The following is a 247,779-nucleotide window of genomic DNA, read 5'->3' on the forward strand; positions in this document are numbered from 1 at the left end:
AGAGAGAGAGAGAGAGAGGTTTCTTCTCTTTCCGTGCTTTCTTGCCTCAGATGCAGACTCCAGACTTGCTCGTTTCTATATGTGCTCATTTCTATACCCCAGCACCTGGCATGGGGCCTAGCATGAAGAGGGGCTTCTGGTGGGCAAATCTATCCCACCTACAGCCATATTTCTGCTGGGTGATGCTGCACCCCTGGAGAGGTAGAGCCTTGACCCAAGCTAGCCAAACTGATCCTCTTTTTAAAAAATTTTTTTTTCTTCTTCAACGTTTTTATTTATTTTTGAGACAGAGAGAGACAGAGCATGAACAGGGGAGGGGCAGAGAGAGAGGGAGACACAGAATCCGAAACAGGCTGCGGGCTCTGAGCGGTCAGCACAGAGCCCGATGCGGGGCTCAAACCCACGGACCGTGAGATCATGACCTGAGCCAAAGTCGGACGCTCAACCGACCAAGCCACCCAGGCACCCCTGATCCTCTTTACCTAAGCTAGCCAAACTCATCATTATCTCCCAGAACTGGAAAGGTGCCTGAGAGAAAGCAGGACCAGCCTGTGTGTGGTGTGTGGCACTTGGCCATTAAGGGGTCAACTTGCAGGCCTATCATGTGGATGACAACAAAGGAAGCCAGGCCGCCATGAGAAGGCCCAGGCTGATGTGTTCTTAGAGTACAGTCAGTGGAGCATGGCCTGGGCCTTCCAGATCCTAGTTCCAGGCCCTTCCCTTCCCAGCTACCTTCTTATCCTTGGTTCTGTGAGGCACCACTGAGTTTCTGTTTCTTGCAACTCCAGAATTCTAAGTGTCCCAGGGGAAGAGGTTCCCAGGGCTCAATAGTGCTGACCCCAAGTTTGGGCCCTTTCCATCCCACGGCCAGCTGGACTGACCCTTCCCCCTCCTTGTCCAACACTGAGTCAAATGGTTCTTGGTCCTGGTCACACAATGTAATGACCTCAGACTGATGGAATCAGACTCTCTGGCTGGGACCTGGGTGGCAGCAAGTCTCCTGTTTGCACAGGGTTTCCTCAGGGCAGCTGGATGGGAACTTCTATCCTAGGGGAAAGGAGAGCACAGGAGATGGTGGGGTCACAAGAGTCCTGAGCACTCATACCCACCTCCTCCTCTCAGCTGCCCTACCCAGCCTGCCTTTCTTCATCCTCCTCTCATCCCTACTCAGCCAAGGACAGCTCTCTGGAGCTTTCCTGGCCCTACTCCCAACCCCCACATGAGACATTTTGAGCCATGGCTCTAGAACCCTAAAGAATCCCACTCATCCTGACCCCTGCCCTACAAAGACTCTCCTACTCACCCTTCTTACTTCACAGTGCTCTTCCTGCCCCTTCTCTCTGCCTGTCCAGTCAGTTCCTACCAGTCTTTCAAGACCCAGGCAGCATCCCTCCTCCACAAAAGCCTTGCTGAGAGTTCTAGGCCACTCTAACCCTTTCTTCTCTGACCTCCTGTTTAAACTGAGTCCACAGTCCTCATCAGTCTCATCTGCTGCCTCCCTGTGACTTCTGAGCTTCTGAGTGAACTTTCTAGGAGGTGACGCCTTGCCTGCCCAGCCAGTCTGTGAGACCCACGTCTGTCCACCTGCAGCCTGGTTCAAGCCCTGGCAGGCACGTGGAGGGGCTCAGAAGGGATGCACTGGTTGCCACTAGGAGCCCCTTTCCCTCACTTCTGCATGTCAGATTTTCAGGGAGGGGTTCCCATCCTTGGGAGAGTCCTAAAGGGGCCGGGTTAGAAGGGAGCAGGCTCACCCTCACACGGAGCCACAACTGTAGCTGATAAAACCGGTTAAATTGGGGAAGAGGACCAGATTACCTCTTAATTTCCTCCCAAATCTGAAATCTGAGCCCAACATACTGGATGAACTGCTGTCCCAGCCAGCCTGCCTGCCTTTCCTCATCCCCAGCCTCCATACTCCTTCAGCGTGGGCAGCAACAGTGATGAGAGCCTGAAGCCATAGCCAGAGGCCAGTAAGAGGCCAGAATCAGCATGCCACTGGTCTGGCTAGCTGTGGCAGCGGGAGTGGGGGTGGGGTGGGTGGCAACATGTAGGCAAAGCTAAGTGCAAATCTCTGGCAGCCAACAGCAGCAGAATCACATCTCCAAGAACTACGAGTCTCCTTGCCACCCTGTCTACAGCCTTGACAAGAGTGGAGCAGGCAGCTTCTCCCCAGAGCCTTAGGGCCAGGCTAAGGAACAGGGTGGTACAGACCTCAGAGGCTGACAGGTGACGAACCTCAAGACAACTCGCCCACTCATGCCCAGAAAGGCATGTACACATAGAGGCCCCCACACAGCCTGCATGTTCAGGGGCCGCAGAGGGGCTCACAGGCAGACATATAGGCACATGGGACTCACTCACAGACACGTGAACAATCAGAAAGGTACCAGACTGACCTAGATATCAAAAGCACACATGCACAAGTAGACCCACAGACACAGCTCCCAGTGAGACACATGGACACAGGCTCCATGCCTGACATCATCCTGGGACACCCAAGTCAATCTTCCACGGTGGCAGGAAGGCTTTGGCTGGTTTGGCAAGGCAATAACAGTGTTTCCCAGCCAACCACCTCCCTTTCCTTTCTTTCACCTGCCCTTTCCTGGAGGTCTCCTGAGCAGGGCACAGCTCAGCTTCCCCTCCTGAGCTAATGAGGCTCTCTGTTCCAGGGCTGTGGGGTTTAGACAATAGAAGGCAAGGTCTGAAGCTGGCTCTTGGCCTCTTTGCTGGGAGCTGGATCCTGCCTTGTTTGTGAAGAGGGATTGGGCAAGACAGCAAGGGCTGGAGAGGCCACCAGCTTCCCTCTTTTCCACCCTGGTTGCTACACAATGCCAGACCTCTGAAGGGGAGCCTGGGCTGGATCCCCAGTGTTCCCCTCCAGCCTCTCAGCCATCACATCACGCTGACCTGCCAGCAGGTCCTACACATCACGCCAGTTGCCTCTGGCCCTGAAACTAGGATGAGACCAGTTTCAGGCTCTGGTTTTAGGGCTGGGAGGGTCCTGTTCTCTCTTCCTGGGCAATGGCTTCCTGTGGCTGGCACTATATGGGCACAATTGGATTGGCAGAGCTGAGGGGACTGTGCCTGGGGACAGTCGGGACCCGCACAAGTAGAGAGGTCTCTGTGTGCTCGACCCTGGGACTGGATTTGGGGGAGGGTCAGAATTACCCCTTAGAGCTGAGCTGGGCAAATAGATTTTTACCCAGAGGGCTGTCCCACTGTCTGGACCATCAGATGTCTCCACAGCTGTGGAATCTCCCTTTTCCTCCTGTCCACGCCATGCACACCGGCAGCGTGGTAGAATTCTAACTCCTCTTGCTCTGTCCCCGATGCCCGCCATCTGTCTACAGCCATCCTCCTCCTGATATTCAACAGGCTGCCATCATTTAGGTGAAGGTCACCTCTTCAGAGGGGTCCTCCCTGATCACACTCTCAAATAACTCCCCCACCCCATTTCCTGTTTTACCTTTCCCCGTGGCACTTACTACTGTGCTTCCACATAGATGTTTATTTGTTTCTTTTTTTGTCTCTCCCACTAGAATGGAAGCCCCATGAGGGCAGAGACTTTGGCCCGTTTAGTCTCAGAATGCCCAAGTGCACACAAAGTCGGCATGAAGTAGACACACAAAGTACGTTAAATGAACGAAACGTGCTGAACGAACATGAGCAGGCAGGCACACAGACACACAAGTCCTCAATTGTGAATGTGTGCATGAGCACTCACAACCACGCACATGGGTGCAGGCACAGGCAGAGGCATGCGTGCTCACGTGCCCGGCTCCCCAAGGCCCAGGGGGAAGTGTTATCACCCGCGTTCCCCCATCCAGGCAGCCTCCAGCAGGACTCCACTCAGCCCTCCCGGTGCTAACTCAGTCTGACACGCTGGTTGCACGTGGGGCTTCCCGTGGAAGCTGCGGCAAGCCCACCGCCATCGTGGTGGCCGCTAATTGGCTCTGTGTTGGGCCTTGGGTCACCGCTCGGTCAGCCATGGCTGATACCTTCTTCCCACTTGTCTCAGGAAAGGCACTGCTGTCCCCTCTGCTTAGGCCTCAGCCGGCCACTGAACCGCACATGCCCGGCCACGTGGGACCGGCTGGGCCAGCGAGGCCCTCTGACGGTGGCCCCCGCTCCTCTCACTCCCGAAAGGGAGCAGAGATATCTCAGCAAACAGGATTGGCCGTGGGGTGGGCATGTGCCTAAGGGCTGTGGTGTGATAACAGGGGTATGGGGAAGATTCCAAGCCCAAAGATCTCTGTCACAGCACCTGAAATGCCACCATCGGACATTGGGCCCGCTAGGTCAATCCTTGCTCTCCCACAGGGTTTCTGTTAAAGTACACATCCCCTGATATGGCAGGGGGTGGGGGTGGGGGAGGTCTTGAAAGGTGGGAAGAAAAAACACCGCTAACTCGAACATTAAAATTGATCCTTGCTTGTATCCATCTGTCAGGGCCGTAAGCTTGATACGCTTATGCTCTCAACACCCCATTGCCAGGGATTTTCAGTGAACCGTTTTTAGAGTAGAAGCAGCTGCCCTAGCTTAATGCCACCACACCCCATTTCTGAGATATTAGGGTTTGGGTGAAGATAAAGTGGATTCTCCTCAGCCGTGTCTGGGATCCTCGGGTGGGTGCTGGGTTATCTGACTTTCTTCCCAGACAGCGGGGTTGTGCCTGGGCCTTGAGAAAGCTCAAGACCTGGTTTCTTGTACAGAGGTGCTCTCCTTGCTCCCACTTTTCATTCTTCCAGATCCTAACTTATATCCTTTCACAGTTTTGCCAGGCCCCAAGCTTCCTTCCAGTTTGGGACTGTAATATCTGTCACTCTCCACGCCATCCTCCAATGCTGCCTCCTCCAGGGAGGCCCCTCTACTGGTGCTCTGGCCTGGTTTTGCAACCAACCTGTGGCCACACCCTTGCCTGATCTGCCCCATGTAGGGGACTGCAGAGCTCAGGGAGGATTGGGGCAGCACCATCCCTCCCCTGTCTTTCTTCCCCCAGTGCCCCAGCTGGGGATTTATGACTGCACAAACCCCATCTGGTCAACAACTCCAGTGACCTCCTTTGATATATTCCACCACCCAGAGAGAGGCAGTGTGCTAGAGAAGGTCCACAACAGGCTCTGGGCCTCCCAGGCCAGCCCTGACCCCTGCTCTGGGTCTGGAGAGCTGACAGCCACCTTGCCCCTCTCCTTAGGAGGAAAAGGCGGGGCAGGCCAAGGTCTTACTGACCCGGAATCTGGGCTGCCCCAGGGAAGGAGGAGTGGAGGACAGCCAGCCCCTCCTCCTACCCTGCAAGGCAAGAGGATGATCCAAGGCTTCTGGTGGTTCCAGCCCAGAGAGAATCAAAGCCCAAGCCTGAGGCCTTAGGGTGAAGAGCGGAAAAGTCCAGCATTTAAAAGACAATGGATTATTAAAGAAAAAGAGAGAGAGAGAGAGAAATTCAACACGAATGGAAATTACACTTCTAACTGGATTATCTTTAAAGTCTGCCCATGGGATTACTGAGTTGGTACAGGCCCTCCAGGAGCATGAAGTGGGTGATCCTATAGATCTATGTTCTTTTCCAGAGTTTTCCAGTCTGGAATTATGAGAAAATTTGTATGTGTTGGGTGAAAGCATTTGCAGCGGGGGTAAAGACAAGGCTCCTTCTGTGCAAATAACCTTGTTTATTGAGCCATTAAACAGGACGAAACAGGTTTCTCTCCCTTGGGGCTTTTCTGAGCCTTAATGTACTGACAGGCAGCAGAACTCTCCACGGTAAGGGTATGGCAGGCGGACGGATGGTAGAGGACTGTGTTCCCAAGAATCACAGGAAGCCTTTGTTCTGGAATTACCAGTTAACATCTCCTGAGGAAACAGCATTTGGGAAACATTCCTGAATTGCTCTGTGGGTAATACTTCATTCTGTTATTTGCTGTCACATGTAAATCCTGCTCTCCTAAAGTACTGGAAGACAATTCTATAGAGCTGAAATCTGAACATTTCTCCTAAAAAATACTTGAGTCATATAATGTGTCATGGATCGTTGGGACAGCCCCTTCAGACTTGCTCTAGGATGGCCCTCTCCAGAAAGGATTGTTTTTAAAGGGTGACCAACTCATCCCATTTTTACAACTGCAAGTCCCATATCCCAGGACCTCCCTCAGTCCTGCACAAACCAGACCACTGGTTTCATTGCTTCTTTGCAGGTATTTCAACATATTTCAATAGCAGGGGTCAGCTCCAAGGAGCTCAGGAGCTCTCTGAGCCCTGCATGGCACCCTGCAAGAGGCCTGTTTCAACTGATTAGGCTACTGCTCAGCCTTCTTCTTCCTTCTGTTTAGTCTTCTGCCCCACAGGTCACACTGGCCAGGTCACACTGGCCAGGGAAGGAAAGTTACCCGCCCTCACAAGACACTCTGCATCCTGGCTCTGGAATCCTAAAGAATCCCACTCATCCTGGCCCCTGTCCTACACAGACTCTCCTACTCACCCCGCTTACTTCATTCACAGTGCTCTTCTTGCCCCTTCTGCCTGTCCAGTCAGTTCCTACCAGTCTTTCAAGACCCAGGCAGCATCCCTCCTCCACAAAAGCCTTGCTGAGAGTTCTAGGCCACTCTAACCCCTTTCTTCTCTGACCTCTGTTTGTACTGAGTCCACAGTCCTCAACAGACTCATCTGCTGCCTCCCTGTGACTTCTGAGCTTCTGAGTGAACTTTCTAGGAGGTGACGCCTTGCCTGCCCAGCCAGTCTGTGAGACCCACGTCTGTCCACCTGCAGCCTGGTTCAAGCCCTGGCAGGCACGTAGAGGTGCTCAGAAGCGATGCGCTGGTTGCCACTAGGAGCCCCTTTCCCTCACTTCTGCATGTCAGATTTTCAGGGAGGGGTGCCCACCCTTGGGAGAGTCCTAAAGGGGCCGGGTTAGAAGGGAGCAGGCTCACCCTCACACAGAGATGCAACTCTGGCCGATAGAAAGGGTAAGTTGAGGAGGAGGTTGCAAACCCTCAGGATTCTGGGAGGAGGGAGCTTGGGCTGGAAGGGAAGTCTTTTGGGCACCTGTAGGGAGTGGCAGAGCCAGTCAGGACACCTGGCTGCCCTGGAGCAAATCTCCCAGCCTGTGCTTTCCTCACTTCTCTCCCTCCACCTGACTCAGGGGACCACCCCTTCTCTCATGGGCTCTCCCTGGAGGTCCTGTGCCAGTCCAAGGCTGGAGCTGCTTACTGTGTGTCCAAACACAGACACTTAGTGCCTGATAAGAGGATCCTAGCCAGGCTCAGCTCCGGGAGACAAAGCCCCAGAGGTCTGGGTCCTGAATTCCCACCTCCTTCCAGGAGCCCTGCTGGCAGAGGCCTGTCTGATCCTAGGACTGCCCTTGCACTTGTCCCATCCCCAGGCAGCAGCTGGTGCTGGTGGTGACTTGCTCTGAGAGGGGTCCCTGCCCAGCCTCTACTGGCTCCGGACAGCCTCCTCTGTCCAAAAGAAGTCAGAGTAGAAAGAGAGGCCCTTGTCTAGACAGGTGCTAGTCTGGCAGAGGTTTATTTACCTCTTCTCCCTTCTGAGGTCCCAACACCTGCAGGCTTGGGACACTGGGCTCTGCTCAGCCCCTTCCCAGAAAACAGTCCCACCCAGCCTGGGGACAAATACTCAGCCACTAGTGCTCAAGGGTGGGTGCCAAAACATGGAGTTTCTCCTTATTTTCCAGATTCTTCTGTGAGGCTCAAGGATTTGCAGATAAGGAGCCACAACTTTATAACCTTTATGTCCATTATATAGGATTTTGTATGTGGGAAATATTTCACTAGAAAGAAATGCACTCCATCCAAATGGTGGAATGCTACTCAGCAATGGGAAGGAGCTATTGAGACATAGGACAACTTGAATGAGCCTCCAGGGAACTGTGCTTTGTGAAAAAAGCTTCCGTTTATATCACATTCTTGAAATTACAAGGTTATGGAAAATGGAGAACAAACTAGTGGTTGCCAGCATCAGGAAAGGGGATGGAGGGAGGGAGGGAGTGTGGATAAAAAAGGGGCACTTTGCAGGATCCTTGTGGAGACGGGACTGTGGCAGCCGACATATGGACCTACAATTGTGATGAAACTACACAGAACTAACACACATACACACACATGTGCACAGACGAAAGCAGGTACAGGGAACTGGGAAAATCTGGGAGACTGATAGATCTGTGTCAATATCTGGGTGTGATATTGTGCTACAGGCCCTGGGATCTCTCTGTAGTATTGCTTACAATTGCTACAGTTGTCTCAATAAAAACTACAATTCTTTATTTTTGGAAAACGAAGTAATTTTATTAAAGGGGGTGTCTGGTTTCCCTACATTTGCATATAGGCAAGGCAGGGGCCTGGAAGAGATGAGGCTTCCCCTCTATCCGCCTCTCCCTTGCAATGGAGGGACCTCTTCCCTCCTGGGAGCATCTGACCTCAGGGTTTGTCTGCCTAACCCACCCCACCCTCAGTGGTTTGCCCTTCCCTCCTGGGACACAGACTGTCGGCAGCTCAGAAAGTTCTGGGTCCAGGGATCCAGCTAGGTGCCAAAGAACAAATCCTGAGAAAGGAATGGGACAGGCTGGGGAGTGGAAGTTGGTGAGACTCATCCCCCCCGCCCACCCCTTTACGTGTCTCAGACTCCCTACAGGGTCAGCCTCCTGGCCCTCGCTCCGGGTACACTTATTTCTGGATTTCCTGCTGTACCACAGCGTCAGGGCAGGTAACAACAGTTGGTACAAAGTCAGATGACGGAATTTGGAATTCTATGATTTATTGAGCATCAGTGGCCTAAGGCATCCTGACCAAAAGTATGTACCAAGTGCCCCTAATCTGCTGAGAATTGGGGTCATCTGGTAGAGTGGAAAGGCTTTAGAGTCAGAAAGAACTGGGTTCAAACCCCAGCTTGGCCCCCTGTGAGGCCCTTGACCTATGGGCATTTTGGTCTCTATGAGATGGGCTTGCAGTTTATCTTATGGGTGTTGTGTAGTTAGGTGACATGATGCTCCTCTTCCCCCCCATTAATCCTGGAGGCGGCATCCTGGAGGGAGAGTCCAGGAGCCCAGGAGGAAGGAAACTAACCCCTCTGAACCAGACAAGAGGACATGTTCCAAAAATGGCAGTCTAGACTGAACAACTAGAGGCTTCCTGGGGCCTGGAAAAATCTCAGGAGAGGGAGACTGGTTAGAGGCCCTCACAGGAGAACTGGGCATCTTGGCAGCTGGTATGGCCGCGCCTCTTCACGCTGCTGCATGTTATTTAACCCTGGCCCTCAGATGCAAACCTGGGGAACTATTGGGGGAGGGGGGCGCAAGTGTTTGGTCTACACTGAAACCTGAAATGACTGAGTTCACCTGTACATGATTAGATTAATAGCGGAGGACTGAGACAGGAATTAGAATCTTAGTTGTAGGAAACGAGTTGCAGTTTAGCACCCCTGAGTTTGTGGTCTATCAAAAAGTGAACCCACTACACAGGTACATACTTTCATACATGTACTTCTTTTTTTGTTTATCTATTTATTTTTGAGAGAGACAGAGCATGAGTGGGGGAGGGGCAGAGAGAGCGGGAGCCACCGAATCTGAAGCAGGGCCCAGGCTCTGAGCTGTCAGCGCAGGCCTTGACACAGGGCTCGAAACCACAAACTGTGAGATCATAACCTGAGGTGAAGTTGGACGCTTAATGGACTGAGCCACCCAGGTGCCCCATCATATATGTACTTTCATGTACATATATGTACTGATACACACAGAGCACAGATGTCTCATACACACATAAAACATATATACCCAGTGTGAGCTGGTAAGTGTTTAGCAGTCAGCTTTCTGGAAAACAACAACCTGATTTATAGCAGTTATTGATTTCTGTGTTGTAAATATTCCCACCATGGCAATTTCGAGCTATAATGTGATTATCACCTAATGCAAGTTAGAAAGATGTGCACAATTAGTTCTTTGTGAGCTAGTGTAAGACAGTTCCAGCATAGCACTGCAAAGTTACATTTAGACATCTATGTGTCTGCTCAGAGGTGCCTACGTATCCAGGATTGCTTAGGTTCCTTTAAGAATTGAAATTCTAGGGGTGCCTAGGTGGCTCAGTCAGCTAAGCAGCTCAGGTCATGATCTCATGGTTAGTGAGTTCGAGCCCCACATCAGGCTCTGTGCTGCCAGCTCCGAGCCTGGAGCCTGCTTCAGATTCTGTCTTCCTCTCTCTCTGCCCCCCTCCCACTCGCACGCACATACTCTCTCTCTCTCTCTCTCTCTCTCAAAAAATAAACATTAAAAAAAAGAATTGAAATTCTAATTGTAATTTGATATGTACACTAAGTACAGAAAAATGCATAAAGATATTGTCTCAAATACATGTGCTTGTAAACACAGAAGTCACTTAGAAGCCTATACAGGTCCAAATATATAAATAAATATATATACACCTACATATAGGTAGGTACACGTAGGCCAAAACATGCATATAAACCACACACACAGACACCCACACACTCAGGAAGAAGGAATAAACCAACCTGATTTTCTGGGATGGCTGCACTGGCCTAAGACCCCACATCTTCAGGTCGAGGGCAGACTAGAAGATTAGATAGGTTATTTATAGTCAACCATCTACACCTGCTTCTGCACTCTGTCTCTCATACCCCTCCTCACATCTTCTGACTTATTCTCGGCTGTCCTGCAGGTCTGGAAGAGCCTGTCTCTTGCCTCACCAGCCCTGGAGTCCCACCTCCATCCTTAGTAAGGGAGCTCCTTACCTGTCTTCTTTCACTGTGGGAAAGTGAATTCCAGCTTCTGTCTCTGCCCTCATCCCAGATCAACAGAGGGAGAGGTCAGCAGGACCTCTTGGATCCCTCCTCCTGACTTCTGCTCTACCTTATCCCTTATCAATTCCTTGTTCATCTCATTCTTGCCTGGGCCATTGCCCCAGCTTTCTAAATGTCTCCCTGCTCCAGGTTCTTCCCTTCCATTTGTCCTGGTATAAGGAACCTGCCAGATTAATAATCCTAAGCAGTGCTGAGGTCACACTTGTGCTGGCAGCTTCCCAATTCAGGACAAATTAGGGCTGGATCCCTTTGAGGCCCCTTGACCACTTCTCCAACTCTTGCTCCCCCAGGCCAGTTTCCCTTCTGTTTTCTCCAAACACCTTTCTCTCCTCAATCAGTTCTGCAAATTGTCTGTGAAACAGACTTGGGGGCGCCTAGGTGGCTCAGTTGGTTAGGTGTCTGACTTCAGCTCAGGTCATGATCTCAAGGTTTATGGGTTTGAGCCCCACACCGGGCTTTTTGCTGACAGCGCAGAGCCTGCTTTGGATTCTCTGTCTTCCTTTCTCTCTCTCAAAAACATTGAAAACAAAACAAAATTGTTCGTTTTCTTCTTTCGTTCACAGTGGGGCATTTACTACCTCTCGTGACTGCAGTACAGTGCTTTATAGTTTATAAGCACGCTCAAAACTACCCTGCCCTGCACTGAGGTTAGCCCTGTACTCCTCTCACCTGCCCTGTACTGAGGTTAGCCCTGGAAATACAGTGGTTAGTGATGTGGAAATGTGGGGGTTAGGAGCCGATGGCCAAGAAAGAATTCTTGACACATCTTTAGTGCAAAAAGGTGGTTTTATTAAAGCACGGGGACAAGACCCGTGGACACAAAGAGCTGCCCTGGGATTATGAGGAGTGACTGATTATATATGATTTTCTACCCTATGGAGGGGAGGGTGATGACAGGGTCCCAGGACTTTGAATCTATAGGTTTCTGGAAGTTTGGCTATTGATAAGATTGCTTTTTTTTTCTTGTAAATCATTAAGACAGTTGCAAACTGATACAGACTCAAGTCCTGCCTGACTGTGATCTCTGTCAGTTAACCACTAGTTTACTGTGATCTTGATCAGTAAACCACTTGTTTCTCCCTCCAGCAAAGCATTAAGACAATTGGGTGTTCCTGGAGGAATGTTATACTCTGCCTGTCTCAAGTATTTGTCAAGTATTTGCTGCAGGTTATAAGGAAATTTATCTACATTTCTTTTACCTTTGTTATCCACATCAGTGACTAAAAACAGTTGTTGTGCCTTGAAGTCAACATAACCTGTTGAGGACCTTGGGCCCCAAAGTCCTCTGCCCCAAGATCATAAATGGATTTGGGAGAGAAGATATTTTCCTACTGTCCCCTTTGCCTGCCCCAATCCCCACTCCCAATGGAAATATGGCCTCCCTGGACTCACAGGGACAAAAAAGGGAAGACAGAGAACAAGACTGTGGCTTGCAGAAGAGGACTTTACCAACCACATGAGCATCACACGAGGGGCTGTTGGGATGTTGCAAGCCCAGTATAATGGGCCATTAAACTTTTACAAAGCTAAATAGAGGTTAACACTTGTCTCTATTGCAACATCTTTATTTCCTTCCCATAACTACCACACCCATAGTAAGGAACATTTATTTGTGTAAGCCTAAACTAATACTTTGGTTTCAGAGCCTCAGTTTCCTCAGTTGTAATATGTGGTTAGAAGTCTCTGGTATTTTCATGGGGTTGGTAAAATGATCAAACGAGATAAAGGTACATGTAAGAGTTTTATGGAACTATAACGTACAATGCTGTCAAAAGTTCAGAAATAACAGAAGTAAAACCAATGAGTCATTGAAGTAGTAAAAGCTTACTGTGCACACTCCAAAATAAAGAGTTTGCAAACTAGGAGCACTCAAACCAAAACATGGAATGAGGTTCACTGTTGTCACATATTGTTATAAAACAGCTTGTTTAGTGACAAAACAGTGACTGTTTATTCTTTACTGTGATTGGTTATTTATGGTGTCTAAATGGGGTATCTGTCTTGACAGATGGAGCCTCCAAAATGTGGGGCAAAGATCAGGTGGAAGCTGCTGGCTCGGGAGGTGAAAGAATTCACCTTCAGCAAACAAAGGAAACAGGTTATTGAATACACCACAAGGGAGAAGCAGGCAAAACAGCAAAGGAGAAGCTGTGGACAAGGCAGTGGGTGGGGGCTGTTTTTAAAGGGGGAAGATGAGGTACGGCCACGTATGGAATTCTCCCTTTTTTGGTAACTATGCCTGGTTGTAAGTAGCCCATTGGTCAGTTAGGGCCTATGGATATTTTGAGGTGGGTGGCCCGATGCGCCTGTCTGTACTCAGCCAGGGAGCCCTTGTGGGCCTTTTCTACATTCCATTGCTCAAGCCTGTTTGCCTACAAGTGGCCTCTGCTGTTATAACATTAAAATTTTCTTAAATGATAGGGAATTGGTCAGTGGTTACTTCTTATGAACCTCGGGAAACAGTTTAAGTTTTGCTTATGATTTCTAGAGGAAAAAGCAAGAAATGACCCAGGTCAAGTTAGTCTTGCAAAATAAGCTAAATTAAGCCTTGTTTGACTAGACTGGTTTTGTCCTCTCAGGGAGTTTTCAAAGCTGGTCTCTGTTTGTTAGCTTATTTTGCAATCCTGTATTTTACAATTACAGCACATCTCATTTTGGACTAGCCACATTTCAAGTGTTCAGAAGTCCCATATGGCTAGCGTGCTGGACAGCACATGGTAATTAACTATGTAAATAAAAATTAGTTAAAATCTGTGTAGTACTTTAAGGTTTCCAAAATTTTTCTGATATTTATTTAAATTCTGTGTTATTCTGGGAGGTGGATGCTTAGCATTTCCATTTTGTAGATGAGAAGCGGCAGCAATTGTGTGTAATTCACCCAAGGTCATCAGCTAATTTGTGGTGAACTTAATCCTTGCATTGGAATCTTGGAATCTGGGCACTTTCTCTTCTGCTTCCTTTTCTAAACAAGCAGTACAAAGGGAAACTTTGTCACACATACAGGTCCCAAAGCTGACTGCACTAGTATGCAAAAAGGCACAGTCCTTTCAAATCCACCTGTAATCTCCTCTCCTCTAAAAATCCTGCCCAGTTTAATCCCACCAGAATCTATGAGTTCCATTACTCTAAAAACGTGTGTTAGATTAAGCACCTTCCAGCTCAGATGTTCTAGGAACGTAAATGATACAAATGGGCATACAAAAATCCTCTCTCTGATATTCTCTATGACGCAGTGATTTACATTTTAACTACTCTTGAAGGGTCCACTGTGGTGTTTCAGCGTCCCAAATAGGTAAGACATGAGATAAAGACTCCTCTCTTCCAGTCTAAAAAAACACATATATGCCAAAGGTTCACACCAAAACATAACCAGACCCAACTGGCTGTCAGGGAAAGAAGCTACTAATGCAGGGTTTCTCTAGAAGGAGATGCAAGTTACGTCGCGGGGAGGGGGGTCGGGCAGAGCAGGGACCAGGCCAGGACTCCTCCCTAAGGCTGAAGAGATGCCAAAGGCAGCTGACTTCCTTCCTGACCTAACAAGCTGTCCCATCGTGGGCCCCGAGCAGCCTGGAGGAGTCGGCTGAGTGCTGCAGGAGCCCCAGCCCGGCTCCTAACCATGGCTAGTATTCCCCGCCCCCCTCCCCTTCTCGCTCTTTCCCTTTTCCAATTCCGTGTAAAGAGAAGAGTGGGGTGGTAGTTGGAGGGCAACAAAAGTTTTGTAGTCTATGTCCCCGCAAATACCCTCCCTGCACAAAGACTTGAACTGAGCGGGTACTAAGAGCTGACCGCCCCCTTGTCCGGGTTGCAAGGACAGCCTCGAGGGCTCTACTTTCCCAGCCCAATTCTAGTTACTTCCGGTTACGCACATTCGGCACGAGCGCAGCAAAAAGTCTGCGTGGTGCTTGTACGCGCAAGCGTGACTTTTGCCATCTCCAGGCAGGTGCCGGGTTGGCCATCCTAATTTTTAACGCAGTGCCCCTAACTTGTGCGCTCAGCGCCTCGGGGGCCCACATCCACGCAGGGAACTGGTCGCACCTCAGTCTCAGAGTCCGTCACCGACAGCCAACGTGGCTCACAGGCTGTGCGCACGCGCGAGGCGGGGCTGCCAGCAACTTCCGGGCGCTGGGGCGTGGGCAGGGCACTGACGTATCCAGCAGGTGGGAACCGGACACACCTTTCTGGCTACTTCATTTGGGATCTGGTAGCCATCTCCGGAGGCAGGGTCCAGGAGGTGGGGAGGGATCCGGCCGGGGTCCGGTGTTGCCGCAGAGGCCCTCACTGGTTCCGCCCCAGGCTAGCGGCGGCTCGCTGCGCCACGCCCCGCGCAGTCAGCTGGACGGCGCGGACGTTCACGTGACGCGGGGCGGTGCGGGGCGGGCAGGTGGGCGGGAGGAAACCGAACAGCGGGATCGGCGGCTGCGGCGGCGCACTACCGGCATGACCGCTCTCTACGGGGGTGTAGAGGGGTGAGTGCGGCCGGGCGGAGGGAACCCGGGAGGGGCGGCTTGGAAATGGTCGGAGGGCGGAAGGAAGCCCGTGCCCAGGCGGGCAGGCTGGGGACCTCCCACCTTAGGGTCTGGCCACTTTAGGTTTCTGAAGTGCGGGGGCCTTGCGGAGGAGGGGTGTGTGCAAGCGCAGCGATGCCTTTCCGCGCGGGATCGTGTGCCGTGGCCACAGCCGGGGCGCGGGGTCTTTTATGTTTCACGGCGGAACCACACCTCTTTTTCCCACGAATGCCCACTCCACCGGCCCCGGCTAGAGAAGTTCCTTTTCCTCATTCCCGACCCTGGAGAGAGTTTGGCTGAATTGGTGTTAGGTGTGAAGTTGCTGGACTGGGGTGGGGAGTGGGAGTGTGGTGGAAGCCGGGACAAAGACCTTTGCCAGAGGGTAGCCCAAGTGCTAGCCTGTACTAGTGTCTGGAACCCCTCTGTTCTTGTCGGCACTTAGGCTCCTCACGCTAGATCGAGCCCTCTGTCATTCTTGGATTTTTCCTGCTTAAAAGCTCGTTTACTGGATTTTTTGTAATAATGCTTCCTGTATGACTGTGGGCAAGACTTTGGCCCTATCTGGGCTTTTATCACATGTGTGAAGTGAGAAGAGGGATGAATGAGAGGATTGCCAAGTCCCCTGCCAGTGAAAGCATTCTGTGGATGTGGGTGTGTCAAACCCGAGCTTAATAGAGGGTGGCTCTTGTCTCAGCCCAGATACTTACTTTTGAATCTGAAATTGGGATTACCTCTGTGACCTCTGTGGCAGCCACATCCCACTGCTGGCTCGCAACCCAATGTCTTTTTTTTTTTTTTTTAACATGAATTTTTAAGGTTGATCTCCCCCATCCTATCTGTTAAAAAAAAGTACAGGAGCTTGTGTTTATCCATGTTCTATTCATGTGTAAGATAATGACCTATTTTTCTAGTTTGTCAAATTCTTTTGGATACTGAATCTGACACCTCGTGCATTGACTACACCCTTGAAACTTCTTGTCGTCTTTGAGTTTGAACAGTGGGACGTTTGGTGTCCTCTTCTGATATTCCCAAGAGTACTGATCGATAAAGAAACGTACATCACACCACCACAGACCTCTCACCAAACTACCAATGACCATTTCCCCCATTAATAAGCATTTTGCCATTTGGTTGCCTAAGTAGGCATAAACTCTCCCTGCCATCTGGCCAGTGTTTCTCCCAAGGGTTTCTTGAAGAACTGGGAACTGGACCTTGAAAGGCAGCCTTTAGCTATTGTGAAAGAAGCAGAGATGTGTGCCACTTACTGAGTGTTGCTGTGCCAGGCATGAGGGTGGACACGTGATCCAGAGCTTGGCCCCATGGAGCTGGTAGTCTAGTAAGAGGCAGATAGGAAAACATCTAAACATTCTTAACAGAATCTTTGAGAGTTATGGGGGCACTGATACGGCTTAACTGAGGCAGCCGTGGGGGTTGGGGTGGGCCACATGTCAGAGGTCTCAAGGACCAGGTGATCGAGAAGTAGGGTCTTGCAGGATAAGTAGGACATTCCCAAGGGAGGCTGAGCAAGAACGTTTCACTTCGGTAGCACATCAAACACCAAACCACAGAAGTGGGCTTGGGCACGGGACTTGGGTTTGCCGAAGCTGCCTCCATCTCACTGGACTCTGCCTGTGACAAGGACTGCATAAGCTTAGCCGTACCTGCAGGTTTGTCTGAGTAAGACTGAGTGCCGCCTTGTGTTCTGTAGGGGAGGCTCACAGTCCAAGGTCCTTTTACTCTCAGAGGATGGGCAGATCCTGGCAGAAGCGGATGGACTCAGCACAAACCACTGGGTAAAGACCACAGTGAGGGATCAGTGGGTTTGGTTGTGCTTTTATTCTCTGTAGCTCCCATTAAGGTGGTGGTTGGGGCCACTTACAGCAGCCTCTAGGGGCAGCACAGGTCATGTAAGCCTTTGTAACTTCTCTTCCCTTGCTTGGGGCCAGCTGATCGGGAAAGACAAGTGTTTGGAGAGGATCAACGAGATGGTGAACAGGGCCAAGGTGAAAGCAGGGGTGGATCCTCTGGTCCCTCTACGAAGCTTGGTGAGTCTGGGATAGAGCCTGGGAATTAAGTCACAGAAACACAGCGATTTTCACTAGATGAGTCTGATAGTGACAAAGTGAAAGGCTTTGAGGGCTTAGTCTCTGGTGTAGAAACACAGATTCTCACCTGTTCTTGTGGCTCAGCACAGAGCTTGACCTATAAGCATTCATTAAATGTTAGCCGTTATTCTTAGCTCAGATGTTTCTCTCAAGTTGCTGTAGAGCTGACCACTCCCTGGCCATAGCCTCAGTGAGATGTTCTGCAGGCCCAGCTAAACCCCATGTGTTCCAAACCAAGTCTGTCTCCTCTGCTTGCTCTTCCACCTGACTTTTCTGTTCAGGGCACTACTGACCCTCTCATGCTACAAACCTGGCATTGTTGAATCCCCTCTCCGGGTTCATTCCCAGATCAGGTTCCTCTTGCAGCCACAGCCCTCTGATGGGTCATGTTTAGGGTAGAAGGAGGACTTATGCCCTGACGTAGAGAGAAGGGACAGACACCATGAAGGGAGGGGGTTGCGAAAGGAGCTGAGTCTAGGGTGCTGCTCACTAGCTCACCTCCCCTGCGGCCTAGGGCCTGTCCCTGAGCGGAGGGGAGCAGGAGGATGCGGTGAAGATGCTGACGGAGGAGCTGAGGGACCGATTTCCCTACCTGAGTGAAAGCTATTTAATCACCACCGATGCTGCCGGCTCCATCGCCACGGCTACGCAGGATGGTGAGGAGAAGGGAGGGGTGAGATTGAGAACTGGTTTTCTTGGGAAAGCCCCTTCAGGATAGCCAGCAGAACTTGTCTTACAATATCTGGAAGGCAGGCGTCAGCATACCCCGTTCCCTTCTCCCTGTTCTTTTTATTGGCTTAAGTTCCTGTCAGAGCAAGTCCCGGACAGAAGGTGGGAGGGCAGAACAGTATCTTGATGGGAGGCAAGAAGAGTGAAACCTAAGAGTGTACTGCAGAGGAGGGAGCCCCTGGGGCAGTGTGGGGATGGGGATGGCTGGGAAAGCAGTTAAGTGCTAAAAAGAAAATGGGAGGAGCTCTGTGGTAGCAGTGTAAAAGGGCCTTGGTATTATTGCAAGATCAGCATTTTAATCTCTGTTCCTATTTTGCCAGCGTACCATCTTGGAGAAGTTCTAGAACTCTCTGAGTTTCAATTTCCTCCACTCTAAAATGGGGCAGTTGTATTCACAAATGTAGTTTAGGATGTTGAATCAGTATCACTGTGTGAACAGGATCTGGCATAATCCCTGGCTCATAATAGGCACTCAGTAAGGCAGGTAGTCTCTTGGCTGGGAGAGGAGACAGGCTCGTGTTCCTCTTGTCTTCCAGAGAAGGGCTCTGTGTAGACTGGAGCTTCTTTGAGACTCAGGCCCTCCACTTTCAGGCAGGAAACTAGCTGGGCTCGGTTATGTCTACAAGATTGGGTGGTGAACCCAGGACTGGTTTCTGTCCTGTCTTTCCTCAGAAGCTGTGTGCTCCGTGGGGGGCCTTGACTACACTGAGCCTCCCATGCCCTTTCCCCAGGTGGGATCGTGCTCATCTCTGGGACAGGTTCCAACTGCAGGCTTATCAACCCGGATGGCTCAGAGAGTGGCTGTGGCGGCTGGGGCCACATGATGGGGGACGAGGGCTCAGGTGAGCTCATGCTAACTGGGCCTGGCTCTGGCTCAGGGTCCTGGACCCTTCTCTTCCTTCACCTCCCCATCTTCCTCTCCCCCTGCCCTTGGCCCCCGACCCCTTGGGGCTTTCCTCAGACAGCTCCTGAAAAGTTGTTCTGAGTACAGGATAATGACTGAGAGGTGCCACACTAGTGGTTGACCTTAGTCCTCAGCAGTGATCTGTATCCAGATTCAGATTCATACCTCAGCGTAATAGTTGTTGCCTACCTGTGTTCACTTTTGGAGTCCTTTGGGAGAAACTGACACTATGAAAGTTAAGGCCATAGGTGCCAGGACATCCTGTATCAGTCTGCTAGTAGGAGAGAGGTATAGAAGCTCCTCCTGCATGACCTCTTCATAGGTAGCAGGTGTACATTTTCATAGGGGCCTTTGGGGTCAGCTCATGGCAGTGACTACAGTGGTTTGTGTGACAGCTGACCGACTTTATTTTGGGGTAGGAGCTAGTGTGACACAGCTTCCGCTGTCCTGTCTTCCCCCTAGCTTTCCCTTAGTGGATTGGTCAGATACAGTTTAAACTGAGGCCCCAAGGCTGGGAGTTGGGGCACCTAATTTGCTGTAATACCCATGCTAATCATTGATCTGTCTAGGTCTGAGTTTCCCTATCTGTGAACCCAGGGAGATTGCCCCATCTCCTTAGTCCTCTCTGCTTTCCACAGCCTACTGGATTGCACACCAAGCAGTGAAAATAGTGTTTGACTCTATTGACAACCTAGAGGCGGCTCCTCATGACATTGGCTACATCAAACAGGCAATGTTCAACTATTTCCAGGTACTTCCCCCTGCCTCTGGTAAACATGCAGACCTGGGATGGGCAATGGCTGCTGAGCAGGAGGGAATGTAGATGGATGAGCCAAAGGGAAATTGGGGTGAGGTGTGGGTCAGAGCTGGAGGATGGAAAAGTTCCAAGTGAGGACAGGATTCATAATGATGTAGGTGATACATTCCATGAGGTTGTCAGGCATGAGGAATAGGTAGGCTGGGGACCAGTGGTTAGCTAGAATTCATTCTTGGGCAGCTAGACCCTGCTGGGAGATGAAGGCAGATGCCATTTTAGGCTTGAATGAGAAGTGCAGGGTGAGATCAGGAGACTGTGTACTCAGAGACAGCAGGTGAAGGTTGCACAGGTGTGTTGGACAGTGAGCTGTCTCTGGCCTGTACAGGTCAGGGAGGACAGCTTATTAAAGAGTTGGGCAGGGAAAGTTCTTAGGGAGGTATAATCTCCTACCCAGGGCATTAGGGACTGACTTTTCCTCTGTCTGGGCCATGCTTACTTGTAGTGGGTTAGGAAACAGCTGCCTTTAGCTGAACCTGAGGTAAAGGGGGAGACAAGGAAGAGAAATCTATTTGATAGACACCTCTGAGTGGGAGCTGCTTTACAGGGGCTAGGGATCGGCTCAGTGAAGGAAATTAGAGTTGCTGGAAGATAGGACCTGTGTTTTCAAAGTTCATGGATTGATGATTAAAGAGAAACTCTGGCCAGGGCCAAGGTGAGGAATGGGGAAGGACCACGAAGAGAAATTACTTTGGATAGCAGTTGCCGTGGAAAGTGGAGTTAAGCTACCCTGACCCAACAGATTGGTTCTACACCCACCGATATATCTGCCACTCCCTCTTTTGTCCTTTAGTCATTCTTCTAAAGTCATTTCAAAGATTAAGGGAGACCATGTTCATAACATGCTTAATATATTGCTGTAGGTGCCCAAATTGTAGCCCCCTTGTTCCATTTTCATAGTGTATTCTGGGGAAGCACTGGTTCCTCAGGACCTGCGGAGGCAGTTTGTTGAGGTGAAAGAAGGGAGAGGTTTGTGGTCAGAGAAGTTTGGGAGAAACAAATAGATTTCTTGGTTCTGGACTTCACAGGGCCTTTAATTTGCTAATGTGCCCTGTGACTCAGGGTTGCAATATGCGATAGTCCTTAGATTCCTTTCCCCAAAGAAATTTTTTCATGAGCAACTCAAGGAACTACTGAATACACCTTGGAGAGCCCAGATCTATGATATGTGCTGTATGTATCCAAGCTAAGGACAAGGAGCAATGGAATCCATGTGGAGAAAACAACTTTTTTCAAATGAGAAATCTCAAATCTTTATATTCTCTAGAACTTAAGAAACAAACATTATTCCAGCTTTCCAAACAGAGACATCAGGAAGGTCAACTTGGGTGGGCCAACTGGTTATTTTCCTTTGCTTCTGATAACTATCTGTGCCCTTTCTCTGTCTCTCAGGTGCCAGATCGGCTAGGAATCCTCACCCACCTGTATAGGAACTTTGATAAATGCAGGTTTGCTGGGTTTTGCCGGAAAGTTGCAGAAGGTACTAGATAGAAGTGGGGCAGGGTTTTATTTAGTTTCTCAAAGACCTCCCTAATTGGGGGATAGAATGGGGTTCGTATGGAAACTGGAAGCTAATTTCCCTTTGACCAAGTGATTTCAGTTCTCTGCCCCATGCGCCTTGGTACTGGTGGGCCTTGGAATGGAGCCTGAAGGACACGTGGGTTGTATGAAAATTATTTTATATTATCTATGTTTCTCTTCTTGACAGCTGTTATGGCTTGTGCAGGCTATGTGTCTGAGAAATTTACGAAGCAATTCTTTGGTCACATCTATAATTAAAACAAAACAAAACAAAACAACTAATGATACCCAAAAACCTAGGAGGTCATAGAGAGGTTTGGCCTATTGGGTTGGGTGTCAGGAGAAGCTAAACCGTAGGGCTTGCTTGCCTGCACATTGCTTCTCCACTATAAGGTTCATACTCCTTTCATTTGATTCCTAAGGCCTCATGTCATTATAGGGCCCTCTTAGGTCTTGCTGGACTGAGACCCTTTCAGAGCAGAGCTAGGGAGGGGCTGACCAACAGCAGGCTGTTGGATGGGGGCTTAGGGGGGCGGGGAGGCAGGAGCACCAGCCAGCTGCCCAAGTAAGGTCTTGGGTCCCTAGAGGTGAGAGACCTTCAGGGATAGACTCAGTAACTCTGTAACCTGGAGTACAGACCAGGTGGCACTGTGCTCTTCCGGGGCGGTGGGGGGGCTGCCCCTTCTCATGCACGTGGGATGAACCTCCTCCATACAGGACACCCCTCCTAAGGTGGGAGTATGTGGTGTGGGCAGGGGAGTAAGGATGGAGAGACCGCTTTGGAGGCTTGCTTACCTACGTGCCAATGAGGTGGGCATCCATTCCTACTTTGCTAGCTATGGGTACTCCTGTTGCTGCCCTGCAACAGAGGGAATAGCAGAGGACAGGCAGCTTGCTAGGTATTCACCAGCTCCCTTCCCTCCCCTCTCCCCCAGGTGCTCAGCAAGGAGATCCCCTTTCCCGTTTTATCTTCAGGAAGGCTGGGGAGATGCTGGGCAGACACATTGTGGCTGTGTTGCCTGAGGTTGACCTGGTGAGTTGAGGTGGGAAATGAATCCTCATTTATCCCCGCAGGTGGGATGCTGCGGGGCCAGATTTGACTCTTTCTCATTAGGGTTGAGACTGTCCTATCAAACTCTGTAAATGGGGCGCAATTTTAAATGAGCTTAGGGTATGAGAAAAATTCCGTATAAAGTCTGTAACACATGGAAATTCTTTGGTCCAGAGCCTCCCCTCTGTGGCCGGCCTGCAACCTGTATTTGTATATAGTAAATTGGTTTAATGTGGTGCATGTTTTTGTCGATTTCCGTCTCTTCCCTTCCCTCCTCTGTATTGTTGCTTAACCCTTTTTCCTTTCCTTTCCCTCCCTTGGTTTTATGAATCCCCCTGTTTTTCTCCCTTATTTTCCATACACCTTGGCTAGAGGGAGAATAACTGGGATAGGGTAGGCTGGACTTAAGAAACTACCCCACTTCAGCACTGGATAGGTTTGGTCACCCCCAGTAGCCATTTCTGCTCTCCGCCAGGTCTTGTTCCAGAGGGAGATGGGCCTCCCCATCCTGTGTGTGGGCTCTGTGTGGAACAGCTGGGAGCTGCTAAGGGAAGGTGAGTATAGGGTGGGTGGCAGAAGGGGGTGCTTGGGAAAGCTGCCTGCCCAGGGAGGACTTGGGACCTGGGCCCAGAGGCTTGGATAAGCCATAGCCCTTAGCCTTCACTCTGCCATGGAGCCCTTATACAGTGTCCCATCCAGCTTCCTTGAACTCTTAAACGATGTTCTTTTTAAAGGATTTATTAAATATGCACCACTTTTTTTAAACATTTTATTTTATTTTTTGAGAGACAGAGACAGAGTATGGGCAGAGGAGGGGCAGAGAGAGAGGGAGACAGAGAATCCAAAGCAGACTCCAGGCTCTTAAGCTGTCAGCACAGAGCCCATTGCGGGGCTAGAACCCATGAACTCGAGATCATGACCTGAGCCGAAGTTGGACACTCAACCAGCTGAGCCACCCAGGCGCCCCTAATATGCACCACTTTTTAAAAATTAAAGATAAACCTCACTTAAAATGAGAGCTGCTGACCAGCATGTGGTGACATTTGTAGTCAACACAGTCCCAGCCAGAAGGAAACCAACCCAGCATTGGTTGGTTCGGGTAACTGTGGTTTCCATTAGACATTCTGAAGTAGTTCAAGGACCCCATTGCTTCCTTGGAGTTCCTGGCATTGGGTGCTTGGTGGCTGCAGGCTCTAGGACCCCACAGCCATTACTGGGCTTCTGTACCCTGCTGCCCTGTCTGTTAGGAATTTGGCATGTGGGCCCCTCGAAGACCTGTGTGGGAATGCCTCAGGGCCTGGGCCTCTTCTTTCCCTGTCTTTGTCCCACCTTCTCCTGGTCTCAACCACAGGGTGCTGGTCTGCTGTCACCTCCGTCATCTGCCCTCTTTCCCTCCAGGTTTCATTCTGGCACTGACCCGGGGCAGAGAGAAACAGGCCCAGAACTCCTTCTCCAGCTTCACCCTGATGAAGCTGCAACGCTCCTCTGCCCTGGGCGGGGCCAGCCTAGGGGCCAGGCATATTGGGCACCTCCTCCCCATGGACTACACTGCCAATGCCATTGCCTTCTACTCCTACACCTTCTCCTAGGGGGCTGGCCCTGGCTCTACCACTACAAGCCCAGTGGACACTGAGTATTGGAAAGGAGGAGGCTTTTTTCCTTTTCCTTTTTTTTTTCTTTTTTTAAAGAAAAACATATATGAAAGAAAATAAACACACTTTACCCACTCCCCAATTGGATTGTGTTATCAAGCACACTTGCTGTGTACATCCTCAGGGCACCTGCCAGTAGGTATCCTATAAAGCTCAGGAATGGTTTTAGTCTAGGATTTAAAGCCCTGTGCCCAGGTACTTGGCCTGTGGTTTGCGATCTGCTTGCCACGCAGTTGCATAGAACATTCACATGTGCCATCCCTCCCCAGCACCCCCAACATTAGCATATGTACATGCTGTGCGGCTGCCAGTTAAACGGTGACCTCAGTTGTCTCCTGTCAAAATGGGTAATGATGCCTATACAGCCATTTTTAAGGAGCTAAAGGTTTTCTGTGGAGAACATCACAGGGACTAACCTTAGACACACCCTCACCTCCTGAGAGCCCCGGTAGGGTTTAGGGGACAGTACCATTCTGGTCTCAGAGAATTACCTCACTGGATTTGGTGCCTCTAGGTAAACAGCACATTTTGCAGTTTTTCCCCACGAATGAGTTCTTGAGAGGTTATGAGGATGACTTAGATCCAAGAAGGCCAATTAGACACAACTAGGTGGCCTCCATATTCCTGGTAACTCCTAGCCTGGCTCTGGTTATAGAAGACATTTTGCATTTGTTGTGTGACACATAATAATGAACATCAGTGAAGAGCAGATAGGATTCCTGTCCCCTGGATACTGTTAGTTTGGTCAGTAAAGACCAGGCCAAAGCTTCCTGTTTTGCTGCCCATGCTGCTCGGTGAAGACCAAAGATGGAGTCTCTGTCCACAATGGCTGCTTCTGTAGATGTTCAGAGTGTAAGCTGTTAGAAGGCATGGACCATGTATCAGACATTGGTTCTCAAGCTTGTGTGCATCAGTTATTCTAGATTGTGTTATCAACACAAAAGACTTTTGTCTTTCTCTTCTATAAGGTGTCTGATTCAGTAGGTCAAAGAAGAGGTGGAAATGTTCATTTTTGCTGAATACCTTGGGTGATTTGTGCTGCAGAGGTCCAGCACGTGTAAAAAACTTTGAGAAGTTTTTTTACATGATCTCAGGACCAGGATCAATCAGTATTTTGGATTTAGAATCTAAAACTTCATTGGTGGAGAGTGTACAAATAGAACATAAATATAAGAGTTCATATTCTTCAAGAATATGGCCATCCCTCTTCCTTACCATTCATTGTCTAGGCTCTGCTATTCCAGTGGGACACTACAGGTTTTAGAGCCAAGCAAGGAGCACATCTTAATTGATTTTTTAGTCCCCGTGCATAAGGGTTGAATAAATGTTAGTTGAGAAAAATAAAGGCAATATTAAAGTGCACAAGGTCAAATGTATTCCTATCTCCTCATCCAGTGTAATTTTCCAGCAGGAGGGCCCTGTTACCAGAGGTTGTGGTGCAGAAAGTCATAGTGATTTTTGATGAGTTTCTCTACCTTTTATTTAAACTTATAATCTCCTTCCCTAATAAGATACCAGGAGTAACTAATGGGATTCCATGCTATGAAGGCGTTAGAGATGGATATATTCATCTCTCCTGAGCCTCAAACAGCCTTGTGACCAAGCAAAAGCATGGAACAAGAACGGGACTCAAATGAAGCCAGCACTGCTTTACTCTACCTGTGGGATTTCATCAACAGCACAGCCTCATCTATATCATTCATTCAGCAAGCACTGAATGTCTCGCGGCTGTGATGGGTGCTCTGAGGATTAAAAATGAGTACACCCCTATACCTCATACCAACTGAGAAGTTGACAAAAATTTATGGAACTACATGTTTACAGTATCTGCTTTTCTGTAATCTACTTCAGTTAAGTTTAATAAAATGTTTTAGTGAATGAATACAACATTCCCATCTTCAAGGATGTGAATAAATGAATAGACATAACTATAGTATTTCAAAAGGTCTAAACAGGCAAATCAGCTCAGATTCCACTCCGCCGCGCCCCCCCCCCCCCCCCCCCCGCCCCAATCCTGGTTTTAAGAAGGCAGCAAAGAAAACCAGCACTCGAAGCAAAACCCATGGCCCATGAGCCATGGGCGGGTCTGACGATTTTGTCATATGACAAAGCCCCTCAAGAGAATCACTGGGAGATTCAAGCTAGGTGTAACCTGAATAAATATGAGTTCTCAAACATCCCCACAACAGAACGGACAATGTCCAGTTGTTAATCCAGTAGCTCTGGTACCTAGGTCAGTCCTTGGTACCTAGCAGGGTCTCTGACTTTTTCAGGATTTGAAAGGCAGATAGAACTTTTATGTTTTCTAGATCGGAGTCTGTTTTCCCCAGAGGCAGGAAGAGAACAGCTATCCAATTTCCTTAACTTCCTTTCAACTCCAAGGATTTCCTGTTAATCATCTTTGTTCAAAGCTGTACAGAGGGACGCTTGGGTGGCTCCGTCAGTTAAGTGTCCGACTTCAGCTCAGGTCGTGATTTCTTGGTTCATGAGTTCGAGCCTCCCATTGGGCTCTCTGCTGTCAGAAGCCTGCTTTGATCCTGTCTCCCTCTTTCTCTGCCCCTTTCCTGCTTCCGTGCGCACATACTCTAAAATAAACATTAAAAACAAACAAACAAACTGTGCATGTTACTGCCGCGACTGCCACTAAGAATGAAGCACCTTCCCTATGCCAAGCAGTATTTTGAAATTAAATGCAGTCTGATTTTCACAACAGCCCCAGGAGGGAGGTGTCACATCTTTATAACTGAGGTGCAGGCTGAAGGCACTAAGAAAGTGGTGGAGGTGGGATTCACTTGGCATGGTGATTCCAAGTCAGTGCTTTTACTGCTTCCTAACACTAGAATGAAAAATGCAACTAAAACCACGTTCCATCTTGGGACAAAAATCTCTCATACATACACCACACATACACTCCCTGTGTGAGGACATATAATTCAACCTTAGGAAAAACAGTATGCTGCCAGCAGTAAATGCAATTTATTCTCATTTTATTGAGACTTTCCACAGCTGCCATTTGGTTTGTATAGCAAAATTTTTAAAAAGTAACTTTTTTCCCATTTTTTATATTTTTATGAAAATCATTTTCTTCAATTTTAAAGCCCTCCCCCTCCCCCAAAGAAGTATTAGTAACTACCCTGTAATGTTTATTTGGGGAGGGGGAGGGAACAAAAACAGCTTTTAAACACTTGTGAACGGGGATCACAGTCCAAAGTCAAGACATTGCACTAAGCTGCCACGGGGCACCATCAGCACTATGCCATCCACACCACCAGATGGGTGAGCCATGCGTCGACCCTCAGGGATTCTTGTTCCACAGGCTCCCCTCCCTTTCTCGAGACCTCCTCTGCTGGCTGTCTTCTCCAAATCCATCCAACAGAGGCAGCACAATCTTTAATACATGCTCAACTTTGTAATGGAGACAATACTGTATTCAGAAAGTTCAGAGATCCCCTCCATCCAGTTCAAGAAGATCAAATACCAACAGAGTACAGATGGTTTCACTTTTGTGTCCACTCAAAACATACTCATTAAATTATCAGATGTTTCAAAAGTCCTGATGTGTAGACAGCACGAAAATTCCTTATAAAAAAGAAGTTGCAAAATTATAAAAATTTCTGCAGTCGAGGCTCCTCATGTGGAGCTTCTGGTGACGAAGCTGGTTCTGGTAAGCAGTTCCTTTGACATGCACAGCAGCTTCCCTAGGAGTTCTGTGTTCTGAGGGTTCTGTTCAGAACACAGGAGGCTGAAATCCAAGTTTAAAAGATTACCTGCTGACAAACTGTGGTATATCCGTCAATGGAATACTACCGAGCACTATAAAGGAAGAAACTACCAACGCAAGTTATACTTCATGGATGAAACTCAAAAATATGCTAAGTGAGAAAAGCCAGATATAAGAGACCACAGCTTGTAGGATTCCATTGATACGATGCCCAGAAAAGGCAAATTTATAGAGACAGAAATATAAGGGATTATCATGTAAAAGAGCACGAAGGATCTGGGGGTGGGAGGAGGATGAAAATGTTGTAAAGGTGAGTATGGTTATGGTGGTTTCCTACCACTCAGGAAACTTACTAAAATAACTTGAAATGGGTGAATTTTATATGTAAAATATGCCTCAATAAAGTTGTTGTCAAAAAAATCCCTGCTTCCCAAACCACACATCAAGCATTAAACATTTCTGAAGGCTCACAATCAACAGGGCAGGATTATCCCTTAGTGTTGAGTTACAGGGTGAAAATGTTGTACCATTTTCTAGTAAATAGCATAGCGTACAGCAGATCTGGGTCAATCCTCCTGTTCTCTCCACTTATTTCCCAAACGCACGCATTACCCCCAGGGAGTGGCTGGGGATAGATATACAGTCTTCCCCAATAGGTGGACACCCCCAAATCTTGGTCAGATTTGTCAGAAGTCTGCTACACGTCACCTAAACCAACACACATTATTAACCTGTGATGCTGGGACCCTTATCGAAGAACACTTGTCCCCTCCGATCACAGCAGCGTCCGTTCCTGGGTGCCTGATGTGTCTACGTGGGGTCCGTAGCGGCACTAATACAGTCAAACTGTTTCCTTCAGCTCCTCCTTCACACAGCTCTCCTCTCTGACATCTATAATTGCCAGACTATTTTAGTGACCTCCTTACTTCTTGGCCTCTCCAAAATCAAGACAAAACTCACACTAGGACAGTACACAATTTAAAAAATGCTGCTTAGTATTTCACTGAAAACATTTTTTAGGCCATAGTTAGCCTCTTAAAGAGACCCCAGCTGTTTTGACTTTGAAAACCAAAGGTGCTGCAAAGGTCCAGCCTTTTCCTTACAATCCGTTTTGGTTTGACCATACGTGACCCCCAGCGTCAGCTGTTGCGTCAGGAATGCCCAAGGACCCGCAGCTGCAGGTGCTTAGGCCTAGGCTGTGTCCGTCAGGTTTTCCGCTGCAGTTCAAAGACGTGGAGAAACTGAAAAGGCACTTCCTCGATTTGTTTTTTTTCTCTTGAAGAGCAAGAGATAAAATCATTTTCATCTTGGAGTTTTAGAGTCCAATAATCACAAGACTCAGAAATCAGTCACTAATAAACTAACACTGGGACCTGCCAGAATTGGCACATGTTGAAAATACATATTGTATTTCTATGCAAATCCTCAAACTTCAGTTGCCAATAGGAAAAGTTTAAACACAGTAGTGGCTTAAATTCAACCTGAAAATAATCACTTAGAAATAGCAGCCTTGCCCTTAAAGGGTAAAGATGCCCTGGCTGGTACGCAGTCAGAATGTTTGCTACAAAGGGCAAAAGTTGGAGACAGAGGCCCCCAGCCTTTTCCCAGTGAAGGTCCAAAGAGACCCACATGAATTTTTCTGCTAAGGAGCTGGCAAACTCTCTAGCTGAGCCTATGATCTGGGTGACAACTGTGCTCCTGCCTCACAAGATCTGAACAATGGAGAAAAGAGCCAGGCTATGGAAAGAAACTGCAGTGCGAGCCTCCTCGTTAAGAAAGGGGCCAGTCACATTGCTGGCTGCTTCCTGATCCTGGAGTCAGCACACTCTTGTGTCTGGATAGGACTGGAAAGTCCAGCCCTCAGGTTTCACTGCTCATGTGGCAGGGAGCTCTCTTAGTCCTGACCAAATCTGCCTCGTGAAACCCGTGCTAAAGACTGGCATCCAAAATGGAACTCCACAGCAGACAGGACTTGGACCGCACATAGTATCTTAGCCTATCCTGGTCAGGAGAACAAGCCTTCTTCAGAATGAAGAAATGGCTCCACCTGGATCTTTATAGGACTTTCCAGATTGGGAGCCACACGAGAATCCGTTACATCTTTGTGATGGAGACACCCACACTCTAGAAAACGGCTCTTTCTGCAGTCTCAACATACTTCCAACAGCCTTCAGGACTCTGAGCTTGGATAAGGTAATGGAGACTGAAGGAGGAAAAGGGGTCCCAGCACAGACACACCTCTATTCCTGCACTTCCAAGGCCCTTTCCCTATTACAGGCAACAACCCCAGCTGAAAGCTGAAGCTGGAATAAAGAAGTTTCTTTATTCAGAGGCCTCCCTGAAAATGGGTTAAGTGTTCCATTCTCTCAGGGTAGAGGCTTCAGGAATTAACATGCATGTCTGGCAGTACAAGCTCCTTAAGCTACTCTCCTATGTCGTTGACCTAACAAAAAGGGCCATTCTTCAAACAATGCCATCCTATAGACTCAAATGAGGGAAAGATGTGGGTTCATATTTTAAAACTGACATTAGCCTGCAGCTGTTCAAAAAGTCAACAAGGAAGCGCATAAGAAAAGGGAGAGATTCCTAAGCTTTCTAGACGCTGGTCCTTTCCTTCCAACCTCTGTCCCGTATCCACATACTGAATTTAACAGACTTTATTTCGTTACATGGCCTTTTCCTAAAAGGCCTGTCGCACAACACAGTAGCAGTCACACAGAAGCCACTGTCCCCCTCGGGCCTCTGCAAATCCTTGTCCTGGGAGAACGGCCAGGACTAAGACATGTTCTCTTTTAGACCTAACTCTGCCATCTACATCTTTATCACACAAAGGCAGCTTCTGGTGCCCATTTTAATTCCTTATGAGTATCAGCCAAAACCCCTGTGACTTATAGTCGGGAAAGACAAAAGGAACATACCCGAAGAGCCCAACCTAGAAAACTTGCAAAGCTGGGGGTCGGGGAACAGCAAAACTTTATAATTGCTGAAACTGTACCAGTGGGTCACATGGTCACATGGGTCAACCAAGACTCATTCTCCCAGGCTTTTTTTGAGTTCTTTTGTATAATTCTGCAAGGTGGGGAGAAGCATCCAAATTGTGAATGGAGCTTCTTGCTGATGTCCAGAAAAATATGTCTACTTGGGCAAAATTATTGGGAATAATTTACTAATAAGGGAAGATATCAGGAGGACCAAGTCTTCACAGGGCTGGCAAAAAATTGTCAAAATACTCTTAAGACACAACTAACAGGATTCAAGGTTGACTTCTCCAGGCGGAAGCTGATGGCCCGCACAGCATGCCTCTGCTTCACCTTTGGTAACAGTATCTTTCCTTAAAAACAGAGTAGGGTTTGGGCGGAAAGGAGATAGGGGACTAGATGCCATGAGAGTCGTAGTGACAAACCCATCCTAGAGCTCTTTTACCTTGTAAATAGTGAATAATGAGTTCGGTGATGGCTCTAAGCAGAGGCTTAAGAACAGGTCAGCAGTGATTGAGTGACCCAAGCGACCCAAGGGACAGTCACTGTCGCAGCCCTCCCCTGCTGGTTTACAACCTCCATTAGCCATCACAAGAGTTACCATAACCCAGTACTTTAAATCTGTGTTTTCTTGAATGGGGTTCCAGGCAAGGAGACATGGGCTTGGCAGGCCACGGTAATCCGGTTCATTGCAGGAAAGCCCTGGGAGTCAAGGGAGCTGGGCCGAGAACTCTGATTTGCAACACCTGCTTCTTCTACTCGTCCCTCTTCTCATCCAGCTTAACGGACTCGATAAGTAGTTCTCCAGGTGTTCACTGCCCTTGGTAAGTGTACAGCAGGGTGAGAAGGGCATTCTTAAACACCCAGATTTTCTTGGTCAGCTTATTTTGTTTAAACACACACAGCAGAACATTCCTGATAAAGGGGAAAAAAGATTGCAATTTCCTTAACTCAGAAAGCTAGTCATAATAATAATAATAGGAAACTGCCCCAAACCAAAGTCTGTAGAACAAAAGAGAAAGACTCGGAGGCTTGTAGAGTAAGACTGAGCACATTAGTTACTCCACTCACAGTGTCAAGTTAAACCACCATCCCCCTTCCCCACTGTGCACCCCTCGCCCACCCCACCCCCCTCTTCAGCTCTGCCTCTTTGTGCAGCACTGTCCCCAGATGTGGGGACATACAAGTTCTCCTCAAAGCTTTCTGTCAGTTCAGTACTTCACTCCCGGAATAAATTCCTTGGCATCCGGGTTCAGGTTACTTTTGCTCTGAAAGAAGAACCAAGAGATAATAAATCCCACTTTCAAGGTTATTTTCTGCATGCTTCCATTATTACCAGGCTGTTATTGTTGGGCTGCTCTCAATGGCTCCTGACATATAAAGCCTTGACCAACCTCATTTTCTCCTTCCTGCTTTACACTCCTGTTCCCTTCATGACGCTTTCATTAGAGGCTTGGAAGTCTGACTCCAAAAATAATTTCTCAATTCACTGAGTACCTTAACTCAATGAAAATCAGAGTATTCCGCCCAACCAGTTTGGTTACCACAATCGCTTTATTTTCCCCTCACTGTTTTCTCTTTGGTGATCCACTCTCTTGTGAAAGTCCAAAACCTGGGACCTGGGCAAACCTTGGGGCACAGTCATTTGGAACATGAGTTCTGGGAGAACTAAGCCACTCACAGAATTCTGACTTTAAGTAAACATGAAAGGCAGGAAATTGGTTTATCCAGTCTTCTAATTTTAAGTGGGAAATGGCCTCTTAGGAGTCATGTTCCTTCCGAAACAAACAGGCAATTTTTATAACCGCATCGTTCGAAACTATAAATACAGATTTGAGGAACAGTAAAAGGAAAGAACAACAAGAGCAAATGCTAATTTGAAACCAAACCTCCTCTGTGTTCCAATTCTTACCCTTAATCCCAATTTTACTTTGAAAAGCCCACTGGGGAATATAAAAGCTGGCGCTGCTGCGACAATCGTGTTTTCACGGCACTTTATGCGGCACAACGCATCTTCGTCGCACCCTCTTATGCGTGTCCGTGGGATGAGTGAAGAAACGGGGGCTCAGAGGCTCCACAGATGGGCCCAAGGGTATAGGGCCCCAAGGGAAGTCTGTGACTCCAAATCCCATATTCTTTTCACTATGTCTCGTGTGCATCTGCATATGGCTCTTACCAAAATGTCTTCGGAATCATGGCCATCGCTGACTGACAGTCCATTTAACTGCTGCTGCAACTGTCCCATAGCCGGAGGCAGGTCTCGTGAGGGGATAAACCAGTCTTGGTCTTCTTCATCCAGCATCTCCTGGAAACAGCGGTCTAAGAAGTCTTGCTCCTGCAGCTCCTCCTCCACCTAGCAAGCAAAGGTGATGAGCTCAGACTTACCGTCCTAGTGGGACTTGCCCCTTCCAGTTTTCTGCCTCTTTCTTTCAGAGGTCCTTATTCTGCTATTAAGAATGATCTTGTATGAGGTCTACTAAGAATTAAGATGCTTCGAATGACTGGCCAGAGAAAATATAATTTTTGGTTTTTTTCAACCACATTCCATCAACAATAAGACTAAGGAAACAGTTATTCAGAATAGCAGAAAGTCAAGGTCTTCGTACCTCTTCTAACATCTCAAATATGTGACAAAAATACTTTTCATTCAGAGGGTGCTTACAGAAAATCATTTTAAAGTGTGAGACTCTTTTCTCAACCTTGTTAAGAAGCAATTCTTCTTAAATTCCCCATTTTATAAGTATGAAAAAGGTACAGGAATTACAGAACTAGACCACTACCTGGATAGTGGAGATTAAATCAAAACCAACTCCCAGCTTCTGGCCCACTTTTCTGGTAATGAGGCCCCTAAAGGAGAAAAATACTTTCAGAACCTTAGAAAGATATAAAGAACACTTTTTGGCAAACCAATAGAAAATGATGTCATCGATGTAGGTAGCCTTCCAAAGCAAGGAAAAATATGAATATTTAAACAACTCTGTATTTCTTAAAGATTGCCTTAATCTAAAGCAATATACATCTAGGATATTTTACACCTTCTTTGCAGGCATTGTTAACTCATAGTAAAGAGTATGGTTCACTCTGCAGATTAAGTGTGATTTTAACAGGTCCTGGGCTTCACATTTGGCTATCCCTTTCCCGTGGGCTACCCTACGTGGTGACAGATTCACAGTTCACTAGCACCACCACCAGAGGGAAAGTCAAGCAAAAACAATCACCCAGACTAGCTCATACAGTTATTCATGAATTCAAAAGTCACCAGTAGCACAAGATGTAAAAATAGTGGCATTACAATTAGCCACACTTTGATCTCAAGTAAATTAGATAGTCTGAAGTACTTAAAGTAACAACAAGCACAACATATTTCCAAGCCATAAGATTTAACACGACTGCTCAAGATCTGCCCTGCCTCTACACAGGAGCATCACAGTGTGCTCCTCCCTATTAAATCTACCCTTACTCACTGGCGCAGCCACAAAAACAGTTACCTGGGCACAGGGATGTGACGGGCAGCATGGTCTATGTGCTGTTCACACAAATCATGACACAGTGAGCTGACTGGGGTGAAAACTGTTGGTTGCCCAGATAAACTTGTTTCCTTCTTTCCAGAGCACCAGGCTTTTCAGTTAAAATCACGTCCCGTCTCCCATGCTGGCGGTGGCCACATTACTATTCATCATGTAACAGCCCCCAGAAGGGGTGTGAACACTTAGGCATCACTTGGTTAAAAGGAGATCTCTTCCTCGGCCTTTAGCTCTCCCCATTTCCCAGTGGCTAGACTTTCAGTTATCCTTCAGTTACTCAGCTGATAAATGCCCTGCTATGGCAGAGAAACACCACGGAAGAACCATGTGGTCACAGAATCACTGTCTACCTGGAATGCCTACCTTGGGCTATCAACATCACAGAGATACAAGACAACAGGTTACTGCTGAACCTTTGTTCAAACAGTCTAGCCTTTTCCTACCTAGCACACTTCTCCATCTCAGACACACATTCTGCCAGTCCCTGAATTCCCATGGGGGCAGGGGGGCATGCCAGGCTGGCCTGTCTGCACACAGCTGTTGTTTCCCAGAAGTCTATACCAGATCGCCATGGCATGAGAGCCTCTTGTAATCAAAGTGAGAGAAAAGAATCAGGATCTTCCTCCAAAGTACTGTTACTCTGGTGTCTTACCAGCTAAAGAGGCTCCTTGGTCAGCCCACACCAGGCGTCCATGCATTTTTAAATTATTCTAAAGCCGACAAATCCATTTCTTTCGTTACAGATGGATGGCAAGATATTAAAGCCGTTCCACTTCTTTCTTTACCTGTCTGTTGAAATCTTCTTCATTCTCCATCCACATGTACTCTGCAAATGGGTTTTCCTTCTCATCGTGCCCATTTAATCCTTGGTCCTCTTTGGATTTTACATTAGGTGATGTATTGGCTACACTGGATCCATTCATTATGATAGAATCTAAACAGGAGCAAAAAGAAGGACAAAATGATACAAGGATCAAGGAAATGAAAATCTACCACATCCAGATTCTTCCAGAAGCTTCTGAAGTTCTAAGTCAAAGTTACTAACTATAGATGAACAGAAACCATTAGCCTGTAACTGTTATAAAATTAACCATATTCTGCAATTATCAACTATGCAGATGTAGAATTCTTAAAGAGTTAAAAGAGGTGCAACTGGGTGGCTCAGTCAGTTAAGCGTCCAACTCTTGATTTTGGCTCAGGTCATGATCTCACAGTCATGAGATTGAGCCCCACGTCAGGTTCTGCGCTGAGTGTGGAGCCTGCTTGGGATTCTCTTTCTCCCCCTCTGCCCCCTCTTCTCTCTCTCTCTCCCTCTCTCTCTCTCTTTCTCTCTCAAAATAAATAAATGAACATTTTAAAAAAAGAGTTCAAAGAAAAAATGTCTAGGCTTAGTTAGCCTTTCTAGGCAAGTGAGGGAGGGGGAATCTTTCCAAGCCAACTTTTTTGCAGGTTCTAGAACCTAATTAAGGTCACACAGTTTCGTTAATGTTTAAGTAGGTAGAGAAAATGCATTTTTTTGATTATTTTATTTTAAGCAGACCACATGCCCAACATGGGGCTTGAACTCATGATCAAGAGTTGCATGCTCTATCAACTGAACCACCCAGTGCCTCAAAAAAATGCATTCTTTTTTTTTTTTTAATTTTTTTTTTCAACGTTTATTTATTTTTGGGACAGAGAGAGACAGAGCATGAACGGGGGAGGGGCAGAGGGAGAGGGAGACACAGAATCGGAAACAGGCTCCAGGCTCCGAGCCATCAGCCCAGAGCCTGACGCGGGGCTCGAACTCCCGGACCGCGAGATCGGGACCGCGAGATCGTGACCTGGCTGAAGTCTGACGCTTAACCGACTGCGCCACCCAGGCGCCCCAAAAAAATGCATTCTTTTTTTTTTTTTTTAATTTTTTTTTTTTAATGTTTATTTATTTTTGAGACAGAGAGAGACAGAGCATGAATGGGGGAGGGTCAGAGAGAGAGGGAGACACAGAATCGGAAACAGGCTCCAGGCTCTGAGCTGTCAGCCCAGAGCCCGACGCAGGGCTTGAACTCATGGACCGCAAGATCATGACCTGAGCCGAAGTCAGACGTTTAACCGACTGAGCCACCCAGGCGCCCCAAAAAAATGCATTCTTAATGAACATTGTAAGCAACTGCCCCTTATTCTGATTCTCAAGCTGTTTTTCTATAAATCATATTTCTTTAAAAAAAAATTTTTTTTAACGTTTATTCATTTTTGAGACAGAGAGAGACAGAGCATGAATGGGGGAAGGTCAGAGAGGGAGACACAGAATTTGAAACAGGCTCCAGGCTCTGAGCTGTCAGCACAGAGCCCGACGCAGGGCTCGAACTCACGGACCGCAAGATCATGACCTGAGCCAAAGTCGGACGCCCAACCGACTGAGCCACCCAGGCGCCCCTATACGTCATATTTCAAAAGGTAACACATATTCGCTGTCTTGATAAACAAAAAAGAGATAATTAAGGTTACCAGTTGTCCAACTATCCAGAGTTAAAGAATATTAACGATGTAGTGCATATAACCTCTCTGATGTCCCCTAAGTGTATGCAGGCACATATACCCACACACTTTCCCCAAGCATCCATTCTTAGAGTAACAGCATGATGCTCTATCATTTGCATTTTCTCATTTTTATGTTAATATCACCATACTGTCTTTTGGGATATTTACAATGTTTCCAAGTTATAAAGGTTAGATGAACATCTTGTGTTCATCTTTTTCAATGACTTCCTTAAGATAACTCCTAGAAACTGCTATATTGGAAACTATGTGGTTTTTAAAAAATGTTTATTTTTGAGAGAGAGAGACAGAGCGTGAGCAGGGGAGGGACAGAGAGACAGGGAGACACAGAATCTGAAGCAGGCTCCAGGCTCTGAGCTGTCAGCACAGAGCCCAATGTGGGGCTCAAACCCCTGAACTGCGAGATCATGACCTAAACTGAAGTTGGATGCTTAACAGACTGAGCCCCCCAGGCACCAATGGAAGCTACGTTTTTTCTAAGGCCCTCAATTCATTGCCACACTGCCATAAGAATTTAAATTCCCACCAGTAGTAAGTACCTATTCCTCTGCATTCGTGTGTATCGTTATTATTTTTTAAATGTTTATTTACTTATTTTGTGAGACAGAGCATGGGTGGGGGGCAGGAGAGAGGTGACAGAGAATCCTAAGCAGGCTTTGAGCTGTTAGCGTGGAGCCTGATGTGAGACTCAATCTCATGAAACATGAGATCATAACCCTAGCTGAAATCAAGAGTTGGAAGCTTAGCCTACTGAGCCACCCCAATGCCCCAGGTATTATTATTTTTCAAACCGCTGTCAGTCTCATAAGAGAAAACTTGCCATTTATTGTTTATGTTTACATTTCTTTGATTTTTGCTGAGGTTGAATATTTTGAGATATACTTACTGGCCATTTTTATTTCTTGTTTTGTCATTTTTCTACTAAAGTATTTTGACCATTTTTCTATCAGGATATATACCTTTTATTTGTTGTAAGAACTTGTATTACATTTGTCAAGATTTTTATTTTTCATAAAAGAATTTATAAATTAAAAATACTATATTAGTTTTACTTGCTTAATTTTTTTGGTGGCAGTTTTTGCTGGCCTTAATTTTTGTCTACATCTTGTATGTCTGCCTGTCTATGGCTTTTTAAAGTACATACGTATCTTTTTTAGGTGCTTATACTTGGCTTCCAAATCCACACTGATGTGTTTGCTCTCATCTGGAATGTGTCTTTTTCCTGTTCTTTATTTAAATCTTAACCATTCTTCCAAAAGCACTGCAGTCTTTACTCCCTGCTTCCTTCCTCTAAGCTCCTGCACCTAACGAGTGTTAATACTACTTAACCGTATTGTTTCATATGCATAATTTTCCTCTAATTAGAGTTTCAATTTGCAATAAGCAAGAGGGAGGCTCACAATCTCAATCTCCACTCCATCCCCACCTCCATCCTCCTTGGGGCATCTTTGAGTTTTATTTAACAACTTCTTTCTTCATTCATTTCCATCTTGGCAAGATTCAGGAAAAAAGTCTTTCTCTATGTCTGGGTGCACTAGAAAATTATTGCTTACTCCCCTTTAAAGTTCTTGCAACTTTCTAACCTGTTATGAACATTAGAAAATCTAATCTTTTTAAAAGACAAGGTAGAATTGTGAAAAGTAAAGAAGAGATGAAAAACCAACTCACTGATATCTCAAAAAGAATTTCATTTATGACAGAACCCATTTAATTCACTGTTGGTTTAAAAAAATTTTTTTGTTTGTTTGTTTATTTGAGAGACAGAGAGAGAGAGAGAGAGAGCACAAGTGGTGGAGGGGCCCAGAGCGAGGGAGACACCGAATTGGAAGCAGGCTCCAGGCTCTGAGCTGTCTGCACAGAGCCTGATGCCTCGCTTAAACCCACGAACCATGAGATCTTGACCTGAGCTGAAGTCAGACGCTTAACCGACTAAGCCACCCAAGCGCCCCACTGTTGGTTTAAATAGGGTGCCTCGGGGCGCCTGGGTGGCTCAGTCGGTTAAGTGTCCGACTTCGGCTCAGGTCATGATCTCACGGTCCGTGAGTTCGAACCCCGCGTCAGGCTCTGTGCTGGCAGCTTGGAGCCTGGAGCCTGCTTCAGATTCTGTGTCTCCCTCTCTCTCTGGCCCTCCCCCGTTCATGCTCTGTCTCTCTCTGTCTCAAAAATAAATAAACATTAAAAAAAAATTTTAAATAAATAGGGTGCCTCATATGAAATACATTGGTTTAACATATTTTAAATAAAGACAAAAGAAATCAATGATTATTCCAAACACTGCTCTATAATAATAATTCTATAATGAAGGAAGGAAACCAATTCTTTATTTTGACCACCACCATTTGCAGCATAACAATGATAGAGGCAAGTCTGCTCTAAATGCCTGGGCAACTGCATAAGTAAGTAGGGTATTCCTAAGCACAGAGACCCTTAAAGAACCTGACCCTTGCTCGGTAGCAGATTAAACAGTATTATATTTCCAAAGGCTCATTTTGCAGTGGGTTATAAGCAGCACAGTGATTTCTCCCCATCAGTACGGAAATCACTCAGACAGAACCAGTATTCAGTTTTCTAAAATATCTGCCTTTCCCTAAAAAAATAAATCCTAAGTGCACATGACCATAAGGAAAAAGAGAAGGCAGAGAAACAAAGAATAGAATAACCTGTCTGACTCAAGAGCACGGTGGAATACAGAGAGCAAACTGCAGGATGCCCTCGCTCATGAGAAAGGGAATGGAAACATACCATAATCCCAACATGGGGAATGTCACCCAATTTAATGCAAATACTTTAGAGAAGTTGAAAACATGGAGATATGAGACTGTTAATATTAGGAAAATGGTTCTCAGTAGGCTATATAGAGTGTTTATTTGCATTTTATACCATTCTATCTGTGTTTTCCACACAATTGGAGAGTTTAGGTTTCTCTAAGTAGAAGGAATGCAACAACTTAATTTGTATAATGTTTAACAATTAAGTACTTTCATATCTATACTCTGACTTCAGGTGCATAATCTGTCCAACTTCACTCTAAAAAAAAAAAAATCTAGATAGTACCATATTTAAGACCAAAGAAAGTACCAGATTCAAAGGTTAAGCAAGCTGATTTGCCAGCTTAGCTCAAGAACACTGGTTTGCGGGCCCTAGTGCCTTAGTGCCTAATGTGCCCCTAGACTTTAGTAGTGAGGGGGGAATGGGGAGCTTTTGCTGGACACTGGTAACTCCTAGGTAAGGCACTTGGGGATACCTTCCAACTTGGGGAAGACACCAGGTAAGACAGGACCATTGCCCATAACTTCCCTGATTTTCCTGCTTCCAGAGTTTCATGTAACATTCTCTTTCTGTTCCCAGCTCCTCTCTAGCTCACCATCCACTATGCTTGCCCTCTAAGTACACAGTGTTTTTCTAACCATCCTATTTTGACCTTTTATATCCATTATTTCACTTGATCCTCACCCACATCAAGGCACATCATGTGACATCCTAGTGTAGTGGGGACAAAGAAAATACCTCCAAAACTTCCAGAATCAGGGGAAATGCCTGGCTATAAAAGTAGGATCACAAATCAGAATGGCTGCCATATTGTCAGCTATGTTATGGAGAGGCCTATGTGACAAAGGAATTGAATCCTGTCAACACCGTGTGAGTAAGCTTAGTTCATATTCCCCCAGTTAAGCCTTCAGATGAGACAGCCATCCTAGCTGACTACTTGACTGTAACTTCATGAGACACTCTGAGTTAGAGGCCCACCTAACTAAGTTGCCCCCAGATTCTTGGCCCACAGAAACTGTGAGATAATAAATGTTTGTTGTTTTAACCTGCTAAGCTTTGTGGTAAGTTATCATGTGGCGATAGATAATGTAGGTATTTGATAAACAATGACGACTAGCTCCACCACACAAATCATCAGTTGCCACATTATTCCTCTTATTTAATCAGCAGACAAATGTGCAGTTTGAAGTAGGTCACTGCTTGAGAAATTCTTCAAGATTTAGACCTCAATAGCAACGTTTATTTATTTTTGGGACAGAGAGAGACAGAGCATGAACGGGGGAGGGGCAGAGAGAGAGGGAGACACAGAATCGGAAACAGGCTCCAGGCTCTGAGCCATCAGCCCAGAGCCCGACGCGGGGCTCGAACTCACAGACCGCGAGATCGTGACCTGGCTGAAGTGGGACGCTTAACCGACTGCGCCACCCAGGTGCCCCTAGACCTCAATAGCAGAAAAAAGAGTTTATGTCTGGCCTGGATCTATACTGCACTATGAAATCTGAGAACTATTTGACATTTATTCCCCCTCCACCTCAGTTTCCCTCTTAAACACATGACAAACATGCTGAAAATAGAAAATACGAGTTGTCATTTGGGCTGAAGATGGGAAAGCACATAGCACCACACAGTCAAACTAGGGGTGCTAAGGTCTGCTAAGCATTCACTTTAGCACTTTGCCATGGTCAAGGGTTCATGTCTAAAATATATGGCTTGAAATAGGGACCTTAGTTCCCAGCCATAAAGAACTTCAGGACTTTTAATGTACGTAGGACATTTCTACAACACGTGTTCATCAGTTCAACACTTTGAACACTCACAACTTTCAGATCCAATGTGCTCATACCAAATACTAGCTATTTTTTGAACCTGAGATTTTTCAGAAGCTATAAACCTGCATTGTGCCCATGATAACAGCTTGACAGTGAAAAATACTTGGGACTTTCAACTGAATTATCTAGAAAAAGTCTATTGAGCAGTTGCTATAAAAACTAGTCTCTACTATTCTGTTTCCTAGAGTTTTGTGAACTTCCTTCAGTCTGGTTAATACCATTTTTTAAATTAAATATTGTGGATATTAGTTTAAATTCTTATTTTATTTCAAATATGTGACACTAGATTCAGCTTTGGTCCATTCTCAGTTATGTCTTAGCAACTCAGGTCATTAGATACACTCACTCATTAGTTTTTGAGTGCCTATTTACCTTAGACACTGTACTTTACTGGTGCTTTGAGAGGGTATATGGTTTTCACCCTGGTGATATTCACATTATGACAGGAGAGAGGCAAGCAAATAATTAAGAATAATTATGATCCATGTTACAAAAGGTGAGGTAAAGGGGAATATCAGAAAACAACAGGGGGACCTAATCAAATCCAGGAGTGGGTGGTGGTTATGAAAAGTTTCCCTGAGCAAGAAACACTTTCTTTGATACCTGAAAAATATAAGTTAGCTAGCAATAGCGAGTAGAGGGTATGGGCCAAAGGTAAGAGCCCAAGATAGGCCACTTTGGCATAAATATTATTTTGAGATTAAAGCACCTAAAACCCACCAGATTCAGGAAAAGCTCTTTAACTCCCCCTCAAGTGCCTAAATTTACATTGGAAAGGAGAGCCTGTACCAGGAAAAGAGTTCCTAACAAAGATTCCTCTTTACCTAAGAAATTTAAGGTAACAAGGTAACCTTTGTTTTCCAAATAATCCCTCCTTCCTGCTAAAGGTCTTCCTCCCCTTCACATCCTCAGACTCCATCCTACTTCCTTAACTCAGAATGTCATGTAAGCTTCAAGTCACCTGTCTTTGGAATTTCATGTTTGTGTGGATTCCCATACACATGAAACTACATTTGATTTCTCCTATTAATCTGTCTCACATGAATTTATTTCTTAATCCAGCTATAAGAACCTTGGACCAAGGAAAATTTCTTCCTTTCCAAAGAGGAAAACACACGTGCAAAGATTCAGAGGCAGGAAGGAACTCTCAGGAACTACAGTAGGGATGCATACAGTTGGCGGGTCAAAGGAGAACCAGTGGGAAAATGGCAAGGAAGACAGATGAAGTAGCAGAGACAGATGGGGTCAGATCGTGCAGGACATTAAAAGCTACACAGAAGATTTAAAATTTTATCCTAAAAGCAATGAAAGCCTTCAAAAAGGGTTCCTGGCAGCATCACAATAGGATTCAATTTATATTTTGAAATCAGTCAGGCTGCCATATGGAAAATGGATTGGAGAGACTGAGAGTGGATAATAGGAGACCAGTGAGGAAGCCAATGCACTAATCCAGATGGAAAAATGGTGGCTGCTTAAGACTAAGATAATGGCAGTAAGAAGAAAGTAGGCAGATTCTGAAACTATTTTAGGTTGTTTTGGTGATGGACGTGGGGAAATAGAGTGAAGTTAATATCAAGGATAACTTTGGCTCAAGCAACTGGGTGGATGGTAATGTTATTCACTGAACTAAGTAATTCTGTGGGAAGCGCAAACTTTTCTTGGGTGGTGATGAGGAGTGGGGGTAATTGGGGTGAGGAGATCTATTTTGAACACATTAAGTTTGTAATGCCTCTGAAACAGTCAAATGACTATGTTAAGTAGGTTGTCTATATGCATCAAGAATAGGAAAGTTCTGACTAAATAAAGATATATGGAGTGGTCGTTTATATAAATTATAATAGAAGTCACGGGACTAGGTATAGAAAGAGACTAGGTATAGAAAGAGACTAGGTATAGAAAGAGAGGGCAAAGTGAGATTAGAAGAGGATCCAAGACCCAACCTGATGCATGTGAACATTTTTAAAAGTCGGGTAGAGGAGGAGGAAAATACAGAAAAAGAGACTGAGAAGAAGCCATAGAGTTTAGAAGGAAAGCAGAAAAGTACGGCATCACACATATCAAGGGAAGACAGAACTCTGTATAGTGAGTTGAATGGTAGCCCCCTCCCCCCAAAATATGTCCACATCCTAATCCCTAGAACCCAGGAAGTTACTTTATTTGGAATAAGGGTCTTTGCAGATGTGACTAAATTAAGACCACTGAGATAAGTAGATCATCTTGGATGATCCCAGTAGGCCCTAAATCCAATGATGAGTGTCCTTATAAGAAAAGAAGAGAAGAGAAGGAGGCAATATGACCACAGAGGCAGAGACTAGAGTGATGTGCCACAAGTCAAGGAATGTCAGTAGCCACTAGAAGCTGAAGAGGCAAAGAACAGACTCCATCTCTCCTAAAGCCTCCAGAGGGAGTACAGTTTGGATGACATCTTGAGTTTTTACTTCTGGCCTTCAGGACTGCAAGAGAATAAATTTATGTTGGTTTAAGCTACCTGTTTGTGGTAATCTGTTACAGCCGTCATAGAAAACTAATGAATTGGGGCGCCTGGGTGGCGCAGTCGGTTAAGCGTCCCACTTCAGCCAGGTCACGATCTCGCGGTCCGTGAGTTCAAGCCCCGCGTCGGGCTCTGGGCTGATGGCTCAGAGCCTGGAGCCTGTTTCCGATTCTGTGTCTCCCTCTCTCTCTGCCCCTCCCCCGTTCATGCTCTCTCTCTGTCCCAAAAATAAATAAACATTGAAAAAAAAAAAAAAAAGAAAACTAATGAATCCAGTAAGGTGAGTGTGTTGAAGTCTGCTAAAAGGTCAAGAGAAAGGCTGAGGAGTATCCACAGAACTCAGGACCATGGAGGTCTCTGATGACCTTACTGAGAGCAGTTTCCATGAACAGAAATGAGGAGGAAAGTCAAATGGAGGGGATGTGAGTTGCACATGACAAGAAGTATAAGATAACTCCTTCAAGGAGTCTAGCTGCCAAGGAAAGGGACAGGAATGGACAGAAACTAGAGACGTGAGAGGTCCCTGGAAACTTTTTAATGACCGGAGAGTCTAGAGCTTGTTTAAATGTTCATAGAAACGGTCTAATGAAGAAGAGGCTACAAAAGAGGAGAAAGAAGAAATGACTGATAGTGTAGGCCATGGGAAGGCAGGAAGGGATACTTTGAATAGCTAATACATTCCCTAATTCAAAATCTAAATGCCAGGGATTCTTAATTAGTAACAGATAGCTGCATGATGGACATATAGTCAGAACTGAGGAAAAAAGAGCAACAGGAGAGAGATTTTATCCATCACAAAGCCACATGAAACATCCTTACTACGTCGCAGGATATTTTACTTCTCTTGGTGGCAGGGATGCTTATGTACTTGTTGCGGAGGAAAAAAGTTTTCTCTACTTTTCAAGATTCTTATAGCTGGTCTAAGAATCAAATTGACACGAGACAGATTTGTAGGAGAAAATTGAAAGTTTAACACGTATACCTCTTGTAGACATGGGAAAGACCCAGGAAAATTCAGTAACTCACTGAAATGGCTAAAGCCATCACCTTAAATACCACCTCCAGCTAAAGACAAAAGAAATATTGAGAGTGGAAAGTCAGTTATGGAAGGTTACAAGAAAAGCTCAGTAAACACAGGTAAGGTTGTTACACAGATTGAAGTCTGCCTTAAGATTTAAGCCCATGCCTTCAGTCGTTCCCTTTCTCCTGGTACTGAAGGAGACATTGTTACAAATGGAGATCTCCCTTATACAAGTAAATGTCTCCACTCAGTTTTTAGAGCTTCTTCTGGGTCTGCAGTTTCTTAAAAAATAAAACAGTTTGAAACAATCAATATTCCATAGAGGCATATCTTGGGGTGGCAAAATTTGTTCCCCTAAATCCCCCTAAATACAAGTCTCCCTACCTGGACAGCTGCTGGATAAACTACCAAACGCCTTCTAAATTTTTTGCAAGTGCTGTGTGTGTGTTGTGCGTGTGTTTTATCTTAAATCTACATAAGCAATAAAAGAAATATTTCATAAAGCATTTTAAATTCATGTAGAACATATTTTTGTATACCATGTTATACTTTACGCTAAAATAATTGGTTGCCTTGTTCTACAGTCTTCTTTTTAAATGTTTGTTTATTTTAGAGAGAGAGAGAGAGAGTGTGTGTGCATGAGTGGGTGAAGGGCAGAGAAAAAGGGGGACAGAGGATCCAAGTCAGTCTCTGTGCTGACAGCAGACAGCCAGATGTGGAGCTCCAACTCACAAACTGTGAGATCATGACCTGAGCCGACTGAAGTCGAACACTTAACCAACTGAATCACCGAAGAGCCCCTTCTTTTAATAAGTAAATAAACCCATCAGGTTTTCTCCATCATTTGGTTAAAGATAAAGGTGGAAAGAAGGCAAGATGAATAGTTCAGCTTTTTTGGGGAATGAGGTGGGGAAAACATGTAGAATATGTACATGGAGATTAAAAAACAGGTTCCAAGTCAACCTCTAATTAGAATGATCTTGTCCCCTCTATTTCCATTTCATTTGTTCTTGGAGAAGCTACCTGGACTTTAACAAAAAATAAATAAGTAATCACCTTGCTAAGCTTTCCTATATTGACCTCAATACACAAATGCTCCATTAGTTATTTTTCCTTTGATGCAAGAAAAGGGCTTGCAAATAGAATGTCAATGTGCTTGTTAAGCACACAGAGAAGTAAACTTACCTGCAATTAGAAGCTGATGAGCTGCTTTCAAAAGCTTATTAGCATACTCAAACAGGATTAAGAATGCAGTTAGCAAGTGTCCAGAAGGCATATTCTTAATCAGTAGTTCACAATCTCTAGAGTACATTAGAATCACTGGGAAGCTTTTCCACATCATACCTTTTAGATATTATAATTTGTTAGCCTCAAACCAACGCCCGACATTTGTATTTTTGTTTGTCAACTCCCATAGGTGATTCAGAGTATAGAAAGACTAAAGACTAAGAACAATTCCTCCAATAAAGTGGCAAATTCTATGTGGAATAATCCAAATCCTAATTACCCTAATTCCTACATCAGCAGTTCCCAAACTGGTGAATGCTGTTTTCAAAAAACAAACAAACAAACAAACAAACAAACAAACCAAAAATACAGCCAAGTAAATTCATTGCTCTGAGAAATCCTATTTAACTTTACTACCAAACATTTCCTTAACTAAATAATTGCCTTTATTATTAATTTATTACAATTTTAATCTAACACCTATTAACAACCCACAAATTTTTTGAAATAATACCTCGGGGCGCCTGGGTGGCTCAGTTGGTTAAGCGTCCGACTTCGGCTCAGGTCATGATCTCGCAGTCTGTGAGTTCGAGCCCCGCGTCGGGCTCTGTGCTGACAGCTCGGAGCCTGGAGCCTGTTTCCAATTCTGTGTCTCCCTCTCTCTCTGACCCTCCCCCATTCATGCTCTGTCTCTCTCTGTCTCAAAAATAAATAAATGTTAAAAAATTAAAAAAAAAAAAAAAAAGAAATAATACCTCAAGGATGCCTGTGATATTATCCAATTGGAAATGTCTAGAACAGACATAAAATGCACTCCATAAAGCATTTAAAGTCACTTCTAAGGTAGAATCAACAGACTTGCCTACAGTCAGTGGTAAGTTCTCTGAACCCCAGAGGTCTGCCTTCAAGTTCCACTTCCCCAGGTAAAGGCCATCAATTGTCCTCCCAGGATAACATCAAATGGTGGTCATTATAGGGACGCTGAATTCTCCATATCCAGCCAGCTCCGGATAGATATACGCTATTATAAAGGCCTCTAAATGTCTTAGACTAATCTGATGATGCTTTAACTTGTCTTTTAAATGCACAGTAATATCAAAATACCAGTATGGAAACCTGAATACAATCTGTGCATAGTATCAGAAATGCCACTGTAGAAACCTGAATATAATCTCTGCCTAAAGTCTCCCCTATTTCCACCCCCATTTTACATTTGATTATACATATACTCACGTAAGCATTATTCATTTGTTTGGGGAACAGTCTATTTATACCCTTAGACATTTTTGAGGGCAAGAATCAAGTCTTTACAGCTTCTAGCATGCCTCTGTGTGCCCATCAGGTCCTCAATAAATAATTTATTGACTGTCATTTTCAAAATGCTGTATTCTAAATCTCATTTCCTAGGAAGGAGACCCATGTGCTTAGGGGCTATGATCTGTGGTTAGCATTCTTCATTGAGTATTAACAGATATTCCCCACAGCCAGTGACAACATTACTCAGGAATCTGTTTTTGACAGGTTAAATTACTCTTGAGGGGGAAAAAAATCCCTACTTCTATTCTAGGAAATATTTTTATATGCTCTTGTTTACTATTTTAGCATTTAATAACAGCAGGTGGTTATAATAGTCTTCTCAAGAGCTGTAGGCTAGGCATAAAAGCTTGCCATCATGCAATTATCTAAATTGGAAGAAATTCATACCATGGATTCTCAACAAATATCACCAAAAGGGACCACATGCTCATTTTATCTGATATATTTTTGGGAAAAAAAAATTGTCTGCTACAACAGAGTGGGAAGAAAGGAGACAACCACTCTAAATACATACATAATGAGGTTGAGAAAACTGTATTCACTAGAAGTCTTTTCAGGAAAGGTACCATTTTGGGTAGAGAAACTCCTTGAAAATTAATTTGCGGTAGAAGGACAGTTCTTGAAGCCTGCTTCAGATTCATGTTTCCCTCTCTCTCTCTGCCCCTCCCTGGCTCTCTCTCTCCCCCTCTCTCAAAAATAAATAAACATTTAAAAAAAGCTTAGGAGCTGATGGATTTTTTGGTGTGGAAACCACTGAAGAGACAGAATTTGACATCTATATTGTAAAGGCAGAGTAGAAATTAGTCGTGAATTAGGAAAGTACTTGAACAAGTTTTCCCAGACGTCTAAGGGAATAAAAGGGCACCACAGGACAATCAAGTTACAAGGAGGAAACAAGTAATCCATCCAAATACAAGGGGAAAAGACAAGAATAAAATAACAGCTGTTCTAAGTACTTCACTAATGTTCTCTCTTTAATGTTCACAACAATCCTATGAGATAGGTGCTGATATTATCCCTGCTTTTCAGATAAATTCCCCACCATTCAGAAATTAAACACCTTGCCTAAGGGATAATATAGTCAGGGCCAGAATCGGGGCTTAAGTTCAGGTCTTCCTATTCCCAAGGTTCACGCTCTTAGCTACTTCCTTAATACTCTTGGACTTCCCACTTTAGCTCCAGAATGCTTATGATATTAAACTCTGATTTTCCTCAAATATTGCTAATGGGAGTAGGGAAACCAGACTGAAGGAAACCAGTAGGAAACCAGTCCTATTTAACAAAAGGACTAGGTCTTTGGAAGGAAAATATGAACAAAGTAATGCTGGCATAATAAATTATGTTCTCTACCATAAACATACAAAGCTCCACTTAATCTGAAGCTTGCCAGCCCTTTTAGGATGAGAAAGCAGACTCCCAAACATGTATATAATTCCTTATGCACAATTCCAAAATCCAAAAAGTTCTAGAAGCTAAAAATTTTCCCTATGCTTTATGTCAAAACTCAGATGACATTAAGACTTGAACTGATGTGAAGCTATACATAGCCTACATTTATCCCACTTAGTGTGAATACTCCTGTTTTGCTCAGAAATACTAATGTGTGTGACTAAGGGTGCTGCAATAGATCACGGGGGCATTACGTAACACACAGAGAAAGCATCTCTCTAAAACTTGAAAAATTCTGAATTCTCAAACTCATCTAGCCAAAAGTTTTCGATCCTCTATGGATTTGTATTCCAAAGTATCTTAAAAACAATTTCCAAGAATGATTAGATCAGAGGTGCTTAGTCTTCAGGATCTCATAGGCCAGTAAATTTTAAAAAATATTTTGAAGATGACATAGAATTGCAATTTTTTTAAACTAAGGATGGTAAAAATATCCTTAGCATCATTTTATAAAAGGATATTTTCAACACCAAAGAACACAGGAAGGCCTTAATTCAATGCAAAAGACAATTCTTTAAATTGAATAAATTTAACTTTATGACAAACACTATGTGGTCCTAATTTTTCTTATTTCACCACAGTCAGATGGAAATTTACTGGAGACCAACACTGTTCTGGTCAGAGGCATAGAGTTCAGCTGGCGACAAAAAAAATCACTTCAAGAAATTATTAAAAATGCAGTCCCTCAGGCTCCATCGCAGGAGAAGGTCTAGGGGTGAGCCACATTTATACTGAATTTTAGAAAGCTTGTGGGTGGTCTCTGATGTCTCTGGTGTCTCTGACCAGCTTCAGAACCACTGGTCTAGTCTATAGGATCTAGGTCTACCTTTCTTTTCCTCACCCCACTTCTTTTCTGAGGGAGTAAGGGGAACAAAACAGAAATGTTTCCAAAAAGGGAGTCTGCCGAACCCACTGTTTGTAATACCAGTTATTCCTCCATAGTCAATGCTGGACCAGCTGGTCAACTTGCAAACTGAGGCTGTTAGCAGTGGAACAACAGAAATTAGGTAGTAGACAAGCGAGAAAAGCCTGCTGAAGCAAAACTCTGTGAAAAGGTGTGGCTTCCAGAGTTTCTTTCTCTTCAACTCAAAGATTCAGTGATGCCTAAGTTCAGCACAGGTACATTTGTCTTTGCTGAAAAAAAATAATTTAAAAAATATATGTGTGTATGAATATGTATTTATACGTGTGTGTGTGTGTGTGTGTGTGTGTGTGTGTGTGTGTGTATCTACCTATTCCTTCATAGCTGTCTTCTCTGTCCAGCTGTCGCTCCAGGTCTATGATTTTGACTTTCATTTTTCCTTAGGGGGATTACAAAAATTAGTAATATTACATCGAACAACATAATGACAACGAAAACAACTGAAAATCCACGGCATGCTTGATGTTTTATGCAGCAGGCTATATTCTCCAACATTCCAATAAGATAACAACTCATTCCAATAATTTCTTTTTTGGGGAAAAAAATTCTCTTATTCTCTTTTACTATCTTTAAAAAATAGTAATATAGTAATAGTATAGTAATAGTAAGAATAAACATAGCTAACATCTTTAAAAACACACAAAACTTTCAATAAGCAATCAAAGTTCTGTCCCAGTTAAAAAAAAATTAACAAGTAAGTAAGGCTAAATAGTAAATGATGAGGGACACAAAAATGACACATAAATAATTCTTATTCTCATGGGGTTAATCACTAAATCCTATTTGACCAGAATCCCTTATTCTCTAAGCTTTGCAAATGAAACATCTCTCATTTGATATTTGTCTAGGGCTTCAATCATGAAACAAGAATTATTTTATGTCCCTGTGTATGGCCGATTACCTGAATTCAACACTATGCTGGCAGCAAGAGGGGTGAATCTTTCAGGATTTGCTCCATAACCTATGTACTTCTCATACTCCCAAACCAAATTCAGCTTTCTTCTAGAGCTAGAATTCTAGTATTTAGTTAGCATACAGCAGTGGTTCCCAAAATTTAGTCCCAGGCCCAACAGCGTCAGTAATACTTGGGAACTTGCTAGAAATGCAAATTCTCAGGCCCCACCTCAGACCTGCTGAATCAGAAACCCTGGATGGGACCCAGTGATCTGTGTTGAAATAAGCCCTCCAGGTAATTCTGAAGCAGGCTCAAGTTGTGAGAACCACTGCCGGTACAGCAAGTAAAAAAAAAAAAAAAAAAAAAAAAAAAAAATGTGATTCCTCTGTTGGTCCAAAGCCAGGGGTACTAAATATTCTATCTTGATATGAAATGAAGACATCCAATTAAAAGACATAATCTCCTCACAACTCCTACCCTCAACCCAATGTATTTTATTTTTGGGAGCTAAATAAAAAAGCACACTGCAATCTGAGATTTAGTTGAAAATGTATACTTAATAAGCATCAGTTCCCATCCAGCTTGATTTCACACAATGCCACTTTTACATCTTCTTAGATCTGAAGTTCCAAAAAAGAATTTTCATAATGTAAGCCTCAGACACTTCAAGAATTATGTAATAAAACATCATCTAGGTCTGAATATATCAAGCTTACTAGAGAAGAGAAGTGGAATTATTTGCTACATCTTAGAACTGTATTCAACAGGGAATTAAAGTTTAGGATTTTTCATCTTTATACTTCCAGGTTAACACAATTAAACCAGAACTCCCCATTCATTAAAAGATTCTAGCGAGGCAGAGTTTCACTGCATTACTTATTGCTTTCAGTGAGCATAAAGCAGAGCCCTGGGAGGCACATTTTGTATATCTGCAAGGCTGCAGAACTAAACAGTCACATCTGCTCGATACTAAAACAAAGGTCCCTGTAAACCCTCAGATGGTGAGTGTAATATTTCAGTATTAGCTGTGGTAATAAAAAGACACCAAGAACACCACTATCAAACAAAAGCAATTACATACTGTTCTGTTCCTGTTTGTACTAAAATCACTATGTTAAAACTTCACTTCCCCTAATATTGCATTTTAAAGAAGGGGGCAAGACCAGTCTGTAGTTCACAAAGCATCTACTTTCAAAAAGCAGATAATTTCCATGGAACTGTTTCAGAGCACAAATGAAGAAAGCCTTCTAATGATTAGTTTACAGGTAGCTCAACATATTAAACAGAACAAAAATAGCACAAAAGAAAAACCACAGATCGATTTTTCCATGCTATAACCATACACTTTTAAATAAAACATGAGTAAATAAAATCAAGCAAGTAATTAAAAAACAAAACAAAGCAAAACCAAACCCTGATCAAATAGGGTTCAGTCCAGAAATGCAAGGATAGTCTAAAATTAAGAAATATAAAAATGTATTTTTTCATATTAACAAGCAAAGGAAAAAAACTACATGAGCATCCCTATAGTTGTCAGAAATACACACACACACACACACACACACACACACACACACGATTCTACTGTAAACAATGTTTCTATGCAATGCATAAAAACATTTGGGTAGCAAAATTACAGACCATTTTTCTTCATATTTTGTTTCCTAATTATTATAAAAAAGAGTGTGGCTTCTTTTATATTAGGGAGGAATGTTTTTGTTTATAAATATTTAAAATCTCTTTCTTATTTTTCCCCATGTATGTGTGTCACACGTAGACTACGGGGCTTGAATTCCTGCCCCGTGAGGTTTAGCAGCCCACTTCTGGGATGTGCACTGGACAAAGCTGCCCCTACCTTCATTATTTTTGAAGGTTCTCTAGTAGCAACACAGAAAAAACATAATTAGGTAAGCTAAAAAATAAGAAAAGTATGATTACAATTGAAAATCATATGTATGCATTAAAAAACACTACAAGTGAACATGAAAAAGTAAGCAGCTACTTAAGCCATGGGGTGACCACCTGGAAACGCTGATTTCAGTTGTTTTATTGTGCTCCACGTATTTTTTAAATATACAAAATTGAGTAAAAGGAGAAAAAACAACCCTGCCAAACCGTTCTTGGGGCCACTCTTCCAATCTTTGCTACTGTTGCTATGTATTCACCTGATATCCTCAGACTCTTCTTTCTCATAACTCCATTTCATTCACTCATTCTACTCAATTTTTTTAATGTTTATTTTTGAGAGACAGAGCGTGAGTGGGGAATGGCAGAGAGAAGGAGACACAGAATCCGAAGCAAGCTCCAGGGTCTGAGCTGTCAGCACAGGGCCTGATGCGGGACTTGAACCCATGAACCATGAGATCATGACCTGAGCTGAAGTTGGATGCTTAACTGACTGAGCCACCCAAGTGTCCCTCTACTCATTTTTTTGAAAAGGTAACACAAACACGATTCAAAAAATGTTTTAAATATACATAAAGGCATATGCCAAAATCCCATTTCCATTTGTATTTCTTCCATTGGTATCTTATATATCGTTTCAGATTTCTTTTTGCAATTATAAGCAAATATGAATGCATATTCTTACTCTACCCTTCTTTCTCTCTCAGCACAAAAAACAGCATTCTAAATACATGGTTGCATGCTGTGCCCCTTTTTTAAAAATCACAATATTATCTTAGAGCTCTTTTCCATCAGTACATAGTCTTCCCCATACTTTTCTATGACTGTATAATATTCCAGGGTTTGCATGTACCAGAGTTACTTAACTAGTTCCCTACTGACAAACACTGGAGTCATTTCTATTATGCTATTACAAACAATAATGCCAAGCATAACCACACACACACACACACACACACCCCAAATTCATTTCTGAATGTACCTTTGAGGAAGTTTATGAAATGGTTCAATATATTAGATGATTACAAAGTCACACATTTACCAGACTGAGAAGTTAGCCCCTTTTCTAGTCCTCATTATAAAGGTTTATTTTTTTTTTTCAACTTTTTTTAATTTTTTAATTTTTTTATTTTTGGGACAGAGAGAGACAGAGCATGAACGGGGGAGGGGCAGAGAGAGAGGGAGACACAGAATCGGAAACAGGCTCCAGGCTCTGAGCCATCAGCCCAGAGCCTGACGCGGGGCTCAAACTCACGGACCACGAGATCGTGACCTGGCTGAAGTCGGACACTTAACCGACGGCGCCACCCAGGCGCCCCTCTAGTCCTCATTATATATAGCATTATGTAGCAAAAGATGTAATAATTCTGTGAATCAAGCAATTGTACTCTTAGGGATTCATCTCATAAAAATAAAATGACTAAAACACACATTTCTATAAAAAAATGATGAATGTGCACAAAAGGTATAAAATATACCCATCAAAATGTGAACCATTGCCTTAGTATGGTGGATGGTCTTAAAATTTCTTTTAACGTTTATTTATTTTTGAGACAGAGACAGAGCATGAACAGGCGAGGGTCAGAGAGAGAGGGAGACACAGAATCCCAAACAGGCTCCAAGCTCTGAGCTGTCAGCACAGAGCCCAACACGGGGCTCGAACTCACAGACCTCAAGATCATGTCCTAAGCCAAAGTCAGACACTTAACTGACTGAGCCACCCAGGTGCCCCAGTATGGTGGATCTTAGTATGAGTGCTCTATAGCTTCCCCCTTCTCCATTTTTGCCCATCAATGCTTTCTAATTTTTCAGAATCAATGTACTATTTCTGTAATATAAAATTAAAAACTAAAAAAATGTTAATTCAAATTAAGCTGGATACTTTGTTAGTCTGTCTTATATTTGTACAGTGCTTCAGAGTTTCTAAAGTACGCTTATGTGCATCATTTAATTCTTACACTAACCCTATGTATTTTCATTCTATCAAAACAGAAAAGGAGGCAACAGATGGTTAGGCAGTTGTGCTCAAGGTCATTCAAATAGAAACCTGGCAGAGACAAATTTCAAACCCAGATCTTCTGACTGCAAATTCAGTACACTATCAGAAACATTATTGCCACTTCCTTAATTTTAACAATAACTTGGAGTTAATTACATAATCAGAATTTGACAGATGAATTAAAATTACACAGTATAAGGCCTCAGCCCCTAAAGCTCATATAATCAGATCTTATTGAAGGGAGAACATTAGCATACAACTCCCAAAACTCCAGAGTTAGTATGCATATAAATAAATTACCTAACTGGCAAAATATACATCTAATATGGCCCAAAATGAATGCCTGATAAAAGTAACATCCTCTCACATTGGAAGATTCCTACTTTCAAGACACTTTTTGTCTTTGCCCTGCTCTAGTCTGGTCTCCACATACCTCATGGAAACATGAGGTATAAAACATGTGAATATAAAACATTTTTTTTTAAGTTTGGGACTTACTGACCAAGATGACAATAAGTTGACTAGGATGTATTCTTTCTCCTCAATATCTCTCCTTCTTTCCTATAAAATTATACAGGTTGTTTTGCAATGCACATGGAGACGACTGATAAATCTTGGTTTGTTAAAGTACATTTTAATTCATCATTCCTCAAAATATGTCTCATATAATTCTGTTCCAAAAGATGATTAGATATGCTGCAGAGGGGGTGGAAAGGAAAGGCCATGGTTAAATACAATATACCCCTTTTGGAGATCCATAATTTACAGAGGACATTAATGTAATAAAGGCCCTAGAGAAGTCCTGCATCACAGAAACCTTTGTTTAATCCAGTTTAACAAAAAATTCTTCTACTATGGCATAACTATTCACATCTTGTGTTTAGAGAAACCGCTTGAATATAGTTATTAACTGTACACCCACAACAGATACGACAAACATGGATAGCTCTTAAATCTTTTCTACCACAAAAATATTAATTCTTTAAAAAGTTTCTATGTTCAGTCTAATGAACTCCTTCCTCTTCATCCACCAAAGCCTTGCTCAAATATTATCTCACTTGAGAAATCTTCCCCAGTGCTCTCTATATTACTAACTACTCCTTTCTGCTGGTTTAGACAGCTTTTATTTATATCTCTATTATCTCACTTAACATGTGATAAATCAGTTCACCCATCTGTCTCCTTGATAGATGGTGAGCTTCTTGAGAATCAGTTTGTTTATATTTTCATCACTTTGAACAGTATGGGGCACATATGAACTTCATGATGGAAGTAAATAAAGTCACTATGGTATAACAGTTTCCCAGAATTCAATTCTTATATTTCTAAGCTGTTAGTGATACCCTGCCAACAGCCCGAGAATATTATGCTCTCTCCCTAAAACTTGCATCCATTACTGAGCAACAGTGGTCATAGTAAACTCAGTTGTGACATGTCTTCTAGCCAAGCCCATTCAGTTTTTTCCTTAGGTGATCTTTGTTTGTTTATATCTCTAGGCCTTTGCACCTGCTGGTCCCTGCTGGTCATACAGTTTTATTCATCTGGAAAACATTCCTACTCACCCTTCAAGAATCAGTTTGAACAATACCTTCTTTGGGAAGCCTTCATATCCTCCCATCCTTTCAGGAAAAGTGGGGAATTCCTCAAGTCAAATATTTGTGCACCTATTACTATGTAAGATAAAGATGTGGACCCCACGTTCAAGAAGCTGACAGCCTAGTAAGGAAGACAGCCATATGAACAAATAACCACACTATAATAATATTAAATGCAATACCAAAAGGAAGATTTATGAAATATTCGACATGTGTTTACTTTGTTAGGTTCTTTATTAAGACATTATCAGTTCACGTTAGATAGGTATTTGAATTAGACAGACGTCTACAAAGCTCTAAGGACTGCTATATTCTCAACTGTCTTCTGAAGAAACTGTCTCCAAGGGGTTCTTTTTATATATGCTGAGGTCTGTGCAACAGATAATACATGAAACCACCCTACTTCTTGGGCCACAGCAACTGGACTAGCACTCAGAGCCCTAACTAAGGACAATCTACAGGTTGAACCTGAGAGAGAGATCACCTAGGACATGGCTTGGCTCAAAATTCTGCCCAGGGGTGCCTGGGTGGCTCAGTCGGTTAAGCGTCCGACTTTGGCTCAGGTCATGATCTCACGGTTTGTGAGTTCGAGCCCTGAGTCAGGCTCTGTGCTGACAGATCAGAGCCTGGAGCCTGCTTCAGATTCTGTGTCTCCCTCTTTCTCTGCCCCTCCTATGCTCATGCTGTATCTCTCTCTGTCTCAAAAATAAATAAACATTAAAAAAATTAAAAAAAAATTCTACCCAATAGGGGTCCTCTATTTTAGGTGACAAACCAATACAATCAGTTTCTCTCTTGGAAAATACAAATGTTGGGTGAGCAAAGTAAAAGAAGGAAGGTCTCCAGAACTCAAATCCTATTCTAAATACTGCTCAGTTATTATTTTTTAAAGCTTTGAAAGCAGTAGGGCCAAGGGAAAATATGGCTGCTGAGATGACTTCGCATTTAAATTTATAGTAAACCCTCATCATCAAAGGTAACATGTGGGGGCACCTGGGTGGCTCAGCTGGTTAAGCGTTCAACTCTTGACCAGCTCAGGTAAAGATCTCACGGTTCATGAGTTCAAGCCCCACATCAGGCCTTCCACTGACAACGCGGAGCCTGCTTAGGATTCTATGTATATGCTTCTTCCTTTTAACTGACAAGGGCCTAACACATCATATTACCACTTCTGAAATTAGGAAACAGGCTTAAGAGTTCTACAACTTGACCAAAGCCACTCAGTTGGTAGTTGGCAGAGCCAGAAATCAAAGACGAAATCAGCCTGAACCTTCTAGAAAATCCTGCCAGTTACATGGGTAAATGGCCCCAAAATCAACTAATGACAAGTACAAGTTGACACAGGTTAATGGAGGGAGACTTAAGGCTTTTTTTTTTTTTAATGTTTATTTATTTTTGAGAGAGAGACAGAGACAGAAACAGACTGCGAGTGGCAGAGAGGCGGAAAGAGAGGGAGACACAGAATCTGAAGCAGGCTCCAGGCTCTGAGCTGTCAGCACAGAGCCCAATGCAGGGCTCAAACTCACGAACTGTGAGATTGTGACCTGAGCTGAAATCGGATGCTTAACTGACTGAGCCACCCAGGTGCCCCTACAGAGAGAGACTTAAAAGGAAGAGTTTATGCACAGAGTAGAACAGAAATGTTCTGTAAGTCAATATGCTGGGGGATGTGAGGTGGTCAAGTTAATTTGTCATTCCAACCTGGACCTCTTCCCTGAGCTGTTAGGTGTCTATCTCTTTTACTAAAATATAATATCAGTAAGGGCAAGAGCTTAATCTCTTTGTTCACCAAAGTATAAAAAAAGCCTAGCTTATAGTAAGTGCTTAATAAATATTTGTTGAATAAATGAATAAGTGAACAAATTATCAGAGAAAAGGAACATTCTACAGTGGACTGCAAGAAGGGTTATCAAGAAACAGACTCCATGGGAATGCAAGCTGGTACAGCTACTCTGGAAAACAGTATGGAGGTTCCTCAAAAAACTAAAAATAGAACTACCCTATGACCCAGCAATTGCACTACTAGGCATTTAGCTACGAAATACAGGTGTGCTGTTTCGAAGGGACACATGCACCCCCATGTTTATAGCAGCACTATCAACAATAGCCAAAGTATGGAAAGAGCCCAAATGTCCATTGATGGATGAATGGATAAAGAAGATGTGGTATATATATATACAATGGAGTATTACTCGGCAATCAAAAAGAATGAAATCTTGCCATTTGCAACTATGTGGATGGAACTGGAGGGTATTATGCTAAGTGAAATTAGAGAAAGACAAAAATCATATGGCTTCACTCTTATGAGGACTTTAAGAGAGAAAACAGAGGAACATAAAGGAAGGGAAACAAAAATAACAGAAAAACAGGGAGGGGGGCAAAACAGAAGAGACTCATAAATATGGAGAACAAATTGAGGGTTACTGGAGGGGGTGTGGGGGGGGATGGGCTAAATGGGTAAGGGGCATTAAGGAATCTACTCCTGAAATCATTGTTGCACTATATGCTAACTAATTTGGATGTAAATTTTAAAAAATAAAAAATTAAATTAAAAATAAAAAAAGAAACAGACTCCAGAGGTCATTTACAAGTGGAGTTGATCCTCATTTTTTATGGACCCTGTATTTTTGAATTATCCCACTTGCCAAAATTTCTTTGTAACCACGAAATCAATATTCACAGTGCTTTCCTGGCCATCCACAGACATGCACAAAGTGCAAAAGTTTTGAGTCAGCCCTCAAACACACTCCCAGCTAAGGTGGAACTAGGGAGTGCTCTGCATTTGTATTTCCATGTGTCGCAGAGATGACTAAAGGACACAGATGGTAGGGGGCAGTGCAGTGTACTGCAAGAGGTTCTGGCTCTGAGTCCAACCAGACAGGGTTTGAATTCTAACTCTGGCACCTGTTAGAGGGTGGCCTCAGGCAAGTCACTTAATACTTCTGAACCTCATTTCCTCTCTTGTAAAATACAGAAAATATAATTTAACTGTATTTAGGATCTAAGATTATAATCCATGTAAGATGTATATATGTACATATTTTCCCTAGGAGCAGTGGTTCAGTATTTGCCAATTTAGCGTTCTAGGTGGCTTTATACACCAAAATTACTGCAAATAGTGAAAATCAAAGGTATTTATTTATAATAAAATAACCGAAAGATACAGCAAACAATTATTTGGATGGAGTGCAGGCCAGTGTCAGGCTTCAAGAGATTTTGCAATAGAACCTCACGAGGCATATGAGGTGTGGAAGAGGCTTTCAAGGAGCGAGAACAGCGCCTACAGACAGAGACCCAAGTGTGTAAGATAAACAGGTTGGTTTAGGAAAGGCACATAAGAAAGTCTAGAGCAGGCGATGAGGCCAGAACACCGGATCACAGTGCTCCTCTGTGTCCTACATATACCCTGCACTGCAGAACCTCTCCCTCTGCATTTAATTCTTGGTTTACAGGTGTCTCTTCCATTAAACTGTGAGCTCTTTAAAGACAAAATCTCTAGGAAGAAAGCATAGTTATAAGCCTTTAAAGTTGCAAACGAGTATTTACTAAGCACAAATACACCTGAAAAGACTGCAAAATATAACTTCAGTTTTCAGTCGCAGCCTATACCAATGCATAATAGTAACCAACCCATCGATCTGCAGTTTTTCCAGGACTTTTCTTTGATGAATGCTGCTAATAATTCTGTAATTAATACTTTTTATTGTTCTCAATACCTGGGCATTTGTTAGAAAAGCTTTAAAATCTTCCCCTTTTCATGTGATTTATTAACAGGGCTCAAACATATGGTCTATTAGACAACACAATGCTGCCTCCTCAGAGTGAAGATTCCCTTTAAATCACTCTATGACTTATTTCTCTAAATACAAGGTACAGTCTTACCACAGTAAAATACAAGGATATATATATATATTTTTTTCCTTATTTGTAATATATATATATATGTTACAAATAAGGAAAACAATAAGAATTTTTCAAAAACTTGCAAAAAACAATGTACATATTAAACTAACTGCTTACATTTCACCTCTGTGAACTAAGAAAAACAATTCCAATTTATGTGAAGACTCTCATACACACATAGCCTAAGGGGCCCATCACGCTTATTCCAATACTTCAATCTCCTCAAAACAAAACTCTTACTGTCCAATATGTAAATTGTGACAAGTTACTTTTTCCCCATAAATTTCTTGGCATAATTTTATTTAGGCACAACGCAGTTTGCACTATTATCTTGAAACATATGGCTAGAACCAATATCATTAAAACACAACTGATATACTATGAATGTAAATACAAATCCTCTGTGACTGGGGAATAGAGAATATTGTTTTTAAACAGATTCAATGCCATATTATCCATAGTCTGGTTGTGATCAATCCCATTGAGCCACACAGCTAAAACATGTTGTATATTTTATGATAAATGAGGATGGACAGGCCCTTACACTGCAAACTCTCTGCCACTCCAGTTAAGCCAAAGTATAATGCAAACTGCCTACTTAAAATAATAATAAGACATTTTCAATTTCTTGTGGCCAGTAAACCCTTCTCGCCTGCATTTCCAGAAACTATCATCAGGACTGTCCTGGGACAAAGATTCCAGAGAGGATATTATGATCGAATGCCATTTTAAGGAAGGCAAGAACAGTTTACCGTTAACAAAACTGATTAAAATTCCCAATCTTGCAAAGCTCCCTGTACTATGTATCCTGCGTCTCTTGCATTCACCTTCCAGCTGCTTGGAAGGAGCAAGTGGAAAATGTTAGTTTCCACGAGAGATGTAGATGAAATTCAGGTGGTGGAAGGGGTAAAGGCTCACTCGCAGAACGGAAGGCAAGAGACAAGTGGCCAAGGTTCCTAACTCAAATAAGGTATTAAAGAACGAAAGCTGAGGTAAAGCGGGAGGTGGAGGGAGTGGAAGAAACACAGATAACGCACCCAGGCCCGCGAATGGGGGAGGGGTGAAAATGTGCAACTCCTCCCCGTACCCGCCTGGGGAGGGGACCAGGGGATGCAGCACTGGTCACTTTCCCTCGCGGTGTTGCGCTGGGGTAGTGAGGGGACTCGCTTCAGTCCGAAGGAGGCTGAGGAGGCTCAGGGAAGTTGAGGGGCGGGGGAGGAATAGCGTGCCTGTGCGGAGAGAAAGGGACTAAGGACCCTCTAACGACCGCAAGGGGCAGAGGGTAACCCCCGCGGACGCCCCTTCCTTGCGTCTGGCCGCGACGTGGGACCGGCCGTCTTACCCTCCCCACAGGAGCTCGGACGGGCGCGTGTCGCCCCTCGCAGCCCGGACGGCTGCGGAAAGGGAGGCGCAGGGCGCCCCCAGAGCCAGGAGAACGGCGCTTACCGCGGGTCCCCTCCCCGGCAGCCCGGGTGCCCGAGCCCACCTGGGCTGACCAGAAGCCCTTCCTCCAGACCGTACTCCGTCACTCCTCCGAGAGCCTCAGCCGTCGCCGCAGAGGTCGCCGTCGCCAAAACAGTCTTGGCCTCCAGTACCAAAGCGTGAGCGAGCCACAGCACGGGAAAAGCGCCGCTGCCACTAGCCAGGTTATCTCTTACAGCACACTGGCTATTTACTCCGCCCCCGAACCCAAGCCATTGGTTGCTGGGCACCGCCCCATTCGCCTATTGGACTGAAGATGATGCCGCTCATTCACCTAGAAGGGCATGTGTGGTGCCTATTGGTCTAAATGTGAAGCAGTTCCCGCCCACCCTCTCAGAAGTTCCAGCTTCCGATTGGTATGAACATCTGTCTTTTTGCTCCCTTCGTTCTTTCTCTCAGGGTGGAGCGCCTCCTTTCGGGAGACACCGGCTCTGATTGGCTGAAAGGATGCTACGTTAGTCCTGGATAGGCATTGGGCCAAGGGTGCGTCCGGCCCCCACGTGGGGGAGGAGCCCAAGGCTCAGCACAGCTGGGTTTGTTTACACAGGCACTTGTTCGCGCTTCCTTCTATTGGCTGAACCAGCGGCCCCTCCCACCGGGTTGAGCCATTCAATGTAGCAAGGAGGGGCAAGGGGCGGGCCTCAGTGGGATTTCCCCAACTGTTCATTACCAAGGGAGGAGCTTTGAGCTAGGTTGGGTTAGAAGCTGGCGCCGCGCTTTGCCGTCGGGAAGTTGGGGAGTTGGACTCTTTGAAAGGGCTGGAAGGGAGCAAAGAGACTCTCTCACATTTCTAGAAACAAACCTAACTTCTGGAGTGCTTTTAAAAAAATAAAACCGTTTTTCCCACTTAAATTAGGACGTCCCATTTTTGCTTGCTAAGGACTTTGAATTTTATCCTTCAGGAAGCGGGGATTTCTTTATACATCTTTGTCTCTTCCCACCTCTCATGCTAACTATATACATAACACAAAGTAGAGGCTTAGTAAGTGATTACACAATGAGTAATAAATGATAAAAAGGAAAAGGAAACTTAAGTAAGATTAAATAGCATAATAGTTAAATGTGTTAAACATACATTTAATATAAATAATGTAATAAAGTTAATACATAAATAAATTCATTCAACAAATATTATTGAGCATATGCTATAATGTTCCAGGCTCTGATCTGGGCTGTGGTATATGATATGAATAGGACAATGAAAATGCACCATGGTGCTTATTCTCTAGTGGAGGAGATTGACAATAAACAAGTAACCAATAAATAATAGAATGCCATGTTGTGATTAAGTGCTACAAAGAAAAATAAAGCAAAGGTTAAAGAATGGTTGAAGAAATGGCTATTTTAGGTAGAATGGTCAGTTTAAGAGCTGTTTGAGGAAATAGCATTGCACAGGGATGTGAATAATGTGAGGAGTGGGATGGAGGCTGGTAAGCAGGGCCACTACATTGCACAACACTATCATACTGTTTCATGTATTTCCACCTTGTGTTTGTAGGTATAGATAATTTTAGGATCATCTGCTCTGGTTTAAATTTGATTTAGTTAAATAATGTAAGTGGATCCTACAAGAAATACTTACCTTCTTTAGGAAAAAAATCTGACTCCAAAATAACTTCCCCACCCTCCACTGCTTCTTTTCCTAAGGTGACCCTCAGGTGTTTCATGACAGTGGTACCTACATGATCTCAAAGCTTTGAAAAACAGGGTCCTCAAGTCCATGTGGTGTTCTTGCATAATCAGAAATACTCTTCAAGGATGAAGATATACTACAGGATAGCAATGGGATCTGAGGAAGTGTTGGTAGACTCCTGTTGTTTCCCTCCCTACCACTGACACTGCTCATAACTTTATGACTGGGTATCACCAACAATAAAGAGAAAATCTTAAAAGTAGACAGAGAAAAAAGGTACTTTGCATACAGAGGTGGGGAGGATAAGAATTACAGCAGACTTCCTATCAGAAATTATGGAGGTCAAAAGACAATGAAGGAGGGAGGTAGCCAGGTGGATATCTGATAATGGCATGCAGAATAAATAGGCATCCAAAGTGAGAGAGAGTAGACAATAATCAATCATAAAGTTATAGGGGATGGTGTCAGTTGGAGAGAGGAAAACAGAAGGAGTTCACCAGTCCTTCCTGCACATTCCATTTCTGTCATGGTGATAAATCTTCATCCTTGAAGAGTATCTCTTTTACTTTTATCGTGGTAAAAAACACATAACATGAAATTTACCATTTTCACCATTTTTAAGTATACAGTTCATTACAATTCATAAGCACATTCATTGTTGTGCAGACATCACCACTATCCATCTCCAGAATGTTTTTGTCATCCCAAACTGAAATTCTGTACCCAGTAAATAATAACTCCCTATGTCCCCCTCTTCTGTTCTCTGGAAATCACCATTCTACTTTGTGTGTCTGTGAATTTGACTATCATAAGTAACTCACATAAGCAGAATCATATTATTTGTGCTTTTAGGTCTGGCTTATTTCATTAGCCATGATGTCTTTAGGTTCATCCATGTTGTAGCATATATCAGAATTTCACTCGCTTTTAAAGCTGACTAGTATTTTGTTGCATATACATTAAATCTTTTGTTTATCTGTTAATCCATCAATGAAATTTGACTTTTGTGAATAATGCTGCTATGAGCATTGGTGTACAAGTATCAGTTCTAGTCCCTGCTTTCGATTCTTTTGGGTATATAGTTAGAAGCAAAACTGTTGGATCATATTGTAGTTCTACATTTAATTTTTTGAGGAACTTCCATGTTTTCCACAGCAGCTGTACTATTTTACCAACAGTACACAAGGATTCCAATTTCTCCACATCCTCACCAACACTTGTTATTTTCTTAAGTCATATATATATATATATATATACATATATATACACTCATTAGAATAGATATTACATATATATCTCCATATTACATATGGAGATATATAAGTAATATGGATATATATGTAATATCTATTCTATAATAGATTCTATAATATAATATCTATAGTATAGATATAATATAGATATATATGTAATATCTATTCTAATGAGTGTGAAGTGGTATCTTGTTGTGGTTTTGGTTTGCATTGTCTTAATTACTGGTGATGTTGAGCATCTTTTCAGACTCTTTGAAGAAATGTCTACACAAGTCCTTTGTACATTTTTTAATACTGTAGGCAGTAGCATAATCAAACTAATTCCCCATATTTCAAAGCAGAAAAGTGATAGACAAAATAGTCTAAAACTTAAAAAATTCTAAGAATAAACTTATAACCAAATTTTTAACATATGAGAATAATATAAAAGAAATAAGTACATACACACATACATACAAAAATCAGTAAAAATGTTGGAAAATGTTGCTGCAAGGGCCAAGGAGGAGACTGGTGATTTTTATTAAGAGCTTGTTTTTTGTTTTTTTTTGTAAGCCAGATAGGGGCACCTGGGTGGCTTAGTCAGTTAAGCATCCAACTTCAGCTCAGGTCATGATCTCGCCATTCCTGAGTTTGAGCCCTGCATCAGGCTCTGTGCTGACAGTTCAGAGCCTGGAGCCTGCTTCAGACTCTGTGTCTCCCTCTCTCTCTGCTCTTCCCCTGCTCACACTCTATCTCTCCCTCTCTCAAAAGTAAATAAACATTAAGAAAATTTAGTAAAAAAATAAAAAGCCAGATAAAACCAAATGATTCTGTAAAACATGTGCAGGCATATCTTTAAAGACATGTAATTAGAAAACCCTAAGGTGTGAATGTGGGACCCTGTTGATGGAGTTTCTATTTGTAGCATTCTCCCTGCTGGTCTTTACTCTCATGTTCCCCAGCTCCCTGACCTTGTCTCAGGATCTTATTACTTGTCTCTGGCTCCTTGCATGATGACTGGATTGGCTGAGTTCCTCAGTGTTGGCACCCGTCCTTGGACATGGCTTTGGTATTTGTCCTCCAGCTGCAAGTCTGGGACTCTGGGTGTCTAAACCTCTCCTGTCAGAAGGGGGGCCAGATAAGGACTAAAGCCAGATTAGTCAGATTAGGCTTCGGTGGGTTCCAGGCATAGTATGTGGGCAGAGCACCTCTTTCCCATGTTTATGTGGCCTGGAGCCAGAAAGCAGAGACCAGAATCAGAGGCAAAAGCAGAGATCATACACCAGGAAGTTCATCCTAGGGGCAATGGCCCCTGGATAGTAGGGGCCAGGTTGTAGAGCCAATGTGGAATGAGTGAACATGGGTGAAGGAATGGAAGTCTTCCAATAACAAGGAGTGACAGAGAGACTAGAGTGAGCCTTGAGTAAGGGTGACAAGCAAATGGGCCCTAACAAGTGGGTCCTGACTGATGAACACATTGGCTATGAAGGTACAGACAGGGGCTAATATGGAAAACGACAGGTAAGAGCTTGGGTCAGAAACACACGAGTAAGCACTGGGAGGATGCATCAAATCCTCAGGATTCCCAGGCATCTCCTGACTTCAGGGTGGAAGTCACATGTAGTGGCAATGAGCAGGATGTCAATTTTGATTCTGTACTTTGTAGACCATATTCAGGGCTAGTTAAACCTAGTCAAAAAGCATGGTGACAAGGCAAAAGCCTGAGCACATGCTCCTTGAACTTCAGGAAAGAGTGTTTACCTGGCAGTTTGGGCTGTCTGGAGTGTATGAGATTGGAAACTCAAAACACTAAAAGAGGCAGCCTGCCTACTATGAACAAAACTTTCCTGCATGTGGCAGCTGCTACAGGCTGTGATGGGATAGGTGCCCCACCCTCAGATGTGGAGTCCCTAAGCAACAGTGCCCAAAAGCTGATTTTAGGCTGGAATTCCCATTCCTTGGGATGGTATTTGACCTTCACTGGGGTCACCTTCCATGAGAAAGGGGCACAGGGTTAAGGTACCAGACCTGATGTCCCTCTGGAATAGAGTTGCCTGTATAACTTTGTTATAAGAGACTATAAGATTCCAGACTGGCTCAGATAAAGTTAGAGTGGAGATAAACAAAGACTACAGCCTCTGTATTATAAAGCAACTTCCATGGACCTAACAAATCACCTTGCCTTCTCAATGAATCAATTGTGGTGCTTTCAGAACATGAAAGGAGTAAATGAGCATTTGTACTATCCAATGCCTCCAGATATGGTGATGAGCTATGTTGAGGCTGTGGTAATCATGGTAGGAGTTCTTTACAAAGGTCAGTGGGGTCTCACTGGGGAACTGATGTTGTGGTTAATGAGAAGAGCTTCAGGCTAGAAGGGGAATGCAGCTGCTTGGCAAGAACTCAGGCTGGGCATATGTTCATCTGAACACTTGTACTAGGGAGAGGGGGGTGATAATAGGGCAGCTCCTCAGCCTCTCTGTAGGTGGTATACATCTGAAATATCTGGCATTGAAGTGGCAGAGGAGCTGAAGCTCCAGGGGGCCCAAGCCATGCTGGTGGGTGGCAGGCACGAGTCCTTCAAGGGATGCTTTGGTTGTCGGCCCTCAGTCTGGAGAAGCCAAGGAACTCAGTGTGGGCAGCTGGGACTAAAAGAAGCTGGCTCTGGGCATTTTGCTCCCAAGAACAGCTAGAATGAAGTGGTCCTCGGGGTCAGTGCCCTTCCCTCCATTTCAACCTCAGGAACATTGCTTCCTTTCTTCTTTCCAACACTTAAAGAAGAGTTGGGTCTAGTTAACTGCAAGTCTTTGTTTTCCTGAGTCAAGTATGCAAGTGGTATGTGATCACCTACTGTCTTTCTCCATGCCTCTCCACATAGTGTGTAACTTTTCCTTTAAAGAAACATTGAACAAATATTCTTTTTTTTCAATTTTTTTTTAATGTTTATTTATTTTTGAGACAGAGAGAGACAGAGCATGAACGGGGGAGGATCAGAGAGAGGGAGACACAGAATCCGAAACAGGCTACAGGCTCCGAGCTGTCAGCACAGAGCCTGATGCGGGGCTCGAACTCACAGACTGCGAGATCGTGACCTGAGCCGAAGTCGGCCGCTCAACCAACTGAGCCACCCAGGCGCCCCTGAACAAATATTCTTTAAGTTTATTTATTTTGAGAGAGAGAGAGAGAGAGAGAGAGAGAGAGAGAGAGAAAGAGAGTGCACCATCATGGGAGGGGCAGAGAGAGAGAGAGAGAGAGAGAGAGAGGGAGAGAGAGAGAGAATCCCAAGCAGGCTGCATGCTGTCAGCACAGAGCCAGGGTGGGGCTCGAACCCATGAACTGTGAGATCACAACCTGAGCTGAAGTCAAGAGTCAGATGCTTAACCGATTGAGCCACCCAGGCACCCCTAAACAAATACTCTTTAAGCATTGATTTAATGGAGCATCAAATCATTAGCTTCCTTGGGCACCTGGGCGTCCTGAACTGGCCCTTCTCCACCTACCCTAAAAAGGAAGACTCTATGAATGTACAGCTGAAATGCAGAAAAACTCTTCTTTTAGTTGAGGTCTGGAGAACGACACCAAACCTGTAGTTCAATGAAGCATCAATCTGAAGATGCCAGATGGAGAAACAGGAGCAGAAATGAAGCCATCGAAGTGTGTTCGGCCACAGCAAAGAGAGGGCAAGATAAATTTCCAGGTCTTTAGAATCCCTAAATGCTAAATGCAAAAATGTCCCATTTCCCTACATGAGGACCCCAGTAGATGTCCAAGGCATAGCTTGCCCAATGTTGGCACCGGTTTGGTCAAATAGGGTATAACAACTGAAGGAAAGAGATCCAGAGGAGGGTCCAAAAACTGTCCAGGAAACAACTGAGGCCAAGACTGCAGAGGCCAGTGGTGTCAGGTTGGAAGGGTAACAAAAAGCAGGTAAAGCTAAAAAGTTGGGAGCCAGATGAAAGAAAGTGAAAAACAAAGGCAAAAAAGGGGAAAAGGGTCTAGCCAGGGCTTGTAAAAAGGGCTGAGATACCCAAAATTTCTTTGTGTTAGGTTATAACCTAACACATGATAGGAAGGGATATTAGGCAATTAAAAATATAAGTGATACCAACAGTAGTTATTTAATGGTAATGGTGATTTCAGTGATCTTTTAAGTAACAAGCTAAAACAGCTATAAAATATATTTGGAACAGATAGGAAATTATAAATGTGTACTGGATATTATCACAAGGGAATTATTGTTCATTTTGTTGGTCTAATGGTAGTATTATGGTTAATAAGGAGAATATTCTTAATTTTTTACAGCTACAACATAAAATATGTAAGGATGAACTATCATAACCGACATAAACTTTGAAATGGTTTAGTAATACACATGTATTTACACAAAGATAAAGTCAATATGACAAAATGTTACCCAGTTTTGGATCCAAGTAATGAGTATATGGCTGTTTGGTGTACCATTCTTTCTAATTATTTCTTATTTTGTTTGTTTAAATATCTTTCTTTAAAAAATTTTTTTTGAAGTTTATTTATTTTGACGGAGAGAGAGAATGAGGGGGGTAAAGGCAGAGAGAGAGGGGAGAGAAAGAATCCCAAGCAGTCTCCATGCTGTCAACACAGAGTCCAGTGGGAGCCTCCAACCCATGAACCATGAGATCATAACCTGCCGAGATCATAACCTGAGTCGAAATCAAGAGTTGGATGCCTAACCAACTGAGCCACCCAGGCACCCTTTAGCTTTTTTTATTTTTATTATTATTAAGAAAAATGTTTAGGGGCTCTGCACTGACAACATGGAACCTTCTTGGGATTCTCTCTCTCTCTCTCTCTCTCTCTCTCTCTGTGCCCCTCCCCTGCTCATGCTCCTTTCAAAATAAACTGAAAAAAAAATTAAAAAACGAAATCATTAGCTTTTATAAATAGACCAATTAGAAACTAAAATACAGCTATGTAATAAATTATTGATTATACTAATGAGAAATCAAGACTTATGTGGGTGAAAATGTTATCAACTCTCAGTGTTAACCAGAAACCTTTGGCCAAAAGCCTTTAACATAGACTCTGCACATTAAATCTGATTAGAGCTGATTGATAAAATAGTTTCTGAAGTTCTCCAGCAGTTTCCCAGGTGTTTCCTGATTTCAATAACCTAAATATTCATTTGCAAATTCATCTATCTTAAGACCACTGGGAGCAATGATTTCTTTCTTCTTCCTGAGTGCTGTTATGTGATCCTTATCATTTTTTGCCTAGCACTTTTAATTATGTCATTGTGACTGCCTGGTTTATTCCTCAGTGAAACTGCCACTTCTTTAAGGGTCAAATTTCAGAATTCTTGATTTCTCTACCCGATATGCATCTATCCCCAAAATATATATTTATGGAAGGACTTTAAAGATTCATGCTGTGATGTTTGTAGAACCCAGAAACTCTACCACCACTACACAATTTGTTTTGCAAACCATTATTTTTATAGTAGCATTCTGAAAGCAAAGCTCATCCACGTTTCCAATGCACTTTGGGAACCAAAATTCCAAGAATGCCTTCAGGTTCCAAATTTACCCCTCCTGTAATGGAAAATCCAGTGCTGACCTCTCCTGCTGAGGTGGTAGTTTTTGATTGCACAATATTGTTTTCCCTTCTCAGGGCTTCAAGAGCCAACACTCTTTGAGAACCTCTCTCACTAGAAACACAGACTGTTCATTTAGCAATTAGAGCTGTCAGCACAGCAAGCTGGCAAGAAAGCAGCTTATGTCCCTGGGCAGGGAGCCCTTGGCAGAGCCAGGTCCTCAAGGCCTAGGGAAATAGGTAGGACAGTGACTCTAATTTGTTACTTCCCCAGCACTTACTAATTTGCATCTTGTATCCTGGCAAATGACATATGTTTTAACTGCACCTATATGGCAGAGAGGAAAGTTAGACAGGAAAGGTAGGGAGGAAGAAGAGGAATGGTCTGTGAGTCTCCAATGGCTTGGATCTTGATGCTGCTGCCCCATCCATTCATCCCTCCATTCAACATGCATCTGACCATCTGCTCTATACTAGTTCCTGAGATTTGTGCCAGGGATTCACTGGTAAACATGACATGGTTCCTGTCTTTGAGGGACACACAGGGAGTGACAAAAAAACAACCACCAAAATATAAATAAGAGCAACAGGTTTCAGATTTTATGGAAGAGAGAGACGACATACAAAAAGGAATGGAATAAAATGTCGGTCTCCAGAGTTTCCACTTGCCCCTTTGCCCTAAGGAGCCAAATTTCCTAACCATTTTGGCATACTAATACTTTCCAGGTTCTTTTTTGAGGTTTTCTATCATCTGACCAGGAAACCCTGAAATTTCTCAAATTTTTATGGTACATGCTATTTGTGCATTTTATTTTGTCCTATAAAATGTGTCAAGCCTGTGATAGCTATCTAGGTATTACATGTATATAAATCTTGTCTCCCTGAGACCCCTCACTTGATGATGGTGATTATCTTGTATTTTATTATATAGCTACTCAATATGCATTTTTAATTGGACAGCTACTGAGCTGTTAGAAGGACCTTCATCTTTCTATCAGATGCTACATGTGAAAAATGAAGAGAATTGCCCTGCCTCCTTACCAGCCCCCCCCCAGAATTGATGATCAAGGGCTCTGAAGAATGAATATATTCTTAAAAAAATTTTTTTTATGTTTATTTATTTTTGAGAGAGAAATAAAGAAACAGAGTGTGAATGGGGGAGAGGGAGAGAGAGAGGGAGACACAGAATTCAAAGCAGGCTCCAGGCTCTGAGCTGTCAGCACAGAGCCCGATGCGGGGCTCGAACTCACAAACTGCGAGATCATGACCTGAGCCGAAGTCTGCTGCCCAACCGACTGAGCCACCCAAGCGCCCCACAAATTAATACATTCTTGATAGATAAGGGTGAATAATTAGTGTCCTCCCTTTCATAATTCAAGATACAAATGTCAGGGAAGGATCAAGGATAGTGCCCCTTGCTACCCAAGACTCTTTAGGTATAACTAACAGAAACCCAACTCCAATTCCCTTAAGCATAAGAAAGGGAATTTGTTGGTTCAATTAACCGAAAAGCCCTAGGATTGGTATTGACTTCAAGCATAGCTTGATATAGGTGTTTAAACAATGTCATTAGGCCTTATTATTCCCTCTCTCAGCTCTGCTCTCCTCTGTGGTAGGAAACAAGGACATGTGTATCTTTTGACTTTATGATTCTCAACAACGTTCAATTCTAGAAAAAGAGCCTTACTCTCCAACCATATTCTAGCATATCTCATGTAGTGACTCTGATTGTCTGTAACTGTGTCATATGCCCATTCATTTGACTACTGTGGACAGTAGGAGGAAGCATTACAACTATCTAGGCCTAGAGCACTTTTCCACCTCTACCCAACGATGTTGGTACGGCACTACTTGATAATACTACCGGAACTACTACGGACAGGGAAGGGATGTTCTCCAGTGGAAAAAGGGATATTGGGAAGACAACAGATATCCACAGGCTCCTTGATCATTCTTACTTAGTCCAGAAGCAGGGAGAATTCAAGTCCATGTATGGGCAGTGGAACCTACTGAGGGACCACTATTTATCCTTTGGTGGATGACTACATCTTGACTTCCCTTTCCAAGTGCTGGCAGCATCTAATTGGTAGAAAGTAAACCAACTGTTTTAATTTGTTCCTTACGAGTTCTCTCCTATTCATAGAGATGAAAGTGGCCTCCAAGTAGGTTGTACTCCTTGTCACAACTTGTGGGAAGATGTGGCTTATTTTATAGGTAGGTCAAGGCATGATATATGGCCAGGTCACTTCAGAGTAAAGAACAAAGGGCCAAGTATGAAACAGATTACAGGCTCCACGTCTAGATAGGACCCTGTAGTGCACAGTGACTGCCTTAAAGCCCAGTTATAGACTGGGCTCATCAGGGATGCAATTTTATGGGTGGGGCTTATCAGAGATGCACCATATGAGCAAAATAAATTCCCCACCCCAGCTACTGGTGCACTGGGAGTTACAAATATTTCCCCAGCCCTTCCAACTCCTCCATCCCTTCCCTAGCAAAGAGAAATTTCTGAACTGATTGATTAGATTAAAATGCTAACTAGGCCTTGTTCATTAGGTCTTGTTCAATGATCAAAATCTTTTGGGGTTGGAAGATTCATTTATATCAATAGTAGTTGATGCAGGCTCAGTTGCAGCTGTCAACTGGAGTGTCTTGGCTCTAATTCACATGATTTCTCCATGTGGCTTGGGCTTCTCCCACCACAGTAACTGGGTTCTAAGAAGCAGTATTCCAAGAAAAAGGGAGAGGAGGTAACCAGTTCTCTCAGGCCTGGATTCAGAAGTCCCAGAGCAACATATCCACTTCCATCTATTGGTAAAAGCAGTCACAGGGGCAGCCTGTATTCAATAAGAGGGACAATAAACTTTACCTCTTGATGCGGAGAACAGCATACACATAGAGGGAAGGGAAGAATTTTGTTGTTGTCAGAGGCCCTCTTTGGAGACTAGCTACCAGAGTTTGGGCCTTACTCTTATACGATAACATCACAATGTTTTTAAACTTTTAAAATACTTCAAAACATTATCTTATTTAACTTTGCATATCCTTAATTACTAGTGAGGTTATGAAAATACACACACACACACACACACACACACACACACATATATACAGTTGACCCTTGAATAATGCTGGGGGTTAGGGGGATCCACCCCCCATGCAGTCAAAATCCTTATTTAACTTGTAACTCCCCCCAAAACTTAACTACTGATAGCCTATTGTTGACTGGAAACCTTACCAGTAATAGTTGTTTAACACATATTTTGTACATTATATGTATTATATACTATATTCTTACAATAAGAATGTTATTAAAAAATCATAAGAGGGGCACTTGGATGGCTCAGTCGGTTGAGCATCTGACTTTGACTCGGGTCATGATCTCACAGTTGAGGTCAAGTCCCACATCAGGCTTGCTGCTGTCAGCCTGTCAGTGTGGAGCCTGCTTCGGATCCTCTGTCCCCCTCTTTCTGCCCCTCCCCCCTCAAAAAATAAATAAAACATTAAAAAAAGAAAACATAAGAGAAAATATATTTACAGTACTTTACTGTATTTATCAAAAAAATCCACATATAAATGGATCCATGAATTTCAAACCCATATATATATATATATATATATATATATATATATATATATACATATACCTATTTGATTTTTTTCCGGGAATTGTCTTCACATCTTTGTTCATTTTCTCCTTATGATAGCTTATTGATTTATAGGAGCTGTTTATATCTCATGAATATTAATCCTTTGATGTTTGTTGCAAATACTTTCTTCACATTTTTCTTTTAACTTTATTCATTCTGCTATTTGAAATTTCAAAAAACTTTATGTTTTTTGAAACAATCTATCAGTGTTTCCCTTTAGGTATTCTGGGTTTCATGTACTCCTTGGGAAGGACTTTCTTATCTTAACATCATAAAATACTGTCATCCATCTTTTTCACTGTGTATAGTTTTCAAATACGTATCTATAGAGGTATTAGGTTTTCATATCAATTATAGGAGTTGTGTATATATTAACTCCTTATTAGTCATATTTGATACATATGTATTTCAAGTATAGCAAATTAGTGATATAATTTTGGATTGACTACAAAATTTTAATTTTCATAGAGTTGATTTGCTGACTAGATTCATCCAATGCATTCATGCTTAGAAGAATTTTCCTTCTGCGATCTGATACTAAATTCTGTTTTATCTCATTACTTTTAAATATATTTTACTCCTTTTTAATATTTCCCTCTTTAATTCATCTGTAGGTTACTTTGGGCTATAAACCACTTATTACAGTAACATTTAATAAGTCATCCTCATTTGGGGCACCTGGGTGGCTCAGTCAGCTAAGCGTCTGACTTCAGCTCAGGTCATGATCAGGTCACCTTGTGAGTCTGAGCCCCACATCAGGCTCTCTGCTGTTAGCATGGAGCCTGCTTCTGTTCCTGTCTCCCTCTTGTTCTGCCTGCCCTTCCCTAGTTTGTCTCAAAAATAAATAAAAACATTATTTGAGACATTTCTCTCTGTCTCAAAAATAAATAAAAACATTAAAAAAATTTTAAAAAGTCATCTTCATTCACTTATTTCAGTGGTGTCTCTTTTTGTCATATACTAAATCCTGACATACTTCTGTGCCATTTGTCATAGTCCAATTTATACAAGTATACAAGTATACCAATTTATACAAGTCATTTTGATTACAGTTGCTCTGTTGTACTTCTTAATATCGAAGAGGGTTAGACTCCCTTCTTTGCTATTCTTTATGTTTTAGAATAGTCTGTTTCTTTCACTTAATTATTCTTACTGATGTAAAAGTTGAGTGGTATGCCAAGAGTCCAGTCAACCAGGGTTTCTAGAACGGCTCTAGAAATGGGACAGGAGATTATGTAGTTCTACCAAAAGGAATAAGATACAACTCAGGGGCCCAAACTTAGGTGTGGGGGGGGTGGTCAACATGGCCTTGAGGTACAGAGGGAGAAAAGGGAAGGGAATGTCACAATTTTAGTGCTATATGAAAATCCGTCAACAGGGATGGGATATGTTTATTTTTAATTAATGAAAACACTGTTTTAATATTTTTTCACCTTTTAAAAACTAAAAACTATTTTATGGTCAAAATTATAGGTTGTATTAATAAACATCCAATGGTTCATAAAAACATGAAGAGGAAGGCAGTGTGTCCACAAATAACATTATCCAGAAATAACCACTATTAATACTTCCTTCCAGATATACCCCTCTCTTTAGCCACACACACACATATGCAAAAGCAGGACCTTGTACACATGATGTTCTCTAACCTCTTTTTTCATTTGAAAAAATATTGTGGATATCTTTTCATGTTAATATATCTAGGCTAACATCATTTTTTTAAATGTTTACTTATTTTTGAGAGACAGAGCAACAGAGTATGAGCAAGGAGGGGCAGAGAGACAGACACACAGAATCCGAAGCAGGCTGCAGGCTCTGAGCTATCAGCACAGAGGCCCACGTGGGGCTTGAACTCATGAACCATGAGATCATAACCTGAGCCGAAGTTAGATGCTTAACTGACTGAGCCACCTAGTTGCCCCATAGGCTAACATCATTTTCAATGTATGTGTAGAATTCCATTGTTTGTATGTATGTCATAATTTATTTACCAGATCCCTATTAATGAACTTCTGTTTTATTTACAATATACAAATACTGGTATTAACACTCTTGCAAATGTATCTTTAGAAATTTGTATTATTCATTCCATAGGATAACTTATAGAAGTAAGGGGCACCTGGGTGGCTCAGTCAGTTGAGTGTCCAACTCTTGATTTTGGCTCAAGTTATGATCCCAGAGATGTGGGACTGAGCCCCATGCCAGTCTGCACTGAGCGTGGAGCCTGCTTAAGATTCTTTTTCCTCTCCCTCTCTCTCTCAAGTTAAAAAAAATTTTTTTAATAAATAAATAATTTATAGAAGTAAAATCCTGGTTAATTTTCTCCCTAAAGGTTACCATTATATAGAATTTTGTGCTAATCACTTCTCATTTTTCTTTATAATTTACCCCACCTGTAGTTACTTCTAAATGACAATGTAGAAGCTTTTTAAATTCTTGTGTAGGTCAAACTTATCTATTCTCCTTTATGATTTATGACTTTTGTTTTATGTTTAGAAATGTCTCTTTCATTTATATATTCACTGTATTTTCTTTTAGTACCAGTTTCAATTTTTTTACATTCAAGTGCAAAAACAATCTGGAATTTATCTATTTGATTTAGGAACTGAGATAGGAAATTCAACCAATTTTTTTTTTCCCCAGATGGTTAACTAGTTGCCCCAATACCATGGGTTAGAATAATCTGTATTTTAAGAAGGATAATACAACTCCGTTTCTTGCTCCCTTGTAGAAACCAAGGAAGATGTGGTTCTGGGCTAAGAATGTAATCCAGTCACTAAGAGCATTATAGTAATCTTCAGAGCCTTGGCCAAGTCTTTGTGCAACTGAGGAAAGACCATAAAGAGCCACTGGGCTTCTTTTTCTCAGCAAGCCAAAATGAGCACAATCTGTGAGCCAAGAAAGGGCAGAGGAACTAACAGCGCTCTGCATAATAATGCGAGACTCTGACACCAGTGTGAGAGTGCTCCAGATGCATAAGTTAAGAAATGCCGTTCCTATTTAAGAATTTATACTGAATCAGGAGTCACGCGTGCCTCGTTTAAATGTTCCTTCTTTTGTCCATTCATTCATTTATCCACAAATAACTTATTGAGTGCACACCATGTGTCATGTACCGAGGCTGGATTTCAAAGCGCTATTTGTCCCTCCGGCCAGAGGCCCTGGGCAGGGAGGACATCCCTTGGAAGGTGACACTTGAGCAAATGTCTGAGGTGAAGGATAATATAGGAAGCATTCTAAGTAGAGAGAATAGCAAGTGCAAAGGTCCTGAAATGGAAATGTGCTTGGCATATTTAAGGAAAAGCAAGAAAGGCCCACATGGCTGGAATGAAGAAATCAAGAGGGAGAGAAGCACCAATGAGTTAAGTGGGAATGTACACCATGTAGCATCTTGAAGGCCATTGTAAGAACTTTGGTTTCTAGTCTGAGTGAAATAACCCGACTTCATTTTAAAAGGATTTCTTCCGTTGCTGGGCAGAAATAAACTGTAGGGGAAGCGGGGGCACGAGAGGAAGACCAGTAAGATGGGGATGATGGGGGCCTGGACCGAGATGGCAGCAGTGAAGGTGGTGAGAATTAACTGGATTCTGGATATATTTTCATGGCAGAACTGACAGGATTTGCTGCTGGATTAGATGTGAGAGGTGATCAAGAGGAGTCAAAGGTGACCTCAATCTCAGTGTGGAAGATTGGAGGGATGAAGTTGCCCATTTACAGAGACGGGAGGAGAAAGTCTGGGGAGAAGACTAGGATTTTGGCTCTGCACATGTTAAGTTTGAGATGTCTGTTACTCATCCAAATGGAGACAGGTAGATAGATTTATGAGTGTGGATTCCAGGAAAGAGGTCCAGCTAGAGATATTATTATGGGGGTTGAAAATATATAGATGATGTTCAAACTCACAAGACTGGATGTGGAGAAGTGAAGCAGAGAAGGCAGACAATAAAGGATGTATTATCGCCAAGTCATCACTGTGTGTAACTGGAGCTTAACCCTGCAGAGGAGCCCTGAATCTCGAATACACCCTGAGGGGTGTGGTTGCTGAGATATTAATATACCAACTCCTGTTAGTCACTAAATAAGGGCTGTTTGAGGGTATGTTAATTCGTAGGTACTCCTGGCCTGATGGACCCACTCACCCATGGTCATACCATGTTCTGGCTTCTAAAGAAAGTCAATAGGCAAAAAGATGCAGGTCCTGACAATTAGAAGTAGGATGGTGTGCACTATAAGGCCCAAGGTATAAGGGTGGAGCCATAACACCATCTTCTACACCATTCTATCTCCAGAACTTAGAACTGTCACTGATACAGAGAGGATATTCAATAAATACATTGTCAAATAGACATTGTTCACATGTGACATAAACATCATAGGGCTTTTCTGGGAAAAAAACGTATTTTGCATACAACTCTTAAGTTCCCCTTCCTACATCATGATTTCCTGTCATTTTCTCCAATCCTTCAGTAGAGTGAAATACACTTGGGCAGCCTTGTGCGATTGTGATGTGGACCCTGAAGGCGCAGAATCTGTGGGGGATATGTCCAGGAGCCCCAGGCAGAGAAGGGAAGAGCTGGGAGGAACATACACAGAGTAGATAATTCAAGGGGAAATAAGAGGGATGTCTGACAAATGCCTACTTTTCCAATGCCTACTAGACAAAGCTGACTCTTAGGTGAGTGTTTGGGCATCTCTCTTTTCCCTCCCACTCATATGTCAAATATTACATTCCATTGTATTCTTGTATCTATTCCTGGATTCTATTTTGTTTGAGGGATCCTTATCTCTATTCTTTTGCCATTTCCAAAATGGGATTTAACTCTTTAAAGCCACCTGTTTTGTTTTAGTTTGTTTTTTCTTGCTTGAAAGCTTATAGGACCATTCCTTTTTTATTTACGCCTCCCTAAGTCTGCCTTCAGTAACTGACCCTTGAGGTAACTCTTAAAGGAGGTATAGGAGTGTGCAGGTAGAGAAAGCAGTAGGTGCAGAAGACAGCAGCCAGAAGTTTGTGTCACTGGAGCAAGGAGGTCAAGGAGAGATGACAGGTGGGGAGGGTGGGCTTGTGGGCAGGGTTTAGTATAGTTTGTGTGGCAGATTGTATTTTCCATAGATGTCCAAAGTATCTCCAAACTCATATACTCATCTATAGTGTGAACTGATACTCTTTCAATTGAGAGGTAAAGTCTATGTCCCCTCCCCTTGAATCTGGACAAATTTGCCTGTGACCAACAGAATGTAAAGTGACACTGTGTGAACCCAGAGGTTGACATAAATGGCCACGTAGCTTTCCACTTTGTTTGCTGGAGCACTTGGACTTGGAACTCTGAAATGTCATGTAAGACATCAGACCACCAAGCTATGAGGAAACCAAGCTGGAAGGAGAGGCCACACATACGTGCTCTAGTCAGCAATCTGAATCTTCTCCACACAGCCTGTGAGGCAAAGAGCCTTCAGATGGTCCCAGTCATCAGCTATGGAGACACCCCTAGGTAAGGCCCTGGACAAAGGAGAGAGACAAACCGTTCCTCCTACGCCCTATGCAAATCTCTGACCCACAGAATCCACAAGTCTAACAAAATGGTTAGTGTTTTACCCTGCTATATTTAGAGTAGTTTGTTACAAAGCCATAATAACTAGAGCAGTGTGTTGGGGTTTGGGCTTTATCCTGAAGGCAACAGGGAATCAGGAAAGTGGTTTCAGGCTGTGGAGTAACCTAGTCACACATAGGATGAAGAAGGCATATTTCAATAGTAGTGTGTACAAAGCCTCAGTGCTGCACAAGTCCAGGCTGCACCAATAATACAGGATATGATGTAATGACAGTGCCTACATCAGGCAGAGTAGCAGCTCCTGCTGCTGTGGAGGAACTGTCAGCAGCCAGAATGAGAAGAAAGTGAGCTACAAATGAGGCTTATTTAATAATCCAGGTAGGAGAAAAGGACGGTCTGAGTTAGGGTCAGGGACACTTCAGAAATGTTTCAGACGTAGATCCAGTAAGCCTTGGGGCATATCCTAGGCGTGAGGTAGCAGAAGTCTGGAATGACTCCCAAGCGTCTGGCTCACAGAAGATGGTGGTGGTAATTCCCTGGGTTGGAGACCACAGGAGATTTCATAATTAAAGCCATGGAGGTAAATGATGTGGCAGTTGGAGAAGTTATAGAATGAGAAGAAAGAAGGGCCTAGGACCAAACGCTGAGGAATGAAGATAGTTAAGGGACAGGCCAAGGAAGAGTAATTACTGGAGAGGTGGTACGAGAAATAGAAGTGTCTGGTGTCAGAAAAACCAATAGAGGAGAGAATTTTGATATGAAAAGAAAATGGCCAATAATATCCCATATCTGAAAGAGCAAGGAGGATGAGGACTGAAAAGCGGCCACTGAATCTGGTAATTATAATGTCGTTGGTGCCTTTAGAGAGAGTAGCTTCTGTGGAGTGGTGGGAATAATGGACAACGGGCAATGTACAAGGACTTACTGCAGAGTGAAAAGAAATATGAGTTCCCTAAACATGCAGGGAAAGAGAAAAGAGCATTGAAATCTAAAATGGCAGGGAGGGGAGGGAGAAGGGGTGGATGAGTGGGATGACTCAACCTTTTGTCATTTATACTGCAGGCCTTTGTCCCTCAGAGAGGCAGGACAGTACAGTGGTGAGTACAGGCTCTGGAGCCAGCGTGCCTGTCTTTGTAGCCCAGCCTCACCACCACTTACCACCATTTACCAAAGGAAATTTGGGCAAGTTAACTTAACTTCTTTGTCCTTAGTTTCCTCATCTGGAAAATATAATTATGACCGCTTCGTTGTTCTTGTGAGTGCTTAGAATAACGCATAGTAAATACCCCACAAATGTTAGCTATTAATATTATGAATACTATTCTCATCAACAATTACTACATTTGTAAATTCTGGCTTTCTCTCTCAGGAATATCCACTGCTCCTGCTGTAGGGCAGTGATTTTCAAACTGTGGCCCAGGGACTTCTGTGGGTCCCTGGAACCCTTTTTTTTTTTTTAATGTCTTTTTTTGAAAGAGAGAGACAGAAAGAGAGAGAGAGAGAGACCATGAGCAGGGAAGGGGCAGAGAGAGGGAGACACAGAATCCAGAGCAGGCCCCTGGTTCCGAGCTGTCAGCACAGAGCCTGACACAGGGATTGAACTCATGAACTGCGAGATCATTATGTGAGGTGAAGTCTGATGCTTAACTGACTGAGCCACCCAGGTGCCCCTCCCTGGAATTCTTTCAGGGGTCCTGGGAGATCAAAACTATTTTTATGAATGAAAACCTGATTTGTCATCTTTGCTGTCATCCACTCACAAGCATAGAATGCTGTTTTATAGAGGTGACTTGATATGTGATATTGCAAGGGATTAATGCAGAAACAGATACAAAAATCCAGCTGCCTTCTATCAAACCAGACGTTAAAAAAGGTTTTCAAAAATGTGAAAGAGTGCCATGCTTCTCCCTTATTTCCGTTGTGTTGTGAGAAATATAATTAATTTTCATAAAAATATGCTATTTTTGTTAATTTGTTTATTATTATTTTAGATGATTTAAGACTAAATCTTTTAAAAAGTTACCTGTTTGAATTTCTAAACCATAAACATTCAAATGATATTATCAACATAAACAAAAGCTCTTTCAGGTCACCACTAATTTTTAAGACGGTAAAGGGAAACTGATACCCAAAGTCTGAGAATTACTAGTGTAGAAACTAAATAAGAATCAGAATAGGAGAGCAATCCCTATCAAAATAACACCAGCATTCTTCATAGAGCTAGAACAAACAATTCTAAAATTTGTATGGAACTAGAAAAGACCTTGAATAGCCAAAGCAATCTTGAAAAGGAAAACCGAAGCTGGAGGCATCACGCTCCCGGACTTCAAGACGTATTACACAGCTGTAATCATCAAGACAGTATGGTACTGGCATAAAAACAGGCACTCAGATCAAAGGAACAGAATAGAGAACCTAGAAATGGACCCACAAACGTATGGCCAACTAATCTTTGACAAAGCAGGAAAGAATATACACCATGGAATGAAGACAGTCTCTTCAACAAGTGGTGCTGGGAAAACTGGACAGCAACATGCGGAAAAATGAACCTGGACCACTTTCTTACACCATACACAAAAATAAACTCAAAATGGATGAACGACCTAAATGCAAGATAGGAAGCCTTCAAAATCCTCAAGGAGAAAGCAGGCAAAAACCTCTTTGGCCTCAGCTGCAGTAAGTTCTTACTCAACACATCTCTGGAGGCAAGGGAAACAAAAGCAAAAATGAACTATTGGGACCTCATCAAAATAAAAAGCTTCTGCACAGTGAAGGAAACAATCAGCAAAACTAAAAGGCAAACGACAGAATGGGCGAAGACATTTGCAAACGACATATCAGATAAAGGGTTAGTATCCAAAATCTATAAAGAACTTAGCAAACTCAACACCCAAAAACCAAATAATCCAGTGAAAAAATGGGCAAAAGACATGAATACACACTTCTCCAAAGAAGACATCCAGATGGTGAACAGATATATGAAAAAATGCTCAACATCACTCATCATCAGGGAAATACAAATCAAAGCCACAATGAGATACCACCTCACACCTGTCAGAATGGCTAACATTAACAACTCAAGCAACAACAGATGTTGGCGAGGATGCAGAGGAAGAGGATCTCTTTTGCACTGTTGGTGGGAATGCAAACTGGAGCAGCCACTCTGGAAAACAGTATGGAGGTTCCTCAAAAAATTAAAAATGCAACTACCCTACAACCCAGAAATTGCACCACTAGGTATTTATCCAAGGGGTACAGGTATGTTGTTTTGAAGGGGCACATGCACCCCAATGTTTATAGCAGTGCTATCAACAATAGCCAAAGTATGGAAAGAGCCCAAATATCCATCGATGGATGAATGGATAAAAAAGATGTGGTATATGCACACAATGGAGTATTACTCAGCAATCAAAAGGAATGAAATCTTCCCATTTGCAACTACGTGCATGGAACCGGAGGATATCATGCTAAGCAAAATTAGTCAGAGAAAGACAAATATCATATGACTTCACTCATATGAGGAACTTAAGACACTAAACATATGGACATAAGGGAAGGGAAGCAAAAATAATATAAGAACAGGGAGGGGGGCAAAACATAAGAAACTTTTAAATATAGGGAACAAACAGAGGGTTACTGGAAGGGTTGTGGGAGGGGCGGTGGGCTAAATGGGTAAGGGGCATTAAGGAATCTACCCTTGAAATCATTGTCGCACTATATGCTAACTAACTTGGATGTAAATTAAACAATAAATAAATTTTTAAAAAAAGAATCAGAATAGGAGATGTTAACTAGTTTTTACTCCTTTCTCTGATCACACAGGACAACTTACTTTTCCCTAAGGAAATGATTTATGTTCACGGCTCTGAATCTTTACTTGTGCTGTTCCCTCAGTTCGGAATGTCTATTTTCCTTTCTTTGCCTGTCAGAACTCTGTATGTCCTTAAAGGCACCTATACCCCAACTGTACTGGTTTACAGAGACATAGGTACTCAACTTCCCTTCTCATAGTCTTTTTTACTGTTTATCAACCACAAACATAGAAATAGCTATGTGCCAATCTCAGGAGAAGCAGGAGGGCCTTGTCTCCTTCATGGTGGCCAATATCCCCCATGAGAACCCTTCCTCCCCATCGAGGGTCCTACGCTCCATACTCCCAAGGCAGGAACTCTTGAGTTGAACAACTGCACTATCTCTTGGCTTCACTTTATAGTTGTAGCCATGCTCCAATCTAAGCAGAAGTGGGAGAGTAACCCTCTTCCCAGTTCTTGGTGAAACTTTGTCACCTGGGCCCCCACACACCTTTTCTTGTTCACTAACTCTCACAAACCTGCTACTTTAGCTTTGCTCAACAAGTCCCCTTCTATCAGAGTCAGACATAGTCTGGGCCTGATTGAGAAATGTGATACCTTGTTTTTTGTACTTTCATGTTTCTTGTACTCCTCAGGGGGTTCAAGCACTAAATATAACTTCTTCACAATAGTAGCATTTCTGCCAGGTTCTGAATCTTAATTTAAGCTTAGCTGGGATCCCCTGTTGTCGTTGTCATTACCATTACTGTCATTATTCTAATCCTCATATATGTTCTGATTCTCACTGTAATTCTGGAAGGAATTGTTATCCCATTGTACTAGTTATCGGTTGCTATGTGACAAATTAGCCCCCAAATTTAGTGTTTTTCAACAATACTTATTATCTCTTAGTTTCTGTAAGTTCAGGAGTCCAGGCTGGCTTAGCCGGGTCCGCTGCTACACAGGCTGCAGTCAAGGATCAGATAGGGCTGTGGTCATCGCCAGTCTCTACTGGGAAAGGATTTGATTCCAGGCTGACTTACATGCTTGCTGGCAGGATTCAGTTCCTCTCTGGCTGTTGGCTGGAGGCCTCTCTCAGTTCTTTGCCACATGGGACTCTCTAACATGGCAGCTTGCTCCATTTAAGCACATAAGCTAAGACAGTCATAGAGAAAATTCAGGAGAGAGGTCAGTCTTTTGAATCCTCATCATGGAAGTGACATCCCATTACTTTTACAGTGTTCTCTTTGTTAGAAGTAAGTCACTAGGTCCAGCCCACATTCAAGGCAGGGGAATTATACAAGCGCATGAATACAGGGTCCTTGAGGGTCGTCTAGAAAGAGAACTGTCACATTCATTCTCCTGGAGGGTGATACTGAAACTCAATGAGGTTCAATAACTCAACCAAGGTCACTTGGTTCATAAATAGCAGAGCTGAAAGCCTTGAACTTAAGCCTTTCTGACCCCAAAGCTTACCTCTAGTACTTATTTCATATATTCTTACATTGCGTTTGTCATGGTAGTTATCTCCTTCATTCAACTACAGCCTTATTAAAGGTAGGGGATGCTTATGTTCCCTGGAGTGACAAAAATCTTGGTGAATAAATGGATGAATACATGAATCAATGAAAATAGTCCAAATGTTGGAACCGTGCATACAGAAATTGCTTAATGAAGGTTTATAATAAACAGAACTGTACCATAGAACTTGGGTCAAACTGAGAAGGGAGGAGTAGAAATGAGCAAAGGGGCAACCCAGATGCACTGTTGACTCCATGGAGCTTTTCAGATTTCTCTTCCTTCTGTGTGAAACACAGACTATCCCTTCAGTGAGCAGAGACATATCCTGTGGGTAGCCAGAATTTAGACAGAATGGCCAAAAATGCTCAAAAGGTATTCTGGATAATGCTAGATCCACTTCCCACACCAAATGTATTTAAACTTTGTGTTTATGCGTATTTAACCCAGAAAATCCTAACCTATGTCACTGAGCTGCTTTAAAGGGAAAACAAAACAAAACAAAACAAAACTGGTAGCAGCCAAAATACTTATGCTAAAAGAGATGGAGAGAGCAAAAAAATTTCATGTAAATTTGGATGTTGGATTATTCCTTCACTTCACAATAATTGGCTTATTAGTATATTAATAAAATACTGGGGAGCCTGGGTAGCTCAGTCAGTTAAGTATCCAACTTTGGCTCAGGTCAGGATCTCATGGTTCATGGGTTCGAGCCCCACATCAGGCTCTGTGCTGTTAGCATGGAGCCTGCTTTGGATTCTGTCTCCCTCTCTTTCTGCTCCTCTCCCACTTGTGCACTTGCTTGCTCTCTCTTTCTCTCTAAAATAAATAAACATTAAAAAAATATATATACATATTAATAAAATATTGCCTGCAAAAGGTAACATTTCTAATAACCCTGATTTTATCAGTGGATACTTTTTTTTTTCTTTTTTTCAACGTTTATCTATTTTTGGGACAGAGAGAGACAGAGCATGAACGGGGGAGGGGCAGAGAGAGAGGGAGACACAGAATCGGAAACAGGCTCCAGGCTCTGAGCCATCAGCCCAGAGCCTGACGCAGGGCTCGAACTCACGGACCGCGAGATCATAACCTGGCTGAAGTCAGACGCTTAACCGACTGCGCCACCCAGGCGCCCCTATCAGTGGATACTTTGATGTACGTTTTGTCCAGGCAGCTCTATCACTCCTGCCTTTTATGGGGCTTCTGTAAGATGGTTTCAGATATGATGTTACGCTATGGAAAGGGGCTTGCCTTCCACCACTCTTACCAGTTAAGTGACAGCTCTCTGAGAAATAGTTGCTGGATGTATCACTTTCTTTCTTCCACTGTACATTTAGATTTTATCTTTTTTGGTCAGGGTCTCATGGAAGGCATGACTGAAGCACTGAGCTAAAGCAGTAACAGTGCAGCCTCCTTTATGCAGGGAAGAGAATTTGGAGTCAAGAAGTCCAGACACTGTGATTGTGTGTGATATTCTTAGAGCTGGCCCGACAGTATTAATCCACTTCACACAGCAAATCATCAAGAGCCCTTTCTGGAAAACAGGAATGGGATTAACAACACTCCTGAAAACATAAATCTTTAAAGCTTTTTGTTGACTAGATTAGTGAAATATAAAAGTCTACTCTGAAGAACAGTTACCTAATAGTGGTACTCGCTTTTTTGGTTTTCCTAAAAATATGAGCATAGAGGCTCAGGCACAGAATAGTACCTAGCTGAGCAATCCCTCCAGAGCCCGGGCACCCAAGAGACATAAATTTAGTGGCTAAGCCCTGGGGCTCTAACTATCTGACTATCCCATTGTACTTTCTAGTTCTGTTAATTCAGTAAGGCAACTTACAGAACATTATCACTGAGGCCAAAAATCCTACACTTCTAGAAATCCAGAAAATCCTACACTTCTGAAAATGTTTAGATAGTTCTGCTAGGTCCTGTACAGCTTGCTGATATTACACTGCTGAGAGTTGTCAGCTGGAATTTAAGTCTTAGAGGAAGACAGTGAGGATCTCTAGAGCGTATGCATTACACAAGTAGTGGCTTCATGATTGTGGAGCTGTGTATTTTTTAAATTTCTCAATTGTCAAACAGTAATTTTTTTCCTGAAACTTTTGCTTAAGTGTCTAGGTTGTTGCTGTTTATAGGATTATGTGGGTCATTTGCTGTTGTCAAGTAGCATTTGCAATTGTTGAGCAAGGCTCCCTTAGCCATAAAACTATGCTAACCTCTCCAGGACATTCATTCCTCAACTCTGCTGACAGTACACAAGTTATCATATAGCCTGCATGGGAGTATGAGGTACAGTTCTATTTTCGGCTCACCCTCTGGCTTGCTCTATAACCTTGGGAAAATCACTTCTAGGCCTTGTGCCACAGACCTGCCATCTGTAAATTAGGGCTGGTTAGTAACCCTCCTCTGGCGAAGTCAGTGGAAGTCATGAATTCTGGAGTTGGGCAATGAAGAACTTCAACATGCTCACTGACAGTCACTTATGCGTTAGTTCTTTTGAACTTTTCGCACAGCCCAGCCATCTTGTCCATGTGATCATATTTTTTGCTCCAGTAACACTTTAATGTAGAACACATAGAACAATTTTTCTATAACTGGACAGCCTGACTACCTCAGGCCCTGCTGCTAAGAGAATAGGTGTAAATTTTTCCATCTTATACATTCATTTCTATTCCCCCCAGCCATTATTCAGGGTGTACCTGAACATCAATTCCACTGGATTTTGCCATGGCAGGGGCTTAGCCAGGATCCATTCATTCTGTTTTAGTCTGTGGATGGGAATCAATATTTTTAGAATAAGAAGCAAAAAAAAAAAAAATCATACATTTAAGCCTGTCACAAACTTAAAACACCTACATTTACTTCGTGTTACTTTCCCATCCTTTATGTAAGGCAAATGTCAGCCAGAGCTTCCCTTCCCTTTGTAATCTCAAGGAGATTAGCCTAAACATCCATCCTTCCCAAAATTACCGATAATTTCTAAGGGGCTCATTTTCTTGTCTTCTCTGGCCGTGAGTCCATGTATCAATGGCTGCTGTCTTTTCACTATTCCAACTGCCTCATATTCAGCCTCTTCTTCAGTTTCTACAAAATCACACACAACTTAAGTGAGATTTTAAGATTTGAGAAAACAAGTTAAAACTGACATATTAGACATGCCTGTTCTTTACATGTTTGTTTGTTTATTTTTGAGAAAAAGAGAGTGCATGCCCAAGTGGGGGGAGGGCAGAGAGAGACACACACACACAGAATCTAAAGCAAGCTCCAGACTGTCAGCACAGAGCCTCACGCAGGGCTCGAACTCACAAACCGTGAGATTGTGACATGAGCTGAAGCCGGATGCTTAACTGACTGAGCCACCCAGGTGCCCCTGGTACTCCTGCTCTTTAAAGTCCATTTTCCCACACTATCACCAGAGATTTCCCACTAGCCCTTCACTCTGTGCAGCGACCAGACTTGTCCTCCTAACTCCTCTCTCCCACCCACCTTTCCTTGAATGGTCCATCTCCTGTCACCACTCTCTTCCCCTCTCCCAAGAGCAAATATAAATTCCTCCAGTGTTTACATGCAGAGCAACTTTCTTGTGTTGCTAAGGCTTTTAATTACATCCATGCTTTTTTTTTTTTTTTGAGTCTCACTTTATACCCGAAACAGCTTATCAAGTTATTTTTCCAAATGAAATTTCTTTCTAAAAGGAATCCTGGTGCCATTTAATACATTTCCTCATCATACTCAACAACGTACATTTATTTATGTACACTCATCAGCGTTTACAAACTCATTTGAATTCTACTTTTCTCATTATTTTGTTTGTACTTTCCCATTTACTAATGCAGCCCATGTTTCCTACTTTAATAAACACCCTTCAAATTATCAGGCATTTGAGGTATTTCCAGTTTAGTTTTGCTTTATAGACAGTGGTGCCATAAATATTTCATTTTTCTCACTTGGATTGTTCTGAGGGAATATTCTCCCAAATAAATAGATTATGGGGCAAACATGAATAATCTCATAGATTCTGTGCTTGCCTTAGTATGTTCATTAATAGTTGTCCTAATAAATAATTTTATCAACTTATGAGTTTGGCCATTTTGCTTAGCTCTGCCAACATTCTCCTTGTTTACTTTTCAATTAATCTCACAGCAAGGCTAATAAATTCCCCAAAATATACTTTTTTGAGGTTTTTCATGTATGAAATATTTGGTCATATAACTTTGACATCTTGTCCAGTGAAGTTTGCATACTGATTTTGTTTTAACATGCTTATTGTGATACAATTCACATACCATACATCCATTCACATACCATCCATTGAACGTGTAGAATTCAGTGAATTTTAGTATATTCACAGGGCTATGCAATCATCTCCACAATAAATTTTAGAACATTTCATTACCCCCCAAAGAAACCCTGTATCCCTAGCCTTCACCCTATAATCCCTCTATCCCACCCCAGAGCTAGGCAGCCAGTAATCTGTGTTTTTTTTCCTTAAGATTTTATTTTTGTTAAGTAGTCTGTACACCCAACACAGAGCTTGAACTCACAACCCCGAGACCAAGAGTCACATGCTCTACTGACTGAGCCAGCCAGGCACCGCTAATTTTTCTTTCCATTCCTCCCAGCCATTATGTAGGATGTACCTAAACATCACTTCCACGGGATTTTGCCATGTCAGAGGCTTAGCCAGGATCCATTCATTCTGTCTTAGCCCGTGGATGGGGATCAATATTTTTAGACCAAATGAGGGGGAAAAAAAAAGCATACATTTAAGCCTGTCACAAACTTAAAACACTTACATTTGCTACATAGATTTGCCTATTCTGGACATTTCACATAAATGGAATCGTATAGGGGTGCCTGGGTGGCTCAGTCGGTTAAGCATCCAACTTCAGCTCAGGAAATGATCTCGTGGTCCATGAGTTCAAGCCCCATGTAGGGCTCTGTGCTGACAGCTCAGAGCCTGGAGCCTGCTTCAGATTCTGTGGCTCCTTCTCTCTCTGGCCCTCTCCACTCGCACTCTCTCTCTCTCAAAAATAAATAAACATAAAAAAAAAAACTTATAGGGGCGCCTGGGTGGCTCATTCGGTTAAGCGGCTGACTTCGGCTCAGGTCATGATCTCGCGGTCTGTGAGTTCGAGCCTTGCGTCGGGCTCTTTGCTGACAGCTCAGAGCCTGGAGCCTGTTTCGGATTCTGTGTCTCCCTCTCTCTGACCCTCCCCTGTTCATGCTCCGTCTCTCTCTGTCTCAAAAATAAATAAACGTTAAAAAAAAAACCGATAAATGGAATCATATAATATATAATCCTTAGTGACTGGCTTTTTTTACTTAGCATAATGTTTTCAAGGTTCATCTATCTTGTACATGTATCAGTCCTTTATTCCTTTGTATTGCCAAATAAAGTTCCATTATATAGATATATCACAATTCTTTATCCATTCACCAGTAGATGGGCACGTGGGTTGTCTCCACTTTTTGTCTATTACGAATAATTTTGCTAAAAACATTCATATACAAGTTTTTATGTGGACATATGTTTTGGACATACATGTATATGTAGGAGTGCAATTGCTGGGTCATATGGTAATTCTACGTTTAACTGAGGAACTACCAGACTGTTTTCCAAAGTGGCTGCATCATTTTACATTTTACTGGTCCCACCAGTATTGCATGAGGGTTCCAATTTCTTCACATTCTTGCTGCATTAGTTTTCAAGGGCTGCCAAAACAAAATACCACAGACTGGGCGGTTTAAACAACAGAAATGTATTTTCTCATAGTTCTGGAGGCTGGGAGTTCCAGATCAAGATGTCAACAGGTTTGGTTTCTCCTGACATTTCTCTTCTTGGCTTACAGATAGTCACATTATTGTTATGTGCTCATATGGTCTTTTCTATGTGTATCTATCTATATATATCTCTGATGTCTCTTCTTTTTTTTTTTTAAGGATACTAGTCATATTAGATTAGGGCCCCAACCTTATGACCTCATTTCACATTAATTACCTCTCTAAAGACCTTACCACCAAATACAGTCACAGTGGGGTAGGTTAGGGGCTTCCACATATGAATTTGGGGGGACAAAATTCAGTTCATAACACTTGCCAACTGCTGCAGAGTAAAATGTTTACATTTCCCAAAAATTCATATGTTGAAACCTAATCCCCAAAGTGATGCTATTTAGAGATGGGACCTTTGGGAGATGATTAGGTCACACAGGTGGAGCCTTCACACATGGTATTAATGCCTTTTAAAAGAGACCCTAGAGAGTTACCTCACCCTTTCTGCCATGTGGTGAGAAGACAGACATTTTTGAACCAGGAAACAGGTCTTCATCAGACATAAAATCTGCACGGTGCCTGGAGTCTGGACTTTCCAGCCTTAAGAACTGTGAGAAATAAATGTTGTTTAAGCCATCCAGGCTAAGATATTTTTGTTATAGCAACTCAAATGGACTAAGATACCAACATTTGTTATTATCTGTCTTTTTGATTACAGCCATTCTGGTGGGTGTGAAGTTGTACCTCATCGCAGTGTTGATTTTCATTTTGTTGATGGCTACTGACACTAGAAACATCTTTTCACGTGCTTATTCACCTTTTGGTTATCTTCTTTGGACAATTATCTGATAATATCTTTTGTTCTGAATTATTTCTTTATTGTAACATATTATTTTTATTGTAGCTTATCTGCATTATGGATTAATCATATAGATATCAAACATACTAGAAGGAAACATGGGAGAATTTTTCTTAATTTGGGGGGTAGTGACAGCCTTTCTAAGATTAAAAAGAACTAGAAACAAATAAAAATCAATTAATGTGACTACATGAAAATAAAAAAATAATTCATTGCAAAAAACAAAGCGAAAAGACAAGATGAGGGAAAGATAAACAATTTATTCACAATGGACTAATTTTATTTATATAGAGAAAGGGATAGATAAATATTTCTTTTTCTATCTATCTATCTATCTATCTATCTATCTATCTATCTATCATCTCCAACAATAAAGAAAAAAAAGACCAACAATTGAATAGGAAAATGGGCAAAGGGGTGCCTGGCTGGCTCAGCTGGTAGAACATGAGACTCTTGCTCTCAGGGTTGTGAGTTCAAGCCCCACATTGGGGAATAGAGCCTACTTAAAAAAAAAAAAACAATAAAGAAAAAAAAAAGAAAATGGGCAAAGGATATGAAGAGACAGTTCACAGAATGGCAATTTTAAAAACTTATGTTTGATAACATAATGTATAGAGATATGTGATGAAATGGGCACCCTGATAAATTGCTGTGGGAGCATAAACTGACACAAACTACATGGAGAGCAATTTGGCAACATTTATCAGAATTTTTAAAGTCCCTACCTTGGGATTCAGCATTCAACACCTACGTATTTAGTCTAGACAGACATTTATTTGTTCACATGCCAAGTGGCTACAAATAAGAATATAACTACTGACTGCAGCATTCAATCATTTGATGAAATACTATGCAATCATCAAAAATGATGTCCAAAGTATAGTGTTACATGAAGAAAAGCAAGGTGGCAAAACTGTGTAGAGTACTGTGTGTGTGTATGTGTGTTTATGTGTGTGTGTGTGTGTGAGAGAGAGAGACAGACAGACAGACAGAGGGAGAGAGAGAAGAGAGGGAAAAGACTGGGGGAAGAGGAGCACCTGGGTGGCTCATTCAGTTGAGCATCCGACTTCAGCTCAGGTCATGATTTCATGGTTCGTGGGTTTGAGCCTAGTGTTAGTCTCTGTGCTGACAGCTCAAAGCCTGGAGCCTACTTCAGATTCTGTGGCTCCCCCTCCTTCTGCCCCTCCCCCAATCACACTCTGTCTCTGTGTCTCAAAAATGAATAAACATTAAAAATTTTTTAAATAAAAAAAATACTTGGAGAAGAGTTTTTATACATATATGTAATATTGTAATAGGTAATATTACATATATGTTATATATATGTATATATATATATTTATTGCACTGAGTGTCTCTGAAAGGACATACGACAAATCCGTTAACTGTGATACTCTAAAAGGAGAGAAAATTGGGGGAAGGAGGAGGGAGCAGTGGATAATGGAAACTTTCTTTTCAATGCATATCATGTATTTTTGGTGTTATTGAAACATTTAGCTGTTGTGCGTATTACATGGCTGTCATTAAGAAAACAAGAAGACGAAAAAGATGTATATGACCACAAGTATTACAGGGTAACAAGCCTTTTGGTTCTCTCCTGGCAGAAATCCCCACCACCACCCTACATCCCCCCCGCTGCAAAACATGACTTTTGATTTTGGAACGCGTCTCGTGAGGACTCTCCTAGTCACTTGTTTACCCATCTGCTCCTCCGCCTGACTGATTGGGATATCCTTGAAAGCAGAGGCTGTTACTCATTCCGCGCTTCCCCAAACAGTGTGGCTAGTGTTCTGCAAACAGCAGACGAAGTCTAAAACGGGAAGAAAGAGACCCCGCAAAATCACAAGCGTGTCCTCAACATCTCAGACTCTCACAGATCTTTTATTTGGGGAATGTGCGTCCCCTGGTCCCTCCACACTCACCTGACACACACGTTTCCAAGGCAGGTGACTCTTAAGCCCGTACATCTCTCCACGGTGGGCGAGGACCTCTGAGCCCGCTGCGTCGCGGGGCCGCCTGGCCGCTCCGGCTCCGCCCCCAGCTTCCCGCGCTCCGCGCCCATTGGCCGTCCTCCGGAGCGGGTGGGGCTTTCCGCGTGGTGCCCCGTGCCCTGAGGCCAAAGGGGAGGCGTGCGCCCAGCGCTGGGAGCCGCGCGGGTGCTGTGGGAGCAACCGGCGATGCCCCGGGACCCGGTTCCCGCCGGGGCCGCAACCCGAGCTGCAGCCGGGGCCGTGGCGCCGAGTTTAGTCTCCGCGACTCCCGCAGCTCGGCGGGCTTCGGACCATCTGAAGCGGTGAGCGCTTCCTTTGCCCCCAGGGCTCCCTGCCCTAGTCCGTCCTCCGGGGCTACTGGCACTGGGTGGGCTGGCAAGGGCGGGCGGGCCAGCGGGGTCCTCGCCGAGGCATCCTCGTGTCGCGGGGTGCGAGTCCAGATTCCGCTTCCCTTCCTATCCCCCCGCCCCGGGCCTCCTGCTCCCCAGTAACTGTCACTCCTCAGTAGGCCGGTCTTCAGGCACTGTTCAAGTTGTGTGTGCGGAGGCGCCAGCGGGTCTGCGAATAACCGTGGGACGCCTCACCGGCACTTGTCGCTCGGCTTCGCGGTCCCAGCAGCAATCCCCCCGTGTCTGGACAGGCTCTGTGGACGCGGCGCTGTGTGGGCGAGGCTTGGGAGACCACTCTTTAGTAAATGGTCCTTTACGCTGCAGGGCACCGGGCGGTGGTGAGGAGTCTTCCAATAGCATGTGGTGTTCGCTTCTCAATCAGAGAAACCGCGCGGACGAGCTCCGGCTCTTTTAAAAGGTTGCTCTTAAAAAAAAAAAAAAAAAATTACGTTGTAGAATTGCATAATACGCTGTATCTCCGTCCAAAAATAGTTTTTGATATCAGGGTAGTAGTCATTTGAATGCAACATTGACACTTTTGTTTCCTAAATAGTAAGTTTGAGCTTTTTTATTTTAGAGTAGTAGATTACTTAATGAAAGGAATTTCTCAAAGTACAGAAAAATAAAAGAAACCATACATAGTGTTTTGAGTCAATTTTTTTTTTTTTGAGTCATCTGTTTTGAGGGATTTTGGTTTTTCAGTTTGCTTAGGTTTGCTTTCACCCACAACTGCATACCCAGGTTCCAGACTTTGGAATGGTGTAAATAGCGAGTGCGGTCCCGCCCCCAGCCCACTTTGATAGCAGAGGGGAATCGGCCACGCCCCGGAGCCTCGCTTGGCCTGCGGACTCCGGGCTGTCCCCGAGCCGAGAGGCTGTCGCGCCGCCCCAGGAGGGCGAGAGGACGCCCGCCCCGCCGGCTGTTTATTGCAGCGATTTGTACGTTCCAAGAGTCTCCAGAGAGGCGCGCTGCATACCTGTTAGGACACTGTTCACGTTCCAGCCTTGGTGGGGGGTGCGGGTGGGGCTGCTCTTCGTACCAGTATCAGCTCTTTTCTCCCTGTGGCCTGGGTCGGCCTCCGGTCCTCTCGCTGGAGCAGGTTGAACGGACGCTTAGTTTTTAGGTGAATTGTTTTGACAACCCAGTACCAGTACTATACTGCCCTCTCCCAATCTTTGCGGCGTTTGTGCGAGTTGATGGGAGTCGGGAGTGGAAAATGATTGACATTTTGCAGAACGGAACGTCCAGTGTTGTCATGCTTCTTGGCACTTTTTTCTAAGTCCAAGTTCTGGTGACATTGTTTCAGCTTGCTTTGCTCTTTCCCAAGACCCGGTTGGTTAGTTTGAGTTGAAAAGGCGTGTCTATTTCTTAGTCCGTAAGGATTAGGAAAAAGGAATTCCTGGCTTGATATAAAAGTGCTGGAATTTAGTCTGCTGTCTTCCAAGGATTATGGGGTTTTTAAAAATGAGGGCATATTGGAGATTTGAGAATACTGTAATTATCGTTCTTTTTAGGGAGTTGGAAAATAAAAATACCTCTATTTTATTTAGTAATTAGGAAAAGTGTAAGTACTTTAAAGAATCCTTTAAAATTGTGAATGATACTGTGAATTGTCTTGTAAAATCAAAAGGCATCCTTAATTCATCTTTTCTGTATATCTGTTTTTGCATATGCTTTAAAGACTTGGGTAGTGTTTTGCTATCCCTAGTCATCAGGATTCTTAGGGACTTCTTATTTTAACTTTAAGTGTAATTTTATTTTATTTTATTTTATTTTATTTATTTTATTTTATTATTTGAGAGGGGAAGTGAGCGAGCTATCACATGCAGTAATTCTTTACCTTTGCATCTGGGGATGTTTTGTTGTGGTGAACAAAACTTATTCAGTTCTGATCTATGAGAATTGTATGGTTTATATAATTTGTTGGGGTTGCTCTTTTTTAAGAAAGTTACATTTTGTTCTTATGATTTCTAGAATTGTATAATATGATCTATCTCATCCAAAAATACTTCTTGATGTCAGGGTGATAGTTTGAATGCAACACTGACACTTTTGTTTCCTAAATAATAAGTTTGGGCTTCCTTAATTTATGTTTATATACTTTCTTTTATTAAGGAAATTTTGCAAAATATAGAAAAGTGAAAGGAAAACCCACATATAGTGTTTTGAGTCATCGATTTGGAAAGATTATTTTTTCTCAATTTACTTAGACCTACTTTGACCCACAACTACATATTCAGGTTCCAAATTTTGAATGGTGTTAAATTATGGTGTTGAATATACAACTTCAGGGAGTGGGGGCTTATAGGTTGTATTAAAATGTTAACTTTTCTCCATTGAAATGTCAACACCAACAAACTATTATGGCATTTTCTCCTTCAAGATATGGATGTACTGATAAAGTGCTTTAATAATTTTGACTATTATAACTACTAACAGTTAATATGATGGCCTTTTAAAATGACATTAAATTGGAAAGCTTTGAGAACTTGCGTCTGCCATTTTTCAGTGATGTGTCATTGCTAAGAGTTCTTTTTCCTCTTTCTCTGAAGCCTTTACATTTCTTGCAGCATACATGTGAAAGCTGTGGTTTTAATATCAAGGTTCATCACCCTCTTTTTTTGTTTTACTTTTTCACATGTTACCTGTGCAACATTTTACAGTTTGAGATTTGGGGCTTCATTGGGGGGTACCTGAAGACTCACAGATTGAATCAGTTAAGTATCCTCTGTCTTTTCCCTTAAGTACCTTATAAATATAATTTCCCATTAACAGTCACGTAGGTTTTTGGAGGGCATTTTGCCCATAGTTGTTACAATTCTTGAATTTTTAGCTACATTTTGACCCAGGAATCCTACCTCTCAGAATTTATTCTAAGGAAATAATAATGGATATGTACATAAGGTTAGTTACTGGGATGTTTGTTGTGATTTAGCTTATGATGGTGAAACTTTGGAAACACTCAATGTCCCAAAATAGGGAAATGGTAAAATAATTTAAGTCAGAGAACATCGATACAATGGAATAATTAGTATATAATGTATTAATTAATATATTAATATGTTAACTTATGCAGCCATTACTAATCATGTTGTAGAAGAAATCTGACAAAATCAAAAGATGGTCATAATATGATAGGGTAAAAAAGAATATTAAAAAGTATGAATATTTTCCCCTTTTGGTTAAAAGAATTATAAGATTCTGGGGTGGCTGGGTGGCTCAGTCCATTAAGCATATGACTTCTGCCCAGGTCATGATCTTGCAGTCAGTGACTTTGGGCCCCCGTCGGGCTCTGTGCTGATAGCTCAGAGCCAGAGCCTGCTTCCAATTCTATCTCCCTTTCTCTCTGCCCCTTCCCTGCTTGTGCTCTCTTTCTCTCTCAAAAATAAACATTAAAAAAATAAAGAAGTATAAGGAGATTCTGATGTGTAGTAAAAATTATGTGTGATTGAATATTCAGCCTTGTCAGTTTGGGAGAAAATCTCCTGCACTGTAAAATTTAAAAACCCTTGAGCTAGGTTTAAAGAAGGAAGAAAGCAAAGACTATATTTACATACCTAGGCATTGAAACCATTCTGTCTTTGAAATAATCATCAATTCCCTAGAGTTGAATGGGGATTATCCATATGTCCCTGCTTATCCACAGGTTTACTCTTTCTATCTTATTTGGCCTTTGTAATCTTAACATAGGTTAATAGATTTATTGTTGTGATGATTAAAAGCCTGGTAATTAACTTTCAAGTTGGCGTGTAAACGTGTGCAAGTTCAATGTGTGATAAGATTGTAATTTTGTACCAATAAAAAGAGGTATGACTTGAAAGTAAAAAAAAATTTTTTTGAGTAGGCAATGGTTTTATAGGGTTGAAGATCAAAATGTAAAAAAAAGTGTACAATGGAAAGTCTCCCTCTTTCCCCTGTTCCTTATCAACTCAATTCTCATTTCTCCAATTCACCTACCCTGGATAAGCATTAATACTAGTTTACTGCTTATCATTCTAGAGATATTTTATGCATATCCAAGCCATAACAGATCTACATTTTTCCCCTCTTGGATATAGTGGTCATTTTTTTTTTCTTTGCCTTTTTCACTTGACAGTGTATCATGGAGATTTTTTCATACCAGTACATAGCATCCTCAACAAAGGGTTTTTTCAAAAAAGTGCCTAGAACATAAAGAGAGTATAAAGAGGGGCGCCTGGGTGGCTCAGTAGGTTAAGCATCCGACTTCAGCTCAGGTCACGATCTCGCGGTCTGTGAGTCCGAGCCCCGCGTCAGGCTCTGGGCTGATGGCTCAGAGCCTGGAGCCTGCTTTCGATTCTGTGTCTCCCTCTCTCTCTGTCCCTCCCCCATTCATGCTCTGTCTCTCTCTGTCTCAAAAATAAATAAACGTTAAAAAAAAAAGAGTATAAAGAAAGAAGTACTTTATTCAAATCAATTAAGAGTTTTCTTATTGGTTGGGTGTTGAGCACAAGGTGCTCTTGCTGAGTGAAGAGGAAACAACGTAGTGTACTTGAACTTGGCATATGGGACTGTAAAAGCTTCCGGTTTAATTATCATCGAATTGTTTTTTAAATTTCACTTTAAAATCAAAGCAATACATATATATCATTGAACAAAATAAAGTTATTCTTAAAAATTTGCCACAAAAATATGAGACACACGTTCATTCCTCCTAAGTCCTTGTTTTTCTCCTTTGGGGCAACTACTTTCAGCTCTTAATTTTTTCTTCTAGTATTTACCTCTTCAAGTCTTAAAGTGTAAGTATACTTTATAACTACTTCTTGACTTAAATGATTTAGATATCATTTAATTTTTTTATAAAATGAGAATTGATACATTATGGTAAGGATTTAACTCCTATACTCTCTATTTACTTCTACTTCCTCCATCCTCTCAATTGAGATTTTATCTCAGTAATTAGTTAAATCAATAGGTTTTATATTATTGTGATTAGGTAAATATGATTAGCCTTTGAGCCAAGGGTAAGGTAAGATTGCTTTTTTCATTTACCTAATTTTCTATCAATCTGTGGTTTTTCCCAAGTACTCAAATGCTGTTAAGTGCTCAAACAAATGCAAGTATCTATCAACTTCATTTTTTTCCCTTAAGACTTCTTTCTCATAGGTCTCGTTCTTCACATACATCTGCTCTGTTTCTAGGTTTGCAACCAACCTAGAGATTAGTATTTTTAAAGAGATAAAAAAAGGGGATTGTACCCATAAAATAGGATTTGGATGCTATGGAAAGAAACAATTAGAGAACAAGAAAGTGTTCTATGAAATTGGAAATATGATAGCTAAAATGGAATTCTGAATAGAAAGACTAGAAGATAAAGTTCTCTAGGTTTAGTGTATAGCTGTAGTCCTGTTTCCCCTCTCTCCTGGTTTGGATCCTCTTACCTAGGTCCTGGTTTGGTTGACTCAGTCATTTTACTCAAGCACTTAGTCCATTTACTTTCTGAGAAAAGGTACATTTTCAACGTCTTTGCATATCTTAAAGTGTTTTTCTTCATGGCTGAGGTGTTGAATTGCAGTTTGGCTGAGTATGAATTTCCTCAGAATGGTTAAGATGTAATTTTAAAATGTCTGTTGTCAGTATTACTGTGAAGGAATCTGATATCATTATGTTGTGTATCCCTTTATGTTGTTTTTCCTTTCCAAAAGAAAGCTTTTTAGAATCTTCTCTCTGGTATCCTGAAATCTGATGATTTGGTGACGTTGGGTGATTCCTTTTTTCATTCACTGTGGTCTGCACTTGGTGAGCTCTTTCAACCTGAGGCCTCTTTTTTGTGTGGTGTGGTGAAATTTACTTTACTAATTTCTTTCTTTCCATTTATTCTGTTCTCTTTTTTTTTTTTTTGGTTGGATTTTGGATTGATCCTTCAGTCTCCTTCTTTCTTTTGTTTTTCATCTCTTTCTCTCTTTTTTTACCCCTAACTGCTCTGGGCAGGTTTTCAACTCTATCTTCTAGCCATTTTTTTCAGAATTCCATTTTATTGGATTTTCTTCCTTATTCTCTGATTTCTTCTTTTTATAGCTTCCTACTCTTCATAAATGCAATATGTTTTCTTATTGTTTTTTTTTAATTTTTTTTTTAACGTTTATTTATTTTTGAGACAGAGAGACAGAGCATGAACAGGGGAGGGGCAGAGAGAGAGGGAGACACAGAATCCGAAACAGGCTCCAGGCTCTGAGCGGTCAGCACAGAGCCCGATGAGGGGCTTGAACTCATGGACCGTGAGATCATGACCTGAGCCGAAGTCGGACGCTTAACCGACCGAGCCACCCAGGTGCCCCTTCTTATTGTTTTAAAGATATTAATTGTAGTTTTACTTTTGGAATTTCCTTTGCTTTTTTTCATTGTTTCTACCCTTTGCAGTCCTTTTTTTCTCTTCATTTTTCAGTTTCTTCAGGGAGAAGTCTCCAGTCCTCTGCAGTATGGGATATAATCCTGGGTTTTGATATTCTGGGAGCAGGGCCAATGAAGGGGACTGTGTAAAGAGTCCCCAAGATCACCTCCAGGTTCAGTGATTCACTAGGAAGACTCATTGGACTCAGCATATGGTCATGCTCACAGCTATGATTTATTTCCATGAAAGGCTTTAAAGCAAAATCAGCAAAAAGAAAAAGAACATGGCGTGAAGTCCAGAGGAAACAAGGCAGAAACTTCCCAGAATCCTCTTCGAGTGGAGGCAAGCAGGATGTGCTTAATTCCTTCATTATGGCATTGTGACATGTGTGAAGTTTTGTCTCACAAGGGAGCTCGTTAGAGACTCCATGCTCAAGGTTTTTATTGGAGACTGCTTACATAGGCACCGTCTGCATAGCAGTACCAAAATTCCAGACTATCAGAAGGAAAGCAGCTGTTCAGCATAAACTGCATTGTTTGTGCAGACTATGTTCAATCATATTAAACAACTCTTATCAGTTATGGAATGGTGGGAACCTTCCTGAAATCAAGATTCCCAGATACCAGCTAAGGGTTAACCTTGCAAACAGGCCTTTCAAAGGATAGCGGTCTTAGGCCTGCTATGAGAATTCTTTTGTTTTGGAAAATATAGCTATTTTTCCATAAAAATAATGGGTTTAGGACTAATAAATATTTCTATTAGGACCCCAGTAGGACTAATGGGGTAAGGACTTATAAATATCTCTAAATTTCTATTTTTCTTAGGATAATAATTATTGGTAGATATAACCCACAGAAATAAAAGTTCTTTGGAGTCCCAATGGTTTTTATTTTTTATTTTTTTATTACTTTTGTGTGTGTTGCAATTTTTTTATTATTGAAATATAATTGGCACAATATTATATTAGTTTCAGGTGTACAACATGTTGATTTGCCAATTCTACACATTATTCCATGCTCACCATGATACCTATAGTCACCATATGTTACCATACAATGTCATTACAGTATTATTGACTATATTCCCTTTGATGTATTTTTCATCTCTGTGACTTATTTATTCTATAACTGGAAGTTTGTGACTCTTAATCCCCTTTATCTATTTCACCCATTTCCCCTATTGCAGCATTATTTACAGTAGCCAAGATATAGAAGCAACCGAGGTGTCCACTGATAGATGAATGGATAAAGAAGATGTGGTAGGGGCACCTGGGTGGCTCAGTTTGTTGAGCATCCAACTCTTGATTTCAGCTCCGGTCATGATCTAGCAGTTTGTGGGTTTGAGCCCCTCATTGGGCTCTGTGCTGATGGTGCAAAGCCTTCTTGGGATTCTCTTTCACACTCTCTCATTCTCTCTCTGTGCCCCATCTGCATGCTCTCTCCCTCTCAAAATAAATAAATAAACTTTAAAAATAGATGTGGTATATATATACAAGGGAATATTACCCAGCCATAAAAAATGAAATCTTGTCAGTGCTTTTTAAATATGTGGGTCTTTGCACCAAAAAAGCTTGAGAAACCTACATCTCTCATTTTTCTGAGTCTAGAAGTATGTCTTTCTACTTGTATCAATACTAGTTTTGTCCAATATGGTAGCCACTAGGTACATATATTAAATATGTTAATTAAAATTAAATTAAAATTAAAACTTCAGTTCCTCAGTCACACTAATAACATTTCAAATGCTCAATAACCACGTGTAGGTGGTGACCATTCTATTGGACAACACAGATCAAGAACATTTCCATCACTAAAAAACTTTATGGGGGCACCTGGGTGGGTCAGTCGGTTAAGCGTCCAACTTCGGCTCAGGTCATGATCTCGCGTTGGTGAGTTCGAGCCCCGCGTCGGGCTCTGTGCTGACCGCTCAGAGCCTGGAGCCTGTTTCAGATTCTGTGTCTCCCTCTCTCTCTGACCCTCCCCCGTTCATGCTCTGTCTCCCTCTGTCTCAAAAATAAATAAACGTTAAAAAAAAACAAAACACTTTCTGTTGGACAGTGCTGACCAAAGCTATTAACATTTAAAAGCCATTCTTATCTCTTTCCCTTATTCGTTTTTACTCCCATGCTGTTTGCTTAATTATGACAGTTAAGCACAAATACGTGTATTGTTGGTTCATAAAACATCTCATCTGTCACCAAGGCAAAGACAAAGCACAGGCTCTCTGCTAAGACACACGCCATGCACACAAATTGCTCTTGCGCTGGAAGGGGCACTGCCATGTATGCCATGCAGACCTGTGCCAAGTGCTTTGCAGGGAGGCACCATTCACAGAAACTGCAGTGTGAATGGCATGTCTCTCAGGGTGCAAAGTGCAGTGGCCTCTAGATCTTCAGGGTCAGGATTTGAAGCCAGGTTTGTATAATTCCAGTGTGTGCCTTTTTAGTTTGGTTAAGATCACCCAACCAATCCCTCCTGGCCTGTATATATGGGCCGTTGAAGGACATTTTTAAGAATAGGTAAAATCACGATTCTCACACAAATATAAAATAAATGTTATTTTATTGAACTCATTAATTAAATGAGGGAACCAGTAAGATGTTACAACCAGTTCAAAGGTAGAAGCCAGAGAACAAACATATTTACAGATCGGGGAGAATGGAAATGAATGTGTAAATGAAAGCAGAGCTAGCCTCTTTCATAGTAGAGAGGAGTCACTTGAACCTCCTCCAGACAGAATTTACATGCCTAGTAGAGGCAAGAGTTATTTTACATCCCTCTAGCTTTCCTTCAGTACAAACTAATAAAGTATGATAGTTCAACCGCAATGCAAGGCTGGAATCGGATAATCTGGAAAGGTGTGATCTAAACAAAGATTGCTTTCCATTGAAGCACACACTTTCTCCTATAAAACTCATCTAGATCTCTAGATTTTAGATTTTAATTTGCCTGCTCCTGTAAAGTTATCTATATGAAAATTCTGGTCAACAGAGAAGTTAAACCTCTCATGGAAATGAATAAATTTGTATTCTGGGTTTGTTTTACACATGTTGTTTAGGTGTATAAGGCAATCAGCAATGAGCTAAATAGATAATTTAGAAGGCTTCTTACCTTGGTCCCAGGCTGGTTTCCCCACCAGGAACTGACAGTGGCTGAAATATATATATATATTTTTTAAGTTCAACACTGTTGTGAATTTGGAAGGCATCAAAATAAGTAAACCTCAGTTTTGTGTTTTCATTGGAGAGACAGCCTTGTACATAGTGAGTCATTATACAGTGTAATAGGTACTGCACCAGAGATGAGAATGATGTGATTTAGAATCACAAAGGAGGAAGCAATGAAATCTGGCTAGGAAGTTATCATTTCATCAGGGCCTTGAAGGAAAAGTAGAATTTAACCAAAATGATTTTTTCAGTTATACAAACATGAAAGCTTCTGTTTATACTTCCAAATAAAAAGCCAATCTCCTAGATGATCCCCAAATCTAGCCTCCTGGTATTCACACCCTTATGTAGGTTCCTCCCACATTACATCAGGATTGATCTGTATAGCTATGTATATGTAGTAGACATGGCAGTGTGTGGATTCCAAGATTTGGTCGTAAAAGACATTGCTACTTCCACTGTAGTTTCTTGGATTCTCTGAGAGAAATCAACTGTCATGTCGTGAGAACACTCAAGCCGCCTGATGGAGAGGCTCAAATAGGAAGAAATTGAGTTTACTCTGGGCCAGTAGCCACCCAGCTAGAATCTATTTCCTAGATTCCCTAGCAACTAGGTTTATCTTTGTGACTAAGTTCTTGGGAGCAGAAGAGATGTGTGCAACTTTTTGTGCTTGCCTTTAACACAGATTTTCTCAATCTTCTTTTATTATCACTGCCTTGAGGAGACTTTTAAGGTCTTCCACCCACCCCCCTCCAATTTCTGCCATAAACTTTTCATATATTGTATATCTGCTTGTGCACTTTATATGAATATATGTGCTTTATCCATAAAAAGACTAACATTGTTTTGCCCTTCTATCCCTCAAGAATCAGCATTTGCCCCCTTAGAGGTGATATTGCCCTTGTTGAGAAAGCATGCTTTCAAAGGATTGAGTTTGCTGTCCCCTCCTTCTCTATCTTTCTGCACATGGACTGGAAGGCAGACTTGTGTGGTGCGCTAACTTCAACTATGCAGACGAAGACAATGTGAGTGACAAGACAGAAGGAACTGGGAGCTTAGCATCGCAGATCAAAGCTAATAGCCTATGACAATGAATTGGGAATGAAACGTACTCTGATTTTATTTGAGCTGTCTTATTTCAGGGCCATTGTTGTAGCAGCTTAGCCCATATTCTAACAAATATGGATCCCATTTTTTCAAAACTGCTTAGAAACTAAAAAAAAAATTCTCTTATTTCCATGTCACCCAGGTCTGTTTAGCAATGAGTATACAAATGTTATTTACCCTTTGCCATCTATGAACTCCTTATGATGGCCAGAACTGCAAATTGTATAAATATTAGCATTGTTTGGTCCAAAATTTGGGCACCTCTAGGTGATACCTCATAATCGTTGAATGAAGGTGTCATCATGCTTTATCTCATTACAAATATTGCTAGTTTGCTAGCAAATATTGCTGTAGTTTTGTTTTGTTGGTTTTTTTCACCATTAGTTTTATTGCAATAGAGTGTACTAAGAGTGCACACTCCTCTAAATTCAGTTCCCTCATCTGTAAAATTGGTCTAATAATAGTACCTACCTCACAGGGATTTATGAGGACTAAATGAGGTAATGTAGTGAATTATTGAACACATTGCCTAATCTGTACTGTCAGATGGTAATTGCTATTATTACAATGAACACTTTAAGCTACATTTCAGAAACTTGAAAAGACAATATTTAAGCATTCTCAACATTTCAATAAAATGGTAATATAAAAATTAAAACAGCAAAAAAGAATAGGAGACCAAAGCAATTTTAACAATCTTTTAGAATATTGATAAAGTTTTCTTAGGATGGTGATTCCCAAAATATGGTCCCTGAGGCAGCAGTATCAGTATCCCCTGGGAACTGATTAAAAATGCAAATTCGTGAGCCTCACCTCAGACCTACTAATTCAGAAACTCTAAGGGGTGGGGCCCGGTAATCTGTTTTACCAAGTGCATTGGCTGATTCTGGTTGTGTTCACGTTTGAGCAGCACTTCCTTAAAAGAATGGAGATGACTTTGAAAAGAAAACCACTTCATCAATACTCTCCTCCCCTCACCCTCCACGCTCGGTATTTGCTGACACCAGGGCCAAGGAAGATGGGAATGAAACGTGCATCTGTAGATAGGGATATCCCTTCATCTCATCCCTTTATCTTAATGTAACCACCATGAAAATTCTGCGTATCATCCTTTCATACATCTCTTTCTGTGTATACACATGTATATGTTTAATTTTACATATATGAGATCATACTGACATTTTTTAATAGTCACATTTTGGTTACTCTTTCCCCTTATGTTGCACATCTGAGCAGTGTCATCTTACATTAGCAATATAATGTATACAATATTAGCAATGTGTGTGTGTGTAGCAATTTTATTGTTTGCTATTCTTTTCTTCATGCTCATATATACCTATCATATAATTACAACACACATGAGTTTTTCTCTTTTATGGTCACTCATCTATTCAGATTTTCTATTTCTGTAGTCAATTTTTATAATTTATACCTCGCTAACATGTCATTCATTTTCTTTTGGCTTTTACATTTGTTGCTGTGGAGTTGCATGTAACATTCTCTTGCAGGTTACTAAAGCTCTTTGGTATCTCTTTTCTTATTTCTGATCCTATGCATTTTTATTCAACCCTCTTCCTCTTCCACTCTGCCAAAATCAGAGGTTTTTTTTCTTCAGAGTTTTGTTTTATTGTCCTTCAGAGAACAAGCTTTTGTATTTATATATCCTTGCTATGATTTTTTAAAGTGACCCTTAAGTTCATCTGTATTAATTCCTGCTTCGTACTGTTTTTTTCCTTTTTATCCTTTTCCTTCCTTTGAATAATAATTCCTTTACATTTTTTAAAGCCCTATTTAATGATGAAGGCATTTAAGGCTTTAAAATTTACTCTGAGGACTATTTAGCTCCTAGAGTGGTAGCTCATTGGTCTAAAATTTTCTCCTTTTCATCACCTTTTAAATGGTTTGTAATTTTGGTTTGGATTTCGTTGATCCAAAGATTATTTAGTAGTGTGTTAATTTCCAAGTATTTATGAATTTTGAAATCCTTTCATTATGTGAAATTTTATTGAATGATTGGAGAATATGACACATAAAAGCTTTACCTCCTTAAAATTTTTTTCATGCAGAGTTAGTTAAGCCTCCAACTCTTGGTTTCAGCTCAGTTTATGATCTCATGGTTTGTGAGTTCTAGCTCCACACTGACAGTAGGGAGAGCCTGCTTGGGATTCTCTCTCCCTCCCCCTCTCTCTCTGCTCCTCCCCTGCTTGTGCTCTCTCTCTTTCTCTCTCAAAAAAGAAAAAATTAAAAGAATTTTTCATCCATTCTTTATTTTTTAAATATTTATTTATTTATTTTTGAGAGAGAGTATGTAAGAGTGTGAATGGGGGAGGAAGAGAGAGAGAGGGAGACAGAGACTCCCAAGCAGGCTCCTTACTGTCAGCACAGAGCCCGACTTGGGGCTCAATCTCACAAACTGTGAGATCATGACCTGAGATGAAATCAAGAGTTGGATGCTTAACCAACGGAGCCACTCAGGCGCCCCTCCATTCTTTATTTTAAATGACATAGTTGTTTGGGCATTTTTGTTCTATAGGTTTTTTCACTTTTCAAGAAGACAGATGGAATGGCTAATTGCTTCTCAAGTAAAGAGATAGGATATGAACCATGTATTTAAGAGTTTTGACACAAACAGGCTACAGAAACAGAACAAGAATTTCTCATCCCAATCACTGGGTTCTACTCCTGGAACCAATACTATACTGCCTGTTAAGTAACTTGAATTTAAATAAATAAATTTAAAAAAATAAGAATTTCTCATCCCAGATGACAAATTATTTATTTGTTTGTTTGTTTATCTCTATGGGCATAGTTTACAAGTTTACAGCTCCATTTTGGGCTCAGTTTTCTTACAACAAAGGCAGTTTGGATGACAAAAAGTTAGGAGGTAAGGACATTAAAACAGCAAAAACAAAAAACTTAGGCTTTTTAGATGCAACTGGGAGTTCTGGGCAGTTAACCAAGGTTTGGTAGAAGACTGTGAAGCTCCAGCCAAAGAGGGGTGGCCTTTTTTGGTGAAAAGACTACTGTTTGCTTTACTAGTTTTACTAAGAATATAGATTGATGTCGGTAGGACTTCACAATGGGTTAGGGGAGGGTGGATGGAGGGAAAGGTGTCCCAAATTAATGGGCTTTGAACAGTTGCTGGGCCCTCACAGTGTTTTATATGTTTCTAAATTAGTTGCCAACACTTTGAAATAAAGTAGCTTCACATACACACAAGCACAATCTGCATTTCCAGCGTTTAAAGACTTGGAAGCTTTGAGAACACTGAGATTAATTACATTAGTACATGGCTGCAATATGCTGGAGCTGGAGAGCACCTGGCCCTTTTAGAGAGGCATGTGCTCTCCACTTAGACCATCCCCACCATTCCCTCTTGCCCCCAATATCTAGGTGGAGTATTGGTCCTCATTTATCCTTTGTACTTCTGCTGCTGTTTGCCCACTGTAGCTTTAAGAAGGAAAGACTGTTTATTTTAAAAACACTTGTCTTTCAAAAGTGGGGAAAGAAAAAGGCCTTTTCATATTAAAAAAAAAAAAAAAAAAGAAAAAAGGAAAGGGTGCCTGGGTGGCTCAGTCAGTTAGGCATCCAACTCTGGATTTTGGCTCAGGTCACGATCTCACAGTTAGTGAGTTCGAGCCCCACATAGGGCTCTTTGCTGACAGTGCAGAGCCCACTTGGGATTCTCTGGCTCTCTCTCTCTCTGCCCCCCACCTTGCACTCTCTCTCTCTCTTTCAAAAATAAATAGATAAACATTATTTAAAAAAGGGAAAGAGCACACAATGTGCGTGTCTAAATATTCCTGTGTTTTAATATACAAACAGTGTGTCTATGTCAAAAGAATGCAAATTAAGATGCCATTTTAAAACCAACCCCACATAGTAAGCATCATTACAAGATTCAGAAAAGATATAATAGGGTTTGTTTTTGATGGGACTTAAGTAAGCGATGCCATTATGATATGTAATTATTTATTTGGTAAAAATAAAACATTCCTAGATATCAATACCTTATACAGATGGTAAGTTCCTAAAGCAATGCCTTTTGAGTAGAACAGAAAGTATGTACCTCAAACAGAAAAAAAAAAGGAAATAAATGTAAATATTATTGGAAATACTATTTCACAGCATATTGAAGATATGACTGAGAACTTAAAAGCAGGTTGTATTTCAATTTTAAATTATTTATGGCATTTTCAATTTAAGCTCATGAAAATACATATATAGATAATATCACACAGCAATACCTGTGGTGTCTGAAAAGTTTAATGAGTTGAAGAATTTTTGGATTTGTCACCCATGAAAAGGCCAGTATAAGTGACTCATTTATGTACATTAGAAAAGTCTGTCAAAATTTACTGAAAGTAGTTTTAAAATATATTAGCTTAATTATAGATAGTGCTCCTGGAATGGTGAATAGCTGGGGTTAACATTGGACATATTGGTGACCTATATTCACCTATGAAAATATGGTGATCACATTGTTCTAATTAATTTTACACTGTTACCACTTTTCCTTAACTTAGGCCCTAAACATATTTTCATGGTGCTTTGTTTCATGGTGGCAGGTTTAGGAAGTAAAAATGAAAACTTCTTGCCTATTTATTTCAGCACTGTAAGTACATATTAGCCAGCCCAGCATCATGCAACAAGATTTTCCCCTTCACCCTTCTCTTAACCCCTGTAGAATCTTCAATGAGAATTCCTTGTGAAAGCTTCAGGGCAAACCATTAAAAAATAACACCCATAAGCTTGGATAGGGTCAGAGGGTCCACCCAGACTCCGTTGGGACAAGTAATTGTGTTCAGGTGAGGAATCATAGGCTATACTGTGTTTTGTAATACCTCCTGAGTTTCTTTGTTGCCTCATCGAAATTCTTTAGTTTGGGACCAGATGGCTGTTGCCTTTGAGAAGCTGCCTGGTACTCCCCTCTCCCTGGCAGTGCTATCCTCACCCTGGCTCGGATGCAGCTAGGGTTCTGCCTTCTCAATTGCTTGCTGTTTGCTGCCTTTTCATAGAATTGTAGACCTTAAAGTCTCTCTAGTAAAGCTTTTGACCACATACACATCATTTTTTTTTTCTAAAGTTCCCAAACCAGCTCAAGGAAAATAGAGAAAAAGAAGACAATGGAAAATGTTTTTCTAAATCTTGAATAATTGGTAGCAATGAACTGTCACTATTGATATATACCTTTTTCATTCATAAAGTTCAGCATCTATTTGGGTATTTAAGTTTTAATTTTGCTGAATGTTTAGAAAAAATATATTTTTTTAAGAAATGACAACATGGGGGGTTGCCAGGGGCGGGGGGTGGCAACTCTCCACTCTTCACCTTTCTCCTTACTCCCTTTGATCTTTCTCTGGGGTCAGAATTATGTTTCTGAATACACTCTTCAGTGGTTTCCCAGTGTGGTCCCTGTTTCAGCGGTTCCCAGCATTGCCTGGGAACTTGCTGCAAATGCAAATTTTGGGGCCCCCTCCCAGACCTACACAATGAGAAACTTGGGGAGTATGATGGGCAGCAACCTGTGTTTTAACAGAGCCTTCGGGTGATTCAGGTGCACGCTAAAGTTTGAGAGCCACTGCTTTAATAACTTCAATTATATCTATGTTGGATTTAGATGTGGAAACGTATAAAAGTTTTCAAACTCTTGTAGTCTCTTCCTGCTTTCTTTTCATTGCTTAGGGAGTCTGGATAAAGTACATACTGTGGGGAACTGCAGGGCTTTATCCCAGCTTTGTGGTCTCTGTGGTAGCTACAGTCAGCTGCCTGCCTTGAATGACAACTACTGATTGTTGAGGAGATGGGCGAGACAGATACTTTAGGCGATTCCAGAAGAGTCAGAGCGCGCATCGGAGGGAAAGCTAGTTTTGAGACGCAGTCAAGCAATTATTTTCATCTGGTTACTTAATGTAAGTAATCCACTAGAGTAAAAAAAATCTGAGTATGTGACTTTGTATGTGAAATTGTGTGTTCAATTTTTTTTTTGTAGTAGAATGTACATAATGTGAAATTTACCATTTTAAACATTTTTAAGTGTACAGTTCAGTGGCGTTAAGCACATTCACATTATTGTGCAACCATCACCTCCATCCATCCCCAGAACTTTTCCATCATCTCCAACTGAAATTCAGTACTCATTAAGCAATAACTACCCATTCCTCACTCCCCATATTTAGCCCCAGGTAACCACTCTTCTGACTTTCTTTCTCTATGAATTGACTATTCTAGGTTCCTCATATAAGTGAAATCATACAATTTTTGTCCTTTTGTGTCTGGCTTATTTCACTTGGCATGTCTTCAAGATCCATCCATGTTGTAGCATATATCAGAATTTCATACTTTTGGCGGCACCTGGATGGCTCAGTCAGTTGAGCCTCCAACTTCGGCTCAGGTCATGAACTCACAGTTCATGAGTTGAAGCGCTGCATTGGACTCTTTGCTATCAGCGCAGAGCCCGCTTCAGATCCTCGGTCCCCCTCTCTTTCTGCCCCTCCCCCACTTTCTCTCTATCAAAAAGAAATAAACATTGAAAAAAGTATTTCATACTCTTTAATATATATATATTTATTTATTTTAGAGAGAGAGCGAGAGTGGGGGTGAAAGAGAGAGAGAGACAGAGACAGCGAGAAAGAATCTTTGGCAGGCTCCACATTTAGCGTGGAACCTGAGGCGGGGCTTCATCAGACAACACTGGGAGCAGAATCTGAGCCCAAATCAAGAGCCGGACACTCAATAGACTGAACCACCCAGGTGCCCCAGGATTTCATAGTTTTAAAGGCTGAATAAAATTCCATTGTATGTATATCCCACATTTTGTTTATCCCTTCACCTGAGGGTAAGTGGGTTGTTTTTACCTTTTGGCTATTGTGAACACTGCTGCTATGGTTACAAATACCTGTTCAAGTCTCTGCTTTCAGTACTTTTGGGAAGTACAAGTGGGTTTGCTAGATCATATGGTAGTTCTGTTTACTTTCTTGAGGAATTGCCATATGATTTTCCAGTGACTGCATCACTCGCACTAGCAACGAACACAGGTTTTAATTTTTCCACATCCTCACCAACACCTGTTATTTTCAGGTTTTTTTTTTTTAAATAATGGCCATCCAAATGCATATGAAGTGTATCTTATTTGGTTTGTGTTTCCCTAATTATTAGTGATACTGAACATCTTTTCATGTGTTTATTGCTCATCTGTATTCTTCTTTGAAGAAATGTCTATTTAAGTCTTTTACCCATTACTTTAATTGGGTGTTTTGTTTCAGTTTTGAGTTGTAGGAGCTCTTTATGTATTCTGGATATTATTACCTTATCAGATACACGATTTGCAAATATTTTCTCCCATTCTGTGGGTTGCCTTTTTACTGTGTTGATACTGTCCTTTTGATGCACAACAGTTTTTAATTTTGACAAAGTTCAATCTATATGTTTTTCCTCTTGTTGTTTGTGTACTGAATGGGGAGATCACTTTGGGTATTACTGCCATTTTAACAATTTTAATTCTTCCAATCCATTTATCTGTTGAGTGTTTTTATCAGGAAAGGATGTTGAATTTTGTCAAGCACTTTTTCTGCATCAATTGAGATCAACACGTATTTTATTTCCCCTCCAATTCATTTTATGAAGCTAATATTGCTCTGATACCGAAACTGGACAAATACCAAAAAAGTACAGACCAATATCTCTCGTAAATATAGATACAAAATCCTTAACAACATATTAGAAAATAGAATTAAGCAAGATATAAAAATAATTAAATACCATAATCAAATGGGGTTTATCCTAAGGATGTAAGGCTGGTTTAACTGAAAGTTAATCAGCCTAATTCATCAAATTAACAAGGTAAAGAAGAAAAATTACATGGTCTTGTTAATCAATGTAGAAAAAGCATTTGACAAAATTTAACATCCATTCATGATAAAAACTCAAAAATTAGAGCATCATCTACAAAGGCCTACAGATAAAATCATACTTAATGGTGAAAGATTGAATGCTTTCTCTTTGAGATTGGGAACAAGAACAGTGCTGGACATTATAGTAGAAAATAAAAGGCATACAAATCAGCAAAGAAGAAGAAATAAAACAGTCCCTGTTTGCATATGACATAATTGTCTTCATAGAAAATCTCAAGGAATCAACAGAATTAATACATGAGTTTGGCAAGGTTGCAGAATACAAGAAAAACATACACAAATTAATTGTATTTCTAAATGCTATTAGCGAACACCAAAATTTAAAACATTACCATTTAAAGCTGCTCCAAAAGTATCGAACCTTAGGTGTAATTATAACCAAAAAAAAGTACAGGACTTGTATGCTAAAAACTATACAACACTGATGAAAAAAATCAAGGATGATCTAAATACTTCCTTGTAGAGGGGTGGCTGGGTGGCTCAATTGGTTGAGCCAACTACTTCAGCTTGGGTCATGATCTCACAGCTCATGAGTTGGAATTGGAGCCCTGCATTGGCTCTTTGCTGTCAGTGCAGAGCCCGCTCGCGATCCGCTGTCCCCATCTCTCTCTGCCCCTACCCCGCTCACGCTCTCTGTCTCAAAAATAAACAAAACATTAAATAAATAAATAAATAAATAAATAAATAAATACTTCTTTGTAGAGAGATAGTGTGGATTAGAAGACTCTACATAGTGAAGATATGGATTCCCCCCAAATTGAGATATAGTTTTAACGCAATTCCTACCAAAATCTTAGTAATTTTTTGTAGATGTAGACAACATTACTCTAAAGTTTATATGAAAAAAACAAAGTAACTAGAAGAACCTCAACAATTTTGATGAAGAATAAAATGGGAGAAGTCAGGCCATCTAATTTTAAGACTTACTACATATGGCTATAGTAATCCAGACTGTTGGTTTAGTAGAAGGTTAGGGACATAGATTTTTTTTTTTTTTAATTTTAGTGTTTATTTATTTTTGAGAGAGGGGAGGAGCAGAGGGAGAGGGAGACACAGAATCTGAAACAGGCTCCAGGCTCTGAGCTGTCAGCACAGAGCCCGACGTGGGGCTCGAACCCACCAACCGTGAGATCAATGACCGAGCCCAAGTCGGACGCTCAGCCGACTGAGCCACCCAAGCACCCCTAGGCACATAGATTAATAACACAGAATAGACAACCCAGATAGAGACCTACACAAATATGCCCAACTGATGTTTTTACAAAGATGCAAAAGCAATTCAATGTAGAAAAGATGCCTATTTCAACAAATGGTCCTAGAGCAATTGTATACCCACTGGCAAAAGTATGAGTTAAACAACAGTTAACAAATATTTGATAGTTAAATAAAAACCAATCAAATTAGGAAATGGGCAAAGAGGCATTTCAACAAAGAGGATAGTACAGATGGCAAGTAAGTACATGAAAAAAATGTTCAACATCATTAGCCATTAAGGAAGTGCAAATTAAAACCACAGTGAGTTATCAATATATAATTATTAGAATGGCTAAAATTCTTTTTTTTTTTAACGTTTATTTATTTTTGAGACAGAGAGACAGAGCATGAATGGGGGAGGGTCAGAGAGAGGGAGACACAGAATCTGAAACAGGCTCCAGGCTCTGAGCTGTCAGCACAGAGCCCGACCGGGGCTCAAACTCATGGACCACGAAATCACGACCTGACCGAAGTCGGCTGCTTAACCAACTGAGCCACCCAGGCGCCCCATAGCATGGCTAAAATTCTAATAGTGAAAACCCCACATACTGACAAGGATGCTGAGTCACTCATACTTTGTTGGTCACTCATACTTTGCTGGTAGGAATGTAAAATGGCATAGTCATTCTGGAAAACAGTTTGGCAGTTCCTTATAAAATTAACCATGCAATTACCATACAATCCAACAGCACTCGGGCATTTATTTATCCTAGAGAATTGAAAGCTTTTGTTCGCACAAAAACCTGTACACCAAGGTTCCAAAAAGCTGTATTTGTAATAACCAAAGACTGGAATTGGCCTACATGTCCTTCAAAGGGTGAACGTTTAAAGTATAGTATGTAATACTACAGGGGTGCCTGACTGGTTCAGTTGGTAGAGCACGTGACTCTTGATCTCAGGGTTGTGAGTTCAAGCCCCATGTTGGATGTAGAGATTACTTTTTAAAAATGTTAAACTGTGAACACTATTTAGCAATAAAAAGGACTGGATTATTGGTACATGTAACAATCTAGGTGGATGTCCAGACATTTATGCTAAATGAAAAAAGCCAATCCCAAAAGGTAACATACCATATGATTCCATTTATATAACATTCTTGAACTGACAAAATATAGAAATGTTGAACAAATTAGTGATTGTCCCAGGTTACAGAAGGAGGTGAGTGCAAGACAGAAATGGATGTGGGTATAAAAGTATAATAAGAGGGATCCTTGTTGTGGTGAAAATGATCTGTATCCATATTATATCAATGTCAATATCCTGGTTGGGTTATTGTACTATAGTTTCTGTAAGATGTTAGTTACCATTAGGAAAAACTATCTAAGGGACACAGAGGACCTCTCGGTACTATTTCTTACAACTACATATGAATCTACAATTATGAAAAGTCAAATTTGAAATTTTTCTGTACAAAAATACACAGTCAACACACAAAAATCAACCACATTTCTATATATAAACAACAAATGATCTGAAAAGGAAATTATAAAAACAATTCTATTTACAATAGCATCAAAAACAATAAAATACTTAGGAATTAACTTAACCGAGGAAATGAAAGACTTGTATAATGAAAACTACAAAATAGTACTGAAAGAAATTAAAGAAGACACAAATAAATAAATACATTTTTCATGTTCATGGATTGGAAGACTTATTTTAAAAATTTCATATTATCCAAAATGATCTATATATTAATGTGATCCCTATCAAAATGTCAATTATGTTTTTTTGCAGAAATAGAAAAACCCATCCTCAAAATTATATGAAATCTCAAGGGACCCCATAGCCAAAATCATCCTTAAAAAGAATAAGAAGCTGGAGGCTTCACACTTCCTGATTTCAAAATTTACTGCAAAGCTACAGTAATCAAAATGGTGCGAAACTGGCATAAACACAAACATGCAGACCAATGGAATATAATAGAGGGCCCAGAAGTAAACGCTCACATATATGGTCAAATGATATTTGACAAGTTTGCCAAGATCATTCAATGGGGCAAGGACAGACAATCTCTTCAACAAATGGTTCTGGGAAAACTGGATACCCACAATGAATGAAGTTCATTCAACAACCCAAGAATGAAGTTGGGCCCTTACTTAACGCCATAGACAAAAATTAACTCAAAATGGATCAAGGACCTAAATGTAAGACCTAGAGCAATAAAACTTTTAGAAGAAAACAGATGGCAAAGCTTCAAGACATTGGATTTAGCAATGATTTCCTGGATATGACACCAAAAGCACAGGTAACGAGAGGAAAATAGACAAATTGGATTTCATAAAAATTAAAAAATTTTGTGCATCCAAAGACACTATCAACAGAGTAAAAAGGCAACCTACAGAATGGGAGAAAATATATGCAAATCTTATGTCTGATAAGGAATTAATATCCAGCATATATACAAACTAAAACTCAATACTGAAAATCAAACAACCCAATTCAAAAATGGGCAAAGGACTTAGATATTTCTTCAAAGAATATATATGAGCTACCAATAAGCACATGAAAAGATGCTCAGTGTCACTAATCATTAGGGACATATAAGTCAAAACTGCATGGAGATTCTACTTCACGCCCATTAGGATGCCTATGATAAAACAACAACAACAACAACAGATAACAACAAATAGTGATGAGAATATGGAGAAATTGGAACCCTTGTGCACAGTTGGTAGGAATGTAAAATGGTATGACTGCTGTGGAAAACAATATAAGAGTTAAAAAAATTTTTTTAATGTTTATTTATTTTTGAGACAGAGCAAGTGGGAGAGGGGTGGAGAGAAAGGGACAGAGGATTCGAAGTGGGCTCTGAGATGACAGCAGTGAGCTTGATATGGGGCTCGAAGTCACAAATCCTGAGATCATGACCTGAGCCAAAGTCAGACGCTTAATTGACTGAGCCACCCAGGTGTCCCACAAAAAAATATTTTTAATTACCATATGACTGACCAATTCTACTTCTGGGTATATACCTAAATGAATTGAGAGCAAGATCTTGAAGAAATATTTGTAAACCCATGTTCATAGCAGCATTATTCATAGTAGCTAAACCGTGGAAACAACCCAAGTGTCCATTGACAGATGAAGGGATAAGCAAAATGTGATATATACATACAATGGAATATAACTCAGCCTGAAAAAGGAAAGAAATTCTGCATATGCAGTAACATGGATAAACCTTGAGGATTTTATACTGAGTGAAATAGGCCAATTACAAAGTGACAAATACTGTTTGATTCCACTTCTATGAGGTACTTAGAGTAGTCAGAATCACAAAAACAGAAAGTATAATGGGTGGTTGCCAAAGGCTAGGGGGAGGGGAGGAGGGGAATTATTATTTAATAGGTAAAGAGTTTCAGTTCTACAAGATGAAAAGAGTTACAGAGATGAATGGTGGCGATGGTTGCACACAATGTGAATGCATTGAGTACCACTGAACTGTACTCTTAAAAATGGTTACTATGGTAAAGTTTATGTTATGTGTATTTTACCACAATTAAAAAAATTTTTAAAAATTCTGTAAAGGGGCTTTATGCCCAGATGGCTTCACTAAGGTATTCTTCCAAGCATTTAAGGAAAGAATAATACCAGTATTTTACAAACCTTCCCCCCAAATAGAAAAAAACAGGAATATATTCCAACTAATATTATGAGGCCAGCATGACCTTGATACCAAAACTTGTCAAAATATTCTGAGAAGGGAAAATTATATACATGCAAAACATAGGAACAAGATGGAAACATCAGAATATGGCTGTATAATACCAAATAAAATATTAGCAAACCAGATCTGGGAATATGTAAAATATGTAAAACAAATCACAAATTGGCATTCCAGTTAACATGAAGGAACATTAAGTTGATTTAACATTCATAAATCAATTAGTGATTTATTACACGAGCAAAGTAAATGAGAAAAATCATCTGACCATGTTGATAGAAAGTGTATTTGATGACACTGAAAATTTGCTGATGCAAAAATTCTTAGTTACTAAGAAATAGTACTTTTTTGATCCAGTAAAAGAAATATACAAAAACAAACAAACCCCTGCAACAAACATTGTACTTAACATTGAAAGATGAAAGATTTCCTTTTGAGATTGGGAATAAAACAATAGTGTCCACTATCACCCATGTGTTCAGCATTGTACTTGTGATCCCAGCTTGTACAGTAAATAAGAAAAAAAAACAGTGAACTATACAAAGGATGGGGAAGGAAGACATAAAACTATCATCAATCAAATGATTGTGTATGTAGAAAATACGAAAGCATCTAGGGAATTACTAAAGTTTAGCAAGGCCAGTATACAAAAATCAATTGCTTTTATATATTGCAGCAACAAACAAATTTTGAAAAAATATAGTATTTTTAAAAGCATCAGGAATAGTAAATGCATCTTACATAGTGTATACATACTATAGGAATGCAAAAAGCCATAAAATATTATTGTGAGGAAATAAAGAACTACTTTAAAAATTTTTTTTAAGTAAACTCCACATCCAATGTGGGGCATGAACTCACAACCCTGAGATTAAGAGTTGCATCCACTACCTACTGAGCCATCCAGGTACCCTAAAATTAAAGAACTTCTGAGTAAATTGAGGGATATACCATGTTTATAAATTGGAAGTCTCAATATTGTAAAGATTTCATTTTCTTATCAAACTGATTTATTGAGGCAATGCAATCCCAACCCCCCCATTTTTTTTTTTTTTTTGAGAACTTGACAAACTGATTCCAAGCTGGGTGGTTCAGTTGGTTGAGTATCAGGCTCTTGATTTCATCTCAGGGCATGATCTTGAGGTTATGAGATCGAGCCCCCAGTCAGGCTCCACACCAGGTGTGGAGCCTGCTTAAGATTCTCTCTCCCTCTCTGTCTCTCTCTGCCCCTCCCCACCTGTGAGCACATGCTGTCTCTCAAAAAATTAAAAAAAAATTTAAGTAATTAATTAATTTAAAAATAAAATGTGCATGGAAATGCAAAGGGCCAAAAGTAACCCAAACAATCTTCTTTTTTTTTTAAATTTTTTTTTTCAACGTTTATTTATTTTTGGGACAGAGAGAGACAGAGCATGAACGGGGGAGGGTCAGAGAGAGAGGGAGACACAGAATCAGAAACAGGCTCCAGGCTCTGAGCCATCAGCCCAGAGCCTGACGCGGGGCTCGAACTCCCGGACCGCGAGATCGTGACCTGGCTGAAGTCGGTCGCTCAACCGACTGCGCCACCCAGGCGCCCCTCCCCAAACAATCTTCAATAGAGGGAGGACTAGCCGTGTTGGCTGTCAAGACTTACATAAAACTGCAGTTATTATGAAAGTGTAATATTAATGGAAAGATAGAAAAATTAATCAACAGAATTGAATAGAGAGCCCAGAAACAGATTCCCATAGATCTGGACACTCGATACACGAGAAAGTTGACTCTAAAGAAAAGGGAAAAAGGACTAATTTTTTCAGCAAATGGTGCTGAAACAATCAGATATTTTTTTTTTTAAAGAAAGAAATAAAGATGCAAATTAAAAACCAGGGGCGCCTGGGTGGCGCAGTCGGTTAAGCGTCTGACTTCAGCCAGGTCACGATCTCGCGGTCCGGGAGTTCGAGCCCCGCGTCGGGCTCTGGGCTGATGGCTCAGAGCCTGGAGCCTGTTTCCGATTCTGTGTCTCCCTCTCTCTCTGCCCCTCCCCCGTTCATGCTCTGTCTCTCTCTGTCCCAAAAATAAATAAATGTTGAAAAAAAAAATTCTTTAAAAAAAAAAACCAAACCAAAACTTGACCCAAGCTCACACTATTAAAAAAAAAATGTTCCAGGTGGGTTGTAGTTTTAAATGTCAACAACAAAACAATAAAGTTCCTGGATGATAATATAGGGATATCTTCATAACCTTTGTACAGTAAAAGACTTTTTTTTTAATAGGATGCAAATAACACTAATTGTAAAGAGAAAGATAAATTGGACTATGTTAAAGTCAAAGTATTCTATTGGTCAAAAGGCAACATTAAAGACAGTATAAAAAGACAAGCTGCAGTGAGAAAGATATTAATATTTAGAAAAATCTAATGAATAATACTAAACAATTAACATACAGAATAGAGAAAGAATGCTTACAAGTCAATAAAAAAAAGTAAACAACCCAAAAGAAAAATGGATAAGAGGCACCTAGGTCTCTCAGTCCTGTTAAGCGTTTGACTTGGGCTCAGGTCATGATCTCAGGGTTCTCTAGTTCAAGCCCCGCGTTGGGCTCTCTGCCGTCAGCAAAGAGCCTGTTTAGGATCCTCTGTCTCCCTCTCTCTGTGCTCCTCCCCCGCTCACACTTTCTCTCTCCCTCTCCCTCTCAAAAATAAATAAACAGTAAAAAAAGAAAGAACAGTGGACAAGAGACAAACAGAACTTCATAAAAGCAGCTACCCAAATAGACAGTAAACATACAAAAAGGTGCTTAACCTGTTTAGTGAGTAGGGAAATGCAAAGTAAACCTAGCTTCCTTATTTCCTTTCTTCCTTCTTTCCCTCCCTCCCTCCTTCCTTCCTTTTTGCTTCCTTCCTCCCTCTCTCCCTCCATTCCTCCTTTCCTCCTTCCTTCCTTCCTTCCTTCTTCATTTTTTCCTTCCTTCCTCCCCAGACTTAGCTCTGCTGAGGAATTATTAGAGAGCAACAATAACAAGAAATTACTCCTCACTAGAAATACTGTGGTAGTTAGTATCCTCTCGCTGGTATCCTCACATAAACTATTGCAAACCTTCAAGCCCTTCTCCACAGTGAATACCTGGCAATTATCAGCCAGAATGACCTTTCCAAAAACATACATTTCATTATGATATTCTTTGGCTTAAGTCTTTCCACAAAGACTGGTTAAGTAAATTCTAGGATATCTCCATGAAATGAAGTATTGTGCAGTCATTAAAAATAATGAGGTAGAGCTCTTTGTACTAATATAAAATAATCTCAAAGAATTATTATTAAGTCAAAAACAAGGTACAGAACAGCATGTTTAAAAATGGGTAGAGGAATACATACAGTGGAATTTCATCATATACTCACTTAAGTGACTCAAAATCAACTAATTCATACAGGTAAAAAGCAGAAAAATATATATTATTGAACAGGGGCAGGGGACTGCCATTGCCACTTTTCCCACTTTGTGAGTATGCATTCCGTCCTGTAACAGTCTATGGAAATAGTGTCCAAATAATTGTAAGGGTTGTATTGACCATTTATAAAGAATTGTGCATAATGCAGGAGGCCAGACAAGTGAACAGTAGTGGTTTTCTTTATTGTTGTGCAGGACTATTTGTTTTAAGAGGATGTCACACACATTGCAGGATTTTTAATATATCTGGTCCTCAACCATGAAATGTCAGTAGTTCCTGAGTTGTTGAGTCAAGCAAAGAACCACCCCTATAGACTTTCAGACAGAAGTGGGTGGGGCAGAAGTGTTGGGAGCAACATAAGACAGAAAAAAGAAGAAATGATATAAGATCCTAACAAAGCTGAGTGAAGAATTAGAGGGCTTTAGGATTGGTTACACAGAAGTGTGTATACTGTATTTGCTTAAAGACTTTAAGGACTTTTCAAAGATTAGTTTGACCATAAGTAAGGCCGGAAAGCAGGTAAGATCGGGGCACTCAAGTTTTCTGGTGTTTAAGTTGGGCTCTCAGTTGCCAATACCAGGGAGCTGCCAGGAAATGGTCATGTGCCTACAGGGCTCCTCAGTCTTCCTCTGTGAGCCTCACCCAGAAGCATTCCCCTGGCACCTGTACTTGCCTTATTTCCCCAGGGCCAGCCTGTCCCTCCTCCCTCCCAGAAAAAGGAAAGAAGTATTTTTGAGGCGGGAGACCAGCCCTGAGGTGAAGAAATAGGATAGTGACTAATTTAAGAATTCTGATTTGATGCAATGTGTTACTTGATTAGACTAAGGAAAACCAGAATGAATTCAGCATGAAGAACTGTCTTGAGACTTTTCAACTGTGAAAAATCACACAGACTTCCCTCCCAGCAGGGGCTCAGTAGGACAGCTTTCCTTAGAAAGGTTTGAAGCACAGCCAGTCTTGGTCTAATACTTCATAAATAGACTGGATTGTGCCAAGTTTTGGTTGACACACTTTTTAAAAGATGTAGATGTGGTGCCTGGCTGGCTCAGTTGAAGAGCATGTGACTCAATCTGTGGATTGTGAGTTCGAGCCCCATTTGGATACAAATAAAATATTTTTTGCTTACAAATAAAATATTTTTGAAAATGTAGATAAATTTAGGAGCCCATAGAAGGTGGTCAGAATGATCCAAAGCAGGCAGACTATCAGCCCCAAGATTGGCACTGACTTTTTTTTTTTTTTTTTTTTTTGGAGCCCAACCTAGAGAAGTTTGAAGTTTTCAATAGCAATACTGCAAAAGACCACAAGATGGCAAAAGAGCTCTAAAATGTTGCCATTATCACCCCTCTCCACCCCTTTTTAAAGGTAGATTTGGAAGAGGCAATTTCAGATCAGATGTTCCTTGATAAAAACAAGGGAAAAAAAGTTTTAAGAATGTCTATATTTCAAAGCTAATAGAATGAACAAAATACTTGTTTTGGCAAGTTTTTGCAACACTTGCTTATAAGATGAATAAGGTCTGAGGATCTAATGCATGGTGACTATAGTTGATAACACTGTATTGTATAATTGAAATTTGCTAAGAGAGTAGAACCTAAATGCTTTCATCAAAAAATGTATGTATATGTGTGTATCTAGTGTGTGTGTTTGTGTCCATGCATCACAGGTATATATAAAGCCACATGTTGAGATGTCAGTATTATAAGAATATGGACTCTCAGCCAGGGATACTGTGTAACTATTTGGGACAGAACCCCTTTACTAAGCTGCACTGAACATGCAGCACAAGCCAAAAATAAACCTTTGTTGTGTTAATCTAAAAAAAAATACATGTAGGGACCCCAGGGTGGCTCAGTCAAACTTCCCACTCTTGATTTTGGCTCAGGTCATGATCTCATGATTTGTGAGATCAAGCCCCGCATAGAGCTATGTGATAATAGTACAGAGTCTGCTTGGGATTCATTCTCTCTCTCCCTCTGTCTCTGCCCCTCCCCCACTTTTGAGTGCAAACGCTTTCTCTTTCAAAATAAACGTTTAAAAATAAATGCATAAAAATAAAAAATAAAAATACACACACACACACACACAGTGACAGATAACCAGATGAAAGAAATCCTTTCACAATTTATATGCATATCACATCATCACTATGTATACTTTAAATATCTTACAATTTTATTCATAATAGAAAAAAAGCTAAAAAAGAAGAAAAAGCAATATTGGTAAATGAGTTAGATATTTCTCAGACAGATAGGTCAGATATTTAACAAACATCAATATTTCTTTCTTAGCTTTCTGCCTTCTTTTTTTTTTCTTTTTTCTGACCTCTGTCCTTCTGTCTCCTTCCACCAACGCATGGTATAATAAGGAAAGCAATATAATGTAGTGATTAAGGGAATGGGTTATGGAGCCCTACTGCTTGAGTTCACATAGAAGCCACTAGTTATTAACTATGGGACATTCAGCAAATTATTTAACTCTGGGCCTTTGTTCCTTTTTCTGTGAAATGGAGACAATAACATTGTCCACTTTGTTGAATTATTCTCAGGACTAAATGAATTGATATGTATAAAAGCTCTTAGAACCATGTTTGGCATATAAAAATGTTAAATTTTGGGGCGCCTGGGTATCTCAGTTGGTTGAACGTCTGACTTCGGCTCAAGTCATGATCTCGCAGTCTGTGAGTTTGAGCCCCGCGTCAGGCTCTGTGCTGACAGCTCAGATCCTGGAGCCTGCTTCGGATTCTGTTTCTCCTCTCTCTACCCCTCTCCCGCTCATGCTCTGTCTCTCTCTGTCAAAAATAAATAAACATTAAAAAATTAAAAAAAAAAACAAATTTTTATGGAATTCAAGTTTCAGGTTTTTTTCTATTAATTTATAGAACTACCTTGTTTTAATTTGTTAAGCAGATGAGTGAACTGTTTGAGGATTTTTCTTGTTAAACTCCCAAATCAAATTTAGTTGCTTTGGGTGGAGATGATATTTAATAAACTTTTATTTTTCTATCAATCATGTTTTCCTATTTCCCACCCTTAGATTAGTCACTGAGGAGAAGATGACAGGGATTTTGTTTATTTATATATTGGATTTTTATTAAAGGATATAGTGTTATATTCCCAGAAAGCAAAACAAGAAAAAGGACAGATTCAGGCAGGATAGATTTTTATGTTTTAATTAAAAAACATATTTTTTAAGTTTATTTATTTTGAGTGAGAGAGAGTGTGAACAGACGAGGGGCAGAGAGAGAGAGAAAGAGAGAGAGAGAAAGAGAGAGAATCCCAAGCAGGCTCCATGCTGTCTTCACAGAGCCCAATGCAGGTCTCTAACCCCACAAACCTTGAGATCATGACCTGAGCCAAAACCAAGAGTCAGACACTTAACCGACTGAGCCACCCGGGCACCCCCTAGATTCTTATGTTTTAGATATTTGCTATCTGAATAGAAGAAAGACCTTTTCAATAATCCAGAAGCTTTTTTTTTTTTTTTTTTTTTTTTTTAAGGATACTGTGCTTTACTTATTTAACCATTTCAGGATCATATTAAACCTATCTGCCAAGGAAATTGACACATGTACATTCACTCTTTAGAAAACAAAACTTTTTTTTTTTTAATTTTTTTTTTTCAACGTTTATTTATTTTTGGGACAGAGAGAGACAGAGCATGAACGGGGGAGGGGCAGAGAGAGAGGGAGACACAGAATCGGAAACAGGCTCCAGGCTCTGAGCCATCAGCTCAGAGCCTGACTCAGGGCTCGAACTCACGGACCGCGAGATCGTGACCTGGCTGAAGTCGGACGCTTAACCGACTGCGCCACCCAGGCGCCCCTAGAAAACAAAACTTTTTAAGTAAAATACTTCAAGCATCCAAAAGGTATTGTATGTATTTGTATGATAAATACATATTTGTATATTTATATGATAAAATCACAAATATAAAATTAAGGCCGTGTACTTACAACCCAGTCTAAGAAATAGAAATTAGAGACACCTGGGTGGCTCAGTCGGTTAAGCGTATGACTTCAGCTCAGGTCATGACCTTACATTTGTGAGTTTGAGCCCCGCGTTGGGCTCTGTGCTGACAGGTCAGAACCTGGAGCCTGCTTCGGATTCTGTGGCTTCCTCTCTCTCTGCTCCTCTCCCACTCATGCTCTGTCTCTCAAAAAAAAAAAGTTAGATAGAAATAGAAATTAATAATACTTTTGAAGCCCCACATACCCTTAGTGATCCCATGCCATTCCCTGAACTCCCCCCTTTATGACTTTTTGATTTCTTAATCTCTTACATTAAAAAAATATTTTTCCATTTGCAGATGTATTCATAAACAATGTATTGCCTAGATTTGCATGTTTGAAAACTTTACAGGAACAGAGTCATATTATGGGTATTCTGCACCTTGCTTGTTTTAGTCAACATTATATTCCTAACATTCATCTGTGTAGATATGTTTAGCTGGAGTTCACTCATTTTAACTGCCATATGTTATATGTGACATATTATGTGAATATACCATTTATTTTGCCTTTCTTCTGTCGATGAAAAATTGTATTAAAATTAAGAAGACGTTTGATTTTGCTTTTAAAAAATCAGTGCTTCTATGAACCTTTTGTGCTTATTTCCTGGTACACATGTTCCAGAGCTTTTCTAGGCTGCATACTTGGGAGGAGGGTAGTGCTGGAAAGCTACAGTTTTCCAAGATGATTATTATCCATGTGCCTTCCCGTTAGAGGTATCCAAGAGTTAATGATATTCCATATTCCCACCAACATTTGGCTCTTGAGGTTTTGCCTGGTGTGTACAAACTGGTCTCTGCTCCAGTCACTCTGGCCTCCTTAGGGTTTTTCAGGACCTTGCACTAACTTGTTAGTCTGCTGGGAACGTTCTTCCTCCTGACACCTGCATGGTGGCACTTTCACCTCCTTCAGGCCTTTACTGAATTGTAAAGCTTTCCTCGTATATCCCTTTTACTTATTTATATTTATTTATTTTTATTTCATTTTTAAGTAATCTCTACATCCATCGTAGGGCTTGAACTTGCAACCCTGAGATCAAGAGTCACCTGCTCTACTAACTGAACCAGCCAGATGCCCCAGTCCAGCTGTTATAAAACATGACATGCCTCTCTCCCACTCCCTACCCTGCTTCACTGCTTCGTTTTTCTCCAGAGCACTTATTACCACTGCCTTTCCCCACCGGAAAGGATAGGGACTTCGTATATCTTGTTAATGGTTGCATCCCTAGTCCTTAGAGTGGTAACTTGTGCACACTAGACTTTAATATGTATTTGTTGACTGAAAGGAATGAATCTCCTTGAGGTTTCATTATTATTTCCTTGATTATTAATGAGATTGAGCAGATTTCTATTGGCTATTTGTACTTCTCCATCTGTGAATATCTTTTGCTCATTTTTCTATTGTGTCGTTTAACACTTCATTATAAACACTTCATTCTTTGCTAATTTCTTGCATGATATTCTACTTTGTGACTTAATTTATAACTTTAAAAAAAATATTGATATCTTGGGACGCCTAGGTGGCTCAGTCGGTTAAGCGTCCAACTTTGGCTCAGGTCATAATCTCATGGTCAGTGAGTTCGAGCCCCACGTCGGGCTCTGTGCTGACAACTCAGAGTCTGGAGCCTGCTTTGGATTCTGTCACGCTTTCTCTCTGACCCTCCCCCGTTCATGCTCTGTCTCTCTCTGTCTAAAAAATAAATAAGCATTTAAAAAAAAATATTGATATCTTTTGGTAAACAGTTTTAATTCTAAATAGTGGAGTTCATTAATATTTCCCTGTATGGTTTGTGTTTGACTGTTGTGTAAGGAATTCTTTTCTAGCCTGAGGGCATACAAGTATTTACCTATGTTTTTTGTAAAAGTTTAAAAACTTTGCTTTTCACTTTCAAGTTTCTTTTTTTTTTTTATTTTTTTTAACGTTTATTTATTTTTGAGACAGAGAGAGACAGAGCATGAACGGGGGAGGGTCAGAGAGAGAGGGAGACACAGAATCTGAAACAGGCTCCAGGCTCTGAGCCATCAGCCCAGAGCCCGACGCGGGGCTCGAACTCACGGACCGCGAGATCGTGACCTGGCTGAAGTCGGTCGCTCAACCGACTGCGCCACCCAGGCGCCCCTCACTTTCAAGTTTCTAATGTACCTGGAATGTATTTGGGAGTATGTCGAGAAGTTGGAATCCACTTTTTTTTCTATGTGGAAAGACATCCTTTTCCGTGCTGATCTCATGCCACTTCCGTTTTATATAAATATATATTCATGCATATATATAATTTCTATCTCTATATTTCTATGCTTTCTATAAGTGCTTTGGTCTTTCTTTTTTGAACTCTTTTTTTTTTTGTTCTTTTAGTTTTTTGTTTATTCTGCATAATGCCATACTTCTTTTTACATATTACAACTTTTAATGCTTCCTGATCTTGGTGGGGCAAGTCTCCCCTTCTTATTCTTCTTCCATAGGAGAGTCTTAACTATTCTCAGCTCCTCATTCTTCCATATAGACTTCAGAGTTGGCTTACTAGATTGCAAAAAAATATGCAGTTCAGGTTTTGACTGAAATTCCCTTGACTTTATACATGTCTTTAGGGGAGAATTGCTATACATATGGTATTGAATGTAACTATCTATAAACATATATAGCTCATGTTTATTTGGATGTTCTTTAATATATCTCCATAATGTTTTATAATTTTCTCCACATGGAATCTTGCATAGCATTTTAAAGTTTTACTTAGTACCTTAATTTTTAGCACTACTATGGTTATTATTTATATATTTATTTATTTAAAAATTTTATAAGGTGCTTATTTATTTTAAGAGAGAGAGAGAGAGAGAGAGAGGCAGAGAGAGAGGGAGAGAGAGAATCCCAAGCAGGTTCCATGCTTAGCTTAGAGCCTGATGTGGGACTCAATCTCATGACTGTGAGATCATGACCTGAGCTGATGTCAACAGTCAGACGCTTAACTGACTGAGCCATTCAGGTGCCCCAATAGTTATTTTTTAAATTACATTTTTTGACTTTTTTGTTGATGTATAGACACGCATTTGATTTTGTAATTTGATCTCATACTGTTACTCTGTTAAATCATCCTATTAATTCTAGTTATTTATCTGCAGGTTCCTTGGAGTTTTCTGTGTACATAGTCATATCATCTTCAAAGAGTGATAATTCTATTTCTTTTTAATCTTTATGCCATTTTTGGGGTCTTAACTCATTAGGTAGGACCTCCAATGTAATGCCAAGAAAAAGTTCGGAGCCTGAGCTTGCTCAGATTCTGTGTCTCCCCCTCTCTCTCTGTTCCTCCCCTACTTATGTTCTTTTTCTCTCTCTCAAAAAAAGTAAATAAATAAACATTACAAAAAAAGAAAGTATTTTAAAATTCCTTAATAATGTTTTTGACACTTTCTGATTTTGTGATTTTTTTTTTTTTTTTTTTTGTAAATTGTTTCATTTCTTCGTGCTAGTATATAGTTGTGATCGGTGCCGGGTGTGGGGGGGGGGGGGTGCCAGCCCAGAAAAAAATACAAATTCAGTATGCCCAAGGATTGTATTTTCAGAGAATCCTTATGTGACTTTGGCAATCTTTAGTGAAAACTTGAGGGGTCTTGATATAATCTTTGTGTAGCCCTGACTTAATAAGAAACATTTTTTTACCTTTTTTTCGCTAAGAGATGTCAGTATCTTTTTTTGTAAGTGTGTGTGTGTGTGTGTGTGTGTGTGTGTGTGTATGTGTTTGTGCGGGGGGGGGATAACCACTTTGCAGAATGATCTGTGGCTTTACAAAATAAAGGTATTTCTAAGCAAAAGAAAAAAATCAATATACATTCTATGTTTCAGTCAAAGTTTTAAATCTGAAAACTGTACCCTCATGTGCACATAAATTATTAAAAATTTGCTTTGGCACAAGGAAAAAACTGTGGTCATTATAAAAAAAAAAGTAGAAATGAAAATGAGCAGGAAAAAAACTCTCAATATATCCCACTATTAACACGAGGCTTTTAATGACATCTACTTTTGGATATATGATTGCATATATTTATATTTTTCTTTTTAAAAATGGGAACATACGATAGATACTTTAAACTTTTTTAGTTAATACTACAATCTAAAAAATTAAATTGTCGAGCAATATTTCATTATGTGGATATAAAGCAATTGTGTGGTTTGTCCTCAGTTATTTCTTTTTTTTTTATAATTTTTTTTAACGTTTATTTATTATTGAGAGGCAAAGAGACACAGAGTGTGAGCAGGAGAGGGCGCAGAGAGAAGGGGAGACACAGAACCCGAAGCAGGCTCCAGGCTCTGAGCTGTCAGCACAGAGCCCGACATGGGGCTTGAACTCACAAACTACGAGATCATGACCTGAGCTGGTTGATCGCCTAACCAACCGAGCCACCCAGGTACCCCAAAGTCCTCAGTTATTTCTGCAAGCTCATCCTTTTCTTCAGAGTCATTAAATATTGCCTGTTCTCGACACTTGGCCTAGACCATCTTCTCAGTATTATCTCCCCAGGTAATCTCATCAATGGCTCACAGCTTCAATTATTAGAAACATGCCAGTGACTTCTAAATTTACATCTCATAAGCCTCTTTTGAGACCAAGCCTAGGTATATCTCATTGCCTATTTAGCATTTCTGCTTTGTCAAAGACACTCCAAACTACAAATCCAAGCTATGCAGAACTAATGAATCTCCTGTCCCCCAAACCTGGCAGTCTTCCAGTGAAAGGCAAGATTATCTGTCCCACTGAATAAGCCATCAATTTAGGAATCACTGTTGACACATCCTTCACTTCTTCCTCATATCTACATATTACCAAATTGTACCAATTTTGCCTCCTAAATATGTTAAGTTTTTTCCATTTCCATTGCCAGCACCTTAGTCTGTACTGTAATTTTTGGCCAAATGAACTGGTTTCCTATACCCAATTAGGCCTCCATCTTATAAATTCTCTACACCAAGGCTTCTCAAAGTATCTGTGGTGAAGGACCAATTTTTTAAATTTCCAATCTGGGGGCACTTTAGTGGATTAGTTGGTTGAGCATCCAACTCTTGATTTTGGCTCAGGTCATGATCTCACAGAGCCCACTTAAGATTCTCTTTCTCTCTTTGCCCCTCCCCTGTTTATGCTCTCTCTCTCTCAAAAATTAATTAGTTAAATAATTAACTAATGCCCAATCTATCACAGAACAATATTTTTGTTAAATACAATAAAAAGAAGTTACTGGAAAAAATAAAATAAAAACGCAAAGAGATACAAAATATAAGCCATGCATTTTTATTAGCTTTAAGACCTAAAAGTGCTGTGTTAAGTTGATATAAAAGTTTCTGAACATTCACTTCTGGCCCTTAATTTGACATGTACTGTTTTATCTCCATTGTGTAGCAAAATGGCTCGAGTATAGAAGACACTTAAATGAAAGACATAACTTTGGCAATTGGACAGTCAAATTGTTTTCAGTGGTGGCCATTTGAATCTATCTGTAGTTAAGTCTTCATTTCTTTAGAATCGATTCCTAGATATAGAATTGTTAGATCCAGAGTATAGACCTTTTTTTTTTTAAGCTAGGCTTCTTGTCTAGCACAGAGCCCAATGTAGGGCTTGAACTCAAGACCAGAGGTGAGATCAAAGGCCGCACACTTAACTGACTGAGCCAGCCAGACACCCCCAGAGTAGAAACATTTTTTAAAAGGTTTCTGTTAAGTTAAATTGCCTTCCAGAAAGACTGTGTTCACATCAATATTGAATATACATGCTCATTTCTGTTCCTTAGGAATAGGTCTCTCTTTTTTTTTTTAAGTTTATTTATTTTGAGAGAGAGAAAGAGCACGCGTGCGCATGTGTGTATGTGTGTGTGTATGTGTGTGTGTGCATGTGCATGCAAGGGAAGGACAGAGAGAGAGGGAGAGAGAGAATCCCAAGCAGGCTCCACACTCAGTGCAGAGCCTGATGCGGGGCTTGATCTTAGGACCTCTAGATCATGACCTGAGCTGATATCAAGAGTCTAACACTTAAATGACTGAGCCCCCAGGTGCCCCAGGAATAGGTCTCTTTGTCTGTTAAGCTCCTTCACTCAAATTTAACTGCTTCAATCATGGCCTCTGTCTTGGGGCATCTTCAAGGTGGGCAGGCACAACTTTTCTTCCCCTTGTCCCCAGTGTGCATTTCAGACTGGCTCATTATTATATGGTATTCACCTTTGTCCCACCTAGAGTGGGTTGCTGTGAGGCAAGAGGAAGCAAGAAGACATTGGTCCTTCGGGCTGTCCCAATTCTTTGGATCTTCCAGGACCCTGATGAGCTCTCCCATTGTGACTCCTTTACATTAGCTTGAGGCAGAACTTTTGGTTTTTGTAACCTAGTAAGGTTAGTGATTATCTGACCTACACCCATTTTGGGATTACTGTCTCTGGGCAATACAGATATCTCTTTGCAAGGCTCTAGAGTGTTTCTTATTTGTTTTCAGATGGGCCATTTTGACTGAAGCTTATTCTTTCTTGCAAGAATTCAATGTCAGAAGTAGCCAATTATATGACTTAGCTTACATGACTGAGGATAGTTTTTGACTTTGATACAAAAACACTGGCTTGGGGGTATCTGGGTGGCTCAGTTGGTTAAGCATCTGATTCTTGGTTTTGGCTGAGGTCATGATTTTGCAGTTCTGGAATTCAACGTTTATTTATTTTTGGGACAGAGAGAGACAGAGCATGAACGGGGGAGGGGCAGAGAGAGAGGGAGACACAGAATCGGAAACAGGCTCCAGGCTCTGAGCCATCAGCCCAGAGCCTGACGCGGGGCTCGAACTCACGGACCGCGAGATCGTGACCTGGCTGAAGTCGGACGCTTAACCGACTGCGCCACCCAGGCGCCCCTGCAGTTCTGGAATTCAAGCCCCGCAATAGGCTCTGCACTGACAGTGTGGAGCCTGCTTGGGATTCTCTTTATCTACCTCTGCCCACCCTCCCCCCCCCCCCCACTGTCTCTTTCTCTCTCAAAATAAATAGACTTTTAAAAAATTAAAAATAAAAAAACACTAGACCAAGCAAATAAATTTATTGTCTTATATAACCCAAAGTCCAGTGATAGGTGGTAACTGATAAATGTCAGCAGTGGCTCACTTATGTCAGTATAGACCCAGGTTTATTCTTCTCTTCATCCTGCCATTCTCAACAGAGGCTCTATCCTAAGACTGGCTTCCTGTGGTGGCAAGGGAGCTGCCAGTAACTACAGAGGATAGAGACTTTCTTGGTGATGTCTTGGAAAGGAGGCAAGGAGAGGCTGTCCACTAAAATGAAATGTCTTTTCCCTTTAGTCTGATTGGCCCAATTTAGGTCTTGTGTTCATATATAAGATACCGTATTTCTAAAAGCCTCTCAAGCTTTAGGTTTGATAGGCACAGATACAATGTTCCAAGTTATAGTAGTTTAACTGAGCATGGCTAGATATAAGGGTTCAGGTGATGTCATCCACATCTTCCTTCTCTCTTTAACAGCTTTTCTCCATTTGGTAGTCACGAAGGCCACCAGAAACCTGAGACTTACATCTTATCAGGTTAGCAACCTTAGCAGAAAGAGAGCATCTTCTCTGATAACTCTGCAGAAAAACCCCAGAGAAGATCCTGCTTGGCCATATTCTCATTCCTGAATCAATTACTGTGACCACAGGAATAGAATACTTTGGTCAGGTCTGGGTCCTGTGTCTAAGGGGGAAGCAAGCACCCCTAAGCTACTTAGAAATAGTTCTCTAGAGGGGCGCCTGGGTGGCGCAGTCGGTTAAGCTTCCGACTTCAGCCAGGTCACGATCTCGCGGTCTGTGAGTTCGAGCCCCGCGTCGGGCTCTGGGCTGATGGCTCAGAGCCTGGAGCCTGTTTCCGATTCTGTGTCTCCCTCTCTCTCTGCCCCTCCCCCGTTCATGCTCTCTCTCTGTCCCAAAAATAAATAAACGTTGAAAAAAAAAAGAATATATATAAAAGAAATAGTTCTCTAGGAAAGGGCTTGGTTACTGAAAAAAGCCAGAACAGGTACTGGGAAGGCAAAAATAATAGCTGTTCACTATAATGGTATTTTAGCAATTCAAAAGAGGCCAATTTGGCAGAGTAGTAGCTCTCAAATTGTGGTCCCCACAATTTCTGACCTATTGAATCAGAAACTGTAGGGGGTGGAGCCAGAAATCTGTGTTTTAAAAACCTACCTACTATGTGATTCTGATGCAGGATGAAGTTTGAGAATCAGTGATAATGAGGTTTCCCTCTGGAGCTTTGGAAGTGCAATAGGTCAAGCAATTAATTCTGGGGATAGGGGAGGTTTCTTAGGGGAGGTGGAATCTAATTTGAGCTCCCAAAGATTAGGTGGACCTCACCATGTGAAAGCATTTCCATTTCTTTCTCTCCACCTTCCTACTCTTCTCTTGCATTGAAGCCTGGCTGATGCCAATTTAACATATTCATTCTGCCTCTTGAGTCACTGTGTCTCAGCTTTTCTTTCTCCTAGAATATCCTTTTTTTTTTTTTTTCCTCTTTACTGATTCCAATCCTAGCCATCCTTGAAGGGTCAGCTCAAACCTTCATTTCTTCCAGGAAATCTTTTTTTTTCCAATTTATTTTTATTGTTTGTTTATTTATTTATTTATTTTGAGATAGAGCGTGAACAGGGGAAGGGCAGAGAAAGAGGGAGAGAGAATTCCAAATGGGGTCTGCACAGTGTACAGAGCCCAACACAGGGTTCGAACTCACAAAGCCATGAAATCATGACCTGAGCCAAAGTCAGATGCTTAACCAACTGAGTCTGCAGGTGCCCCCATTTCTTCCAGGAAATCTTACCTGATAACCTCAATTTTCACATGGTAATTGATTTTCTATATACCAGGTACTATGATAAGTACTGGAATTATATAAATATACTATCTGGCTTAAAGGATATATGCATTTTTTTTAAGATGCCATCAGAATGCCCTCTAAAAAAGGCTCTACCAGTTTACATATTCACTAACATATGAGTCTACTAAATTCCCCACATATTCACCCCCACTAGATACTATCAGTATTTCATTTTTGCCAATCTGGTAAGTGAACAATATCTTCTTACTGTTTTAATTTGTATTCCTTTGATTACTAATAAATTTGACTATTTGCATTTTCTCTTCTATAACTTGCTTGTTAATATCTGTCTGCTATTTTATGAGAATATCATAGAATGAGTGGCTTATAAACAACAAACACTTATGTTTCATAGTTCTGGAGCCTGGAAGTCCAAGATCAGGGCGCCAGCATGACCAGGTCTGGTGAGAACCCTCTTCCCGAGTTGCAGACAGCTGTCTTCTTGTGTCCTCACATGACAGAGAGCGAGAGAGCTCTCTGGGGTCTCCTTTATAAGAGCACTAAATCCTATTCACAAGGCCTCCATCCTCATGACCTAATCACCCCCAGAGGCCACACCTCCTAATACCACCACATTAGGGGTTAGGGTTTCAACTTATGAATGGGGGTTGAGGCGGGGGACACAAACATTCATTCTGTAAGAATATTCTAAGTTCGTTAGTTTTTATTTTTAAGCTTATCGTACAGAAACTTTAATTTTTTTCTTTTGGTGTACAGTTCTTTGTATTTTAACTTATGTATAGATGTGTATAACTACCACCATAATCAGAAAAAGAACAGTTATATCATTCCAAAATGCTCCCTTGTGCTAGCCTTTTACAGTCACACTTCCACTCCAACTGTAACTCCTGGCAGCTACTGATCTGCTCTCCATCACTGCTGTCTTATGGTTTTGAGAATGTTATATAAATGGAATCACATAGAAGGTAACTTCTTGAGGTTAGATTCTTTCACCCAGCATGTTTAAGATTTATCCAAGTTGTTGTATGTATCAGTAATGTGTTCCTTTTTATTGCTGAGTAATGTTCATTGTATGGATGTACCAAAATTTGTTTATCCATTTATCCTTTGAAGGACATTTGGTTGTTTCCTGTTTGGGGCTATTATAAATAAACCTGCTATGGACATCTGTGTATAGGTTTTCGTGTTGATATAAGCTTTTATCACTTTAGGGTAGATTCTCAGGTGTGGGATTCTAGGGTTATATAGAAAATGCTTGTTTAACTTTATAAGAAAGGGCCAAGCCATTTTCTAGAATGGCTGTACTATTTTGGATTCACACTAGCAATGTATCATATTACCTACTGCCTCTTCCAGAGCTAATTAAATTAGGGATAAGTGCCTTAGCCAAAATGTATGTTCTATTAGTCAGACCAGTGACTTATGAATGGACTAGTATGAGAATGCTGCAAAAGGGGACAAAGGGACCCAAACAAATCTGAATCTGAGATTTACAGAAAGAAGAGAAGCAGAAGCTAAGGTCAGAGGGGAAGCAGAAACCTAGAAATACTGAGTCATCTGTATGGTAGACTTATTTAAGTAGGGAACAACAGTTGCCTGTGTCAGAGGGCATGAGGAGATGACAAAGTCAGCAGAGCTGCTGTTACTGGGTCATGAATGATGAGAAGTTCATATTCTATTGCTCTTTGAGACCTGGCTTTCCAGTAGCAGAGCTGGAGGCTCTGTCCTTTTGTTTGTTTGTTTGTTTTCTGTGCAGCTTTAAAATAAACTCTCATAAGTTATAGAAGGAACCTTTAATGTAAAAGCTTTACTGAGACATGATTCACATATGAATTCAATGGATATCATCCATTGAAAGTGACCATTTGGTGGTTCTTAGTATATTCATAGAGTTCTACACAGCTATCACCACAATCAACATTAGAAAGACTTCCATCACTCTAGAAAGAAATTTCAGGGGCACCTAGGTGGCTCAGTCAGTTAAGCAAACGACTCTTGATTTCAGCTCAGGTCATGATCTCACAGTTCATGCGTTCCAGCCCCATATCAGGCTCTGTGCTGATAGTGTAGAGCCTGCTTGGGATTCTCTCTCTCCCTCTCTCCCTGCTCCTCCCTCACCCACGTTTCTCTCTCTCAATCTCTCTCTCTCTCTCTCTCTCTCTCTCTCTCAAAATAAATAAACCAAAAGAAAAAAAAACTAAAGGAATTAAAAACAAAACAAAACAAAACAAAACAAATAAAATAAAATAAAAAGAAACTCCATATCCCCAGCCAAACAAACTTTTTTATCATGGGGACCATGTGCAGTTCCTGATTGTTCCTGAGTAACAGGTTTCCATTCCCTGCAAGTCCATGAAAGTCTTCAAATAAGACAATCACAGCTTATTGCAGGAGCCAAGTATCAACCCACTCTATTGAAATGACAAAGCCTACCTCCGACATGTGATTGTTCATTCTGTTTCTGAGTATGACTCTCACAGGGCTCTGTGTGATGTGTGATGTTCTCTTCCCCCAGGTGGTAAGTATATGTGACAACAAATTGCTAGCAATCTCATTTTCTCAGTGTTGGGTGTCATGTGTTCAGCCATGTCAATAATCCTAGGTTGGGAATCCCACCCTTGCTAATGGGGTGACTAGGAAGAAAATAAAACAAGGTATTCAATAACATATTTGAGCAGGCAGAAGAAAAAATCAACACCCTTGAAAATATTTAATTGAGATTATCCAGTCAGAGGAGCACAAAGGAAAAAGAATGAAGAAAAATGAACAGAGCCTAAGAGATATGTGGGACACCATCACACATACCAGAGTATGTGTAATAGGAGTCCCAGAGAGAGAGAGAGAGAGAGAGAGAGAGAGAGAGAGAAGGAGAGAGAAAAACAGGGAAGAAAGACTTTCTGAGGAAATAATATACAAAGACTTTCCAGATTTGGTGAAAGATGTGAAACTACACATCCAAAAAGTTCAATGAACTAAAAGTTCAATTTATCCTAGCAGGATAAATTCAAAGAGATCCACATACAGATATAGTATAGTCAACCTGTTTGAAGACAAAGAATCTTGAAAACAAGGGAGAATGGACTTATCTTGTACAAGAGAGCCCCAGTAACAATGACAACCAATTTCTCTTTGCAAATCGTGTTGGCCAGAAGGCAATAGAATGACATATTTAAAGTGCTAAAACATGTGGTACCTGGCTAGCTCAGTCAGTAGAGCATGTGATTCTTGATCTTGGGGTTGTGCGTTCAAGCCCCATGTTGGGTATAGAGATTACTTAAAAATAAAAAAACTAAAAAAGCCTTTTTAAAAAACATTTCTTATTTATTTTTGAGAGAAAGAGAAAGAGAGAGAGAGAGAGAGAGAGAGAGAGAGCGAGAGAGCAGGAGAGGGGCAGACAAAGAGGAGAGAGAATCCAGGGCAGGCTCTGCACTGTGAGCATAGAGCTCAACATGGGGCTCAGACTCTTGAACTGTGAGATCATGACCTGAGCCAAAATTCAAGAGTCGGCCACTTAACCAACTGACTCACCCAGGTACCCCTAAAAATAAAAAATAAAAAATAAAAAAACTTTAAAAGAATACAAAGTGCTAAAGGAAAAAAGTATCAACCAAGAATTCTGTATCTGGTCAAACTATCCTTCAAAAATGAAAGAGAACCACACTCCTTTTTTTTTTTTCTTAATTTTTTTTAACGTTTTTATTTATTTTTGAGACAGGGAGAGACAGAGCATGAACAGGGAAGGGTCAGAGAGAGGGAGACACAGAATCTGAAACAGGCTCCAGGCTCTGAGCTGTCAGCACAGAGCCCGACGCAGGGCTCGAACTCATGGACCGAGAGATCATGACCTGAGCCGAAGTCAGCCGCTTAACTGACTGAGCCACCCAGGCGCCCGGAACCGCACTCCTTTGACCTCTGAAATAGCCACTGCCACCGCCTTCCAGGAAGAGAAGAAGTGGGAGAGGAACTTAAGTTGCCTGTCACCCAAGTCTTCTAGTTGTGCTGCCTGCAAAGAGTATAGTATGTTCATCTGTGCCAAGCCTGCCTGCACCTCTCCTCTAATCCAAGCTGGATCCAGAATTGCATCCAGACCAATTTCTGCATCAGTGTTATCTTGAGAGAAGAGGGCTTTACAGTATTTAATGGCAGCACAGAATGGTGTTTTAGCTAATCCAGTGGGAGTTTCACGCCAGTGCAATCAGAGAGACATTGATACTATTAGCAAATTTATTGGTGCAGGTGGTGCAACAATAGGAGTAGCAGTTTCTGGTGCTGGTGTTGGAATAGTATTTGGCAGCCTTCTCATTGGTTATGCCAGAACCCCTCACTTGAATCAGCAGCTGTTCTCATATGCTCTCCTTGGACTTGCCTTGTCTGAAGCTTTTGTTTGATGGTCCTTTCTTAATTTTATTTTCCATGTATGAGAAATTACTGCTTGAAATGTTGTCCCTCATATTAATTATGGATGTAATTCTGTGTATCTTACAGTGACTCCAAAACCTATAGTGCTGGTGCCACGGAAATGTCCATTACAAGTTTCCCCCACTGTCTGAAAGTAGAGCATTCCTATGAAATATTTCTTAAGCCAAAATGGTATAAAGTGAAGAGTGTCCCCCGCTTTCTGAAAATTGTGTTACACTGCTGTTTTTTATGAAAGATCTACATTGGTACCTGTTTTAGCTGTTTCTTCTGCCAGTTCAGATCTATTCTTGAACCCTTCTAGTGAACTTGTTATTTTAGTTATTGTACTTTTTACCTCCATATTGTCCATGTGGTTCTTTGAAAAAGTTATTCCTCTATCTTTATTGACATTCTCTATTTGCTGCAACATGTCATACATTTTATTTACTTCTTTTAGCATGGCTCCCTCTAGTTCTTCTATTTCTTTTTTTTTTTCAGATTTTATTTTTTATTACTTTTTAAAATGTTGATTTATCTTTGAGAAAGAGAGAGAGAGAGAGAGAGAGAGAGCAAGGGAGGGGCAGAGAGAGGGGGACACAGAATCTGAAGCAGGCTCCAGGGTCTGAGCTGTCAGCAGAGCCCAACGCAGGGCTCGAAACCACAAACCATGAGATCAAGACTTGAGCGGAAGTTGGACACTTAACTGAGCCTCCCACGCGCATCTCTACCAATACATTTCTAATAATTATTATTAAGTCTTTGTGTGTTAAATCCTATATCTGAACCTTGTCACAGGCAGTTTCTGTTGTCCTATCTTATTGTGTAGGAGTCACACATTCTTGTTTCTTTGTATGTCTTGTAAATTTTTGTTGTTGAAAACTGGACATTTTAGGTACCATGTAGCAAATCTAGATCCTGATTATCTCTCTCTTGGGACTTATTTTTCTTGTTGTTTGGTTGGTTGTTTGTCTAATAACTTAAACAAACTATTTAGTGAAGCCTATTGTCCCTTCAATGCGCAACCTCTGTTCTTGCTCCTCAGAGAATACAGCCGTGGATAGGCACAAGTTACTCTGGGATGACAGTGTTTTAGCAGAGCTCTCTTTGACAGTCTCTTTTCCTGATCTCTCTGTTAAGCTAAGCTGTCTGCTTCTGTTAGTATTTAAAATCCCTTCCCTTTTGGGCGTCTCAGCAGGCTCTTTGCATGTTCTTATGACATGGAACCTGGCTTTTCCTGCTGTAAGTAATCCAAAAGAGAGAAGGGAAAGTCAGGTGGAAGGTATCCTCTTTATGGCTTACCCTTAGAAGTCACATAGCATCCCTTCCACCACATTTTATTTATTAGAAACAATATGATAAGTCTGACCTGGGCATTCAGTGAGTGCGGAATTAGGCTCTACCTTGTGAAGTGAATCATATCAAAGAACCAGTGGATATATTTAGGAAAAACTTTTTTTTTTGGTTTATTTGGTTTATTTGGTTTTTTAAGTTTATTTATTTTTGAGAGATAGAGAGCAGGGGATGGACAGAGAGAGAGGGAGAGAGAATCTGAAGTGCTGTCAGTGCAGAGCCTAACACGGGGCTCAAACTCACAAACTGCAAGATCATGACCTGAGCCAAAGTTGGACGTTCAACTGACTGAACCACCCAGGAACCCTTAGAAAGCACCTTAATAAGAAGAGGCAAACTGGGACACCTGGGTGGCTTAGTCGGTTGAGTGTCCAAGTTCGGCTCAGGTCATGTGGTTCATGGGTTTGAGCCCCACATGGGGCTTGCTGCTGTTGGTGAAGAGCACGCTTTGGATCCTCTGTCCCTGTCTCTCTGCCCCTCCCCTGCTCATGCTCTCTGTCTCTCAAAAGTAAACATTTAAAACACACCTTATAGTCTGGCAAAACGAGGCAAAATTCAAATATCAGTAAGACCCAACTTTTGTTGATGTTTATGTTCTTTAGCAGGGCATGATATGGCTCTGGGGTTTCTCAGACTTTCATCATGGTTCTGTGTCTATCTCAATCATTAGATTTTGATTCTAAAGATATATGGAGCGTAGAGGTGCCCTGGGTGGCTCAGTTGGTTGAGTGTCCAACTCTTGATTTTGGCTGAGGTCATGATCCCAGGGTCATCGGATTGAGCCCCATGTTGGGCTCTGTGCTGAGTATGGAGCCTGCTTAAGATTCACTCTCTGTCTCTGTCTCTCTCTCCATCTGTACCTCTCCTCAACTCATGTGTTCTCTCTCTCTTTCTAAAATAAATATAAATACATACATACATACATACATACATACATACATACATACATAAAGTAAAGACATATAGAGGGCAATTATTGCCCCCAAATCCCATTTTTTACAACACTTGCACTTGAGATGAGATGGTGATGAGATTCTTTATGTCATTTAGACAAAGTCCCATGCATGTTAACAAATCACAGGAAAAAGCTTGGGATGACTATTCTTTTTTCTAATCCTTTCAGGCATTGAGCTGTGACTGTGCTGAGCAGGCGGAAGGTGCACAGTGGCTAGAGCTGCTCAGTACTTGTATGGCCAATCAGAAAGCAGTGTGGGTAACAAAAGGGGTGGAGGATTGTGGACAAGAGCGATGGTCAGAAGAGGATGTGGAGTAAAAACGACTTTTTTTCTGTCAGGAATGCTGACATTTTTAGATGGGAATGTGAATTTCTGCAAGTGGTCCAAGGTAGCTAAAAGGTATAAAAGCATGGAGTAGTGTGGATATAGTAGATTCTAAAATTAAAAAAATTTTTTTTTTCTTAGGAATGCCAAAAATATTCATGAACATCTTTTAGTTTACAGGAGATTTCCAGATTCACATCTTATGGGCAAGCTAATCTAGTCCCTTCCCTTACCCCTTTTTATGGTAAGGAAACCAAAATCCAGTGAGGTTAGTATCGGAGCAGGGCTAGAAAGGAAACTTTTGTGATTCCTAATCCAATATGTATTCAGTGTTCTGTATAGCCATAAGTGGCTTATCAAGATTTGCATGATCTGATCCCTTATACTTCTCTATCCTTATCTTGTCCTTCCTCTGTATCATTCCACCTCAGCTGTGCTGGCCTTCTAGTTATTCCTCAAACATACCCAATGTGCTCCTGTCACAGGGCCTTTGCACTTGATGTGTCCTGTTGGAAACCTCTTCTTCCAGATATCTGAATGACTTTCCCTCACTCTTCCCTTATATCTCTGCTGTCACTTTACCAGAGAGGACTTCCCTGGTGACCATATCTAAAGCATTATCCAGCCACTGCTTTATCATTTTTCCCTTACTTACTTTATTTCCCTTACTTTACGTTATCACATTATATATTCTTTGTTTATTATTTCTTTCCACTAAAACGCTGTGAAAGCAGGTACCTGATTTTTCTTGACTACTGTATCCTCCAGTATTTAGAGTAGTGGCACAGAGTAAGTATTCAATGTAATGAAAGTCAGTTTGTCATGCCTTTGTTCAAAAGCTTCCCATCTCTTCACCAAAAGGTGAAGAAGTAAAAACCAAAGGCCTTGAGATGGTCTTTGTCATGGACTGAATTGTGTCCTCCCAAATTCATATGTTGAAGTCTTAACCCCAGTATGCCTCAGAGAATATGACAGTAGTTGGAGATAGGACCTTAAAGGGTAATTACAGTTAAATGAAGTCATGTGAGTGGGCCCTAATCCAATATTACTGGTGTCCTTATAAGAAGAGGTTAGAGACACTAGAGATGTATATGCATAGAAGAAGCCCATGTGAAGACACAGAAAGAAATTGGCCAACTGCAAACCAAGGAAAGAAGCCTAAGGAGAAACCAAACTTGTCTATACCCTGATCTTGGACTTCTAGCCATCAAATATGTGAGAAAATAAATCTGTTGTTTAAGCCACCCAGCCAGTGATATTTTGGTAATGGCAACCACAGCAGACTAAAATAGCCTGGTTCCCCTCCACCTCATCTCCTGTGTCCCCTCTTACTCATGCTATTGCAACTTCTTTGGCTTTCTTGCAGTTTCTCAAGTATGCCAAGATGGCCTTCACCACAAGAATTTTTGTATTTTATGTTCACCTTTCCTAGGCTGCTCTTCCTCCCAGATTTCTCTAGTGCTTATTTATACACTTCAGTCAGTTTTCTGCTCACATGCTGCCTTCTTAGTCATGCCTTTTTTTTTTAAGTGTATTTATTTATTTTGACAGAGAGGGAGAGAGAGAGAGTGAGCGCGTGCTTGTGCACAAGTGGAGGAGGGGCAGAGAGAGAATCCCAAGCAGGCTCTATGCTGACAGCATGGAGCCAACATGGAGCTTGAACTCACAAGCCATGAGATCATGATGACCTGAGCCAAAATCAAGAGTTGGGTGCTTAACTGACTGAGCCACCCAGTGGCCCCATGCTTTTTTTTTTTTTTAAAGAAGTTTGTTTGCTTATTTATTTCAGAAGTAATCTCTATACCTACCCAACGTGGGGCTCGAACTCATGAACCTGAGATCAATGTTGGATGTTCTATTGACTGAGCTAGCCAGCCACCCCTGGGTCATGCTTTCTTGACCATCCTATTTAAATCACAGCTTCTGTTACTTCCTTATTCCCTCTGTCCTGATCTTCCTTGGTTTTCTCCAAAGCAAGTACCAATCTGACATACCATATATATTCTTGTTTATTGTGTGTCTCCCCCATCTAGGCTGTATATGCCATGAGGGCATGAGTTAGTGTTGCCTTCTGGTTTGTCACTGACTCTTTGGTGCCAGAAGAGTTCCTGGAACAGAGGAGGACCTCAAATAATAACCTCAGTTAATGAATGTTAAAAACGGTCCTGGAATATAGGTAGACAGATAAGTAAGACAGACTAGAAGGTCCATGAATCCATTTTATATACGGGAACTTACTCCTTTGTTGTTTGTTTTTTAAAGGAAAGAGCCATTTCAGTGAAGGGGGAAGAAAGTATCATTTTTTAAAATATCTGGAAACTTCATGATTTAATATATTTGGAAGAAAATAAAGTTAGATCTTCATATCAGAAAAAGAATAAATGTTAGATAAAATATATCTAACTGCAAAAAATAAAATTATGAAATTGTAAACAAAAATTTAGCAAGTTTAGGAGAATTTTTGTATAATTCCTGGGTGTGTATGCTTCTGGGGAGTAGAGTGAGGTTTCTTAGACAGAAAGAATACTCAGAAGTCATAAGAGAAAAGATAGATTTGATTACATTTAAAATTTACAATGGCAAAAGATACTCAGAAAGAAAATATATACCTATTTGACAAAGGGTTAATGTTCCTTCTATACTAAGAATTACCTCCTAATACAAAAGAGACAATCAGCTCATTAGAAATATAAGCAAAGAATATTAGAAGGATTTTTTTTAAAGTTTATTTTTGAGAGAGAGAGAGAGAGAGAAACAGAGCATGAACAGGGGAGGGGCAGAGAGAGAAGGAGACACAGAATCTGAAGCAGGCTCCAGGCTCTGAGCTGTCAGCACAGAGCCCAACATGGGGCTCCAGTTCACAGACCACAAGATCATGACCTGAGCTGAAGTAGGACACTTAACTGACTGAGCCACGCAGGCGCCCCCGAAGGATTTTTTTTAAAGGAGGAAACTCACATGGCCGGTAGATACGAAAGGAGGTCAATAACTTCATACACACATGAACACACACACACATACACACACATTTTTACTCATTCATTTTGTAATAAAAGTATACACTAATTTTTCTACTGTGTGTCAAGTATTATTATAGGCATTGGAGATAAAGCAGTGAAGAAAACAGGCAAAATATCGAACATCATGGAGCTTATGTTCTAGTGGACAGAGATAAGAAGCAATAAGAAATAAATTATATGGTATGTTAGGTGTAAGTGCTGTAGAAATAAGTAAAAAATGTAAGGGGACAACATAAAAGAAAAAGGAATTTACAAGATTATTTTGCCCAATTCTAAGGAAATGAATTTGGAAACCCAGATAAAATGGATGTTTTTTTGTTTTTTTTAATTTTTTTTTTTCCAACGTTTATTTATTTTTGGGACAGAGAGAGACAGAGCATGAACGGGGGAGGGGCAGAGAGAGAGGGAGACACAGAATCGGAAACAGGCTTCAGGCTCTGAGCCATCAGTCCTGAGCCTGACGTGGGGCTTGAACTCACCGACCGCGAGATAGTGACCTGGCTGAAGTCGGACGCTTAACCGACTGCGCCACCCAGGCACCCCAAAAATGGATGTTTTTCTAGGAGAATTAAATTGCCAAAATGATTGGGGGGGGGAAGAAATTATAATCAAATTATATATCATAAAACATCTAGATATAGATATATATAAATCTTTAATGTAGCAGTGTAACTATTGGGATTCTAGCCTATAAAAATAAAAATATCAGTGGGTAAGGCTGTTTATATACAGCAATGTTTGTAGTATCCAAAAGATTGAAAACAACTTCATTGTCAACAACACGTTGAATAATTGATAATGGAGCCATACTGTGAATATTATCTATTTAAGAAAGAGGACCTATATTGTTTATTTGGAGAAATGTCAGTAATCAGAGAAGGAAATAGCAGGTTAATGTGTAAGTTTTTGGCAAAAAAGAAAAAGAACATTTCCCGTTACATGCAAATAATATGTTTGTGTATGTTTGTATGAATATACAGAAATGTATGGAAGGAAACACTTCAAGACTCAATATTAGTTATTTGGAGTTGGCGTGTTGGCTTTTTTTTTTTTTGGTTTGTTTCCTCTACCAGGATATTTAGTTTGAAATAAAAAGTGGTTAAATATAGTTTGTAAAAAAGACTTTTCTTTCATCTTTTTCTGTGCTTATTTTATTTTTATTTATTAAAAAAATTTTAATGCTTTTTTTTGAGAGAGAGAGAGAGAACGCGAGCGCGCGTGAGAGCATGGTCGCAGAGGGGCAGAGAGTGAGGGAGACCCAGAATCTAAAGCAGTCTCCAAGCTCTGAGCTGTCAGCTCAGAGCCCCATGTGGGGCTGGAACGCAGCAACCACAAGATTGTGAGCCAAAGTCGGACACTTAACCGAATGAGCCGCTTAGGCCCCTCTCTATGCTTATTTTAATGTTAATAAAAGAAACGCATCTGCTGGCTGCTAGGTAAAACTGACGCATGAGACGTGGGGCAGGTGGTGTGATTTGTGTGGTATCCTAGGTGAGACTTCTGAGTTTTACCAGATTTTGCCCAACCATTGAGCTTTTATGTTGGTGTAGTAGAGTGAATTAAGTTACTCAAGTTCTCTCAACCCCAAGTTTTTTCATCAGTTAAACGAAGGTTAAAAATATCTAACACACAGGTAGGTTATTTTTATTGTGGAATGACACATGAAAGGATTTTTCGAGCGTTAAGCTTTCAGCTTAATAAGCTTCAAATCAGTTCTAATTTCCTGATATTTTCAGTGGCTGTGATACCCATCACATCATTGCTAGGGATGCAAAAATAGATTTAAGGCAGGAACATAAAGGCAGGAAAATCTTAACCATACAAAGCACTATGATATCCAGTGCGAAATGAGTATTACTGAAGCCAAAAATGGCCAGGGAAGACTTCACGGAGGCGAGACAACACAGATCTTAAAGGTTGCGCAAGATTTGGATGGGACAAGCACAGAGCGGTCAGAGGCAACGATACACTGGGTGCTTGAGAACACGGTGGACTCCTGGAACGCCACACGCGAGAGCGCCCCCTTCCGGAACCAAGCTCCGCTGGCTCCTTTCTTTTGCCTCCCGGCGAGCGCGGTGCTGGCGGTACGCAGGCGCCGGGAGCAGATGAGGGCTCGCAAAGGCTCGATAGACGCGCATGCGTGCAGCTCTCTGGAGGCGGTAGCTTCTTCGGCGTCGAGACTGGAGGCTGAGTGCTAAACTGTGTGGGGCGCAAATGGGATCCGGCTGTTAGTCGGGTAGGCATAGGTAGGACCGCTGCCTTGTGGGGAATAGGGGGCTGGAAGGCGGGAACCCATAGCGTGGGGGTCCTGAGCCTTTCCTGTGAGATCCGGGCCGACTATTGTATCTGTGTCGCAGCGGCTGCGCACAAAATGGCGGCGGGCCGGCGGCGGGGGCGGGAGGAGGTTGGGGGACCCCCGGGATGAGAAGGAAAGCTTGGCTGCCCCGCTACCGCGTCCGTTCACCTTGCTGCCCCGGAGGGCCGGGTCGGGCACCCGTGCTAGGACATTGCTTCTGGAAGAGCCGCCCGACGCCGTTGCATTGGGCCGAGGAACAAGAACAGCCCTTTGGCAGCGCCGTGGCGGCCCCTTCCCCATCGGCGCAGGGCCTGCCGAGGCCGCGCCGGGCCTGACAGCCAGAGGAAGCGGTGGTGCGGGAGCACCGACGAGGGAGTAACCTTTCCCGTCGGGCCTTGAAGAGAGGCGGTGGAGCTTGAGCTGAGCCCTGTGGCGAGCGACGTTATGCAAGGAGCGTGGAGAGAACATGTTTGTGTTTGGGGCTGGGGAAGGGGGAGTTGGGATGAAGGGAGAATGTTAGATCCAGCGGCTTTTGCTGGTTGCTGTTTCCGCCTTTCGCGGGTATGAAAGCAAAGAAAATGTCACCTCTGTGCGGGATACGGGGAACCATAAATGATTCTGATACTTATTTACAAATTTCTCAAAGGAATCGCGAATACGGATCTTTAGTGGTTTACTTGTGTGTGATTCCTAGGCTCAGTCCCCTTCTGTTAAAGGTGGGGGGAGAATGTATACCACACAGTTGGATCCTTGAGGACGTTTTGAACAGATCTTTTGTTGTTTGAGATGATTGCGAACGAGGGAGACTTTTGTTAGTACAAAATCTTTAATTGAACTAGACAGTGACGGCTGCCTCAAGCTAATTTTTCTTAATCTTAAACATTTACTCTAGGGTGAAGTTGGGGGCGGGGAGGGTAAAACCCTAATTTAATCTGAAGGATTTCTGAAGCAAAACTTGTTACCAGGATCTGGCAACTTAAGTTGATTCAAATTCTTTTTCTAACCGGCTTTAGAATCGTGCACGAAAAAATTTATTCGTTTTTATCCTTCATCTGTTGTAAAGGGTTGACTTACATGTCAGGGATATTTGCTGACTCAAATTTGCAGTTAGAATTGAAAAATCGGAAAAATTAATTTGTAAAAAAAGGTTAATGAAACTTATACAGAAAAATAAATGCATACTTTACATTTTTCCAGCATAGTTTTAATTTTATTAGGCATTCTAGACTTTTTTAATGTTGCATTCTTTTCTTTCAATATGACAACATTTCATATACATTTTATTTTGTATCCCCATACTCTGTAATATGCACTTTTAAGTGATGTGGACTCCAACACGTTAATACGGTAAAAATATGCTGGGCCGTTCCCTGCTTGGTTATTGGAATCTAGTTCAGAAAAAGGTAAAACATTTGGAAGAAAATCACAAAATCTCATTGGTTCCTATTAACTAGTTTCAGAATGTTTTTATTAGTGTTACATATATGTTACCTTGAATATTGGTTATATTTTAGTCTTGTAATCTCTTCTTTTTGTGTCTTGGAGAGTGTGTATAGCGGATACTCTTGTTTAAAAAAAAAGCTTATTATAGTCGGTGATCAGTTTGTATTTCAGGGCTGTCCTAAAGATTTTCTCTTGGGAGCTTTTCAGAGGTGATCTCTGGAAATTTTCTTTTTATGTAGTGAAAGAAAATGAGAGATAATTTAGTGAAAAGAGAATAGGCTTTGGAATCAGATCTGGATTCAAATCCCTGTTTTTTTCTTACTGTATGTGTAAGATTTTGGATAAGTTATTTTAGTCTTACTTAACTTTTGTTTTCTTATCTGTAAAATGGTGATAATACTACTTCCTGCTTGGGATTGTTGTGAGAATTGAGTGAGATCGTTAGCTGTTACTTTTATTACAAGTTTTTCAGTCTTAAGGAAGCATCTTTTGTTTGAAGATTGTTTCCTGGGATATTCCCTTTTAGTTAAAAAGAGGCTTAAAAGAATTCAGATTAAATTGATAGAATTTTGGAGCTGAAAAATCAGCTAATCTTTCATTAAAATATTTGGTGTATCTATAAATTTTATATATGCCTCTCTTGTAACCACTTATATTGTTGATTGTTTATCTTCGTATCTGTCCCAGTGACTGGTATGTATTCAGTACTCATGTGTTGAGTGAATGAACTCAGCTGGTACTCGCTAGAGCCTGGGTAAGATCCTGAGCCTTTGGAGTCCAAATTGTGTTCTTTCTAACATGACTTGACTTAATGTGTACCAGTGAAAGTTTGAATAAATCTGTCCAAATTCTTCATAACATGCTTTAGATACTAAGAATTAGTGCTTCCAGTATGAGTACCCAGTGACATAGTTTGGGCTGTTTGGACTGTTTTGCAAGGAAAGAGCAGCTACTGAATGTTGACATGTAGTGGTTTCGACCTCCTGCACGTTGAAAGTAATTGTTTGTGGTCAAAGCCAATAAGCCCCTGTTTGTATTCAACTTTACTTTTTTATTACTTCAACTTTGTTTACTGTAGTCTGAAATTTGTGGCTGAGAATGAAAATGGACAATAGGTATATGAAAGATACGACAGTAATGGAAAGGAAGAAGGTGAGGTGTAGAAATAAAACATAGCTATAATAATGATCAGTGAGGGTCAAGAACAAGAATTTTGTAATGAGAAGAAAGTTCAGGGAGTACAGGAGAGTTTTAAGGTACACATGTTTTGATATTCATGATTACCTTGGGCACATACATTTTGGGTTATTTTCAACTCTTGAACTCCTTAAATATCAAAATAATTATTGTTCGAGTCTTTTAAGTTTTTACATTTTTTTCCTACCTGATTTCCACAGTCTTCATTTTATTAAACTTTGAGCTAATATCCTTATTGTCTTGTTGTTGAGTGAATGTTGCCAACTTCATTTTCCTTTGAATTTCTTCCCTTTGTTTAGAAAACTTTTTATTGTGGAAAATTTCAAACATGTATAAGAGAGAGTATTATGTAATGATTCACCCGTGTACCCATCTTCAATAATTGCAAGCTAATGCTCAATCATGTCTCTACCTTCCACCCTATTACTGTTTTTTTTAAAAGAATTAAAAAAAAATTTTTAATGTTTGTTTATTTTTGAGCGCGAGAGAGAGAGAGACCGACCGAGCATGAGTCGGTGAGGGGCAGAGAGAGAGGGAGACACAGAAACGAAACAGGCTCCAGGCTCCGAGCCACCACCACAGAGCTTGATGTGGGGCTCAAACTCAGGAACCATGAGATCGTGACCTGAGCCGAAATCAGGCACTTAACCTACTGAACCACCCAGGCACCCCTCTACCCTATTATTTTTAAGCAAATTCCATGTCATTCATCAGTTTATAGTTCAAAGTTTTTCTTTAAAATGCTTAGAGAAAAGCATATTTATTGCTTCTAAAGTAACAATTTCTTAATGTCAGATAGTATTCAGATTTCCCCAATTACTTCATACACCATACTCGTGGTGTATATATACATATACATACACTATATACACAGTGTATCGTTTCTATTTCAACTACTGTATTGAAATTTTCATAAGTTACCCAAGTCTTAATAAAAGAAACAGGGATTTACCTATTTCTTTTTTTTGTTTTAATTTTTTTAATGTTTATTTTTGAAAGAGGGAGAGAGACAGAGCATGAGTGGGGGAAGAGCAGAGAGAGAGGGAGACATAGAATCTGAAGCAGGCACCTAGCTCTGAGCTGTCAGAGCAGAGCTGGACATGGGGCTTGAACTCACAGACCATGAGATCATGACCTGAGCCAAAGTCAGATCCTCAACCGACTGAGCCACCCAGGCGCCCCAAGCAATCTACCGATTTCTTAAGTAAAGCATTTTGTTTGCTATCTTAACATTTTTTGAGTACCTACTGTGAGTCAGAAGGTGTAATTTCGCCAGGAGGTATAAATTGTCACATCACCATTCTGAAGTGGTATTGTTTTTATTCCTATTTTTCACATGATGAAACTGAGGCTTGAGTTAACCAGATTGCTGAGGGTCACATTTTTAGCACTCAACAGGACCAGAATTAATACATTGAGTTTAAGTTTTTAAAAAACACTATGTTACATTAGTGTTAAATTTTACTTATGGGAGTTAACCAATTTTGTATGAAGTAATTCACTGGAACCCCTCCTAGCAGGGTGGATATCTTCAGATTAGTTGAAATGTCCCCAAAGATGAGATTATTATGAATTGCATAATAGGCTGACTAATAGTCAATAGGGAGTGAGCATGATGCAGAAAAAGAAAAACAAAAATGTGTTTAGGGTTGATGCTCTTTTATCGTGTTACATGTTTTGCTTGTTTTCTGCTTGTTGCCTTACTTGCTTATGGGTTTTTTTCTTGGTATATGATTAAGGAGATAGTCCTTAGATAGTCTGGTGTTAGACTTAAAAGATTGGGTCATTAACTTATTGAATGAATTAAATCTCTGACAGAAATTCCTGTCTCTCCTTACTTCCTGTCCCTTCTTTCCCTTCTGTTGGAAGGCAGCTATGCTTACCACTATACCACCAACGCTCTTTCCCTTCTATTGTACACATACATACATGGTGATTTTTTTTCCTGAACTGTTTGGTTTGAGAGTAAGTTGCATATAGTGTACTCCTTTACCTTAGTTTATTTCCTAAGAACAGGTTGTTTTCTTTTGCTATTGCTATTTCCTCTACTGTTTCTTTTGAACTATTAGTCATAGTAATCCACCTCAATTTAATATTGATAAAATTCTTTAGTCTACCATCTTCTGATTTTGTCAGTTGGCCCAATAGTGTTCTTGATAGCAGTTTTTTTTTTCCCCCTCTCCAATACAGGACCAGTCTAGAATCAGATGATTGCATTTAATTGTCATGTCCTTTAGTCTTTTTTACTCTGGAACATTTCCATAGCCTTTCTTTGTATTCTGTGAAGTTGACGTTTCTGAAAAATATAGCTTGCTTGAAAAATATAGTTTCTTTTTCTGTTCTTTTTACTTTAAAAAAATTTTTTTTTAATGTTTATGACAGAGAGACCGAGCATGAGCGGGGGAGGGGCAGAAAGAGAGGGAGACACAGAATCCAAAGCAGGCTCCAGGCTCTGAGCTGTCAGCACAGAGCCTGACGCTGGGCTTGAACTCACCGCGAGATCACGACCTGAGCTGAAGTTGGACACTCAACCAACTGAGCCACCCAGGCGCCCCTTTTTTTTCTTTTTAATAGAACATTTCTCATTTTGGATTTGTCTGATGTTTCCTCTTGATTAGATTGAGATTATGTGTCCCTGGCCAGAAAAATCGCCTAAGTGATGCTGTGTCCCCATGGTGTCAAATCTGGAGGTACATGATGTCCATCTGTCTGCCATGGATGATAATATTGTTTGATCATATATTCAGTCAAAATGTTTGACTCCTCCCCCCCTTGAACTAATTAATTTGTGAAGACGCATTTTAAGAATATGTAAATGTCCTACTTAGCAGAATTTCCCTCTGGATTTAACATGCGTAGGTGATTCTTGTCTGAACCAATCTTTACCAATATAGTTATAAAATGAATTTTCAAGTCAGCAGTCCCTCTACATTTGCATTGATTGGTATGGAGTTATGGATTCTTGTTTTTTTCAGTGGTTTATAATTTATTGCCCAGTTTTTTTCTTGTTTTTCCTCATTTCATATTTATGTATCTTGTCTTGCACAGTGAAAGCCCTGGTTCTCAGCACTATCAAAACATTTACTTTTTTGTTTCATCCTATGATATATCTAAAGTAATTGAAGAATTACTTCACTGATGTCACTACCAAGGAAAAATCCCAAAACAAACTACTAAAAAGAGTAAGAATTTGTAGTTCTTCCCTTTCTCTTAGCTACTCTCAAACCGACGATATACATATTTAATAGTGTGTTCATAAATTACTTGAGTTAATTTTTATTCCACAGTGGCTTACGGTATTCATTTGAAAAATGTATTAGTTCGCTTTCAGTTTTAGATTTTTTCCCTTCTTCCATCCTTGTTTTAATTTTTTTTTTTAATGTTGACTGTTAACATGCTTAGGCATTTGACCAAATAGTTTAGGTATGCTTAATTGAAGATTTTGGAAACCCTGTTAGACAGAGATGTACCCTTTGGCTAGTATACTTCATGAAAACGAACAGCATAGTGGCAGGGAGGGCAGGTTATGCCTCAGAACAATTGCATCTGGGTAGTGAATGTCTTCAATATTGTATTTACCTCTTGGTCCTGCTGGCCTCTGTTATATGGGCTTTATTTTGTTTCAGTGCTTGTGCTTTCTCACTAAGGCAGTAATATATGCATTTGAGTTAAAAAAAATGTTTATTCATTTATTTTGAGAGAGGGAGAGAGAAAGAGCACGTGCAGGGGAGGGGAAGAGAGAGGGAGGGAGAGAGAGAAAATCACAGGCAGGCACTGCGCTCAGTCTCACAACTGTGAGATCATGACCTGAGCTGAAATCAAGAGCTGGATGCTTAGCCCAATGAGTCACCCAGGTGCCCGTAGTAGCATTTGTTTTTTGTTTTTAATTTTTTTAACGTTTATTTATTTTTGAGACAGAGAGAGACAGAGCATGAATGGGGGAGGGGCAGAGAGAGAGGGAGACACAGAATCTGAAACAGGCTCCTGGCTCTGAGTGGTCAGCACAGAGCCCGACGCGGGCTTGAACTCACAGACCGCGAGATCGTGACCTGAGCCGAAGTCGGATGCTTAACCGACTGAGCCACCCAGGCGCCCCCGTAGTAGCATTTGAAATTTATCGAAATTTATCAACATCCACTACTTTCCTCATTTCTAGTTTTGTTTTATTGTATTGTATTGTATTTTACATTTATTTATTTATTTATTTATTTATTTATTTATTTATTTATTTATTTATAGCGAGAGTGGGGGAGAGGGGCAGAGGGAGAGAGAATCTTAAGCAGGCTCCACACTCCACACAGAGCCTGATGCAGGGTTCCATCCCACCACCCTAGGATCATGATCTGAGCTGAAATCAAGAGTCAGACTCTCAATTGACTGAGACACCCAGGTGCCCCTCATTCTAGTTCTAAAAACAATTCCAGGAAAGATTTCTTGATTCCAGCTTGGGTCAGGAGGTTTCTCTTGGGCTAATGAATTACATTTGTTGATGCTAGCTAGCAAGGTAAGCAGGCCCACCAATGCACATGTCAGGGAGGCATCATTTACTGTGAATACAGTGTTGTCTTCACCCATTTATGTATGCAGTGCTTCAAAAAGTATATCTAATTATATTCATCCTGTTTAGCAAAAAGTCGTTTTCCTGGAAATAGTAACTATTGAATCATTGCTATATGAGGTGATTAATACTTGGTTCTTGTGGTGATCTGTTCCTAGCATTGTACGTTAGCAGGTTGAGCTTCCATTTTTTTTCAAATATGGAATCATGAGGTTTATCACTCCTTTCAAGTGGCAGTGAAGTTTGTGATGCCCTCCATGATACCAAATAATGTTTCTAATTGTCTACTCATTCTGTTTCTTTGAGTTTCCTTGAGGTACCTCATTGTGGCATTTTAATTTCGAGGGATACTCTCTATTCACACTTGTGGCACCTTTGGAGTTATGACTTGCATATCTTTTGTGAGACAGGAAGGGACAGAAAATGGTAGAAAAGAGGCTGAGTGGATCCGTATGTATGCCAGAAGAGATTAGCTGATTGACATTTAAACTGAGGAAAGCATAGAATGACACGTACTCCCTGCTGTGTTAACTGACCAGTGTAATACCTGTATTCTCAGGTGTGAAAGTGGATTTATATGTTGTGAGACCATCACTCTAACAAAATAATACCAAATGAGGTGTGTGGGTATATATATCTAGGAAAATAATGGTAGTTTATATAAACTTTATGTAAAGATTATAGAATACTAAAATGAACAAAAAGAGATTGTAGAAAACTTTTTTCTGAATGTAATGAGGGTGATTTTTCTTTATTGGGGGGTGATAATGAACACTTACTACTTTTGTATAGTTAGAAAAAGCAAAGCTATAAAATTTACATTTTACATGGAAAGATACTGAGAGGAATTATAGGTTCTAGTTATGATCTTGCAACTTAGTTCTGAGGCTTTACTTAATCTGTAAAAACTGGTATCCCCTTGCTCACAGGGTTGTTGTGAGGCTCCAGTGAGATAATGAATATTAAAAGTGTTTTGTAAACTGAAGTAGTATAAAGTTCAAGTTTGGGGTTTGATGTGCATTTTTCATTATGAATCTAGTGTAATCATTATGATGTGGCTGACTAATTCTTTTTTTAACGTTTATTTATTTTAAGAGGCGCAGAGAGAAGGGGAGAGAGAATCCCAAGCAGGCTCTGCACTATCAGCCCAGAGCCAGATGTGGAGCTCAATTTCATGAACCTCGATATCATGACCTGAGCCAAAATCAAAAGTCAGACTCTTAACCAACCACCCAGGTGCCCCCTGACTAATTTTTGATGATGCTTTTAGATTTCTGGATTTCTGATTTCTTTACCGATATCCATAAAGAAAATAAAGGATTCCCTTTCTTATGAAAGATTACATTAGAATAATAGGTAGTTCTTGATTGTCCTTGGTAATGGACATCTCAGACCTTATGGGATCTAGTGGCAATATCTTTTTAATCCATCAAGCCATTTCTTCATGCCTGCCTTGAGAACTCAGTTCCTATTAAATGTTTCTTTTCTTTTTTTTTTAATATGAAATTGTCAAATTGGTTTCCATACAACATCCAGTGCTCATCCCAATAGGTGCCCTCTTCAGTGTCCATCACCCACCCTCCACCCCACCCCCCATCAACCCTCAGTTTGTTCTCAGTTTTTAAGAGTCTCTTATGTTTTGGCTCCCTCCCTCTCTAACCTTTTTTTTTTCCTTCCCCTCCCTCATGGTCTTCTGTTAAGTTTCTCAGGATCCACATAAGAGTGAAAACATGGTATCTGTGTTTCTCTGTATGATGTATTTCACTTAGCATAACACTCTCCAGTTCCATCCATGTTGCTACAACAGGCCATATTTCATTCTTTCTCATTGCCACGTAGTATTCCATTGTGTATATAAACCACAATTTCTTTATCCATTCATCAGTTGATGGACATTTAGGCTCAAATGTTTCTAAAAGAATTTTTATGTTTGACATTTAGTTGAATATTTGTTGTGTCAGAGTGGCAGGTTTCAGTTCTTAAAAGGGCATAGAAAAGAGTTACCTGCTACTTGTCACAATAGAATTTTTTCGGGAGTTCAGATTGTTTTGTGACCAATAAATATCCTGGTTTTGAAAAAATATTAAATATAGGAAAATAAGAGTTAATTGAAAATAGTATAGTTCTAGTTTCATACAGTAAAGTTTGGTGTACTTTCCTCCCCTTCTTATCCATGCTTGTATTTACATACACAAACTTGAAAGAAATTATATCAAAATACGAATTCATTCTACATGACGGTCTTATTGGTAAGGATTTAATTTGCTACTTTTTGTTTTCTATAAAAAGCATGTTACTTATATAATCAGGAATAAAACTTACTTTAAAGAATTTATATTTAATTGCAATTTTTTCAAAGGAGTGTTAATAATTAAGAACTCAGATCTTTAAAAAAAATTTTTTTTAATGTTTATTCATTTTTGAGAGAGACAGAGCACAAGGAGGAGAGGGAGACACAGAATCAGAAGGAGGCTCCAGGCTCTGAGCTGTCAGCACAGAGTCCAACGCGGGGCTTAAACTCACAAATTGCAAGATCATGACTTGAGCCAAAGTCACTTAACCACCTGAGCCACCTGGGCACCCCAAGAACTCAGATCTTAACTCAAGTTCTTCTAAGTTAGTTTAATGATTTCATAAATTGACTATCCATAAATTACAGTAGGTGAACAAACCTGTTTATGGCTAGAGTTCAGTTACCCAGAAAATGGCATATTCTCTAATAGTTATGGTTAATAGAGTTTATATTATGTCAGGCATTTGTTCTGAGTTTTGGGGTATCACTTGTTACTTTGTATAAATTCTATGGTAGTCCCAAAACTTACAAAGTACTGTCAAATCAGTGAATTCCATTGTTGGTGAAACCACTTGAGTTTCTTTACTTCTAATAGCAGATTTGGAGAACAAGGATTTTCTTACATTTCCTGTTTTTGGGTTACAGACCAGTTTGACTTCAGACAGATGCGATGGTAATACTACATATTTATACATGTAATACTATTATACAAGTGTTTTACTTTTAACATTTTATGTTTTGTCCATATACCAATTTAAAAAATTAAAACGGGTGTGTGGGTGGCTCAGTGGGTTAAGTGTCAGACTTCAGCTCAGGTCATGATCTCGCGGTTTGTGAGTTTGAGCCCTGCAGCTGGGAGTCTGGAACCTACCTCAGATTCTGTCTCCCTCTCTCTGCCTCTCCCCCCACCCCCGTCTCTCTGTCTCTGTCTCTCTCAAAAATATTAAAAAAAAAAACAAAAAACATCTTGAAGGGTTTTGTATCTACTAGTTCATATCTGTAGGGTATGCCCTACCAAGGATGTTTAATATCATTCCTTTTTACAGCTGCAAAATATGAATATACATAGTTTATTCAACCAGTTTCCAGTCTCTGCAAACCCTTTTAACTGCAGAGGTGTGAAAAGGGAAACTTCCAGATTTTTAACTGTATTTTTTAATGTTTTTTAAAAAAATGTTTTAATGTTTATCTTAGAGCACGTGGGGGAAGGGCAGAGAGAGAGAGGGAGACACAGAATCCAAAGCAGGCTCCAGGCTCTGAGCTGGTCAGCACAGAGCCTGATGCGGGGCTTAAATCCATGAAATCATGACCTGAGCCACCTAGGCGCCCCTAACTATATTTTATCATTTTGGTTTCTCTAATTCTTAGGAAACGTTAACTCCATCTTAAAAACTGAGTGTTAGCTTTATGAAGAAAGGGATCATTTCTGGCTTAATAGCCTTGCTACTTCCTTACCTAGACCAGCATTGTCAAAGTATTAGTCAAGTGGATGAGTAACAGTTGGATTTGGAGTTACTCTGATGTATTTATTGCTAAGAAGACAGTTTCTCTAAGTTTTTTAGGAGTACCTAGCTTTTTTTTTTTTTAGATATCTCAAATGGTCTGATAGTTGATTTTGGAATTTTATCCTCCTGAATCTGTTGAAGATGGTAAATTCCTGTGCTTCATTTTGTTGTTAGCATTTGCCTTAAGTAGTTGTACCTTGAGGCATCATTGGTAGGGCTGAAGTTTAAACAAAATGAAGGGGAGAAAGTTAAGCAGCAAAGAAAAGGATGATGATTGGTAGAGCTTGCCTGTCCTTAAATTAGAGTTGAAGAAATGAGGCTTGAGAATTCTATAATTGCCAAAAGGAAGTTTATAATACCTTATAAGTAGAAAGCTTAAACTATAAATACAAGAGCCTTTTTGGTCATAACATTTTATTTGCAGTGAATGTGAGTGATAGTTTTAAGAGAAGATTAAACAATAACTTTCCTAAATGATTAAAAATGCACTTATATTTATAAAAAATTAAGCAAATGAAATACAAATATACTCCTTAAATTTCATTTACAGAGAAAATAAAAGGTTACTTAAAATTTTTTTTAACTATTGAAGATATGTGGGGCACCTGGGTGGCTCAGTTGGTTAATGGTAGCCTAAGGTGTTTGATGATTTTACATTAGTGGATTACTGTCTGAAAATGTTACTAAATGCAAACTAAGATGAAAACACACTAGATTTAGACCAGGTCTGAAATTCAGAAGGAGTCTTGGTATAAAAGAAGTATTGGCTTCAAGTTCAGAAGGATTAAATTTGTTCTTAGGAAGGAGGTTAGTTGAAGAGACCTATTGAAAGAGTGACATTTGCTTATAATGACGGATTTTCTGGGATAATCATACAGGAGAGAAACTTTCTTACCTCAAGCCATCAGCAACTCCAGGAATCAGAATGCAAAATAAATAACTATGACTAAACAAGACCCTCATTTGTCTTATCAAGAGAGAAGGGAGAACAGTCTCTTTGGGAGAACCAGGGCTGTTAATTTATTACTATATCTTATATTAGATTTCACATTGGGATTAACTGTGTATAGCAGGTCTAGTGTGTGTGTGTGTGTGTGTGTGTGTGTGTGTGTGTGTGTGTGTGTGTGTGTGTGTGTGTTTTAAGGCTCCTAAATGGAAACAAGCCAAACCTCTGCTTACTGAGAATTTAAATTTAAATTAGGAAAAGGCCTTTTTATTTTTATCTTTGTGTATATTGCACATTGTTTTGTGAATATTGAATGTTTCCGGACTGATATTCATGACTACTACACTGATGCAGATATGCCAGTTGTTTAAACACGGAAATAATTATACCAGTAAGTAGCTGCTATCCCAAGGGTGGACCTCCATTTCCCCCACTCTTTTAGTTCCTCCCTGAGGACTGCCCCCCTCTCTCAAACCCCCCTCCCCCCGCCCCGCTTTGTGCTACAGCAACTAAAAGCTTAAGGAGGGTGGAGGAAGGGGAGGGGCACAGGAACCTGGCTGCATACTATAAGTCACAATTTACTGTACTTGTTACTCATTGCTTGTTAGCAATTACTAAATATTTCAAATATCACCTCTGGGTATATGCATGAAGAAAACTCAAGTTGAGGAAGCACAAAATGAAAAGTTTTTGATAAACAACAGGGCATCTCAGAGCCTTTTAATTCAATATATAGTAGGCATCATGTCCCTCTAGGAAGAGTAACTAGTGCATGCATTTCGGACTTTCTTGACCAGGGACTTTGTTTGGAACTTGTTTGCGAAGTCCTACAATCTTACGGGATAGTAATTTCTGCAGAATACAGTTTGTGAATGTTTGCTGTCTTGCATTCTGTAAATGTATACATGTATCAGTGTAAGGCAGTGCTAGGCACTTAGGAAATAGGTAAGTTTTTAATAGATACCTCTAAATCATGAGATAATTAGATGACTGATTGAAATGTGTTCCTTTTTGGTTTTCTTATGGGGGAGAAACAATATTTGGGATAATTTGTGTTCCTAAAGTTGTGAGAGGAGTCTTAACCGGTTAATAAGGAAAATGGTGCTGAAAGAGTTCGAGTAACTAGATGACAAACTGCTTATGTAAGAGAACATTGTTCTTGGAAATATTTCTATTTTGTAGAAAGTAGACACAGTTTAATATGATTTGTTTAAAAAGACCTGGAGTTTATTACAAATGAACATTATTCACAGAGAATTGGGTATCATTGTTTTAGTAAACTTCTGTCTGCTGCTTGTATCTGTTGAATTAGAAGCCTGTGTAATTTTTGTTGTAGTGTTGTGTTTCATCCTAATTTGAAAATAATCTATGTCTGTTAATAATAAGGACTTTGGATGTGATCAAACAGCTTAACAAATAGTTGATGGTATTTTAAGTAGGAGTAGGGTTATATGCTTGGAAAATAAACATGCTTTAAAAAGTTTTTTAATGTTTATTTGAGAGCGAGAGAACGTGCGTGAGCATTTGCAAGGCAGAGGAAGGGCAGAGAGAGGAAGACAGGCTTGAAGCTGGCTCTGTACTGACAGCAGAGTGCCGATGCAGGGCTCCAACTCACAAACTGCAAGATCATGACCTGAGTGAAGTCAGATGCTTAACTGACAGAGCCACTCAGGTGCCTCAATAAATATATACTTTTAATTAATGGTTGATAGTTGAAAAAGACAACACAGACAAACGCAAAAGCATAGTAAAATGGAGGAGTCCCAAATGGTACAAGCAACAAACAATAGTTTGTTGGAATACTCACTCTGGGCCTTGGTGATCAAGAAAGGTTTAATGGAGGCTGACCTTGAAGGATGAGTAAAATCAAGTAAGTCAGGTCTCGTGCAGAGTTGTTTTGTTTTGATTGGAAGAGATGGTTGGAAGGGAGTGTGTTAACCGGATAAAGCCCATTTCTTAGCTTAATTAACATTTCACTAACATTATGTATAAATGAAAGGGTATAGTGGAATTATCGATGAAGTTGTAGCTTGAACCAGAAAGTGATGATCTTCATAACATCTTTTATTTTATTAATTTTAAAAGGTTTTTTAAATTTATTTTTGAGAGAGAGAGGGATACACAGAATCCAAAGCAGGCTCCAGGCTCTGAGCTGTCAGCACAGAGCCCAACGCAGGACTCGAACTCACATACTGCAAGATCATGACCTGAGCTGTCAGAGGCTTAATAACCAAGTGAGCCACCCAGGTGTCCCTAGAAAGTGGTGATCTTCAAATAGGATCTATAGTGTGGATTTTCATTGTAGGTGTAGATGCCTGGAGACCTCATGTTTCCCACCTTGCATTTCTATCAGGTATAAAAGTAGGGACCTAATGGAAAACAATCTGTTTTGTTTTTTTTTAAACTGGCAGAGGAAAGTCAAGCTCGGTGGCTGCTGACCTTGGTCCTGAATGATAGCTAAAGTGTTTCTATGAGAATCAGCTTGGAATGCGTTGTGCTGTGCTCTGATGGCTGGACAGCAATCAGTTTAATAGAGTGCCTGGGAACTGCAAGATATTTTGCTCACATCTCTTATTGGTTAGGAGCATGCATTATGGGGCTAATATGCACCTTGAGTGCAAATCTGAGGCTGGTTGCTTATTACCTGTGCAAGTTATTTAACTTCTCTGTGCTTTAGTATCATTGTCTGTGAAACTACATATTTCAAGGGGCTGTTGTGAGAATTCAATGAATCAATCCCTGTGAAGCACTTCGAACAGTTACTGGCATATGAACAGTATAAAGTTAGCCATTGCTATTATCTGTATATATTTGCCTCTATGCCTCACGTTGTGGAGGGAATCTGAGAGAAATATAACGTGGTCGTGCTACCTGTTATGTTGTCTGTTATAATCAATTCCACGCTACTGCACTCTTGTCAGACTCTAGTCGAGTTATTGGTGGCAAGTTTTCATCTTAAAAGAAACACCTATTTAACTACAGAACTTAAGCATAGTCTAATTGCTATATGAAATTTGTAAGATGTTATTCCAGGGAAGACTGTGTCTTAGAGAAATGGGTCTTGTAAAATTTTAGGCTTACAGTTTCTGTTTTCCTGGTTTCTACATAACATACACATAAAGTGTATGTGTATTTCCAGTATTTTAATGCCTTTATCTTTTTTTTCCAGTAACAAAGTGTGAAATAAATCCCCAATATTTTTCAAGATTATTTAAAAGGAGTTGTAATTACTGCTCAGCACCTAGGACAGCACCCAGTGCAACACTTTGTACATGAACTCTGGCTTGAGTTTTGGGGTTTGTGTTCTGGATTCGGGAAAGAAAAGAAGAGAATCTTTTTGGGAAAGTTAACAATTCTCATAAACACTCTAAAAGTATATGAAATGGAGAATGGTTTCATGGCTTTGTTTCAAAATGTTTTACACTGGCTGTAGAACCCACTTCATGAAGTAGTTTGAGTTAAAATGATCTAATATTTGTGTTTTAACTTTCAGCTTTGTGTTATTCTTGGAAAATTTCGCACCACTTGTGAATTCCTTGAACCTGGGCATTGCAAACCCACTTCTGTTGGGCCCATCTCCTTTGCACTTTGCTCAGATTAAGACTCAATTGGCGCTTCAGCAGCTGAATGCCGTTGCCTCACATAGTTCAACACCACCTTATACTTTATTAAATCAGGCTTTCTTGAAAATAGCCATGTCGAGACCCAGGTTTAATCCTCGAGGAAACTTTCCACTTCAGAGGCCACGAGCACCTAACCCTTCTGGGATGAGGCCTCCAGGACCATTTATGAGGCCTGGATCCATGGGTCTTCCAAGATTTTACCCAGCAGGGAGAGCTCGTGGAATTCCACACAGATTTGCTGGCCATGAATCTTATCAGAACATGGGACCACAGAGAATGAATGTTCAGGTAACTCAGCATCGAACTGATCCAAGATTGACCAAAGAAAAATTGGATTTTCATGAAGCACAACAAAAGAAGGGGAAGCCTCATGGTAGCCGGTGGGATGATGAGCCTCATATATCTGCATCAGTGGGAGTGAAACAGAGTTCTATAACACAGGTTACAGAACAGAGTCCTCAAGTACAGAGCCGCTATACAAAAGAGAGTGCCTCAAGTATCTTAGCAAGTTTTGGATTATCTAATGAAGACTTAGAAGAACTCAGTCGCTATCCTGATGAACAGCTAACTCCTGAAAATATGCCATTAATCTTGAGGGATATAAGGATGCGTAAAATGGGGCGCCGATTACCTAATTTACCTTCTCAGAGCAGAAGTAAAGAAACACTTGGTAATGAGGCAGTTTCGAGTAATGTGATTGATTATGGGCATGCAAGCAAATATGGCTACACAGAAGATCCACTTGAAGTACGTATTTATGATCCTGAAATTCCAACAGATGAGGTCAAGAATGAATTTCGGTCACAGCAGAGCATTTCTGCATCTGTTCCCACTCCAAATGTGATATGTAATTCTATGTTTCCTGTTGAAGATGTGTTTCGACAGATGGACTTCCCCAGTGAGTCCTCTAATAATCAGTCCTTTTTCCCAGTTGAGAGTGGAACTAAGATGTCAGGCTTACACATTTCAGGACAGTCAGTCCTTGAACCTGTAAAATCCGTCAGTCAATCCATTAGCCAAACAGTTAACCAGACAATGAATCAGTCTCTTATTCCTCCATCAATGAGCCAGCAACCTTTTTCGTCAGAATTAATTTCAGCTGTAAGCCAACAAGAGCGGATCCCACATGAACCTGTGATTAATTCATCTAACGTACATGGATCAGGAGGAAGTAAAAAGAATTACCAGTCAGAGGCTGACATTCCCATTCAGTCTCCCTTTGGGATTGTGAAAGCATCATGGTTACCAAAGTTTTCACATGCTGATGCCCAGAAGATGAAGAGACTTCCAACTCCCTCTATGATGAATGATTATTATGCAGCGTCTCCAAGAATATTTCCACATTTGTGTTCTCTGTGTAACGTAGAATGTAGTCATTTGAAGGTGAGTGTTTTTAAAGATCACTGTATAATGATACTCAGCGCCCAAATTTCCTCTGAATTTTCATATTTATGCTGGTGTTAACTAGGCATTGAGGAAATGGCAGAAATAATTGATTGCAACATCACCACTTAGTTGTAATCTAAGTAGCCCTGGCCTAAGTACTGAATTGAGTGTTAGACCTTCTGTATTCCTGTGTCTGGGCATACCACATAGTTTGTCATTTACTTTGAACTTCTGATTAGTTCTCCTAGAAAATCCATTCAACATAAAATTTATATAACATAAATTGTATACTTATAAAACAATTCCACATGAGTGAACTTTGTCTAAATAGAATCTGTTACTATAAAAATATTTTAAAAATGGAATAAAAAACTTGTACTGCATACTTCTAAGAGATAGTATATTGTAGCCTTGCATGTGTCTACCTGTCTTGGGCTAAAAGACAGTTAATGCTGATTTAAGTATTTTCTGACTCTAGCTAGACAAGGACTTCTAATGTTTCATGAGGAGCTTTCTAAAATGACTTAATCCATAGCAAAATTGAGTCAAGAGGAATTGTTTGGGGAAAAAAAGAGTATTTATTTGGGGACCAGCTGTGGGCTAGAGAATAGTGTAAAATGGTAGACATTTAGAGAGAAAAAAATCTTTAAAAAGGCCTTAGGTACCTTCATGGGAAGTATAGTTAGAAGGAAGTATTTTATAGAGGTGTTGAAGAGTAATGTAGAATGTACTGTTTGATAGTACAGTTGACTCTTGAACAACTTGGGGTTTGGAGATGCCAACTCCTGTGCAGTTGAAAGTCCAGGTATAACTTTTGACTCCCTAAACTACAGCCTACTGTTGACTAGAAGCCTTACTGACAAACAAATAGTTGGTTAATACGTTTTGTGTGTTAAATGTATTATATACTGTATTCTTACAATAATAAGTAATACTTCTAGAGAATAAATGGTATTAAGAAAACCATAAGAGAAAATATATCTGTACTGTAAAAATCCATGTGGACCTGTGCACTTTAAACCTGTGTCTGTTCAGGGGTCAACTGTAATTGTTGGATTTGTATAGGAATTTCCCAGTATGTTTTATTTACTGATACATGTTTGGAAATCAGTGTTTCTTCTGTTTACTAATGTGATTTATAGATTTATATTACAAATGGTCAGGAAGGAATTGTACTTCCCACAGGAATAAAGTTTGATTCAAGGGCATATAATTGGTAGTATACTACGAATAGGCTTAAAAACCTGTAGGTGTTAATTGTCTTGTTTTTTTCTCCTTCCAGTACTGCCCTTTTACTGTCTTTGTAATACCCATTTACCAGATTTCAGCTGATGATTTTGTTAACTCCAGCAAAGGAAAGCAGCATTTTCCCGCATTTTAGTCAGATTTGCTGAGTTCTAAATAAATAATAGTTGCCTTCCCTATCAAGGGAGATAGCCAAGTCTTAAAAAATTTCAGAATAATTCATCGTTCTTACAGTTTTTAAGCAGTCCTAAGCCCTGAGTTGAGTAATAAATAGGCTTTCTGTATTCCATTTGAACTTTTAATTAGTTATGATGAATCCAAGAAAGGTATCTTTAAAATCAAGAACTTAAGGTTTTAATTTTTTTTAATGTTTATTTTTGAGGGAGTGTGAGCTGGGGAGGGGCAGAGAAAGAGGGAGACACAGAATCCAAAGTAGGCTTCAGGCTCTGAGCTGTCAGCACAGAGCCTGACATGGGGCTCGAACTCATGAGCCATAAGGTCATGACTTGAGCCAAAGTCAGACACTCAACCGACTGAGCCACCCAGGTGCCCCTTAAAGTTTTAATATTTATTTTGTAGAATGGAAAAGGTATATGTTTATTCAGTAGGTGTTTACTGATTATCAGTTTTGTACATGACTATATTAGATGCTAGGCAGAAATGAGAACCATATAAAATGAAGATGTTGGTCTTAAGCAGTTTAAACAGTCTCATTGAAGAGAAAAATAACATATCTAAGGAATTTAAAAAATTAGAGGTCAACAAATGGTTCGGTGATTGTATTTGACTTGTTTGGGTATGCTGTAGGGGTGAGAGATTTAATATTTCTGTATGGAATTTAGGCTTATATCCATTCAGGCCAGTGTTAAAAATTTATCAATACCTTTTGTGTATTTAACAGCATATAATTAAAAAGAAGTATAAATAGTGCTCACTTGGGCAACACATATACTAAAATTGGAATGATACAGAGATTAGCATTGCCCCTGTGCAAGGATGACATGCAAATTCATGATATGTTCCATATTTCTTATAGTAAGTTTAGTTACCATCTCTTATATAGATAAAGAGAAAACAAAAGAAAAAAAAGTATAAATGTACTTTCTGACATCAAAAGACTTCTGTAGTCTAGTTGGAGGAGATTGAGTGACAGTGACTAACTGCATTGAGTCTGTCTGGACTAGAAGTATCGGGGAGGGAAGACTTCATGGAGTAGATTAAATATGGGTCTTGAATGATGAGTAGGCTTCAAATATACCTAGGGGAAGATGGATGACATTTCAGACATCAGCAACAACAGTAAGTACCAAGAGCCTTCAAAAACTTAGCTTAAGGTGTTTAGACTTGAGGTGAGAGGCACTAAGAAGCTATTTAAGGTTCTTGATATGAAAAGTGACATGTTCAAAGTGTATTTTAGAGAGATAAATCTGGCAGATGTATGTAGGGTATACAGGAATGAGAAGACATAAGATAGGGCACTGAATATGAGGCTTCCCTAGTTCCTCAAGTGTAAGATGGTGAAAGTCTGGGTGAATATGATAAAAGTAAAACTTAGGAAAAGAAATCATTTAGTGATGCTTTAGAGTTCACAGAGATTACCATTTAAAACAAAACAAAAAACACATACATTTTTAACAGAACAGCATAATGGATCTAACTAATGAATTCTTCACCACTGGATGATCAAATGATAGGGATTTGTGAACATGGACTTAGATGGTATAAACTACCTCTCGTTTCTGTGTGATGTATCTTTCTGCCTTGTAAATGACCTTGTAAATAATGTAGCCAATAAATGTAAATTACCAATTGCAATTTTTTCTTGCAAAGTAACGTTTGACAAATATGTTCCCCATGCTGAATCTTTAAAACTATAGCCTGAAAAAGGCAACAGTGGAATGTGAAATGTATTTTTCTAAATTGGTTTTCAGATGTTAGAGGAGGAGCTGTCCTTGGTTTAGAAGTTACGTCTTTTGGGCTATCCTTGGTTTAGAAGCTGTCTTTCAGACTGAAATAATTCAGTTTGAGAAAATACTAATTGACATAAAAGATTTTTGAGGTAGTTGGAGGGTAGAGTGAGCTCTTACGTGGGTAGGTATTTTCACAGTTTGATTCTGGACCCACCGAAGTCTACAGTGCTTGCGATATTTCCTGCTTAGTAGATGATACCACTTTTTCTCTGGAGAGGTAGTACTGCTTTGGACCCTTAATCTAATCTGGATACCCTTACTAGAGAGTCTAGAAATTTGGGTGGCATAGGTATATTTACTGAGCTTAAAGCAAGTAATGTCAGTGAGTGAAGTGAGCCTGTTAAACAGAAGAGAGAGAGGGAGAGTATGTGTATATACATATACGTATATATGTGTGTATATATATACACACATATATACGTATATGTATATGCATATGTATATGTATCGATACACGTATATATGAATGTATATGTAAAACTGGAGAGTGTGCCTTAAATAGGGCAGCCATCAGCATTAGCTGATAGTTGCTGTACAGAATACATATTTAGTATTTTTTCAAGAAAAGCTGTAAGTCTGGATTTGGGGATAAAATCTCTGGATTGTTAAATGATGGCAACTTATTCAAACAAAACACTTTGTGGTCTGAATAAATCATGCCCAACCCACTACTTGCCAGTGTGTCTGTTTGATGTAAACAATGTCCAGTTAATGTCAAAGACATGGGTTTAGGAGTACTAGAGACTTGTGGTTTCTGTTTTGTAGCATTGAGCAGGATATGCAGACATTTCTTTTTTGCAATCCACAATGAGTTCCATGGCTTAATGAAATAGTTTAGGGTTTTTCATAATCTGTTGCTACGTATTGCAGATAGCATGCACTTGTGTTCATACAGTTTTTGACAAGGCAGATTCCAAAATTAGCGTCAACTGTGGTTTTAACTGTGGAAACGTCTAGTTTGTAGCAATGACATACTAAAATGTTTTTGAAATGGATATGAATAACATTTTCCTCAAGGAACATTTTAAAGTATAAAACTGTTTACTAAGTTTTTTGCTTGTCCAAATGCTAGAGAAACAATAAATCATTCGATAATAATGTTGCTTTTAACTTTCACTTGGGGGACTGTGTCTTTGAAAAGTGTATTGTCTTTTGTTTTTTTTTTTTTAATCAGATGTATCTTCCAGGAACTATTTATGGATATAGAATGTAATTTTAGGGCAGATTTGTAAATTAAGTAATGTATTAAGAGAGAATTTTGTTCATTGTAAAGCTCTATATGTAAGGGATACTGTGTCTTTGAAATAGTGTTATTTTCCCTTAAGTCCTGAAAATAAATTAGATTTAATCAGCAGTTTTTCATATTTTTACTAATCTTATCCTTTGTCAATATAGTGGGTACCTTGTTTGGAATGGTACTGGCCTAAGAGGTAGGAGTTTTTGTTGTTGATGTTGTTAGCTTGAATTTAGAGATACAAGTTGTGTACACTATGTTTTGAAGATGCCATTTCAGATACTGTTTTATTATAGAGTTTTTGGTGTTCTCTGGAGTATTTTTATGTTTGAGATGAATTACTTCTGACCAATGCTTTTTTTCCCCAAGTTTAAGTATATATTTGATTTCAAAATGAGTGTCCATGGGTATGATTTTTTAAATGTGTTCTATACTAAAATGTTTCAAAATGGCATCAATGAGGTCTGGTATTGAGTGCCTTTATTTAGAGGCCTTTTATTTTTGTGAAATACTAATGAGTAGTCAAATGTTATTTATAATTAGATTTGTTAATTTTTGAAAAAAACAGAAGTATCCTGTGTCATTTTTAAAAGCCTAATTTCATTAGTCAGTGTGAGGAATATTCTAATTTCAGCACTTTTCTCCTTTTACAATAGGATTGGATTCAGCATCAAAATACATCTACTCATATTGAGAGCTGCCGCCAGCTACGTCAACAGTAAGAACAAGTTTTTCTTTTTTATAGGTAGCAAATTTACAAAATAGTTCAAGTGTGACTGTTTAATACCATTTGTGTGGTACTTTAGAGAAAAATATTTTTAGAAAATTATTGCCTGTTTGAAATACTTCATAAAGTATATTTAATCTTTTCCCAAAAGGAGAGAATTAAATATGATCTTTTCTTCTGAATCCCTCCTAATGTAATCCCAGTAGGTAGACTTTAACAGGAACCTCTTATAACCCTGGAGTAACAAAATTAAATTGTATTCCTCCTACCGTCATTAAACGTGCTAATATAGTTGTGTGTCAAGTTACTGGTCACTAAAACTGACATTACTAAACATGAGAGTAACATTTTGGGTGAAATGATTTTTGTGCAGCTGGTTTGGGATTTGGTTTTGTTCTTTATGAAAACATCACCAAATTTTTTTGAGATTATTCAGGACTCTTCTGGTCATAAATGAAAAACAACTCAAAGTAGTTTTTTTTTCTTAAGTTTATTTATTTTGAGAGAGAGCACATGCGCGTTGGGGAGGGGCAGAGAAGGGGGGGAAAGAGAATCCCAAGTAGGCTCTGCCCTAACAGGGGCTCAATCTCGCGAACCTCACAAACCATGAGATCATGACCTGAGCCAAAATCAAGAGTTGGACACTTAACTGACTGAGCTCCCGAGGTGCCCCTCAAAGTAGTTTCTAAAGTAAGGAAATGTATTAGCGTATACAACTGGGAAATTAAGAAGTGGTTCTAGTTTCAAGGACAGCTGAATTTGGATACTGAAACAAAAATCAAAGCAGTCAAATGTTTTTGTTCTTTGGCTGTTCCCTTCTGCTTTGGCCTTGTGAGATCCCAGGTACACTTCCTCTACAAAGCAAAATGACCCCCAAGGTTTCAGACTTAAGGGAACTGTATAGTTAATAATTCCAGGAGTTAAAACCAAAATAGAAACACACAATAACCCTCAAAAAAACATCTTTCCTCATAAGTCCTTGGTTTGACTCTTTTGGTCTACTTTGAATTAGTTGTCCATCTTGAAATCAGGTATAATGGTTGTAAGAATTGGGTACTCTACCTGTGTTGGTGTCATGTCCTTGCTCCTGCTGTTGAGTGTGATAATAAGCCCTACCTGAATCATATAGACTGTATATGAGTAGAGATAGTAGTTGCTTCCCTATATAGATGCTGTGCAAGCATAAGTTAACTTATGGAGATAATTTATCATCTGAATTAGATTGGCTTAGCTAGCACTGTAAATGGAAGATCTCTCTTAAACCATAAATTTTCTCAGATCAGTAGGATGTCTAATTCTTATGAAGGTGAGGGATTTAAGTGGGAGTGAGTTATTTGTTATAGGTAGGCATTAATGCTAATAAGGGGATTCTAGCTACGTATACTGCCATCAGTTTACTAGAGGAAATGACATGTATGCCTATTAAAGCCTTCTGGGTTTTGTTGTTTTTGTTGTTGTTTCTTGTACTTAGGACCTGATTGTAAAGTGCTTTCTGTGCCTGCCACTTAATTACTCCAGCCTGCATTTTTACCTTTTTCAGGTTATGTGCTCTTGAATAATACCTTCTTGACTTTTTCTACACTGCAAAAAAATAATGACCAAAAAAATGGATTTGATTAGGTGCTTGGGATCATTCCATGGGAAAATATATGCTACTATATTCTTTGTTTTTTTAAGTTACATTGTGTTCCTTTTGTTTCTGTACCTTAATCTATATAGACATTCCTCTGCTGATGTATATTTAGGTTCTTAGTTCTTAAGGTTTATTACCTCTTTCCTCTCTTTGTCTTTGTTGGATCTTCCTGGAATATACCACAAGAGTAGTTGGTTAACCTGAGAAAAGATACATTACATCAGAATTTTAGTATTAATAATGAAGAATAATAGCTATATTCTTATTATTGTATGTTGGACCTAATTCTAAGTCCTTTACACAATTTAATCTTCACAGTAACCTTTTGAAGTGTATATATAATGATTATTTGTGATTTTACCATGAAGGAAACTAAGGCACAGAGGGTCGTTTTCCCTGCTATCTCACAGCAAATCATCGGCACAACTAGTCTGTCTAGCCATGGATCTTTCCTCCTTCCCCCCCTTTTACACTCAACATATTATTCTGAAAAGTTTCTAAGCTGCAAAAGTTGAAAGGATAGTAAACATTCATGTATTCATCTTTATTCACCAATTATTATCATTTGCCACATTTATTTTATTTTTATATAAACTTTTTTGAACTATTTGAAAATAAATTACAAACGTTATGGTAACATCACTCCTCAGTTCAACATCTGTCTTCTCTAAGAGTAAGGAAATTTTTCTACAGTGGTTATCTGTTATAACCACAATGAATCCCTGCCTATCCCCCAACCACACTCCCAATCTGAGATTCAGTCAAGATTCATGCATTACAGTCTCTTAAACTAGAACAGCCTACTCTTCCTGTTTTGTTTCGTTTCATTTCATTTCATTTCATTTCATTTCATTTCATTTCATTCATTTATTTTTTTGAGAGGAATGCTTTCACAGCGTTGACTTCTTTTGAAACATCCAGGAAAGTTGTCTTGTAGAATGTTCCAAAAGTACATTTTGTATTATCTGTTTGTTTCCTTATAATTAAATTGAGATTGAACTTTTTGTCACAAAAACTATTGGTGATGTGTACACTGATCACATTGGGACATAGGTAATGTCTCTTAGGTTCTTGTTCTTAGGAATTATGCTGTACTGCCTTTGTGAGGAGTACCATGCTTCTGAAACACATTTTAAACTAGTTAGACAATATATAGATAGTCCAAACTCTACTTGAAGAATAGTATATATGTTTTATCTTCCTGCCCTGGCAGCAGAGACAAGAACATGTATTTTAGCAGTCAGCCTAATGAGGATCCAAAACATTACTACTAACTCTTGAACAGTGGCCCTCAAGATCTTGTGAATCTATAAACTGGAGAGCTCAAGGAACTTAATAACCTCTGTGTTGACAAGCAGCTATATTTCTAGCATTGTACATGTGAGAAAGCTAAAGCTTACTCACATTAAGTAACTGGGTTTCAGATGCATGGTCATTAAATGTCAGCATGTATACTTAGACCTAGCATTGTTTGATTCCAGAGGGCTTGCCTTTTTTTTTTTAAGATTTTATTTTTAAGTAATCTCCACACCCAACATGGGGCTCGAACTCACAGCCCTGAGATCAAGAGTCACATGTTCTACTGACTGAGCTAGCTAAGCGCTTCCAGAGGTCTTGCTTTTATTGATTGATTTGTTTATTTGTAAAGTTTATTTATTTATTTTGAGAGATTGAGTGAAAGAGTGCGTGTGCAGGCAGGGGAGGGACAGAGAGAGGATCCCAAGCAGCTCTGCGCTATTGGCACAGAGCCGGATGTGGGGCTCGAACCTGTGAACTGTGAGATCATGACCTGAGCCGAAACTGAGTCAGATGCTTAACCAACTGAGCCACTCAGGTGCCCTAGAGGTCTTATTGTTAAATGTTATATCATAGACCAGAAGTTTACCTTCTTAGATGGTAATAAAGTAAAGGGTAAGTGTAAATGAAACAGTTATTCATGTTTTGACAATTGTTGATGCTGGGTGATGGATATGCTGGGTTAAAGTTAACTTTTTTTTTGTCTTCATAGTTTGTCACCTTATAGTTACAAGATGCTTTAGGCATCATGTTTCTCAAAGCAGGAAGAAGGGGGCAAGAAGCAGGAAGAATTTTGCCAGTGGTTTTGCACCTATGTCTCATTCGTTTGAACCTATCACTGGCTATGTTCTAAGGAGGCTAGGAAAGCAAATATTTAGCTTTTTTTAGCCTTTGTAGTAGAAGCAGGCAAGTGAAAAGGAAGTTGGGAATTGCTGTTGAGTTAACCTGCTAACATTGTCTGAGACAAATAGTAACAAATAAAAGCCATTTTATCTTACTGTGGTTTTGACCTGACTTTATTTTCCTGCCAGGTGACTTGCTGTAAGAGTCGGCTGCTTCCATTTCCTTACCTGGCGCTCCTCTTGGTTATTGAAATTGTGTTTTTGAATATTAATTGGCTTAATGATTTAATTTCCAATTTAAAATTTTTTCCAAAATTTCCAATTAACCTTCCAAGTTCAGATTCTCTAGAAAAGTTGCGGATGAAGATGTCTTTTTCTTAGACTTCTATGATGTTACTGTTCCTTCTACTTTTTTTTTCCTGTGGTTTCTTAATCTCTTTTATTGGTTTGTCTTTGCGTTACTCTTGAGTGTTGGTGTCCTCGGCCCCTTTTTTCCTATAAACTGTATTCTCTGTTAGTCTCACACAGTCTTTGTGCTATATGTGACTTCTGCATGCCTGATTTTTCAGTATCTTAGTCCTCATCTTTCCCCATAATTCCAGATATTTATTTCTAGTCGTTGTGAAAAATTCTTGTGTTCTCTTGCATTTCAGAAATGTTTATTGGTCCCCTATTGCCTTTTACTTAATGTGCACCCTCCTTACCTTTAGGACCTTCACCGTTTGTAATTCTGAGCCACCGTTGCAGGTTTTTCCCCTCATAATTGCTTTTCATCATTTCCATGCTGCAGCCAGACCAGTTCCTGGAATAGAATACTTATTTTGCCTCTAAATTCTTTTATGTATTGCCCCTTAATGAAACCTACCTTGATCCATGCCTATTGGTAGACCTTAAAGGGCTACCTGGAAAACAGCCTTTTCTGCAAATTCTCCCGATTCTTCCCACCAGATGTGTCTTTTCGAGAACCACTAGGTACAGTGTAAAGGGCTCCATACATGTTGTATTCTATAGAATTGTGTCCCCTGGAGTTCTGCAAAGTGCATGAACTGTCTTTGTCTTTTAACCTCTACCTAAACTTGTGTCATGTACCTATTCTGTACCTCTTTACACACTTTTATGTGTATTCCCTATTTTACTTAAGTAAACTTTGAAGTCTTCAAAATTGAGAATGTGTTTCTTTTCCTTGAAATGCCTACTAGAGTAATGCTTTGATTATTTCTTGAATTAGACACTCAAATATTTTACTTCCAAGAAAATTTTCATATATTAATCTACTAATAAATTATGTAAACTTAGGTTTTGAATAGTCCTGATACATTGCAGGGAAAGATTAATTGAAACTTATAGTCTCATTTCAACTGTTCATTAATACTGTTTATTCTCAAAATAGGTATCCTGATTGGAATCCTGAGATCCTCCCATCAAGAAGGTAATTCTTTTTTGAATAGTGGTGTTGTTGAGACTTAATTTTTCTCTTAAAAGTAAACAGGTATTTTTTTTTAAAGGTATTCTTTTTGAGTTCCTGTTTTGATTGTTTTCACTTTGAAACATCAGACAAATGCAGCAATCTCTATGAATCTTTAATTACCCAGCTTAAGTATGATAGCTCACCTCTGTGAACTTCTGGTTTTTATTTTTTTTAGTCTTTCCTGAAGATACTTTATGCGTTTGTTATTTTATGTTTCGGGGATCTTATGTTATAAATGCCTTGAAGGCTAGGAATGGTTTCATTAAGCTTTATATTCCCTAGGAGGTACCTATTTAATGTATGTATATACAAGTACAGCAGTCAAAGACTTTAATATTTGTAGCTGGTATAATCTCTCAGGAAAAATTGTTGAAAAGCATTTGTTCATGTAAGTCGTTTCTTAAATTCTTTATATAACTTAATACTTTCAATACATAATTGTCTATATTGTGATATAGGAAAAGCTCAGGAAATTGATGAAGGGTATTGTCTGTATATTAGCAAAACTGGGATCCAAGCAATTAGAGGGATAAACATTTGTTTGTTTCTTATTTATCTACAAGGCTGAATTGCACCATAACATAGGTTTTTTGTTTTAAATAAATATATGGTATCAGAGTTTGGTATTGTTAATAATCTGTTGTTAAGAAGGGACTTCGGGGGATGCCTGGATGGCTCAGTTGGTTAAGCATCCGACTCTTGGTTTTGGCTCAGGTCATGATCTCACTGTGGGTTTGAGCCCTGCACTGGGCTCTGCGCTGACAGCACGGAGCCTCCTTGGAATTCTCTCTCTCCCTCTCTCATTGCCCTCTCCCCACTGGCGCTTTCTCTCTCTAAATAAAAATAAACATTAAAAAAAAGTGACTTTTGTTATTTAATATAACCTAAGTTTACATTAAATTGCTGAATCTTTTGATCCCCCCTCACCCATTCTTTGTAGAAATGAAGGCAATAGAAAAGAAAATGAAACTCCAAGAAGACGTTCTCATTCCCCCAGTCCTAGACATTCTAGGAGATCAAGCTCAAGTCACAGATTCCGTCGATCTCGAAGCCCAATACGCTATATATACAGACCGAGAAGTCGAAGTCCAAGAATTTGCCATCGTTTCATTTCTAGATACAGATCCAGATCCCGTTCACCATATCGAATGAGAAATCCATTTAGAGGCAGTCCAAAATGCTATCGATCAGTTAGCCCTGAAAGGACGTCACGGAGATCAGTGAAATCATCAGGTACACTTATGGATGTGAATAATAGATCTACTTATTTTGACTGAATTTTTCAGTTGTTTTTTTTTTGAATTTTTTATGTCTATATTTTTAATAAGTTTGAAATGGTGACGTGTATGCTGTCAAGATTTAACCAAAGTTGACATTTTGCGCTATTTGCCTTAGCCCTTCTAATAAAATGGAATATTTCATTTCTGTGTTTAGAATTTCTATGTGAAATTGACCCACATCCCAACCTAGTCTGATCTTCTTTTATTAACTATCAGAAGAAATTTGGGAGAGTTTATCTGTCTACCCAGAATCAAATTTAAAAACCATGGCTAGGCAAACATCTTAGTTTGGCCATGAGTTAATTTAAAATTTTTTTGGTATTTTTCATATTTTCAATCTGTGTCTTAATATTGGTTTAGTGACCTTTCTAGAAATATCTCAATATGTTTCCTCTGAGATCTTTTTAGAGGTCTCCAGCGTCTTCCCTTTTCCAACTACATGTCTGTGAAGCTGGATTTTCTTTATACATTTCAACCAAAATAATGTATCTATCAGACTGGATGCAGAAGCAGATATGATAATTCAGGTTTTAAGTGCAACATGAATATCTTTGGGAACATACACAGTGGTGCTACTCCTCCACCTAATTTTTTGTTTGAGAATTAAGGTTGTTTTTCATAAAAATGTTATTTATGCTAACACAGGAGATTATTATTGTTAAATGAATTAGTAAATATTTTAAAATTTTGATTTCAATTTCTTATATGGTAAATACTGATAAATTTAACACAGAAACTCTTTGGAGTCCTCAGTTTTTAAGAGTGAAGGGGGATTCTGAAATCAGAAGTTTGAGGACCACTCAAGCTCATGAGTGAAGAATTGAAAACTCAGAATTTTTTTGTGTGTATTTGCTTCCTGTTTGGTCTGACAGTGGCTCTATGTGATAAGTATTTGGGCATTTGAGTTCTTCCTTTTTCTTTACTAATGTGATGAGACAGTTTCCACCTTAAGTTCTTTTCAGTTGAAGTTTCATTTATGTCCTTTTTACTAGATAGAAAAAAAGCATTAGAAGATGTAGTACAACGATCCGGGCATGGGTCAGAATTCAGTAAACAGAAGCATCTTGAAGCAGTTGATAAAGGACACTCACCAGCACAAAAGCCTAAAACTGGCAGTGGATCAAAGCCATCAGTAAAATCTACAAACTCTACAAAGAGTGATTCAAATTTAGGGGGACATTCTACTCGTTACAAAGTCAAGAATATTGAAGATGACACATTACCAGAATGTAAACAAGTGTCTGATAAAGCTGTTTCTCTCCAGCGTAAGGTCAGTAGTTCTTGAATTGTTAGTGCAATTGTGTATATACATGTCTTATTATGACAGAAAAAGTTGCTTGAATTTTTTATTTTCCTATTTTAAAAGTTTGAAATTGTGACTTGTTGAAGTATGTTGATATGGAATATTTTATTGGTTGGTTTTATGAATTTAGTAAAAGCCCAATAATTCAAAATCTCATAGCTTACAAATAAATCCTGGAGTTTTGGCATTTGATGTAACAAAAGTGAGAACATTTCGGTGGTTTGGTGGTTTTTGGCTAGCCACACAAACAGGTTGTTGTGATGAGTTTTGCTCTTTGGTGGGTAAGGTGAATGTAATCACCAGCAATATAAATGAGTTTTTGTAAGCTGTACAAGTCTCTACTGAGAATTGATCATTTTTAATCATTTTTTTTACTTTTTTGAAGTATAGTTCAGAAGTCAAATACTCTTGTCCAGTGTAGAACAGCTTATTTTCTGGTACTGATTTATTGGTGTATTTTGACTGTATTTTGACTGTTAGTTATAATCCTGAGGTATTATTTTTATTACATACGTTAATTACTATTATAGTAAATAGTATATGAATCATCTGGAAAACATTAGGGTAATTGCTAATTTTAGGCCAAATTATCAGATGTTTAGTGTGTTGTAGTATTAACAAATCTTCAGGTATTTAGGTGCATATTACTCTTAACTTGTCTAAATATTTTCAACAGTTCTAATTCCTTGCCTTCAAAGAGCTTATATTTAGAAGGATACACTTAAAATGATCTACCTGTAATTACACAATTTTGAAGAGTGTTGGGAAGAAATTTTTAATATGGGGAATAGGCTAAATTAATGTTTAATGTTCTTTTCATTTTTTCCCAGGACTTGTAGATGGTGGCAGTGGAACTTTTTCAATGCTTGTTTATTTTTGAGAGAGGGAGAGAGAGAGGGAGACAGTTTTTGACATAGGTGATAAATTTCATATTGCAGGGTATTCAGATTTTATACATATTTTATATGAATCTTTTTAAATGTTATACTTACCTAGGTATCATTTCTTTAACGTTTTAAAATTTATTTTTGAGAGACAGAGACAGAGCATGAGCTGGGGAGGGGCAGAGAGAGAGGGAGACACAGAATAAGCAGGCTCCAGGCTCTGACCTGTCAGCATAGAGCCCAACACAGGGCTTGAACCCACAAACTGTGAGATCATAACCGGAGCTGAAGTCGGATACTTAACTGACTGAGCCACCCAGGTGCCCCTACATATCATTTCAATTATTATTATTATTTTTTAGAAATCTTAGTTTTTTTGTTTATTTTTGAGAGATAGAGTGCGAGGTGGGGGGCGGGGGGGACGACAGAGGATCCAAAGTGGGCTCTGTGCTAACAGCAGACAGCTCCATGTGGGGCTTGAACTCATGAACTATGACATCATGGTGTGAGCCGAAGTTGAATGCTTAACTGACTGAGCTACCCAGGCGCCCCGATATCATTTCAATTATTAAAACACAGAGTTAACAAAGCTGTAATTTCAGCTTCATTAGTGATAGGCCTTGTAGATTCATATAGAAAACTATTCTTCAGTAGTTTTAGATTATTCCATAGGTCTTGTTTATTATAAAATGCTTCTAAACAGAAAAGAGCATTTGTGATTGTGTATGTATAAACTCTGACCACTGTTAGGGTTGAGTGGTAAAATATAAAACAGTTTTTACTACTTCAGCATTTAAAATTTTTTTTAATTGTGGTAAAATATTTAGAAAAGTCTGCTTAAAGGACTAAGGTTAATGGTAGCAGAAATTATATTGGGAATTATTATTGTACTTCACAGCTTAATTCAGTTTTTTAACAATTTTCTTTCATTCAAATATAGCTTCGGAAAGACCAGTCTTCGCATTATGGTTCAGTTCTTCTTATATCTGAATTACCAGAGGATGGCTGTACTGAAGAAGAGATTAGGAAAATGTTTCAACCATTTGGAAAAGTTAATGATGTCCTCATTGTTCCTTATAGAAAAGAAGTGAGTCTCTGTTCTCAAAATGCATACAAAGTTATTACTTGATAAAGACTGATGTTGGATCTTTTAGTAGCTTTTACTACATATATAATTAATAATTGAGAGTTAATGTAAATGATTAGATTCCAGTGAACAAGGTCCCAGCATACTGTTTTATATCCTTTAGAACAGGGATTGGTTAACTTTTTCTGTAAAGGGCCTGATAGTAAATATTTTAGGCTTTGCTGTAAGATTGAAGATACTCAACACTGCCGTTGTAATACAAAAGTAGCCATAAATAATATACAAATGAATGGGCATGGGTTTGTTCAGAAAAACTACTTGTGAAAACAGGTGACGGGTTATAGTTCACTTTCCATTGCTTTACACACTGGTAAGATTATAGCAAAAAATGACTTTGGTGTACCATGCTTTTTACATGTGTATTGTATTCCTATGCCTCACCCAGTAAAGTTCATTAAAATTATGAACAACCCCAGACTAAGTAGAACATAAAATCGTGAGACAAGGGGCGCCTGGGTGGCTCAGTTGGATAGGTGTCCGACTTCGGCTCAGGTTATGATCTCACGGTTTGTGGGTTTGTGGGTTTATGGGTTTGAGCCCCGCATCAGGCTCTGTGTTGACAGCTCAGAGCCTGGAGCCTGCTTCAGATTCTGGGTCTCCCTCTCTGCCCCTCTCCTGCTTGCACTTTATCTCTCTTTCTCAAAAATAAATAAACACTACAAAAAATTTTTAAAAAATTGTGAGACAAAACAGAACATAGTTGGTAGTGTTCATTGTTGCAAGAAACTTAAAAATGTCAGACTTAAAGCCGCTAGACCAGATCTTGCCTTCTGTGGTTACTCAGCCATGCCTCCTATGTCTCATGGTTCCACAAGCCTGCCACGGACCCCTGTTTTCCCCGTCCTTTCTTGGTAATAGTGTAGAAATTCTATAAGGTTAAATGTCCCATTTCATGTGCGAAAACACCATGGAGATCAAATGACACTTGAGCAAAACAAAAAGAGGTAAAAGGAACCAGGAGTTGAGGTAATTTCATAGTTTTATGTTCCACAAAAAGTACCAAGTCATACAGAGAATTTTGAGTTAGATTTTTGACTAACAGTATAATACATTTTATTTAGGCTTACTTGGAAATGGAATTTAAAGAGGCAGTTACAGCAGTCATGAAGTATATTGAAACAACACCTCTTCTGATAAAAGGGAAAAATGTGAAAATATGTGTTCCAGGAAAGAAAAAATCACAGGTAAACTGGATTTAGATCACACATGTTTCATTGTTGTTGATTAATTTGATGATACGAACAGGGGCGCCTGGGTGGTTCCGTTGGTTAAGCATGGCTCAGGTCATAACCCCCGGATTGTGGGATCAAGCCCTGCATTGGACTGTGCACTGAGCCTAGACCCTGCTTGGGATTTTCTGTCTCTGTCTCTCTCTGCCTCTTCCTCCCCTGCTTGTATGTGGAGTGTCTCTCTCTCTCTCTCCCTCTCTCTCTCTCTCTCTCTCTCTCTCTCTCTCTCTTAGTAAAAATAAAATAAAGTATGATACATACATAAAATGCATAAAACATAAATGTTCACTCAGCAGATTGTATGTGTATAGATTAAAATATATTGAAATTAGCAACTTTATATAAATAGCACTATAAACAGTATTAAATGGCAAGCAGTAGAGCAGGAGAAAATACTTAACAAAGTTAGCAAACATCTGTGAAACCTCTATTTAGGTCACAAACTAACATTGACTACATCCTGGAAGCCCCTTGCATACATCTTCTGAATTCTTACACCGTCCTTTCTGCCTAAAAGTAATCCTTAACTTGATTTCTAATACTATAGTTGAGTTTTGCCTGTTTTGAACTTTAAATAAACAATTATAGAGTGTATATAGTCTTTTGGGACTTGTGTTTCCTTAGAAGTATTAATATTTATGAGTTTAGTCTTTCTAGACATTTTTTATGCTTTAGTTTAACCATTGGTAATGTCTGTGAAAGTACTTAGAAATATTCAGTAAGCTTTGCTTTGTTCACGAGTATTCTTTTCATGTAATTATATTTGCTGAAGAATGCCTACTTTATAGGGGCCTTGTAGCACTTTTCAGTCAGTGATTTGGAGCTCTAACCATGTTAGTATATGTAGATTAATTATAGCTATTATAATTATTAGCTATTAATTACTATTTTAATGAGCTATGAATATCTGTTCCCATCTGTCTTTTAGGTTGTATTTTTTAAAAGACTTTTTAAAAAACTATTAAAAAGTTTTGTTTGGGGGCGCCTTGGTGGCTTAGTTGGTTAAGTGTCTGCCTTGATTTCGGCTCAGTTTATGATCTCATAGTTTGTGAGTTCGAGCCCTGTGTTGGGCTCTGCACTGACAGCGAGGAACCTTCTTAGGTTCCTTTCTCTCTCCCTCTCTCTCTGCCCCTCCCCCTTGCACGCCATCTTTTTCTCTGTCTCTTAAAATAAATAAACTTTAAAAATTTCATTTGGGGGTGTTAATGATTTTAGATACTAATTTTGTACTATGTATTTTCTTCCTCTGTGTTGTTTATATGTATATCCATATATGAAGTTTTTAGTTTCAGTGTACTCAGCGTTGATTTTTTTCCCTCTTAATGGCTTTTGCTTTTTTGCTTTCCTCTTGTTTTAGAAGACCTTCTCTATACCAATGCCAAGAAGATATGCTTCCGTTATTGTTTTAATGTATAAATTGTGGTATAATGTGTTATTGGGATCATTATTTCCAAAATGGAGAGCCAATTAGCCGAACATCATTTGTACCTAATTGGTTCTTCATTGATTTCAAAAGCTATCTTTATGTGTATAAATTGCCCTGCATATATAGATCTGTTTCAGACTATTGTTAGCTCAGTCTGTTTATTTCTGTTCCAATAATACATGATTTCAGTTATTATTACAGTTATTATAATTTTATATAATTGCCTGTCTTTCTGATAGAATCTTTTTTCTTTGTTCCTTATTTAAATTTAGTTAATCTTGAACATTTACTCCTGCGTATTGGTTTTAGAATCAGTTTAAGTTCTCTGAAAACTCTTTTTGGCAGTTTAACTGATACTGTATTGTGTATTGAAATTTTTATAATACTAACTCTTTCTGTTTAGAAAGATGGCTTGTCTCTGTTTATTTAGACCTCATTTAGTTTCTTTTCCTAATGTTCTTTTGTAAAGTTTCCATAATGTACATTTTGGAGGGGGTGTTAAGTTTATTTCTTACATTTATTTGTATATATCATAAATACTAGTTAAATTGCTTTTTGATAAAGCATCTATATTTTTTAATTTTATGTTTTCTGATTACTTACTAAGTAACCCATGATCCTGGTTTACATCTGTGACATGCCATCTCTTTATTTCCATTGCCCTATCTTGAATAATGAATTTTATGATAACCTTAATTATTACCAATTTTATTACTTAGAATTTCTTATATTTTCCGCTAACAGAAAATTTCACCAGTAGTTTATGAAATAAATGAGAGGTTTATTTATCTCTTAACAGAAAGTCTGAAGGTAGGTGGTACACGGTTGGTACAGGAGCTCCGTGTCATCAGGAACCCAGCTTTTTTGTTTTTCTGATCCACCACCTTTAGCATGTACTTTTCATCCTCCGTTGATGAAGATGGTTGCCATACCTTCTGGCACCATTTTTATCTTCCAAGCAGAAAGAAAGGGATAAAAATCAAAAGCAATATGGGTTTTGATTTTTTTTTTTTTTTTGAAAGAACAAGTTCCTGAGCAACTTTTATCTACAATTGATTTACCAGAACAGTGACATATAACTTCCTCTAGTTGCAGAGGTGGAGTGAGAAGCAAGAATTGCATGCATAATTTAAGAACATAAACTTTATCCTGAAGACAGTTAAATGTTATTCCAGGTTTTGAACAGGGCTCTGACACAAAATGGATTAGATTCATTTGGGAGTGATCTGCAGAATGAACTAGGCAAATGACTGAAGAAGGGAAAGAAAGAAAGCTTAGCAGATTGATTAAAGGGAAGAAGAGAAAAAAATCAATGAGGTCCAGTTAAAATACTTAGTCAATCAGGCTACTATAATAATAGTAATGGTTTTGGGTACATATGCAAACTTGAGAATAGGAAGGAGAAATGGCTCTTACTCAAACGAGACCTGACCGATCATTCAATTGTGAAAACTGGGGAGATCAGTCTTATTTAATACTGAAAAATTTAATCTGGGGAAATGAGCGAATAAGGATACATCTAGGTTATTAGAATATTTCAGTAAGATTAAAATAATTCTCTTGGATAGCTTTTTGATAAGTTTGGTAAGGTAACAACAGAGGTCCAAGAAAAGCCCAACCATATTTACCCTTCTGATTTTCATAGTAATGAATAGGGGACACTATCAGCACTAGAAACTAGAAAATATGCACTCTACATGTCAAAAATACTGTTTTTCTTCAACTAAATATAGTTTGGGTGGTGCTGAATTGAAGGAGCCTTACAAAGCTAACTCATGACTCTTCTGTCCTAATCTAGCATCATTCCTAGGGATTGACTGGAGGAAAATCCCATGCAGGATTCCAGCTATGGCTTTTTCAGATTGGAAGTGTATAGATAACCTTCTTGACCTTTTACCACAGGGGGAGAATCAAACTTTCTTGCCAGAGTAAGCCAAAAACAGGCTGGGAACCCAAACTAGGAAAAAGAAGGGCAGTGCTACTGCTTTCTTGGTCCAGATCTTACTTTTGGCGTGAATAGTCAAACCAAGACAAGTTTTCTGTCCACATTTGACATTTCAGGTTAAGACTGCCTTTGATTCTGGGCCGCCTGGGTGGCTCAGTCAGTTGAGTGACCAACTTCAGCTCAGGTCATGATCTCACGGTTTGTGAGTTCGAGCCCCGCCTCGGGCTCTGTGCTGACAGCTTGGAGCCTGGAGCCTGCTTCCGATTCTGGGTCTCCCTCTCTCTCTGCCCCTCCCCCTCTCATGCTCTGTCTCTCTCTGTCTCAGAAATAAATAAACATGAAAAAAAAAATTTCAAGACTGCCTTTGATTCTGGCTGTGATTCAAAGAATATTCTCTCCATTTTGCTACTTTGAATCAATAAATGATACAGAAAAGATGAAAATTTCCCACATCCCTATATTTAAACCTGAAGGATTAAAATGAGTCTGCACAACTCTAACAAACTTAATTACCTTTAGTTATAAGTCAGTGTTATCTTTAATACTGATTCTTAAAACATTTTTGAGCTACTTTCTCCACCACCACTACCAAGAATCTGATGAAAGCAAGCATTGTTTTTTTTCCCCAGAGAAATGGACCATTGTGGTCCATACTCCTAGAATTTTCTTTAAAGAAGCAGGAGCACTTGATCTAGAAAAAAGTATCAGATTTTCCATTGCAACTACGAAATAGTGCTGCAGCTCAACTCTGCAAAAACAAAACAAAAACAACAAGACTTAAAAATTTTTAATTTAGTATGTTTTGGCAAAATTCATGGAGACGTGACTTCTAAAACCTAGAGCAAGCAGTCAGCTAAGATCCAAGAAGATTGCACAGAAATGAAAAGCAATGCTGGGAAACAGTGATCAGTCGTTTGAGCATTATAGAAAATTCTAATGAGTAACAAGGAGATAAAACCAAAGATACAATCAGAATTCAGATGAGAATTTGATTTCATTTTAATTGAAAAACTATTTCTTAAAAATCTGTTGTGTGTCAGGCATTGTGGTATCTGCAGAAGATATAGTGGTGACAAGACAGAGGTGCTTTCTTTTTAAAAAAAAAAAAAATGTTTAAGAGAGAGCATGAGCAGGGAAGGGAAAGAGAGAGAGGGAGAGACAGAATCCAAGCAGCCTTCATGTTGTTAGCATGGAGCCCCATGCAGGGTTCAAACTCAGGAACTGTGAGATCATTGCCTAAGCTGAAATCAAGAGTCAGGCGCTTAGCCGACTGAGCCACCCAGGCGCCCCAAGACAGATGTGCTTTCACCCTTCTTGGAACTTAAAGTCTATTCGTGAATATTAAAGAGTTTAAAATGGTGAAGACGAAAGACATGGTGGATACATTCAGGAAGCCCAACCTGCATATAACTAAAATTATCCTCTACTTCCAACCCCAAGCATCCTTTATACTCCTTAAGCTAATAGGCATGGATCTCAAAAGTCTTTTACAGTTGCTGTTCCTTCTGTCTGGAATGCTTTCTTTTTTTAAAAAAAAATTTTTTTTTTCAACGTTTATTTATTTTTTTGGGGACAGAGAGAGACAGAGCATGAACGGGGGAGGGGCAGAGAGAGAGGGAGACACAGAATCGGAAACAGGCTCCAGGCTCTGAGCCATCAGCCCAGAGCCCAACACGGGGCTCGAACTCACGGACTGCGAGATCGTGACCTGGCTGAAGTCGGGCGCTTAACCGACTGCGCCACCCAGGCGCCCCTGGAATGCTTTCAATACAAGGATTCACTTGCTCTCTTATCTCCTTTAGGTGTTTGCTCATATATCACCTTTTCAGTGCGACTTGCATAACTTATTGAAAGTTGCACAGCTTTTCATTCCTCAACAAGAGCTTCTGTTTCCCTCTTCTGTTATTTTTCTCCATAGCACTTGTTGCTAACAGATATATACATATTTTTAATTTCCTTATGGTCTTTCTTTCCTTACCCTTTGAAGTTAAACTCGTTTGAGATCAGGGTCTTTGTTTTATTCACTATTCTCCAGTGCCTAAAATTGTGCTTGGCAATTAGTGAGAATTCAATAAATATATGTTAAATTGATCTGAATTTCATAATAATGTTTTTTGTTAAATTTCTTGTACTCTTATGTACTTTCTAAATTGCCTTTTGTATTTGGGGGGAAAAAACTAATTTTTTCTTTTTCAAAATCTTTTTCATAGAACAAAGAGGTGAAGAAAAAAGCATCAGATTCAAAGAAAACAGCTGCATCTACTTTAAAGTAAGTAATTCCATGACTTTATAATGCTAGAATGAATGGGCATATGAATTAAAATTTTAAAATTTTTATACAATTGCATTTTTAATATATTTTATTACCCTGACTCCAGTTTAAATGGGACATTGTTCAAAATGAATACATTAAACTTTAAATTTTAAAATATTTACGTATATAGGTATGTAAGTAAATAAGTTCTGTGACCAGTGTGGGGCTTGAACTCCCATCCCTGAGATTAGGAGTCTCATGCTCTACCTACTGAGTCATCCAGGCATCCCTGAACTTTTTTAGATCTAAGTTTTGCATCTTTAAAAGTTTTAGAACTTAAAATTTCAATCTTTGCCTAATTTTTTTCTTTTCAATAGAAAAGATCTAGATGCTTCCAAAGCTGTTGATACTGTGACTTCAGGTGCTGCTGGTAAGTTACTTTTAATACTCCTCCAAATGAGTATATTTTGTCAGTTTACTAAAAACTTCTTGCAAGATGATAGTAGAAAAACATTGTTTATTGTGCTTTAGTGAAAGGGATCCATATTGGTCTCTGTATTAAGCTAGTGGTTAATATTTAGTACATAAAGATTCAGTGAGGTAATGTATGTAAAATACCTACCATAGTACCTCCTTCCATCTCCTACCAATAAGACAAAATATAAAAATATGTTAAGATTGCTTGATTGGTCTCCTTTGATTTTGAAAGTTTGCTGAGAGTGCAAAAGTAAACAAAACAGACCAAACAAATTGATGTCACTACACTTCTGTGTTGAAGTTGTTTCTTTGTACTCAGGAAAACATTGCAGATATTTATTATGTATCTAGCTAAGTGAATTTTGCATATAGTTTCAATAAACTGCATTTTCTCAGTCTGTTTAGGTTTGGAAAGAAGTTATTGCCGAAACACTCTTGACTTTAGTAAGAATAGATAGCTTGATAGTGAAGGATGAGTCAGAAAAACTAAAATAAATAGACATAAAATATATTTAGAAAGTTAAATTCTTTTGTGTGTTATCTCTTAGAAAAGCCAGTGTACAGTGTATTCTGGATTTCTATTCAGAAATTCATATGTAATATGTATGGGGAAGGAGGGATAGAGAGGTGCAGAAGATTACTTCAATTAGGGAGATGATAAAACAAAAGTAACAATTGGGGAATCACTTTGTCATAGAAAGCCTTGAAAAGTCATTTTGGGAAGTTTTTAAGTTTGACCCTGTTAATAGCATTTCTCAGAATATGGTGTGTTAGAGACTAAGTCCTGGAAGATACTTTGGATCGAGTTTGTATTATAGCTTTTTCTTTTGTTTTTCCCCCTTTAAAAAAAATTCATAGACTACGTTCCCATTATTAAATCCTGCAGGGCAGGAAAGAAACCTGTTTAGCTTTGTTTAACCCACTGTTGATGAAGCTTGGCTAAGGTACTCCCCGTTTTTTCTGTGTAAGACCTAGTAATAATTAGTATAGACTCTGGGAAATTGCCATAGAGAATAAACCACTAGATTGTTACATAGATTGGATAAATGGAAAGATTGAAAAATCCTGTTGAGAAAACACAGTTGGGATTCCCTTTAAGGTAATAGGGACTGGATGTAATAATGTTAATTAAAATGGTGTGGGGTGATAAAATCTGAATTTTTATTATATAGAATTTTTTAGTGGATAAAATTTAAAATTAAAATAATTTAAAATGTTCAAGGTTTTAGGCTAGGTGGTTTTTACCAGAAGATGTGGCAATATTGATTATAATAGGAAAATTTAGATGCAGTGGTCTCTTTGAATTTGAGGAAAACCATGAACTCACATTTCAACGTTGATAAATTTCATCTGTCAAAGACTATCGGACATATTGTCTAGGTCAGCCAGTCACATGGTGTTAAAAGTGGGACACCTGAGAAATTATTTGTCAAGATTGAGGTCTAAATTTTAGGAGTGGTCCTAACACATAAAAGCAATGAGTAGAGGGAGAAGTGCTTCAAACCAAGTATTTCCTCCCTTCTAATATAACTATGGAAAGACAGGAGCCTGTAAATAGGACTGAGAAAATGTCAGGTGAGAAAGGTGAGGGTGTATGGTACCTTTTTTTGAGATCAGCAATGTCAGATTGGACAGTGACAAGTTAATAATGGGAGTTTTAAAGAGAACTTTGATTACAAGCACAAATCAGGATGAAGAGAAGTCAGGAAGCAAAAGTGTAATTTGATCAGAATGATAAACTTCAGAACTGTTACCCATCACTAATTAAAAAGAAGTAAGAATACTGAGCACCTACTGTATGCTTATAATAGGAGGCACTTTTTAAAGTGTTAGGATATGTCAGTGAACCAAATAGGCAAGATCTCTATTTCCAAGTAGCTCACATATTAGTTGAAGTGACAGATAATAAATACTAAATAACGTGCTTTATAAAGTGAGAAGAGCTGTGATAGGTGATCCAGGGTTAGTTTGATTTGGAGTTAGAATTTACTGTTTAGAATTTGGTAATTATTTGTTAATTAGAAGAATCTTCCAAGGGGCATAATCTGTGCCAGAAGACAGAAAACAAGAAAAAGAAACTTACCATTGGTTATGATAATTAATACCAGGCAATTTATGTTATGTCACTTAATCTTTCAAATCACCCTTCTCATTTTATACATGAGAAAACAGATTAAGAGAGTAAATAATTTAAGTTTAAATGACTTATTCAGGGTTACATGGAAGAGTTAGGATTCAGATCTAAAACTGTATGATTTCAAAGTTTCTCACCTATATTAAACTGCCTCTCTGAGAATAAAAACTTGTTTTTCATTTCCTTTGATTGCTCTTTTATCGTCCCTTAATTGTTTCCCTAAATGTCTGTTCCTCTTATGTCATACCTGTCTTCCTGGTTTTTTTTCCTTCTCATGTAGGTTTAAGGACCAGTGACATTTTGCATATGTACAGAAACCTCTCTATCCCCTTAAGTTTACTCCTCTCATTTTCTTGTGTCATCTAACAGTCACCACTAATCCTCCAGTGTGGAAACTGTTAGTAATCCTATCCCTGTCCTTTTTTCTTCTACCCAACCCTGTTCAAACTTAAATACCATTCTTCCTCTTTTCATCCAATCCGTGGCTGATTCAAACTAGTTCTCTCGCAAATCTACCTCAAACTATGTCTTTCACTATTGCTGCATCACACCTGTAACTGTTTTAATTGCTTCACATTTGAATTTTGAAGGTAGCCTCCTGACTGGTATTTATATTCCACTCTCTACTTCATTATTCACACTGATGCCCAGAAGTCTCTTGAAGGCAGATCTGATCATTCCACTTCTAGTGACCCACGGGGGAAAGCCCAAATTCTTCAGCGTTGAATAAATGACCCTTTACGCTTGTCCCAGATTACTTTTTCAGTGTCTTGTCACCTGTATGCTGTCCATTTGTTTGGAATTGTCTGAATTCCACTTTACTTACTAAGCACTTGTTATATACCTGCTTAAGTAGGTGCCAGGCCTTGTGCAAGGTACTAAAGATAGAAAGTTAATTATGACTCCTTTTTTAGGGTGGAGGTGGAGGAAATTCCAATTTATTTTTTAAGGCCCATCTCAGATATAACTTCTTTGTGATACCTTCTCTGACTCACCTAGGCAGTTAGAAGCTCCCAATTCCCTTCTAGTAATACTGGATACATTGAGTGACGTGGTATTGGTAGTTTGTTAAGTCTATCTCTTTTACTTGGCTGAGTAAGGGAATATTTGTAGGAGGAAGAATACAGGGACACTGAAATTGAGTTTATATTGTTGCGGCTGAACCCGTGGGAAAACATAGCCATAATTTTCTAGTTTGTCATCCTTGATTTAATGATGTTTTTTGTGTAAGATTTTATTGGTTTAGTTGTTTGTTTGTTTTTAGTAAATGTATCTTATTCTTTATGCTTTTCAATTCCTAGATGAAAATGACTTTTCTTTTAGGAAATAAAACATGAACAAATGAAAAAAAGAGAAAAACCAAAAAACAAACTCTTAACTATAGAGAATAAGCAGATGGTTACCAGAGGAGAGGTGTATGGGGGGAGGGGTGAAATAGGTGAAAAGGATTAAGAGTACACTTATCTTGGTGAACAGTGAATAATATATGGAACTCCTTTTTTTTCCTAAGCCTGTTTTCTTCTTTTTTAATGTTTATTTTTGAGAGAGAGAGAGAGACAGACAGACAGACAGAGCACAAGTGGGGAGGGGCAGAGAGAGAGGGTCATAGAATCCGAAGCAGGCTCTAGGCCCTGAGCTGTGAATACAGCCCCACACGGGGCTTGAACCCACGAATCATGAGATCATGATCTGAGCTGAAGTCAGACGCCTAACCAACTGAGCCACCCAGGCGTGAATATTATATGGAACTTCTATATTGTATTCCTGAAACTAATACAACACTTGATGTTAACTACACTGGAATTAAAATTAAAAAAAAAAAAAAAAAGGGGGAGTGACTTTCAATCCTTTATTTCCCCAATAAAAGCACTCGATTCAAATAGTTCCCAGATCGGAGTTCCACAAACCTTTAAGGGAGCAGTAAATCTAGTTTGATTTCAGCTATCCTGTGGCATTCAGAGGAAAGGAAAACTATCTTTAAAACTGGAGACGGAGAGAAGGGAAACAAGAAAAAGCAGGCTAATATGGACATCAGTGCTGACAGAGACACTATATGCCTATCAGAAGGGTTAGACAAAATCGTAACACCAAATGCTATTAAGGATGTAGAGAAAGTTGTAAGTTGCTATTGGGAATTTAAAATGGTACAGAAAAGAGTATTGCAGTTTTTTTTAAGTTAATGAATTTAAGTAATCTCTGTACTCAACATAGGGATTGTACTCATGACCCCAAGATCAAGAGCAGCACTCCCTGCTGACTGAACCAGTTAGGTGCCCAAGTATTGCAGGTTCTTAACAAAACTAAGCATATGCTTACGATAGCACCCAGTGGTTATGCTCTTTGGGCATTTATACCACATGGATGAATTATATTTATAAAAGACCTCTTCACACAAAACCCTGTGCGTGAATATTTTTAGCATCTTTAAAAAAATTTTTTTTTAATGTTTATTTATTTTTGAGAGAGAGTGAGAGAGCATGAGCAGGGGAGGGGCAACGAGAGAGGGAGACACAGAATCCAAAGTAGGGTCCAGGCTCCAAGCTGTCAGCACAGAGCCAGATGCAGGGCTGAAACTCATAAACTGCGTTTAATTAACATACAGTGCAATATTGGTTTTAGGAGTAGAATTCAGTGATTTATCACTTACCATACAACACCCAGTACTTCTCACAACAGGTGCCCTCCTTAGTATCCATCACCCTTCTAGCCCATCTACCCACCATGCTCCATCACCCCTTAATTTGCTCTCTAGCATTTAGAGTCTCTTGTGGCTTGTTTCCCTCTCTTCTCTTTTTGACCCCCTTCCCATATGTTCATCTGTTTTGATTCTTAAATTCCACATATGAATGAAATTATATGTTGTTTGTCTTTCTCTGATTCTAGCTCCATCCAGGTCATTGCAAATGGCAAGATTTCATTCTTTTTGATGGCTGAGTATTATTCCAGTGTGTGTGTACATACGTGTACACACACACGACACATCTTTATCTTTTCATCAGTGGATGGACATTTGTGCTCTCTTCATAGTTTGGGTATTGTTGATAATGCTGCTATAAATGTTGGGGTGCATGTGCTCCTTTGAATCTGTATTTTTGTATCCTTTGGGTAAATACCTAATAGTAAAATTGCTGGGTCATAGGATAGTTCTATTTTAGTTTCTTGAGGAACCTCCATACTGTTCTCCAGAGTGGCTGCACCAGTTTGCATTCCCACCAACTGTGTAAAAGGGTTCCCCTTTCTCCACATCTTTGCCAACATTTGTTTCTTGTGTTGTTACTTTTAGCCATTCTGACAGGTGTGAGGTGGTATCTCATTGTTAGGTTTTCATTTGTGTTTTTGCTGGTGATGAGTGGTGTTGAGCATCTTTTCATGTGTCTATTAGCCATCTGGATGTCTTCTCTGGGAAAGTGTCTATTCTAATGTCTTCTGCCCATTTCTTAACTGTGTATTGCTTTTTGAGTGTCGAGTTTATAAGTTCTTTATAGATTTTGGATACTAACCCTTTATCAGATAGGTCATTTGTAAATATCTTCTCCCATTCCGTAGGCTGCCTTTTAGTTTTGATTGTTTCCTTCCCTGTGCAGAAGCCTTTTATCTTGATGAAGTCCCAGTAGTTCATGTTTGCTTTTGTTTCCCTTGCCTTCGGCAATATGACTCGTAAGAATTTGCTCTGGCCAAGTTCAAAGAGGTTGCTACCTGTTTTCTCCTCTAGGATTTTGATGGTTCTCTGTCTCACAGGTCTTTCATCCATTTTGAATTTATTTTTGTGTATGGTATAAGAAAGTGGTCCAGTTTCATTCCTCTGCACGTTGCTGTCCATTTTTTCCAACACCATTTGTTGAAGAGACTGGATTTTGTTTTGTTTTGTTTTTAATTGTTTAATGTTTATTTTTTTGAGAGAGATGAAAGAGAGACAGACTGTGAGCAGGGGAGGGGCAGAGAGAGAGGGAGACACAGAATCTGAAGCAGGCTCCAGGCTCTGAGCTGTCAGTACAGAACCTGATGTGGAGCTTGAACTCAAGAACCGTGAGATCAAGAGCTGAGCCTAAGTCAGACGTTTAACTGACTGAGCCACCCAGGTGCCCCTGAGACTTTTTTTTCCCACTGGATATTCTTCCCGGCTTTGTCAAAAATGAGTTGACCATATAGTTGTGGGTCCATTTCTGGGTTTTCTATTCTGTTACATTGATCTGTGTTTGTTTTTGTGCAAGTACCATACTGTCTTGATGATTACGGTTTTATAATATAGCTTGAAATCTGGAATCATGATGCTTCCAGTTTTGTTTCTCTTTTGCAGAATTGCTTTGGCTATTTGGGGTCTTTTGTGGTTCCATACAAATTTTAGGATTGTTTGTTCTAGCTCTGCAAAAAATACTGGTGGTATTGTATAGGGATTGCAATAAATGTGTAGATTGCTTTGGGTAGTATAGACATTTTAACAATGTTTGTTCTTCCAGTCCATGAGCATGCATGGAATGCTTTTCCATTTCTTTGTGTCCCCTTCAGTTTCTCTCATAAGTATTCTATAGTTTTCAAAGTATAGATCTTTTACCTCTTTAGTTAGGTTTATTACTAAGTATCTTGCTATTTTTGGTACAGTTGCAAATGGGGTTGATTCCTTGATTTCCTTTCCTGTTGCTTCGTTATTGGTGTATAGAAACACAACAGATTTCTGCACATTGATTTTGTATCTTGCAACTTTGCTGAGTTCATGTATTATTTCTAGCAATTTTTGGTGGAGTCTTTCAGGTTTTCTAGAGTATCATGTCAGCTGCAAATAGTGAAAGTTTGACTTCTTCCTTGTGGGTTTGGATGCCTTTTATTTCTTTTGGTTGTCTTGATTGCTGAGGCTAAAACTTCCAGTACTATGTTAAATAGCAGTGGTGAGCATGGACATCCTTGTCTTGTTCCTGACTGTAGGGGAAAGTTTCTCAGTTTTTCCCCATTGAGGATGACATTACTTGTGGATCTTTGTATATGGCCTTTATGATGTTGAGGTATGTTTCATCTATCCCTACTTTGTTGAGGGTTTTAGTCAAGAATGGAGGCTGAATTTTGTCAGAAGCATCTTTATTTGTAATAGCCCAAAACTGGAAATAAGTCAAAAGTCCTTCAGTGGGTGAATGGTTAAATTGTGAGGTATCTGTAGCATGGAATACTACTCAGCAATAAAAAGGAACAAACTATTGATACGTGCAGCACTCGGATGGATTGCAGGGGAATTACACTGAATGATGAAAAAAATGGGTCTCATAGAGAATAGATTTGTGGTTGTCAGATTGGGGAGTGAGGCAGGTGGCTATTTCTATAAGTGGGTGGTAAGAAAGATCCTTGTGATGGAGCTTTCTGTATCTTAACTCATGGTCACAGTAATCTACATGTATATGACAGAATTTCATAGCACTAAATACATGTGTAGAACTGGGAAAATGTTGGTAATTGTATTAATGTCCATTTACTGTTTGTGATATAGCATATAGTTATGCCAGATATTACCATCAGGGGAAACTGGGTGAAGGGTGTATGGGATCTTTCTGTATTATTTCTTACAACTGCTTATGAATTTACAGTTGTCTTCAAATAAAAAGTTAAATGTTTTTTTTAATTTCTTTTTTTAATGTTTTATTTATTTTTGAGAGAGAGAGAGAGAGAGAGAGAGAGGGAGAGAGTTCAAGCAGGGGAGGGGCAGAGAAATGGAGACACAGAATCTGAAGCAGGCTCCAGGCCCTAGGCTGTCAGCACAGAGCCCAACGTGGGGCTCAAACCCACAAACCATGAAATCATGGCCTGAGCCAAAGTCAGATGCTTAACCGACTGAGCCACCCAGGCGCCCCTCAAAATTAAATGTTTTTAAATGCTGTGATAAAGCTATCATAATAAATTAAAACTACAGAACAATTTCATTTAAGAGTATTGATGTAAAATTTTAAATAAAATTTTAGCATATAGAGGCTGTGAGCACATTAAGTGAATAATATGCTATGCCCAAGAAGGTACTGCATCAGAAATTTAAAAGTGTTTCAAAATTAAGAGATCTGTTAAAATAGCTCACCAAATTAAATAGAGAAAGATAAATGCTGAGATCGATATTGGTAGAATTCAACATCCACTCCTAAGCATCAAAAAACAAAAAAATTTTGGGGCACCTGGGTGGCTCAGTTGGTTAAGCATCCGACTTGGGCTCAGGTCACGATCTCACTGTCCGTGAGTTCGAGCCCCGCGTCGGGCTCTGTGCTGACTGCTCAGAACATGGAGCCTGTTTCAGATTCTGTGTCTCCCTCTCTCTGACCCTCCCCCATTCATGCTCTGTCTCTCCCTGTCTCAAAAATAAATAAAACGTTTAAAAAAAACAAAAACAAAAACAAAAAAATTCTTAAAGTAGGCAACTGCTTTCTTAATATGATAGTGTTTTGTGTGTATATACTTTTGCTCATATTCATATGAACATACACATACATCAAGTCAAAAGGCAGCATATGTTTAATAGTGAGGCTAGTAGAAATGTCTCCATTAAGGGAACAAAGGAAGGGATACTCATCATCAGTTCTATCAGTTAACATAAATATTGTTTTAACCCTAATAGTCACTAGCCAGTGCAGAGTCAAGAGGCGTAAAAATTTGAGAGTATGTTACAACATTATTATTTGCAAATATGCACGTATTATGGAAAACCTAAGAGAGTCTACTGAAATGCTGTTAAATCTAAAAAGCAAAAAATAAAAAGGGGGCATCTGGGTGGCTCAGTTAGTGAAGTGTCCAACTCTTGATTTTGGCTCTAGTCATGATCTCCTGGTTCTCAAGATCGAGCCTGATGTCGGGCTGTGAGCTGAGCATGGAGTTGGCTTGGGATTCTCTCCCTCTCTTTCTGCCTCTCCTCTGCTCATGCTCTGTCTCTCACTAATTAGCCACCTTATTAATATAAGGTTTCAATTGTTTTATTATGTAGAAAGAATAACCACTTACATGTAATCTAATAAAACGTTCCATTTACAATAATAAAAAGTACAAAAGATACGAAAGGAAAATTTTAAAATACTACTGAATGGCATAAAATAATGATTAAGTGAGAAAACCGTTTATTCTTTGATAGAAAGCCTTTCAGCATTATAATGTGCCTGTTTTCTTATATTAGAACATAAATGTTATGGGGCGCCTGGATGGCTCAGTCTGTTGAGTGTCCTACTTTTGATTTCTGCTCAGGTCATGATTCCATGATTCGTGGGTTTGAGCCCTACATTGGACTCTACGCTGACAGTGTGGAGCCTGCTTGAGATTCTCTGTCTCCCTGGCCCTCCCCCACTTGTGCTCTCTCCCCCTCTCAAAACAAATAAACCTAAAAGAAAATAAACGAACCCAGTAAAAACGCCAGTAAGATTTTTTTAAATTCAAGTATAGGTGTCACACAACCATTAAGATTTTTATTTTCTTTTAAAGTTTACTATGTTGTTGGCGGGGGAGAGGGGAGGGGAGAGAGAATACCAAGCAGGCTCTGTGCTCTCTGTGCTCTCTGTGCTCTCAGTGCTCCCAGCCTGATGCTGGTCTTGATCTCACAAACTGTGAGATCACGACCTGAGCCGAAATTGAGTTGGATGCTTAACTGAGTGATCCAGGTGCGCCCAGCCATTAAGATTTTTAAACCTGATGAACTAATTGTTTATATATAAATAATACAGAGTGGACGAGAACATTCTGCAAAGGAAGAGTGATTAGGACAGACTAGCACTAATGTATTAATATATATTACAAAGGAAAGAAAAACTAAAAAGAAAATCATTGTTAAAAGTTACAGATAAAATACCTTACAAAGGTAAAGTTTCAAAATAGTTTCATGTAGTTGCACAAATAGACAAAAGGTCAGTAGTACAGAAAGAATCTAGAAATAGTCCCCAGATCAGATGGAGCATCAGTAAATCATTATGATAATATTTTTAATTAGCAAGGAATTATTCATTAGTTATTCATTAAGTTAACTAGCCACTTTGTAAAAGTAAAGTACTTTAATGGAAAATATAGATGGATCAAAGATTTAGTGTGATACATAAGGTGGTAATTAAAATATTGAAAGAAAATGTGGAGTTTTTTTGTTTTTTTTTTAATTTCAGAGTGAGGACTTCCTTCCCTATCAGGAAAACATTTGATTACATAAAAAGTATTTTTACCTAAGTATTTTGCATAACTTTTAAAAAATTGTTACCTGTATGATACAGATGAATTTTCTTCTTCTTTTTTTTAATGTTTATTTATTCATTTTTGAGAGAGAGAGAGCATGTGCTTGCGAGTATGAGCAGGAGAGGGGCAGAGAGAGCGGGAGACAGATGATCTGAAGCAGGTTCCGTGCTGACAGCAGAGACCCTGATGTCAGGGCCCAAACTCCTGAACCATGAGATTATGACCTGAGCTGAAGTCTGATGCTTAACCGATTGAGCCACCCAGGCGCCCCCAGATGAATTTTCTTAATATATAAAGATCTCTTAACAAATAATGAGAAAAACCTCAACAACCCAAAAGATAAGTTGGCGAATATTATGAATAGCAGATCACAGAGAAAAATATAGTGTTGAATTCAACATGTGAAAATTAACACAACTTGACTCCTATTTAAAAAAATAAAAATTAAACCATACCTGTTTCCATTTCAGTTTTGAGTGATTAATAAATTATCTACTATGTGTGGTAATGGAAGCTCCACTGTCATGGGCTATTGATGGGAATATCAGTTGGTACAGACTTCATGCAGGGCAATTTAATATAGTTAAAATTGAAATCTTTGCCTTTTTTCTCATCACCTCCATATCTCACAATTTATCTATATAGTTCCACAAGTATACAAAGATGAGTATAAGGATGTTTCTTACAGTGTTTTTTCAGTCATTGCCAGGTTAGGTCTTTCCTAAATCTATGTGATATTATTTGTAATGTGTCTTTGATATATTTTTCTTACTAGCCAAAACTGGACAAGTTAAGACATCTGGAACCAAAGTAAATAAATCTTCAGGTATGTTTTTTACTAGAATTCTAGACATATTAGTTAACTTTAAATTACTTATCTTGGATTTCATATGACATAATATTTGCTGGGTGTATACTCATTTTTTTAAATTTATAGTCACCTAGAAATTCTGAGAAAGAGATTTAGTAGATATGCTCCTTCTTTGTAGTAATTAGTAAAATAAGATAATTGGGAAACTTTCTCATGATGAATATTAGAGATAATTCCCCTCTTTTTTATTGAAGTCTTCTCTCTGGTTTACTTTCTTTTGTAAAATAACTCTGATAACAGCAAATTATGTTTTCAGTTTTTATGGACTATAGTGGGTTTTAATTATTTTTTTCTCTTCTATAATTATCCTCTCTAGTTCTCCTTTCTATTAAATGTTGGTTAGTTTAGGGTCATCTTTTTAAATGGATAGAGATCAGTGTATTAAATTATCTTCTCTGTAATGGTAGAAAGGAAGCAGGTTGTAGTTGGGAAATACCATTGTTAGTGGCAGAGCCAGAATTTTCATAGAATAGTTTCTTCAAAGCAATAATCTGAGTGGGTCAGGAAGCTGGAAGTCTTGTTTTGAGGATGCATTTATTTACTCAACAGTTCGATATTGCTTTGAGAGTGAGTTTATGGGAGTTTTGGTGGAGACTTGGGGGGAATGGGTGTTAAAGCTGCTTAGCCACTCCTTAACTGTTGGAAATTAATTCTACATTTTTTCTCCCTTAAGTTCTGATAACCCAGCCAGAAGTAATAAGTGGATTGACCTGTTATAATATAGGGATAGTGAAAGAAATACGTAAGGGCTCTTTGGGGCTCAGTGTGTCAGAATTTGAGATTGACTAAGAAATGACTAGTTAGGTGATACTTTATAAGTATTGGTATTAATCTTTTTGAGCAATGGTTAGGGTCTGTATTTGGATATAAAGGGTGAATTTGTAAACTATTTCAGTTGATTTTTGTGCATATCTATAATTGTTTTATTTGTATGGTAACTTCTCAAAAGCACGATCATGTTCTCACAAGGGTTCTGTAAAGTAATCATGGCATTTGCCACCCTTGTTTATAAATGGGCAGATGTGCACAGAAATTGATTCATGCCCTAAGACTTAACAGTTTTTTTAAGTTCATTTATTTATTTGGCGGGGGTCAGAGAGAGAGGGAGGGAGGGAGGGAGAGAGAGAGAGAGAGAGAGAGAGAGAGAGAGAAAGAGAGAGAAAGAATCCTAAGCAGGCTCCACACGAGCAGCTGGAGCCTGCCACCGGCCTGAAACTCATGAAACACAAGATCATGACCTGAGCCAAAACGAAGAGTCGGACACTTATCCTGCTGAGCCACCCAGGCCCCCTAAGACTTCACAATTTAATTTGGAAGTCAACTTGATCTACTGACTTTTTTTGTTTTGTTTTGTTTATTTTTGACAGAGAGAGCATGAGCAGGGGGGCGCAGAGAGAGAGGGAGACACAGAATCTGAAGCAGTGTCTAGGCTCTGAGCTGTCAGCACAGAGCCCGACCTGCAGCTCGAACTCACAGACCACGAGACATGACCTGAGCTGAAGTCGGATGCTCAACCGACTGAGCCACCCAGGCGCCCCATGACTTTTTTTTTTTTCTAACGTTTATTTATTTTTGATAGAGACAGAACGTGAGCAGGGGAGGGACAGAGAGCGAGGGAGACAGAATCCAAAGCAGGGTCCAGGCTCTGAGCTATCAGCACAGAGCCTGATACAGGGCTCGACTCATGAACTGTGAGATCATGACCTGAGCTGAAGTCAGATGCTTAACTAAGTGAACCATCCAGATGCCCCTTAATCTACTGACTTCTGATTCTGGGCTTTTTCCTCATAATGCAACCTTGGTAGTTAATGGATCCTAGTTTTCAGAGCTAAACCTCCTGTTGCTCTCTGAATGGAAAGGGATTTGTTCTCCGGTGATCTTTTCAGTGCCGCTTTGATGATCACAGTCTTTACACATCATCCTTGAAGAAAAGCAACAGTAATGTGTATGTATAAAAGGTCAGAATAATTTAAATAGTCCTGTTCACATAGAGCGCACTAGGTATGAGTCATAGCAATCTTACTGTAGCCTAGCCATGATTGTAGGTATTCTTCAATGCTTTTCAATCAACTGGAATCCAAGTAAGCTTGAGCTGGGAGACCCTAACTATAACTGCTTGTGGAACCATTAAAAGCATTATGGGATTTTTTTTTTTTTAATATTTATTTTGTGAGAGAGAGTGGGTGCAAGGTTGGGGAGAGGGGAAGAGGCAGAGGGATAGAGAGAGAGAGAGAATGAATGAATTCCAAACAGACTTCCTGCTGTCAGAACAGACCCTGATGTGGGACTCTATCCCATGAACCTTGAGATTATGACCTAAGCTGAAACCAAGAGTCAGACACTTAACCAGCTGAGCTACGCAGGCACTTGGGATTGTTTCTGTATCCTTGGCAGTTAGTTGATCCACACGTTGAGAGATTTATTTAACTTGCCTGAATGCTATTTTTAAGTACCTCACTGGAGAGATGAATTCTAATTTTATTGATTTTTTTTTTTCTCCTGAAGGAATTAATCATCCTTGCTAGATTTAGAAAATGACCTGTGCCCCAAAGATGATACCATTATGTGTTTGGGATAAAATGTTCTGTCACTCATATTCTTTATGAAGTTCTTTGGGGATCGTTGATACCAATTAAATCAATTTTGACTATAACTTTTGTTATTTAGGGAAATCAGCTGGTTCTGTAAAATCTGTGGTAACAGTAGCTGCTAAAGGTAATAAAGCTTCAGTCAAAACAGGTAAGACTATTGGGAAGGAGAGGTTTTATTAAGTTCTTCTTGCCTTAGAGAATATAACAAACATAATATCAAAAGCAAGCTTTATACTCCTATAATTTGTAGTATCTAATAACATCTTGAAAAGTTTAGTAGATACTTATTTAATATTTAAAACCTGACATGTAATGGGACTTTGAGTTTTTGGTATATTGATCCTTGGCAGTGTGTGCCATTGCAGATACATTTTTGTGTAAGAAACTTTTTTTTTTAAGTTTATTTGTCTATTTTGAGAGCGAGAGAGAGAGAGCGTGTGTGCAGACAGGAGGGGAAGAGAGAGGGGGATAGAGGGAATCCCAAGCAGTCTCTGCACCATCAGCACAGAGCCCAATGCAGGGCTTGAACCCACGCCTGATGCTCAACCGATTGAACCACCCAGGTGCCGCTGTATTGGAAGCATTTTTTTTTTAATTTTTTTTTTTTTTAACGTTTATTTATTTTTGAGACAGAGAGAGACACAGCATGAACGGGGGAGGGGCAGAGAGAGAGGGAGACACAGAATCGAAAGCAGGCTCCAGGCTCTGAGCCATCAGCCCAGAGCCTGACGCGGGGCTCGAACTCGCGGACCGCGAGATCGTGACCTGAGCTGAAGTCGGACACTCAACCGACTGAGCCACCCAGGCGCCCCTATTGGAAGCATTTTTAACAGCTCTGTGATTACAGGTTGCTCTGTCACTTCCCCCTACAAATTGTTTAATCTTTATTTTCTCAGATTTTAGAGCTGTCACTTCATATTACCTTCCCTACCTTATATATTTTTCTATTTGTTACTCCAGAAAAGATTTTTCTTACCCTGTAAAAAGAATGTGTTTCCTCCATAAAGAAAGGAATGTAACATGTTGAAACTAATATGACCTGTTTATTAATATATAGAATTATTTTATTTTATTTTAAAAAAGTGTTTTTTTATTTATTTTTGAGACAGAGAGACAGTGTGAGTGGGCAAGGGGGGAGAGGGAGACACAGAATCCAAAGCAGGCTTCAGGCTCTGAGCTGTCAGCACAGAGAGATGTGGGGTCTCAAACTCATGAACTGCGAGATCATGTCCTGAGCTGAAGTTGGGCACTTAACCGACTAAACTACCCAGGCACCCCATATAGACTAATGTTAAAGAACCTTTGTACAAATTACGAAATACGATTTTTTTATGTGTGATCATGGTGTGCTTCTACCACTGGGGGGATAAATCTGTGGCTCATTACTGATCATCAGTAAGAACTGTATCATTTTAAATTTGCTTTTAATCTTACTGGTAAACAGATATAAGTGGGAATAATAAATACATGGAAAAGAACTGCTTTTATAATGTTGGACTAAATTACTTCTACGTGTTAGTATGAAACATGCTAAGTGATTGAACAGGTCCCTAGAATAATAGTTCACTTCTACTTTTAAAAGCAAAATCTAGTGGAAAGAAGTCTCTAGAAGTCAAAAAGGCTGGCATTGTCAAAAACAAAGACACCAACAAACCTGTCATCGTACCAGGTAAGCTTGAAATGCTTTCTTTTAGTGCTTTCTTTACATCTTCTAGGTGTATGTTTAGAGTGTATTTTGAAATTATTACTTTAAAATCTTGAAAGGGATTGTTTTGTTGTTTTTCAAAGAAAAACCTGTCTTAGCTCTGACCTAAATCAGGTCAGCCTAAGGAAACTTACGTGACAATTTAAGCTCCTGTTTAGATTCATTAGTTTAATTATATTAGTATGCTTTTCTAGACTATTAAAGCAGACTATTTCATGCAGAAAACTCTGAAATAAAGACCAGTGTGGAAGTCAAAGCCACTGAAAATAGTGCTAAAGAAACGGTTTCAGGTAGGTCAATAAAATTTTTATTTTGTTCTCTTATGTTTAAAGATGGAAGATTAAATTTGAAGAAAATAGGGTATTTAATTTTGTGTCAGATATAGTTAATATATTTTTTTAAATACGAGGTTCATACCTAAGTGAAATTTAAAATATTGTGATTCAGATCTACACCCTGTCTCTTGATTATTCTGAAGTTTTGCTCTTAGAGGGAATAAAATGAAACATATTAATTTAAAAACCATTGTTCATTCTATAGCTGCTTCCTTAAATTTTCTAGTATTTTGTCAGTTGTGTACACTTCCATGCAGTTACTATTTAATCCAATGTGGAAAAAGTGAGAGCTTGATAATATATATCTGCATGAATTCTTACTTTATTTTGTATCTTAAGAAGCTGCTGTGGAGGCCACAGAAAATGAACAAGTCAACAAGGTCAGTTTTTATATTTTACTTATTATTTAAAAGCTTAGGAAATTTTGACACAATATGTTTTTCTTATTGTAAACCCAGTAAAAAATGTACAGGATTTGGCATGGTGAAAAATCTATCATTTGTGACTTTTTAGATAGGGTTTGAGTTGCAAAATAAGTCATAAAAATTTAGGTGCAGGTTATTAATAAAGGTACATGTTTTTGAGGTTTACCTTTCACTGAGAAAAAAAAGTTAGGCCAAAATGGGCTTTTGAGTAGAAAAACCAGTGGTGTAATTAGAACCAGTAGAATTTTTTGAAGTCTGTTTTTCTAGAAGCAAATAGGAGATAAGTTAATGTTTAGAATACCAGTTCTGTGTGTTTTCAGAATAGCGAGTGGAATTTGAGATTTTATTTGAGGGCATAAAGTTTGCTTTATTGTTTTCCTGTGGTTAACATTTGTCATTATGAATGTATTAAAATCCTGTTAATGTAGATTTTACTGGTTAAGGTCTTGAGATCATTCAGATGCTAAGCATTAAGTTTATTTTTGACTGGTAGATTCATTCTTCAAGTAGTAACTAAGTAGTATGTATCTTACTGTTGTTTCAGGAAGGTTTTTTTTTGTTTTTTTTTTCTTTTCTTTTTTTGAGAGGGAACACAAGGTGGGGAGAGGGGCAGAGAGAGAAAGCATCCTAGGCAGAGCTGGACACAGGGCCCAATCCCACTACCCTGGGAAATCAAGAGTCAAGATGGTCAACCAACTGAGCCACACAGGCACCCATGTTTCAGGAAGGATATTTTAAAGCACAAATAGATTGACTTAAAGACTTCAAAAGGAACATTTATGAACACAATTGATGTGCTAGTTAAAAATCATTCTCAACTTACTTATAAAAAGTATAACTTCCTGACACCCCTCCTCCTTTTATTTTTCAAAAGAAAAGTTACAGATTGTCCAATTTACTATAGTATACCTTTGGGGATTTTCTCAACATTCACTAAAGGAAAAATTGGCATTGATGAGAGTCATTTGAAGAATAAAATAGATCCGAGAGAAGAGAAGGCAGAAATGAAAGTATTTATTTACTTTGTAATGGGAATTGGGCTATAGGGAAAGGTTCCTAAGAGACGAGGTAAGCTTTTTAATATTGCCTAAAAGATCATTTTATTTGGCGAGATAAAAGGATATGCTCTGACTTGGAGGTTGGAGATGTTAGCAAAACATGGCACAGGAATGGCAGAGCATGGAGGGTGTTGTCAGAGACAAACTGGTGTTTTAAAGTTGTATTTTTATTTTTGTTATTTTTTTTTAATGTTTATTTTTGAGAGAGAGAGTGTGAGCAGGGAGTGGCAGAGAGGGGGGAGGGCGGAGGATCCTAAGTGGGCTGTGCACTGAAGGCAACGAACCCAATGTGCGCTGTAACTGATGTGGGTTGGAACTCATGAACCCATGAGACCATGACCTGAGCCGAAGTCGGATGCTCAATCAACTGAGCCACCCAGGTGCCCCACTTGTATTTTTATTTTTTAATTATTTTTAGCTTTTTTTAAAGCTTTTGTTTACATATTTTTTAAAGTTTATTTTGAGAGAGAGTGTGTGTGAGCAGGGGTGGGGAAGGGAGAAAGAATCCCAAGCAGAGTTTGATACTCAGTGCGGAGCCCAATGTGGGGTGCAAACTCATGAACTCTGAGATCATGACCTCAGCCAAAACCAAGAGTCAGATGCTCAACCCACTGAGCCACTCAGGTGCCTCCCAAGATTTAATTTTTTTTAAATAGTTTTTTTTTTCTTTTTTAATGTTTTTATTTATTTTTGAGAGAAAGAGAGACAGAGCATGAGCAGGGGAGTGGCAAAGAGAGGGACACAGAATCTGAAGCAGGCTCCAGGCTCTGAGCTGTCGGCACAGAGTCCGTCACGGGGCTCGAACTCATGGACTGTGAGATCATGAGCTGAGCCGAAGTCGGACGCTTAACCAACTGAGCCACCCAGGCGCCCCCCCCCAAGATTTAATTTTTTTAAAGTAATCTCTATACCCAGTGGGGATCTTAACAACCCCAAGATCAAGAGTTGCATGCTCCACTGATTAAGCCAGCCAGGCTCCCCTTAAACTTGTATTTTTAAACAGTGGTTGAAAAAAAGAACTAAAGGCTTTGACTCGATGACACATGGTATGAATGAAATTATGCTATGTACTTAAAGAGAGGAAATTTGCATTTTGTTTTGTTTTTGAGGTTCGGACCAGACTTCTTAAGTGATAAGATTTAGTATTAAATGCAGTCAGTTTAAATACCATAACAAATGATCTGCAGCATAAACTTAAGTAAATATAGAAGCAGTTAAAGAAATTTGAATGTCAACTCTTAAATTTGTTTTGAAGGAAACAGAGGAAATGTGTGTGGTACTTATTTCTAATTTGCCTAATAAAGGATATTCTATAGAAGAAGTTTACAACCTAGTAAAACCATTTGGTGGTTTAAAGGATATTTTGATTTTATCATCTCATAAAAAGGTAAGCGTTGATAATAGCTGTTCATGTTGTCTGAAGCACATTTTGAAAATAAGCTCACAAAATGAAAAGAAAAGGGTTTAAAGGCAGCACCTCAAAATAATTATGCCATCTCAACCTAAGGGATTTTTAAAATATAAAACATATCCCGTATTTTAGTGTTATTGTAATCTGACGTAGTTTTTATGATGGGGAGGATGGCTTAATAAATGTGTCAAAATTTTGCCTAAAATTTTAGTCTAAATAAAATATTTTATCTTCGATATGTTAATGCAGTTTTATAATGACTTACAAACTTGCATAGCACTTTTTTACTAGTATTCCTGGTATTTTACCAATTGTACTCAAATGGGAAGTAACCATTCTCAGACAAAAATGTCATCAATACTTAGAATAACCTAGGTTATATTTGTGTTTCAAGTTTTCAGGAATTAGTACATACTACTTTTGTAATTTCAAAACAAAATGTATTGTTAATAACTTGTGGAATGTACTTTACAAGAGGTGAGATTTTAGGAAAGTTTAATGGAAACACCACTCAGGTGATCAGAAGTGGTGTTCTTACATTAGAAAGGAGTTTGTGATCACTAGAGATCTTTGGAAGGTTATATATGTTTGATGGTAGTTGGAGCCAGTTTGCTTAAGAAAACGGAAGAGGAGAGTGAATGCAAGTTACATGCAATTTCACATTATATTAAAAGTAGATTATTTGAATGTCTGCACACCTTTATAAATTACTGAAAACCAATGAATTCTGCACTTATAAACAGGTGAACTTTATAATGTATAAATTATATTTCAATAAAACTTTTTATTTAGAAAAAAGAATAAAAGGAAGGAGAGTTTTTTTGTTTTTTTTTTTTTGAGAGAGAGTATGTGTGAGCGAGGGAGGGGAAGAGGGACAGGTAGAGAATTTTAAGCAGTCTCCACGCCCAACACAGAGCCCAGTGTGGGACTCGATCTCACATCCGTGAGATCGTGATCTGAGCTGAAATCAAGAGTCGGATGCTTAACTGATTGAGCCACCCAGGCGTCCCAGGAATGATTTTTTAATAAAAGAATTTTTTAATGTGAGTACATTAAAATCAGGGGAAATTGTGGGAATCTGGAAATGAATAATTCAGATTCACACTTTGCATCATATACCAGAGTATGAGTAGATACTTTAAATATAAAATCAAATACAGAAAATCTAGACTTTTCTCTGCCCAATTTTGATTAGAGTTGACTAGAGTTATTAACTATTGGGAGATTTAATACTTTTCTAGATATTATGTAGAAAAATACCAGTTTCAGCCATATAAACATTTCAAACATTTGTGGTTTAAAATGAACATAAAGCAAGATGTAAATTAAAAACTAAAAATATTCTAATTATTGTAATAGGGAAACAAAGATTCATACCCACATTGTGCTGTAAAATATTAAAAGTTCAATAAATAAAATGGCAAATGACCCAAAGAGATAATTCTTTAAAAAAAGAATTATAGGGGCGCCTGGGTGGCTCAGTTGGTTAAGCGTCCGACTTTGGCTTAGGCCATGATCTCACAGTTCGTGAGTTCAAGCCCCGCGTGGGGCTCTGTGCTGACAGCTCAGAGCCTGGAGCCTGCTTCAGATTCTCTGTCTCCCTCTCTCTCTGCCCCTCCCCCACTCACGCTCTCTCTCTCTCTCAAGAATAAATAAACATTAAAAAAAAAAAAAGAATTACAGCTGTGAACAAATATATGGAAGATTTCTATCTCATTAACTCCAAGACATGTAGAAGAATGTTCAGCCTATTCATTTAGCCAGGGATGAAAATTAAAACCAAAATGTGTGAAACTACGAATTTCACAATTAGGAAAACTGCAAAATCAAAAATAACATGGTAATTTGGTTCTTTCAATTCTCATATTTCTCATATTTTACCAACCATTAAATTTATTTACTTAACAAATATTTATTAAATGTCTGCTATATGCCAGATACTACTCTAGGTACTAAGGATACAGTAATGAATAAGATAAATAAGATTTTCCTTAATGTCATTTACTAGAATGTCCACTCTTATTTCTCTCTTTACTATTGCCTTATAAATGCAGTCATCCATTCCTTATGGTTGTAATATTGTGAGTCTGTTGGCCTCGCTTTTGAGGAATGCCTTTTTTTTTCTTTAAAACATTTACTAAGTTATTCAATTTATTTGACTCTTAAGTATTAAATCTTTTCAAGAAAAAGTAACTTAAGAAATTTATTTTTTTGTTCTTGTAATTTCTATTTTAACAGGTATTTATGGAAGTAAATAGAAAATGTGCAGATTCTATGGTAAAATTTTATACCTGTTTTCCAATATCAATGGATGGAAATCAGCTCTCAATAAGTATGGTTCCTGAAAACATGAATATAAAAGATGAGGTAAATAATAGACTTCCCATCAGTTTTTCTACAAAATTATAAAATTTTTAAATTGGATTTATTGTAGTCTGTTAAGTGTTTCCTGGCTTGCTTCTTCAGGTTAATGTTTTTTTTTGAGCCATTGAGAAAGCTTCATTTTCCTTCATAATCTCCCATTCCATTGTTTGACAGTTACTTCCATATTAAGGGAATCCAACCCCTCATATATTTTAGAATCAAAAAAGAGTTGAAAACTATCTGTAGACAATATTCTTTTTTTTATGTTCGTTTATTTTGAGAGAGAGAGCACGTGTGAGCATGGGTGGGGTCAGGGCAGAGAGAGAGAGGGAGAGAGAATCCCAAGCAGGCTCCATGCTGTCAGTGAAGAGCCCGACTTAGGGCTTGATCTCAGGAGCCATGAGATCATGACCTGAGCTGAAATCAAGAACAGGATGCCCAACCAAGAGCCACCCAGATGCCTCGACAACTCTCTGTTCTCGTGTTACTGCTGTTATCAGCCCTCCAGACTAGAATCCCAGATGTTATTTTTGAGTTTTCTCTGGTTTCGCATAATCTGTTTTGTATATTTTAAGTCATAAATATTTCTGGGGTTTGTTCTCTCTTCATCCCATCCATCATTGCTTTGTTTCTTAAAAACTCCAACAAGGGGTGCCTCAGTGGCTCAGTTGGTTGATCGTTTGATTGTGATTGTGGCTCAGGTCATGGTTTGTGCGTTCGGGCCCTGCATTGGGCTCTGTGCTACCAGCATGGAACCTGCTTGGGATTTTCTCTCTCTTCCTCCTTCTGCCCCTCCCCACTTGTGCTGTCTCTCAAAATAAATAAACTTAAAAAAAATTAAAAAACAAAAAACTCCAGGGGTGCTTGAGTGGCTCAGTTGGTTGAGTGACCGACTCTTGGTTTTGGCTCAAGTCATGATCTCATGGTTTGGGAGTTCAAGTCCCGAGTTTGGCTCTGTGTTAGCAGTGCGGAGCCTGCTTGGGATTCTCTCTCTCTCCCTCTCTCTGTCACTCTCTCTCTTTCTTGATAAATAAGGAAAAACAACAGACCCAACAAAAGTAGTTCTTTATGTCTTCTAACTTTAGTTTTGTGTCTTAAAACCACAAAGTCATGAGACTGACATAAAATTCAAATCTGTCCAAATTCAACTGATGTAGAAACCCTTCACTGTTTCTCTGTGGCTTATAAACATTTATTATCAACTGCTAAGAGATAATATCAGTTATCTATTAGGAAACACAGTTATTAGAATCCCTGGAGGAAAGTGGAAATGGCATATAATTTGAGAGAGCCTTCTGTTGAAAATCACTCTGATGTAATTGGTGGTATTGTTTTATATGTGTCAGTATTCTTTTGAAAAGGAAAAACAAAGTTAAGAACCAGAGGCTCTGAAGATAAAGTTCCATTAGCTTTCCTTTCCCAGCTTTGACATTTTTGTCTTATACCAGTCTTAGCCTTCTTTATAATTCAACAGCACTAAATAACTGTGCATTTAATACTCTTCACTGTTTGTTTTTTACTAGCCTAAATTTCTTTTTTTTTCTTTCTTTCTTTCCTTTTTTTTTTTTTTTTTTTTTTTTGGCATTTTTTCTTTTTGAGAGAAAGTGTGTGAGTTGCATGTGGGGTGGGGGCAAAGGGCAAAAGAATCCCAATCAGATTTCACACCCATGATGGAGCCAGAAGCGGGGCTTGATCCCACCACTATGAGATCATGGCCTTAGCCAAAATCCGACACTTAACCAACTGAGCCACCCCAGTACCCCTACTAGCCTATATTTCTGTTCTTCCTTATCCCCTACTTTGCTTATACACTTTTCACTTTGTAATTTGAATTCTCTTACTGTCTGCTAAAGTAATTCTCTTATTCCTTGTATGTGAAGTTGAATGTCCTCCCTGACACCACCTTATTAACCTTTGATGTACTTATGGGAATAGGAAGAATTGAAATGTATTAAGGTGGGACTTGACTAATTTGCTTAGGAAGAAGGAAAAATTTTTAGAAGGAAAAATTTAGAAAAATTTTTAGAAGGAAAATTTTTTTAAAAACTTTTGCTGACTTCTTATTTTATGAAATAATTCTTAATGTTTATTCATATAGGTTATTTTATTATAAATCTTGACTAAATATATGAATGAGGAAGACTTATACTTTCCCTCTATTTTGCCTTTTCTAGGAAGCTATATTTACAACCTTGATTAAAGAAAATGACCCAGAGGTAATATTTGCTTTTAAATACCTTATTACACTTGTTTAATTGGTAGAAATATTGGTTATTCACCTGTAATAAATAAAACCTTAGTACTTACTTTAAAATATTGAGGTGATGGAAGTATACAATGGGTTTTATCTTGGTTCAAATAAAAAGTAAAGGGTCATGGTAGTCCGTAATGTGAAATACTTTCCAGATACTGGAGCCATATTAAGTGGGTTAGGTATATTAAGTGTTGGGTAAATATTATGTTGATAAAAGAAAGATTATACTTCGTGTTTCAGTATATTGTTTCATTGATTACTGAAATCTAAAACTAAGATCTCACTGTCTTCACTCACATAGTCATTTTCTTACCTTTGGGAGAGAACATCATCTGACCTCGGAAAAATTAAATTTACTGTTAATCTGTGTTTTACAGTTTAATAATTCATACTTTTTCTTTTTCTGTGTTCTCTCTTAAAAAACTACAGGCAAATGTAGATAAGATTTACAATCGATTTGTACATCTTGATAACTTACCAGAAGATGGACTTCAGTGTGTACTTTGTGTTGGACTTCAGTTTGGAAAAGTAGATCACCATGTATTCATGAGTAACAAAAACAAGGTAAGGAGGCTCCTTCTGTTTTAGCTGTGTGTTCTGTAGAGAATATATGACTAAACCCTGTACTTTTACGGATTTGCTGTTTGTTTGTTTGTTTGTTTGTTTGTTTGTTTGTTTGTTTTGAGAGATTTGGAGTGTGACCAGGGGAGGAGCAGAGAGAGAGAGAGAGAGAGAGAGAGAGAGAGGAAAGAGAATCCTGAGCAGGCTCCACACTGTCACTGCAGAGCCGAACACAGGGCTCAAACTCATGAACTGTGAGATCATGACCTAGGCTGAAATTAAGAGTCAGATACTTAACCAACTGAGCCACCCATGTGCCACATGGGTTTGCAACTTATAATTCATCTTCTGAACTGAAGCGCCTATAAACATTATTTAATTTCTTAGCAGCACTATGATAGATCAGCATATTTTTTCCTATGCTGTGATAAGAAGCAAGAGATGATCACTTTCTCCTCAGAACTCCTAGCTTTTTGTTTCTGTTTTTGTTCTTTAATGTTTATTTATTTTTGAGAGAGAGCGAGAGAGGGAGAGGCAGAGAGAGAGGGAGACACAAAATCCAAAGCAGGTTCCAGGCTCTGAGCTGTCAGATTTGAGTTCATCTAAGCTTAATTACTTTTGTGACCTTGGCTGAGATGGCTTACACTTTTAGTTCTCATCTAAGTTGAAAAAAGGTATTGCCAGATAGTTCCTAAAGTCCCTTCCAGCCATAAAACACATAGAGAGTTGTTTGGTCTCTTTGTTTAGTTATATGGGAAGAAGTATAAAATGATCAGCCCTTTACTTCATGGTTTGGCTTCCTTCCTTAAAAGAAATTGTTAACCTCTACATTTGCTGTGCCCTCTGTGTTTAATATTTAATTCAGATACTTAAAATTAGATTTTTAATAGAAAAATGTTTATTTTTGCAAGAGAGAGAGAGAGTGCGCGCCTGCGCCTAAGAGGAGGAGGGGGCAGAGAGAGAAAGGGAGATAGAGAATCTGAAGCAGGCTCCAGACTCAGAGTTGTCAGTGCAGAGCCTGATGCAGGACTCAAACTTTTGAACTGTGAGATCATGACCTGAGCTGAAGTTAGATACTTAACTGACTGAGCCATCCAGGTACCCCAAAAACTAGATTTTGGTGAAGCATGTATTACCTAGAAAAGTAGCATTTCATATCAGAGTTGAGAATGTTTGCTTCTGAAAAAGCACCTAATTCATCAAAAGTAGATGACTAATTTTGACATGCTTCTGATACATAGAGCATGTTAGATTGTTAAATACTTTAGAAATAGTGTGACATAGGGAAGGGAGATGACAGATGGCATAAGGAATTTTGATAAGTTTAATTTTTTGGTAGGTATTCTTTAAATTTCTTAAAAATACCTATCATACTTTGCCATTTTGCCTTGATTTTGCAACATTTTAAGGATTGTTTTCTCTTGTTTCCTTTGAAATGAAGATTTACCTCACCTTTGAAATCACATTTGAAGTCTGGAAGAAAAATATATCCATTCTTTATAAAAATTAGAAAGTGTTTTTGTTGAACTTTTTGTTTTAACCCTGTTTAAGTTTCCATTCGGTGGCATTAAGTATATTCATGTTGTTAAACAACCATTACCACTATCCATCTCCAGAACTTTTTTTATCTTCCCAAACTGGAACCCTCTGTCCATTAAACAGTAATTCCTCCTTCCCCCTTCCCCCTCTTCCTAGCTGCTGACAACCACCATTCTACCATTTTACTTTCTATCTCTATGAATTTGACTACTCCAGCTACCTCACATAAGTGGAATCATACAATATTTGATCTTTTGCGATTGGCTTATTTCACTTAGTCTAAAGTCTTCAGAATATATTGTAACATGTCAGAATTACCTTCCTTTTTAAAGCTGAATAATAGGGGCACTTGGATGGTTTAGTTGGTTAAGCTTCTGACTCTCTTGGTTTCAGCTCAGTCATGATCTCACGGTTCTGTGGGTGTGAGCACTGCATCCAGCTCCAGGCTGATGGTGCAGAGACTGCTTGGAATTTCCCTCTGCCTGTCTGCCTGCCTCTCTCTCTCTCTCTCTCTCTCTGCCTCTCAAAATAAGTAAATAAAAATAAATAAAGCTGAATAATAATCCATTGTTTGCATATATCACATTTTCATTTATCTACTCATCCGTTGATAGATACTAGGTTGCTTCCACCTTTTGACTATTGTGAATAACACTGATATGAACATGGGCATACAGATGTCCATTAGAGTCCCTGCTTACAATTATTTTGGGTGGAATTCCTGGATCATATGGCAATTGTACTTTAGGTCTGTTTTGTTTTGTTTTGTTTTGTTTTTAGGAGCTACTTAATATTTTTTTTTTTATCTTCTCCAAAGGCAATTCTTCAGTTAGATAGCCCTGAATCTGCTCAGTCAATGTATAGCTTTCTGAAACAAAATCCACAGAACATAGGTGACCATGTATTGACCTGCACATTATCTCCAAAGATGGATTCATCAGAGGTAAGATTATTTTGTATAAACTTCTGTGCTTTTAGAAAATGAAAAAAAACTGTAAAGGTCATTCTTGCAAAACTAGAAAGAGGTACTCTGAAGGAAATTTTTTAAGAATTATTCTTGGAGAGTAGTCAAATTGGTACTAAGTTTAGACATTCTTTTAAAAATTTGTGTTGCAATCACTACTCCAATTGTCATGGTTTATGGTGCAGTATAAATTTGTTTAAATTAGTCATGTGAAGTAATTTTGAAAAATGTAACATGTTCATTCTGATACTTATTACAGACATATGTGTAGAATGATTCTATATATGTAACATGGTCATAATTATCTCCAGAATGCAGAGTCTACTTTTGGTCCATTTTGGCCTTTTGCTGATAGAAATTTGTTTATTTCTTTCTTTAATTTATTTTAAACTCTTGTATAAGACATAAGAGTTACAGATTATTGGCTTACACAGTAATAATACATGTATGAAAATGATAAGTAAACCACCTTCAAAAGAATTAACACGTTTTCTGTAATAGTTTCATTGTATCTCCATAATAGGAGGTAAATAATAGGGTCTATATTTGGTGTCTGCATGGTTTTTTTTTGTTTATTAATGTGCCAAAAATCAAATGCTAGCTCAAGAAAAAATACAATTCCACCATCTAAAGCCAAATTAAATAGAGCATCTATAAGTAAATGTATCATGTGGTAGGTACTGATTTCAGACAAATATGAGTGACTTGTTTAAGCTGATAATTTCAGAAACAATTTTAAAAGTTTTTAGCATCTCAACAGAATATTGTATTTTTAAAATTTTGTGTTTTTGATATTTTGTTATGACATTGTTCAGAATTATAGTAAACATTGATGATATAGAAATTATTTTTCTAAAAATACAGTCCCACATCTTTAGACCTAAAGAAAATGAAGTGAAAATTATCAAAAACCTCTGCCTGAATTGATACTTTACTTCCCAAGCTTTTATTCAGAACCTTATTGTTATGGCTTATTAAATTGAAGAACATAAGAACAAAGACTTAGCTCCACCACTGATAAGACAGCCTCGTAGTCTTGAGCATGTCACATAGTGTCCATTATATTGATTCAAAAAATGGTAAATTGATGGTTGAAGCAGGTAGACTAATTTCAAGGTATTGTAATAGTCTCTATGAGAAGTAATGAAAGCTAGACTAGGAAATGGAAATAAATCATGTCCCCAAATGTTTTAAATGACAGGTTTTAATTTACTGTGTTTATAATGAGTTAATTAAGTAATTAGCATCCTTGTATTACCCTCTTCAACACCCTCCCCCTTTCATTTTGTTACCTTTCATTTTTGTTACACAGGTGTTCGTTACAACCTTTAGTTATGTAACTATAGTTACCCCTGCATATGAAGCATGAAGGCTTAATTCTAAGTACTAAAAACTAATATCTGTATTTTTGATATCTTGATTAAGAAGATACTACAGAGGTGCCTGGGTGGCTCAGTTGGTTAAGCGTCCGACTTCGGCTCAGGTCATGGTCTCACAGTTTGTGGGTTCGAGCCCCGCATCGGGCTCTGTGCTGACAGCTCAGAGCCCGGAGCCTGTTTCAGATTCTGTGTGTCCCTCTCTCTATGCCCCTCCCCCACTCAGCTTTGTCTCCCTCTGTCTCAAAAATAAACATTAAAAAAAAAATTAAAAAAAAAAAGATACTAACTACAGAATTCAGTAGTATCAGGGTGGTTGTGTAAAGAAGGAAATACAGTATCTTGTACAGTTGGAGGTGACTTTCTTACATTCGTTTTTCAAAATGATGCTGTGTTTTTGTTTTCTTCAGTATTTGGATTATTTCCTGTAGTTTGGGGTAGGGGTTGTTATTGAGAGGAAAAAGGATGATTGTCTTCATGTTCTTCAGGTTATATAACTTAATTACTATTTGTTGAATAGAATCTACTCTTGTTAGAGCGATTCTTCTGACTTTTCTAAATTTATGGCCATTTGTTTTGTAAAGCAACTGTATATGTTTACTTTATTTTTATTGCTCTTCTGAGTTACTTCTGTTATTTCTTGGATTCTGTATCTCCTCCTCTCTTGGATTGCTTTTCTGTTTGCTAGATTACATCATCAAACAATTTTCCGCAGAAATTGTGTATGGACAGTAAACACTCTGAATCCCTGCATATTTGAAATTGACTTTATTTTGCTTTTACATATTTCATTGATAGGTTTTCTAGATGGAGAATTCTGTGCTCCTCACCTGTAATGTTTTTTTTTTTTTTTTTTTTAAGTATTCTCTACAATTAGCATGGGACTTGAACTCACAACCCCAAGATCAAGAGTCACATGCTCTACTGACTGAGCCAGCCAGGTGCCCCTTAACCTGTATTGTTAAGGAGAAAGCTGATTCTAATCATATCTCATGTATTTTTTTCTTTTGAAGGCTTTCAGCTTTTATTCATTTATTCATTAAGCAGATATTTATCTAATGCCTTATCTATATGCCAGCATTATTTTAGGTGTTGGAATACATGGGTAAACAGAGGAGTTGATGTCCCAAGTCCTCAAGGAGCTTATATTTTAATAGAGAAGACAGACTATAAATCTATAAATCTCTGTATGTGTGTATGTGTCTGTCTGTCTCTCTCACACACACACACACACACACACACACACACACACACACACACACACCAAGTGGTAAAAAATGCTATGAAGTGCTATGGAGACCAATCAAGATAAAAAGGTAGAGAGAGTAATAGATGGGGGCGAATGTGTATTTTAGGGTTGTCAAGGATAGCCCCTCTGAGGTTTTATCTTGGTTTGGGACTTCATATATCCTGCTTAGAGCACTCAGTGAATTTATAAAGATTGGTGTGTTCCTTTTCCCAAAGAAAGTCTTCCTCTTTAGTGTTCTGTCTTTCTGGAAGTAACACCTGTAACTGATTTTGTGGATTTCAGTTGGAACTGATTGCAGTTCTCTGAAATATCTTCAGTCTGTTTTGTATGCTTATCTTGCTTTCTGTTGTGCATTTGTTTTTCTCATTTATGAATAAAGAAGCAAGCTAGCTAATAAGGGTATCTGGTATAGATTTCCTCTACTGTCATACAGCCCCCCCCCCCCATAAGTTTCTCCTGTGAATGGGAAGATTGATTGTAAATACTGTGATTGGCGCTTATCAACTCTCATCTTTATGTATCATTACACTGTAGACTGCCCAGCAAGATGCCCCAGTAACGAAGGCCTGGGACTCCCATCACCCACACCAGGAATCTTCTCTAGGCACATTGTTCAATTTCTTTAAAGTATAATTTTCACTTTTTAATCTGACAAAATACAGAGAAAGATAATTCCCCACTCAGAATACACATGATTCCCACAGAAAAAGCATATAGATAGTATGTATAAGCTCTAAAGAGCAGACGTTTTTGCTATTTTGTTCACTGATGTGTCCAGTGCCTGGACCAGTGTTGGTTACATAGGCGTCGAATGTTATCTATCTGTTTATAAACTTCCTTTATTTATTTATTTATTTTTTTTTTATAAATTTTTTTTTTTCAACGTTTATTTATTTTTGGGACAGAGAGAGACAGAGCATGAACGGGGGAGGGGCAGAGAGAGAGGGAGACACAGAATTGGAAACAGGCTCCAGGCTCTGAGCCATCAGCCCAGAGCCTGACGCGGGGCTCAAACTCACGGACTGCGAGATCGTGACCTGGCTGAAGTTGGACGCTTAACCGACTGCGCCACCCAGGCACCCCAAAACTTCCTTTATTTTTGAGGGAGAGAGCGAGAGAGAGCGCACATGCGTGGGAGGTGGAGGGAAGGGACAGAGAGAGAGGAGGACAGGATCTGAAGTGGGCTTTGCCCAGACAGCAGAGATCCCAGTGCGGGGCTCAAACTCACAAACCATGAGATCATGCATGACCTGAGCCACCCAGGTACCCCCATACGCATTGAATTTTAATTTCCATTTTGGGCCCTAGGACATTATTTTTTAGTGGTTTAGATACATGTTTAAAAGGATTATTGTTAAATTTTGCTCAGCACTTCTAGGTGTTTTGAATAGAAAGCCTTTTTTTTTTTTTTTTTTAAAGATTGTTTTTACTATTATTTAAATCCAAGTTAGTTAACATGTAGTGTAATAATGATTTCAGGAATAGAATTTAGTGATTCACCACTTACAGCAACACAGTGTGCATCCCAACAAGTGCCCTCCTTTTTATTATTATTATTATTATTATTATTATTATTATTTAGTGCTTATTTTTGAGAGAGAGAGAGAGAGCACCAGCAGGGGAGGGACAGAGAGAGAGGGAGACAGAGAATCTGAAGCAGGTTGCAGGCTCTGAGCTGTCAGTGCAGAGCCCGATGTGGGGCTCAAACCCATGAACAATGAGATCATGACCTGAGCTGAAGTTGGACACTCACTCGACTGAGCCACCCAGGCACCCCTCAACAAATGCCCTCCTTAATGCCCATTGCCCATTTAGCCCTTCGCCCCACCCAACACCCTTCCAGCCATCCTCAGTAGTCTTTCTTATAAGTAGTTTTTTTAAATAATAATTGCACAATGAAGATGTTGATGGTTTTTATTCTTTTAAAAAAGGCAGTTAATTCTAAGCTTTTAAAGTTAAAAAAGTTTATTGTTTGTATCAACATTGAGACTTTCTGTGATTAATTTCTGTGTGTCACTTATTCTCTATAACCTACCTTAGGGCTTTTTAATGAGAAGAAAATTCTAGAATCTGAAATTTAAAGTGGACACTGAAAACTGTTTTATTTTTAAGATGTGGTCTTGCTTCTTTAGCTTAGATTTTAAGAACTGAAAACATTGCACTGATGGGTTAAATATTTAAAATCCGGTAGAATAGCCTCTAATGAAATGTGGAATTGTGTTACAGGCTCAAGCTGACAAAGACCCAGAACTAGGAAAAGAAAGGTATGTTGCTTTAAGTTTGCTGTCATTTTTGCATAGTATTTAATTACTGAATTTTGTTTCTGCCTTTTATAGTAATTGTTCACTTGTAGCAAAAAGTTTGTATCTTCCATGTCCATTTTGTGTTATATATATGAAGTGTGGGGCAGTTTGTGTGTCTTTGGTTTGTTTTTTGTTTTTTGTTTTTTTTCTGACTGTTTGAGGGAGCATTGTTTTGTTTTTTAGTCTCTGTAAGGTATTTACTGAAACTTTAGAAAAACCAAATATGTAAACTCAGTTTGAATTAAATACACAAATATGACTTCTTTATGAAATGTTTCACGAGGACTCTTGAACAACTCAATTTCTGTTATCAGTATTCTTGTTAGATTTTTCTATCCCAGAAAAGTTAAACACAGTAATAAAATTTCATTGACTTAAAAGCAAAAAAGAAAGTATTCAGTATGTATTTTGATACTTTTTGAAAACAACTGGGGGAAGGATATTTATTATAAAACAAAATAATGTTTGAAAACTTGGATAAAAGATGAAAACTTGTTCTTATGTGTTTATACAAACTAGTGACTCCCAGTCTTATTTAGACTATATATAATACACCCTCTTCTTAGTAACTTTCTCACCCTTATAACCACTTTTGCCTCAACCAATTAATTACCTTCTTTTTACTGCTTTTCATTGAGAATCACTGATTTAGAATTCTTTTCCCTTTTTACTACTAAGTGATTTGCCCTTGTTAGAGTCTTTATAGTAAGAGCTTATCAGTTTGAAAGAGCATTTTGAAAGTGTTTAAATATGGATATTTTGTTTTATTTGATGCACTAATTTTAAGATCATGACCTGAGCTGAAGTGGGATGCTCACCTGACTGAGCCACTAGTTGCTTCAGTTTGTCTTAGTAATTCTTACATGACGCTTTTAAATGATAAAGGTAATTAAGAGTACTTCAAAATATGTTGGTAACTTTAAGCAATTAGGTTTGCTGTACGTGTCAGTACAGACTTTTTTAAATTGTACATTATTAATACCAATTATGTTCACATGTCTAAGACGTAATGCCAACAGCACTGTTGAATATAGAAGCCCACAAAGGGCTTATTGAGTGGTAATGCCACATGTAATATAGGTAGACCTACAATTTGGCCACACTAACTCCGGCTGATTAAGTGAGTAGACTCTTCCAAAAATTCATCTTATGTATTTCATTTGACATAGTTTCAGGTCTGCACGAACAGCTATTGTCTGTGTTCTGGTCATTTTTTCCTCTCATTATTTGACTCACCTTTTAAAATCAAAGATCTTTTTTTTTTTTTTAATTTTTTTTTAATGTTTATTTTATTTTTGAGAGAGAAAGAGATTGAGAGACAGAGTGTAAAACAGTAGAGGGGCAGAGAGGGAGGGAGACACAGAATCGGAAGCACGCTTCAGGCTCTGAGCTGTCAGCACAGAGCCGGACACAGGGCTCGAATGCACACAGACTGTAAGATCATGACCTGAGCTGAAGTCGGATGCTCAACCCACTGAACCACCCAGGCGCCCCATCCTTTCTTTTTTTTAAGTTTGTTTATTTTTGAGAGAAAGAGAGAGTGAGCCTGTGTGCGTGTGAGCAGGGGAGGGGCAGAGAGAGGGGGATAGAGAGAGAATCCCATGTGGTCTCTTTGTCAGCCAGAGCCTGGTGTGGGGCTCAAACCCACCAACCATGAGATCATAACCTGAGCTGAAATAGAGTCAGACGCTCAGCCAGCTGAGCTACCCAGGCACCCCAAACATACTTCTTAATGAATTTACAGATAGTTGTTTAATCTTATAAAATTCACTTTTAAAATTCTAGTACTAATAACTTAATTTCCGTTTTGCAGTTTTTTCTGACTTACATACATTAGAGAAAAAGACGTGGGATGGGGCCTGAATACTTCACATTTCTTTATCGGAGTAAAGTGATCCTGGGAAAATATTGGTGCTTGTGTTGTTTTTGTTTTTGAGGCACTTTTGAGTGCTAATTCATCTTGATGTGATTATTTTGTTTATAATTAGTTTAATGTATTTAAATGTATTTCCTGTTTTTAAAGGAAATCTATGGATGTATTAATAATATTCTACATTTTGCCTGTTCTCATTCCCTCCCATGTAAACATTATTTACTTACCATGTGATTAAGGATGCAAGGTGCAGTTTTCACCAACTCGTTAATAATGTTGGGAACTTCCCAGTGGCCCTCTGAAATGTAAATACTAATCTTCAGTATTGTTAAATTGTAGTCTAAAGTTTCTCGCAAAGTGTAGGGTATGGTATTAACCTTTGTTCTCATGTCCAGCTTTTTTTGAGTTTTGAAACCCTGGTATTTATGGGGAGGTGGAAGTGGGACAGGGTTGGAAATTAGATACTTATATCCTGGATGTCTTTCCTATTTCTTTTTTGTGCCATTTCCCAAAACTTGACTGTGTATTCCTTTGATCTTTAAAAGGGTTTTTTTTTTTTTTTCATACTTCGGTGTTAATAATTCATTTATTTGACATCTCAAATTGACTCTCCAGGCTAACTTGATGAACACGGAGGCTTTTTCCCATATTAGCCAGAAAACTAGATGTTAGTTTTTGGTAAATGAAATCTATGAAGAAAGCACTATAATTTTAAAAGACAAATGCATATAAACAAACGTCGTATTAAGCCATTTATCTAAGTAGGTCCATGCTCTCTGAAGTATGGAACTGCATAGTGATTTGTATAAAAGATAATGGCTTTTTTTTGACAAACCTTAAATATGGTAAAGTGGAAGGACTTACTATGTCCTAGAGCCAGGAATCAACGTCTCCATTGTTTTCCTTTAGCTCAGTAGATTTGGTGTTTTTGTATAGCTCTAATTTATAAAGCCTTTAGTGTTAATGGTTTAGTTCTATAATGAGGCAGGAGTTTGAATTTAATCTTCTTTATTGAAAATGAGTCTTGTAAATTTAAAAATGAAAGCTTACATTTTGAGAAGCAATTATTTACATAACTGCTATAACTAAATGTCACAAGTTTTTCTTATCTTTGTCATATTTGTACTTGGCCACAAGTTTTATTTTGACTAGTTTGAAGGATTTGGAACCCTTAAAATCAGCCATTGGTATTTTTGAATATAAGGGATGTGAATTATTTCAAATAAAAAGTTTTAAACCCTTTCAGCATATAAAGGAAGGTTATATAAATGAATAGAATACATACGGATTAAAGTCTGTCGTTACTGACTTTTGAACTTAAATTTCTCAAATTCTGCCTTTATAACTTTTCATCAAGAGGTGTTTCTCCAATCTCTTAGAACATTTTTTTCCTTTGGAAGTTTAAACTTAACCATCTTTGGAGGAGAAGACCAGTTTATTGTCTCAAATGATTAGACCCTGATACGGTAGCACTTACTTTTTCCAAAGTTTTGAAATGTTAACATCTCAGGACACTGATACGCCTCATCTTGCATTAACTAAAAGATATATAGCCATCCTCTGAGAATCATATCGAGCAGATGTCTCATCCCCTCCTTCCTTGAAAACTAGGAAGAAAAAAACCAATATTCTTTACTATGAGGTATTGAAATGGCATTCTGATGTCTTCCTCTAATGTACTGCTTCTAATGTAATTAAGTGGATGTATTTGTTACATTTGATTTGTTTTGATAGCATTGCTTTGGAAGCTCAGATTTTCCTTGTCATTCTTCAAGATAACCTCTGATCTATGGAACATTAATATGAAAAGTTATTCTGTCTCTGTCTCAGTGAAAGAAGTTGAATTACAGAATCACATACACTTTTGTTTACTTTGGATTTAGGAAGACCACAGTGAAAAAAGATCAATTATATATACTTGCCATGCATTTTCTCCATTTCTTCTGAACAATTTTACTTAAGACTTCAGAATTCTAAATTATTCTTCTGTAACTGGAAAGATTTCTTTTAATATATACTTTCTCACTCAGGTAGCCAAAGGCACATACTCTATGTTAAGGTGATTCTATTAGTTTTACCTCTAACTTTGAATCCAATAGAGTATTTAAAAGATACTTCCAAAGAAAGATTTCTTTTACGTATTACTATTAGTAATAAATACAGTTCTTGGGAAAAACAAATCTGTCTCACATCCAAAAAAAAAAAAAAAAAGAGTTGACATGGTTAAGAGCATAGCCTTCCTCCCTACCAGTTTCTTTTTCTGTTCATTTTAGGTAAGATTCACTTAAAATTTTAAATTTCAATGCATGGATTATTAGTTTCATTGTAGAACTATACATATATTTTATTATTTTAGTTAGCACTCTTGGGAAGATCTTAATAATTTGAGATGTCTCACATTCAGCCTTCTCATGTCTAGTGCAAACGTGACCCAGAAGGAAAAAAATTGGTTAGAAGAATTTTATCAGTGATCATAGTTTTGTCATTATTTCCTTTGAACTAAGAAGAAATCTTCAATGCAATGGAGGATCTTTTTAAAAATTTTATATTGTTTACATATTTATGTCAAAACATCTTTACCATTTTAATGCCTATTGGCTGGATTTCCCAGTGCTTATTACTAATGCATCAGGAAGTCTTAACAATTGGCATCAACAGGATTATTTATAATGGTTGAATTCTCATCATAGTTTGATTTTTGTTTGTGTTTTTGTTTGTGTTCTTTTTTTTGTTTGTTTTTAAATACTTTTAGCCCTGACTTGAAAAACAGTCCAGTTGATGAAAGTGAGGTGCAAACAGCAGCTGATAGTCCCTCTGTTAAACCTAGTGAGGTTGAAGAAGAAACTGTTCCCAACATTGAAACAGAAACTTCTGTACAGCTGGAAGAACCTTGTGTGGAGGAACCTGAAAAAGCACTATGTGACTCTGACTTTGCTATTGAAACGTTGGAAGTTGAAACTCAAGGAGAAGAGGTCAAAGTGGAAATTCCTCTTGTAGCATCCACTCCAATCAGTATTGAATTATTTACTGAAAATGTAGAGGAGTGTGTTTTAAATCAGCAGGTGTATACCAGTGACTTTGAGAAGGAAGAGGCAGAAATTATTAACCCTGAAACAGAATTATCTACATCTGACAGTGCATTTATAGAAGAAAGGAACATTAAAGGAATTCTAGAAGAATCTCCAGCTGAAGCAGAAGATTTCTTTTCTGGGATTACACAGTCTATGATAGAAGCTGTAGCTGAAGTGGACAAACACGAAACTGTTTCAGAAATAGTACCATCTCCTTGTGTTGTGGCCTTAGTACCTGGAATTGCCATTGGGGATGAGAAAGCAGTGAACAAAAAGGGAATTCCTGAGAAAAGTAACATGGATGAAAAGGAGAAGAATGAAATTAATAGTAAGGAAACCAGAATGGATCTGCAGATAGGAACAGAAAAGGCTGAAAGGAATGATGCTAGGATGGTTGCAGAGAAGTTGGAAAAGATTATGGCAGCAGTGAAAGAAAAGCCTGCAGAAAATGCTGTGATCAAGGCATACCCAAATAAAGGAATGGGTCAGGCCAACAAGCCTGATGAAACTAGTAAAACTAGTATGTTGGCTGTATCAAATACATCTAGCACTAAATCAAGCATCAAGGCCGGTATGGTCTCCTCTCCAAAGGCAAAAGCTACAGCTTCAAAATCTGAAAACCAGAAAAGTTTTCTAAAATCTGTACTCAGAGATCAAATAAATGCTGAAAAGAAACTTTCAGCCAAGGAATTGGGTCTCCTTAAACCTCCAAGTGCCAGGTCAGGCTTGGCTGAAAACAGCAATAAATTCAGACCCACTCATTGCGGTGTTACCAGAGGAGGCAGTGGAAGGATCTCAGCCCTGCAAGGCAAGGATTCTAAACTGGATTACAGGGATATTACAAAACAATCTCAGGAAACAGAGGCTAGACCTTCCATCATGAAACGGGATGACAGCAACAATAAGGTGAGGAGGGTAGGAAGAATGGCTCAGTGTATCTTTGAAATAGCTCTGCTGTGGTAGCTTTGGAGTAGGAGATGTAATCTTGTTTTGTACTTTCATCTCCTCACTCCATTCCCAAACTCAGTTTCTCTTAATGATTCCATCGAGTTAAGCCAATAGACATTTAAATAATAAGCTCAAGTTAGTAATTTATTAACAGGTTTGAAAAACGTTATTTGGATAAAATGTGGTCAGAAATATAACTGGTTTAAAAAAAATTCTGCAGTGAATGTCCTGAGGTGACTTAGCACTCTGCTTCTGAATGGGAAACGGTTTTCTTTCTTAAAGTGAAGCTTCCTTTATCAGCTTACTGATTGCCCAACTTAGACATTGTGGCTATAGGGAAGAAAAGATCAATAAAACAATTTAACTACAGCTTACAGAGATGATGCCTGTACTGTTAAATGATTGTTGACTTAGTGTGCTATACCTGTTAACTGTTTGCATAATTAAATGTGTTTGGATATTGTTTGGTGTTTGGATTCTTTTTTTTTTTTTTAAGGACATTAATAACATAGTTGTAAATTCTGTTTTTCTATATTTTTTTACTTAATGTTTCAGACTTTGGCTGGGCAAAACACTAAGAATCCTAAAGGCACCACTGGTAGAAGTTCCAAATCTAAAGAGGTAAGAAACAAGTCACTAACATTAAGCCTTCTATTCTGTCCTTCAACAGAAGAGTTCATCTGTGGTGTAACTTGTGTCTCTCCTGTAATAGTCAGTTTGATACAGAGCAAGGGACAGGAATGAGATACCTTTTTTTTTGACCCTACCACCAATTTGTTTTTTGACCTTGAGCTAGGCTAAATGGTTTGTGTTCATGGTGCAGGGCAAAAAATTAGGCAGGGGTAGGAAGGGAATTAAAATAGGAAAATCCCTCCAATCTTATATTGATGGCAATAGGTTATAAACAGAATAAAAGCACATGTGTAAAGAAGACCGGTGTTTGACTGGGGTCCTTGCCATTCTGTGGAACTTGCAAACAGGTCTTCCTTTTGAGATGCTCAATTTAACCTAACTGGATGGGCTCTTAAGATTTACTTTCCTGGTACTAAGTTCTACTGCCAAATAAATGTCTTCTTTTTGTTGTTATTGTTGTTTGATATTTTAGGTTTCCTACCATGCATAAAATATTTTTTTTTTAGTCATTTTATTTTTTTCCCCTGGTAAGGGATGATTTGGGGCCTATTTTATTCAGGGCAAGGAGAAATGGTAGTAGTTTAAGAAGCAGAAGTAAGGATAACAGTTATTTCTGTTGTCTTAATAAGTGGGTATTACAAATGCTTACATGTCCATTCCCTCCCCCACCCCCTTACTGAGTGTATGTTCTGATGTCATTATATATACTAGTAATTGATTGTTGATAGCATACTAAGTTTGTAGGAGGCCTGTTGGGGATTATTTTCTTCAGTATTAACACCATTTTTCAAATTACAGATACTGTTTTTTCTCTCTCTCTCTCTGTCTCTGTCTCTTTTAGAATTAAATTTTGAAAGAGAGAAAGTGTGTGCAAGTGAGGGAGGGTCAGAGGGAGAGACGGACAGGATCCCAAGCAGGCTCCATGCTCAGTGTGGAGCCAACATGGGGCTTGATCTCACAATCATAAGATCATGACTTGAGCTGAAATCAAGAGTTGAACGCCTAATTGGCTGAACCACCCAGGCGTCCCACATACTGTTGTTGTGTTTTTTTTTTTTTTCCAAATGCAGTTGTATTTGACATTAAGTCTTACTTAGTAAGAATAAACTTCATATTAATGCTGTATATCTTAATTGGTTAATGGAGCAATCTACTTAGCTATTTACTTTCCGGCTACATTTGAGGTACTTTTAATAGTCTGATAAGTCTCCTAGAACACTTGTTAGGTAACATTTAACAGGGAACAGTAAATTCTTTACATTGTTGTAATTGGTAAGTGCTTTTAAGTATAGTATTTTTGTGTTTCATATTTCAAAACTCGTATATCACTTAGGAAATAATTGTAATCTTACTGAAATTAAGTAAAGGTGAAAGTAGGTTGATCTTGTTAAGATTTTACCTTTGGTGTTGTTTATTATGAATTAGAGCTGATTCATTTGTGGGGCTTTAAAAACTAGCTTCTTTCAGCCTATAGGAAATTTCTTTGCCCTGAAATTCTCACAGATGATCCTTCATGCACATTTACTGAGATTATTTGGAACCTGACCAGTTGTTGGTATCTGGTTCTGTTCACAGTTCTGTGATTTTTTTTTTAATCTTTTCAACAGGAATCATCATTTCCATTTAATTTGGATGAATTTGTCACAGTAGATGAGGTTATAGAAGAAGTAAATCCTTTTCAAGCCAAGCAGAACCCACTAAAGGGAAAAAGAAAAGAAGCTCTGAAAAATACCCCTTCCTCTGAACTTAACTTAAAGAAGAAGAAGGGGAAAACTTCTGCCCCTCGTGTTGTTGAGGGGGAATTATCTTTTGTAACATTGGATGAGATTGGGGAAGAGGAAGATGGAGCTGCACATCTAGCACAAGCTCTAGTCACTGTGGATGAAGTAATTGATGAAGAAGAAATAAATATGGAAGAAATGGTAAAAAATTCAAATTCACTTCTTACGTTAGATGAGTTAATTGATCAAGATGATTGCATTTCCCATAGTGAACCTAAAGATGTTACTGTACTGTCAGTGGCTGAAGAGCAAGATCTCCTCAAACAGGAACGCTTGGTAACTGTGGATGAAATTGGAGAAGTTGAGGAGATACCTTTAAATGAATCGGCAGACTTAAGTTTTACCACTTTAAATACTAAAGGAGATGAGGGAAATACTGGAAGGGATCCCATTGGGTTCATTTCTTCCCAGATGCCTGAAGACCCTTCTACCTTAGTTACTGTAGATGAGATACAGGATGACAGCAGTGATTTGCATTTAGTGACTTTGGATGAAGTAACTGAAGAGGATGAAGACTCCCTGGCAGATTTTAACAACCTTAAAGAAGAGCTTAATTTTGTTACTGTTGATGAAGTTGGAGAGGAGGAAGATGGAGACAATGATTTAAAAGTTGAATTAGCACAAAGCAAAAATGACCATCCCACAGATAAAAGGGGGGATAGAAAGAAGAGAGCTGTGGACACAAAGAAGATGAAGCTTGAAGCCTTGTCCCACATTGGTCCAATAAATGAGAATGTTATGGAAGAAGATCTGAAAACCATGATTGAAAGACATTTAGCAGGTAGGTATTTAGAAGTGGTAGTTTTTCTGCTTTATGAGGGGATTTCATTTACAATTTTTAAAATAGATGTTGCAGCATTACTAATTTTTCCTGTGTTAATATAAGAAGTCAACAAGCAGTTATATGGCCAGTGATACTATCCAAAGAAATGTGTGCAAGTTCACAGATTTCTTTTAACTATAGAGCACACTTTGTCCCAAGTTATCGTACCTCAAGAAAAGATGACAAAGCTGGAAAGCAAACTAGAGTGCCCAAATTAGAATTGGAATGAAAGTGGTATATTTGTGTTACTGGAAAACACAGCTTTTGATGAATAGAAGGATGTTATTATACCAGACTGCTTCCCAGTTTTTCCTTAGATTTAGGATTTAGAAAAATTTGTAAAGGTACCATTTCACTGTCAAGTAATATTTTGATGGTATAGAGTAATAGGTTTAGCTCACTTTAGGAAGATCAAAATAATTTCTGAACTAAGAATGGCATGCTATTACTATAGCAATAAATTAGACTTTCTCTTTAAAGCTAAAACGCCAACCAAGAGAGTTAGAATTGGGAAAACACCACCATCGGAAAGAGCTGTTGCGACAGAACCAGTGAAAGGTGAAGAGGCCTTCCAAATTAGTGAAGGTAAAGCAGGATTGATGGAAGTGGGGAGGAGTGTAGAAAGTAACACAACGCAAGGTGGTCATTGAAATTCCAAAGGTCTACCATCTAAGAAGAAAAGTAGAAAAGCAGTGAAATAGAGTTGGGGGGGTGGGGGGTGAGGCAGAGAAGGCAGCCTTACCTGGATAAAGATTTTTGTCTTTGTAACTTGAAGATAATGGAATATAATAGAATGGGATAACAGAATAGGAGGCAGTCCTTTTATGATAGAATATGACAATAAAACATGACAATTTTGTGGAAATGATACACAAAAGATTATTCTGACCATGTTGCAGCCTCAAGTAGAAATCATTGCTTAATTCTTATTTGTGGGCCCAGATCCCTTGCTTTGTGGAGGCTGCCAAGCAGCTAGCCAATGGATTAAACAAGGTGTCTAAACATTGATAAAATTTATGTTGAAACAAATAAGGATCAGTGTCTAGTGAGAGTGAATACTCTAGTCACTCAACAAATATTTGTCACTGTGTCTATTATATTCAGAGCAAAATTATAAAAAGGGTAAGAAAAAACACACAGTTCCATGTCTCAAGTTAACTGATTCAGAGAGTTAAAGCAAAAAATCAACTACTAGGATGACTTTAAACAGCACTACAAGGTATTCTTTGTACCATTCTTATTGATGTACCCTCCTTGCCCTCTTGCTTTTCTGTCCTGTCTTTAAGGAAAAACTACCAACTGTGATCCAGTCCAAGTTCATTGAATCTGATCTAAGCTGTGCCCTCAGTGCTGCTTCACAGTCTGTTCTAGGCCTCTTTTCTTCTCATTTCCTAACCAGATATAATAGGGGTCTTTTCCCCACTCTGTATCACCTACTGCATTACCCAGCTTATTCCTCCCTGGATAACCTTGCTTTCATTTCCATTTACCAGAGCAAATAGAGTATCTCCCCTGTCTACCAACTTGTATTTGATCTACCGTGGCACCTCACATATAAAATATGGCCAAGTCTTTCCCATTAAAAAAAAAAAAAAAACATGCCCTTAACTTGGGAATCCTTCTGGTTCCCACCCCTTCTCTTTGCTTTCAGTGCGAAGTATCTGGAAGGAATCACCTGTTTTCACTTCTCATTAAACTGAATGTATTTTGACTTCTTTCTAATTCACCTTCCTGAAATTGATGTTGACAGAGAACCCCCCCCCCCAGCTTGATTTATTGTTTTCTTTTCTTCCTAATTTGGTTTTATTTGACCTCTCTGCATTATTCGTTACTATTGTTCATGTCTTTCTTGAAGCTCTCTCCCATGGCTAAGTGGGTACTCTTCCTTCTTTGTGTGTTCTTCTCCATAACTTCTCCTTGATACAAAGCTATAGTTAGTAGTTTGGTAATCTGACAAATAGCTCCTAGCATGATTTCATATGAGTGTTTTTCTCCCAGGATTTCTGTTTGCAACTACCAGCTTGTCTAGAACTGCCTCATCTCAGCTGAAGAATAAAGATGACTTATATACTGTTTATATAACAATTTATTTCTGTTAATGGACAATACATTTGACAAAAGGACCTAGCAGAAGCAAAAGTAATTTTCTAAATAATTTTAAACCTAAAATAATTGTTCTAATCTATTTAAATAATTTTATATAACATATATTTTTAATATTACAAGATAAATGTAGCTGGAGCAAATATGTTTGAGAAAGTTTATTATTACTCTGGTGAGGGAATAAACTTTTGTAGGAAGAGACTACAGGCTATTTTAATCAAGTCAAGAAAAGGGAGAGCCTTTTTTAATTGACTCTTTAGGACTTGATGACTTGTAAGACACCAGGAATAATGATTTCATAGTTCCTGTCCATCCCCTCATATTTGTTGAAGAGTGGCCCAGTTGCATGGAGAGACACTGAACTTGAAGTCACAAGCTTTGGTTCTAGCCTCTGTCCAAGCCTTGCGACCTTGGGCATGCCTATAGTTTCTTGTGTCTTGGTTTTGCTTTCTCCGTCTCTGAAGACATAGGGATAATGATGATTTGACCTGCCTATCTCACACAAGATAAATGCTAAGTAGATGGTGTATATGTGAAGGAGATTTGTCAACTACCACAGTAACAGTAAGGTATTACAGCTACTGAGGGTAACCAGGATTGCTTGGAACCAGTTCCCATTTTTGTTTTCCCCCAAGATCATATTATGCAGAGTCTGCTAACATTGAATGTTTCTCACATATTACTTTGCGGGGCTTTAACATTTGTAATTTCACTTATGATTCTGTCTGACAAGGGTCTTGTCTGTCAGTTTAGGCTCAGTTTTTCCTGATTGGAAGAGCCTCAGTACAGGGCATCAGAATTATTTTCTGCCCATGTCTTTTCCTCCTTAATCCACACTCTTTCCCAGCCCAACCCAGCCCAACCCAGCCCTTTAACATACTCTAGTTAACTCTTGATGGTAATTATAGAACTTGGGCTTCTTCCATTACCATTTAAGTTCTTTTGAGAGCAATATATAAACAAAATATGCTGTTAGCTTTTGTCCATTTATTCCTAACATTGAAGAATCTTGGAATTGTGGTCAAGTGGGATTAACCAAGGAAGGTTTACTTAGAGAGATGAACCATAAGTTAATCTTTGAAGGCAGGGACTATCTGATGTTAGGTTTATAGGCTGTAAGTCTATTTTGAATAACTTTTTCCTTGAAAATTTAATGATTTTAGTTGATGAAGAATCTGCATTGAAGGATTCAGAACCAGAACGAAAACGTAAGAAGATTGAGGATTCTTTAGGGAAATCAGTGGTACCTGATGTTCCCGAAGGTAAAAATAAACATGACATTTTTCCTTCTCCATATGAAATAAAAGTTCAGTACCGTAGTAAGCGTTCTGTTGTTTAGATAACTAATGCAGTAACCTTGCCTAGATGATTATTTAGAGTAGAAATTCACATTGGCATTTCTGAAGACAGTTTATTAGGCCTAGCAAGGTTTTTTTTGCATTCTGGGAAATGTCTCTTCTTGTATTCCTGTACTTCATTTGCTGCTATGGAAAGAATTGAGTTATACTTGCCCAGGCAGAAATTTCAGTTAAATAGACCATGCTGAAAAGCTTGGCTGGCAAACTGTTTTGTGGCCAGCTAAAATGAGCTAAGGAGCACCATATTTGTTTACCCAGCATATTCCTCAAGCAGTTACCCATCGTTCTGCCTCTTTTTTTCTTGATTCATTTTAATAGGATTCCAAAAAGGTTTATTTCAAAGGTTTTTAGATTATTTTCCAGTAAATTGCTATTCTGAAGTAATGTCATGGTATCCTGGAGGCTCTGGAATATTATAGAATCCATTCAAAGATAGAGACATTGGTTTTGTGATTAAAAGCTTAATTGCTCTTGATCCCTAGGTACATAGCCGTATATATTATGTTTATATGTAAATATATATTGTGATTAGCACGTTTGTTGTGTTTAGATAAATTAACACAGCTATAGATAAATTATTAATTTTCCTCCACTCTCTTCCCCCCTCTTTCTGCCATCCTCTAGATTTGGACTTTCTTGTACCGAAGGCTGGATTCTTCTGTCCAATTTGTTCCCTCTTCTACTCAGGTGAAAAAGCAATGACAAATCACTGCAAGAGTACACGTCATAAGCAAAATACAGAGGTAACTCTTTTTTTTCTTAACATCTCATGAAATTCTTCAGGGGGTAGTATTATAATCAAACTGCTTAAGTGTCCCCCCAAAATGTACATTCTTTCCCTTTGGGAGAACTTTTGAAGGTTTGTACCTGTTCATTCCTCTTCAGTTCAAAAGTACAGTCTTCAGTGTACCTTGCCAGGAACTCCGAGTCTTTATTCCTTTTCCTCTGGCAGCATTCCCCAGAGTAGATTCTGCAGGTCATTAGTCCCATGTGATGCTCCATTAAAGTGTGGGAAACCATGTATTCTGATGGCCTCTTGCAGAATCATGGACACATAGCTTTTTAAATTTTGTGAATTGTCTAGTCAGAATCTGCTAAACTTTATTTAACACATTCCCTAAATGGATTTAATCACAACCCCTCTCCCCTTTTTAAAATTGTACTCATCTTTAGGAAGCACTACTTTAGAGAATCATCATTAACCATAGTTGAAGCAGTGTTTCTGATTCCTCCGGAATCTTTGAGAGTTGTTTTATATATCCTCTACCTTGAATCTGGCATCAACACTGCTCTAACATTTATTGAGTTGTTATTTGCTGGAAGCATATTTACTCCCCTTGTCAATTCTAGGAGGTGGATGGTGTCATTCAAAATGTACTTTTAAAATTTTTTTTTAAATTTTTTATTGTTCCAGTTATAAAGATCAGGAAAACAGGCTTAAAGAGTATCTAAACCCAAGTATCTAGTCCCAAGTTCACATAGCTAGTTCATGGCAGACCTAGGATTTGAAGCTAGCTCTGTTCTATTCTGGCCTCAAACCCTTAACTGTTACGCTCTACTACCTGTGCTCTTAACTTTATCATGTCATTTTTCCATTTAAAATTTCCACTGGCATTGTATTACATTTGGAATAATATCCAGACTTCTTCTTGTAGGGCTATGAAGATCTGATTCCTGTTTCTCTGATCTCACTGTTATTGCTCACTACCTTTCAGTTTTCCTAGCTCTCTTGGCTTTCCTTTTCATACATGAAAGGCCCCTTTGCTGCTTTTGTACCTTTGTATCACTGTTCCTTTGCTGTCTCCCAATGCCACTTGTATAGCCACCTCTTCCCCATCATTTAGCTAAATCTGAATTCCAATATCAACTTCCCAGAAAGGGCTGTGCTTAAGAAAGACCTAGCTGAAGTACAAAACTCCCTCCCACTTCCAAAAAGAGTCAACCTCGATCACTTACCTTATTGTATTTCTTTCCTTTATAGTGCTTACCAGCACCCAAAATTGTCTTGTTTATTTATTCTTTTATTATTTCTCTTCCCCCATTAGAATGTAAGCTCCATGAAATAAAGGGCCTTACCTATCTTGTTGACCACTGAATCCCCAAGCACCAAGCATAATGCCTGGTATATCATAAATATCAGATGACTGGTGAATGGAAGGAAAGAATGTTAATGTAAGGCAATGTGTTTCTAATCTTTATTTTGTAGGATCAGGCTCTTTTAAATTGTAAATTCAGTGAAATATATTAGATACGTTTGTATACAGAGCAAAGCTACATCTAATAAACATTTTATATTGCAAATTGCTTTTAACAGAAGTTCATGGCCAAGCAAAGAAAGGAAAAGGAGCAGAATGAGGCTGAAGAAAGAAGCTCTAGGTGATTGGGGGAAAGGGGAAGGACTTCATTAGAAATTCGTTTAGGGTCCAGTTGATTTGTGTATTTTTGTTATCATTAATTTGTAATTTTTGTTTCAGAAGCAAATATTCATGTTGTACAAATTTCTGATTGCCCTTGATGTGGAGAGACTGATGGGGAAAGTATGATGGGTTTGATTTTTATATCAAATCATCAGGCATGGAGAAATATCTTTTAGAAGTGTTAAAATAAATGTTCCTACTGTATATTTAAAATATCATCTTGTGTTTGTGGCTGATTTTATTAAAGACTTGGTTGCCTCTGATTTCAGACAGGAGACCGCTGTGACTTAGGATGTTTGGGGATTCTTCGTGTATTACTGGAAGTCATAGCATAGCAGGGTTTCACTTTGCTTCAACCATTCATATATAGGTCAAAGATTTCTTAAAACTCCCATTTTTTCTGGATAAAATAACATTACAGCAAGTTTGACCCAGGTAAGTTTAAGTAAAATTGCAGCTTTTAATGTGTTAGGGAGATACTTTTTTCTGCTTGAAGTAACATCTGTTTCTGCCAGGACCTATTTAAGATAGCTTCTAGCAAGTCATTTAGTATTAGCTTGAAACTACAAAAACCAAGCAGCCTGTACTTCTGTGGACCATAATACAGTTGCTTTTTAAACCATTTGAATTTGTATTTAATATGTTTGTAAGAGTTGCAAAGGTGCAAAAAAATAATTCAGTGGATTATTAGGTGCTGGACATAGCCCTGTACTGTAAATTTTTAGATTAGGCATGCTTCAAACATAGGCCCACTGACTTTGAATTGCTTTAATACCAGATTTCGTAACTTTTCCAAGATTAGAGTACACCAGTTAATAAGAGAGAATGAATGGAAGGAAATGAAAAACTACTACTTTTTTGGGGTTTTTTGTTTTTTTTAATTTTTTTTAATTTGAGAGAGCACCAGAGTAGGGGAGAGGGAGAGAAGAGAGACTGGATCTTAAGCAGACTCCACGCTCAATGTAGAGCCCAATGCAGGGCTCAGTCCACCGACCCTGTGATCATGACCTGAGCCGAAATCAAGACTCAGACGCTCAACTGACTAAGCCACCCAGGCGCCTGAAAACTACTACTATTTTCGATCTCTTACTCCCATCACAGCACATTACCTCACAGTGAGCGAGAATGAGGAACAAAAAGCAGCAACTTTTTGTTGCCCACTAAATTCACTGCACACCCAGTTCAGGCTTAGCCACAGCTTGAGCAAAATGACAAACTGTTACTACATGCCATAGACTAATGAATGGGGTGGGGAGAGGGATAGCTTATGAATGCCATCTGTCTATTGTAATTAAAACCTGATTGGTGAGTGAGGTAGTAAGATGGAGAAGAGCTATTAAAAGGTTGGAGAATAAGGTGCCAGTGAGCTAAAGCAGTATAGTCAGAATCTTTTCCTTAGGCCACTCTGAAGCTTTTAAAACCAGAGATAGTAAGAGCTTTAATCTTGTCTGAATCAACTTTGGAATTAAAAAAATTTCTTTATTAGCGTTTTTATTTATTTTTTGAGAGAGAGCATGAGCAGGGGAGGGGCAGAAGAGAGAGGGAAACACAGACTCCAAAGCAGGCTCCAGGCTCTGAGCTGTCATCACAGAGCCCAACTCGGGACTTGAAGTCATGGAAGCCACAAGATTATGACCTGAGCCGAAATCAGACGCCTAACCAGCTGAGCCACCCAGACACCCCTCAACTTTGGAATTTAATCTTAAAATTTTAAGTGTGAAACTCTTCTGTCAAATTGGTTACATGGAAATTGGGATTCTAAATTAGAATAAAAGGAACTCCTAAAGCATAAAAGTGATAGGGATGATTTTTGTTTCATTCTAGTGACAGGTGTTGATGGTTAGTAAACCATATATAAACCATGCTATACTTAGTAAATCATGTTCCTGTCTGCTGCTTATTGTTCTTAAGACTGGCAATTTTTAGGGTTCCAAATACAAAAGAGTTTTGTGTTTTTCTAAAAATAAAGACTCTTTGCATATAATTTTAGAATTGTTGTATACTTTTTTCAGAAAACCTTGCAATACCTCCATCCTTTATTCACACTATACTTCATCATATATGTAGCAGTTTTTGCTTACTAGTTGGTTGGGGGATATAATTGATTGCAGTGTACTTTTTTAAATTTCTATCATTTCATCATCTAGACACCAAAGCAATAAACGATTGCATTCAACACCACTTCTAATAAAAATTTCTAGGTTTTAGGGGCGCCTGGGTGGCGCAGTCGGTTAAGCGTCCGACTTCAGCCAGGTCACGCTCTCGCGGTCCGTGAGTTCGAGCCCCGCGTCAGGCTCTGGGCTGATGGCTCAGAGCCTGGAGCCTGTTTCCGATTCTGTGTCTCCCTCTCTCTCTGCCCCTCCCCCATTCATGCTCTGTCTCTCTCTGTCCCAAAAATAAATAAACATTGAAAAAAAAAAATTTTTTTTTAAATTTCTAGGTTTTATTACCCTTTCTGGCACAGAATGCTGTGGAAATTTTCTGCCTCTCCAAAACTGTTCCTTTGAATTCTTGAAAAAAAAATGAGAGCCAAGTTTTTAAGATTTAAAATTTTTGTTTTAATAAGATTTGGTTGTGGAAAATACCAGGCATATTGAAGAAAATAGGATAATTTACACATATATACTAATTATGTAGTTTCAATAATTATGAACTCAAAGCTGAATATATGTATCTCCACTCGTACCTCTATTTTAAAGTAAATCTCAGCATGTCAGTTTACCCATACATATTTCATTATGTGCTTTTTAAAAATAAGGATTATTTTCATGTAACCAATAACATCATTAATGATATCCCTTATTTAAATCCAGTTCAAATTTTCTAATGTTTCATAAATGATTTTTATTTTATTATATACTGTGTTTGAATCAAGGTCCAAATAAAGTCCATACCTTGTGACTGTTTTGATAGGTCTTTTTTCTTTAATGTATGTTTGTTTATTTTCGAGAGCGAGTGAGCCCAAGCCGGGGAGGAGCGGGAGGAGCGCAGAGATAGGGAGGGAGGGAGGGAGGGAGGGAGACAGGGAGACAGGGAGACACAGATTCCGAAGCAGGCTCTAGGCTCCTAGCTGTCAGCATAGAGCCTGAAGCAGGGCTTGAACTCAGGAACTGTGAGATCATGAGCTGAAGTCAGATACTCAACCAACGGAGCTACCCAGGCACCTCTAATAATTTTAAAATGGGGTTTGTATGTTTCTGCATTTCTTAATTTATTAATTTATTTGGTATTATAAAGAATAATAATCTGATGGATTGGAAATGGGGGGTGGGGGAAGGAAAGAAAAATTAAGCTGATCCCTCACATAATTTGAGAAACACTGCTGAAGTGTTCCTCACAGTTTAGATTTTGTTGATTGCAGCCTTGTAGTGCAATTTTAGTATATTCCTCTATCCTATGATATCCTTTGAATTTGTGGTTGAATATGGAAACATCAGAATTTGGTTCTTTTTCTTTTTGTTAAGACTGCTTCTGGTGGTGATGTGATCTTCCTGATCAGGAGGCACAAAGTATCTGATTGTTTTCTTTAGGATTTTAGTAGCAGTTGATGCTTAAAGTTTAGATGTATATTTTATTCATTGAGGGTTGCAAAATGATGATATTTTAATGTATATTCCTTGTATAAGCTGGAATACTCTTCTGAAAAAAGAAACTTGTCTCATCTGCTTTTTAGTTACTTAGTGGTGTCGTTTGTTTAAGAAAGGCATGATGCAGGGGGTGCCTAGGTGGCTCATTCTGGTAAGCCTCCACCTCTTGATTTCGGCTCAGGTCATAATCTCATGGTTCATAGGTTCGAGCCCTGTGTCGGCTCGGTATTCTTTCCCTCTCTCTCTGTGCCCCTCCTCTTCTATCTCTCTCTCTCTCAAAATAAGGAAAGGCATGACAGGGGTGGGTGGCTCAGTTGGTTAAGCGTCCAACTCTTGATCTCACCTCAGGTCATGATTTCAAGCATGGTAAATACTGATGCTTTTCCTTAATCATTTTTTTAAGATGAGTTGCTGGCACCCACCAACTATGGTAAGTTCTTTTATTTAAGTATTGAACTCCTGAATTTTAACATACTTGATGTTGCATACCTTTGCAGTAGTAGTCTTATTGATGGTCAAATGGTCGTAGTTTGGGCCTTTTTGATAGGACTCCTCATTCCTTTTAACAGGACACTACTAATTTTCAAAGATTCCTTGTTCTCCGTGTATAGATACATTGCAGGCTCACCTTGTACACTTTCTGCCCCAGACCTGAAGTTAGCCATTTCTTTAAGGAATAGTGGCTCCTTAGGATGCTTATTGCTTCTGTTGTGGTTGTTGCTTTTCAGTGGACAGAGCTTGGAAATACGTGTTTTGTTTTTATGATAAAATTCATCATTATACTCTTCTGGCTCAAATACAGGACTTTCAGGTTTCTATTTATCTTTTTTTTTTTTTTTTTCTTTTTTGAGAGAGCACACACATAAGCAGGGGAGGGTCAGAGGGAGAGAGAATCTTAATGCAGGCTCCATGCCCAGCACAGAGCCTGATGCAGGCATGAATGGATGTATAGCGATCGTTGGATGGATGGATGGATGGATGGATGGATGGATGGATGGATAATGGGAAAACTCAAAGACATCTATCTAACACCCTAACTGCAGTGATTTCTTCCCCCTATGGGAGTGATAGAATGCCTTTTCTTTCTTCCTTTTTTTTTTTTTACATTTTAGTGAGAGAGCGAGGGAGAGGAGCATAAGGGTGGAGGGCAGGGGCAGAATCTTAAGCAGGCTCCAAGCTCAGTGCAGAGCCTGATGCAGGGCTCAATCCCATAGCCTTGAGATGACCTGAACCAAAATCAAGAGTCAGATGCTCAACTGACTGAACCACCCAGGTGCCCCATCTCTTCCATCTTAAATCTAGATTTATTTGTCTTAATGTCAGGTATTGTAAGTCGCAAGGACCTCCGATTGATGGAATTAAACTATCAAAATTGCTTATCTGTATCATACATCAGAAAAACAATACTGAGACCACAGCCAACAATGTGATTATTAAAAAGTTTAAAATACTTTTTCAGTTTTGTTTTTATCCTTAGGGTATATCCTAAGAAGAATATATATTTAAATTGCAGAGCTTTCTAGTCACCTGGATAGTTCTTTAGTAGCTCTGCTACCTTGTAAATTACCATTGAGGTTCATTTCTTTATTTTATTTTTTATATTTAGGGGTTACATTTTAAAATTTAATTTTATGTTACATGAAGCATTTCATGGTTCTGAAGTCACAATTTTTTTTTAATGGGGAATGAGCAAGAGAGGGAAGAACCCCAGAACAGACCCTGCTGCAGGGCCTGATCCCACAAACCTTGAGATCATGACCTGAACTGAAGAGTCGGGCACTCAATCAGTTAAACCACCCAAGCGCCCCTAAAACCAAACTTCTAAAACAAGGTATAGTCAAAGAATTGTAGCTTCTCTCATTCTATCTTATTGCCTTCCTCCCTAATATAAATAACTTCCTTGCTGTTCATTTTGCAATATGTTTTTTATATATGTAAGCAGATTCATATCTATGGGATAATCAGTTTTTAATAGCTATGTCTTTATAATGATTGTTAATCTATAAGGGGAACCAATGAAAACAACAACAATAGAGGTTGAAGGGAGAGGAGAGCTAGGAAATACCCGAATCCTCTATAAACCTAGGAGAAGGAAATTTGCCAGATGCTGAACTATAGGTCACAAAACGAGATAAATTACAGTAAGCTCCATGAGCTAAGGGAAATTCACCTTCTGATAAAACTTTAGGATTTTTTTTTTTATAAGGGGTAGTTTTTATAAGAAGACCTAAAAATTTAAAATGAAAGGTGGGGAAAAGGGTAACTTCTTCTTTGCCACAGAGTTCATAAAAAAAGAGGAGTAAGGTGCTATGATGGACTCCCTACTACTTTACTCTGACATCTATAAACCATCAGCAAAACATTACAGGCTTATGAGGTAGGTGGTGAACTTAAGTGTATATGTAGTGCATGTATGTATATAAACCATGTTCTTGTTCAAGGCTTACATGAGAACATGAACATAGAAAGTAACTTGACAACATTACCTGTGCTAAATACTCACTGAGTGGTATAGATCTCAGGAGTTAACATATGGAGAAGTAAAAGAAATGGTAACAATTAAAGGAGGGGATTAGAGACTACGATGGAATTACACTGTTACAAGTTTACATTATTTCTAAAGTGGTATAATAAGATAGACTGTAATTAGTCAAGGATCTCTACCATTTAAAAATGCAAATTGAGGGGTGCCTGACTGGCTTAGTCGGTGGAACATGCAACTCTTGATCTCAGGGTGGTGAGATCAAGCCCCACACTGGGTATGGAGCCTACTTAAAATAAAAAAATTTTTTTCAATGCAAATTGATATGGTTAAAAAGTCAAGAGAGGAGCTAAAATGGATTACTAAGAAATAGTCTAACCCAAAAAAGACAGGAAAGGGAGAATAAAGGATTGAAGAGACAAATAGGAAACTTACAGAAAGATGGTAGACTTATGCCCAACCATATCAGTAAATTTATTAAATGTCAGTAGACTATACATTCCAATTAAATTGAAGTGTTAGGCATGAACTGGAATTCATTGGTTAGCACGTCCTCTCTCTGCCAGCATCTTTGCATTCTACTTGGGCCCTAAACCTTGGAGATGAAGGATTTGCTTTTGTTAAACTGAAGTTTCTTACCAAAAAGTTATATATATAACCTGTGAGGAAACAACTCCAGTTACTGTAGATATGTAAAAAACTTGTGTGAAGTAAAGAATTTTCACTTACGTAAGGTGAGCTCATTTCTCAAACTAGACATTGGAACTGGAGTCAGGGTTGAAAAAAAGTACACAGTACAGTGTGGCTGGTAGTTTTTTCTCATAACCTAGGAGTAGGTGAAAATATGAATCCTATTCATGTGCTGGACAGTGTCCTTCATGATTTTGTAGCATTCTCACTTAATCCTCAAAATAATTCTAGGAAATAGATGCTGTGGTAATTTGCATTTTATTTATGAGGAAGCAAGCTCAAAGAGATGGTCACTTGGTCAGGACCACACAGCTAGTAAGTGATAGAACTGGGACTGGCAGCCAGTGAATCTTACTCCAGACCCATGTTCATTCTACCTCCCCCACCACCCAATCCCCACCCCCAGCATTCTGCTCATCATGTCAGGCCTCTTGGGGTCACAGGGAAGAGAAGTTCATAAATAAACAGCAATGTAGCTGAATTGGCAGGACTTGGGGATCAGAGAGGGAGGAAAGATGGTTTTCCTTGAATGAGTGTGGAATACTTTGTTTCAGTTACCTGCAAAAGCATTAATGGATAAGGTGAGAAAACCCTGGTAGCTCATTGGTGGAAGTGGTCTCCGGTCTCCAGTAGGGTGGGATATTTTATCACTAATACTGTTTAGAATTGCCTGTAGCAAATGGCAATGATAAAAAGATGTAGTCAGTTCTGCTATTTTTAAGTTCTCTACAGGCTGTATCCTTTATTTGCTTTTATGGAATAGACTGTATCTATTGATCTGCCTTTAGTACAGCACTATAGAGCAGTGGAACCTTCTGAGCCTATCCTGACTTACCAGGGAAGGCTTCTGGGTGGCCAGGAAGGGCACTTGGGGTTTGCTTGTGCCTTTTTGTAAATACTGGCCAGAGGCTTGGGTGGATATGTGACTAAGGCACTACCTCTCATAAGGCAGCGAACATGGTCCCATGGCCCTGTGGCCCCAGGTTTGTGTAAGCCCCTCAGTTGATCTTAGTCTATATTAAGGATCAGAGAAATGATGCCTAGTCTCATACAGTTACCCACAGGGACTAGCTGGAAGCTGCACTCAAGTGTTACCTGCACTGTGATGGCGTTGGAGTCTGGGACTTCTTCATTTTGAGTCCTCCCAACTCTTTAGACCTGTTGGCCACCACCTCCTTGAGGCAACCCTTCATGTTGAGCTGCCCTGGCCAAGGAAGGATAGGATCAAGGGACTTCAGGGAGGTTGCAAAGGTGAGGTTCTAACTTTGGCACTGAGGTACAGTTACAGAAATGGCCCCATATTTTGCTCTGAGCTGGTGAGTCTTGTTAAGTGATACCTAGCCAGGTTTTCCTCTCAAGAATAAGCCTAGCTACCTTGCCAGGGTGATTTTCTAGTTTGAGCCAGGAGAAATTTGCCCAGCACTCTTGAGAAAGGAGAGTCCTCCTTTGTAGAAACACAGAAGCAGCCCTATTTCTAATATTTGGTATCCCTAAGCACTGGCTGCCATCCTGCCACCATATGGGTCTCCAGGCTTTAGGAGAAATATATGCCATGGCCAGTGAAGCAGAGAAACAGGACATACCTAGGCCCAGGATGGCATCCTTATGTTACTAGATCAATGAACACAGAAGCCACTCTATCTTGAGATTTCCTGTCCTTAAGAGCTAATCTCTTTCTTTAATGTTTTTAAGTCTATTTTGTCAGGGTTTCTCTTGAATTTATATGGCTTTTGGTGTTGAGTTAGGGAATTTAAACTTTAATCCATGGTCAGAAAATTTGCAGAGGTTTTTGAGATGAAATCCCCTGTTTAAGTGAAGTCCCATTTATACATGCCATCTACTTCAGTGCTGATGGAACAGAACCGTTTAATTTCCATTTTTTGTATAATGTGATACTGCTGCTTTTCTTACTCATTTGTGGCCAGTGTCCAGTAGGCTCGTGCCCTTGTTCATCTTTCCACCATGCCCCAAACATCCTCACAGTGCCTCTGTCATGCCCCAGGGACAGCCCTAATCTGTTTCCTCTGCACTCCCATCTGATTTCTTAGGACTTCCACACTAACTAGGGTTTTTAGTCTACTTTGTTGTGGCTTTCTCAGCAGCAGAAGCTTGATGCTGAGGGGAACTTCAGAGGTTCCCAAGGCCAGTCCTTAAATGTTTGTAGTTTCTTCATGACATTCCCACCACTGGCTATTCACTGAAGGAGTATTTCCAGGTTCTGGGTGCTTCCACTATGGCCAGTTCCATTTTTAGATGATTTTAGTTACTATAGTTCTCTCCCTAAAATTTAGATCTTAAAAACCTAGAGGTGTAATCCAAGAGAAAAGTTAATCAGCCCAGAGTCCTTTAGGTTAGAAACTGTTAGATATTTTCTGTTTGCCAAACCAGATTCACTCTCCACTCTTTTCCATCCTGCTCTCTGCCCCAAGAGGCTAACCCATGTGGACCCCATACTCCTCACTTCTAACTGGATTTGAACAATTGAGCAGAGCAGGAGATTGAACAGAGGAAGTGAGGTCAAGGTATTTCTCCTGGTTCCCTGAAGGATCACCTCATTCTGGCTTTGTTCTTCAACCGAAGATTAATGTTTACATCCAGGTCACATTCTTTATAGGACTCTCCATCTGGTTCTAGTAACTAATAACTGGTGTTTCTAGTCCTTGTGTGCTGAAGTACCAGTTGTGGTTCTCCTACAGCTTGTCCATACCTTTATAAATAGTCCTTTATTAAATGTCCCTCAGGTTACCTATCAGTGTGCCATCTATTTCTTATTGGGACCCTGTTAGAATAATTGGTACTGACCTTTAAAACTGAGCTAACATTAATTTAAAAAACAAAAAAAAGGACTGACTATATTAATATTAGACTTCAAAGCAAAGTAAATTAGACTTCAAAGCAAAGTGTATTACTAGAGACAATAAGGAACAATACATGATGATAAAAGGATCAATCCACCAAGAAGATGCAGCAATTTTAAATGTATATGCATCAAACCACAAAGATTCAAAATACATGAAGCAAAAACTGATAGAGCTAAAAGGAGAAATAGACAAATTCAGTTATAATTGGGAGCTTCTAACTCCCAGTTGTCTAACAGACAACTTCTGTCACCAACTGATAGAGCTGCCAGAGGAAAACAGCAAGGATATAGAAGAACTAAACACTATTGAATCAACAGGATCAAGCTGACATTTATAGAATATCGAGCAATAGTAGAATGCACATTCTTTTCAAGTACACACTGGAAGATACATGAACATAGGCTATAATCTGGGATATAAAATATTGACACAGTTAAAAGAATTTCAATCACACAGAATACATTCTATGACGATAATGGAATCGAGCTGGAAATCAATAATAGAATGATAACGAGAAAATCACAAAACACTTGGAAAGTAAACACATTTATAAATAATCCACGAGTAAAAGAAGTCTCAAAAAATGTGCAGAAATGAATGAAAATGAAAACATTAAAATTTTTAGAATACAGCTAATAAATTCCTGGGGAAATTTATAGCAGTGAGTGCTTACATTCTAAAGAAAGATCAAAATAAGTTCATAGCTCAAGAAACAGAGCAAAATAAACCCAAAGCAATCAATGAAATAACAAATCAATGAAGTTAAAAAGAGGAAAATGAGGGGAAAATTATACATAATTAGTTTCTCAAAAACAAAATATTGATAAACCTGTAACAAGATTAACAAAAATAAGACAAACTACTAATACCAGGAATGAATATCACCACAGATCCTGCAACCATTAAAAGAATACTATGAACAACAGTGCTCAAATTCAACAGCTTTGATAAATGGACAAATTTCTTGAAAATTACAAGCCATTTAAACTAAGCCAAGATGAAGTGGAGTATCTGAATAATTCTAAAATTGAATTTGTAACAAAAACACAATCTCTTCCAGAAAATTGAAGAGTGAATATTTCCCAATTCATTTTCTGAGTGATTATTCCAGATATGCAAGGCTGGTTCAGTATTGGAAAATTAATCAGTGTCATCCGCCATATCAACAGGCCTAAAGAAGGAAAAAACTGTATGATATCAATTGATTCAACACCTAATCATGGTAAATGTGTGTACATTAAAATAGAGGGCAACTTCCTCAATCTCATAACGAGGATTTACAAAAAACAAAACAAAACAAAAAACTACAGCTAGCATCATACTTAATGTTGAAAGGCCAAATGCTTTCCCCTCTGAGGATGTCCATTCTCACCACTGCTGTTCAACATAGTACTGCAAATTCTTTCCAGCCTCCGAGAGAAAAAGAAGGCACACAGATTGGAAAGGAGAAATAAAACTGTTCTGTGGAGTTGACATGATTGTCTACTTAGAAAACTCCAAGAAGTCTATAATAAAAAGGCTCCTAGAACTAACAAATGAGTTTAAGATCTAAGATCAACATAAGAGTTAATTATATTTTGGGGCACCTGGGTGGCTCAGCCGATTAAGCATCTGACTTTGGCTCAGGTTATGATCTCGCTGTTCCCAAGTTTGAGCCTCTTGTCAGGGCTCTGTACTGACAGCTCAGAGCCTGGAGCCTGCTGCAGATTCTGTGTCTTCCTCTCTCTCTGTCCCTCCCCTACTCGCACTCTGTCTCTCTCTCAAAAATAAATAAACATTAAAAAAAAAATTTAAGTTAGTTATGTTTTCTATATACTGACAACGAATAATCAAAAGCCAAACAATTTTTAAATGCAATACCATTTACAATTGCTGCAAAGAATATTACTTAGGTATTAATGTGCCAAAACATGTATAGGATTTGGGTAATGAAAATTATAAAATGATGAAAGAAATTAAGGGAGACCTAAATAAGTGGATTTATTATGTTCATAGATTGAAAAATTCAACATAGTCAAGATATTAATTCTCTGGGATGCCTAGGTGGCTCAGTCGGTTAATGTCCAACTCTTGATTTCCAACACACCAGTCGTGAGATCCAGCCCTGCATAGGGCTCTGGGCTCTGCACTGGGCATGGAGCCTGTTTAAGATTTTCTCTCTTCCTCTCCCTCTGCCCCTCCCCCACTCACACTCGCTCTTTCTCTCAAAAAATTTAATTAAAAAAAGATATTAATTCTCCACTAATTCTATAGATTTTATGCAGTCCTGTCAAAATTTCAGCAATGTTTTTGTAGACCTAGACAAGCTTTTCCTAAAGTTTACATTGGATAGGAAAAGCCCTAGAATAGCCAAAACAACTTTGTAAAAGAAGAATGAAGCGAAGGAATCAGTTTCCAACATTAGGACTGAGTTAATAACATGTAGTGATCAAGAAAGTATGGTACTAGCAGGGAGGAAGACACAGAGATGAATGGAACAAACCTGGAAATAGATCCACACAAATACACCCAATTAATTGTTTACAAAGAAGCAAAGGCAATTCAATGCAGGAGGAGTAGCCTTTTCAGAGCACCATCAACACATTCATAAGCAGAAAAAATGACCCTCAATGTAAACTTAACACCTTCTATTAAAAATTCAAAAGGGATTGTGGATTTAAATGTAAAACTTACATAAAATGTAAAATAAAACTTTTAGAAAGGAGCATAAGGAAGGAACAATCTAAAATCTAGCACTTGGCAAGAAGTTCTTGGGCTTGACACAAAGTGGAATCCACAAGAGGAAAAAAATGGATAAAATGCATTTTATCAAAGTGAAAACTTGTTCTGCCAAAGTTTAAAAGGATGGGATTCTAGACTAGCAGAAAATATTTACAAATCACATATCCAAAAAAGGCCTAATACTTAGAATATATAAAGAAGTCTCAAAAACCTTAAAAATCCAGTTAGAAAAGCAGAAGACAAGACTTTATACTAAAGGGGACATCTAGATTACAAACACATGAAAAGACGATTAACATCATTAGCTGCTGGAGAAATGTAAATTAAAATCACAATGAGATATTTATTATTACACAACTATCAGAATGGCTAAAATGAAAAATAGTGATAATACCAAATGCAAGGGCTCAAAGAAACTGAAATATTCATGGGAATGTAAAATGACACAGCAACTCTGGAAAACTGACAGATTCTTTCAAAACTAAAAATGGACTTACCATATGACACAGCACTTGAACTCTTGGGCATTTATCCCAGAGACACGAAGACTTATTTTTACACAAGAACTTGTACATGAATATTCACAACAACTTTATAATAGTCCCAAACTGGAAACTACCCAAATTTCCTTCAATGGGTGAATGGTTAAACAAACTGTGGTACATCCATACTATGAAATACCATTCAACAATAAACTATTGATACACACAATAACTTGCATGAACCTTGAAGAAATTATGCTAAATGAAAAAAGCCAATCTCAAGATATGTATACCACATGGTTCCATTTATGTAACATTCATTAAATAAAAATTACAAAGATGGAGAACAGATTAGTTATTGACAGATTGAGAATAGGAGAGACTATAAAGGGGTTATTAACAGGAAGGAATCTTGTGATAGCATGACTGAGTATTGCAATCATGGTCTTTATGCAAGGCTACACATAACAAGACTGCATAGTGCATATACATATATAAATGCAATTATAACTGGTGAAACTTTAAAAGCTTTATGGGTTGTACCAATGCCATTTGTTGATTTTGTTATAGTTCTATAGTTGTTTATTAACATGGGAGAATTAGGGGAAAGGTACACAGGACTTCCCTGTACGTTTCTTTGCAACTTCCTGTGGATCTATAACTATTTCAAAATTAATAGTTTTAAAAAATTGGATTCTGGGGTTGCATTGATCATATATTCAAGGAGTATATGGGTAACCTTTTTGCCATGGATGAATAGGACACAGTGATCTATGGTGTGCACTGTCACCACAGTTATTCAAATGATCACCAGTGGCATCAGGGAAAGTACAAAGTGCAGGTAGAGGGCAGGCATTGGAAGACCAAGTATCTGTGGCACTTAAGTGACAATAGTGATTTATTAAGACTGTAGAATCATTTGGTTCTTATGGCCCCAGTGAACATATTTAGGGAAAAAGAAAGTTATGAACGTATGATTAGAACCAGAAAGCCTCTAAGACAGCTTTGAAGGAGTTCCTCATCTGGTATCACAGGGCAGGTAAGGGTGAGAAGTCCCTGACATGACACATTCCCCTTGGGTACCTGCTAACCATTTGGTAGCTGATTGACTATATTCAACTCCTCCCATCATGGAGGGAACAGTGCTTTGTCCTCACTAGGAATATACACATGTTTCAGGTATGGATTTGTCTTCCCTAAACTTGGGGGTTCTAGCAGTACCACTGTTTGTGGACTTACGGGTAGACTTTATCATCATGGAATAACACCCAACATAACTTTGACAAGGAGATACACTTTTTGGTAAATGAACATATGGACCATGGGCTCATGCCTACACACTTTACAAGTTTTACCATGTGCTCTACCACCCAGAAGCAGCTGGCTTGATAGTTAGAATGACCTAAAGACTAGTTATGACACAAGTTGGAGATAACACCTTGGGATGTGTAGGTGTTGTCCTACAAATGCTTTATATACCTTAGACAGAAGCCAGTATGTAGAACCATCTCACCCATGGTTGAAATGTATGGGTTTGGGAACTAAGGAGTAGAAGTGGGAGTGCTGCCCCTCACTATTAAACCAACTAACCCACTTGAAGGATTTCTACCTACCTGTAAAATCCAGGATTGTTATTTCTCCATGACCTTGGCCTCAATCTTTTTGGAAGTCCAAGTATCCAAAAAAAGAATGCATACACAAGACATAGGGCATGATTCTAATGAATTGGAAGCTGAGGCCACCCTTTCACCTTTTGGGTTTACTCATGCCACTAGACCACGGGAAGGAAAAGAATTTATTGTACCTGATAGAATGATTGGTCTTGTTTACCAGAGAGAAATTGAGTTGCTACTACACAGTGAGAGCAAGAAGGACTTTGTTTGGAACCTAGCAGATCCATGGGTGTGCCCCCTTATGACTCTGGCCCAATAGTCCTGCTCAAAGGAAAACTGCAGCAATCTGGTAATGACAAGACCAGGAAAGACTCAAATTTGACAAGCCTTCATGCTGGCAGAGGTTAAGAGGAAAATTGAATGAGTAGTGGAAACATTCAACTGTAATGATCAACATAGGTCTTGTTATCAAATACAAAGGTGGAGACTATAGCAACCATGTTATATGATAATTTTTTCTTCCAAATCTTTTCCCCCACCATTATCTTATATGCTGGGTGTAACAAACTAAGGATGCTCTGACAAATACCCAAAATCACTAAGAGGCTTGAATATGAGTAGAGATTGACCTCAGAGCCTAGGCTTGATGGGGATCATCGAGTTGATAGTGTTCTCAGATGTTAGGGGTGTCAATAGTATCTGATTTCTGGACCAGTCACTGGACAATGGGCAGGAGAGAAGAGCAACTATGAAGTATTGTGATTGGGTAGGAAATACCGTAGTATGCTTTGTCCTGTTGTCTCCCAGGACCTTTGGCTCAGTCCTGTTTTTCTCAAGCCAAATATGTGAAAAACCTCAAGAGGTCTTCTTCAGCTCTTGCTTACCAAGAAAGCTCTTAGTAATGGTGACTATTTGCCAGGGTCAAAGAATTAAGTGAGTGCCCTGGGTTTGGGGGAGCTTGATTAATACAGCATGTTGTAGAAAGGCAGAGCCCTACAGAATTGACAGGGTTTGGGCCTTGAAAACCGGCCATCACCCTGGTCAGGCTCAATCCCCAAGCATACATTCTGCATCTGCTTCTCCAATCAGTTATTTTCTTGTTGGTCAGGATTAGGTTTCTTGTAGCAGGTCCCTTCTTTTTCAGTTCATCTGAGAGATGGAATTGTCCCTAAGAGAAGTCAGAACATTACCAGATACATATCTTTGAGTAACTTCCCTAAATGTTCAGAGTGGATATCTCTCCTTACCACCTCAGCTTGTACCTACACAAGAGTCATCATTTCCATTAATCTCCCCTTTCCTTTCCTTCCATCTAGAGCCTTTCTTGCTTGTGTCTTGCTGAGGATTTCCATGCAGGGGGGTGTGTCTTCTTGAACTGCAGGACTCTCTCACCTGGTATTTATGCTTCTTTGAACAAAGAGTATCTTATATCACTCTGTTGGGTTTATGTACGTACCTCTACTGTTACAACTTCAACTGTTTCTGCTACGGTCTGAATGTTTGTGTTCCCCCAAATTCATATGTTGAAATCCTAACCCCTAAAGGTAATAGGGATTAGTAGGTGGGACCTTTTGGGAGGTAGTTAAATCATGGGTGTGAAACCCTTGTGAATGGGATTAGTGCCTAAAAAAGAGGCCCCAGGGAGATTCCTAGCCCTCTTCCTCCACGTGAAGATATACAATGAGAAGTCTGCAACCTGAAAGAGAGTACTCTGCTGCCCTCATCTCTACTTACAGCCTCCAGGGCCGTGAGAAATAAATTTCTGTTGTTTATAAGCCATCCAGTTTATAGTATTTTGTTATAGCAGCCTGAATGGACTAGGGCAGCTTACAACATTTTTATAGATATCAGAGATCATAAATATGGTGGCTTCATATCTGAAGTTTTGTTATATTTTTTAAAAAGTTTATGTAATCTCTACACCCAATGCAGGGTTCGAATTTATAACCCTGAGATTAAGAGTCATGTGCTCTACTGACTGAGTTAGCCAGGTGCCCCACATTTCTGAAGTTTTAATCCT

At 39.5% G+C, this 247,779-nt stretch overlaps 3 protein-coding genes, 1 long non-coding RNA gene, 1 other non-coding gene and 1 pseudogene across 18 annotated transcripts; 4 read left to right on the top strand and 2 right to left on the bottom strand.

The window, feature by feature from the left end:
- The first annotated feature begins 15,119 nt into the window (after nt 1-15,119).
- On the top strand, nt 15,120-25,988 carry NAGK (N-acetylglucosamine kinase). Of its 3 annotated transcripts, none has more exons than XM_047854382.1 (10): nt 15,120-15,284; nt 17,032-17,116; nt 17,270-17,368; nt 17,943-18,084; nt 18,889-18,999; nt 19,700-19,812; nt 21,268-21,355; nt 22,332-22,429; nt 22,923-23,001; nt 25,611-25,988. In XM_047854382.1, exons 1-10 carry the CDS (start codon nt 15,256-15,258, stop codon nt 25,625-25,627), a joined length of 861 nt encoding a protein of 286 aa, XP_047710338.1. In that variant the 5' UTR covers nt 15,120-15,255; the 3' UTR covers nt 25,628-25,988. The 3 variants fall into 3 exon arrangements, with proteins under 3 accessions (XP_047710338.1, XP_047710335.1, XP_047710337.1); XM_047854379.1 differs by lacking the exon at nt 25,611-25,988 and adding an exon at nt 23,846-24,181; XM_047854381.1 differs by lacking the exons at nt 18,889-18,999; nt 25,611-25,988 and adding an exon at nt 23,846-24,181.
- Nucleotides 25,989-31,926: 5,938 nt separating this feature from the next.
- Nucleotides 31,927-62,019, bottom strand: PAIP2B (poly(A) binding protein interacting protein 2B). Of its 3 annotated transcripts, none has more exons than XM_047854386.1 (4): nt 61,629-62,019; nt 35,108-35,256; nt 32,975-33,151; nt 31,927-32,066 (listed from the first exon to the last, which is right to left on the bottom strand). In XM_047854386.1, the coding sequence occupies exons 2-4, from the start codon at nt 35,243-35,245 to the stop codon at nt 32,010-32,012; spliced, it is 372 nt and encodes a 123-aa protein (XP_047710342.1). In that variant the 5' UTR covers nt 35,246-35,256; nt 61,629-62,019; the 3' UTR covers nt 31,927-32,009. The 3 variants fall into 3 exon arrangements, with proteins under 3 accessions (XP_047710342.1, XP_047710341.1, XP_047710340.1); XM_047854385.1 differs by having other exon boundaries at nt 61,669-62,016; XM_047854384.1 differs by lacking the exon at nt 61,629-62,019 and adding an exon at nt 33,579-33,645 and having other exon boundaries at nt 35,108-35,235.
- Nucleotides 62,020-84,016: 21,997 nt separating this feature from the next.
- On the bottom strand, nt 84,017-93,278 carry LOC125162877 (uncharacterized). Its single transcript, XR_007151206.1, has 6 exons — nt 93,171-93,278; nt 92,940-93,058; nt 87,585-87,698; nt 87,314-87,382; nt 85,876-86,142; nt 84,017-84,242 (listed from the first exon to the last, which is right to left on the bottom strand). It is a non-coding gene; the product is annotated as an uncharacterized LOC125162877 (long non-coding RNA).
- A 197-nt stretch (nt 93,279-93,475) lies between these two features.
- On the top strand, nt 93,476-231,541 carry ZNF638 (zinc finger protein 638). 10 transcript variants are annotated; one of them, XM_047851989.1, is made up of 29 exons: nt 93,476-93,541; nt 161,132-162,644; nt 167,753-167,814; nt 172,985-173,023; nt 174,003-174,295; nt 175,335-175,612; nt 177,470-177,616; nt 178,738-178,860; nt 184,487-184,545; nt 184,908-184,960; nt 196,086-196,136; nt 198,849-198,920; nt 200,355-200,441; nt 200,699-200,767; nt 201,155-201,192; nt 203,551-203,682; nt 205,945-206,073; nt 208,245-208,286; nt 208,754-208,888; nt 211,242-211,367; nt 216,240-216,277; nt 220,942-222,166; nt 222,764-222,829; nt 224,449-225,403; nt 225,911-226,030; nt 228,712-228,810; nt 229,531-229,649; nt 231,221-231,282; nt 231,381-231,541. In XM_047851989.1, the coding sequence occupies exons 2-29, from the start codon at nt 161,334-161,336 to the stop codon at nt 231,409-231,411; spliced, it is 5,961 nt and encodes a 1,986-aa protein (XP_047707945.1). In that variant the 5' UTR covers nt 93,476-93,541; nt 161,132-161,333; the 3' UTR covers nt 231,412-231,541. The 10 variants fall into 10 exon arrangements, with proteins under 10 accessions (XP_047707945.1, XP_047707952.1, XP_047707950.1 ...); XM_047851988.1 differs by having other exon boundaries at nt 93,477-93,541; nt 201,152-201,192; XM_047851990.1 differs by having other exon boundaries at nt 93,479-93,541; nt 201,152-201,192; nt 225,926-226,030.
- On the top strand, nt 137,372-137,740 carry LOC125162949 (ATP synthase F(0) complex subunit C3, mitochondrial-like; annotated as a pseudogene).
- On the top strand, nt 164,820-164,923 carry LOC125163102 (U6 spliceosomal RNA). Its single transcript, XR_007151272.1, has one exon. It is a non-coding gene; the product is annotated as a U6 spliceosomal RNA (small nuclear RNA).
- Nucleotides 231,542-247,779: the final 16,238 nt, after the last annotated feature.

The sequence above is a fragment of the Prionailurus viverrinus genome, chromosome A3 (genome assembly GCF_022837055.1).
Source record: "Prionailurus viverrinus isolate Anna chromosome A3, UM_Priviv_1.0, whole genome shotgun sequence".
In the NCBI taxonomy this organism is placed as follows: Eukaryota; Metazoa; Chordata; class Mammalia; order Carnivora; family Felidae; genus Prionailurus; species Prionailurus viverrinus.

Coding starts and splice junctions, on each gene's coding strand:
- NAGK (XM_047854379.1), top strand. CDS start 15,256: ATGACCGCTCTCTACGGGGGTGTAGAGGG. Junction 17,117..17,269: donor GACTCAGCACAAACCACTGG/GTAAAGACCACA, acceptor GCTTGGGGCCAG/CTGATCGGGAAAGACAAGTG. Junction 18,085..18,888: donor CGCCACGGCTACGCAGGATG/GTGAGGAGAAGG, acceptor CCCTTTCCCCAG/GTGGGATCGTGCTCATCTCT.
- PAIP2B (XM_047854384.1), bottom strand. CDS start 35,181: ATGGGCACGATGAGAAGGAAAACCCATTTGCAGAGTACATGTGGATGG. Junction 33,152..33,578: donor ATTTAATCTCCACTATCCAG/GTAGTGGTCTAG, acceptor TTTGCTTGCTAG/GTGGAGGAGGAGCTGCAGGA. Junction 32,067..32,974: donor ATGATTCCGAAGACATTTTG/GTAAGAGCCATA, acceptor TTCTTCTTTCAG/AGCAAAAGTAACCTGAACCC.
- ZNF638 (XM_047851988.1), top strand. CDS start 161,334: ATGTCGAGACCCAGGTTTAATCCTCGAGGAAACTTTCCACTTCAGAGG. Junction 167,815..172,984: donor TGCCGCCAGCTACGTCAACA/GTAAGAACAAGT, acceptor TTCTCAAAATAG/GTATCCTGATTGGAATCCTG. Junction 200,768..201,151: donor TGCTAAAGAAACGGTTTCAG/GTAGGTCAATAA, acceptor TTGTATCTTAAG/AAGCTGCTGTGGAGGCCACA.